General features: G+C 34.8%; 11 protein-coding genes, 1 non-coding gene and 1 pseudogene across 13 annotated transcripts; 6 read left to right on the forward strand and 7 right to left on the reverse strand.

The window, feature by feature from the left end:
* Nucleotides 1–19,921: 19,921 nt before the first annotated feature.
* On the forward strand, nt 19,922–68,124 carry LOC113493138 (zinc finger protein chinmo-like). 2 transcript variants are annotated; one of them, XM_026870960.1, is made up of 7 exons: nt 19,922–24,885; nt 44,869–45,014; nt 61,588–61,811; nt 61,957–62,282; nt 62,522–62,727; nt 62,970–63,182; nt 63,428–68,124. In XM_026870960.1, exons 1-7 carry the CDS (start codon nt 24,875–24,877, stop codon nt 63,673–63,675), a joined length of 1,374 nt encoding a protein of 457 aa, XP_026726761.1. In that variant the 5' UTR covers nt 19,922–24,874; the 3' UTR covers nt 63,676–68,124. The 2 variants fall into 2 exon arrangements, with proteins under 2 accessions (XP_026726761.1, XP_026726762.1); XM_026870961.1 differs by having other exon boundaries at nt 22,624–24,885; nt 62,988–63,182.
* Nucleotides 68,125–77,586: 9,462 nt separating this feature from the next.
* Nucleotides 77,587–78,993, forward strand: LOC113493586 (larval/pupal rigid cuticle protein 66-like). Its single transcript, XM_026871626.1, has 2 exons — nt 77,587–78,145; nt 78,363–78,993. Exons 1-2 carry the CDS (start codon nt 78,134–78,136, stop codon nt 78,924–78,926), a joined length of 576 nt encoding a protein of 191 aa, XP_026727427.1. The 5' UTR covers nt 77,587–78,133; the 3' UTR covers nt 78,927–78,993.
* A 1,673-nt stretch (nt 78,994–80,666) lies between these two features.
* Nucleotides 80,667–86,597, reverse strand: LOC113493112 (cuticle protein-like). Its single transcript, XM_026870933.1, has 4 exons — nt 86,533–86,597; nt 85,534–86,192; nt 84,655–84,729; nt 80,667–81,284 (listed from the first exon to the last, which is right to left on the reverse strand). The coding sequence occupies exons 1-4, from the start codon at nt 86,542–86,544 to the stop codon at nt 80,729–80,731; spliced, it is 1,302 nt and encodes a 433-aa protein (XP_026726734.1). The 5' UTR covers nt 86,545–86,597; the 3' UTR covers nt 80,667–80,728.
* A 3,754-nt stretch (nt 86,598–90,351) lies between these two features.
* On the forward strand, nt 90,352–91,859 carry LOC113493587 (collagen alpha-1(III) chain-like). The gene is made up of 2 exons (XM_026871627.1): nt 90,352–90,364; nt 90,502–91,859. The coding sequence occupies exons 1-2, from the start codon at nt 90,353–90,355 to the stop codon at nt 91,792–91,794; spliced, it is 1,305 nt and encodes a 434-aa protein (XP_026727428.1). The 5' UTR covers nt 90,352; the 3' UTR covers nt 91,795–91,859.
* Nucleotides 91,860–93,143: 1,284 nt separating this feature from the next.
* Nucleotides 93,144–97,883, reverse strand: LOC113493113. The gene is made up of 3 exons (XM_026870935.1): nt 97,728–97,883; nt 97,003–97,593; nt 93,144–93,890 (listed from the first exon to the last, which is right to left on the reverse strand). The coding sequence occupies exons 1-3, from the start codon at nt 97,737–97,739 to the stop codon at nt 93,216–93,218; spliced, it is 1,278 nt and encodes a 425-aa protein (XP_026726736.1). The 5' UTR covers nt 97,740–97,883; the 3' UTR covers nt 93,144–93,215.
* Nucleotides 97,884–100,109: 2,226 nt separating this feature from the next.
* On the reverse strand, nt 100,110–104,744 carry LOC113493114 (annotated as a pseudogene).
* A 990-nt stretch (nt 104,745–105,734) lies between these two features.
* On the forward strand, nt 105,735–106,713 carry LOC113493141 (larval/pupal rigid cuticle protein 66-like). The gene is made up of 2 exons (XM_026870963.1): nt 105,735–105,852; nt 106,046–106,713. The coding sequence occupies exons 1-2, from the start codon at nt 105,841–105,843 to the stop codon at nt 106,637–106,639; spliced, it is 606 nt and encodes a 201-aa protein (XP_026726764.1). The 5' UTR covers nt 105,735–105,840; the 3' UTR covers nt 106,640–106,713.
* A 1,975-nt stretch (nt 106,714–108,688) lies between these two features.
* LOC113493115 (larval/pupal rigid cuticle protein 66-like) lies at nt 108,689–109,522 on the reverse strand. The gene is made up of 2 exons (XM_026870936.1): nt 109,187–109,522; nt 108,689–109,099 (listed from the first exon to the last, which is right to left on the reverse strand). The coding sequence occupies exons 1-2, from the start codon at nt 109,196–109,198 to the stop codon at nt 108,689–108,691; spliced, it is 423 nt and encodes a 140-aa protein (XP_026726737.1). The 5' UTR covers nt 109,199–109,522.
* Nucleotides 109,523–109,590: 68 nt separating this feature from the next.
* LOC113493142 (cuticle protein 18.6-like) lies at nt 109,591–110,765 on the reverse strand. The gene is made up of 2 exons (XM_026870964.1): nt 110,649–110,765; nt 109,591–110,366 (listed from the first exon to the last, which is right to left on the reverse strand). The coding sequence occupies exons 1-2, from the start codon at nt 110,658–110,660 to the stop codon at nt 109,887–109,889; spliced, it is 492 nt and encodes a 163-aa protein (XP_026726765.1). The 5' UTR covers nt 110,661–110,765; the 3' UTR covers nt 109,591–109,886.
* Nucleotides 110,766–141,363: 30,598 nt separating this feature from the next.
* On the forward strand, nt 141,364–141,435 carry Trnaa-cgc. The gene has a single exon. It is a non-coding gene; the product is annotated as a tRNA-Ala (tRNA).
* Nucleotides 141,436–156,340: 14,905 nt separating this feature from the next.
* Nucleotides 156,341–157,297, forward strand: LOC113493588 (larval/pupal rigid cuticle protein 66-like). Its single transcript, XM_026871629.1, has 2 exons — nt 156,341–156,366; nt 156,832–157,297. Exons 1-2 carry the CDS (start codon nt 156,355–156,357, stop codon nt 157,240–157,242), a joined length of 423 nt encoding a protein of 140 aa, XP_026727430.1. The 5' UTR covers nt 156,341–156,354; the 3' UTR covers nt 157,243–157,297.
* A 47,395-nt stretch (nt 157,298–204,692) lies between these two features.
* On the reverse strand, nt 204,693–217,757 carry LOC113493116. Its single transcript, XM_026870937.1, has 3 exons — nt 217,409–217,757; nt 212,927–216,628; nt 204,693–204,748 (listed from the first exon to the last, which is right to left on the reverse strand). Exons 1-3 carry the CDS (start codon nt 217,755–217,757, stop codon nt 204,693–204,695), a joined length of 4,107 nt encoding a protein of 1,368 aa, XP_026726738.1.
* Nucleotides 217,758–269,789: 52,032 nt separating this feature from the next.
* Nucleotides 269,790–272,737, reverse strand: LOC113493150. Its single transcript, XM_026870973.1, has 2 exons — nt 272,085–272,737; nt 269,790–271,498 (listed from the first exon to the last, which is right to left on the reverse strand). The coding sequence occupies exon 2, from the start codon at nt 271,496–271,498 to the stop codon at nt 269,873–269,875; it is 1,626 nt and encodes a 541-aa protein (XP_026726774.1). The 5' UTR covers nt 272,085–272,737; the 3' UTR covers nt 269,790–269,872.
* Nucleotides 272,738–288,358: the final 15,621 nt, after the last annotated feature.

Genomic DNA, 288,358 nt, shown 5'->3' on the forward strand with positions numbered 1-288,358 from the left:
AATACTATTAATTTATACGCAATAATAATAGAATATAATGTGTAAAAATCCAGTCACACATGATATTATTTTTATAATATAACTATAAATAGATACATTCCTGTCTAGTGGCGAAACAAACATAAGTCACGGAAATGAAACACGTGGCCACGGCAATGAAAGGAAACTGTTTTACAAGGCACGGCGATGATATTTTTTTCATTCCCGTGTATTTTTTTTCATTGCCATAGCAAATTTTGTCCACGGAAACCACGGAAATGAGAGCACGGCGATGAAAATCAAGGGGTATAATTCAATTTACTAAAAAACTGGTAATAATTCACAGTAATGAACACTTTACAAATAAGCTAAATATAAATGGCATTGTATTGAATGCTCAATCGAGATTAAAAACTTATTGAAATAGAAGTTAGACCTATCCACGGCGATGAAAGAAAAAATGTCCAGTACCAAAAAAATTGAATACTTTTAATTATAGCTCGAAAACGCAGGCACGTACACACGTCGTTCCTTGTCTAGCCTTTCGACGTTACTTATATGCAACGTTTAACGCAAAACGGGAGCGACGCAAAACGTTAGAATATGCAATATTCTCAAATATGTTTAGGACATGGCGATGAAAGGTAGTTCTGGGACAAATGGTTTTTTATTAACCATACGTTGTATTGTGTAAATATTTGAATAAATGTATTCCGAGTCAATACTCTAACTATTCACGAACCAAATAAAACTAAGTTTTAATATAAATAACGATACATTTTTGATCAATGATGACTTTAATACATCAAGGTGAGTCGTGGACAAACACGGCGATGAAAGATTATGTGGTTTAACTTTTTTTTTTGGAAAACCTATTAATTATATTAATAAAATATTTAGTGCTACAGATAGATTTTTATGTCATCTACCTAAAAAAAAATGTTGGAACATTATAACAATGCTTTTTAGTACCGATTTCATCGATGCCACGCAATTTTTGGGTCCGGGAAATTCACCCTTATCGTCAAAGGGGGACATACTTAGTATACGCTACGCGACACACGCAGATAGTAATTGGTGGCGCAGATTACACGGAACGCGGCTTCGGGTAACGATACTAAGTATGTTATTTACTTGTATAATGGCCGTCCAATTAAACGGTGTGATAGTTTTTGTATATTCTTGATTGTATAATAAAGATACAGTTATGGTAAGACTGTGCAAAGAGTTGAGATATGGTAATGTTTCTTTGTTTATTTAGTACTAGCTTTTTGCCCGCGGCTTCGCCCTCGTCGATGTCGGTTATATCGCGTTTCTAAGAGAACTCTTCAAAAGATAAAAACTATCATATGTTCTTTCTCAAGGTCAACTCTATCTCTGTACCAAATTACATTAAAATCAGTTCAGTGGCTTAGACGTGAAAGCGTAACAGACAGACTGACAGACAGAGTTACTTTCGCATTTATAATATTAATAAGTAGGGAAGTAGGGATTTTGCCTTAATATCTTAGAAGTCTGAAAGGTGTCTTGATGATAGCGATATTAGGGAGTCTTTTTAGATAAAAATCAACGTATTGAGAACGCAATATATTGCAGTGATGTTTGAATACATTAATTATTGGGGTTTTCAATCTGAAAATAAGTTTCACACATTCACATAGACAACAGTTTAATCAGTTTGTGCGTCTTCTTTTCAAAAGAATGAAAGTTATAAATTAAAACATGTCTTAGTCAGTATGTGGTAATGTAGTATTATTAGTATACTAGTAATAAAAGCTAAGGCGCCTGATCTAAGTTTGACTGTCGAAAAATCTGAGATAAAGATAAAGATAAATTGGATTGCGTAAAATTGATTGGTTTAGTTGATCAATGCAAATTGTTATCTAGGGCATTACCATCTAATGTTAAAGTAAGCCGTTATGGAAAGGAGAGGCTGTGCTATACGGCGTATAGCTCCCTCTCTCTTACAACTTATACTGTCATATTTTAATAGAAAGTGGTAGGCTTCCTTAGTTACATTGATATGCTCAAAACTAAAAATTATTTATATTTGTTTTTTCTTTTCATTTTGTGATAAGTTCAACGTATAGAAAATATGTTTATCTAGATACTTGTCTTAAATATGCGAAAGAAATTCTTGAATTGTTTGCGTGTTTAAAAGAAACGCAATTTAACAACTGTTCAAAATTTTAGTTAATCTCATTTTCGATTAAAGTGTAGTCAACCTACTTTGATAAATGTTAACTATTTTTATTTTTATTTACCCAATAAAAGAATCGTTTCTTCTATAGATGTGAGAACATCACAAATAATAATTACGTCTCCCGCAAAACTGTTAGTTACATTACATGTGTATATTATCCTATTCCCAATTCCCTTTAAATTTTACCAGCGGCCCTGTGAATTTCGGCAAAGGGATGGTTACTATAGAAACGGCAAGACTTACCTACCAGGTCTCAATTTAACACAGAATTATTGATTACACGGATCAAAATGTACACCGAGAGTGTGGGGCATCCATCTTGTATAGATAGCATTCAATAATTTTAATTCGAATTCGAAAATGATGTTCTAATTTGAATTTAAAAAACAGTTTTTATTCTAATATCGATGCCGGTTCGTTGAATTAAAAAACAAAATGATTGTGTTCCTTTTATGAATTTAAATTGTTTTTTATTTTATTTTTATAGCGGTAATTTAATAAATTTATAACACTAATAATTTAAGGTTAGAGTGAGATAGCTCTTCAATACTGCATCTTATAACGTATGCGTTATGAGACAAAGACACTAATGGAATCAGCCGAAGCGTATTATTGTCAGTTGGTACTGTGAAGACAAGTTTCAAATTCATAACCTCAAAAATAGTACTTAACACAATAAGCTTTGTGCGTATATCTGCGAACACCTTCACAAATTCACTCGTAATTGTAAAGTTAGCGACGACATTACATTTAAAAGCCTCGGTAATCGTCCTCATAATATTTCTATGGGTAACATTTAGAATATTTTTTGTTAGAGCCATAGTTACAAGTACAAGGGAACCTTAATTAGGCGCGACCTTGCGGCCTGTCGTTACGTTATAAGCGTTCTTTGTTCATTTATTGTGCATAAGTAAGTTTCCGGACGGTTATTGGTTAATTAGTGCAGGTAATGGAACTGTGATTTAGGTTCGATGCTCTGAGCTGAATGCTAATGGTCTTAGATATATGAGGAAGATGAAAAGCAAAGCTTTTTTAAAAGTTGTGTTTAAGATATGAAATCGAAGTGGTTGTGATTACGTAGTTATTTTGAATAATGTAGGGAAATGGTGTCGCTTACAATTAATATGATGTTTTGATAAAGTTTCAGTTTTTGTACTAGTCTGAATGCTTTAGTTGAAAATTAGTGGTTGCCTATTACATCAAAACATATTTCACTAGGTAGCGCAGAAAAATATTTTCTTATATCAGAAAGCAGTTAGCATGTCTTAATTATAGTAAAAAGTTTAGTATATAAATAGCAATCTGGCTATGCTAACCAACTGTCTTCGTAGCAACTAAACGCGATAAAGCAGAACAAAACAACAACAAACGAACACGCTATTATGTTTTGATGCCGAGTTCTAGAAAAAAAAAAACTCTGCGGTACTTTTGATAGAGCTTCAAACGTAAATGATACAATCTTTGCTTTAAGAGTTAGATGTTGACCTTTTAAGCATACATACATAGCCATGACCATGAATGTTGGATCGACTCCATTACGTAATCTATGCGCTCATCTTTCCTTATACCGACAACAATGGATTTCAAACTCTATATTTTGGTAGTAAAGGTTGCTTTTCTATTGTAGAGTCAAGTACAAATTTGACATACTAGTAACTTGTTGCATTGCTGTTTAGGGTTAGCACTAGTTCCTTATTGATATTTTTAGTGTTATCGTTACAATTTACTTACTGTATCTTGGTTTTTATTTGTATACGTAGGTGAGACTTGAAGTGATTTTGGTAAATAATTGTGTGACCTTTTTTGGATTTTTCTGATGGTCAAGGAAGTGGAGTGATGTTGCTTATTATAATCAAACTTTTGGTACATATACCGCTCGTGGTGTGTAATGAGATAATTTTGAAAATCATTTAATTTTCGTTTATAGGCAATTAACTATTGTTTTTAACACTCATTTCACTACACAACTTTCAGAGCGTAACTTTCAGATAATACAAAAAACGATGTGTACACAAATAAGGTACAATTTTACAGTGCCTAAATCGCAATCATACATAAACTTAACCAAAACCCGACTCTATCTTAAAACATCGCTCGAAAACCCAAAAATTATAATATATTGCACAAAAACAGTTTAGTGGCAGTCTCTCTGTCGATCCACTTGCAGCAATCATGACTTGTTCGCAGCTTCCGGCGTTAACCACCATGATTGCGTGTGACATGTCGCATACTAGATGCTGTCGAGTGCCTGTGGCCGTGTGAATCTTCTTGCTTTAAAATAGACTGGACTAGAAACGTCAGTTGAGGGTTTGAAGGTGTGCAGTTATCAATTGAATGTACTATTATGTTATAGGATGGTGTTGGGTTATGTTTGATGTAGTTTAGATGTAATTTTGTGAGATCGTTGTGTGGTAGCTGTAGTTGGATACTGGACTAGAAAGGTCATTTGAGGTGTCGAGGTTTTTAATTGAAAATTAGGTTTTATTAGATTAAGAGGCGATGCTAGACTAGTTAATTAAATTATGTAATTTCAACGAAACTAGGCTATTAGTTAATATTAGTTTTCTTTCCTGCATTATCGGTACAAGAATGGCATTTCAGAGAAGTGCAACTAGAGGTTTATGAGAATGGCTATTATAATCATGGATGCTACTAAAAATATGAATTTATTGTTCACGGGAACTGATTAGCATTATTCTCAATTTATATATTGTCATTATTTCTACAACAAAAGAAAACTTCATATTCGTTACAGTTTTGCCACCCTATTCCAAAAATAACACCATCAATCTATTTAACAAGACAGTGGTCAAAATATTTTCCTTATCTGATCGATCTGCGTCGATTGGGGAGGCTCTTATGAACTTGAGGAATACTTTTCTTCCTTATATGTATGAGCCATTCTATTATTTCTTCAGCGTAGCCTCATCCTATGTCATGGGATCGGTTTTGTCTGAATTTGTCTGAATGACCTTTATAATTTCTACAACCCACTTTTTGTCAAATCTTGCTATGGGAAAATGAGCTCTATCCTAAAGTATATTGTCAATAGTTTCAATATATTTGGTCATGGATATAATAGGTGCAGGTTCTGGTAAGCAATTTATTTACTCGATTTAGTAAAAATGCTGCAACAAATAGGTCTAGACACAAATAGAAATTCGAAGTAAATCCTAGAACAACGATAGCTCAAGATTAATTAATGTCACATACACACGTATCTGTAAGAAGGTACCAGAATGACGTACTGATTGATAGCCTACAGGAGAACTGCGTGACTTGATGAAGAAAAATAGTTCTTATGTCGAAACTTTAGGACTCATTTGTCTTTGTAGGCTTAGACCGAAAAGTTTAATACTTACTACATTCGATTTTTCTGTCTGTGCTCAAAAGGAATTGGTATTAGCTTGAGATTTAAGTTTTATTTATCGACTGCTATTTAAACTGCTGGTAAACTCACTTATACAAATACATGTTCCACTGGTAAGCAGCAGAGAAAATCACGTCATACCCGCTGTTCGCGACGTGTCGCGGGATCGATCCCCGGGCAAGCATTTGGTTAATCGTGAATGTTTGTCTTGTGTATTGGTGTCTTTGTGATTGTGACTTTAATATTTGGGGAACGCCCCGCAACAAACAATAAATCCTATCATACATTGAATACGTTTTTTAATAATGTCAGAGCTTTCCATTAGCTGCCGCAAAAGAATACCCTGTCAAGGGACAACTAGACGTGCAGCCAGAGCCTTCGTGCGTGTAAGAAAGGGTCACACATAGCTCTCGGTTTATTTAGGATATTGGGCAGCAGGCCGTGGGCTGTTGACTCCCAGAGGACTGTTAATGAAGACAGCGATAGTATTTTCAAAATCAACTATAATAGTGACGTAATATTATGCCCACTATTTCCCACTAGGTAACAGGCGTCATTTTAATTATTAAACATTTAAATGAATTTTGAGATGAAACTGTAATTATGGGACTTAAATATAAACATTTATTGATCTTAAAACACTTGAGTTTACATCTTGCAACAGCGTGACAAGACCTATATAGCAGATGGATATGATAAATTGTATCCAAACGTCTGAACATACATTTGCAGAAAACCGATATTCTGTCCTACCTTCACACGTCTATCATTTTCGTAGTGATTTATGAATATTTCTAACATAATATGTAAGTACATTTTCTTAATATTTGAAAATGGCAATTGAGAGTCAAATATGACTCAATTAAAAAAAAAAGGAATTTTGTTGTAGAACTCGCGATACACAAGATATTTTTTTTTAAATTTTTACAACGAGTTTTCGTTCTTGAGTTGCATTTAGATTATACTAGTTATTTAATTTCGCAACTTCTTTATTTTTTATATATTATGCATGTACTAATTAAAGCACTTCAATCACTACTTTATCTAGCCTAATGTGTCCCACAGTTAAAATTAAAATTTCAGGTGTTGGAAAGTTTGAGTCAGTTTTCGTTTTTAGACGAATAGACGTTCAAATCTTATAGCATCAAGATTTTAAATAGACTATTTTTTATTTTAAATTGCCTACTTGAATATAGAAAAAAACATTTTTGTTCCTCAAAAACTCCATGTTAGTAAAATTCAATAAAATAAGTAAGTACTCAAAGAATATATTTATAAAATATATTTTAAGAAACAATAAGCTATATTCAACATAGTAACAGTTAATACAAGTTCAATAAGTTTCCAGCACTTTGCTCTACACTCGATATACTTAATGTTATGCAATTTGTTCGTTGTTTTGTATGATGACGTCACACAACGTGCGCGCCAGTTCATGGTCATGATCAAGTTCATACAATTTTTCATACATGATTTAGTACCAATTATCCGTGTGTGGGTCGTTTATTTTTGTATGAAGCTTGCTTTACTGGGAACATTTACTTGTCATGTTCAACTACTGAAGTTTGATTCGAAGTTTTTTTTTCGAAACTTGTTGGTGCATACCTACTGTGAATATTATACAACGACATATAAAGATATTTCTAATTATTATTACAGTCATCACTATACGCCTTTTACACTACCCACTGCACTCATACTAATAATAACTACTTTTATCTTTTAAATGCCCCATTAATGGCCTCTGACACAAAGAAGAACTAACATTGATCACAGAACTTCCTCAATAGTGGGTTTTAGGAATATTTGGGTTCTATATTTCCTCATCCTGTTATGCATGATTGAAATACCTTTATTTAAAGTAATTGTGGAATATTCAATTGTTTAAGGCTATCAAAATGAGATAACACGTCATATATTTTGAAATGATTAGAACTATACTCAGTGCAATACTGTTTCATTAAGAAAATTAACAATTTTATCTCTAGCAAAGAACTAAAATAATAATGAAAATAGCCTATTGACTATTAATAAAAAAAAAAACAAAAGAAGAAAGACGTATATAGTGTCAACAGCAACATGAAACTTACAAAACACTGGCCGCAATTACTAAAGAAAATAAGAGTCTAATTTTAAAAACCAGTATTTATGACTATTTAAATATGATTTAAAATTCTGTTCTATTTTTAAGTCTGTCGGTAGATGACATAATGCAAATAATTTCGTCATTCAAACTTCTGAGTAAGGAACATAAAAAACTAATGAATGAACGAATATTTGAAAAACTTTTGGTTTATAAACTATATAATTCTTCTAGCTTAATATTATTGCAGTAACAAGAATTTAATTAAGGAAAGGCACGTCAATATAGCTTTTAAAATAGTAGTGTATTATTTATCGTTAGTATCATCAATATTTAGCGCACATTAATTCAAGGGGTTGCTATGGCAACCGTGATCACAATACTGCCGAAGAGCTGTTATTATTTGTTGTGTAAGATTATCATATGAGGTAGTGTGCGGTCTGTTAGCAACGCTCGTGGATTTTTCCATAGTTGTAACCGTAAAGAAATTCTTTTCTTAACTCAAAGTTGGTTTCTTAAATTTAATAGGCGAACAGTTTTGTCAGTTTTTATTATTTTCCATTTACTATCAAACCTTAAATGGGGACAATGGGGTGGTTCCTTAATAGTCTCAAAATAGTTTTTAATTGAATAAAACAATGAATTTTAACTTAAAACTTCCTGAAACATTTTAAATTTATAAATTCTTAATTTAACTTAAACTCTGGACTGTTACAAGGTCATGTATATTTAAACAATTAAATTGTTTTTGAATTGCAAACATTGGTTTTACAGGCAACAATTTTTAACGCAAAAGTGTTTATTTAAACTAGAGTTCCCTCAATGTGTTAACCATATATTTTATTATTTTTAAATTTCAGTAAATAATTTTCATGAATCAACCAACAGCTCTCGACTTATATTAAAAAAAACTTTTTTTTTTATAATACAAACAGAAAGTCTCAATACAATTATGTATATTCATTCATTTCTTAGCTATTCATATTAGATTCCTTTTTCAAAAACTAATGACAGCGGCCCCGAATTCTCGGCGTGGCCTTAAACTCTACGGTAGTCAAGGCCAGCGTGACGCCACCGATATTAATATATTTATTAATGCTGCGTTCACGCTAGGCCTCAAAACTCGGCCTCACTGTCCCATAGCAATGCATCACCGCGGATGCGAAGAACACTTAAAGTTTTACGACTTCATGTATTGACTATTAAAATTTATCGCATAATACACTGCTACCGATTTATTTGTTTCGTAACATCATTTGCTCGTAGACGCAATTACTGACAGTATATTTCAATTGAACTCATTTGTTTGAATAACCATTTTTTTGTATGGAATAACATTTTAAAATGCACTGTAATTGTATCGTATTGTTTTTAAATACAATGAAACGTTTTGATATTTCGTTTTCAGTTGGCTAGGTATTATTACTAAACAAAACACAACTGTCATGGTTTAATATTGTTGATAAGACGTGAAAAATATTATTACTGAAATTGCATGCATTACATCTTTATTGAAACTCATCGTAATTTCACACACGGAAATCGAGAATTTTCCCCAAACTTGTATGTGTGCTAGTATTGACGTATGTGTGTGTGAGAGAACCGCGTGCAACTACGGCCGAGGTCGCCCACATTCGATCTGTGCAAATTTTCGTTCGGCGGGATCACTGGCCGGTCTCAGGGTCGCACCGCTGTATCTCTCAATTTTTGTTTGTTAATTATAAAAATAATGCGTTATATAACTAGGTAGTCGCCTCTCGCTCTCTCGCGCGCCAGTCCACATAGCTCCCTCTCTCCGCCACCGGCGTTGCGCCGCACACAATCAAATCGCCTAGAAAAATACATCCACAAAATTCGGCGGTGCGTTTCTATGTGTGCGTGAATGACGTTAGCGTACAATGCGATTACAGGTCCGCATCGGAGCTATTTATTTTATACGTACTACGCATTTGATATATTAATTTTTTGTTCACAGAATACACTACGCTTTCTATCTTAATTTTCAATATTTATCGATGGTAGCCTATTATGTTTTTACGGTAAAGTGTATTAAATACCTTTACGTGTCGAATTGGCCTATGGATATTTAAAAATTATGGATGAAAAGTGACACGGGCCAAGCCATTTGCCATTTAAACCGGATTTCTGCCAATTTCTCAAAACGGATAAAAGTTGATTCTTAATGCGTAGATATTTTTTTCGTTTGAGTGAATAATTTGAAGCAAAGGTTACGCCGAACCCGAGTCTGTTCGCAAATACCTAAATATGTACTAGGCGGTAGGTATATTGTATTATGGTAGGACTTTTTGTTAAAAACCGTTGGCTCATACTAAACACGTGCGCTCGAAGTCATTACGTAAAGAAACAAATGTAAAAACGTACTTACAGATGTCATACATACTATATTGATGATTTCTGACGGCGGTTGCGGCGAGGGCGTTGTCTTTGCAAAAAGTAGTTTGTCTATGGAGTGTGTTTTTAGTTGACATAATAATAATGCCCTTACTTATGATTTTCTCTACGTATTAAAATATAGATAGTATTTAAATTCTGTGAAACTAAATATCATTAATCCATCAGAAATTATTATGAGGACCAATAATAATGATTGCTAGACTTTCGTTATTTAGTCTGTTCAAATTACATCTCGTAGCAATTCAGTGTCTACATGCTACGTGCTACGGTCTACACCAATTATTGTTTTGAAAACTTATTTATTAAATTTTATCTAATGTAGAATGATATTATGTGTCCCACACGAAGCACATTTACTATGAAATTTTGTCACTATTCAAGTACGAACATACTAAAAAAAGATTAAACTTGAAAGTTATTCAAATGCAGTTTCATTGTTTAATTTTAAATTAAACAAACAAAAAAAAAACAAATTACAAAATTACGTGTACATACATCCGTACCACTCAAGGAAAATGATATCAGAATAACACGAAAACTAAAAGTGCATAAATAAACAAGAGCGTCGAATTCGTCACTGTAGTTACACGTGCCGCGGTTTTTGTCCGGGATGCGATGTTTGGCAGTCATTGTATGCAGCGGGTATTTGCGCACCGAAGCCTTGGCCCCCGCTGCCCCCCTCCTGCCCCCCTGCCCCTCTGCCCCCGCCCCCCGCTCGCCCCGCGATACATGCACGCAACGCATAGATAACGTTAGCTTGAAATTGAATGTCGGACTCATTTGAAACATGAATATTGTTTTGAATTCTCATTGCTTTGTTACGTTTGATATTTTGTATGGACTTTTTGTTTCCTTTCACTGTTTATTAGTTTTATATTTGAATGCATTTAATTGGTTTTCGATAAGGATGTTTCGGAAACACAAGCAGATTACGAAGTATCATGAAAATTGCTTGATGAAGTTTTTTCCAGTGCGTTCACGTAGTACATTGCAAATGCGGACAGTATGACTCATGATTTCCTGCTTAGTTTCGTCCTAAATATTTCTAGGAGTAATAACATTCGTTCAGCTATGACTAGAAAGCAGTTCAGTATTTATAAATGCATATAACGTCACCTAAACCATGTTTAGAATCGGAATGTACATATATACCTAGCTTTGTTTCAGTATTACGAGTCACTGAACGTAGCTAAAACCTTACGCTCAATGACTCAAAATGGACTGAACTAAAGTGTTCTTTGCCAGCTTATGCGTGCTTATGCAGTGATAATTTGCGCACGCACTTTGCGAAATCATGCGTTTGGGGCTCGCCCCTCACACCCCAATTTACATATACGTTTCTACCGTGCATGCAAAACATGGATTTTAATATGCGATAGGTACCCGACTAGTGCCAACTTTGTTAGAATTTATTTGCATTATCTATTGTTTTATTTATATTAAGTGTTGTGGCAGGATGTATTTTATTCTTCTCTCTGTTTTTACGTGTTTCAAGTACATTGAACCAAACTACATTTGTTATTCTATTGGTGGGTAGATTTGTCTTGGTACGTATTTTGATGTTGTGTAAAATACCGTCTGTTCAGTCGTTTTTTATTCAACTTAATTAGGGTTTTCAAGTAAACTAGACAGGATCAATATTTTTAATTCTAAATGTTTTCATCCGGAGACTTATTGTTAAAGACAAAATTTAAATACTTTCTTGCTATATTCTTACAATGCGTATATTGAATGACAACCTACTTGTCTAGTGTGTAGTGGCTCTGACTGCAATACCGGAGGTCGTGAGTTTCATTTCTTCTCAGTGTTAATGTTTTTGTGATGAGTAATTTCAGTTTCATAGGTCCAGTTTGAACATTAAGAGGTAACAAACATACATACATACAGATACTCACACACATACAAACTAGCGTGATAGTGTGATAAGGAGTAATTGGACATCAATTCAGTTTTCAATTCAGGTAAAATTTACGATATTCAATATTGGGTAAAAGGTAGGTAATTACCTTACAGGAAAACTTTGTATAAAATTAAGAAAAAAATCTTTCGCTTTCTTTTTAGATGTTAAATAAGAATATAATAACTTTTTCTTGTTTCCTTAATACTAAGTCAATACACGTGTATTATTTATAACATAAAATGTTACTAGCTATTCAAAAACAAAATTTAAGATATCGGAAAATTCCTATTTTCATAATATTGCTAGTTCTAAGGAACTGTCTCTTTTTATTAAGAAAACCTTTGATTTGTTAATGTTATTACATTTATTTTTTATTTTATTTACTACCTCCAACAAAGGATATACACACAAAATCACAAACAATATAAATAAGATGAGACCATTTCAGTGTACTCCCTCAACTATAGGAAGCCACAGCATCCAAAATTAACTACTTAAAAAGGTTTTGACTATTATAGGCGAGAAAAACAAATGACGATTATTCTTGCAATTATTCAAATTTCAAAAGTTATAAAGTCGTAGTATTCGATGGATAGATTTAAAATGAAGTGGAAAATTGCAAGTCAGACTCGTTACCATTTGTGACTTGAGGACGCACCAACTTAAGCCGCCGCTACCTCGAGCATACCTCGATCTCGAATTTACATTTTGTCATAGTGGCTTAGATATACTTCGTCTGTGAAACATTGTAGCTGTCTAGCTATCTTGATTAGTGAGATTGAGCTTGGTGACAGAGGGACGGACAGCGGAGCCTCAGTAATAGGGCTCCGCTTTAAACCTTTGGACAGGGAACCCTAAATGCTCTAAAACTGAAAATTTTATTCATAGTAAATTCCGGTCACTATGACTTTCTAGCACAATATACCGTATATTTAAGGACGTCTCAAAATTAGGTGAGGCTTTGGTATTTGATAGGTCCTTGGAATGTAAACGGTCCAATCCTATATTAAGGAAATTCACGACATTTCGGAGCCAAACCCCAAACAATACCAAGAAGAGCTCAATGGGACACACAGGCCTTAAATAACATTCTAGCTCTCAAAAAACGATTCTATTTTTAAACGTTCAACATGTAGGAACCACAATACAAAGGAACTAAAACAAACCGATCTATTACAAAGAAACGCAACAAAGCATCGTGAAACCGGTCGTGTGACGTCACCCTATATTCCCTAACCTTCGGTCGTGTCATAGGGTTCAAGGCACCAAAAATAGTGCATCGAAATCGGAATAAATGCTTCGCTGGCTGCCTAGATGTTTTTTGCCCTGTTTTTTGCTTGTTCGCCTTATCTTCCGAATTTGTTTGTGTGGTTCCAACCTTGTTGAAGCTAGAAACGTGATGTAAAAGCATACTTATATATTTAAAATTAAAAAAATCTAGCACTGTGCTATGTCGAGATTAATTAAGGAAAAGTAGAGCCATTTTCCTAGCTTCGCACGCTGACTTAGGGACACGAATACCCATTTTTTGAAAAATGCCTCAAAATATTTTATCAGTTAGTCTTTTTTTAAGTACCTATATACCATATTAAACCATATATACCCTATGCATCACAAACAGTTTTACATATGTTCTCCTGTTTTTATGCAGTCGTGTAATAAGTCACGTATTAGCTTAAAACTAGATACCCACTTGAGGTTATTAAACTTTCACTGCACGTTTAAATGTGGTTGCTCTCAGGTCATCATAACATGATATGACGAATTAGTAAACAATGCGCAGGAGGCAAGAAAAGAAAAGAGAGTTCCTTCAATTAACATAACTACGGTGTGTACCTATTCAGTTCATAATATTTTGTTATAAAAAAAAGGAGTCTCTCGATTTTACCAATTGAATTGAATCGTCGAAAAAGACAAGCTTTCGTGGACCTCACAAATGCTTGTCCTACGTAGGCATCAAACCAGCAGCACGTCGTAGGCAGTAGAATTTGTATGGTGACCTAAAATAATGCTGTAAAATATAGGTATAATAATTGTAAACAAATCACAAAATAATATATTAAGACTAACTTTAAACGATGTTTGTTTCGAGATAAGATTTCAAAAAAATACATCCGAATCTTAACAAGACTACAAAACTGGAAAAGCACAGCCTTAGGGTGAGAAATGTAGTTCAAAAGGAGAGTAGAAATCTTGAAGCGGCAGATGGCAATAAACGGGTAAATGAGAAAAAATACCCTGTTTGATGTATGCTATATAAATCCTCGATTGACATATCCTAGATGATAAAGATGCTACTAGAATACAGGGTAGCTTTGTCGGTAAACAAGTTTAAGTAGATATTTAGGGCTTGTTTGTCACAAAAAAAGATGCAATAATTGGTGCCAAATCCATGTTGATGGTATTGCATTAACACAAACGTCCGCTGCAGCGCTCGGCGCTGTTGTGTTGTAGGTCGGGCGCACACTTGTGACCTCATTTACTATTGAGGTAACATGAATGAAGATGTTTGGAAATCCGAATTTATTATTTAACGAGTTCTATTTTTGGTTCTGTAGGATGTATTGATTTGAACTGATTTGTCAGATGTAGAGGGCGGTTTTTCAGCATTACCGTAAGCTAGCACCCTTAATGGTTGCCATACCTTGAGTATTGTTACAAAATATCATTTTCCGTGAAGTGTTTCATTTTCCAACGAAATAAATATCGAACCTTATGATCGTATATGATATTGTTTTATTAAAAAAATCGAATATAAATCAGGACATCAGTACATCAAATAATCATCATTTTGCTTACCATCACCACTCATAACGTCATAACATTAGATTTAACCCAGATTAAACTGCACGATATTTAGAACGCGGATGTCTTAAAAATGCACTTCTCTTTCACAAATCGTGTATTTTTAATCAGCTTGGAGTAGGTCGCTGGGTTTGAGAGCTTTAACTAATGAACACACGGTCTAACGTAGTTTGTGCATGCTATTAGCACTTTGTAAAGAATAGAGTAAAAATACAAAGAGTTTTTATAACCGGGTACAAGTAAAAATCTTGTAATAAAATTGAAAAGCAATTTTTTTATGGAAAAACTAAATATTAACGAGAAAATTCGTAAAGGTCACATTGTGTTGAGTAGTGGGAAAAAAACGTCTGATTACAGTCCAGCCAATTCATCAAACGCCCACACCGCCGGCAGAAGCTGAGTCCCATTTGAATCATACATGCAATTCTTTTTTTGGCGTGGCAATTATACCTTTCATAATTATTTATTCATGGCAACCTCGTACGAGTGTTACATCTGTTGAATATGATTTTTGTGTTCAGAATGCTCAGGCCTGGTTTCCTTCGTTTGCCTAGAGCTGTGCTAATGTGATGATAGCGCGTGAAGATTATTATGTTTTTCGAAATTCAGAATGTTGCAACCAAATCAGTAATGAATTTGGAACATTTTTGTTTTAAAATTACACATTTTTTTGGCCGTTGCCAATTTTGATAGATATGTAGTCAATCAGAGTGAACGCTGTTTCCAATTATAAATAAATAAAATATTTGAAACAAATCAATGTAAAAAGAGCTTGATGGTTTTTTTTTATATCGATCGATTTTGAACGAATAAATCTTATTATCTATTATATCTATTTCGTGTAGTTCTTTACGAGTACCAAGAAAATATAACAGCACTACGCGATTTAAAAAGATCAACCATAAACAAACTTACAATCCCACCAATACTATAAACTTCCTAGATTTCGCACATCATCACTGTCACAACAAATATAGAAAAAAATATGTATTGAAACGTAGACGCATCGGTCGACCCAGTTATCGAAGCCGATTCTATTTGTGAAAAGAGCACAGTTGCTGCATTATTTTTTGGCCAGCCACGGTGACCTGATTCCTAGCGACTCGGGAATAAGTCCTTTGTCTACGTGGAATAAATATCAAGGTGTGGGTTTAATGGCGTGCGTCAATAAATACTTAACATGACTTTTCGCAGCGGGAGTAAAACTGCGACTAATGATATATTTGCGAGATTTGTTCTACAGATTACAGTCATTTCTGTTAGAAAACTGAAACAAGTATCACTATGTCTGCTGCTGCTAGTTGTTGGTGTAGGGCGTAGTTCTGATGAAGTAATTAAAGATTTTTGCTTTAGTAGCCGAATCGAATTACGAAAATTTGGTTCATTCATTTTAAAATAAGCATTCCTTATATATTTTTTATAGTAGGTATTGCCATTGAATTGCTATGTTTTAAAATTAATGACGGACTGTTTGTTGATTTCACTCCATTACTATATGTACAGTAAATAATAAACCGATCTAAACGGCAAATATTTTTCTGTTTCTATAGTAAGGTTGGTATAAAGTTCATGGATTCCGCGAGACAACTTGTCTCCGACACTTTGTCATAGTTTGCCACTAAATGTCAAGGACTTATATTTGCAATTTTATTTAATGAGAACCTATCTAGCCTCCTTCATTATTTTGTATTTATATCTACGGGACCCGGATCTACTTATTTTTTTATAGAACGTTAAAAACGATTCGATTTTGATATTTTCGATTTCTTACGTGTTTACTATTTTGTTGGCTATTTTATCGATCAATTTCTAAAAACTTTTTCGAAAATTGTAGTAAAAAAGAAGCCTGGCGAAACTGAGTCAAACTCCGTGTAGGGCAGTAGACATGTATGAAAGTGTTCAAGGAGGCGAAAGCAATTCGTTTGAGTCGGAGCGAACCATGGAAGACTGCCAGTCATCATAGATTTGCTTTGTTCTGTTCTTTCAAATATGTTCAGTTTTCCTTTATATTTTGAAAATTTTACCCCGTCTCATTTATAATTTGGAATCTGTGATTCATTATTTAAAAAAAAAAACTAGCCTATGCTTACGTTACAATTGCACCTTGAGGTAACAAGTGACACATCAAGCAATTTGTCATTGTTTGCATTGTTAGATGTTTTTTGTGTACAAATGTCTAGTTGCATGTGTACATGAGCCAGAAATGTGTAATGGAAGATGGGTAGGGCTAGTTTTGGTGAATTAACACTGGGTTTATAATTTGTATAAATTATTAATTGTACACATGTATATCTAGATACAGCCAACAATGAAAATATGTAGGAATAGAAACCATTCGAAGAATTCAATTAATAAACCTTCAACGAGCAAAAAAGCGCAAATTCGTTCATCTTTCATTGAATGAAACATGAAACTTCCAGAAAAATGAGGTGAAAATAAAATAGTGATAAATCTTTCGAGATTGACTACCAAAAGTAAAACAGGAGAGCTTGTACTCAGTTGTTAGACAAGGAACGATTGGAGAAAAGGTAAAGTAAACATTCTGAGATAAAAACTGTATCTCGAGTATTATTCACGCTGCTAGCGCGGCCAGCACGGTTTAATTTGTAAAACAGATGATCTGTTTACACTTTGCAAACAACTGTTACCATACGGATCAGATTCGCGTGTTTCTCGAACTGATCTTGCTCTCCTTGTTGTGGCGCTTCAGTAGTTCGCTAAATTATGGATCGTGTTTGCTATACCTGTATAGAGTTGGGTATCTGATATTGATAAATAGGTATCTGCTGCTGAACACTTTGATCTTATATTTTTTTAATTAGGTATGTACTGATAAAGTTTAAAAAGTAGAAATTAAATCAATTTTGTGCGGCCTCTTATGCAGGTTGGCCTGTCTACGCAAAAAAGTTCAATATACAATATATGTATGTTTTAAAGTACTTTTGTTTTGTAATTGTTTCAGTAAAAAACGATCGGCGAGACCATTAGTGGGGGCATTGTGTCCTTGCCTGAAGCAGGTGGATAATTGATTGGGCAAACATTCACGAGAATTTATAAAACCGTTACGCAATGCATTTTTTAGGGTCGGCACGGGTAGTCAGCGCTTTTCAGAAATTACACGGGGGGTGGGTGGTGCGAACGGTGTGCGGGATATGACGTTCGATTTAAAGGGTAGGTGGGAGGGGGGAGCTCTCCCTGTTGGCTGCAGGGGCGGCTGTTGACGGGCGCGCGGCGCATGCGTGCTGGGCCGGCGGTGCTCGCCGCCGCCCGATTTCCGTGCCGTTGACAGTTCGCCGGGACTTACTTCCTCGATACCGCGCGTCCGCGGCGTCGCTGCATCCAGGCCACCGAGGCCGAACGCACCAGCTAGCTAGCTACCTCCACGTCGATGGCATTCTGAACACGTTGAGCACACGTGAGTACTATCGTCGCCTGCATTGTGACGTCAATTAGTGCTCTACGGCTTTGAAAATAGGTTACTAGACGTCTCCGTGCAGTTCGCACCGAAGGTCTACATTCAATATATTTTCTTGACGTTTTTTTCAAAAGCGTAGAGCAGAGATTGGATGCATTGTAAATTGACGGCTCAGCTGTTTTGGTGTTTGATTTATGTGTTTTGTTTGAATGTCGTCATTGTTATCTATATTCGAATTGAATAAAGAATTTAGAAGTACATTTATTGATTGAATATTTATGTAAGTGATACACGTGCCATGGTTTTTAATTAACACATTTTACTACCGGGTAAGTTGAACTAAGCCATATTTTTATTAAATACCTATGCTTTTAAGTATATTTGTGTGTGAATTAAGATAACATTGACGTATTGTTGTTGTAATATTTTATTTTTGTATGCAATATTACGCTTTATTTTATGTATAGCATGTTTTTTTCTATCTCATAAAATCAATTGATTTTATTTCCTTTATTCCAAAAAATTTGTGAGCCTTGCTCCGAAATTTTACAAATTTAAACACTATTTTAAATGAAATCCTAAAAGCAGTCGGCTTTCGTCACGCGCCGAAAAATAAGCTCATAATCCAATAATCATATGTTAGTTTAATAGTAGATAGGATACCTACTTAGGTATGACGATTAAAGTATGGGTAACTACATACGGAAATATAAAAAAATAATATTTACATTATAATATAACTTCAGCAACATCTGACTAAAAACCTGATTGAATCCATATCTGATAGTTTTGTTTATTGAAAATTCATTTATTCCATTTTTAAACGATTGATTCTAAATTTAAACGTATTGATTGCAACGCGAATGTTAGTGGCGCCGCCTATCGCCGCCACCGGTGTTTTACACGTGCCGCCTTTTATTAAGAGCAGAGACAAAACAAATGTTAAACAAAACAAAGAAGGGAAAGGACAAGAAAAACAAAAATATTAATTATGATTCTTTAAAATTCGCGTGACTGGCTACTGGCTAATGAAATTATATTGACATTTAAGGACATTGAGCAGATTTGAAAAAAGAAAGAACTATACAATCAGTATTTTTTTTTAAAGCGCTTAAAAAGTTCGCATCGGAAAGAAAAGAGGTTTTGTATAACTTTTTTATAATTTGTGTTCCTGTTATCATATGCCACTGGATTTTATCAGTTGGTAAAATAATTCTTAGTAAACAACAAAATAATATGAGTCACACATTTTTTATCCTTAAAAATACGTTGACTAATCAGTTTTGTATGTCCTAGTATATTAATCTAACCATCGAATATTTAAAAGAGCGCCGACACTGGCAATAATGATCTTGAATACATCATTGACGCATCGTACGAAAAATTGCATAATATTTTTGTTTCAAATAAAACAATGGGCTTTAGTGTTAGCAATTGCGTGTCTCAAAAACTGCCTATTTATCAAGCAAGATGCAAGAGTTTGACATTGAGCGCTGTATGTGTTTACGCATGCGCAAACATTTACTCAGATGTACAAGTACAGCGGTAACATGACTGAAGTTAATTCCGAACGCATACTATAATATTTTAAATTTCGAAACAAAATATTATAATAGTTTTTTTATCACTGGTAAAATAGTAAATAATTTTATTTGAAAACTTCATTGTGTTTTTGTTTTTCATTAAAATCAAGATTGCATCTATATTTTTATACATTCTGAATTGAGACGATTTTTTTTTTAGAGTTGAATTAAGATTTATTATTTGAAGTAATTATTAAAATGTCGTTGATTAGATTATGCGATTTTTTCCTGCGTTAAGTGCGTCGGTGAACTGGGTGACATTGAATTTTTAATTTAGGCCGTATACAGCGATTTCCTTTTTTATTTTTCTTATTTTGGTCGCTCTCATTCTGTTACGTATAATGCACATAAAAAGTGGTTAATTAGAGTTAGGTAGAGAAGTAAGTTAAGTAGATCAATAATGTTTTGTAAGTACTGTATTATAGATATCTACCGAAAAACTGGTTTTGCAACTAGTTTTATTGATAACACTTTCCTCATTAGTTGAAAGTATTTCATTTAATCTAGAATTAAAAGTATTAATACTTAGAGTGGTTATATTTTGTGGGTGCAGTTGTAGTTTTTTATTATCATTACTTATTAATACTTTGATATAAATGCGGAGTCTAATGTCCCGTATTTGTAACAAGATTGTTTTTGGAAAAGTATGCGTAGGTATTTTTTCTAAAACTATCGGCTCAAATAATTGGGTTAGGTTACAACGGGCCTAAGATTTTCTACGAGTGATTTTCGACTTTAATACAGGTTACAGTCGTCAACGTACGAAAAAAGTACAAAAATAGTTTAAATTACACGTAAAAAATGTTTACGTGTGTAATTGCATATCTAATGTTCTTAAAAAAACGTAATATTATCGTCTAATCATATTTTTTTGTAACATTATCCAAAATGATAAAGTAGTACGATGCAGCCATCTAATCATTGTGCGTGCCTAACGCTGATTAGATAACCCTGCAAGAATTTTGTAAGCTCTATGGCAATACAGGTGGTGTCTAAAACGTATAGACAATAATAGAACTAAAGAGCAAATCTGTAAAGGAATTATTTGAAACGTCATAAATTAGCAGCTATCTACCTGTCACAATATTCATAGTGGCCGTTTATATCAACTTTAAAAAAATAAAAACTGTCAAGTAAACAACATTCTTATTTTGAAAATAAAAAACTAAATTCAAAATAACGAAGTAGGTATTCCGATCGAGACACTTGATAAATTTAATTCGAAACTCAAATAACTTGATAGCTTGCAACACTGAACTATGAACTGTATGCTAATATTTGTTTGGCACGCAATACACCGGAATTTTTACTTTCAATTTAAATTCTCTAGAACAGGAAATACCATTGAGTCGCCTCCAAAAAGTTTGTTGCACTTATTTTTTGTCGCGGATAAAGAACTTTTTGTAAATAAACATTTTGATTTGGTTTTTTTTTGCTTAGATTCATATCTAGTTGTTAGAGTTGTTAGTTAATTCTGTTCATGTTTTTAGCTGTTTGTTTTGTGATGTTGTCTCAGCAGTTTGCTTGAATACAATAAAAATAGCTTGAGCATTTTCATTTAATTTATAGAATATTCTTTAGAACTATTTTACGAAGCGCCCTTATATAGAAACTTATTAAGCCTTATTGAATGACAAAAATCTTCGCCGGACTGACAGTTTACAGAGTACAAAAAAGCTTCGTTTTATAAGATTTTCTTTTCGCGTACTAAAAATTCGAAGACGCAAGGGTTTTATTTAGAAAAGCATGATACAAAAATCTATTCTATATGTTGAAAATAGTTTTACAAAAAAATTAAACAAAATCTTCAGCCAAGCGCAATCTTTATGTTACAAGTACCTTATATTAACATGACGTAAACAATCCAACCTTATTTAATATCAAATCAATAATTTACATGTTAAAATGTGGGCCAAGTTCTTTGAGATAAATCTTGGGCCAACGTGTCGAAATATTTCAATGTCAACTTTGAAGCCCTAAATAGGATTTCCAAAATTTTATTCAATTCTCTATTTATTCAAATAAGGTAACTACGTTTGTAACCTTTTTACGACAAAAACATACGACCTCTTTTGACGAAATTAGTAGCCACTGTAGCCATTACAGTTTTAAATATTAGTAAACAAAGATATCTTGTATGAGGCTTTAGTGTCTGAAACATTTTCACCAAGATACAAATTTACTCGAAATTATAAAGTAAACGAAGTATTATTTGTTATCAGAATAAAAAATATCTCCTCTAATATCAACTTGAAAATTCATAAAAACTTACGTTTTTCATTGACGTTTTCTTAAGTAAATATTATTCACGTTCTGACAATATTTGCCATATTTATTAAGATGTATTATGCAACTTGTTTTTGAAGACTAACACAATCATAATATTCAGTTTCCAATGAATTTCGTACAGCAAAAAAAGTCTTACTGACAGATCGGAATACAAATGAAAAAAAAAAAAAAGTCAGACGAGTACTTAACTGCGTAGAGCGAGTTCTCTCCTCAGCTAAAACCTTCTCAATTTAAATTTCATAGTAGGCCTTTTAGTTCAAATATTTACCTAATGTACCTATATAACTGTATGTGTAATATTTTACACACAAATTATGCGTAACGCACATCCCGTATCCAAATACTACACGGTATCACTCACGTGGCCTTGTCAAACGGTCCGATAAGGGAACTGTGTGTCGAATTTGTTATTGTTCCTTCAAACCATTGCACATCGTTAGATAAATTCGTGTTTTATTAGAAGTATTGAGGTGATTCGTAAACAAAATTATAAAAAAGCTGCGTTTTAAATGACTCTACATTTATCGTAAGACTTAGAGAGGATAGGGTAATGTTGAGAATAGAATAAAAAAACAATTATTTAGAATAGTTGTTTTTATTTTTGAAATAAAATACATTTTTTTTAATTTCGAAATGTATTACTCTTCGCTATAAACTTTAGGTTACAAAAAAATGATAACGTCCGTCATATATCACTCCTGTCATGAAAACTATTTTAAAAAGTTAAGTTAGGTTTAAAAAATAATAACGTCGCTTTTTCATTAAACGCACCTTTTTATCCAGTCAATAAATTATTAAAGTATAATATATTCAGGAAAATCGTATCGTCTAATTACTATTGACTCAGGAAAATATAGGGCGCGTAGGTTTATCCCAAAACGCATTACTTATTTAATTTTATTGTCATTATTAACGTATGACTGTTTTTGGGTAAACCAGCCACAGAGGATACGCAATTGCTAAAAATAAAAGCACGTCAAAGACATTTTAATCTGCTCGAATTAAGTTATTTTTTCAAAATGATAGTCGAAAGTGACAGGTCAAGTGGCAGTCATTAAAAAAATGAGTTTCATAAATCCCATAAAAATATTCGTGAAATAAGAGGTTACAAAGAAAAGAAGGAAGCTTTCGGTATCATTGCAGTATGTATGAAAACAAAAAAGAGTTTTTTACTTAATTATTTTATATCAGTTTCATTCTGTAAATGCTATGACTCTTACCCTCATATTTTGAGTAACGTATAATGTTTTATGACAAATACCTAAAACAATTCTTCTTATATCTATAAGCATGTTTATGTGCGCATGTATCTATGTATAGGTTATACAATGCATGTGAAGTAATGCGGTACGAAGCTCTGTGTTGTCAATGTGTGTCGAAGCATGTAATTAGCATAAATGTCTAAAAGACAATTATTAATTAATAACATTTTGCTCCACATGTCCAAACCAAAGGCTGTTTAAGAAATGAAGAGGTAAGATTCATGTTTTGTTTTAAAAATACGTCAAATAAGTCGTAGGTTAAAGAAAGCTGAAATTACTCAGTTTAACTAAGGTGAATTACTGATTTTCAATGAATACACCCTGTGATTATTAAATATTGATTTTAGTAAAATGTTTCTTATTATATTATTATAATAATAAGCCGATGATGAAAAGATCGGTCGAAGGCGTACATTGATGCTCTTAAAATAAATTAAAATATGGCTAAAACATTTATAATGTTAAAAGATTTTTTCATCATAACACGTTAATAATGCTGAGCAACTATAAAATAACAACAGTTTAATAAATTTGAACCTACCCAAGTAGAGCCACCTCCAGGAAATATTTAGTCGTAGGCGGGGTTTTCCTTAAATTGTTTAGCATGGATTTTATACCACATTGTTCTTTGGCTTGCTGTTGCAGTACTGTTTGCCTATCTATGTACGTTTACATACAGTTTAGAATTCTTAACACATGGCAACAGGTTTTTATCTCTAGTCACTAAAATAAATAGATAATGTTCATGCCTACTTTACAATATTCTTCAATTAAAACGAACTAGACTAGATTTTGGTTTATAAAATATTTAAAACGTATGATTTAGCAATCTATGAAAAATAATTACAACAAGAAACGTTGGATAAGTATTAAATATAGTGATGTAAATCAACACACGTAGAGCTGTACAATTCTGTGTATGTGATGTCAATAGCCTGCAAACATAATACAGCGACTAGATGTATCAAACTAGACAATGTAGAGACAATGTAACTAGACGCGTCGCCTATTCTAAACTCTACGCAGCGCGTATGTGTGCGGTATGTGATCAAGAAAAATTTACGAATGCGGCAGTGAGGCGTCGCGTTTGCAGAATCGGCTGCATCACGAGGGCCCCGAGGGGCGCCGCTCTAGCCGTCTTTTTTTCATTTTGCGTGCGTCTTTTTTTGGCAGCGCGCGTTAGCCTTGGATTTTTTCATAGCGAAGCGCTGCACGTACGCGCGCAAGTTTCGGATAGTCGTAGAGCGTCCCCCACTCGGCGCGTCCGAATTTTCTGCATTCGGCCGGCGTGAAGAGTTTTCGGCGGTCGCATTCGCGAGCGAGGCTCCCCACGACTAGGAGCGAAGCGCGCACCGACACACACGGGCTGCGGACGGAGCGGCGCGAGCGCAAACGCGCCATGCAATATGCGGAAGTGATCGCGACCACGACCGAACGGTGCTAAACTAAACGAGTGTAACTCAAGTGTAGTGAACGCACATTCAGTGATACAAACTATGGTATTTGTGCATGGCTCTGTAGAGATCTAATGGTTTTCTATTAACGATACAAGGACTGTGGAATTTGCGACATGGAATCGAGGAAAGTATTGTCTTTATTAGTATGAATGCTCTAGGATAAGTACCACCAGCCTAGTGTAATTGGAAATTTTGGGTGTGACCCGACCAGGAAGTCGCATTAGGGTTATAGAAAATATACGACCCGCGTAGCCTCATTTGGGAGTCAATCTGGATGATTTTAAAATGGGTATCAAGATACGGAGTCATTGATAAATACGTGTTGACACCCCGCGACATATGATAAATGTTAAGCGCGCGAGGGTGTACAGCAGTTTGCACCTTAAGTTGTTCTTGCATGAGAACATTTTTGCACCGTTTAAGTCGTCCCAAAAGTTTTGCATACACGTGCTGCCGTGTCGGGGCTATTGAACTTGATAATGAGACAACCGTATCTCCCACTTTTTGTTTGACGTTATTGCATCACTAATTCTTCTGATGCGATCTGCATCGATTCATCTATGTCTTCTGAACTTGAAGTTTCTTATCTAAGATGATTCACATGGAGCTGTAGACTGTCGCCTGACGCTAGATAGCTACAACCCATCGCATTTGATGATACAAAACGTGATTATTTAAGAACGTCAAAATCCAGTTTTGCCACATAAGTTTAGGATTTATAATTAAGGGCGCGTATAAATCGCGCTCTAAACTCGGCCCGGAACCGCTCAAAGAGGCGAAAACTGGTCTCGCGACGCATTAACATTTGCATAGAAACTGTCAAAGTGGCCTCGTGCGACGGCTGTCCATGGACGAGCTATTAGCACCTAGACACCGGCCGCGGTCAGCGTCAACGATCGCCGCGTATTTCGTTTGCGCTTCTGCACATGTCTGTCTCCACATTTACCAAACGTCATAGATATCATCTTCACGATAATAGACCTTATGCCCTTCGGCTTAAAGACATGATTGATAATTCACCGCTTGGCCAGCATAGGCGCGTAATTTGAATTTTCGGTTAGGGCTTCCAAATTCACTACTTCGTTGCATTGATACAATTTTAAATAGGAATTTCAGTTATCTTATTATACGAGACTTTTGTTGTTTCTACACTTAAGTGCGTTCAGACAGATAATGTTTGAGTAAACATAAAATTCTCAATTCATTGTATTTCGAGAATTGACATAACTTGTTTGTTTTTCCTGTTTAAGAGCAATTTAAAATGATGAATAAACTATAACCCATAGTGGGACCTAGTGCTAATTTGTTTTGGACTATATTTAAACTTGTTCTAAAACTGTTTGGCGTCTGTAATCTATGAACGTGTTTCCACGTGAATTAAGAATTCCAGATGCGAAAACATCTGAGTGTTTGTTCCTCAAATAACGCCGTAACAGCTGAATCGAATTGGATGAGATTTGTTACGGTTTTTATCTTATAAACCCGAGTATCTAAAATCAATGCGAATGATTGCAAATTAACCTTAAAAATTGTTGCTATTATCATTTCTTCGGGTGGATCAACTATGGCATTTGTAAATTCTATTTTCGGCCTGCTTCCATTCGCTATTTTTTTTACCTATTCAAGTTTTGTCTCTAGTCATTCATTTAATATCTACCGAAACCCGTATTTCCTGCTTAGTACGCCGTAAGTTTTTTAAACCTCAAATCTTATTTATCATTCTATTCATCTCACTTCAGGTTCGAAGTCCACGTTTCGCGTGTACCAAATTATGCGTTTCTTATAGAGAATATAACAATTATTTTTTTAAGTAGATTAATGTTGTTACTCATAGTTACCCAATAAATTATAACTATAAGTCGCTGCGAACCGGTTTTAACTTTGTTTCCAAGCCATCTACTTTCTGCCGTTGCTATCTACGAAGCGTGTTGCGTATTTTAAAACACTTAAATTCCTAATACTAGATGTTTTATATACAAGTTATTAGATTCCCCAGTCCAGTTCAGTGACCTGTAGTTATACAATTAGACCTGGGCTTGCCTGCCTACGCTTTGAAGTCTCACGAGTATCTATTGCATATACCTAGCTAGTGCTAATTTGAATAGCAAACGAAACCTTAAAGAAAACTTAAGAACGACTCACTAACGGACTCTACAGTAATTCTAAACGTTATTTTAAACTGTAATCAGCTTCTTGCCATCCTACTCGTACGCATTATAACTAACACAATTAACACTACATAAACAAACATTCGTTTGAAATAAGTACATTGCTGAAGTTGGCAACATTGTTTTATAGGTACCTACTTATGCCTAAATATGTGGCCGTGAAGGTCGCTCAAATTTTACATTTGTCGCGTCACACACAAAGACAGCCAATGGGAAGCGACTATTAATACAAACGCACTGTTCTAAATACAATTCGGTGTTCGATTATCGATGTTGACTTTTAATGAAATGACTTGTTTGAAGACAGGGTTTTATCGATTTGAATTTATATCTCCTTTTACCTACCTATTTTTTACCTTTTTATTACCTATTTATGGCGCAAAAAATATTTTTATAAAACTTTTATTTTATGCGTATAAGGTATTTTTCAGTGATAATTTAATTTTATATGAATATGTTTTAACCAAACAATTAAAAATATAAACTGATGTAAATAATAAAACTAATATTTTTAAATAGTCAAGAATACCACGATAAAAAAGCACCAAACCAAAGCGGTCGTAACCGTGAATTTCGAGAACGTGTGAAGCTGCTATGAATTCTTAGATTCTTATCAAAAATATCAACAAAACAGTAAACACATTAAAAAGAAACTAAATTTAAATTAGTAATCGTAAATAGCTTATAATCGCGGTGATTAGTGACGTACCAAATTATGTACTTATATGAGAGAAAAAAAAGAAAATTGCAGTCTATTTATCCTTTGTGAATATCTATTCAGGTCAACTTACGCATTTTTAGAGGAAAAGTTTGCAAAAATGTATTTTTCATAATTTCCATACATGCATTATCAATAATTCGTTACAAAATTTGGAAGATAACAAAAATGAATTAACTTTGGATATCTTATAATAAAATCTACAGACTAATTTAGTTATGAGGTGTGTAAACAGCTGATTAAAATTCGCAATTATCACGGTTAGGTTCAAGGATTTATTTAAAGCCTTGGTTCGTGACGTAAAAGGAAACCTTTTGCATTCTAATTTGAATAACATTAATTTCTATTACATGTATATTTATGAATGCGCTATTTGGAAACCATAGAAACAAATTTTGCGAGTGGATTTTTATACCATTATAACTGTCTTTAAAAATTCGGCCCATTCTCAGCCCAGGCTTTTCCCAATTATGTTGGGGTCGGCCTCCAGTCTAACCGGATGCAGCTCAGTACCAGAGTTACGAAGAGTGACTGCCTATCCGAACTCCTCAACCGAATCATCCTGGTAAGACTGGTTTTCAGGCAGTACAGTTCATACAGTATTACTATAGTACGAAAAATAATAAAATAATCACAGTTGATCTAAAGAGAAATAACCGAATTCCCATTAACACCATCGTTTCTTAATTGGTATCACACAAATTTAATCACACATATTATAATGGTTATGGTTTATAGATTACGACAAAACTACCAAATCGTATCAAATACTAACATATCACACTGTTCTGGTGTGTCCAAAGTAACAAGAACTAAACGGAACTCTACCTTAATAATAATATTTACAATTTTTCTCTATTTCGTGGCACTGCTTAGAAACAAATTTGTGAACACGTGGTATCTTTGCAACGAAAGATAACCTCGAGTCCAACGCACATTGATAACAGCGTTAGATAGAACCCTGTTACATTGTAAAACTGCTTTCAAACTAAATTTCGGTGGTCACGTAACAATTGGATCACGTAAAGACACGTTTAAAAAAGCACGCTTCATATTTTTTACGTAGTTGCGAAATTAGCTAGGTATGTATTCCGAAATATTGAGTTAATTATGTTTTTAGACTGAATATGATTTCTTCAGAGATTTTGTTATTTGATTTTTGCAATATTTACATCAACTTATTAAAAATAGCATTAGAAAAAGTTATTAAAATTGAAAACCTCTACAACTACGAATCTATTGATTTCGTTCCTAATATTAACACACCTAGAGCAAAACATCTCTTTAGCCTTGTATGTTTGATTTTAAAAATACGTTTCACCTAGATTTTTTTATCTAGACTTATTTTGATTGTTAGTGTGTTCTTGTTCCCGTTTCTGTTTCATTCATGAAAACAAAAACAGTTTCGGCGCGTTGTTTTGTTTGACTCTATGCATTTCTTTGTTTATAGATCTAGTTTTGTTTTAAGCTAGTTTAGAATACAAATGCTCACTTCGTCATTCATAATTTTACGTAGTCAAACTTTTGCACAAAAATGTTAGAGGCACACTTAATTTTTGGACGCATTTTATCAGCCAATTATTCTGTAATATTTTAGCTAATTTATACACTAAATATTTCTTTTTGCTTATAAAAAGAAAAAAAAAATAAAGGGTTAAAAATGGATCTCTAACTTCATTATCGGACTCACGAAAAGAACTAAAACTTTTCACGTAATTATTTCAGATTTATCAAAGTAGCCTCAACCTCAATTTCCATTTTCTATTAGCCAATCAATTTTCTTTTGAAGGCTATTGATGGACCTAGTCTTTATAATCAGGTCAGGTTTTAGACAGGGTTGTGGTTTTGTGAAGATTTTTTTGCCTAATTCGTCAACGTCCTCTGTTTATTTTTACTATTCTTTATTTATTATTCTTAAACTTTGATGGACTCTTATATCGATAAAATAACATTTTTTAACTGTATCTTCCAACAGTCGGATTGACTTTAAGATTTTTAGTTTCATCTCAGTCACAGCTAAACAAGTATTAGTATTCAAATCTATTTCAAAAATTGTTATTTTAACTTATTTCATTATTTAGATAAATCATGCAACAACGACTGATAAATTGTTTAGTCATCATGACACACACATGACAATAAGGAGCCATTTTATTTTCCATCAATCTTCTATCTCCTTACGCAAATCTTCATAAAATACGTTAATTTAAGTAATACCAAAAAATAAGGCGAAACGCTTGAAGATACATAAAACACATATTTGATGTGATAGAATATTTAAACGCTTATTAAGGGCCACCCACTGATTTTCTAATAATGTACCAAATATTATTTTCATTTCCGAACGGCCTTGTCTAGGTTTGGTCCCGTCGGGGAGGGGAGGGCGTGAGGGGACCAAGGACACCCACCGAGGTCCTTCGGGGCGCGACGCTTACGTAACCAAGGCCGTTGCGTTGTAGCGCGTGCAATAAGTACTAGTTTGTACTTGGGCTCGAAGATGAGTCAAATAACCACAGTTTTGGGGTCCTTAGTTGATTTGATAAGTTTAATATATTGACTTATTTACGGAACTAATTTCATATTAACGTTAAAGAGCCCGAAAGAGACCTACTTGAAATAGGAACGTTTCGATTTAAATTTTGGGTTTTGAGAATTACGACATCGGTACTCTACTCTATGTATTTTTATGTAAAAAACTGTTAAGCGACAAAAATCCAATCCCGTGAGTATGCAGCCTTACGGCCGCTTTCTATATTCGATCCCGAATCTAAGATTCCGATCAATCCAGATTTTTTTCAATCCCTCGATTGAGCTTGAATCTGCATTTCTTTAATCGATCTCGTCTCGAAATCCATCGAAAAAAAACGGATAGATCGCCCTGCTAAACGTTTTGTTTTACGCATGTGCAGAAAAAGTACTTCATGATTATTAATGAGTAAAAAGGTGGCTTTTTTCTTAAAGCTTATCTATTTTATGTATAATCACTAGAAATTCCACAAAATACAAAAATAAAAGATTGGGAAGTCGTAGCGTTAAATAATATAATTCTACCTGAAGATTAGAAAAAGCATAAACGACAATAAACGTTTATTGATGAGCAACGGAACGTCAGTCAATCGAAAAGTTGTCAGTCAGTTTGACAGTAACATAATATATTTTAAAATCGCAAGTTTATTTGTTGTTTGTTTTTCCGATGTCTCAGCTATAGAATAGAATACAGCGGTAATATTCGAGCGCATTCAGAATAAGTTCACGCGCCATCTGTACAAGAAACTGTATGGGGTGTATCCGTTCTACCTACATGGATCCCACTCTGTTTGTTCTGGGCATGGTTGGCAATAATCAACTGTATATGAGACGGGAGTTTGCACTGGTCGTCTACTTGGTGAAGGTGCTTCGTGGAGTGGAGAATCACCCGGAAGTATTGCAGTGCTTGAGTGGCGGAGTGGGCGGCGAAGCCCGCACCTACTGCTGGTTCCTACCGCGAGAACAAATTTGCTCTCCACACCACCAACTTCTTCGAAATCAGACTGACGTGTTTTTAATAATGTAATGTGTTGCAATTTTTGTTTAGTTCAAGTTCTTTGCTGTCGCATTAGGGTAAACCCTGTAATGATACTTCATGGTTTTAAATAAATAAATCAAAATGAGAATATTATAATCGTTATCTATTATTGCAGTATTACAGATATTGGTAAAAGTGTACTTAGTACACAAAAACTATAATACTGAAAGCAAAAAATTTTAAGCGTCAGCTTATGCTTAGCAATCCAAAACAATTACTGAGCGCTGGTCTTCAGCTTAAATCCTTGACCCCCGTTTACAAGTACAGAAAAAAAAACAACCACTCGATGCATCACAATCACAATTACAAATTTTGAGGACAGAGTTTGTTCTTCTTCGCTGTCACTACTATCCCAGTCCAATAGCTGAGCTAATACTTTAAGATCGCTACCACTATCACTTGAAAATATTTCTATTTTCGCAGATTTCTCAGTACAATCCGTAAAAAATTGGGGATCGCGATTATAGATCAAAAATCGATTTGTCAAAACCAGAGATCGGTTATAGAAAACGCATAACTGTTACTTTCATACAAATACCAATCTAAAATCTCGATCCGCCCTCCCAAAGATAGATTGAAGAAAAAGATCGAGAAAGCGATCCATGGATCGGTTATAGAAACACTAAAAGTTGTAAATGGATTCAAATGTCAATCTCGATCCGTAAATTAGGGATTGAGATCGAATATAGAAAGCGGCCGTTAGCCAACAATAGTTTCAGGGTCGTTTGCTCCTTCTGCCAATTTAATATGTCATATTAAAGTCATTAGTTTGTAGAGTACCGAGATAATTGAATGAAAGTGGATTCCGATTATATTGAAAAGATGGGGATGATTATTTGGATTTAGAAAAGGTTTTCCCTATTATCGTTATAACCCATTACTGATGAGCATAATCTTAATTCTATTTCCCTATATTTATTTCGTATTTGCTTTTCGAAAGTATTGACTTTTATCAAAACATCATTACGAAATAATGTTTTATAATTTTCATTGATTCGTAAGCTTATTACAAACATTAACGACGATTGTTTAAGTACAGTTTCAAACTTTAATTTCAAGTTAAAACATAAGTACATTTGTCCAATTTATTAATATTGATTTGATACAGAAAATATTTATTAAGTAAACATGTAATTTTCAGTGACTCATGCAATATGACTAACTTCAGTGCGTTTATAGAGTCATGTTGTTTTTGGTGAGGTTGAGGCACTATTTCTCAAGGCCAAGACTAATTCATGCATTCTTTTTATTACTTAAACATTTTTTTATAGGACATACTATTTTGGAGAGTTAATTTTTGGATAGTTCGGTTTTTTTACACGGAGTCACATTTTGGAACCGCGTAATTAGAGCTGATCTCTGTTGAGATCTAGTGATCTGAAACTTAATGTTTCTAAGCTAATTTTTAGGGCTTCTTGAAATGAAATAAAATTGTGCTTTCTCCATATCACCTAATACTTATAATACGGGCATTGGTCCAAAGTTCATGTTTCTATGTATATAATATAGAACTAATATCGTCTACAGGAGACTAACATCAATATAGTCAGTAATCCTAAAAATATACGTTAAAATCTTTTTTGTTGATGTAACAAGAAAAGTTTCACATAAAATATTTTCTAAACAAATTGAGTCACAAAATATTATGAATGCTTTTTAGTTGTAAGTAAACATTGACGTCAGATTTGAGTATTACCTAGAGCGTAACGCGTAAGTATGAAAAATGCGAGTTTTGAATACCGACAGATATATTAATAATGATCACATCTACACATGTTTGTACTCAATACTGGAATAAACATCTTTTGTTGTTGTTTACTCACGTTTTTCCATATCTATCTATCTCTTTCCATCTTGCCGGATATCTGTACTTGAGTAACGAGATGCGATCGCTTGTCGCGTTTAGGAATACGCAAGGTTTTATCGAACTGTACGATCTTTTTTACAACAATGTATTTTTCCAAAAATAGAAAAGGCCATGGAAAACGTACACAAAGAGAATAATGATAGTTCACATTCATATTAGATGACACTCCTTTATTTAAACTCGCATATAGAGCAAACTTTTAAGAGAGTTTTCTATTACTTAAAGCTACTAATCGGTAAAGTAATTTTGTAGTTACATTGACATAACGAAATGTAAACAAAAGAAATGAAATAGATTAATGCAATGATCTCATTTAGGACTGAAAACGTCCCATTTCGAAGAGAGACAGGATAGCTGGGTTTACCACATCCCAAAACTACACAATAGGGCAACGTGGAGACTAAGTGCTAAAAATATAATCAATAAATATCATATCACTTCATTTTTCCCAAAAAATCATTATCTCAAATATGCTTGTTTTAAAAATAAATAATCAGTCGTCGCCCGCAGCTGGCTTCGTTCATGTTTTCATATAATTTCACGAACACATTTCTGATATTACACAGGTGTTTCAAAATAATGCTGAATGCTGTAACTGAAGCTGATTGTTCGTAAGGCCTTGCATGATTTCTTTGACGTCATAACGTGCGTGCTAAATTACGAAAGAATATGTATGTACATTTGTAACACATTTCCTTTCAATAAGGTTGTGCATTGACGTAGATACAAATTTTGACAATGAATGTTCTAAAATGGTAACGGATTTTTGTTTTGTTTTTGATGCAAATTATCTGCATTTTATGTGTTCAGTTGCTGTAGTGTTTATAAATAGGCAAAAATTTGGGACAAGGTTCAAGTTTAAGTGGTAACATTAATAGAAACTCCTAATCTTATAGAGTTTTTACACATAAGTCGATTGAGTCCTTTGTGAACGATTGTTACTCTGACTGAAAACTGTTCTCAAAAAATAGGTTAATAATCTTTTCATTCACAAAAAAGAAAAAACGAATGAAGAAATGTCTTAAAACGGTATCGTCAGATGGATTATAAGAAATTATATCCTCGAAAAAATAACATTATTTGAGATAAAAGATTAGGCACAAAGCGACAGTGATACCTAGTTCAATAACGATATTAAGTTGCATTTTGTAAATAAACATGCGATTTCGTGGCGCTTTTGCAATATTTTATCATTCCTTATCGAAATTGTTCTTACTATAATCTCTTACACGTGTTTTCTTTAACCTTAAAAGCTGTTCTACCTTTTCAAGGTGGCTGGATAAAACAGACGAAAATAACTCTAAAAAATATTTAATAAAATATTTCGTTTATCGGGAATTGGAAATTGAAGTGAAGGCTCTCTCAAGGTTCGTTATCAACTTTCTGTTTGGGTAAGCTTTACCTAGTTATAAAGCCTACGTAGGTATATTATTTTATTGCATTTATGGTATATGATTAGTATAGATTTCAATTTTCTATTTTGTGAATAGCTAAATAGGATTTTTGATAACTGAAATTTCAAACACATTTGTTAAAAACGGCAAAAGCATTTTGTTTAAACAATTGAATATCGATGACTGCATACTCGATATTCTTATTATTCAAACCAAAAATAAATGGACCTGAGTACTTAAAACTACGCATGGAAGTACCATATGCGTTCATTATTGGTTACAAAATTAAATAGGTCAATGCAATGTACCTATTTTAATCGTATTATATATATACGGTTGCCACTAAAACAAATTAATATGAGGAAAATTAAAGTTTTCGTTAAATAATAGTAGAATATTTGTTTTGTTCTATGAGTCAGCTATAGACCTAACACCTAGAGTTATTAGGTCTGTTTTAACAAAAAATTGTATATAGGTTTTAATTTATTGATTGTTTTTGTGTCAGCAATAAAAATACTTACCTTAGCCAAGGGGCATAGAAGATCAATATCTTTTTATTTCTAATGTGTTGCGTAAATTAACTAAATATAGTTGCAATATAAAACCTGTGTCTTTGATATATTAGAACATTATAAATAATTATATCGTATAGTAAATTTCACACAGGAAGAGAAACTCCAAGGTATGTGGTCGTGATAATGTTATAAGAATGTTAATTAATACTTAGAACAGTTGCACATAAATCGTATACTTAAAAATTATGTTACCGGTTATCTTAATAATTAAAACAAAATCGAGAGCAAATGCGTTTGAAGAAGAGTTATAGCAATTTAATAAATGGATAGATTAATTTTAAGTTGGTTATGTTTCACAAGTGTATGTATTTTTATGGTAAATTTTTAAAAACAAGTTTCTTATTTTTGGTCTTAGGGCTAGGAGTGAGATTCCTTTTTGTAATTTTCATCTGTCGTCGAATAAATTTAGGATGAGAGTTAATAAAGGCTACAGCGCACGTGTAAACCCACACAAAACGACCCTCACATAAGATAAGAATTCAGGAAGTTCATTTAGCTTTTTACTAACTACATAGGGTTCAAAATCGCTCAGCAAACAATAACAATTGTTGTCAACAAACTTTTGTTAGAACGAGAAATTACGTTGCACATTCTAATTATTATTTTGTGGTAACAATAAGTAATTTAACCTGTGTGGGACACTCCTAAAACTGGTTGACCATCTGGTTTCGGGAAAAAATCAGGTCAAGGATTATTTTCTTTACAAAAGGGAGTTGTCGGTCCGGTCGTTGCATTATTTTGGCCACCCTACACGGAACACGGTGGGATCTGGTATTATTACATTTTAATGGTAATGCGGAATTGATGTGGGGATTAAAAATGTATCCGCCGTAGATAATTGTGTTCCTCAAACATTTAATAACGGAACGATAAATATTGACTCAAATAAGCGGACTGAATCTCGCGGAGAAAGAAGAAAATGTACATTGATTTCGTTAACTCAGTTTTTGCAGGCTACGTAGTTAAACTTGGACATAATGGTTTAATTATACTTCTTTAATTTAATACGTCTTTAATTTAATTATAAACAACTCAATCATAACGCTACGCAAGTCTATTATTAAGTTTAAAAATATGTCTAAAATATATCATTAAAACAATTATGCAATTGTATGAAAGTTGTCATCCATGAATGCTACTATTACCGGTCAAGTTTCGCTACGTAATTTTATGGCTTTCGGTACTTTTAATGACTTATTTGATTCATTGCAAGACAATTTCCTCTTCAACACTATGTTGGGCAACATACATACTTGCTATTAAGAAGTTGGACATTTTTATGTATTCGCCGATTGCGTTATGATTAAGTTGTGTTATAATGCGCTCTTGTTCAAACATTTGTCAAATATCGACATTTAAAGGGCTTGTTATGGTAATAAAGTTAATGAATGTTTACCACATCTATACTTTGTACCAAATCTATAATTTGTTAAATCTTGCTTCATGTTTGCCCACAAAAAGTCTCTTTCTTAATTGAAGTTATATAAACTATCCAGTTATATCAATCCGAAAATACGCGAGGATTTCTGTTGCATCAAAAACTCGGCAGATCCTTCCTCCTTTCTACGAACCCGATATTCATACCGGTGTTGGTGGTCTAACGTTCATTCTCGGTATTTGTTTAATGCATTCACCGTTCTATAGACAACTCGAATGGCCAATTAATCAAAGTTTTCGATTCGGTTTCTTTTTTTTTTAATCTACAAGTAATAAAAGCTCTTTAAAAATATCTCTTGTTGTGTTCAGAAGATTTTGGCATCGAAATTCTTAGGCGCTGACGTTACGTCACTAAATGCTTGACAGACATTTATCAAACATAATATTTATGGGTATTAAATTGGCTATTATGAGACAATTATAAATGGTCATATTACGCCCAGTTATTACACGAAGTTTGGTCAAATTGATGCAGTAGGTAGGGCCTCGTAGCCTTCTCACAGCTTCATAAGATTGTGCAATCAATGCGCCCTTTCTGGATAACTATAAATATTGCTTCCGTCCCACTTTCCGTAAGGTGTTATTGGTAGCAATTAGGCGCCCGGTTGATTTTAAAAAGCCATTAACGATTTAATAGGCGATATAATAAACAGGCTTAATTTTATACGAATATTTTACTTTGTATATGCTTACTAACAAACAATATGGTAATTTGTAAAGTTGCACCACATTTACAGCAGAAGACAACGTGAAATACGATGCAACAGGAATATATGTTTTTTAGTGCAGATTACAAATTGTTTTTGTTATCTTTGATATTATTCATTGATTGCACCACGCGACAGAAAATTTCTGCGATGAAAACACGTTTGGAACAACAACAAGAATGACGTCATTCAGAACAATACAAAAACGCATAAACAAGGAGGATTTATTTGCGCTACGAAACTTTATTTTTTTTGGATTAAGTTGATAAATAATTGTGTAATTAGTGTTGTCAAAAAGAGTAATTAGCTATGAATTAGTGTGGTCCCTGGTTAGTGCCGTTATGTTGGAGAAAGGCTCTGCTTTCAACTGCAGTGAGTGAAAGGCTTACTTCATAATGCACGCACTGGTTCGCATCTGCGCGCACGCATGTGCAGGTAGATGCGCAGGTGATGTTGCCTTCTTGGTACAATTGTTTTTGATATAGTGATTCTGTAATAGTATTGTAAACTATTCATATAATATCTTTCAAGATTATTAAATTGAACTATAATAATGGGATTCGAGATTATACTTACATCAAACGGATTATTAATATTCCACTGCTGTATTAAAGGACAATACGAAATTTTAAATGTTTAAAAAAACAACTTTTAGATAAAGGCATATACTTGAAAAAAAAACTGTCAAAGTACATAACATACAATGCAAGTTGAAGAATAAAAATTATTCGTCACGGTAATGATTAAAAGTAGCAACCAGTAAAGCACTGATTCAGTCTTGATATATAAGACTAGCTGTTGCCCGCGACTTCGTCCCCGTGGGTAGAATATATATATAAGTTATGATTTATACCTGCCCTGTTTTTTTTTCACATTTTCCATCGTAACTTCGCTCCTATTAGTCGCAGCGTGATGGTTTATAGCCTAAAGCCTTCCTCGATGAATGGTCTATTCAACACAAAAATAATGTTTCAATTTGGACCAGTAGTTCCTGAGATTAGCGCGTTCAAACAAACAAACAAACAAAGTCTTCAGCTTTATGTATTAGTATAGATATTTCTATAAAAGCCATCAACCAGTCTTAGCTATCTTTATTTTGGTCGTGTATCTTCGCATTTCGGCGCTGCGCTATCCGTACGCATTGCAACGCGTTTCATGCAACTTTCTATTTTGACGGGCCCGGAGGCCTGGCGTGGTTGTACCGGAAAAACGTTGCATTAGAAAGTTTTTTTTTTGTTTGCAATGCAAAGCGGCTTTGCGCTTTGTGTTACCTGCCTAGTTTTTAGTATAAGTTCGTGTATTGAGGTTTATACGAGTTTTGTTTATAGATGGAGTTTGGATGGTAACGAGGGGTAGACGGTGATTTTTTTCAAATATTTGATCATGAATTGAGTAAATGATTAATATTTTTTTAATTAATTTTCAATTTTTCAAAACTTGTCCTCTACCTTGAAATTGAAATCTCTACGACTTTTGTCATCTCGTATATAAAAAAATAAGTTTTCACTACCAATTTCGGAATACACTATGAGGTTATTGGAAAACAATGGTGTATTTTATTTATTCGAAGAACAAAGCGGCCTTTAAAAAAATGTAGCTAATTCATAAAAAAACAATTTTGTTTGTCAGATTTTCGACTATCCCAAAACTAAATCCGATCCTGAATGTATATTACAAGTAAATATGCATGCCCCGTATAGGTCGTCTCTAGAATAGGTCACTTGTTTCCTACGCGTGATTGTCGTTAAAGGTTGCTATTACGTCAACAGGATGGAGTACTAGCGATGGGTTACCAACAACTACTCTGGTTAGCGATCTATTACGGTCCAAGATATACTGGTCGGATTGATAGATTACTCTTTATTGCAGCTTTGTTGTGTAACCTGTGCATGTTGGTGGATGAGCATTTTTTCAATGCGAATGTTTTAAGAACAGTAAAATAACTTGTACTTATGACTTTATTTGTACTAGATTATTGAAATCGTAATTTTCGACATTAAACTTTCTAGAAGGTCACTTTTTATGATGTTTTTTCAAGTTTTTTTGTATAGAATACCTATTAATGGCTAAATATTGTGTAGAACTAGCGAAAAAAATAATTATTAAGCAAAAAAGTATAAAGGTATTTATTGCCATTTCTTTCTATTACGCGTATAAGTTGTCTTCCGCAAAACTCTAATACTAACGAAACAAACTTTCCAACATGCACCGAATCACTGCATCTAGTTGTCGTGTGGGAATTTATGAAACCCGTTCTCGCAGTGCGTCGGATTTCGACACTGCTTGCGTAATACTACGTCGTGCGTTAGGAATCCGAGGGCCGGGCACACACGAGCGACGCAGCACCTAAACAATGCAAGTTATCTTACAAGCGATCTGAAAAATAAGAAGATTTTAGTACAAATCAATGTACAATTTCTAATCCAAAGTTAAAGTACATTAGTAAAAAAAAATGGCAGTATTAAGAAAAAATTGCTTTCCGATACAAAGTTTCATAAAAAGAAGGATAAATTTACTTCAAGTGTCTCATAAACAGGAATATAATTCAACCTCTTTTACAAAATACGAGCAAAATTTTGAAAATCGAAGCCGTAATTAAACCTACATTAATCATACGAAGACTATTGAAACGCCATAAAAAATAAAAAAAATATAAATGTCATCATGACAATTGACTGTCAAAAATATAAAAACGCGGCGCTGGACTTGAGTGCAAGCACGTGTTCGTAATATTTTTATTTAAATGGTGTTTTGGATATCCGGACGCCGGTTTTGGTTAGCTATTACTCATTATTATACATTACTCATAAATCAATTTATGTCACAAGTAGTTACATGTTTTGACTTATTAATATTTCAGTTGGTGCTTTTAGAGAATCACAAAATTAGTTTCAAAACATTTCATTTTTACCTGTCTTGTTCCGAATTATTATCATAAAACAATTATAGACATATTCTTTCATACTTAATATTTAAATATAAATATAAAATTATTTTAATAATTCCATTAATGTGGAATTTACAATAACTATACCTGTAGTTGATACAAATCTTATTAGTAAGTGCTTCTTTTTACGTCATCCAATAGTGAGTAGTTGGCTTTATAATTGAATGCATTTTCTACAGTCGTCTGACTTCACTGACCTAAAAAAAGTTGCCGTTGTTTTTGGAAGTACTGAGCACTGTATACTATTGTCTTCTGCTAATGGCACGTGTTTGTCGAGTGTTTAGAATAAAATTCAGAAACTTTTGATAAGATTTTGATAACTATTTTTTAATTATAACTATAATGCGTTAGATAAGTAATTTATTTGTTGCTTGTTATCTTCGAATACATATATTTACTAATAATATTTCTTGGCTGATAAGAGGTCGACGAAAGTAATTTTTCATATTCTTTCTGTTCCGTAGTTAAAAAGAAATTCCCATTGAATTCCCGTTGCAATATTTTTACAAAAATTATTCGAATGTTGATTACAGTTAACAAATGCAAATTTATTGCAAATATTACCAGTAATGTGACGTCGTCTATCTAAAAGGTGTACAATATTCTCAAAACGCTTTAATTTAAATTCATTCAATTTAACCTCTGTGTAATATATGCGATAAGCTCAAACTCTGGACAGCCTATAACATATCAATTCACAGTGGTTTCTTAGGTTTACGCGAATGTTAGACATTGAAATGAAACGACTTTTACGGATTTTATCGCGGTTTAATTTTTGGTTTTAGTTCCCGACGTTTTTGAGTCTGCCCGTGACCATGATACCTGCAAAGGTGTCGAAACGTCGGGAACTAAAACCAAAAATTAAACCGCGATAAAATCCGTAAAAGTCGTTTCATTTCAATATCAATTCACAATAATAAATATTTCAGCATTTTCATTCAATCTAATAATTTCAAAACAAATCTTCACGATAAAATCACCTAAGAAATAACCTAAACATAACATTAAAAAAACCAAAATCTAATTTAGCATATTTGTACAAAACGTTAAAATAGTCGATAATAAAAGCTTGCATCACAAAACTGCTTTGTACTTTCTCCGCGAGCGTACACCGTGTAGTTATAGTTATAGTTGCGTAGCCGAGGGAGGGAGGAGGGCGAAGGGCTATGGGAACCCACTGCAATAGTTACGAGCCGCTCGATGCAGGCCTTTGTCTAAACACCGTTAGGCCCGGGCATTGCACACAGACACAAAATCACTACCAACATTTCAAATTACACTAGGACTAGAGTCACATAGAGTAAAAAATACAGGTTATCAAACCAAAAGTTCTACAACTAATTTGCATCAATGTAGTTGAATAAAAATTACAATGACAAGTGATTCATGGACCGTTTGCGGTCTTCATGTATGAATGAACTATTTAATAGTATTCAAACGTACTGTATCTAATGTCTTAATTAAAACTCCAGTCGTAAAAATATTAAGGCTATCACGAACTATGATATTTGTTTGTGTTATTATTTTACGTCTGAACTCGATCGTAAATCGTATCTAATTGAGACATATAAACAAACAATATGAATATAGGTCGAGCTAGCGTTATAAATTAATTTAGATCAATCGATTTAAAGTTACGCTTATCTAGAGGTATATTTCTTCTCTAAATTTTACTAGTTGCACAATCAGCGTTACGCCTAAAAAAGCGAATTCGTAACAAATATTATTCGTAGCATTCGATCATAACTTTCAATTTTAAACATCAAAGATGTATTAGATCCAAACATGACGGAGTCCCCAAGAAGGGTGCGTCGTGAATGTATTGTGTGATATACATAGCATAGTAGAAGAGCAATTCATCGTACTGGTAATATTTGACTTCAGTTACTCTGTAGCGCTCTTGCAGAGTGACCGCTGCGGCAGTTTGCGCAACTCGGTGCAGCCGCCCCCCGCTCGCCCCGCGGCCCTCGGCTAGTACGCTTGCGCGTGTGCTGCATGCCGGAACCGGGTCGCAACCGAAATTCCATTTCAACCAGCCTAACTAGGCCTGCCCCTCGGCCCGCATCCGCTACCAATTGCCCCCGAAAGGGGGACGCTAATAGAGTCATCGTGGTTCAGAGTTAACCGGCCCGGTATACTTGCACGCATGCAAATATACAGTTAGGCTGTAACGGAGCTGATGGGAATCGAATCGATAACGTATTGACTGTCGGTGCAGTGTGCGTACCTTTGTTCGTCGCTCGTTATAACCTGCCGTAGTGACTCTACGCCGCTACGGCAGCGAGCTCGGTTCGCGGTCGGGAGTGCGCTATCCGCGAAGGTGTCGCTCGGATCCTACTTTGTTTAGTAAATCTATCACGGTTCGTTGACTACCAAATTATGGTAATTCAAAACACGGTATTGTTCATTCTGTTTTAGTACGAGACATAACTTTTCGAGTCTTGTAACGACTATTTCGGTTGACATTAGAATCAAATCGTGTTCTCTTTGAGAACTAGGGAATTAGATTACTGAGTACTAGAAGTATTCCACTTTGGTGTCAAAACAAATTCTGGAGGAGGGAGAGAAGATGAGTAAAAACCACAAGAAGGCTAGGTACGGATGAGTTATAAATGATGTAACCTGTGTATGTGTTGCTTGTTTGTTGAAATAAATATTATATTCGCACGTAGTGATGTGAATCTTGTTAAGCATTTGTTTTTTTTTATTTAAGTTCCTCTGAATTACGGATGCAGTGTGGTATCGTTCGAGCTTCCTACGATGTGTTAGTAAGTGACTCCGGCATTGTGTCAAGACGGTCAGGCTTATCACCCACCTGTGCTAATAATAACATGCTATCACTGATCCGTTTATAGCGTAGCGTAGTGTTACTGACAATCGTCTTATTCATCTTTTAATTAGAAGGGTCTACTTTAATTTTGCGTTTATTTATGTCGGCGTAGAATTATCTTTTTTAGTATTAGGATTTGAGTGTGTGGACGATCGATACGAATATTAATAGTACCTGAAAGCCGGGTCTGAGAAGCTTTTTAGGTCACGTGGTAGTGCTTATAATATTTTAATCGCTTTTATGTAATGACCTAGTTATAACAATGCTTAATTTTCTGTTAATTAATTTTTTTATGTGATTTAGTCGGTGCTTTTTAGTTTTTAAAAGTGCATTTAGCTAACGTTTACTTAATTTCCTTTACCATCTTTTGCAATTTATTTAAACATTTAGATTTAAAGCTCATGTATTAACAATTAAGTAATCCCCATTAAAAATTGAAGTTAATCCTTATCGCCTGAAAGGGTACATAGTTTGGCGACGTTTGAATCCATTTTGAATATTAAATTTTCCAACTTTAGCGCACATATTAATAACAATTTGCTAGAATAGACCCTTAGAATGTAGAGTTTAGTACTTAGAAACCCACATAAGGCTTACATTCTCATTAAATGATAGAGTTTTATCATTTAATTGTAAACTTGGAGTATTTGTATTACGTTGTTCGGTGTATTTTTACTGCACAAAGTTTCAAGAAGTATAAATAAGAATGTTCTATTTTAAGTAACATAATTGTTTTAACAGTTAAGCAAATATAAAGCCATCGAAAATATTATTTTAAGTCGATAACAAATTGTTAACCAATTTTCCAACGTAAAAAATCTAACTCCAATTCGAGGGTTAAAGAAAAGCTCTATAATTATATCCTGAGTACACAACAAAGGTCTCGTATTAACAAGCGTTTTAATTAATTAATTATAGGTTCGGAGCGCAGCACTTGCGTTGAAATAGGTTACCAGGTCAATCAATAGTGGTTGAACATTCACTGCACCTGCTCACTTACATGCATTTCAAAGTATTATAACCATTTTCATTCGTCCATGACATAGTTTGCTCTATTCTATAATTATATCGAAGAAAATAATTACTGATCATTGTTTGCGTTACTTTATTCATGGATTTTAATTAGTAGCATCTATTTGTGTAGGTGAAATTAAAAAAGCCTCAAGACTGAAATAATTTCTACTGTTGCTTAAATAAATTGTACAAAAAAATGCATTATGCATCCCAATTTCACGTTTAAGGATAAAAGTTGTCGCATATCGCGTGTTTTATGAGTCAGGATTGCTCGCGTCATCGGAAAATCATACAGATTTATTTCAATATGACGAGTTTATTTTGGAACGCATAGGAAATAAAAAATAAGAAAACATATACAATTTTATCACCATATTTATTTTAATGCTCTGAATAAACTTAACTATACCAAGGTTTACGGTACGATTTTCATTTAAGACGCATTGTACGGTATTCCCATAGCCAACAATGGGCTTCAATAATTTTATTCCCTCTACATAATCGGGGCAGTGGCCGTGGGAATCCAGGATATTACGTATTCAGCGAGCGGGCGGCATCGATCATGCATCGGTGGTTCACCCCCGACCTTTAGCAAGCCTATAACAATGAAATTATGGAAAACCCCTTCATTTTATTAGTTAAACGTTAGATTTTCCTATAGCGAGAAGATTGTAGAGATGGTGATACGAAAACGTTTTGTTAGGTGTCTAAATTAACCTGAAAATTAAACTTTAGAAATATGTAATTCATCCTAATTTTCTCCTTTTAATTAAACAGTTAACATACTAAGAAACCACTTAAGTTAGTTTTTATTTTATTTCAATACTAAATTTAGTTGACTTATTTTATAATTTCCCTAGTTTTAACGTATAACTTCCATTACAGGGCAGGTATACGAGGCGGCCCGGGCATGGACTCCCAGCAGCAGCAGTACTGCCTCAAATGGAACAGCTTCGGGTCAAACCTGGCCACATCGTTCGCAAATCTCTGGAACTCCGAGAGTCTTGCCGACGTTACTCTGTACTGCGAAGGTAAGTGTTCAATATAAAAAAAACAACATAACTACATACTAACGTATGTGAACAATGTTCCATTCCGAGCCACCGTTGGTTCAATTTGTTTAACGATTGATTTTCAGGCAAATATGACACTTTAAACTCTCAGTCAGCGTTCCTTCTATAAAGCAAACTCAATTTTTGTCGATCACTTTACTGACATGTTATTTTATCATCAATGATCCAGCATACCCGAATAAAAGAATTTTGTAAAGAAAATACTGCTCGTAGTATAGTTATCTATGATGGTTATATTCAACAACCCAAAAAAAATAACGTTACTTAAAACTTCCTATTTATAATTAAAAATAATAACAGAACTGAAATAGCTCTATTGGTCTAAAAATTTGCAGTTGGAATCCGAGGCCAATGGCGCATAGGTATTGTCGTACAAATATATCACTAACTTGTTAATTGCCACGATCTACTCGAAAAACCGAGGCCTTTATTTGAATATCTCTGTTATAAAAACGCATATATTTTCCTTATATCGAACAATAATGAATCAAAATAAGAGACATTTTTTTCTACGGTTTCTCTACTTGCTTACTAGTTTCATATCGATCGCTTGCCTAGATTTTGACCTAACCAGAGTTCTTAAATATGATCACGGGTGATTGCGAGTAGAGCTGATTTTGTGTCACAAAAATAATGCTGAAAACGAACCCTTTAATTTTTTCTTAACTACACGCTTCATTAAAATTAAATTCTTATTAAAATCTCGTATATAGAGTTATGGTTTTATAACCTTGTTTTAAAACGTTAATTAAATTAGTTTCGGATTCATTTTATCAATAAGGGGCAGGGTGTTTGTGGTACCTTCGTTGTATCTGAATTCCTAATGCTTTAGCAACTTCCTTTGGGTTCAGAACAATGTATGTAATGTTGTCCGTATTTATTAAAATCTTGGTATATTACAAAGAAAAATCATTTTGTAGACCTTGTTACTAAGCCATCATCTTAATATTTATGAACAGATCATAAACTTTCGAGTCAAACGTCCCTACCGGATGTAAAGCGATTAAATTGTAACTAATTTGCGTTTAACATAAACTCCGCTTAATTTGTTAATTAGGCTGTCTTTGGGACAAACACTTCACTTTCAATTATTTAACAGCGAGTACTTGTATTGTTTTATAGTTCAGATAAAGTTTGTTTTTTCCTTGATATAATGGTATGCAATCGTTTTATGATATGCAAATATTATCATTCTAATTCGGAATTTTAGAATAATATTAATATACACAGTATTTGAGCGCTATTTTTTTATCAAAAGCTGATTATACTTATTTGACAATACCCGTCGCGTCATAAGACCATAATAATAATAATAAATAATAATAATAATGGAATATGAGCCTTAATCGTGAGCTTAGTCAAGCCTTTCCGATAGATTCATGAATTAAGTTCTTACAATAACACATTTAACAAAATATTGCATTACAAGACTTTTATTCAATACTCAAATAAACTTATTATACCAATTTCAATGTCAGTTTCCCGGGTCTAGGAAATAAACAAAAAGTTTAGGTAGATCAAGGTTTTGTTCACCCGTTTACAGTCGAGTAAATTATGCATAGTAGCTTTAATCATTTGTTATCAGTTATTTATCTAGTCAGTGAAGCGGGGAAAATGGGTTACTACGCGCGTAGGATTCGCGCTCGGTGCGTACATAGCCTTCTGAATCAATCAAACCATGGAACGACACCGTACGTGTTTCGTAGTAAGCCTAGATTGTTATCAGCTACGCTTTTAATTCACTAATGCACAAACTAAGACTATATATGGTCTAGGTTATCTTAAGTAAGGTATGCTACGGGTAAATCGTCTAATCGGAATGTAACTCAGTTAATTCGATCTTTGTACTTTGTAACTGCCGATTTTGATAAGGATTTTTAATTACGTAATAAGAGATGTGATACAAACATGTCGGATAACTACCTAAAAATTACCTTAATGATTTTTAACATCTGTATTTGAACTAGGTACGTGTTTCGTAACCCAGGAATTTTATTATCACAATTTATCACCTAATACCTAACTATATAATGTCATAAGCAAGCGTGCATGTCCGCGAATCTTGCTAAAGAGATAAACAGGTCGTTGACACGGTATTGCGATAAATTGCCGCTGTATTATATTTTTTTGGCAATGTTTGCGATACATATTATCAATTTTTTTGACTGTCGCTAACGCTCGATGCATATTGGTGATTTTTTGCGGGTTTGACCATGTTTTTTTTTATTTAACAATAGTGTTTATTTTTCCTGTATCTACTTAGAAATTATTTTTCCTTTACAGAAAAACGGTTTTAACTTAACATTGCACAAGGTTTTAATAAAATTTGTAATAATTAAAATGAAAAAAAAATGTATCACTCTTGTTTAGACTACACAAACACACATACAAATCTAAACTACATTTTCGTTACTAATTACAAGATTTATTTAACAATCCGTCCGAAAAGAAAATTAACATTTTTGTGAAGGTTAAATTAAAACCGTGTGTAATAAATGCGGAGTAAATAAAAACCATCAATATTTCTAATTCAACCCTACGACTGCGAGAGCACATAAAAAATCCGGAGCTTAGCCAAAACCCATTCGCCGTGACGTTCATCAACTGCACGCGTAGACGAAGAAATATACACAAAATATATTACAGTACAAGTGCATTTTATTTTCGTGTGTAATAATTCGTGTGGCCTCCAAACTTACACGTGTCGGCGGAGATAATGAACTTGAGGTTATCTATTATTGTAGTCGGTTTTTTCAACAGATGACGAGTGCATTTAGCTTTATCTTCGCCAGTCAAAAAAACATGTTTGCATCACACTATATCGATTATTTCTGGTTTATGCGTAATATGTGAGTAAGATAAGATACGTATTTCATCCGGTCGATAATACATGCAACGCAGTATGCAAAATAAATAAATCTACTTTCATAGGTTTATTTTTTACGATACCAGGTGGTACATGACTCATTGATTTCATAATATTTTTCACTTGTTTTTTTTTCAACATTTTGTCGTGCGCAAATATGTTAACCTTTTAAAACTTTTATTACGTAACAAACAATTTGTATTTCAATTTCTATTGAATTTGAGCTTTTTAATAAATTATTACACAAAAAGATTTGAAACCAGTTCCTGAAATATGAGACCACATATCTGTGCTTGACGTGAAACGCTAGGTCATAATAAATCGCTTACAAAAGGCTCTAGGCATGACAGGGTTAAGGTCAAAGGACAGGATAGTACCAACACATGTCGTTTGTTATATAACAAAACGTTAGCAACAATTTTATTAAACACGGTTTTCCACATTTCGGGATATCAAAATGATTACACAGTTTTTGTTCTACATAATAGAATTTTATAGAAAATATAATTACTTTTTTAAATTTCGCTTTCGGCAGGGAACGTCGTTCGATAGCTGTAGGGTATAGTTCTATACAATAGTGAGCGACGTTCATGCACCTAATTATAATCCCTTGGTCACCCCTTCACCGCCAGAGATGGGGTGACGCCCGGACTCCGAGTATGTTGTTTGGTCTCTAATTAGAAGGGACCATAATTACTCACTTCTAACAAAATACCTTACTACCAATCATCTTTTGATATTTCAAAATAGAAACCAAGGCGGAGGGACAGAGACAGAAAATGTCTACTGCGCGTCGTGAGTCACTTATCGATCGCTTTCAGATGGGTGATTCTTAATTAGACATTTCAATATCGACCTAGTTTAAACAGCCAAAAGGTTGTATTTACTTTGTGTTCACGATAGTTCACGTCGCGTTTAATAAACGTCTCAATACTACGTCCCATCAAATTCATTTGATAGTTTCGGCAACGCTCCGTCAGTGCGCGGAGCATCCCCTGTAATTACATAAATCGAAATGTAACTCGTGCATGCATGAGGCGGTACAGGTACGTATATTTATTCAAATTTGACTGTTAATATAACGCGTCACGTCTTTCGTGAGCCCACTGTGATCGACTCCCAAAACTGTGGAGTTATTACAAAATTTGCAGACTGTGGGCCGAAATATAGGTAGGTAATTAATTTGTTAGCACAAACAATTAGAAAAATGGGTTTAGATTTAAAAATGAATTCAAAGTAAAATCAGTAATTTTACTTGCCTACTAAAAAATCTTGCAAAAAGTTAGCAATAAAGCTTGTTATGAACACGGACTGTCTATTGTTTTGAATAATAAAAGTAAACTAATTGGAAGGTCGAGTTATTGAAAGAGAATTCAAGTTCACAAAAGAATGAAGAAAACGGAACCATGATGACGCAGTTATGACGTTTTTCGCATTCGTTACGCAGGAAGGCAGAATGGCTTCCTTAATTATTTTTAGTCAAGTATTAGGGGATTTGTTGGACTGTAATCAGGTTATAAAAGTATTTAACGTCAAAGCACATGTACCTAATTTTACAAAACAAATGATGAAAGGGAAAGAAGCTCATGAAGGTCTAATTTGAAATTTAAAGGAACCTCTGACCCTAAAATTCTTAACACAACTTTAGTATTGCAATTTGACTGGATGAACATAGTTTCAAAGGCAACAAAACCTGAACCAGACCCTTTGAAATCGTTTAGGCCCTAAGGGATGAAACAACCCACACATGAAAAATACAGGCCGCCAGTTCTCCAACACTAATATTACATACGGCAATTTTAGGCCTAAGTTTTCGAGGTCGCACCGAACAAGTGCTAGACGCAAGAAGGCGAGGGCGGGCGGGCGAGGAGGCGGGGGTAAGCCTCCCCGACGCGTGTGAACAGAGGGGTGGGGGGGAGGCTAGGAAGTTTGCACTCATGGCCCTTCCGAAATGGAAGGCTTATAGTTTAAGCGAGTTCTCACGAAGACATTTTAGTTTTAACCTACCCCTCTTATAATTATTACGAAGTGCTCGTTTGATTTCATTGGTTATTCATGAATTTAAATGGCGATTAGATAGTGTTCGAAAGCTGGTTTTTGATGTGGGTTTGGATAGAAAATTGTATTTTTTACTACTTAATTGTTGTAAAACTATTTTAATTTTAATTAGTCGTTTATTTTGTACAATAAAGAAAAAATAATTAGAATAAAAACAAGTTGATAGTAAGCTCGTGCGCCGCTGAATAAAATTATCCAAGGTAATGCAAATGAGTAGTAACTAATTACAATCCATTTTTGTTATTCTCGAACTCAAAAGCTCCATATTTAGTTAATTATAGTTTCATTATAGATTTCGATTCTTTCGTAATAATATTGTAATCATTCACATCGTACGAGTTCAGTGAAATTGAGCCTATTTAAGAGGATGTCGTGTTCAAAAACTTGATATGAACGTGTTCCAAAAACCCGTTTAGCAATTTCGCACGTGTACATAAACTAAACCTAATTATAAAAAAAAAAACCTGATGAATGTAAATTGTTGTGGCCTGCAGATACCTGTGAAGGATTTTGTTCTATTTAGAAAGAGCAATTACTAATAGTTTTTTTTTGTAAGTGACGACGACGACTGCATTCTATTTTAAATTCTAGATTTCGTCACCACATTTTCTTTCGAATCACCGATTGTCAGTGGAGTTTTCAATCCAGCAATCAATACACTAGACCATCACAATATTCTAGTCTATTTCTCATCATCATATTGTACCACGATCTATACTTAACGATTCTTCCAAGATTATCCTCCCAAGTGTATGCTTGGCAGCGCATTATTACGGAGTATATTTATCGATACGCGTAAAAGAAGTTGCAGGAAAATCTGCGAAGACGCGGATAAGGCTTGGATTTCTTCTGCCACTTACCTTCCGAGTTAAGGGGGATGATTCTCGTTTTCTACATGACTGCTTTGTCCTCGTTATGAAACTTCACAAGTGGAAAACACTGTATAAAATAGGTTCGCTAATTGCATTAAATAGATAATTGAAACCTGCTCTTAATAGGCTCTTTGTTATTCTAATTTAACTACTTATGTACGGTAAAATGTATTTAAAGTTAAAATTGATAATAAAATAGAATTTATTTTTAAATGTATTATCTCAAAGTAGTTCAAAAACATCAGCAAATAAAATGAAAGGAGGAAGATGTGACAAAGTATCCTGAAATAGTTCTATTATAGAGGTTAAAGTTCATCGCGGTTACAGTGTTGCGATGTCGTAAATACTGAATATATTAAAACTACACAATAACAACCAAGTGATTTGAAACACAGATAGGAAACTATGTAACGTCTGTACACCTAAATAGAAACACACTTCTCATTTTAACTATTCAAGTGCATCAAATACAATATCCAACAAGTACTAAAACGAAACGAAATTGATTCTCTGGCCTTGATTATAAATTCAGTCAATTTCAAATTTACGATTTCATTATTGTCATTCACATACAATCTTAAATCAATGTTGCTGACAGATTCAATTTCCTTTGCACTGGTTTCCTTAGAAAGTAAGAGTACATTTCTCAGAGGCTTTGGAGTAAAATCTCATTCAATTTTAACAGTCGAATTCACTGCGTTTTCAAAGTCTATGCGGAGCGCATCGAGGCCCGCTTTTCTTATCGACCGTGCCGGTATATGTGTCGCGAGGCAACCGGCCCCCAGTCACCCTCGCTCGCCCACCCCCGCCCGGCTCCGCTTTCCAGCTACGAGCACAGAAACTACTGTGCTCAGTGTTCCAACTGGACAAGTTTCCAATACTTACTCATTTAGATGTTTGAGTTCGACTTCGGTTATATCCAAAGTGATTTTAGTTGCTTGGATTTGACCAGACTTATAACATGCAAACATTATGTATGCTAGGTTATAAAAAAAACCTCCAGTCGTCTTTTATTTCGTTTTCGTGATTCGTTCTCGATTTTTACATTGTTTTTTAGACGCGTCAAATGAAGGGTTCTGTTCTTTTTGCATCCTTTTTATGGTTTCACCCTCTGGTGTGAATTGAGCTTGCATTTATTCAAATTTACGAAGGGCGTGTTTTATGTTGACTGTTCACGAATCGATCCTAGCTTTTTACAACCTTCGCATCTGGTAAGATAATTTAGAACAAAAAGGTTTCTAGATTATTTTAATAAAAGAACTTTACACACCTGCGTCAATTTTATACCAGACTTGTTAAACTGCATAAACTAGTCATAGTTTTAATAATTTTAGACACATAGTGACTGTATGCTATTGATATCGCTCGTTACTATTTTTTATCATAGGTGAGTGATAAAGGTTTGATAAAACTTGCAATAGGCAGCTCTTGAGCTGAATAAAATGGTCAAACTTAAGATACTATGCTGATAACGATAATAAAAATCAAGAACTCATAAAATAGTTTAGAATTCCATACATTTTGGTAGTAAAACAACACAACCTTTAGAATTATGAAGTGTCAGATATGTTGCTTGTCGTTGCGATTAAAATTTCCCAAAATGTCAAGTGAGGCGCCATGCCGCTCCCAAAGGAACAGACTCACGCCACAGATAATTTTCCTCTCTGAACATGGATTTAACGGGAGAAGTAATTTGTCTTTATTTAAATATTATTGAGGACAGTCCACAAATCAGCTGTTACAGTAACAGACACTTTATTACAAGGGATTATGGTTTTATTTCATTGTTCATTGTTTTACTGACATGTATTCTCATACTAGTTTCGTACTATTATCGCTTTTATTACAATGTAGTAAGTTTGATTTTCGACGTTCAAGTTTATCGCTCTCGTGTAATATACCTTACAAGTGTGGTATTACCCCTTTGACTGCATTTACCTTTTATTGATCGGCATAAACTGAAGCTTCTGTACTTGTAAAATTATTACTTTTTAACAGAAACGTACAGTTTAACCATCTGCAAAATAAGAGTTTTGACTCTACCCCGCTCTATAACATCTTTATTTATCTGAAAACGTAACCGCAAGGCCATTTTTCGGTGATTTTATTGACGGCCCTATATCACTAACAATCGTCCCAGTTTCGGATCTTGAATACTTGATAAGACCCACCACTGTACAGTTTTACGTGTCGTAGAAGCCTTTACGTTGTATTTATAGCTCTATTCCATGTAACTATCGATTTTGTGTTTTCAAACAGATTTTATAACATCATTATAGTACATTTACCTGTATTCAGTTAATAGTTTACAAGATGTTACTAACGTTCTTGAGTATCTCGTTAGTTCGAATAGGTTTTTATAATTTAAGGCAATAAAGAATTGGACTAGTGTTGAAGATTATTATCGCGTCACGGCTAGGGGTTGAATTGAAAAGCAACTATTATATAGATTTTTAGAATATGTTTAAGCTGTCACATAAAGCCAGCTATCTTTCTTTCAATATCACTTCAGAATCAAAATTGACAAAGAAATACCAATTTCGCCATTTTACGTTATAATTTAAATCACGATTTAAAACAGATTTTTCAATTATTTCACTGAAACTATTACAATAAACCGTTGGGAAAATCCTTGTTGCCTACAGCTGTGCATATGAAATGATATAGTGACCATCGATACTTCTATTATAGGCTATTTCCCTACCGACTCTACAATTACTGTCGTGGGATTGTATACACCTGATGTACTACGGACTTTACGTTTTGTCATGCACATGTCATGTATGAGTAATCACTATAGCATTATACCTATATATATAGGCATATTTTCGTAGAACTGAGGGTGTACCAATACGCGTTTGAGTAGTTACTGCAGTTGTCGAAGCGCGACAACGCAATACATTTTGTAGAGCGCCGTCTCTTTTTTTCAATTTTAGTAGAAGTCGTTTATTTCTAGAAGTTAGTGCATTTGTTTTTAAATTGGTGGCTGTTCGAGTTCGTATTACGATTGAAACACTCATACATGATAAGACGAATAAAATGTTGTCTGTTTATACAATCAATCTTTTGGAAATCCATAGTTTCTTTACTAAGTTTTTATCTTTTATTGATTCAATTTATCGATAAGTTAACTGTTCGATACCGTGGTGTAATTTTCATGAATTACATTATTTTTAGCTGATAAATTCTTCTACGAATCTGTGTATTTGTACATTTATTACAACGATTTTGAAGCTCATACACAGATAAATATGCCTATTTTATGTTACCCAAGGTGGCTATTACAATACACATTTACCATCGCTTGTTTGTAATAACAAGCATACAATGAGTTGTGTAGTCAGACACAAACGAATCAGTAAAAAAAAAAATATTTCAAGAAAAAAAACAGAATTGTATTCGTTTGAATTGATATTGAAGTGTGCTATTTTAGTTACTAGGCTGGAAACCACAAATATGAATGATGATCCGTTGATAAGTTACGATCTACGCCCACTTCATAATTTACGCACAAAAACTCATGGGTACGTAAACTTGTTTCGTGCCAATACGTATTGTAAACATAAATTAATACGTGCTACAGTGCGTAATAAAAAAAATCTATAAAATTCTAACAAGCCGCTGCTCGCACGATCTAGTAGAAAACAAAAACTTTTCATCACGCAGGCCTGGTCGAAAAATCAAGGTGTTTCTGCGGTCGGCCAACATCACTGAGGAGGGGTGGAAACCTCCTTTTATGCCGCAGCGGGGTGTCCCCTCCCTCGCAGTCTATATTGGAGTGCATTATACACGTAAAGCAGCTCCCCCTGGCGGGAGGCCCTGGAATCTCCTGTATAGTTGTGCATATTTAGTGGAGGCCTAATTTCTACCCTCGGCGCATGTTCCCCTATTGATTTGCGAGGGATGCGGCGGAAGGGTTAAATTTACCTTCGCCAAATTGTTCAGTTACGATGATTGAGCAGTTTCGGTAATCAAAGAGATCGATCGTGTGCAGTAGGCCTCGCTTTTGGTTAATTTTCTGTTCGGTGAGACATTTTCCATTGCCATGCGTTTAGGCAAAGGTTTTGTGAACCTAGCAAAATTTCTAGAAAATAGCAGTATTTAAGCGGGAGAATGTAAGAAAAATATTTTCACAATATATCCCTGTGCCCTGTTTATCACAATTCTTTAACTTAGATTTATGTTTCTTTTCTTTCATCTTAAACGACATTCAAAACGTACCTTTCGTTCTTCATTGTGTCAAAGCCAAAGCTAGTAATGTACCTGCTTCAAAGAATGTCACATCACAGATGTTTTCGTGACGTCTTTCTGTTACATTATCTATTATTTTGTGAACTTGTGTTTTATTGCTATTGACAAGGACACACGTGGCACGTGTCGATAAATCTAGACCTCTAGACAGTGTCTGTGTTCTTATCAATGTTTGTCTGAGTCATAATTAATTAGTATGTCAGTTATGAAATCGCCTAACAAAGGCATGAACACATTTACTGAAACACGCCCTAAAAATCGAATGCAATAGTATTAGAAATCAGTACACGCACAGAAACCGAACGTCCGAAGCGGTTCACCTAGTTTTCCAGCCACCCCCACTCCCTGCAAGATTGATTTTCTCTCGCGCATTTCGCTTGCACTTTCAGTAGGGGTGTGTGTTGCCGTCCCGCTCCGGCAAGGCTGCGTGCCTCCCGCGCCGACCTTGAATTCGGGAGGCACACCCGCCGGGCGGGATGCGTTGTCATATACATTATGTTGGTGTGTGCGTGCGGCCCTGGAATGGGGTTAGTCGTCCTCCCCTGTGATGTCGTTTTCACTTGCATCCGGGCTTTGAAGCTTATATCTATGGGTGGGGAACTCAATTTTCAATTTGATTTCGCATTTGCTCCGAATTTTCGGCTTTCGCTCCCGGATGCTAGGGAAATCGCAAATGTTTGTAGCTTTCTCGTGGTTTTTTTGCGTCGTATTTTTTAATATCGGCCCCTTTATTAATAATATTACTTATTTTCAATGACTTCCCATTTTTGTAATGGATTGGATTTTGAGCATGTCCCATCAAAGGTATCCGAGCCCGAAATTACATATTAACTGAACTTATTAAATTCTAGAATGTTTATAGCAGTTTTTGTTCTGATATACTGCATTTTAATTAAATTTCTAGATGTTATAGAGTTGTTGCTTGACGACAAGGTATATCGAGTCTAATAAAACTGTAATCGAATGTTAAACTCTGACAAGCTAATAAAAACCGTTGCTCAAAATTAAATGTTTTGCATCACAATAGATTTGACACGTGACTTGAAGATTTATACCAAATTATTTTCAAGTTGTCTCTACAATTGGTATTAATTTACGTTCGATTCGGTTATTCTGTAGTTTTACGATGCACTGAAACGAGCTTCGTTTGTCGAAGTAATGATGACCTTTTTTATAATTTTCGAATAATATTCTTGGTAGAGACAAATGCTTGAAGAAATAGTATACACCGTTCTTTCGCCTGCAATTGAATTTCATATTGAGTCACAGCCCCTGTTTCAATAGGCAGTAACGAATATATTATTTATCATAAGAGTGGAATGCTATTTTTAAATCAACAAAATATTCTGCACAAATAGAATCGTGTCTAGTTAAACAACAAAACACTTTTGTAAAACGATTTATCCTACTTGTAACTAGCTTATTGTAAATCAACATTATACGTTATAATTCAATCAATATGGTTCTACCATTGAATAGTACGATATCATTGAATTTTTGAAGTTGTACTACATAAAAGAACGAGTCATAACCATCCTTATAATCTATTCAGTTGCCCGGTGACCTATTTACGTCGCTCCGCGTTGCAATGTCGTATGGTCACAGGGGCCCTCGTTTGATGCGAACGGCATATTTGGGCATACACACGATGGAAATAGGACGCAACGTACCACTCTAAATGCTGTCAAGAATTACATATTATTAACGTGTGCGGTTTTTTGACCTGTCGTATATAGAGTTGTTGTTCATGATAGAAATAGTGACGAACATTTTTAGTATTATTGTTATTTTATGTTTTTATTAAAGGCGGTTTTGGTACTTTTTTTGCTATTTGAAGCCATAGTAATATTGAATCAATTCGTCATATCTAAAAAAGTCGAAACATCATTGTATCTATTTGCTTTCTCAATAAATAAAGTAACATTTTCAGGCAACTAGCACACCTTTTTTATACATGACACACAAAACTAAATTAGAGTTATCATAACACAAAAATAACGCGATCGTGGCAAAGGCATGCACACATGCAAGATAAGCGTTTGTAGGTCTTGTAATGGGGCCAATGTCAGTTATGTTGCAAGCTGCGCAAGCGACCAATGTCGTTTGCTCATTTCCTCGTTACGCGGTGCGGTGGCGCGGCGGCGGGCGGCGGCGCGGGCGCAGCGGTGGGCGCATGCGCTGTGCGTTGTGAAACTGCAGTGATATATGCGATGATAGTCGAGCTTTGTGTTACGACCATCAATTGGATAATTTAATAGGTCTGCGAGCGGATAAGAGATTTCTTCAACGTTTCTTTTGAAATTTCGTAATATTTTTTTGTTGTGCTCTACTTTTAAGTGAATGAAATGTTTAGACATGATAAATATTATGTTTGTCTTGTTAATTTTGATTACATAATTAACGAATGATCCTTATATTGTTGTGAAAACACGTGGATCGGCAAACTTTAGGAGAATGACGTTGATTGATCTATTGTAGAGTTACTAGGTGTAGGTTGTCCTCAGTACCTTACTGTAACCACACCTATTGCTAATAAAACTAAACACCTTGCTACTTTAACTGACCACAAGAATGTAATATTAAAATATGCCGCTTAGTTTTTGCGATGTCTTTGCCAAGGCTCCATATTTCACATGAGGATTGTAGTTTAAGAAATGTATAATAAATGGCCACGCAGTTTCAGCTTGACAAGGCATTGGAATAAAAAAAATTAAGAAAATCTTCGCTATGTATTGAAATGAATTTTGCAATAATCAAATCGTATGCCTCGATAAATAAGTGATCGAAATCGACACGATATCAAAAATAATATTTACAAATCTGTTTACAAACAAATTCATCTCTTCAAAATACAGAATTCAAGTCTAATGTATTGTTTACGACAACATCATAATAAATAAACACATTTGAAACATTCAAATATGTATAATTAATTTAATTGTACATAAATACTTCACACTTATTTTAATTCGGATACAGCAGGCCTATACAAAATCCGTCAAGGTCAAGACAGTTAGGTTGGTACTGCGTTAAGTATCATGTGCCATCAATTTACATATATTATACAGATATTTATGTTATACATATATTTCCGTGTTCACTTATATAAGGTATCGTATCGTATCAGGCTAAGGGCTTGAAGGTATTTGTCTGATACCAGATTATGATAAATATGTTGGATTAACACGTGATATAAGTATCTATAATCTACAATGAATGCTTGATTTTTGTGCGTATGGATGATTATGATTGTATTTTTCTGATTTATCTGGGATAAATAAAAATAATAAATACGAATATTTGTTTAAGTACGAATTTCACTAAATTTTACATTATAATATATAGAGAGTGCATGATACAGTTAAATTACTAAATTAGAGATATGAAGAGGTGGCTTTGAGTAAAGTCTACAGGTTTCGTCTTTCCTTCGTTTTATTATAGCTGTCTTGTTAGCAACAGCCTATTAATATTCTACAACACAGTAAAATAGAATATAAATAGACCTACATGAATACGTGGTCGTTCGACTCTTGCACACAACTCGCTCGGATTAAAAACTATCGCAAAAAGCGTGGTGTTGTTTTTTTTTTACAATTTATATCATTCAGCTGATATGATGTACTAAATCTAACAAAATAGATCGAAGAACAAGGAAGTATTTGAAATAAATCCGTGGGCGGGGTTCGTAGGAGCGAAACGGTCGTGCAACGCTGTGCCTCAAATAAGGCCGGTTACATCACTGCGATTGACGTTCTACTAGATACTGAATACGAAAAAAAAAGTGATAAAAATATACAATAGTAAAAATTAGTCGAGAGTAATGTATCGTCTAGAAAAAGACCTGGACTGAAAAGTTCTTTCTCTAGAAAATGTATTAAGTTACAATTAAATACTTTATTAACTTGAGTTTATTTTTGAAGTATTTTGTTTCAAGCTAGTTTCGGTAAATACGCATAGATTAATAGTTCAAGGAAAACTGGTTTCCATATTTAGGAGGAAAAGGATTAATCTATTTTATTTATGTGCCGTAACTACGATGTGTTTTGCGCTGTGGTGACATTTGATTATGAAATATACGCCTGTTTTTGTTGCTATGTGAATGTTACGCGTAGTTTTATTTTAAAGCACAAGCGTCACGTTGCCGTAGAGGTAAATCATTTTACTGTAAAATATTTCTCATCTAAAACCAAATGACTAAGGGATTATATCGAAGAAGGTTGGTTACAGCTAAGTGCAACTAACAACAAGACTTTTGAGGCTCTACCACTACGTCCTGAAGTTATATTGCTTTTACAACCATAGAGGTTGTAAAAGCGTAACAACACTATTCACGGCGTAAAGCGGCATCTCTCTTCCACACCCGCAATATCATTACTTTAAGCCTTGGTGACAGACCCTCTGTACTATCGTAAAAGTGTAGGATCTGTAACCGAATTGAATTAAACCTTATCCAACAGAAATTTAAATTTAATTTCATTGGTACCTACTCTGTACAAGTCTTCTCATCCCAAACTATGTTGGTGTTGGGTTAGTTCAAAAGTCTAAGTTTTGCTTTCAACCACGTATAGACGTAAATGACAATTAAGGTACGATTTTTTCAGGAAACTTCGGAAATGTAAATAAATAACGTAGCATTAATATCTATGTTAGAAGGTCATGCAAATTAACGCAATATTCGCAAATCATTAAGCCTAATTAATTAGAGAATTATCACATTTTGTGCAATATATTTATTTAAATATTTATTATAAACGGTTATAACAATACCTGAGTTTTAATTAAGAATACAAAAAATAATTTACGTACTGTATAAACCAACCTTGTGTGCACAGTAATTTATTTAGTAATGCCTCAAAAATAAATAGCTAACAAAAACAATTTTAGTTCCTAAAACTTATTGAAAAAAAAAATGCGTGAGTTCTACTGAGCATTCCTAGTTGTTATCAATCGTCGATTAATCAGAGTGCGTGCGGCCGGCCTTCCGCGGCGCATACGACCGCGGGTCCAAGGCTAACCGTATTTTGTTCCGCGCTCCGTAGTGACGTAATAGATGTAAGTACCTCGGCTATCTATAGTGCGACCGGTAGATACCGTGCGTGGCCTATATCGGAACATAGTAAAACATTTTTTGATTAAAAACATACGAAAACATTGAATGCATAATAAAAGTCAGAATGTATCTGTAATTCCCTGAATTGCAGTTTTCAACTCACATCATTAATCCGAAAATACATTATTAATTCGATTTTCCACGAAATCGTGAACAAGGAAAAGCTTGAAGAAATTTTGAAAAACTAACGACGCTTGTTGATTGATGTTTTAGCGCGTACTAATTTGATAGCGTAGCGACATCTAGCGTGATTGATGTGAACTATTTGATTTGGTTACGATTACGACTCACACTTTTGTTAAAAGTTTACTGACTCCACTAGCACTTCGTATCTAAGAATATCATTTAATAATAGACTGCCTTTTTATATCTTTTATGATTACCGAGATTGTTAAATTTTAATTTTAAAGTTAATGATGTCGTATTTTCGAACATTTAACGAAGTTACAGTAAAATTTATTCATTATTTTGAGTTAAATGTAATATTAATGAATTCTTACGGATTCTAGTTTAGTGTGTCAAGGGAAGATTTCAGAAACAATTGGAAGACCTTCAAATAACTTTGAATTGATTTAGGGACAAGTCAGCTGGCATAGATGTCAAAGGAATTTAGAAAATTTGAATGACGTCTTTTTTCAATGGATTGTCTAAGCTCTCCAATGTTTTGTAGGAGGGTCGATTTATTCGAAATAGCACACATAGCATAAATGACAGAATATACTATATAATAGTAGAGACTTCCCAAACTCATTATTGTCATATTGCAACACATTGGCTATAAGTCTCCAACGATCACGGACGTTCAATATCTAGAGACCAACGCATAAGAATTACATCCATTAGATTTGTGTTCCCAGTACGTAGTAATTTAAAAGAAATAGTAACAATGTTTGATACTTTAGGTTCACCAACATGAATCTTACAATATAGCTAAACAAAAAACGAAAATAAATCCTACTCCCGATTCATATACACACAGGCAAAGACGTTTCTCTCGTACGCTTCGCAGAATTGATCTGGGACCAGTTACCTTGACTTTTGTTTATTGTTTATTGCATCGCGTGGGCTGGACTTACGATGTTTAATATATTCAAACATATAAAAATAGACAATAGGGTCATCAGGATTAGCCAAGATTCATCAAATACCAGATAGATTTCTGAGTAACGGATGAGATTCCTGTGCTTGTTTGTTTTCTCTCATATTTTTGGAGATCTAATGTTTTTGATAAATGTGTATCGATGACGAATCGCGTGAATGCTGGATCATTGGGTATTTTTGCGAATAATATACATCAAACCTATAGATACAAATTCCCCTTTAAGAGACTCGATCTGTCAGTCTAATATTAAAACTTGGGTTATATTGTTTCAGGACGCCAATTCAAAGCGCACAAGGTGATCCTAGCTGCGTGCAGTAAACATTTCCAGGAGTTGTTCGACACCGCGCCGCCGAGCCATGCTGGCGCGTGCTATGTCATCCTGGAAGCCACCACGGCTGACAACATGCAAGCCCTCCTAGAATTTATGTACAAGGGCGAGGTGCACGTCAGCCAGGATGCGCTCTCCAGCTTTCTCAAGAGTGGAGAGAATTTGCAGGTTCGTTTGAAATAATGGTCACAGATTTATTATTTCGGCAAACACGTTATTACGCTACTGTTTTAAAATAATATACCAGTACAAAATATTTAGTTATTTTTCCTATCATCGGAAAATCGTCCTAAGCACGAAAAATCTGTTCCAGGTCAAAGGCCTGTCTATGGAGATGTCTCCGGACGCCTGGGTGAAGCAGCAAACCCAGCAGGGTTCCGGAGACCGCCATCAGACTCGCATTAAGACCAGCCCGGTGTCAGGGTCAGGGAACTGCGAGGCGCAGGAGTCAGCCACTCCGTCTTCGCATACCGCCACGTTCGCTCCGATCATGCCACAGTATGGGATGCCGATACACGGTAGCGGCAGCATGGGGCGGTATGCCCCGCCAGCTCACTTGCCTCTGCACTCCGGCTCACACCGCAGACCGGCTCCACCCAAGCCGTCTCCGTCTCCGAGCCCACACGCTAGGAATTACAGGTAATATAGGACGTGATACAAGATTATAGGATAAATTAGAAAAAAAACAAACCTTATCATTACTTAACTTGATTCTTGTCACCTGCGTGAGGTGTCATTAGCAGTGTAACATCTGAATAAATAGTTTGAAACTGATTAAACTTGTGATTTATTCTTGTAGTTTTCTATTTACATTACAACAATGCTTTAACTAAAATACACATAACGCTTATTTCACGTTGTTCTTTTAATAATTTCAGGCAAAGCTCATCTTCATCTCACTGCGGCAGCGTGGCCGACGAGCCGGACACTCGCTCCTCCCCGGGCGCCGGCACTCGGTATGAAGAGAACCCACCAGACTGCACATCGACCCTCGGCAACCCAATCAAGAACAACGGATATGAACGCAGCGCTTCGGCTAACGACGAAATGGGTGAACGACTGCCCAACGACCAAGGCGCTGAAGGTGAGTCTTAGGAAGTTCATAGAGTTGGATATTGTCACTTTCGAGTTGATGTGGGAGCTTTACCAAAATTTAAACCATTTTCACCATTTAACCATCTCACCACAAATCACATGAATGGGTCATTAACATTGGCTATCACAACTGCCATACTAACTCATAGTAACAATATTATCACTCACTCTAACAACATATTTTATTGCCAATTATGAACTTATGAATTAGATTTATAATTAACTCGATAGTTTCGGCATCGGTTCCAGACTTACGGATAAAGAGTGAGAACGACTACCAGCCCCCCGGATATAACAACTCCCCGCCGCCGGCGACGTCACTGCCCAACGCTAACTACCACGACAAGCCGATAGAGACATCCCCTGTGCCGCCTAAACCAAGCCCCGATATCTGGCCCACTAAACTGATCACAAGCAAATCTGGAGGAATCGCTACTGCTGACGGTAAGACCTTCTAATTGTTTGAGGTAAGTAACCTAATAACTTACTTCAGATGGTTTTTATTTAACTTGCTGAGCGAATGTGTTTAGTTGTTATGATGTTTTTTCTTAGTTCTATCAGTTACTTAAAATTTTATGATTTGGTTTTGTGCCTAAAAAAGGTCGCATTAGATTACCAATGGCGTTGTCATAATATGAATGAAGTGTTTTTTGTTCAGTTAATGAATACACTGAGCCCATGTGTTGCAGGTAAGAAGCTGAAGTGCCCGTACTGCGAGCGGCTGTACGGGTACGAGACCAACCTGCGCGCGCACATCCGGCAGCGGCACCAGGGCATCCGCGTGCCGTGCCCGCACTGCTCGCGCACGTTCACGCGCAACAACACGGTGCGGCGCCACATCGCGCGCGAGCACCGCCACCAGGTCACGCCGCACCTGCCCAGCGCGCCCGCGCACGCCGCGCACGCGCCGCACTCGCTCCACAACCACTCGCAGTAAGCATCCAAGCGTTTCTTCTCGATCTTATTTCAACCGAACTACCTCTGCTCCGTCGGACCGGCCGCGAGCCGCGTCTCGAACTGTGTTTAACACGCGTACAATAATATACCTCGTTGATGCATATTATGTAATCAGTATCTACCTCAGAATTTGATCTTAAGATTTTTTAAGGTTTTGAAATTGTGCGATAATTGTTACTTAATTTAATAATCATGTGTGACTTGAATGGTTGCTCAGTACTCGTCTCTGTCTGGTACCATGTTTGAAAAATGTCGTACCTTTTATTGCACCCTCATCGCGTTTAAGTATCTTAAATATTTTTTGCAAACTTTTAGTAATATGTCCAGTTGACTGTGAGATGAAGTTACCTTTTATAGACGATTTATTTTGTGCTCTCGGTCGAGTTATGACATAGCTTATAATATAATACCTGAGCTAGGGAATCTAGAAATGTTGTTGAGACTGACGGTCATAGGCTAAGTGTATGTAAATAATAGGAGAATGTTGTAAACCGCCTTGGCCTAGGTTGAAACACGCCTATAACGACACTCTGTGGCAAAACTACCTCTGTTGCTAGATTTTTTATTTTTATTTAATTACACTCACGTTATGACAATAGACTAGATTATTATGGTTTTAGTTACGCATTCAAACATATCTGTGATACAATAGAAAACAGGCTGTATAATTTATATTTTTCACATTTGCCACTCTGTCGGTAAGGTAACAAAAGGGAAAAACGTGCGAAAATATACGGAAAGTAGAGTTTCAGCAGTTTTTGACTGTACAGTAAATGAGGAACGGTTTTAGTTTTGTACAAAGTACAATTTGCCCTAGAGACATAAGTAGTTAGGTAAAAACGTGTTATTAAAAAAATGGCATGTGAGGTTCGATGCATGAATGTGTAAGCAAATCCATCATTGTCGTTGGTAACAGGCTCGCCTGGGCGGATGTTACTATTGAGACCAAATAATTATATGTTTCAATGGGATGGTGTCGATTTTAACATTCCGTTATATAAAGATTTTTTTCGTCTTAGTGCATTTATATGAAGGCCACTTACTATTTTATATTCCTAGTCATTTCAAGTGCAACCAGTTGAGATTTTTTAAAGAAAATAATTATTTAAATGATAAATGTTAGGGGCAGTCGTCGGCGCCTGTGTATTATATTTTGTTGAGTCGGCGCCGGCGCTGCCCGCGTGTTATACTTCATATGTATACATTCAGCTGCAATAAATGGTTTTAGTTACATAAAACAGATGGTACAGTGCCAAATATCCTCAATTTTAAGTTCGCATCGTATTATTTATTTTATTTTTGTTAAGTGTGAATGTAGCGACTGTGTGTTATATTCCTGATATTTAGGAATAAGTTGCATTCATATTTATTATTGTATTTATATTTTAGGATACACGTCTTATTGAAAATATTTATGACGAGAATTATTTGAAAAGGCTCAGTGACTTTTATAAACATTTTAGTTTCTGATGTTAAGTACCATTTTCAAGACAGCGTTTTAGTTATCTTTGAATGGTTCCTACTTCGTTATGAAATACAAAAATGTTAAGTTCTATTCATATGTTACACCGACAGTTTATTAATTCTATCAAATGTTTCAATATACCTCTTAGATTATACGTATGAGTAAAATAGTTGTAGTAGTAACACGTGTTAGTAAATTTTTGATGTCGTCAATTGTTGTCCTTTACCTTACACCGTTACATATTTTGTGTGTGATGTATGAATAGAATTTAAACAATGCGTAGTATCAATAGACCGAATAGAAGCTATATACAATGAATATCTGAATATTTTTAGATTCGATTAGACAGGCTATTTTAAACTCTACTTGTACACTGTTGTATATTGATATTTTTATTGAAACTCTCTTTTTCATAAAATATAAAGATTCGCCAAAAAAACTTTAAGAGTAAATCTATTTTGATTTCTTACGTATCATTCAAAGTTGGGTCGTGGAGAGATAGTTAAAGTGGCAAGAGTTCACAGGCTTCAATAACTAAACAAAAGATTTATGAAAGGTTTCTTGAAACGTATATTTTCATTTGAGTATGATAAGTAAATTGACGTAATATTTTCTTAAAAGGGCAAGAATGAGCGAGTGAATAGCTGTTACGGTTTCATAATAAGATAAATGTTTTATTAAAAACCTAAAAAACTAAAAAAAAACAATACAGTTTGAGGAATGGCCCGGGGGAACTATTGTCGATTTTTGAGAATTATCGCACAGAAAATTCCTTTTATTTAATTTTTCCTGTGACCTCTAGTGGAGTTGTTAGGGTGGTGATTACCGGATAGGTTAGGTTGCTCCTGTTCGCACTGTGTGCTGCACTCAAGACAATGATCGATGACATACTTTGCTCTGTCGCGTACAACATCACGAACGCAGTGCCTTCAGTAAAACTTAGATGGAAACGGTCCATAGAACAATTTGAGGGAACCACATACTTACATTTTATGTTGACCGAATCCTTTGTAACTATTGTATAAAATTTATTATCTTTCATTTTACTATCGGCATTCTTTATTAAGTGTATTATTGTTAAGAAAATGTTTTTTTTGCTATTTCAATCGCAATTGTTAACATTTATGTTTATTATTATTGATGAGAAAAAAATATTGTTCTATTTTTGTCATTTCGTTTTTTTTCTCTTATGAATTCAAAATTCATAGTTGTGATTTCTTTTGACATTTAATGTTTTTTGTGATACGTAAAAGAGAATTGCATTAATGCATCACATTTTTAGCTTTTTTTTCTTATAAGTAAAAGGAGGGATTACGAGTATGTCTATGGACTATAGACGGTTGCTGATGTTAGCGGTGGGCACTAGGGGCTCGTTATTTTGAAATCAATCAATGGATTTGCTTCTTTCTAAATTTAATAAGGTACAAAACTTAGATTACAATAATACATTTCGTCAATTTTACAACATTTTTTGTCGATCAACAATGTTTGTGACTACATTACTTTGATTCAAATGATGATTGTACAAAATTCAGTATACAACACCTTTGGGATAACACGTCTAAATTAAGTTGTCGCATTGTTAAAGCTAATTAGTGGACAAGTTACTAGTGGTCCCTATTAGTTGTAATGTTATATTTGATGTGATAGGAAAATTCACATTTAGTCAGTGTTTTGCAATCCCTCTCCATTGGACTTGGCCGATCTCCCTCACACGGTATGTAACTCTGTTAGGCGGCTCCGGCGACCACCTCGCAGTGGACCCAACATGCGCCGGCACGCTACTAACTTCTTATATAAACACGATTTGACTTCTTTATTCAAATTTAAGTTTAATAATGTCGCTATTATTTTACTTTTTTTTTGTTGCTGTAAAGCATTATTGCTGGATCAAAACTGCATTTAAGATTAAGCACATCATTTTGTTCCGTTTTGAGTTTCGAATGTAAGATTTATTTTTAAGATTTACCTTTCTTTTTTTTTCTTTATTTGTGTACATGAAAATCGCGAGATGTCGTGATGGTAAAGCCAAAGATTGTTACGGGTATGGTGACCCTCTGCCGTCACACGGCTGTGTAGAGACCTTACATTCAGGCTGTATAGCCCCGGGCGGCGCGCCCGCCCTACATGTTACAATGTTATGTAACTTTGAATGTAATCTCCTACATAGCCTTTTAGTTTTAATGTACGTTTATCTACCTCGAGGAATGTAATTTAGTTCGTAAGTAAGCTTTTAAGTAGATTTTTATATGAAGGAAAAATATAAAATTTTAGATTTAAGAGTAATGTGAAAAACTAAAAAAAAATATAAAGTACAAATAATGCTACCTCAGGATTCAACTTAGTCATTTTCAAATTCTATAACTGTTCTGCAGATGTATTTAATAATGTCTAATGAATATTATAAATTACTTATCAGATTTTCTCTAAGTACTTGTTCTTTGTAAGTGCTGTTAATAACATTTTTAAAATTTATGAAAATAGTTTTAAAAATGTGAGTAAGGAAAGTATTCAGTTGGCAAGCTGACCATAATAGTATGAAGCACGTTTATTTGAATCTCTGCAAGGTAGTGAGTGCTCTCAACTCAGTGTCATGCTCAAAAGAGGATATACATCGACGTCTGTGTGTTAGCGACTCTGCGAGCTCGATCCGAGCTGGGTTGACGGTCTAAGTTAGCGAGTAAGTGTTAATTAGGTTAGTTACAATAATCTCATCGATGTACCTCATTCGTAAGCACAAGCGTGGGGGATCGGCCACGAGTCAATAGCGACGTAATCTAATTGTACCTTCCTTCACTCTCAGGAGTATAAATTTTTATTCGTAATTTTTATTATAATTAATTTTTCCCAGTTACTTTTTTGTGTTTCATAGATGTTACTATGTTTTAAGGAGACGAAAGAAAAAAATGGAGAAATTATTGTTTGTTAGGTTTCTGCGAATTAAAAAAATGTAACAAAATTATTTTTATTTGTTTTTATTTTATTTTTATTTCCTTTTCTTTATTTTTAAGTTCCTTTCGTTTGACTTCGACAAGTTACACCCGTCCATCGTGTTTAATGTTTATTGTGGTAAATTTAAGAGCATTATTTAAGGAATTGACGTTTAAGTACCTAATATTCATAAAATAGTTGCACTTAACTGGACAGGAAGTATTTAAGTAATCATTGGATGTTTTTATATTTTAAGGGTGCACTATTATTATTGAATCGATCGCGAGAGTACCTCGGGATCTTTACGAATTTGATAATAAAAAAATGTTCTCTCACATTTAATGTTATGTAAGTCGTAAAATTATGCTCACTCCCTCACTAGAGTAACTTCACAAAACGTAGGACTGAACGAACGGTTGGCTGGAGTCTGACGCGCTCTGACGCGCTCTGACGCGATGGTGTGAGAGGAGAAATGAGTAATTGATCATTGAGTAATATTATATTCCATTTACTTCACTTTTCATGGTAAAAGATACTGGCTATTAATGTATTGTCATCGAACATTCAGGATAATTTCGATGTTTCAAAATAAGCGAATTATAGTCTCTCATGACTGTATATAGAACATTATATTATGTCATAAATTATACTTACATGTTTAACCTTATCATCTTGTTAAGTTCGAATGAGGTAAGTCTCGGTGTCACTTATAACTATGTTCTTGGTGTCATCTTTGTGTAAGTGTACGAGATAAAACTCTTAATAATATGCATAAAATTATAAAAAAAAATGAAAAAAAAAACGCAACGAGCACTCTTGTCTGCAAGAACTAAAGTACAAATTTCTGAAGTCTTAACGAGTTACTGCCAGTACAAATTAATTAATTGAAAGTAATAAAATAAATGGTATCCGTTTTTTATGTAAACGTTGCCAAAATCGTATTTTTTGGGCATCAGTAAAATAATTTAGTGTAGGTTATTTGGTGGAAAGTACAAATTCAAATGATATTGATGCATAATGTACAGCAGCCCGCGGTTGTTAGGACACTTTGGGCGACCATTTCGTATCGTTTGATATCTATCTTTTTGCTTTTCAGTTGCATTCTTATCATTCGAAAGCGAGGGTATACAATACGGCCCAACATCTAAGTAAGTGGTCAAAATAGAACGATGTAAAAACGGTGACTTATCGATTGTAAACCAGGATGGTTGTAAAACTAAGTAGGATTTTGTACGTAGAGATGTAATGCTTAATGAAAATACGGTCGTCGGTTTGGTGGTCTATGTCTGTAAAGGAAAAGTGATTGTCTGTGATTTTTTTAAGCGACTTTTTTATATATATGGAAGAATATATAATTCTTTAACAGTAAGAATAGCACTACTTGTGATTTTTACATTAGAAATTTATTAGTTGACTTCTTTTTTTTGTACTATATTATAGGGTAATGTAGCGATTGGTGTAGTGGAGAATGATGCGGGTTGAATGTACATAACTATACATAATGTATAAATAAACTATGGTAAATGATAAATGAGGCTCGTAGTAGGGGAGAGCGGAGTAGCTTGGTCTCTTTCCGCCGCTCGCACATCCGCGGGCGGCGCCAAGCGCAGCACGATGGTTGGTGATCCCCTGCTAGGAGCGCAGTCATCAGACGTCGGGTAACGATTGGCAAATGGTTAGACCACATGCGATGCTTGTTTGTTTTAGAGTCTCGTCTTCTTCAAAAAAGGCCGCTCTAAAGGCCATATACGAATTAATTACTACATTGAGGGACGCGTGACTCTTTTCCGGTATTAGTAAATTAATTTGTGCGTTAATGTAAATGGTAATAACTTACCGTGTTCTAGCGAATTTTTTAGTGTGGTAAACATTTCGGCGTATTTTGTTATTTATGTGGTAAACGTAGTGATTAACTGTTATGTTTGCTTCGGGTAAAACTGTCTTGCATTAGCTGAAGAATTAACCCAAATCTTCATTTATATAATTACCAGTAAGTAAAAATTCATATAATTATCTTTTCTTGCCTCATTTAAGGCAAGTTTGTAACTTAATCATGTTGAATATCAGTACTTTGAGAAACAGGTTTATTCGTAAACCGATCAGAGCTGTTTCATTTAATCTTCGTAAACCCATTTTGCTGGTACTGAATAAATAATATACGTAAAAGGTTAATGGTAACGTGCTTCATATTTATAACGTAATTATATTCCCTAAATTAATAACCTTATTTTTGTACGTCCTTAAGTAGATATTTTCATTTGGAAATTTTAAATTCATAATATTAAAAGCTGTTAAAATAAGAAAATGGTATAGTATTATCAAAATATCTAGATAAATAATATATTATGGTAATGCTTTTACCTAAAAGTTATACGATTCAGCAAGTTGGACGTGACGTTCGAGAAATCGATATATTTTCATGTTCTCTTTGATATGTAATCATGGTAAGATATAATCAAGATAACAGGGTGTTCTTCAGCTTTTCAAGTTTCTTGTGAGTATATTTATTATAATCGGATACATGTGCCAGACATAGTTAGACAATGAACCACTCTAGAAAATAATATTCTAATTATTTGTATATAATCAAACCGAAGACCAATAATCTGTTACTTAGTTCTCTTTTTGGACAATGCTGATAGCAATTTAATCGCAATTCTAAGAGGATGTTGCTGCTTATTCTCCGTTTAACACCTAGAATAAATTGCTATTGCCTTGTTTTAAAGGATTTAGACATTTCTTGAATGAAGTCACTACAATAAGCTCAGAATTTAACGTTATAATTGAATATTTAATTCAATTATGAACTTAAGACTCCTTATTAAAAACGAATAAATATATAGTCACGAGTACGCAAAATATTGCTATGACATATTTTGCAGGCGTTAAAGTAAGAGGCACGTGTATCCGACCGTATCTAAATGATCATTGAGTGTAAAATATTTGCTCTGGGAAATAGCCATCGTATGTAAGCGATCTTTCAAAATGTGCAACAATTTGCATCATCGTAAATTTATTTGTATTAGGTAATCAATTCTCTGCTATTTCCCAGTGCGAAGTGTGTGTGCGAAGCGGGCTGTAGGATTCTAATACAGGTATTATAATTGTCCATTTGTGCACTAATTATAAATTTGCGTAAAATAGATTATAATTAAACAAACTAACAGTACCTACAACACAATATCCTACAATCTGACTTAGGTCTAGATATTGTATTGATGAAAAATTTGTTCCATTGTGGAATTCTTAAATTAATAAAAAAATGTTGCTAAAATTATTTGTGTTGTTTTATTTTAGTGTTAAGTACCTTTTCCTTTCCCTAATGACATAGCAAGATAACACACACAGGTGCTAAAAATGACAATACACATTTAAACAGAACGTGGAAACAACATAGCGCCTATCAAAATTTCACTAAATATTTAATTAAAAATTTATTTAAAAACTGCTGTTGAAGTTCAGGTTCAAATCCTTGATCTCTTACAATTACGTAGCAGATCAGACACACACGTTAAATTCGCTTCTCAGAGGAAGCAGAAGGAGAGTTCTGGTCATGATGCTCAACAGTAAAGAAAAATTGATGGGGTTAAAAAGCGCTTGGTCTGGGTAGAGTCGCTACATACTAAAACTTTTGAAGGCATAGTAATTGATTACTAAATACCTATATATAGCTCGCTTTTAAATATTTTGCATCGTGGTTATAGTCCTGCTTTGATTGACTGGAGTAAACATAAGAACGAATTTTTCTATGAGTTAGAATGGCAGGCGGCAGCAGTCGCTTCGAAACATAATTAATCGGATATCGGAGACTTGAAAACGTGAGTATAATATCAAAGGTAATGTATATTTAATATTGTTTTCGTCTCATCAAAACCAAATATCTATCAGTCTGTGGCAAGCAAGTGAGTGCATGTAAACGTCAGGTATACGCAATTTAGATAATCTCAAATCTATTGTATGCAAATAAGTATAATTAACAAGTGACATTAAAAACTTTTTGCAATTGCGATCAATTTAGATAAAATCGGAGGCGTTTAGATCAGAACCAGTTTTTAATGGTTCTATTTTGTTTAAGGGCAAGCGGTCTTTATTAGTAGATAAGTAATAGCATTCGGAATTTAAATGTTAACTGTCTTAATATTCATATTGACTCGAGATTATAAGGAAGTGGGTCAGGAAATGGTTTTTATATTCAGGTGTGATCTATTAAACATATTTTTTTCCTTATCTTATTTTACGACAATTTATTTTAAGGAGTTTCATACTAATACTTTAAATGCAAAAGTGAATGTGTTTGTTTGTTATCTCGCACGCTCTCAAACGGCTGGACCGATTATGATGAAATTATATTATTGGTATTGAGGTAGCTGATACCTTGGGTTAATATACAAGGCTTCTTTTATCCAACATTGTGCATACATACTGTTTTTCTTACACTTAACAGTAATAATTGTGTTGTAAAGCTTTTGGTGAAAACCTTTGTCCAGCCGTGGACTTCGATAGGCTGTGTTCATTGATTGATAATAATATAGAAGCTAGCAGAAATGTCTCATTGATGTAAATTTCAGATTATTATAATATCATTGAAATTTCACCACTTCCACACCAAAAATCTATATTAGTGAAAGCATACGCCGACAAATACATGTGTAGTTTGTGATGTTTCGGTTTAAAGCTTAGACGGAAATGAAATAGAGTGCATTTGTGTCATCAATTTGCATAGTATTCACCTTCGTTGGCATGTTGCCAAGCACTCAGCTTGCTTGGTAAGGATTTACTTACCCTGCCTATACAATTAGGGTCTACGGTACATGTCTCGGTATAAGATTCCTATTTGTTGGGTTATAATAGAGACTATGAAAAGCACTCCTATTTTGGAATAAACGTATTCATCTTTATTTAAGTGTACTGGATCCAGGTTCTCAGTAAGAGTTGGGTGGTTTTTTCATTAAAAAGTTACTTAATGAGAAAAAATGAATTGCATTTTTTTTTATCAAATTAGAATGAGCTTCACCCGCACAGGAACTTTTTTCTATGTGTCGTTATTAGACAACAACCCAGCCATTAGGCATTGTGCCGCGGGTTCACAAATGTTTAGATCAAAGACACCCTCCAATTAATATTGATACCGAAAAAAAAAAGATTTCGACATAGGCTAGTGTCAGATATAAAAGGAAAAAATATTGTGAAAACTAAATATTCAGGACTCTGATCTTTTTAACAAACTTTGATAACAATAGACCATACATAAATTCCTACTTCATTGAGACCATATAAATATCATTTTCATACATAGTTACGAACAAATATTTAAATGTGATACATTCATACGATTAAATGAATCATGATTGCGAAACTTCCTTACTTCTGTTTGCAACCTGACGTTGGTGTCATATAACTAAATGTTTAGCCGCGGGCGTTGATACAGAAATGACCGAACGAAATGGTTTAGGATTCGCATACAAGGTCGCTAGTATCAATGTCGTTGTCTATAGTTGGAATAACTGTCATTGATTACCGAAGACTTTCTTACAATTTCTGATTCTGTCTTTTAGTGGACCAAGTTGTAGGTCTGGCGCACGGAGGTCTGGCGTCCTCTTAGACCATTAATTGAAAGGTTTAATATAATGTGAAGTCTGTTCATTAGAAAGTAAGAAAGAGTTTAAAAGTGACTGCAACTGCTAAAGTGGTTACTATACATTTTCTCAGAGCAGTAAATAGGACATGTCGATTTAAGCGAGCTTAAAAAAGAGCTTTAAAAGTGACGGATCAAATAATTTTGAGAATTTTTCGAACTCGTATCTCATCGTTGACACGTTAACGAAATTTTCCTCATCGCAAGATTGTTATGATGAAAAACTGTTATTTGGCATATTCCTAAGGTGCCCTAAGGTGCCCTAAGATTTCTTTATACTTTATTAAAACTAAAACAAATTCGTAATAAGAACAGCAGACTTTCAACAAATATTAATAGAAATTGTTAACTAATTTACTTCGTACCTTCGATTCATAGTTTGGCTGTAAAAAGATCGATCTGATTCAAGCAAAATCAGAAATGAAGACCATAAAAAATCCTGTCCAATTACGAATCGTAAATTATGCGGTACTGTGCCTCCTACTTGTAAGATATACGTGTAATTAAGAATAACAAGGAAAACAAGTGGGTGTTAAATTGTATCGGTGACTTAATTTCATAGAGCAAATGGCAAATCAACTAATTTTGTAGCGCGCAATAATTTGGCATAGAACAAACCAGTTGTATTAAGGGTGCGGTGAACGAATACTTTTCCATACAAACGTAATACCAAAATCATTGTCGCTACGAACATATCACCGACTTAAAGTTATGTTATTCGGATACAGACGGTATTTATCTAGGTTCCTATTAAACTTTTAGTTTAAAACATTCACTATTTACGAAATGCGAGCGAATTGCATTTCGTATATTTTAACACCGCTAACAGCATGTTTTCAACTTAATATTTCTGTACTTAAAACATTAATATTCTTAATATCCTTTTAATAGGAACACAGATTATATAGTCTTGTTGCAATTTATCAAAAAAAAAGTGGACATATAATAAGTTTTCATTCATAATTTTTGGTATTACGGAACACAACCAAATTTATCACAAATCTGGAACCATATTATCGCTGTCGCATGTCTCACCAACGTCCAACACGCTATGTTTGTGTGCGTGTACGCATTGCTCGTGGCATGCGCTGGCGTTGGGTTCGACATTATAACTATTAGGTAGTTTACCGATGTAAAAGATTGTTTTGTTGTTTATAGTTAAATAAAGTATTCATTTTTGACGACGACGTAATAAGTGATTATTAAAATTAATAGTTGAATAAATTTAATAATTTGGATGGGGTAGAGCGAGGGCGAGCACATAGGTTTTGTTTACTTTTTGTCTGCTTTACTCTGGTATAGCGCGCCTAGATTAATACCTACTCTGTCAATGTTAATTGGATTTCTCCTTTACTTTAAATTTGAGTGTTATAATGTATTTGTTGTAGCATTTGAATTTGAAATTATGGTTTCAAGACTAAATAGCAAAAATATATATTTGTCAAGGTTTTTTGACACTTTCATTCAATTTGACTACACGGATAGCCGAGCGGTTGAGGTCATCCCGCCTAAACCACTTGGCGCGACGTGTCGCGGGTTTGATCCCCGTGTAGGACAAGCGTTTGTGTGATTCACGAATGCTTGTTCTGAGGCTAGGTGTCTTTGTGCATGTGAATTGTATGTTTGTGAAAGCCCCGCAACACATGGATTAAATTCCTTAGTGCGGGAGTAGCTTTTAACAAAAAAGAAAGAAAAAAAATCTGTTATATCTGTAAGCACTTTAAGAAGACGAAGAACTGATTTTAATGAAATTTGGCACAGTACCTACTACGTAGTACGTACAAGCAAAGTAAAATTTTAACAAAGTAGGTATGAAAAAAAAAAACGTTTTAATCCCTACTAATATTCCCTACTATACCTAATATTATAAATGCGAAAGTAACTCTGTCTGTCTGGCTGTTACGCCTTCACGTCTAAACCACCGAACTGATTTTAATGAAATTTGGTACAGAGATAGAGTTGACCTTGAGAAAGAACATAGGATAGTTTTTATCCCGGACTTTTGAAGAGTTCTCTTTCTTGGAAACGCGATATAACCGACATCGACGCGGACGAAGCTGCGGGCGAAAAGCTAGTAATAAATATATTTTTTATTAACTAACTATTTACTTACGAAATAATACCTAACATTAATGTATGTACTGTTTAATATAATATTTAAATAAACCGCCTCTAGCATACCTACTTTAAAATTTTAAACGGAACTTAGTAGGTAACAGTTGTCGCTCGCTGTAGGTGATTATCGCGTAGGTATAGGCGAGTTAGGACGGAGTCGACGGAGGCCTCTAGCCAATACATGGATGTGGTGGGAGTGAAATATTTGGAAAAAGATTTAATGGAAAAATGGGATAGTGTAAATGATATGTACTCTTTCTTATTGCAAAAAAAAATTAAACTTGGGTTGGATTACTTACGTAATATTTGTTACCTATTAGGTACCAAAAAATAAGTTTCATAACGAAAACATACTCTTGATCATTTTAAATTTACCGAATTTTAATCTACACTAATAGTATAAAGAGGAAAACTTTGTTTGTTTCATTGTATTGAATAGGCTCATAAACTTCTGGACCGATTTTAAAAATTATTTCACCATTCGAAAGCTACATTATCCACGAGTAATATAGGCTATATTTAATTTTGCACAAAAATAGGCTTCCGTAAGATATTAGGGTTTTTCGAACACAAGGTGTAAAAAATCAACCAAAAAAGTTACTTATTTTGCGTACCCTGCCTAAACTATTAAAGATAGAACCATAAAATGTTCTAAGTAATTGTAGATGTTATAAATATCTACAAAAAAGTTCGCGACACACTATACCTATCTATGTCGAGTGAGGTACAATAACCATTTTTTTTATTGAAAAATCTTCATTTTTTTTGGACTACATTTAAACGCGTTTATTTTACTCATGCTATTAATCCTTATCAAAATTAATTATTTCATCACTATGTACAGTTAATGCAGATAATATTTGGTCTTTGAATAATTAAAATTGGACGTTTGGTTCTGAAGTTATAGCGAAATTAAAATAGTACGATTTCTGCTGCACGGCCCGTTATGATATTGTTGTGGTTATAAACGAGAAGGCGCTTTATATTAGCAAAATTTTTGTATTTTCTATCATATTTAAGCTCATAAATGTTATCTATACTTCTATAGGTCCTAATATATACAGCTGAAGAGTTTGTTTGTTTGTTTGTTTGAACGCGCTAATCTCAGGAACTACTGGTCCAAATTGAAAAATATTTATTTTATCATCACACTGCGACTAATTATTATTAAATATTAAGAATTAAATTACAGAAAAAATAAGTTGAAAACATGCTGTTAGCGGTGTTAAAATATGCGAAATGCAATTCGCTGGCATTTCGTAATAGTGAACGTTTTAAACTAAAAGTTTATTAGGAACCTAGATAAATTAAATACCGTCTTTTGGTATTACGTCTGTATTGAAAAGTTTTCGTTCACGTTTTATTTTATTAGATTTTTAGATTTAAGATACCTAATATCATTAAATCTTCTGATATAGACATCGTACAATAATTTCCAAAAAAAGCATTACTGGTTTTTGTGTTCACCAACGGTTCCGAAAATTAAATAACAAAAATAAAGCATTTACTAAACAAAATTAGTACAATGCAGTGGTTATCAGTCATTATGAATGACTCGCTACAAAAGTACTACACGCACGCACACAGCTACGCGCTGCGCCGCGAGAAGTCCGATAGAGATAGCAATGTTTCGTCCGATTTTTGGCTCGCGTCGAATTGCAGTTGCGCGCTGCTTACACCGGCCTCTTAAGTTGTAAATGGATTATTTTTTAATGCATTCTTCACTTAAAGTAGGTAAGTACAAGTTTATTAGGGCTGTCAAAAAGTAGTTTTGTTGAAGTCTAATAAAAAAGTCATCCTTCACGTTAGGACATGTCCAACTCAATGAAAACTATTGTCAAGAAAACAAAAACTCTTGAACAACCCTAAAATGCTAAAATATAAAACAAAAGTTTGTACCATCAGTTCGAAGAAATTAAGATATAAAAGTATTTTCTTTTAACTAAATGACCAACGAAAGGCTCAGCTGATAAAGATAATCAGAAATAATTTGTAAAAGAATTAACAGACATATTGATATCAACGGGAAGATCTCAATGAGTATAAAAGTATATACTAGGTATTGCGTACATACTATCACGGATGTATTCTCCAGGTTAAACCCACCTCTCTTAAAACATAACATACTTAATTGTCCCAAATATGGCGACCCTGTACGATTCGCATCAGAACCCGGCCTATATCTCAAGTTCGTCAAGTGACCGCTCGTCGCAGGCGCTGGACGAGCGGTATATAAGCCGCCGCTGATGGGAGGATGCTATCATTCGACCAGTGATTACCCCAAGATCAGCAATGGCAGCCAAGGTAGGTTGTCATCATTTTTGTGTTTTGTCGAAAATATTTTTTTTCTTGCCCAAATTTTATAGTTTGGATATTTTTTATAAAACAGACAAGAAATAGGCTTTTCGGATAGATGTTTAGATTTAATCTATAGATTTTTAGATAAATTGTCTAAATTGTTTCGAAAATTATACTGTGGTTTGAAAATACAAATTTGATCATATAGATGTTCATTTTTCAGTTCGTAGTTCTCGCCGCCCTGGTGGCCGTGGCCCACTGCTCCGTGGTGCCAGTGGTGCGAGTAGACGCCGCCGAAGACTCCAGCAGCTTCTCATACGACGTGGCCGACCCCAACACCGGCGACTTCAAGAGCCAGCACGAGACCCGCGTGGGAGACTCCGTGAGCGGCCAGTACTCTCTGCTCGAGTCTGACGGCACCAAACGCACTGTGGACTATACCGCCAACGACGACGGCTTCAACGCCGTTGTTCGCAAGGACCCCGCCGTGGTGGCTGCTCCCGTGGTCGCCGCCCCCGCTGTCGTGTCCGCCCCCGCTGTGGTCTCAGAGCCTGCCGTGGTCGCTGCCCGCGCCGTGTACGCCGCTCCCTCCGTGTACGCCGCCGCTCCCTCAGTGTACTCCGCCCCCGCCGTGTACCCCGCTCACGCTGTGTACGCTGCTCCCTCCGTCTACTCCGCCGCCTACTCTCCCTCTTACTACTCCTCTGTCGTCGCTCCTTCTGCCTACACCTCGGTCGTAGCTCCCTCCGCGTACTCCGTGCCCGTCGCTTACGCTGCGCGCTGGTAAATTCGTTCAAAACTTGTACTCCATTGTATATATTATAAGTTTAAGTAAAAAGTGAAACTACCCAAAACTGTTGTTTTAACATTGAACCCTTTTGATCCCTTGAAATTATTAGTATGGCTGTTTTAATTCACGTGATTTTGTGTTTTAAACTATAGAGTAATTAGAGTATAGTCTATATAAAAGATACATGTTATTAATGTCAGGTACATGTTGATAATATTATGGTATCTTTTGGTTTCGATAAAAAGTGATGACGAATAAGGTGCCATTTCCTACTAGTACCTTTTTGTAGCCATCAAAGTCTGTATACACGTACAAGCAAGATAGAACAGATTTTACTCAATGCTCATATAGATTTTCAGATAGTACTCACTCATTTCCAAATGCCTTCTCAGTTCAGATCCAAATACATAATTTTACTTGTAGTTCTATTTGTAAGTCTCCTTCCAAGGGAAAAGTTGTCGACACCCTGATTGATCGGATACGGTTCATTCGTGAAATAAAGACCAAGTGCCGGACATGGAAGAGTTATAACGACAGCTGCAATTACTAGGTGCTTATTAAGTGTAAGTGGTGGAACTGGTTTGAGCGATTTCTGTGAACCACTGTGATTGACCGGTGCTGGTCAAGGGTTAATAACTTACTGTAATACCGTCGTTGTTTTTTGTTTTGCTTGCGGTCAGATTTTGTTAGTGATCTGTGATGATATTCATAAAGATTAATTGAGTTATGTAATCGAAAAATAGTCTTGTAAGCATGTTGAAGTGACTTTGATGAATTTTGTTACTAGACGACTAGTCTTGTAAAATAATGTTTGGTTTTTCGTTCGTCCAGTGACACACATTCGAATTGTAACGTTTTAATTTGAATGTTAAAACATCAAGCATTTAAAAAAATACACTTTTGACACTATTCGCTTACTACAAATCATCAATGTCTTAGCAATAATATTATCGCTATCGAAAATGACATCTGCTCAAAAAAACTTTTGCACACTTTTTACGGTGTTCATAGTACTAAGTTCACTTAATACTAGTAATGGGCTGAATGTGGTTTGTACCAAATACGAAGTTCAAAAGCCCCGCCATGACCGAATTTTGTTCATAATATACAATTAAATCGATTAAATCGAATTTTGTTCATAGTTTACAAGATTCTATAAAAAAGCTAACTAATCTTTACAAATAATTATAAATTATTGATTTGGTTATTAGTTTGACTGGATTCTGATGTTTCTTTTTTGGAAAAATAGATGAGTTAGATAAATCTTATCTTGGACTAAATATTCGGTATTTAAACCTAAAATTGGCCAAATTTCGAATTTTGGTTCAAGCTACCGAAATTCTGTTTAACCGAATCTGAAACGAATTTCAGCCTATCCCTACTTAAAACAACTGTAACGCTCGTAATTCAAGTAAATTCTAGACTATAGGCCTATGAAATAGTCACTGCCTGTGCTCAGATGTGAGTTTACGGTATGCAAACTGACAATGTTACACTAATGGTTTTCTGTAAAGAAAGACGAAGGTCGGCTGACTTTCTCCAACATGACATTTAATTTTGAAATGTTTTAGCAATCATCACCATTTCTGCTAGTTCCACTTCTCATCTCTCTTTCATCCAGTTCAAACATATTAGAATTTTTATCGAATTCTGTTGAGTAGGTTATTTCTTAAAAACTAAGGCTGTGCATATTATTATGTTATATGCTAATATAGGTGAATAAAAGCACAAAATTAAGGTAGTTTCACTTTTTACTTAAACTTAAAATATATACAATGGAGTACAAGTTTTGACCGAATTTACCAGCGCGCAGCGTAAGCGACGGGCACGGAGTACGCTGAGGGAGCTACGACCGAGGTGTAGGCAGAAGGAGCGACGACAGAGGAGTAGTAAGAGGGAGAGTAGGCGGCGGAGTAGACGGAGGGAGCGGCGTACACAGCGTGAGCGGGGTACACGGCGGGGGCGGAGTACACGGAGGGAGCGGCGTACACGGTGCGGGCGGCGACCACGGCGGGCTCGGAGACCACAGCGGGGGCGGCGACCACGGGAGCAGCCACCACGGCGGGGTCCTTGCGGACAACAGCGTTGAAGCCGTCGTCGTTGGCGGTGTAGTCCACAGTGCGCTTGGTGCCGTCAGACTCGAGCAGGGAGTACTGGCCGCTCACGGAGTCTCCCACGCGGGTCTCGTGCTGGCTCTTGAAGTCGCCGGTGTTGGGGTCGGCCACGTCGTATGAGAAGCTGCTGGAGTCTTCGGCGGCGTCTACTCGCACGACTGGCACCACGGAGCAGTGGGCCACGGCCACTAAGGCGGCGAGAACTACGAACTGACACAAAAATGACATGATCAAATCTGTTTTTCAAAACAGAAATTAGACAAGTTATCATAAAATAAACAATAATCTTCATTAATAAACAAAATTTGATTTTTTCAATCCGAAAAAACAGGCTTATTCCATATTTTTTTTTATCACAATCTTTTAGATTAAATTTGCTCTGGTAAAAGTGACCAAAATATGAAAATAGAGCTACGGCCACGGCCACCAGGGCGGCGAGAACTACGAACTAGGATGAGAGACAAAACGAAAGAAATAAAAGGTCACGAAGGTTACATAAAAATGAACGAAATATGAAGTGTTTAGTGAACGACAACCTACCTTGGCTGCCATTGCTGATCTTGGGGGAATCACTGGTCGAATGATAGCATCCTCCCATCAGCGCCGGCTTATATACCGCTCGTCCAGCGCCTGCGACGCGCGGTCACTTGACGAACTTGAGATATAGGCCGGGTTCTGATGACAATCTCGTATAGTGAGAATAATTGGGACAAGTTTAGCGACTTGTAATAAAAAAATACTTGATGCATAATGAAGTATTTATTAAATAGTAGAAACACCTAACGGTATATATTATGTCGTGTGCAAAAAAAATTGTAGATATTGTTCCCATTATAATGTACTAGCTTTGCGCCCCCGGCTTCGCCCGCGTCGAGATCGGTTATATCGCGTATCCAAGAGAGCTCTTCAAAAGTATGGGATAAGAACTAGCCTATGTTCTTTCTCAAGGCCAACTCTATCTCTGTACCAAATTTCATCAAAATCGGTTCAGTGGTTTAGACGTGAAAGCGTAACAGACAGACAGACAGACGGACAGACAGAGTTACTTTCGCATTTATAATATTAGTAGGGATGTTCCCTTAACTCGTTTTACAATTAATATTTGTTTGAAGTCTTTCCTACCTCATAGAGCAACGCTGTTTATTAAATTTGTTCTTACCATTCGTCATCTGCTATATACGAGTATGTAGGCCCATGTAGGTTTCTGAGTAAAACGATGAAAAGTGTGGAGTTTATACAAAATAATTGTCTTGTCAATGTAGTATTTGCATGATCAAAAGTTTAACAGTGCCATCTATGTAGATATGATAAGGCAGAGTTATACCATTATTTCAAGTACCTGAATGGCTGAATGGCTACTCTAATAAACCATTGGCGCCTTATAAAAATATAATTAACTCATATAAATTAGTTTCTTATGATAATTACTAAGTAATGAACGATTTTAATAAACGGTACACATATTTGATTATTTTAACAATTAATTATATTTGCAAGGAAATATATTGCGATGGCCTTGAGATCTCGGGTGTGGTAGGAAGCTGTGACATTTTGTGTGATTAACATTTGACATTTCACGCACTCCTTACAGGGGTCCTATAAAGTCTTAGCCCTGGGGCGTCGATTACTCCACATGGTCCTTATGTCTGCCAACATCCTTGTTGACCATAACACGAATGAAGAATTGAGGAAATCATGAAGAAGAAATGCTTTACAAACTAGATTCATTCTCGCAATCTTGGCTTGGATAAATGAAAGGAAGGAAGGGGCCCCCGTTCTATGCAATTGGACATTGATTCACTAAGGGTGTACTTATGAGGACACAAAAACTTAGAATCGTTTTAGGCAATATATATTTTATAAACATATCGACAGATAACTTTAAATAGTAGACAGTAATTAAATGTGTCGATACGTTTTGTTGACACAACAGCTAGAAAGCTTCCTGGAAAGTTTAGATACTGTGGTTCCTTATTTAATATTTATGGAAACTGCTCTCTATAATAAAATATGTTTATCAGCCGTAAATATTATTTTGAATCTGCTAATGTTTAACTAGGTCAATTGCCATTACGTTTAAATGGGGCATAAATTAAATTCTTGATACATTAAACCGATTTAAATCTATTTTAAATCCAAAATTAACAAACTATATCGCATAATATTAATAAAATTTGTTAATCACCAAAATACGGGTATTTTAATAATTAATGACCAATTAAGTTGTTTTTAATTTTGTATTGTGTACTTAATTTATAATAGTATGGGATCACATATTTTTGTCAGTTTTAAAAGAGGTTTTGTGAAGATTAATTTTCTTATGTACCTTTACCGTGTTTTAACATGAAATATTGTTCCTGTTCCTTCATTTTCTGTGTATGTGTATCTCAACATTTATACACCGTGATTTTTTATAGGTATATATGAGATTTGAATAAATTTAAAATGAAATTTTTATTCCATATTATGATGCGTAGTTTTTTAGAAACACAGCTCTGTTGCGAGCGCGGTCCGAGCCTTGTAACAATGTCGAGGGGCGCGGGAGGCGGCGTTTTTATCATTTTTAAGAGTATTTTTCAGATTTCTCTTGTTTAATTTTTCTTCGTACTTATTATCTTAGTTGATGATAAAAAAATAATAATCGCGCCTAGGGGTATTTTACGTCGGATACATGAACTGGGCTACTTTTGTAAGACGACAAAAAAATCACCATGTATAGTAACTTTAGATTAGTATCGAACCCAACCTATATCCTCAATCATGAGCTAATTCGGCGGATAAAACTTTGTATCAATTAAGTATATATACATTAATACATATTAACATTTGTAAGTTAAAAACTTACAAATACACTTTTGAAAAGCATAACTATGTCGTTCTCTACGAGCATACAGTATTTAAAAATTGTATGGTTATAATGAATTGACAATGTGTAATATACTTTTAAATGGATTCTTAAAAGACACTGCAGACCCACCGCCAGATGTGAGAGAGAGATTCTTCTTTAGGACGTGTAAAAAAAAAATACGTGGTGGTAGGAAATGTGATTATTTATTTTAAATGTAACAATGTCAAAATCAATAAGTTCCTTTTACAGGCTCTAACAGGTTGACATCAAAGTTGAATACAATAGCTATCAGTGGGGGTTACTATTTTATGGCCTATTTTAGTACTCTTTAAAGTTACAATGTAAGAATTATGAACAATGTTCAATACTTTGATATTATATTCATCACACAAAGTAAAAGGCTATTGATAGCGCCGTATTTGTTCACTGAGCAGAAATAGTGTCTTTATTTTAGTTAATGTATGAAAAAATATAAAATGGACTATAATGGAAATGCTGTCATTGACTGATAAAAGTCTAAGTGTCTTGGTCTATGTGACGTGAAAGTTTGAGAAACCCTCAGCTACACAGGAATTACAACTATAAGATAAATTAAAAGAAACTAGGAGCTAAGCGAAAAACCAACGAAACTGCTTACTTGATTTAAAGAAATGTCCTCAGAAGCTATTACATTGAAGGAACAATGATTAGAAAATCTCAAGTCTAATTTAGTACTTCACCATCTAAAACAAGCCTGATTCAAAAAGTTGTTTTAGTAGCTCACTGTGTCCCACAGATGGGCAAAGCCCTTCCCCAAATCCTTCCACGGTGCTCCGTTCTGGGCCATAGAACGAGCCCACTTGGGAGCACATTTAGAAAAATTATACGTTATATAATACCGGTACGGTTAGACAAAGAAGTCAAAGATACATGTTTCGGACAGCATTCACAGATAAGATAGTCCTCCCGTGACAAGGGACTAACGACGTGTCACGACACAAGTATTTGTAAATTGATAAATGTAAGTTGCGAGTGAACGTTTTTCTTTTACCAACTGAACAGGATTTGTTCCTTAAATTAAATTAACGGGGAAATTCAACGGGGAAGATCAATTTTTAATGCAATTTTTTAGGCAGAAAAGGCTACAGGTGGCGCTTTGTATTATAATTACATCGCTTCTTACTATAGAGCTGTCAGGAGTGATGAAAAACAAAGCCAACATCAGTTATCCATAGCTAACTTTAGCTGGGATTCTATTGCATTATAGAGTACATATTATAAAAAGGTAATTACAAAATTATAGCAATTCATCTGAACTGTCGAAATAAATAACATCAAACTGAAATGATATATCAAAAGGATTTGGCAGCTACTACGGTAAGTTTGGTTAGAATAGTAATAGGTTAATTGCATAATTAAGGATGTATTGAAGGTCAAACTATTGTGTTACATATTTTGTATTAATGTCACGTCTTTTGCCTTTGCAGGTAACACGTGATTTCAATTTAAAACAACTCCTCGATGTGAAAAAAAGACAAAAATATTTTTATATTGTTTTATTTAAATACATACATGTATGTACAACTAGTTATAATATTTACATTTCGTTAACAATTTGAACACGTCGTGATAATCGTTCGCCAAAAATGGCTATCGGGTTTACCAGTATGAGACGGGAGCGGAGTAGGCGGCGTAAGTCAGAGGAGAGCCGTAGTAGGTGGGGCCGTAGGCGCGGGAGACTACCGCGGGGGCAGCCACGGTGCGGTAAGCAGAGCCGACCACGTGGGCACCAGCGGTGTAGGCCACGGGGGCGGTGGACTGGTAGGCCACGACCGGTCCCACGCTGCGGGAAGCTACCAAAGGTGCGGAAGCAGCGTAGTATCTGGGGACGGCGTAGTTGCGGGCGTAGTACGCGGGAGCAGCCGCGACGGTATGGGCAGCGACCACAGCGGGGGCGGCAGCAACTACGGCGGGAGCGGCGACGGTGCGAGCGGCAACAACAGCGGGAGCGGCAGCAACCACAGCGGGAGCAGCGACCACAGGAGCAGCGGCGACTACAGCTGGGTCCTTGCGTACAACAGCGTTGAAGCCGTTAACGTCATCGGCGGTGTAGTCCACGGTGCGCTTGGTGCCGTCAGACTCAAGTAGTGAGTACTGGCCGCTCACGGCACCACCCACGCGGGTCTCCACCTGGCTCTTGAAGTCTCCGGTGTTGGGATCAGCGACATCGTACGCAAAGCTGCTGAAGTCGGCGTCTACATTCGCTACTGGCGCCAGCACTGAGCACTGGGCTGTGGCCACGAAGGCGAGTACTACGACGAACTGGGAAAAATAAAAAAAAATATTAGTTTAATTGCACAATTAATAAGCGTTTCTTGCGATTTGGAAGTCGAAAATATTTAGGTAACTAGATCTAAAGGCTTAATAAAAAAACTAGAAAGAAAAAAAATAAAAACAATGTGTTTCTCTCAAAGATACAAAGGGATCCATATTAAAAACGATTTTACGTCATATTATAAGCTTAAAATATTTGATAACAACCAAACACAAAAGCGGATTTCAGTTCGAAAACATTCAAAAGAGGAAAAAATTTACTACGGCACTAGAAAAATGTTCTAGAAAGTTCTACACTTGTACACTCGACTGGGTATAAAATAATCACCTTAGCTGCCATTGCGTTAGATTGTGATTTTCCTGAGTGGACTGATACTCGTCGAGATCGCGAGGAGCTTATATATGAGCTTCGACACGCGAGGGCGTGGCGTGGACGACTATGATTACTTGTTGATCTTTAAAATTAAGGCAAGACCATTTTCTTAGGCGCGTTCGTCGTTCCGTAGGAAAACATACTTGTTTTCCTTGTGTTTATATCTTTATAGATTATGATAAGCATTTTAATCTTATTCTAGAATACGAAACATTCTGAGTATTCTATTGAACTTGTATTGACACTTCTCCAGATCTTTTTTGACAGTACTAATTTTAGTAAAATTATTATCGACATCATTTCTGCCCATGTTCTTCATGAAGTGATTACTCGCATTATCCAAAAAATAAATTTTAAAATTATATTAATACCTAATTGCAAGTGCGATGGTTTTAACATCACCAATATCATCTACAGATCCATACATACGACAAGAGTAATAGCCTTTGTAACGCCGACGGATCCGGAAGAGCAAGGTCACCTGAGAGTTACCGACGCGACGTCAGAGAAATGGGTCCGAGCGAAGCTGCATCTACAATCTCCATGCATCATTGCTTATGATAATCTCTATGGTCTCTTACTTTTTGTACGCCGTTTCTTTTTTGTTTTTCTTTTTGAGCTTTCAATTTCCTGGAGTGTTCTTTATTTCGTTTTGGGGTTTCTGGCCTTTTGGTCGCTGTTTTTTGTTTATTGGATTTTTTGTTAATGCTATTTTGTTAATTTAATTTAATTTGAAGTTTTCTCTATAGTGTTTTAGGATAGCGGAAGAAAATTAAGACATGTGTCACGACTGCGGTAAATACGACCGACGCTTTCTGTTTCCTGTATAAAACCACGAGTCAAATATGTATTTAAAAAAACGTTATTTAATCGAAAATTTAAAATTACTGAACAAACGTTAAAATTTCTGGCCCCAGCATAATTTAAAAATACACCTCTTGTCACACTATTTTATAGAACAAAGCATTTCCTAAAAGTACTTGTAGACGGTCCATATTAGCCTGTTTTTATTAACGGGCAAGGAACTGAACACGTGACAATAAAACTGATTCAATCTCTTGAAATGCTAAGCCAGATACGACATAACAAGTGACGTGGAAACAAGATCTTAATCGTTATGCATTTGCTCCACATTTGCGCCTCAAGGCAATCTCCATGCGATGTTACATTGTATACATTAACTTCACCTTTCTTAGTCGATCTTATAGGAAAAAAATTTATGATTTAGGTGCTTATCGGTAAGAAAATAATTCATTTATCATTATATATTTTTTAACTTGTTCAAAACCTTCGCCAAACTTCACCAAACTTGGATAACTATTAACCCACTTGATACTGAAGTTTCATTATTAAAGAATTACAGCTTTTCTTTTGCTTGCCTGTTTTTTTTCTATGTGTGCGATTATTAAATATCTAGGTTCCTTTTGGTTTAAACATACATAATAATTGTTTGTTTGTGTCATTTTGAACATTATTGTAACATTGAGAAACGTTCTAAAGCCCTTATAAAAGTTTTCTTTAAAAAGCTATAAGATAATTAGTTTAGTTTTATAGCTACTAATATGTCGTAATATTTTGATTCTGATTGATGTAAAGTATGTCTATCCAGTTGTCTGGCGGGTGCAAGAATTTATATTTATGTAATTCGTGATCGGCATATTAAAATTGAAATGAAACACGAAGCAAAAACTACCTTAGACATACTACGTAAGATATAAAATGCTTTATTAGTGAGATCGCGTTGATCCATAATAAAATTATACAGCTATAACATAAATAATAGTGAGATATTTTTGCGTAATGGAAATTTGTTAATTTTTTGCAAACCCTAAAAGTGGTTGACCAGGAAATAATTATTACTGACTAAAAACTTTATTTGAGCTTCTTGTACTAATAATATAACGATTAATACCGGCTCTTGATTGATGTTAAATTTAGGTAATTTGTAAAAAACTCTGCTTAATGGGTTTCTGTTTCAATTAATTGAATTTCGCTTATAAACTAAAAATTTCAGATTTATACATAAAATAGTTTTTAAGAAATCGGTACGACATTTGTAGTGTTTTGTTAAAAGCAGTTTTATTGAAAAGTTATACGCATAAACAAAGGCACAAATATACCCAAATTATGTTATACTAGCTGTTGCCCGCGACTTCGTCCCCGTGGATAGAAAATATAAGTTATGATTTATACCTGCCCTATTTTTTTCACATTTTCCATTGTATCTTCGTTCCTATTAGTCGCAACGTGATGGTTTATAGCCTAAAGCCTTCCTCGATGAATGGCCTATTCAACACAAAAATAATTTTTAAATTGGGACAAGTAGTTTCTGAGATTAGCGCGTTCAAACAAACAATCAAACAAACAAACTCTTCAGCTTTATATATTAGTATAGATTATATCTTATTGATTTTAATAAATATTATACACTTATCAAGTAAATACTAAGTAAATGTATTCACGCATCGCATAAAACTAGATGAACTGAGTAGAATTAAGCAATATTGACCCACTAGATCAAAGAATCAAAACACAAAACATTCCCAAGCACGATTTTAATTTATCTCCCAAATTGTTCATTGTTGTACTCTTTACTCAATTATATTAATGAACATTTTTGTGCATTGTTTACAGAAATACCGAGCCGATTCGTGGCTCTATGTATTTATGTAGGAGTTTTAATTATATTAAGTATGGGTCTTGCAATCTGTTTAGTGGCAACGCATGAGAATTAACGATGATCTCGATATTATCGCTTGTTTAATTAGGTAATGGGTATCATGGTGGGTTTCATTAACCTTAGCCCTTATTTTGCTATCTGCCATCTTCCTCTCATGACCAGTCAATGTGAGTTCTTAATTAACTGTGATACAGATTGATTAGCAACGAGGATAAAACTAGGTATCTTTTGAATAATTCTACTACTATTTTTTATTTTTTTAGCACTTATAGAGAAATATTATGATAAAAAAATTATTATTGGTTTCTATTACAAATGCCAGCTGTAAAAATAATTTTCCTATGATTTTGGCTGGCTGTCCAGAGGCAGTAAAAAATTTGAGTTGAGAGAATGTTAGAGATAATTTTGCGCCTACAAAACAAATAACTCAAGGATTAATCTTTAACAAACGACAGAATTAAATTAATAGTGTTTTGTTTGCATTCTCTAAAGCTTAATGGGCTTATGGAACTTGTATAAAAATCAGCTAAACCGTTATGTTGCAAAATATTTAAAAGCTTACCTCCAATACTGCTTCAAAAAGATGATGGTAGATGATGATGGCTACTTGCCTTCAAAACATTCTTCTGTGCCCAATAATTTATGTAGGAAAGAATGTTTAAAATCATTTTTTAAACGTCTGAATCTCACTCAAGCAAATTTTGCACTGCCCTGACTCTACCAACAAAACGTCAATTATTCACATTGTAATCATTGCATTTAAAACATAAAAAGTACATATTTTGAACAGTCATGTAAACATTAAAAGATAACAATCATGTGAATTTGAATTGAACGACATCCAAAATGTTGTAAACTCATCAATGAGGTCAATGTTACCATTCTAAGCGCAAAATTAATTTACATAATAGGTATTTCAGTTCCTAATTAACCTCTGAAAGATATTATTTCGAAATCTTAAGCAGATGTGAGCGCAATGATTTCAAACTATGACCCCCAAAACCACAATGCGGAGCCTCTGTGTGAATATAAATATTTGAGACCGACCGGGCTTAATCATTCACAAGCCAAAGTGCAAGAAAAACACATAGCATCATGGCAGCTAAGGTAACCATAAAATTATAATAAAAATAACAAAAGATGATCTCTTTGGAACCTTCAATTTGATTTATGATCAATTAATGAACGTTAATCTTCGCAGAAAAAAAATTCATGTCGATTAATAATAATTATATTTGTTACAGTTTCTCGTGCTCTCCCTGCTGGTAGCATCAGTTTACGGCAGCGGTGGCTACTCAAGCTTCTCGTACGGCGTCTCCGATCCCAACACCGGTGATGTAAAGGACCAACATGAAAAACGCGTCGGAGACAGCGTCGTCGGCAAATACTCACTCCTGGAATCTGATGGAACCAAGAGGATAGTGGAATATGCTGCTAACGCTGCTACAGGATTCAACGCGGTTGTTCGCAAAGAGCCCGCCGTTGGTGTTCATCCGCCTGGACCCCACGCTCCTTTGGCCGGACCTGTCGCCCATCCAGCTCCTTTGGGACATGGACCTGTTGCTCCCGGTTTAGCTCACCCAGCACCCGTAGGGCCTGCTAGTCCATTGGCCCACCACCCGTTACCCATTGCTCCTGGTGCACCATTAGCCGGAGCTGGCCCTCTTGTCAACGCTGGTGCTCTAGCTCACCACGGTTTGGCTCATCACGGGTCTCTAGCTCAACCAGGACCTCTTGCACACCATGGTGCTCTTGCCCACCCTGGTCCCCTTGCCCAATATGGCGGTCTCCCTCATCAGGCTGCTTTAGCCCACCAAGGAGCTCTTGCTCACAACGCAGCTCTTGCTCATAAAGCCGCCGTCGCCCACCAAGCAGCTTTAGCCCAGAACAACGCCCTTGCCAACCATGGTGCTCTCTCTCATCCTGGAGCTCTGGCTCACTCAGGTCCTCTTGCTCATCCAGGTCCTCTGGCCCACCCTGGTCCTCTTGCCCACCCTGGTGCTCTCGCCCACCCTGGTCCGTTCGCTCACCCTGGTCCTCTCGCTCAGAATGTTCCTTTGGCTCACCCTGGTGGTATCGCCCACCCCGGCGCTCTTCACTCTCTTGCCAACGCTTACCCAGGTTCCGCTTACTCCAACTATGCTCCTTTCGCTGGCGCCAATGGCTACGGTCACCCCTTGGCTGGCAATCTAGGTGCCCGCGGTGGCTCCGCTGTTTCTCACTACTCTCACTCTATCGTCCATGACGCTCCTCGCGCCTACCCTGGACCTTACGCTAGTGCTTACGGTGGAGCATATGGTGGTGCTAATGGTGGTGCTTATGGCGGTCTTAACGCTGGGTATAGTGCTCATGGTGGACTTTATGGAAAGCACGGTATTCACGGCTCTCCCCTAGCTCACGGTGTTGCTGGTCCCCTCGCACATGGAGCTGGTCTCCGTGCCACTAGTTATGCCAATTCTGTGTCCCACGGTCCTCAATCCCCTCTTGCGCAGATAGCGTTCGGCCCCCAAGGCACTGGATCTGGTTGGGCTTGGTGAATAAAACGACTGCGATCAAACTGTGATTTAACTTACGACAATAAATAAATTATGAAATAATGGAATCTTTGCATTTTATTTTAATACATCCTCCTCCTAGACTTTCAGTCTCAGATAACAGACTCAGAAAACATTTTTCACCTATCAGTCTCAGATAACATTTTTCATTTGAATACAATACCTTAACATACCAACTACAAAAAGAAACCTAAAAATATGAAGCTCGTCAGTACATTAATTCAACTTGTATCTGAAGCAAAGAGTATCATTACCAAACAAATTCTCACTAAAGACAAGTGTAACAATGATATAATTAAAGCCAACGAACCGTGTATTATAATTCAATGATCTCTTGTTGCTAGGGAACTGACCTACTGAGCTTGTTGCATGTAATCTGTTGTAAACAAAGCATAATGAGCTGTTATCTTTTAACTAACTTAATAAGGATTTAGTCTGTTTCAAAATTGTGCTAATGTTTTCAGAAATTTCTCAAAACATTAATGTCTTTAGTGATGATTAGAATTGCTATTTTAATTTAATAAACTTTAAATATTATTCCCGTTCATCTCTTTTTAAATAAATGACAACCATGCTCTAGTTTCGAAATAATCTTCTTTTTCCCAAAAATAACTGACTGGTTGTTATTTTAGTCCAGCAGTCACGACTTGGTGCCGCTTGATGTGAAAACTTGCAATAAATATTTTCATGGTACTGAGTGGACTAGATAGAGGTTCTTACTTATCTCTTTAATAAACTGCGTCTTACCGACCGAGTTGTTAGGCATTAAAAACTCATTCGCAGTCATGTCATTAGGAAAATTTAAGTTGAGACCAAAGCAAACTAATTTTAATTGTACTTTATATTCCGGTCCAAATGATATCAAATCAAGTGCTACAAATAGGTGAACTATGTAATTTTAAAGATAAAGTTACCAAGACGCCAGTTCCAATTTCATGCTTATCAAAATAGTCATGACTATTTACTGCACACTATTAGTTCTATTCAACAGTATTCATTTACTTCATTCATTCAAGGTGAACCAGATTTTTGCGCTCGAATTCCGTATTTTACGTGTGTTATGCGTTATTATCGGACCGACCATTAAAGTGGCCTTTCATTTTTCCGTTGACGTTGTTTCTTCCATCATTACCATACAAAGCTGTCTTTCGAGCTGAATGCCCATATTCGATAGACCGTAACTGTCTCAGTTTCGAACTTTTATGAGCATTGTGCACAAATGAATTACGCTACTGATCTTTTGTTTTCAAGAGATGATAAAGATTTTTAATCGACGGTAATGTTGAGTTTAAAAGAACAATCACACACATTTATGAATCAAACAATAAATAAGGTATTTCGTATTATTTTATTTGATCACAGCATTGTTGATTAGTTTCTGAATAAATATTTTTATACATTATTTAGTATAGATGGGCACCGTAGAGCCCATGAGCACCGTGGGCGCCGTAGGCGATGGCACCGTGAGCGAGGGGAGCGGCGGCGTAGGAGATGGCACCGTGGGCAAGAGGAGCAGCGTGGACACCGTAGGCGGCAGCACCGTAAGCCAGGGGAGCGGCGTGGGCACCGTAGGCAGCAGCACGGTAGGCCAGGGGGGAGGCGACAGCGCCGTAGGTGGCTACACCGTGGGAGTAGCCGTGGGCGACGGGAGCGGCGGCGTAGCCGTGAGCGAGGGGAGCGGAGTAGGCGACGGGAGCGGCCACCACGGGAGCGGCGTGAGCGACCACGGGAGCGGCGTGAGCGTAGAGAGCGGGGTCCTTGCGGACGACGGCGTTGAAGCCGGAGTGGGCGTCAGCGGCGTAGTCGACGGTGCGCTTTGTGCCGTCAGAGTCGAGGAGCGAGTACTGGCCGCGCACGCTGTCGCCGACGCGGGTCTCGTGCTGGCTCTTGACGTCGCCGGTGTGGGGGTCGGACACGCCGTACGAGAAGCTGGTGTAGTCTCCGCCGTGGACCGCGCTGCCCTGAGCAGCCGCCACCAGGAAAGCAACAATCACGAACTGGAATAGAAAAGCGTACATGAAAATGTTGCTAAAAATAACTATGAAGAAATGGCACTTATAATAACTCAAGAGCGAGTGTCATCTTTTTATGTAAATTAATTAAGAAATTATAATTCAGACATAGTTTTAAATGAGATTAATATAAAGACGTGACTACACAGTCTGACTTACTGCTAAATAATAATTTAAATTTGCTTCTGAACATTAATGTTCTGCAATAATACTGATATTCAATGTTTTCAAAACCCTTGATCGTAATGGTAACCAGGATTGACATGAAACTTACAGATAAAAAAAATTGAATGAAATTAATGAAAGAGCGTAACGCAATAGAGAAAATGTTTCATCTAGATTATTAGTTCATTACTAAACAATTATAAAGAAAAACAAAATTCTTAAATGAAAATAATCCAAACTTTTTAACACAACACGTCACTCTGTATAAATCACAAAATTAACAAACCTTAGCTGCCATTTTAGTTATTGTTTGTTTCACGAGTAAACTGCGAATGTATTATCAGGGTTAGCAATTCACTTTATATAGTATTCCCGCTTTGCTACGATATTGTTGAATAGGAAGTAAGAGACTGCAGGTAAGGTCACGCGTTTGGAGGGTTTTTTGATCGTATAACGTTCGTCAATGAGTTATGCGGAACTCGGTTAGACTGACCACTCGGTAGCTTTTGTTTAGTCAATTATTTATTACGAATCTGTTTTATTATTTGGGTGTTGATGAAAGGTTGTTGATTTAAAATTTTGATCTGGTTTTTATTGTTTTTTTTGCATCTGATGGCTAAGTATTAGGAATTTTAAGTTGGTTTAATGTAGTAATATTTTCCTAAATATTATACTCATATGGTCATGAGTAATATTTGCAATAATCACAAGTAAAAAACCTTATTTGTAACAATTTACAACCACATTCCTGTTACCTCTATAGTTACTATTTGGAGCAACATATGCATGCATGTTGGAAAATGTAAAACGGAATATAAATTTAAGAAGAATAAGTTGTGATTCGAGATGTCTTGAAACTAAATTATTAAGGTAACATAAAAAGTAAATAAATAATAAAAGTGTAAATATTGTGATTTGAGGATTATTTAATACCTTATCCCGAAGTCGGCTTTCCTGACACCCGCTACCGACATCTAATATTATTCTATTAGTGATGTTAAGCAAAGTAGGGTAAATCATGTTTATGTAAGATTCAATATTGATTGACATAATAATATCTTAACAGAATCAAAAGGTTATCAGTCAGAATCGATTTTAAAAATGAAAAGGAATCTCGATCTGTCAAAAAAAATATCTAAGTTAATTCAATACAGCCCTACTTAATTATTACCAAAAAGGTTGTCACAACACTTTTATTATATAAGTGGCTAATGTTCAGGTACCTCATTATAGAAAGGCCAGTATTATGTGTATTCCCATGGTTGGTATTGTTTAGTAATAAGATGTTGCTTCAACGTTACTAGATCCGTCCGCATTTTTTTCAGTTTTCTAAAATTCCTTCTAACATTCATGGCTTCATTATGTCATTAACATTGTCATTGTTTAGATCTGACAATCGCATGAAGATGGAAATGAAAGAGTTATTAAAACAAAACTGTAGAAAATATTTTTAAATTCTGAATAAGGAGTCAAAAGATATCAGAGTCAAGAATTTTACTTTATTTGCTTCTGATTTAGATAATAGTAAAGAATTCACGAATTAAAAATGGAGAGCGATATAAAAGTTATCAATTTGATGAAAATAGTTTATGAATCTACCTTTATCATTTAATTTCTAGAAAATGTAAACACAATGAATGTCAATTTCAGTAAAGTTTCCCTGAGAATGTTTTAATACGAGTATTCATTTAATTTTAATATTATTAGAATTAAATATTTTCAATCTATTACACAACATATCATGACCCCATTATGTTATAATTAAATTAACTGATGAAAAGATAACAACTCCAAAATTAAAAATTAAACTAAGTTACATTAAAACAAAAATGTAAATATTATTTGAAGGTCAAAGAATTTTATCTACCTTCATAGATCTAATTAGCACACTGATTTAATTAAAACTAACTCATTATGAACTATAAAGAGGTCAAATTGTTCGATCTGTTTGTTTGTAATACAAAAATGAACAATTTAAGTAAAGTTAACGAATTAATAAACTATATATTAACATTAAAATAATATGTTATTACAATATTGATTGAGTCAAAATAAAAACCAACAACTTAATCACCCAGCTGGTACTGACTATCGTTTATTGTAAAAAAATATTTAGTTACCAGGAATACCAGGTCGGTTTATACCATTGATTCGTCGACAAACGCAAAATCGTCAATCTCCCGGAACACGATACCGGATATCTGTCCTTTTCTTGTATTAAAATGACTTCTTAAGCTCCGGCAAACAAATCATATTATTGCAAGCCATCAACAAATTACCTACTTGATGACTCGTGTGTAAATTAATGAGTATATGAAACTAAGTGATAAACAATAGTCCATTCATTCAGCCCATTGAGTTAAGATCGTCTTGTAGAAATATCCTTTGCTTCGGTGACCAATAAATATGTGTATATCTAGTATATGTGTATAACACACAGTTATTGCGGCTTATTGGAAAATGTTAAACAAAAGACGTCCGAAAAGCTCGAACAACAATTGATTAAAATCTGATAAACGTTTTGATAAGTTAGCTCTAACTTCATCTTTGTCGATAATTTATCTGAATGTCTGTAATATAAAACCGCAATATAAGTAACACATTTTTTAGCTCATATATAACTTCAAAGCGATGTTTGTGGATTTAACAAAATGGAATTGACTAATTAATATTTTTTCACCGAAAAGAAAAACGCAAAGGTGTTATTTTCATAAAACAACTGTAGTATTTATAAACTAGAAATTTTTTTAATTTTTGTATCTGTGGTTGAACACACAATATTTAACTTTTGAAGGAATTCTAGTGGCAATAAGTTTATCTTTGCTCAAATAATGATACGTTATTTAACTGCTTATTTAAAAAGTAATTCTGTGAGCACTACAACAAATACAATCAAGCACAGTCATAGTAAACAGATAAACAAAAGACAGAACTACTATTTCATAGTATTTTATTTGATCACAGCATCGTTCATTGGCGTATTAGAATAAATAGTATTTCTAAACATTATTCAGTACAAGTGGGAGCCGTAGAGTCCGTGAGCACCGTGGGCGCCGTAGGCGATGGCACCATGAGCGAGGGGAGCGGCGGCGTAGGAGATGGCACCGTGGGCAAGAGGAGCAGCGTGGACACCGTAGGCGGCAGCACCGTAAGCCAGGGGAGCGGCGTGGGCACCGTAGGCAGCAGCACGGTAGGCCAGGGGGGCGGCGACAGCGCCGTAGGTGGCAACACCGTGGGAGTAGCCGTGGGCGACGGGAGCGGCGGCGTAGCCGTGAGCGAGGGGAGCGGAGTAGGCGACGGGAGCGGCCACCACGGGAGCGGCGTGAGCGACCACGGGAGCGGCGTGAGCGTAGAGAGCGGGGTCCTTGCGGACGACGGCGTTGAAGCCGGAGTGGGCGTCAGCGGCGTAGTCGACGGTGCGCTTTGTGCCGTCAGAGTCGAGGAGCGAGTACTGGCCGCGCACGCTGTCGCCGACGCGGGTCTCGTGCTGGCTCTTGACGTCGCCGGTGTGGGGGTCGGACACGCCGTACGAGAAGCTGGTGTAGTCTCCGCCGTGGATCGAGCTGCCCTGAGCAGCCGCCACCAGGAAAGCAACAATCACGAACTGGAAAATGAAATTATGAAATTAGAAATAAATAAAGTCAATAATTTCGGTGTCGTAAATCCAAAATATGTTTTTCACTCTTTTACACTTTCACAACTTTTATTCGATTTATTCAATTTCAAATGGTTACAAACCTTAGCTGCCATTTTGAGGTATTGTTTGTTTCACAAGCGATCTGCGAATGTATTATCAGGGTTAGCAATTCACTTTATATACTGTTCCCACGACGCTGGTACTTTGGTATTATTAGGAAGTAAGTAGCATTCCAAGTAAGGTCGTTGATTCATAATGAATCCTGGTTTACTATAACAACTATTGGGCAACTTTCTATCAACGTAATTTGTTTTTTTAATCGGCCTTTAACAAGTTATTGTTGTTTTCAATATCTAAATGTTTTTATTGTTCTGTTCCCAAACAGTTAAAATGGAACTTTATTACTGAGGAACTGCGGGGTCCGTCTGTCACCAAACTTTTTCTCATTACCTGTGATATCTAGATTGTTGCTTTTTTAGAAATCATGCATTTCATTTGCCCCTTTTAGCGAATATCAAAAAATTTGCTCGAGCTTACATAGCAGAAGTACCTACGCTCAAATTTGTTAATGTGTTTTGTTTTTCATTTTGCTATTTGTACGGAACATTCAGTGTCGCAATTCCGACGCGCATCTGACCGGTTTAATACTGCGACTAAAATAACTGCGATCTCGTACTTACAACAATATGATTTACACAAACAAATGGAAAAAATTACTGATTGCCATGCAATATTATAACTTTTTTATATTATTCGGTAAAAATTACTTTTTGCCTTCTAAATTATTGAAAATATTACCAAACTCAGAAATAGCATTTTTGGATCATATAAACGCATGTCCTTCACTGGAATCAAACCACTCGGTTATCCTTGGAGCTACTTATAGGGTTAAATAAATACTTTTAGATGTCATTTCATAGATTTTATCTCCACAATTATCCATGACTGATTAGAATTTTTGATTTGGTCACTACATGTTAGAAGTTTACGAATTCAAAAAAGGACCGAGTGCCTTGTCATTAAGTTAACCTATGAATGAAAAGAGGTACAATTATTTAAGTTGCAGAGATTCCTCTCCATGCATGCTATAATAAGATTGTTAGCAATAAACCCCGCAGAAGGGCCAGCTTTTGCCTCGAGTGACCGTGAAAAACGTTTTTTATTAATTTTTCCTCTGATCAGAGACACGTTGAGGGCACGGATAGCCGAGAGTTTGAGGTCACCAAGCAAAAACCACTGTGCGCGTCGTGTCGCGGGTTTGATCCCCGCGTAGGACAAGTATTTGTGCGATCCATGAATGCTTGTTCTGAGTCTGGGAGTCATTGTGCATGTAATTTGTATGTTTGTGAAACCCCCCGCGATACAAGGATTAAATTCCTTAGTGCGGGTACCGTTATTAAAAAAAATAGCCTTCCCAAAAAGCCAGCCAGCCAGGTAAGCAGTAAAAGAACCTTCTAAAAAATATCTTAGATTTATCCTAGTTCTGCACGAACACTCTGCAAAGCAAAGTAAATTACGCGACTATTATTGGCTGTACCTACTTGTACTGTACTAACACTATTATTACCTTCTTATATCACTCAACTTATTTTTCTTATTCACGCGTCTTTATCGGTATTAAAGATCAGTTTTGGTACCGACCGGAGTCCCAAATCGTGAGAGAGAAAAAATGTGAGGACCATTCACCGTAAAATTAACAATACGTACAAAATACTTTTTTGATATCTTTATTTAATTTGCTAAATATCTGTCAAGAAGTTGTGGCTCCCGGCGCTCACCCTCGATCGAATCGCCTATACATATCTAAAAAGTTTATGATGAGATCTATGAGATATTTTTTATTCGCGACTTTGCAAATGCGATGTTGCATTGACAGACCCTAAGAGAAAGGAAGTGAAGTGGTACCTTTCTCTTAGGGCCCATAATTGCGCCCAAGGTACTGCGGGAATAATATCCGTATTGAACTATAGATCAGCTATCAGCTGACATTGTTTGTTTCATTTTTATTATTAAAAACTTCCCGCGACGAAAAAGTTAACTTTGATTACAGACAATTTTGGTATAGGGCACATATGTATATTTATATATTCAAGAATTTATCAATTAAGTTACGGTAAATGGAACTATTAACTTGTTTTCGAAATTATTCAGTATCTTTCACTTTATAGATTTTTAAACAGCATCATTAGCAGTCTTTGATAAGTGAATTGATTATACGAGATTGAAAAATAATGTAATTGCTATTAAAGCATATACAATTAATTTATTGTAACGAGATGGATTAAAATCATTATAGTAAAATATAGCCTGGTTATGTCTTAGATTAATTCCTTAGGAAGGAGATATAACCACATCTACCACAATAATTTTATTTGATTTATTTTGATCTTTAATACCCATTTTTTAATAGGTTTTACACAGTTCTTCGGTATAAGATTGCACTCCCAGCATGAAGAAATCCCCAAAAATGTATATTAAGCTTTTGAAAAGGAGGACTTTATTTGGACGCACCTTATACTAATTTTGGGATTAAAAGATTAAAAAATTATTACTATTTCATAGTATTTTATTTGATCACAGCATCGTTCATTGGCGTATTAGAATAAATAGTATTCCTAAACATTATTCAGTACAAGTGGGAGCCGTAGAGTGAGTGAGCACCGTGGGCGCCGTAGGCGATGGCACCGTGAGCGAGGGGAGCGGCGGCGTAGGAGATGGCACCATGGGCAAGAGGAGCAGCGTGGACACCGTAGGCGGCAGCACCGTAAGCCAGGGGAGCGGCGTGGGCACCGTAGGCAGCAGCACGGTAGGCCAGGGGGGAGGCGACAGCGCCGTAGGTGGCTACACCGTGGGAGTAGCCGTGGGCGACGGGAGCGGCGGCGTAGCCGTGAGCGAGGGGAGCGGAGTAGGCGACGGGAGCGGCCACCACGGGAGCGGCGTGAGCGACCACGGGAGCAGCGTGAGCGTAGAGAGCGGGGTCCTTGCGGACGACGGCGTTGAAGCCGGAGTGGGCGTCAGCAGCGTAGTCGACGGTGCGCTTTGTGCCGTCAGAGTCCAGGAGCGAGTACTGGCCGCGCACGCTGTCGCCGACGCGGGTCTCGTGCTGGCTCTTGACGTCGCCGGTGTGGGGGTCGGACACGCCGTACGAGAAGCTGGTGTAGTCTCCGCCGTGGACCGCGCTGCCCTGAGCAGCCGCCACCAGGAAAGCGACAATTACGAACTGGAAGAAGAATATGAAATCATTATAAAAGTAGGTCTTTTTTCACTTAAATTCCATATGAACGTTGGCACTGTCACGACTCAAATAAAAATAACCCATTTCGTTTTCAATTCAGGACTGTTACTAACTTTTTTCTAAATCACTTTTTAGTTTAAAAGTTAAGAAGAACAAACCTTAGCTGCCATTTTGAGATATTGTTTGTTTCACAAGTTAGCTGCGAATGCGTTATCAGGGTTAGCAATTCACTTTATATAGTAAACCCGCGCCGCTGGCGCCTTACGCTGTAGGAAGTGATCACATTCCAAATAAGGTCGTTGTTTCGTTTTGAATCCTGGTTTAATTGAACTACTATTCGGCAACTTTCCATCTGCATAATCTTTTTTAGCGTCACTTTTTTACGTTTTTTTTTTTCAGATTTATGATTTTATGATATTATCGCATAATATAAGTGAGATACGGTTTCACTGGTGTACCATTTGTTCAAAAATATTTGTATACGTATGAGTTTTATAGAATGGTAATAATAAGTACGCGTAATTTCGGAACCGTGGAATGTTAGTGAAAAAGCTTTCTGCTTTGGCTGTCGATTGCTCATTGATATTATTATGATAATGTCTGATGAGTATAAATCATTTTATAACTGCTCAGTCAACGAAACCATGCACGAATAATGTTTACAAGATCTCATCGTAAATATTATAACTATTTAATATATATTATGGGATATATACAATAATATAGTAATTAAAACAATATTATTTCTACTTACTTCTCTACTTTTTGCAAGGTTTTGTACTTAAGAACTGAGTACATTTCCATAGAATTTCCACATAAAATTATGATGCCTTCTCAAACCTTCACCTTCTTGTATTTATTTTCAATAATTATGGATTATTTTAGCGTCAATTAGTCATGCGTGCCGTTTATGAGATTTCAACAAATATATAAGTTCGTTTTAACGAAAAATGGCGTTGCTTACCTGTGTAATAAATTTGTTTTTTTTTTGTCTATTTCTGTTAAACATATTTTGTATTTTGATGAATCCAGTTGCGACTCGGGAATAACAAGCATATACAGTAAAAGAGATGAAGTACTCTCAATTTCTCAATTTAGCCTTCTGGTCCACTGCTGGACATAGGCCTCATGCAAGTTGCACCATAACAGCCGGCCTTTCGCCTAAAAAATTAAAGAGATTTGCAGAAGTGAAAATCATCTCTTCACGCAGGTATTTTAGGATGTATTTTTATTATGTTTGCTGCTAGATTAAGCTTTGACCCGGTGACTCTAACCTGATTTTCACAAAAAAAATTGTCAAAAAATAAAACTGACTAACACAGTTTGAATATTTTATCTCAAAAAATAAATTTCAGAATAACTCAGACAAAATAGTTATTGATTAAGTTTTTATTAATTTAATTAAGTTATAGTCAGATAATAGTTTCTATCATTATCTCATGAAGGTTGATAATAACAAGCTCAGTATTCGTTTTAAAAAAGAAATTAAATAATGTGTTATTTTGTTAAGCATTGCACTGGTAGTTAAGTGCTAAGACTCTAGACTAACTGCGCCCGTGAAGCTGGGAGTTCAATCCCCGTTTGGGACTGCGGTCATGTAATTCTTGATTGAACTGCTGCGTAAGTCGATAAATAATAGTTGTATGGTAGATATTGATTCAGGACTTAATGACCTATATTTTCACCCAGGTGTCAGGACAAAGTAATTAAATAATTTCATGTAAATATGATTCTGAACTTATTGGGAATAAAAGCCAGAGAATATTATTGAGTAGAAATATCTAAGTACAATAAACAATTTAGACTTAAACTTTTAAATAAATAAAAAGCAAACAATGTTTTCCATAAAAAAATTGATCAAGGATGCCAAGTGATTCATAAAAAATTATATTAAATATAAGTATTTGATATGCCAGTTAGCATGATTATACAAAAGTTGTAAAAATATTCGTCACATTACTTTCAAGACATTTTACAGTTGCGTAATTAACTGGTTTTATATACCTACGCGGCTTTATGATGTTAAAAGAGGTTAAAATAATATCTTCAATTTTTTCAGGTAAAGTATGTTTAAATCACTAGAAAACAGTATGCTATCCTTTAACAGATGTTGGCTGGAGAAGAGTTCTTTTTTAAATCATTCTGCTCTATTATGTCAGCCCTGAGCATAAATAACTTTTGTAATCGTTTGCCCCCAATGTCCCGTAACTTCTTCTCAAAAAGACTTTAAAGTGGTTCATCAAAGACTCATAGGTTTTTTTAGTTGCTGAGTTAGTCAGAACGAGAAGTTGTACAAAATAACATAAAGTCGTTGGCTGAAAATTGTAGCTCAGCGACGCCATTTGAAGCCTTAAATCCTTTTTAGGATTACAGATAAGGTTAACAAAAAACTGATATTTACTATTTCATAGTATTTTATTTCATCACAGCATCTTTCATTGGCGAATTAGAATAAATAGTATTCCTAAACATTATTCAGTACAAGTGGGAGCCGTAGAGTCCGTGAGCACCGTAGGCGATGGCACCGTGAGCGAGGGGAGCGGCGGCATAGGAGATGGCACCGTGGGCAAGAGGAGCAGCGTGGACACCGTAAGCCAGGGGAGCGGCGTGGGCACCGTAGGCAGCAGCACGGTAGGCCAGGGGGGAGGCGACAGCGCCGTAGGTGGCTACACCGTGGGAGTAGCCGTGGGCGACGGGAGCGGCGGCGTAGCCGTGAGCGAGGGGAGCGGAGTAGGCGACGGGAGCGGCCACCACGGGAGCGGCGTGAGCGACCACGGGAGCGGCATGAGCATAGAGAGCGGGGTCCTTGCGGACGACGGCGTTGAAGCCGGAGTGGGCGTCAGCGGCGTAGTCGACGGTGCGCTTCAGAGTCGAGGAGCGAGTACTGGCCGCGCACGCTGTCGCCGACGCGGGTCTCGTGCTGGCTCTTGACGTCGCCGGTGTGAGGGTCGGACACGCCGTACGAGAAGCTGGAGTAGTCTCCGCCGTGGATCGCGCTGCCCTGAGCAGCCGCCACCAGGAGAGCAACAATCACGAACTAGAATAGAAAATGAGTAAATTAAAAAAAAATATAATTATAAATAAATAACAAATAAATAAATGCGGACAACATCACATACATTGTTCTGAACCCAAATTAAGATGCTAAAGCACTTGTGTTATGGAATTCAGATACAACGAAGGTACTACAAACACCCAGACCCGGGAAAATGTAGAAATGCAAATTTTTATATTGACCCGACCGGGGATCGAAACCGGGACCTCAGACCTAGCGACACCTTGAAACCGGTGCATACGCCACTCGACCACGGAGGTTATTAAACATCGTATTCGTATCATTTATAAATATAAAAAGTCACTGTCACTGTTAAAATGAAGAAATCCATATCAGTCTAAATTCTGAACTTTCACAACTTTTTATTCGATCACTTTTTAGTTTAAAATTAAACCAACCTTAGCTGCCATTTTGAGGTATTGTTTGTTTCACAAGCGATCTGCGAATGTATTATCAGGGTTAGCAATTCACTTTATATACTCTTCCCGCGACGCTGTTACTTTGGTATTAATAGGAAGTCTGTAGCGTGTGAAGTAAGGTCATTCATTGGTTCGTAATGAATCCTGGTGTTATGGAAATTAGGTAGTTCAATTGAGTAAAATTTTCATCTGAAAGGAGAAGTGCGTAGTGAAGTTTTTTAGCTTATCTTCTTCTAGCAATAAAATACCCTATTTTAATTTCTAGCGTTTGTAATCACACAAATAAAATACAGCACAGCACATTAACATGTAATGTGGTAGAAGCTTTTTCTTAAGTTATCGACATGACTACTCGCAGAAATGAGTGGAGTAGGACTCCACATAAACCCTTCGATCCTCGAATGCTTGGATTCAACAAGTGCATTGGACACGTACACTTGTTCTAAATCTGGGTGTTTATAGCCAGGGCCGGATCTATCGGCCCAGGGGCCCCAAGGCCTCGAGGCAACAAATATTATTTATTATTATTATTTATTTTCATTCAGTGAAAAAATTACCGAGCTTTTTTTATATGCCTTCTTTGGGCACAGTTATTAAGACAGGCACTGTCACTCTTATATGTCAATAATGCTTCTACCGTGGCATCATTTTTTTTTATTTCATCGGTTGTGCTGGGCCCCTATTCATAGTGGTGGGCTCTTAGTTATAGTGGCCCCTAAGCACTGGCCTTCAGTGCCTTATGGATAATACGGCACTGTTTATAGCAACACGCAATCAAATTTCCTAGTGCAGGAGTCGTTTTTTCTGAACGAATATAATTTCTTAGACATTATATTAATGGTAATGTTTTACGTGTGATGTCTAGCTTACTTGATTCTACATCTGAAAAAAAAAATGCGTTTGAAAATACTTATTAAAGCAATCGAATACCTTAAAAATGTTTTGAAGTATCTTTTTTGCAAATATAAAAATATAGAATGATCGAATAGTTAATTCTAACATATTTCGAGTATTATCTGTTTTTTTTAAGTCAATTTCTTTCCCAACAAAAACAAAAGGTATGGTCTGAGTTGACATGATTCCAAGAAGAGGTGTGAATAATTCGGTACAGAACAGGTAACCCGTCAACAAATAATTTGTTAGCTTTCTTCATATTTCACAGGGCTCTCCAAAATTAAAATAGCTGTATAAGTTTCAGCAAAAGCATAGGTTTTATGATTCCATCACTTAAGTTTTAATAAGTATACTAGCTGACCCTACATCATGACACGAGAATTTTATACATTAGATTTAATAACAGTAGGTATACAAATAATTATACAAATACAAGTTCAAATAAAAATATTTACTTTTACAATTTTTTGATTGAACGACCTCATTAGCATATCTTTTACTTCCTCTCAGTAGTAAAGCAACGTCAGTAATACACGCGGGAGTATATAAAGTGAAGTGCTAACCCTGATGAAACATTCGCAGTTTACTCGTGAAACAATCAATTACTCACAATGGCAGCTAAGGTGTGTTTCAAATTAACTGTTTAAGATTATTGTAGTGTATACGACATTACAAAAATTTTACTGCACAAAATTAGTTTAATTACTATATTACGATTTAGAAAATATAAAATAATTTAGTTTAAATTATAAGCAATGTTTTTTTTATTTTTTTTCTAATTGAGTGCACAGTTCTATATGAAAAATTTTTTTTCAGTTCGTAGTTGTTGCTTTCCTGGTGGCGGCTGCTCAGGGCAGCGCGATCCACGGCGGAGACTACACCAGCTTCTCGTACGGCGTGTCCGACCCCCACACCGGCGACGTCAAGAGCCAGCACGAGACCCGCGTCGGCGACAGCGTGCGCGGCCAGTACTCGCTCCTCGACTCTGACGGCACAAAGCGCACCGTCGACTACGCCGCTGATGCCCACTCCGGCTTCAACGCCGTCGTCCGCAAGGACCCCGCACTCTACGCTCACGCCGCTCCCGTGGTCGCTCACGCCGCTCCCGTGGTGGCCGCTCCCGTCGCCTACTCCGCTCCCCTCGCTCACGGCTACGCCGCCGCTCCCGTCGCCCACGGCTACTCCCACGGTGTAGCCACCTACGGCGCTGTCGCCGCCCCCCTGGCCTACCGTGCTGCTGCCTACGGTGCCCACGCCGCTCCCCTGGCTTACGGTGCTGCCGCCTACGGTGTCCACGCTGCTCCTCTTGCGCACGGTGCCATCTCCTACGCCGCCGCTCCCCTCGCTCACGGTGCCATCGCCTACGGCACCCACGGTGCTCACGGACTCTACGGCTCCCACCTGTACTGAGTAACATAAGATATTTATATCATTACACCAATGAACAAAGCTGTGATCAAATAAAATAGTTTCACGAAACATAATTTATCTTTTCTTATACTTGAACCATATCCATAGCTTTCTAAGAGACTGAATCGAAGTATATTATATAGAAAGTTTATTATATTCTAGAATGAACCCATAAGACCATACAATTGTATTTTGATTGTTAGTCTAGACAAATTATCATATCAAAATATGAATTAATTGTAGAAGTGACACGCTCGGTTAATATAATATCGTAGGGAGGATTATCACTGAAAACGAATTAATCTATAACATTGAACTAAACCAAATGTAGTTTAATAACAAAAAAATCACGTACAAATGTTATTTAACAAATCACTTTAAATATTAAACAAAATTGTTTCCTTAATCTCATAAATCAGACAAAGAAACAACTACATTAAAATACAAGTTAATCACTCGAAATGTAACAGAAATAACAACGATAATACAAACCTACACAGTTACTCCTAGCTAGCGAAAACTTGTCGTCTGACGATTTGAATTTATTAGAAACTTAATTATTTACTTATTTATAATTATTATTAGTTTTGTATAATGCACTGAATGTCTTTTTTTAATCGATCAAGCCCGCCTCGGCTCACCCGTCGTTGCAAGTTCTACAAGCCTGGATCTACAATTAAACCAGCGAATATCACTGAACATTTTAATCTCGGCAATCAATTATTCTTTTGGAACATGCTATGAAAAAAAAACGAAATAGTAAAAGGAGAAGGAAGAAGTGCGCTAAGGGTCATACTGATTCGTCGTCGATCGTCTTAGTGATTGTGGAAGAGTGACAGAGATGTGTACACGGCGTAGAGTGACATCTCTTTTTCACTACACCCGAAAAAATATATCTTTAAGAAGTGGCGGTAGACCCCTCCCTGACCTCATCTTGAAATACTAACTATTATATTGGATAATAATTTAGAACTTTCAAAAGGCCCTGTATTTAGTGAATGAAAGCCCCTTAAACATTAATAAAGATTAAAAAAAAACTTTTGCCGGAAAGGATCCGCCAAATCCTAAAATTAGTACAACTATGTAAAAATAGCTAAAACTATGTAAAAATAGTTCCTGTAATAAAAAAGATCGGAAATTTTATTAACTATTCGTCAAAATGAGAGCGAGACTTGATGATTACCTAGTAAATAATTTGAAGAAGTTATTCGTAGGATCCAGGTTCGCACCCACTACAACGTGCATACAAGTAGGTATATAAGTATATTATAACCGTAACTCTACCAAAACATCTATTTTGCTTCTAGCTTAATCACAGCATATTGATAGGCCTTTCAATATTAATGTAAGTTAGGGTTAAAGTTTGATTACTACGTGTTTGTTATACCAACACAAACTTCTCGAGTCTAAATTACGTATTCGTAAAGGCCACCATGCGACCCTATAATTTGTAGCAGTAAGGCTCTATTTGTTGGCTCAAAGGCAGCTTAATTGATACAACTACAAATATTGTTTATCCTTTAAAGTAATGAGAGCGTAAAATTTAATTATAATTAGAATTTAATTGTTGTGCGTTTGTCAAGGCTGTTAGGCATAGAAGCTCTCACTAATATTAAAATAATGGAGGAAATAAATTACAAGGCTGGATAATTTGTAACATTCCTATCTAAAGTAGGTTGTATAGTTAGATAAACAAAAACTATGAACGAGATGTGGAATTATATTACGCAGTACCTTTGAGTCATTAAGCTGTTTAGTTTAGCTAATTTCGTTCTAATAACTAGATATTAAATATCAAGGTGAAGTTAAACGAGTAAATGTCACTACGTGGTTCAGTAACATTGTTTTCTTTGTTTTAAGTTAGTAATGCGTGTATACTTATGATTCAGAGAAATCTAAGTATTTAACAATGTAAGAAGTATGTGTGTTTGAGTGTGACTACTTCACACCACATAATATAGAAATAAAAAAACAGATATCACTAGAAATTCACAACATATATAATTTTATTTACAGAGCCAATATTTACATACAAAAATGTTTTTCAGTTTAGTAGTAACGGGCATATGGGAAGGGGGCAGCGTAGCCGAAGGATCCGAACTTGGCGATGCCGTAGGGAGCGGCGATGCCGGCGTAAGAGATGGCGCGGGTGGCGATGGCGGGAGCGGCGTAAGAGATAGCGGGGGTGGCAATGGCGGGGGCGGCGTAAGAGATGGCGGGAGCGATGACAGCGGGGTCCTTGCGGACGACGGCGTTGAAGCCCTCAGCGCCAGCAGCGTAGTCCACAGTACGGCGAGTGCCGTCAGACTCCAGGAGGGAGTACTGGCCCGCCACGTTGTTGTCTACTCGGTTTTCGATCTGGTGCTTGAAGTCACCGGTGTAGGGGTCCGCCACGCTGTAGGAGAAGCTGCTCAAGTCTGAAGCCTGGACGGCAGCCATCAAGGCGAGGATAGCGACGAACTGGAAATATGCACAATTTTTTTTGAGTATAGATAAAACGGGAAAATCTGCTTTGATATGGATTAATTTGTATAAAACAATATTTACCTTCACAAACATTTTGAGGGAGGTGTTGTTGTTGTTGTGACTACGTCGATGAATCCTGTGATTCTGATGCTCCTTGCTACAATGCCAGAGCTTTTTATACCAATAAAGAATTGTTCCAGTTCTATATTTATCTTATTTATTATGAAGAAAGAGGAAACGTCTAAAAGTCAAGTTCGAATCAGGGCGATGCTCCGAATGAAAAGGTCCGAGCAGCGAGTGAATAAACTAGTTATTATTTATGTTATGTTCACTTGAAATCATGAGACTTGTACCTACCGATCTATATAAGGGTTTAAGGACATTGTTATCGATTACTTAAGCAACACGAGCGTATCTAATTGCTTTTGTACTCAAATTATATTCATCGAATAGTGGCCAAGAATAGACACACAAAAACTAAGTAATGAGTATGCAGATTTTTTATTCGATAAAATATACACATATTAACATTACAGGATACATAATATGTACTATACAATAAAGAGTATTTGTCGGCATTAAAATTCCGGTCGTAGAACTACTAAGCCAATTTCCTTTTGAATACTGACCACAAGGCAACAAGGTGAACTGGATCCGGTCGGCTATTACGTACGTTATCAGTTAGTCACTCATAGATATTCATAGAAATATACTACTTGAAATATAAATGCAAACATCGGAGTCCGTTTAAGAAGCCATGTCGAGGAAATTTGATCGGAATTTAAGCCCAAGGGTTATGGGAAGAGGATCCATGGGAAAATGTTTGGGTAAATGAAGATCTGGAGATAGCAATAGGGGCAGCTGCTTGAGTAGGATGGGGAACGCTTGGAGTGGGCCAGCCTTGGTATGATGGAGCTCCCAAATTGGGGTGACGAGTGACGTCATTGTTCCCATTCTGCGCGTACTGGTTGACGGGTCTTCCATTATTGTTGACAGTAGCTTGGAATCCGGTGTGGTCATCTGATCTGTAGTCGACAGTTCTGCGGACGCCATCGGGTTGGAGTAAAGAGTACTGTCCAAGAACGGTCTCCCCTCTTCGGCTTTCGTGCTGGCTCTTGATGTCTCCGGTGTGGGCATCGTTCACCTCATAAGCGAAGTTGTAGTTAGGTTCGTCATGGTATTGGAGACCAAGGAGTAACTGTTGCGGCTGGTGGAGTACCATGCAGGTAGCTGACAGCACTAATCCGGACAGGATGGCGATCTGTTGAAGTTATAATTATATGTTATGCTTTAATATGGATTTACAATATATGGCTTTGGAGAGAAGTTGAAAGGGTTGACAAAATTGTTGTTTAGAGAAGATGGTTATGAGATATGAACATTACAGTTAAGTTCCGCTAGAAAAAAAAAAGCTCTATCTTATGACCAGTCATTTTGAAATAAAAGTTAAAGGTAGCAAGGGTTTTAAAGTCCTAAGAATTGAGAATTGACAAGATATTGTTATTTAAAGATACTGCGACATTCAAAATATTTAAAAACTTACTTTATGAATCATTTTGCGTTTGGTTGTCTCCACCACAGTTGTAGGATGTGTGACTCTAAATGCATTTTCAATCAATTTATATGCAAATCAGATGAAAATTGATGCTGTTTGTGCAATACATATCGAATTGCTGAAAGTATTAGACCGTTGAGATTCAGGTTCCTAGTAATTCTAACTCAGATAAGCTAGAAAAAAAAAACGGTGAAAATTAAAACTTATATTGAGTGCATCTCAAGTTTCTGCGTATTCATTTCATTGTTATAATTATGAAACTGTGATTGCAATTGTACCGGTCGTATCCAATTTGAAAGATGGTAGAAATTCTTATTCCGAAAAGTACAATTTGGGACAAAGATTTTGAAAACGAAGAACAGTGGGACATAAACACGCTTTCGATTCTTAGATCCATAATTTGTTATCTGTTACAAAAGCCTTTGATAAAATTTTAATGTGAAGTAAAATAAGTTCGTCACTAAATTTATCTATGTACTAATAAATAAAGCTGAACAGTTTGTTTGAACGCGCTAATCTCAGGAATTACTGGTTCAAATTGAAAAAATCTATTTGTGTTCAATAGATCATTAATTGAGGAAGGTTTTAGGCTATATAACATCACGCTGCAACTAATAGGAGCGAAGATACAATGGAAAATGTAGCAAAAACGGGGAAAAATATAAATCTTCGAGGGTTTTCGTTCAAAAATTCCTAACTTATATCTTCTTACTACGCGGACGAAGTCGCGGGCAACAGCTAGTTATAGGATAAAAAAAAGTACTTTTAATTTTAGAAATCATTTGCCTACAATATTATTCATTACAATAAATATTTCGAAAAAACAGACTACAAAAAGAATACGCTACAGTTTTATTTAAATAGAACAGTTTTTGCTTACTATAAACGTAAGTGTAACAGGTTATATCGTCCTCAACTTACTACCATAGTGAGATGCTTCCGTCGATTGTGTATCTCAATACATATTCATTATCTTGATCATATTATGTTTTGTTTTCCCAATGCTGCTGGCATCAACAGGTTTGGCTCAGTGGGCAGTTGATTGATATACGCAACTTTTTCGTCAGACCTTTTCTGATTCTCAGTATTCGAAATGTAAATTTCTATAGTAATTGTTTTTTTTACAATATCCGCATTACTTGAATCTGTTTAGAGATTGCAATACGGATGCGGATATAGGCTGGTTTAATTTTGGCCTGCATAGTTTTGATTTGACCCTTTGTTTAGTGGGTAGCAACAGGATGCAAAGTTAGAGTACCTAATATGGTAATTGGACCTGTTTGGTGAGAATTGTTTGTGTTGGTATGCAGGTCTGACTGTCTGTATGCAAATTTTGACAAGATTGTCTGATTAATTACGATTTTGTAATATGATCAAAAACATGTACATACTAACATGGTTATAATACGAAATTCTGTTAAGTCGTAACTTTGGGATCTACTAATTATGGCCCAGTGGTTTAAATAATATTTGTGTGCACAAATTTGTATATAAAATGCAGGTAAAAATTATCATATACCTTTATATTTATGATATGTGTAACACTGGAATCTGAAACAGCCAACACGCAAGCTAGCAAGCATGGTGATAAATAATCCTTCCTTCTCTTAATGAGAGAAACCCTTTTGTCTCAATATGGAACAATGACAGGCCGGCATCATGACAGGTAACGCCCAATGTAAATAAAGTATAATATCATTTTTATAACACGTCAGAAATTCACTTATCCAATGCGGAATTACGAGTAATAATCGCTGGCCTTGTAAATGCACGCCCGCGTTCTGGCTATAGGCCATTACTACCGTTCGGCGTTGGTCACAATACGAGCGACGATCTTATCGAAAGTTGATAACTGATATTCTGTAAATCGGGGAGCATTATTTATGATATTAATTTTAATGAAAAATATTTTCTTCTTTTTTGTTTTGATACAAAGCTATAAAAACATTGAAGATGTAACGCCGTTTCAGCTACTGTCTTTGGAACAAAATAAAGTTTTCTAGTATAAATTTCTTGAATAAATAATGTCAAAATAAAATACGTCTCAAACAATATAATTCTCTTTTTCGAAAATTATGTTTGTGTAACTATTTAATACTAAAAATACCGTAGTCAGAAACGTCATATTCTCCACCGCTACTGGCAATTTTTGGGAGGCAAAATCGCTCGTAATGGAGCTTGGGGTTAACGGTTTTCCATAAAAATATCATAAATTCCGTCACATATTGGATTTTATTTTAATGTTTCATTAATGCTCTTGTTCTCTTTGTTATAATGCCGTGCATTGAATATTTGTACAATGATCAATGTGTATTTTCATTTTAATTAACGACTCAAGAGATCGTTATTCAAAATGTCAATGTTTTATTGTATTGCTGTCAAATATAATTAAAAATGTAAATCTTGATACTCTACTATTTTTTATAATTAATGTAGTTATGTATAGAACTAGTTGGGACATGAATTGTAACTTTTGAGTGCACGGATAGCCGCGTCGTCAGTCTCAATGCCAAATGCAAATGCGCGATGTGATGCGGGTTTGATTCCCGCTTGAGACAAGTATTTTTGAGATCCACGAATGCTTGTTCTAGATTTGGTATCTTACGTTTGACTAAAAAGCTACTACAGACTCAAGACTATAACTTATGTGTTAACCCATAAAACAATTGAGTGTACGAGTATTGTCAATTGCGATAAAATAATGAGTCAGAATTGAAATAGTCGAAAGTAAATCGAAGAGCAAATAATACATAAGTTTTTTCTACTATCTTTGCAATACTATTTTTAGAGCTTAAAACAGCTTTCGTTACAAAACATAAGCATCAACAATTAAACTCTCAAAGATTCCATTCATACTTATAAATAGAATCATCTCCTAAGAAACCAGTTTACGAAACAAAGCTGCGCAACACTATCGGTCCGTTATAATGATCTCGTAATCAGCTGAAGGTTAATATAAAACTTGCTCATCCCAGCCAATTAAGTTACGTAACCTCAGAGTGACCGGCCGTGGCATTGAACTTGCGCCTGCACGTTGCGTTCGCCTCGAGCGCCGAAAACTGACAACGGTGTTGCATAATGCTTTTGGTGCGAGCCATAAGGTTACGACTCGACGACTAAAGTAAAAACAAAAGAAGATCGATTATTGTAATTTCTTCAAGTTCTCCAAAGAGGTTTTGATTATGAGATGTTGTGAAGTAAAAACAAAAAACAAACGATTTTATTGTAGTTTTAATTCTTTAAAAAGTGTTTATTCAAAATGTTCTACGCGTACGTGTGTTTTAACGGTGTCAATGTTTCAATATGATTTTGAAGTTTAAGATATTGATGCAAAGTTTTATAAGTCACTGGGACATCATAGCTGTGGAGTAAATACGGTAAAAAAATCATAAGAGAAAATTATGGATTTCTTTCAAAGCAACTACAACTAATTTCCGTGTCTTGCTGTAAAAGTTTACACAAATGGTCATAAAAATGAATTCCCACATACATATGAAACATTTTTATTAGAAACTCATCCGCTCACAACTTGCACCAAATCGTAACGGTGACTTCTTCTTCGGTAATTATTTTTTGTCTCACATGATGTAACAATCTCTTAAGTTTTGTTTTTAAACATTATTAATATAATGTTGCCACCTCGTTACTTTCCTCATTAAGTATAACGTGAATGGATGGAAGTACCTTAATGAAGTGGAATCGACTTGATTAGAACCGCTAGTACTTGTAGTTATTTTAGTATTTTTTTACAGCGTCAAATACTTCGAAATTATTTTTGTGTGTTGTAATGATGATGATGTTGAAATTTATAAATTGGCCCCTATATACCTCAATCGTAAGAGACAAGAGCGATCCGCTGCCGCTCTTGACTTTTATTATCCAGGGGAAGAAGGCCATGGCGTAGTTGTTGCCATGGACCGGCACCAAAACGCGGATGACGTCACACAACTCTTTAGCCTTATTCTCTAAGCGTGAGACTTCCCTCCTCCTACCCAGATCAGTGGCCATCAGGATTGCCACGTCTCATCTGAATAGTCTAAGTAACATGGATAAGCTTTTTAAACTACAAGGAGGTCATCACGAATTAGTTATATTCGATCATTCATACATTCAGGAAAGAAGAAAGTACATTAAAAGTATTGTCAAGTCGTCATCCCTATTGTGCTTACAAACATTCCTACTAAATTTATCATTTGGTTATTGCTTTGAGTAATACAATCTCCTATTTTCACAGCACAATTTGCTGTGAAAGTTTATACGTGCCAGACTGAGACCTAGCAAGACTTAAATGTTAAGTTTTACTTTTATGTCATTTCAAAACGTTTCATCTCAAATTCACTATTCAAGTTTGTTATCTAGCAAATGCGACAAATTTATTACGATAGGTACATAGTATCAAGTCAAGTATTAATCAAAACCTGTACTAATAAACGGATAATAAAATAATCAATAAAAGTTGGAGTAACTTGACTATTTAACTCGAAATGTTAATCAAATCAAAGGTGCTTAAGCAAAAATAGAGCACGCGATAAATATAGGTTGGCTAAATAAATGATCTTCAATTTTTTTTAATCCAGATTTATATATTATTGTCATTTTTTTGCCGCTGTGTATAAGTAAGTTATAGTGGCAAAAATTAGCATAATTGTGAATATAATAATATACATTACCAGAGCGCTCTATATCCTTCTTCGGAGTTTAAGTTATCACTTACCAAAATTCAGCCCCACATGACGGACGAACGACAGACGGACAGCGTATTAAAATTTTGGGTTAAATGAATCATATATTGTATGAATCTAAAGTTATAACGAACACAATATTAGAGATAATATTTCTGTGCACTTTCGTACGATATATTTGTGTTAAACGTTACGAAAAAGATTAAAAAGTTTACCCTTGATCTTAAGATGAAAAAGCGAACTTCAGAGTTTTAATATACATCCAATTTCCTTATTGACTTCATTAAAAAAAATTGATCTCTTTTTGCCATTAACGATGACAGTAAAATAGTTATTAATCTTTTACCCCAAACCTACTACTACATTAAAAATAAAAAAGAAGGTACCCCGTACAGCTGTTTGGTGTTCAGTTTTAGCTACACTCTGTATTTATTATATGTTGCAACGGTTTACTCACGCGTATTTATCGAGATTGCCCGACTAGTTTCGGACCCAATCGGCGTCCTTAATCAAGCCGACGCGGCAGCTAAACTAGAAACTACTCGTGAATAAACCGTTGCATCATTTAATACTGAATTTTTCTCACGATAGTTACTATTAAAACACCCTGTATTTGTTCGTTTTAACGACCACCAATTAATAAATCGATTTTCGAATATCGGAAGTCATCTTAATAAAGCATGAATTCAAACTACTCTATTATTCCAATTTAGAACATTCCAACCAGTTGTGTAACATACCGTCATAGTAACAATAAAAAAAGTAAACTACACTTGTGTTTAAAATCATTTAAGTTTTTGTTCTTTATTTAATTTCTATACATAATTATGATAATGTAGTTGTGTTAATTTACACACACATTGATATGGTCTATATCATATAAATAGGAGAGTCATGAGGACCTTCTGTATTTAGGGTCTGGTATTGCTGGTGTTACTCTCATAAGGACATTTATGGATAAGCTGAAAATAAAATTACCTGAAAAATCAAATCATATATTTCTACAGTACTTTTGACTTGTTTCATAATTTGTCGAAACAATGCCTAAATCATATCTATAAATATATATTTTACAAGTTTTAAAATAATTGTTCAGACAATCGTCAAGGCCAGAGTAGGTAACATTTAAAATAATTACACGGACGGCTTTATTGGTCTAGAAACCATAAAGGTCGTTCGTTACACAAATACTACGACGACGTTATATCCTTTAATTACGGTTAAATTACCGATATTAATCATATAAAGTAAATCGCTTAATTAATTAAGTTTAATTATAAAAACTTTCACCGTTACTTATATGGAGTTTTTTATACATTAAAGTCTATTGTATGGAGTTATTTGTTTGTTTCTTTGAACGTACTTATCTCAGAAAAAACTGGTTAAAAAAATGTATTGCAAAGGTTGTTCGATTCGCAGCTTCTACATATATTACGACTGATTTTTTTTAGTCAAATAACCTATGCTAGGAGATAAGAAGAAAGCTTTAAAGGCATAAAAAAGTATTATGTTACAGTAAAATGTATTTCCTTCTTCATATTTAATTGTATTCATAAATCTTATTATACACAAGACATCACACTATTAAACAGCGGACCACCAACACCGTATTATGAAAAATTACAGACTTTAGTAACATAATACTCAGTTTAATATCTTAATGTCAATATTAATAAGTACGAGAAAAACAAAAGTTCATACGTATTTTGTTTCATGACAATATTGCCAACGACATCAATTTATAATTAAGTGATATGCTTGCTTCATATCCGTGAGTGTATCATGCTGGTATTCAATAATAAGGAAAAGAAGTTGTCGAGTTAAGCGGCGTCTTAACTAGTGGATGACAAGGATCTACTTTTTGTTATATTCGTCAGTCAGACGTTTTCGCCACGGCAAAAAATATGAATATTGTTGAGTTGCTCTAAACGATCTGCTTAAATTCTGTTAAAGATTATGAAATAATTGACTAAAAGAGTATTTGCGACTTGGCTTATTAAATTACGATCTTTGCCTAACTATTTTATGTTAAAAAAAAATTATATTATTATAAAATGTCAAATAATCTATGTGTACCTACGCAGTAAATCCGAGCCATATCGAGAAAAATATAAAACTAATATTCGAAACAATAAAAACCTCATATTACTAACATAACCACAAAACATCTTCAATAAAAAATTAACATAAAGAATGCCCACGATCTAATGTATTCAAGCAGATTAGCATGGAGATGAGACGACTCATCTCGTTGAGTGTCGGTCGATGACACTGATGTGCTTATGAATGGAGCACGTGGTGTAAACTTATAGGGTTGCCAGGCTTATGTTTTTGATAACATTATAATTTTTTTGTAGATTTTTTGTTTTTAAAATGACAATCAACTTGCTTGAATATTGCGATGAAGAAGGCTACAATTAAAACTATGTCAATCAGCAGTTTTTCTTTAATTTGGTTAATCTGAGAAACGGAAAAGTTGTGATTAAGTACCTAGTTGTTAACAGAAATGTGATGCTTGAACGACAGTTTCGGACAGGTTCGGAGTTTTATATTCAAAAGGTAGAAAAAAAACAGTTCTGTCAGTTATGATATCGTTACAAAATTGCAGAACGGTACCGACTGGTTGGACCCTATACGTTCATTCTGTCACTGTGTATTTTGTTTCATAACAAAATATGGTGTGACAACCGTGAAACTTAATCAAGTCACAGTTTTATTACTATAACAAAAAATATTACTACTTCAAGTCATAATAACAAATACATCTTTTTTCACGATTTCCTAGCTCAAAGCTAGATTAGAATAGAATTTACCATAATTAGGCTTAGGTTGATGACACTTTGTTACCTGATTACTCACTATTTTAAAAGCAAGACTATTTTGTGGAAGCAAGACAGAGTATACAGCATAGAGCGGTATCTCTCTTTCATAAACACACTTGTTTCTTTAATAGGTGGTGGCAGGCCACTCGGTCACACTTGTAACGCCTGAATGGTTGAGTGACGTGTCACAGTGACTGGCATGAGTCAGCAGATTTAATGGAATGCGGATTGTGGGCGTTTAGTTTGTCTAGGTACTATATACCGGGCAATGTTAGAGAAAGAACTAGACTGAAGCGGGGTTCTTGTATGATGTGTATTTTGGAAGCAATTATAAATAAAACATGTTTATATTTTTTATTTCTATGTTAAATTGTGATAGAGGCATATGTTTATTCTTAATTTCTTAAAAAGCCACGAATGTTTGTTTTAAACCTGCAAATCTTTGTACATCTAAGTCGAATCGTTGTGAAAACCCCATGACACAAAAATGGAAAAACAAAATGCGGCGGTCGTTAAAAAAAATGAAAAACCAACATAAAACAGTGCGTAAGCGAAAGTCAACCAATAAAAAAGTTTGTAAGCATCAGCAGCCCTACACTTAACTAGGGTTATTTTTATCTTAAATCGTGTTCTAAATATAAACCTGTTGCTTTTGTTTGTCTTTCTGTTTTTCGAAGAGATTGCGTCCACTGCGGACAGTACTGACAGTAGTCAAGGTCGTTGTGTGGTGTAAGAACTCTTTGTTTGTAGAGACACAGAATAAGTGAGGTTTAGAAGGTTTATTTGGAATATTGTCGTACAGAAATGCTTTCCAGGGATGAGAGATGTTGCTATTATGTCGTCTAACCTGCTGCTACTCCTGCACCCTTCCACAATTTCAATTGTTTATTTTGAGGGAAGGTGATTCCTTTTCCCTACGTTGGCGTTTTATTACGCTTTGACTCTAAGTTTTAATCACCACTGCTTATTACTGTTTTAGATGTTATACCCAAAGGTTTAAAAACGAAACCCTGTTACTGAGGATTTGCTGTCCGTCCTTCTGGCTGTATCTCATGAATCATAAATAGCTAAACAGTTAATGTTTTTGCTGTCGCTATAACAAAAATAAAGATTGAGATAAAGCAAACCTTGTAAGGTTCATAAATTTATTGATGCGTGAGTTTTTTTAGCCAACCTGTACAGAACCCTCGGAGTGCCGAGTCTGACTCACACTTGGAATAGAATTCTTGGAGATATAGGATATATAGAATCCAAAGCACCATGAAACTTCTGTACTTATATCATTATAATGACAGAGCGCTGGTGATATCCGAGCTACATAAATCGAGGTTAATTTTACCTAGTTTTTATAGAAATCTTATAATTTGCGGTAACCTACGCAAGTTGTTATATGGTCTTGGTGACTCATTAGCCGCTGTGAGGTCTTAAGGTCAGAAGTATGTCCTTGATGCTTGGATTAACATCGATTAGTTGATTGAAATAGATTAAAATGGCCGACATTTTAATGGTTTTAATGGTCTTTTAGCTTATTAACATTATTACTCTGCTTATAAAAATGAGCATTATCCTTAAGCATTTCTGCACCTAGCTAAGTAGCCACAGGATATTTCTTTAATTTGTTTTTGAAGTTGTACCATTTTAAAGAGTTTTTTTTAAGACGGGTTATTCTGTATTTGCTTTTACAAATTGCACGTAGATTTGTTGCTAGGTAAATTGACTTGTTTCTCCATAAAATAGAACTCTACAATTATGCTTATCTTTCAGCGTAGGAGTGCAATGCCTTAATTCATAACTAAATTCAAAGCTGTGTAATAATAAATTCGGAAACAAGAGCACGTTTCAAACTTGTACGATACATACGTGATTTGGCAATTCACCAAATAAGGCGGAACCAAGATTACAATCGTAGGATACGCCTTTATTTTAATACTGTTTAAATCTCTTTATGTTAATCTCTAGATGTTAAGCAAAATAGTTTTAGATAGCTCCTTAATTTAGCCAAGTCTTTGACTGACTGTTTTAGGAGTTGTATTAATCTATTTACTGTCCCAACAATCAATAAACTTATCTTAAGTGTATAGTTAGCAAAATATTAAAGCCGATTATTATTTTTTACTCGACTTAAAAAAGAAGATCATTCAATTCGTCTGCATTTTTATGTTTGTTACCTCAGAACCTCATACTGGATAAACTATTTTTTTAATCTTAGAACGTGCAGCATGTAGCTCTCCTTTGGCCGCATAAAAATCATCAAGCTTGGCTCAGTAGTTTTTATTTGATTGTATGTTTATGTTCTTTAAATATTTTTATCTAATCCGTACCTTGTTACTATGTAATTAAAACTTCATATTATGGCCTCATTTATAAGACTGTCATCTAGACGACCTACACGTCATGCGAAGTCGAGACCTGACAGACTGTTCTTTGTTTACAATTGACCATTGATTAATATGACATTGGTGTATTTATCAATTTACAATACAATGCGTTGGTATTTAATACTGGTGGTCGCCTTCACTAATTCAACATACGCAAATCAAATGTCATTTGTTTTTGTTAATCGGGATAAGATTAAGTTTCATATTTAGATTGAGTGTCATTTTTGAGAGATACAACATGATCTTTTCTGTTTTACCATCTAGACGAGATAGATCTTTTTTAACTAAAATATATCTTTTCGTAGCACGATGTATATAAATACTAGTCTTAATGTACTTTTTGCTGGGACAGGGAACCTCGGTATACCCAGCTCTATAAAAGAGGTTTGCGAACGTCCCAGGAGACTTCTGCGCTTCTGGAGGCAGTTGGTTTGGCTTGACTGACAGCCTCCCAAAGCCACCCTACGCACAATGGGCCTGCCTGCCTGCTGTTCTTTTTTCTCGCTCGTTAATTGAAAAAAAAAAATGGAATCTGAAGCATAAAATAAACAAACAATCCCGTCCTTCACAGAATTTCCTTGACATTTATTAATGGAAACTGTACCATAATTGATTCTAAAGATCAAAATTGATGACGATAGTTAACTTAATCATTGTGAACGCGATACATTCTCTTTGTCAATTGATTGTAAAAGTCGCTCTATAATGAATGGAGGTATTAAGTAATTATAGATTTACGTCAAGCATTTCAATGTTACGTTGTAAGATAATTATAGTCATAGGTAAGTCCTCTAGCTGAGTGATATTTCTACAAATGTAAGCGTCAGTAGAATGCTTGCATGCTTCAATGTAGGGAAATTACTTTTAGTTTCTCTTGGTCTGTGGTTAGGTGCCGTGACTGCTATACCGGAGGTCTTGGGTTCGATTCCACAAAGGACAAACGTTTGTGTGACGAGCACGATTATTTGTTCTATGTCGGGGTATTGATATTTATTTAGAAATAAAAGCATGTTAATCAGTTCTCTAGTACTCATAGTAACAATCTTTGCTCTGCTTGCTTATAGATGAAGTTGTATAAAGTAGTGAAAGAAAGAATTGTCGTGTGACCTATCATCTCCATACATTCAAACGCTTTCTATCAACAATGACAATGGTTTTATCCAATATATTTTGTATTATAAAGTAGTAACATTAATAGGCTTTAAGAGACCCAAGAAAGCTTAGCTTGTATTCTCAATTCACACGGACGGTGCTGCGGTCATTAGTCAATGTTCTTAACAGTAAGTAGATATGTTAGATATTTCTTGTATAGGTTTTTTCCTTAGATACTCATGTAATGTAGGTAAGTTAAGTAATTAGAAGAATGCAAATCAATTGGCAATAAAATAGATCGAATACTTTTCTAATTAACTTCCAGACGTATAAATTACAAAACAGTCTTTATGCTTATGCTATTTGCCATAATTAATTAGATTTAGTAATATGTTTACGATGGTTTTTATTTTAATAATTGTATGTGTATATAAAATGTTATATTTATAGATAAATTGTTTATTTTTTAAATTGTTTGTCCATGATTATGTTTTTCGCTAGACTACATATTATGTTTGATAAGTTTTGCCCTCGACGTGTGTCGAAGTCGTTAGCTTTCCACCAATTATAAAGTGTGTGGAAGCAAAGCTTTGGGCCTAATCCCTCTTACTTTTGCAAAACAAGCTGGTATTATTTTAAGAGCTCACAATAATTCAAGATCAATATTTTTTTATTAAAAAGGAACATGATAGAAACATTAAATCTGGTGCAATGTCCAACAAAACTATTCACATACAACAACAGTTTGTCTGTTGGATCTTGTTAAACATTTCTTAAACATAGATACCTAGGTATGAAAATACATAAGTATCTCAGTATATAATATTAATGTAATGTGTTAGATAGATATCTTTTATCTTTTTCTTCTCTGATATCGCCTGGTAAGGTGTTCAATGTATATGGAACTCGCTGAATACGGACCAGATAATTCAGTGATCAATTTTATTGATTTGATCTAAATCCTCATTCCAATCGGATTTGCCCGAAACCAATTAGCATCAGTTTATCCTGGTACATAAAATTCGACTTTTTATAGTTTATCCCAGGACAAAAAAAGTCGTAACCAAGAGTAGTAAATTCAAATGTCACCCATTATAAGTAAGTATTGAACGCTTAATAACTAATTGGTGAAGGTCTTTCAAGGTTTTCTGGTTTGTACGAACTTATTTGATTTAATGGTGGTCGTTACTATGAGTTTATAGTTCCGTACTCAAATGGTTAAAACGGGAACTATACAGGGTGTCCCAAAACTCAACGATAATCAAGTGAAAACAGATCAGGGGAAAAAATCCATATCACTCAGTTCTGCGATAAGAGACATTTTTTTTTCATTGCATTAATTTATCCGGTCTCAAATTATCGTTGAGTTTTGGGACACCCTGTATAACTCAGGCTACAATATCCGCTGTATCTCATGAACCCTAATAGTTACATAGTTGGAATTTCCACTGATGATGTACGATGATCTAGATGAAGCTAGAGTTGCTGCGGTTATAAACTTGTTGGTGATAGACGATTATATTTGAGGATTGAAAACTACAAAATTATTTGTCACCCAACGGGATTTCAACGGAACCTCCTTTGTCACGAGTAATACTCGCACTTGTTTTTTTTTATCTTTTAATCTACATGTTGTATCAGCTCTGTTTGGAACACATTTGATTGCTTTTTGTTGTATGTTGATTTTTAATTATGTTTCAAAACTTGTTTCGTTATACATATAGACAGATGGATATTCTTTATTTAAGAATAACGAACATGTATCTGTGTTTCTTTCTATGTTTAGCAAGAAACACAGATACATGTTCGTTATTCTAAAATAAAGAATACACGAACACGAACTCTAAGACATTAAATTTCAAGAATAGAAAATAATTTAATTACTATAATATTTAATTTTATTTAAGTAAATTTTGATTTAGTGGGGAGATACAAATTAAAATACCGATCAATCATAATAAAATGTATTAAAAAGTTATCAATATTAAAAAATCATTTCCTGCATCGAGCAACGAAAACTTAGGATACTAAAATATTATTTCAAAAATTATTCAATTTAATAAACAGGTGCAATTCAAAACTAATAAAGTGGATGTAAATACTTAATTTGAAACCCCTTTAATGAAGTTTTAATAAATGATTTGTTTAAAACTGCGATGATACAAGAAAATACAACTCATATTCGTAAGAGAAAAAAAAATGGACCACTAGTACAATTTACGAATTAAAAGCGACGTTTCAAGAAAATGAATGCAAAATAAGAAAATATTAAACACCCAGTCATTTGACTGTCATTTATACTTTGTTCTCTAATAAATGAATTTTAATAAATAATTAATATAATTTTCAACTACCGCAGAAGCACAGATACTTACAGATAAATCAAGTGTGGAGCCTAAAACTTTTTTTGAACGTTGACATAATATGGTAATTTAAACCATTTATAGCACCTATTAAAGTTAGTGACTCGGTAGTTATTGATACAATTAAATTATATGTACCAGTTAATAGAAAGCAGGCTTAAGTTCTAATTGACTGGCTGACGATAATGTTTTTTTCTGAATAAGCATCATGGTTCAGCAATTTAAATACTGTCAATAAGATACTAAGAAAAACCTCAAGACATTAAGTTTATTTTTCAAGTTAATAGCCTATTATAATAATTCTGGTTAGTTCCTACAAAAATAGTTTTTTATTGTCCTTTAAACAAAACAAATCTGGCGCTAATAAAATTCATTATTGTATGATAGGGAGTTTCACGATCATTCAAGTCACTTGAAAAGACACCTAGACTCAGACCAAGCGTTTGTTGGTCACAAATGCTCACAGTCACACTCTGCTATCCATGTAGTTGAAATGAATTTAAAGGAGGAGGCAGAAGTCACTGATTGAACAAAATACATCGTCACTAATCTTACTGGTCGTCAGAATTGTTTCGCTTAAAAATAAACAACGGAAACGCGTCAGCTCATGATTAAGGACTCCGGTCGGGTCCGAAGCTAGTCGGGCACTCCCGATAAATACGTGTGAGTAAACCGCTACATTATTTTTAAGAATGTATGGGTTGCCCCAAAAAAATATTTTGTCGAAAAAAAAATTGTGCACTTTTCTTTAAATAAATTCTCTTAAAATTAATACCGCGCGAGATACGAGTGTTCAGTACCATTTAGGAAGCATATACATATTACATAGTCTCAAATGACGTCATTCTCGTCCGACTAGTATGGTGTCAACAGGTGTAAGCAAGCTCAAACATAATATACTTATCTGACGTTACACCTACTTGCAACGTCAGAGATATTATGTTTGTACGTAGCTTTGCAATACTTCCGTGAATGAAAGGGCAGCGTCATACATCGCGGTTATAATTAACTTTGTCATAAAAGCGTATTTGTTCGGAGACCTGTTGACAGGATAATAACAAATGTAGCAAATCGAACGCGATAATAATGCACTTGTCAATGATGATATTTGGTGTAAGTTCATCGCAATTTACATCATAGCCCTGCCCATAGGTTTACATGAATACTAATGGTACTACTTCTGACAGTGTAACATGCATTCTATTTTGAGAATCACATGGTAGAAAGTTCATTTTATTTTGTTTTTAGTTTTTTAGTTATGATCTTATTTATCTGGGAGCCAGTAAAATTATAGAACCAAAGATACCTTTTTGTTTTTTTCGTGTGTGAACGCCTTTAAACTTTACATAGATGGCGTTACAGTGTTAGACGAGTACTGGATTGCATTAATTTTGAGTTCATTAGGAGAAACCCATTAAGCATGGTAATTAATGAAAATTTATCAGCAAACCGATTATTTTTCTGATTCCCAATTACAGCCAAAAGTTTTAGAGGGAAAGTATCAAATCAGTAGCCTTGTAAGCTCTCTAGTTCCTCCGTGTTGCAATAGATGGCGTTAATTTAAGTGTTTTTATAAGGGGTGGTTTCTTTACACTCTTACGTTACTCAGTAAGTTTTTGACATGAGTCCGTAAAATATGCAAAAACAATAAACATTTTATTTTACTTTCTTATTGTATTATATTATTATACATATTTTAATCATTACATAGAATAAGCAACAAGGTAACAAAAACAATAAGATTTAATTTTTTTCCTACTCAAATTTTAAAATCATTAGATTTAATTATAATAAAAAAAACTTTGCTAATTATAAGATCTCTTCGGATAAATAATCTGAACTTGTATTTCTAATTTTAAAATCCATCGTTGTAGCGCCGACTATTTCCGTACGACGCGACGTGGGAGCGCGTTCTATTTTCGCACCTGTTATTCAGAACTCTTCCCGCGTTATGTTCGCCTGGTACTTTCGGGGCTAGAAGTGACTTTCGTGACGTAATGGATGAAAGGCCGTCACTGTCACGCGACCTGTCTGTCAAATGGATATGTTGCTCTGAAAATTGTGAATGGATGGAAAGCTTGCCGCGTTTGATTGATCACCTAGTTTTGATATTTATATTGAATGCGAGGAAATTTCAAAGGCTGTTTTGTTTTTCTATGATAAATTTTTGATTTTTTACTGAAAATATAAGTATTTGATATATTAAATACTGTTAACAAATAAAACTATTCTAATAAAAAGCTTAGGTAGTAATTAAATAAATTGATAAGATATTTCATGCTTTAAAAATTATATAAATTACATAAAAAATATTGGAAACGTCTTTTTTTTTGTTATTTAATAAATGACAATGATAACTTAAAAAGCTTTAAACAACTTGCATACTTCACACTCAAAAACGATTTTCAAATATTTCAGACCAATCATCCGAACGTTTCACAGACAGGGGCAACGGATTTCCTTGAAATTTCAGTAATAAGGTTAACGATACCAGGACACCAGACATCGCTAGGATTCGAACAATGCGTCGTTGCGTGGCTACAGATATTTGGGTGTGTGCGTGTTACTTATTGGACACCTGTTACGTGTTGTCTGAGTGTACTTGTGGAACTTACACAGCTGTGAAAGTTTTCAAGTGTTGTTAACATTGAACTGAAAAGAAAAGTGATGATAATCTCGTCAACGTAACATTTAAACTTATATTTTGTATACAACAAGGAAAACTTTTAACGATATTATAATTCCAAGAGGTTTGTGTTATTTTGATTTTTATTATAAGTATAAGCAAGAAATATAGTTGTTACGCATGGAATAACATAAATATAAATTCTAAAACAAACACACTTTTTTGAAAAATTAAAAAAAAATATTCTTTACTTCTTCATGGTGGTTAAATAACTTACTTCAGGCGCTAAGTTTAGTTTTTCAGAACAATTTTCTTGTTAGCTATTTATTTACACAACTTTGAGCTATAACTAAAACAAAACTATAGTTTATCAAAAAATATACGGAATGCACAAACAATGTTCGTGTTGTTAAAAATAGGGAAGATAGCGAGTTCACGGTCACCACTGCCTAAGGGATAAAAAGAGGGTGGCCTGATAGTTGATTCTGTAGCTATTTTTGTTCAAACTCTTTAACTATTTTAAAAGTAATGATACAGAAATATTTAAAAAGTACAATTATTATAAAATCATGTTTCTAAAAATATGATAAATTACGTGATCTTTTTACTTTCACTTATTAACACCACTCTAGCGTTTAACTTTCACCTGAAAGTTCTCTACTGGTTTACTAGTGTGTGTAACACACACAGCTATCGCTGCCAACTTTTCAGACTGCTTGGCGCTTCGAAAATTAGTCCTATAACCATCTCTTTTCAACCCCTATTTTTAGAATATGTCAGTCCCGCTCGCACCCGTAGCTTTTCTTGAGCTTTCCGCGACGTACGCTGGGCATGCGCAGTGCGCCCCGACGCACGTGCTGCTATAACTCCTAGTGTATTCTGTGCGCCTGGTAGCGGGCGCGCCTAGGGCGGCCGCGTCGCGCCGCCGCCGCCCATCATCGCGGCTGCCCTAACCTTCCCGCCCGCCCAGAAGCTCAGACGATCGCCTACGATACGGTCCGCTGCCGAGTTGTGGGAGGAAGCCGCGCGCACGTGCACAACTTACGCGCGACGTTCAAAAAATATATTACACATAAGAAAAGTTTTGGAGTGTTCCTGATTTTTCTTCAAGTCCCTTAGGATTACCTTAACCCTTCCTATTTCCAATTTTGTCGTAATATTTTTCCCGACAAAGTTTTTCGTTCACTTTTGTAATTGGTGTTGTTATCAGACACAGGTGTGTAGTGGTGTGTGTGTGTCTTCGGGGCTGCTGTCTGCTGATGATCTTCGAATCCTGAGGCGGCTTCTGATCCTGTTACAAGTATGAGGAGATACACAGCTATGCCAGGTAAGTTACACAAAATAGGTCAAAGTTGTATTGGAGTATAACAAAATTTCATCTTGTGATTAAAAATTGAATTGTTTTTTTCCTTGTCAGTGACTCGTCAGTAAAGTTAATTTCGGTAATCCTTCAAATTTAATTTGTGGATTTGAAAGTTTTCGTTTGCACAATTTCCTGATTAGTGCCAAATCTTTCAAACCAAAACTTTTGATTGACTTTTGCAGACGAAGTCATCAAAGTGTGAAACTTTGTAAAATAATAATATTAAACACCCATTTATCAATCAGAAAATTAAATTTACAAAATGGAAAGACAAAAACAAAAAGATGCGAATAACAGTATTTTATTAATATAAGCATTGTAAATAATGCAAAAATACATCGTGCTATCCTAAAAAGACTTTCTAACATTATCAAGCCAAGAGCATCTATATCTACCAAACCTAAAATAACTCTATACCTATGTATACATTTATTACAATAACCTAATAGAAATGTTAGAACAAAACACTATAAATAACCACATCCTGTATGTATAGTTTTCCATTATATATCGATTCGCGCTCATTACTCCCATGGGCGTCGTGAGAGCCTGCCTCAGGAAAAAAGCATTTTTCAGATCTGCCAGAGACCGGTTAGTAAGTGATTTGTTATGTATAAGTAAGATAACTGAAGATGGGAGGAGTTTTAAAAGAAGGTTTATGACTTTTTGCAGGAAATCTTGTTCGTAGATTTATTGAATGTAAGTTCTGGTGAAAAAAGTAGTCAATATTTTAATTGAACATACATATTATAATATTTTTTTTTTTCGTAAGGATGATGCATATTTGTGTGTCTGCGAATTTTCATAGAACTTCTCTTACAAACCTTGCGTTTTATGATAGAGCATTTTAAATTAGTTCTGCGTCTCATCTTAAGGTTTTTTTTAACAATTAAATATTTGAAATGAAACTACTTAAATTACGGATTTATTCACGGTTCAATTTCAGATTTTAGTTCCCGACGTTTCGACACCGACCTTAGGTTAAACTAAACCGCGATAAACTCCGTAAAAGTAGTTTCATTCCCATGTCTAACATTCGCGTAAACCTAAGAAACCACTAATTAAATATTTTTGAAAGCATCGTTTAGGTCTCAGTGTTTTAATGGCGAAATTATAAATGAGTATCCTTTCAGAACCATCATTTTTAGCCTGAAAATATAATATACTTTACTAACAAGTCCAATTATTTTCAACAGAAAATTTATTTCTGAAGAAAATTTTATACTCTGTCTAAATAACAAATAAATGTTTACAGAGTGTTATCGTGTTATGGTTAACCCGTCAGTAAACACCAGAATAGCAGATACACTGACTGTTTATCTTAGTTCAAGTCAATCATATCTGATTGTGTATGCAAATGACGTAAGCTAGAATATATCTGCAGTTTTCCTTGGTTGAGATAGATTGTTTCGTACGAATTTTAGTATACCATAAAGAAAAACGCATCAATTAGTTAAGTGCTTGGATTGGTTAGCTATACAAATAGTTTGATTTATGGGTCAAGTGAAGATATTTGTGATAGAACTGTAGACTGAATTTTTTTTTTAGTAAATCGTTACTAGTTTATAAATCGGAGATTTTCCTATTTTTAAACGATGAATGAAACAAAAGAAAGAACATAATTAAAATCTTTTTGTCCAGTTATTTTTTATTGCTAACTCCTCTCACCAGCAAAGCTCTAATGAAGGTAGGTTCTCTTAACCAAAGAAATGATACATTATAATAGTCAAGAATTTGTCTGAGTTTCAGAAAAGTATTTTGAATACGCCGTCACTTTAGCGTTGTTCAGCCTTATCGCCGTTGTATCAGAGGCAGTTTTACTTACGAGGAAATAAAAAAAAACCAACAAATTCCTAATTAATTAACCAGACAGATAGGCAGAAGCCCGGCTGCTAAACTGTTACAGTAGTAAATGTCCCTTACTCGAGTTTAACACTCGCGTGGGAGTTCATTCGCACATAAAACGTTTAATCTAGACTATTCTGAAACACATAAACCTGGCTTTATTAGCCATAGAGGGTTAAATAACATACAAATAAAAGTTTTATTGTATTGTAAATATAGTGTTTATGAGGGATTTAAGAAAAATGTATCATTGAATTACGTCATTTTGGGATTATTTTAGGCTTATGTTACTCGTTTGGATTTTATTGAGTTCCGATATTCTTTAGATAATAATTGTATATTTTTATTCATTTACCTAAGCGACTTTGTGTCATTTGGTCGTATTATTGTAATCAGAAGGTTTTTTGATACGTCTTTAACTGTACTATTGCAATTGTACAAGATAGATGGCGCTCTTAACGACGCATCCCGACGTCTCCGATTTACAAACGAATTTCCATTAATTCATTTGTAAATCGGTATGATCATGTGATTCATATGTTAATTTAATCTGCAACTTACAAATGGTGTGACATAATATAAATTTGACCTGTAACTAAATATTTTACAGTTCACTAATACATCGATAAATGTTTTTGTTTAGGTATTGCATTTTCAAAAGTCATTCAGCATACCTAGTTATCCAATTTTAATTTGAACTCTAGACTTGAACCGTGCATAAAACGATCAATCTTGTCAAGCTCTATTAGATAAGAGGATCACATCAAATCTCGCTTATTTTGTTATAGAATCATAAGGTTGCTTGGCTACCTCGTACTGAGAATTTATTACATGTCTAAATTGGCAGGTATAACATTATTCTATTAAATCGCATGGGATTATCTGTTGATAATCCCATGCGATTGCATGCTCCTTTAAATAGATTTCTCTAATCTCAATGTTGCTTATGTGCTTACTTTTTAATAAGAATAATATTTTCAATTTGAAAGAAAAAAGTTGAATTAATTCTATCGCGATTTGAAATATGGTTATATTATAATAGGTTAATTATTAAAATTATCGCTTGTGCCCGAACGCTTGTCATACACATATTTGGTTTATACAAGAATTCGGTAGAGAACTTCAAAGAGATTCAGATTACCTAAGTATTGCGAAAAATATTAAACTCTCTTAAATTAGTTGTCTAACGTTGACAGACATGTCTGCAAAACGTTACCGTTCATTGAACCCGCCATCTTTATTACCACTTACTTCATTTTAAGTGCATAATGCGATGAATGTATAAATAAATTTCCATTCTGCGTCGTCTAAGTGATTAGAGAAAACCGTGAAGTATTTTGTAAATATGAATGCGATATTAAATGAGTATGAATTGTTCTCTAGCATTCATGTGCTTATAAATGTGAATAGAAAATAGATTTTAAAGATAAAAATCCATAACGCGTAAACGATTTTACTAGTATCAACAAATTGTGACGAAGTGTTTGTTTTCAGTCTAATCAGACTTAGGACTTGTCATTATTTATGCTTACTTCCCAAATAATTTATGATGAAAAGAAAACTGATATTTTGGACTAAGCTATTCAATAACACAGTTATCTAATGACATCCATTATAACCTCTTTATCCGGGACATTTCCGGGATCTCCCTTGACTCTTAATTAGGATTCTTTACCCTACAGAGAAAGGAGAGAAATTGCCGAAATAACTGCAGCCCTCTGTATCCCACTCGTATATAATGCATCCGTCGAGCTCTTAGCAAATACAAATAAAGTGTTTGAAGCGGGCAAAACAACTGCCCTGGAGGACGCTTCACAGATTTAGAATTTAAGCCGTTTAAAAGTTAAAATGGTACTGTTTCTTGTAGACTGGTTAACATTTATTATGAGGTTGAATTAATCAGTGATAAATCATTTCATGGATGGATTGCATGAAAATAAATGAGACAGAGAGTTGTAAATGAACTGTTGTAGAGTTTAGGTCAGGAAGCTCATGATGTTGCTTAACACGAAGGGATATATGGACCTGATCAAGTGCAAGTTGAACTTTTACATATCTATGGAATTCGCATTTCGAGTATTTGTTATTACTGAATACTAAGTACGTTTCTTGCATTCTTCGATGTAAAATTAGGTTGTAGGTACATGGATATACGTAGGTAGTACATTAGTTTTTTAGAATAAATTTGTCTGCTATGTCGGGCAGTACAACTTTAGTTCAAGTCTTTTTTTGGTGTCGTTTTCTCTCTCTGTCTTTTATATGATAATATTGGAAAATCTTTCTAGGTCTATATTCCACATTCCTAGTTGTTTTCAACAGTATCGCTCCTTACATTATACCTGCCAAAGCACATCTGTCAGATTGTAGGATCTGTACGGGTAAATTAGCAGAGAGGTAATTTGAAACTCGGCCAAGAGCATAGGGTACTCTCTACCCCGGGAAATTAAATATATATTACGTGAGTGGCGCCGCGGGCAACACTAAAAGTTGATTCTGAATAATTCTACAGGAAATTTGATTCTTGATTAGTTGAATTTCTAATTTAGGTAGGCGAATATGTTCGGGGATTTCAATGAATTGATAATATTTGATCTACGGTTGTTGATCTAAAGCTATCTATGGATAAAAACTGTAAATTTATAAATTATTTCTTAATTTTTAATTGATCTGATCTAACATCGGTTGTCAATATAACATATTATATGTGTATACAATGGTCTCGTAATAGGCCTGGAGAAATTGAGTTTGCAACGCTTAGCTCTTATACAAAAAATCGTCACCTAAAAAATTGGGTTTTACGCCTAACATAGCAAAGTTTTAAGTAAAAATACAATGGCCATTGACGTCACTCTAGCTTCTCGTGTATCGTTGAATCACGTAGACCCCGCAGGCCTAACTACAAATATTTAATAAAGGGTCCACAAATATTGGTCGTAGCGAGATCTAAAAGCTGAAGGCGATATATGAATGTCAGTTTGTTTGGTACTGGTCACGGACTAGGCTTTTAAAACAAAACAATGCATAGTTGTGCTATTTTCTAAAAAAAATAATACAATTTCGTGTGCAGTAAATAGATGACCTAACAGGCTTATATGCTAAAAGATTATTAAAAAGATATAGTTTATGATTACGACTGTCGTTCTGATTACGTGTATTATGTTAGGTAATTTTTTACAGCTCCCTTTCAAACACATAGCGGTACACGTAATGTGCGTGTAGATTATAATAAAAATGTAGTAAAATTAAAAATATTTTTAGTTTAGACTCATAAAACTATTTTTATAAATTAAATAATAAAACTGGTAAAGTTGTAAAAGGCTCGTGGGAAATACTATTATTTTTTATATTAACTTTCAAGAAGCTTATTCATAACTATGTATTTAACAATGGTTTACTGACGCATATTTATCGGGATTCTTCGAAAAAACGTAGTCTTTAAGCGCAAGCAGGGTTGCGAGTCAAGTGAGCTCGATGTTCATGCTGTTGAGAAAGTATTTGAAGGAAAATGTCATAATATGTTTTGAGACCAGTTTTTATGTATTAAATCTCCACCATTAATTAATAATTACGTTTATATTTTGTCATGTATCGCTCGTACTAAGACAACTGTATCTCGTACACTTTGAGAGCTTTACCGAGGGCTAATCTAATAGGTATAATATATACCTACATACTATCTCATAAATAGAGGATTCAGACAAAGAGGTTGTATCTCTTCGGCACATATGTATTACAAATAAATGAAATTCGTACTATACATCAGAAACAATATAACAGATGGTCTACAAGACAGTATCAGCGAAGGGTTTCGTAACTAAACAAGACAAAAGGGATACAGCTGAGTAAATCTGATCATAACTCAATTAATTTGGTTTCATTACATTTCACAGGGATATCCGTTATAAATTGAACTGCTAATCCTACCCTTACTATGAATATTTGGTTTGGAATTAATAAACCAGCTTCTGCCCGCGGGTTCTTCATATCGATAATGAAATCAACATAATCTACCTTTAAATTGTTATAAGTGACTCAAAAGTAACGTTATATTATGTAAATAACTTTACGTGCATACAATCACCAAAAAATTAGGTTGTTATAATGATTTGACTCACGCCTCATCTAACAACGCCATCTGTTGGCTTTAACGTGTTTTTAACAAAATTGAGTTCGCTTGCATCGTATATATTTTTCGCCCTTGTTGCAATACCATTTGTACACCTTTTTTTTCGCTTTTTACGTGATTAAATAATTTTGTATGGAGGACTTTTCAGCGTGGACTTAACAATGTGTGGTAATGAAGGACTTTTTTCTACATATTATACTGGTACTTCAAAAGTTTATTACACACTTAGTAAAAGTCGTAGCATAGTTGCAACTGAAATTGGTTTCTGTTTGGTCGATAATACTACAAAGTAGACAACTTAAGCTTGAAGTAAGTCGTGAAAATAAAAGATACACTTTTCCTGGTTTTCAACAGAAAAATACTTACTTAAACTAACTTCTTTATGGTTTTTCGTAAAACTCACTTTATTTCAACGGTATCGGACTTGCAGAACTAGACATTTTCAACTGGGAAAATAAAAAAAACTGGTCTAGAAGAATAACGGCGATAATTATTTAGATCACATAAAGCATCACAATACAACTAATTAAAATTATAATAAAATCAAGAATCTCCTATTAAAATAAAACCTCTTTGGAAAAACATCGATATTACAATAAAGCGTGTCACATCACTAGAAACAAATGACTAGGTTAGTACAGTTGTGGGTATAGTAACAAATTGCTCAGCGTATCTAATATAAATGTCTGTTGTGACATCAAACACGACCCCTGAATGAGAGGTAGACAAACAAAACTAGGCAAAGTTGGGGCAACGCTTACTAATAACCCTTTTACTAAAGCTGTTGCTGTTATTGAAGCGAGACAGCTATACACGCAATGTAGAGCGCCATCTCGTTTCAGCAAAGACAACAGTATTTTTGCTAGAGCTTTTAGAACAGGCGTTGGGCTAGAATAACATACTATTCTCATTCGCTCCTAATATATCAGAGTGGAAAGTTGAGTAAATTCTAAACAAAACTTAGTTTATTTATAATACTATTTGGTTGGTTTACTATTTTGAACGGATTGTTATTTTGTAATTTAAAGAGACGAATTTTACTTTCCTTCGCTGGTGAAAACGTTACATTTAGTTAATTATAGGATTGACAAAAGTACTAATGAACTAGGTAAATTAAAATAACAAGCAAATACAGGTCCTTGAAACACTAAATTGCTAATTACATTCCAAGCAAACTTTCCTAATATAATTTTAATTAAGACGTTGTTTAACCTAACTACAATTTGGGGGTAACTATTTGTCTGGCAATTGAACTAGTTGCTCACGCGATGTCCAGTCATTTGTAGACGATAATAAATGAATGATTGCTAAAACACAATTAGATTCATTGTTAGCATTTCATTTGTTTTGTCTGGATATTTAGAATTCTAAGCCACATTCACCAAGAGAATAACGAAAGTAACTCTGCTTTGCTGGTTTTGTATTAAGCTTGAGAGTGAACAAGGTAAAATAAAAAATAATGGGGTTAAATTTTGTCCACTCCCATGACTTTTAAATGGGTTAACCATCGGCCTGGCCTTTTTCCCAACTATATTGGGGTCGGCTACCAGTCCAACCGGTTTCAGCTAAGTACCAGTGTTTTACAAGGAGCGACTGCCTATCTGACCTCCTCAACCCAGTTACCTGGGCAACATGACACCCCTTGGTTAGACTGGCTGTCAGACTTTTCAAGATTCTGACTACCTGTAACGACTGTCAATGATGTAGGAATAACAACCGGGACCAACAATTTAACGTGCCTTCCGAAAAACGGCGGAACTCGCTATGACAAAGATGGTCACCCATCTACGGACCAACCGCGTCAAGCATAGCTTAACCTGTGATCGAATCACTTATGTAGTTATAGCTTAGCCACGAACTTTTAAATGGGTTAACCATGTTTTATAAAAATGACTAAGAAAATTCACCTTCAATACAAAAGAAACTTAATTGAAATCGTTTAATCCGTTCGGGAGCAGTGATAAGGACTCACTTCATAGATATACATCGGTATTTTCGTTTCGGATGTTAAAAAAGCATAATGACATAATATTGTGACTTTCACTTTCTTGTTACACAATTCCTTTAATAATTTTACTTCGCATAGTGATGTGATGTCTTCCTAAGTCAGAAATTGCAGGTAATCTCGGATCACACGCTTGCTAAAACTGATGAAGCACAACAAAGGCCTAAGGGCGGCTTAAGCTCTTACACCTGGTTGTACATCATCATCATCACTCCCCTGCCCTTATCTCAATTATTTTATTTGGGGTCGGCGCAACATGTCATCTTCTTCCATACCTTCCTATCGGCCGCCATCTCACAAGAAACACTCTTTACAGCCATATCGTCTTTCACACAATCCATCCATCGTTTCTTTGGTCGTGCTCTTCCCCTATATCCATCCACATCCATGCTTAACGCCTTCCTTACCACATGGTTTTCATTCCTCCGCATAACATGCCCATACCATGACAGACGGTTACCACGTAGTTTCTCTGTAACCGGTGCCACTTTCAAACTTCCCCTTATATACTCATTTCTTACTCTATCCGCTCTCGTTACACCACACATACACATGTACAGGTTGTACATCAACCATACAAAAAAAAAACTCCTAAGGATGTGACTTTTATCATAGTCTTTTTTAAAAAAGATCGTTATTATCCATGACATTTTCAAAAAATAAGCAGTTACATCGAAGTTAACTTAAGCTATAACTGTCTTATAACTTAACAAGAAAAGCAATTACAACTTTGAAAAGAGTTTATTTCGCTGCAGTTCGTGTATTTTCAACAAAGTTGGTCATTCAATTCGCTCTTTTGAGGTAAAAATTGTTTTATGAGATTATATCGTTTAAGTTTTAAACTTTCGTGTATAATATGATTTGTCTACAAGAGTTAACCTGAAGTCTTTTGTGCTGTTTAGGTAGGTAATTACAATGAATCAAATTTAGGAAGATTCGATAAAAATCTTTTTCAATCCACCTATGGCTAGTTAGTGTTTATAAGTCTATAGCATAATCTATAATGAAAATGGATCAAATTTTATATTGGTTTTAAGGTGTTAATTGTGAGCGTAGTACTAGATACAAGTTTGTGAATTTTCTCTTTACTTTAACATACAAACGACAACCGTATTTTGACGTCATTGTAAGCTAAATGCATATTATGGCACTGTGGTTTACCAACAAGTAAACACAAAGTATTTGCTTTACATTAAGTACAATGAAGCTGAGCAAAAGACATTGTCAGACACGCACACTTTTGATTTTTGATAATACATTTCCATTACTTTTCCTTCAAATCTGTTTTCTTTTTGCGCTTTACCAAATGAATCCATTTTGTGAAATGTCTTATTTGCGCCACGGTTGTCGACATCATTGGTAAGACCCGTTTCAGTTCACCATCATATGAGCAAAATCGCTCTTATATGAAAAATTGCGGAAGAGTCTTGGTTAAAGAACACCAGGGGGCGATAAGCTAACGATCACTAATTTGCTAAATACCACTAAAAGTAGAAAAAGAAATGTATGGTATGTCATTATTCGTGTATTAGCTTCTGTTTCAAATAACGAATTTCCTATCGTTGCTGTCTTAGCAGTTACCAACCTACATTTAGTAGGTTAGCTCTATCTATAGCATGAGACGGGATAAATTGAGCCCATCAGTCACACATCGATGCAATGTCGGTTCATGGGTCGTTACGTCTATTGTGCCCATCCGATGAATATGCTTTTTATGTAAAAAATGATCGTCATTTTAAGGGTATGTGTTCGTCCCTTACAGATATTTTAACCAGTTTAATAAGATTCTAGAGGTTTTAAGATATTGTTTCACTACTAATTGAGAAGCATGAACAGGAGGAGTGCGATTACTTTAAGCTTAAATAAAAAAAATAAAATTATTTTAGTCGTTCTTTCTTAGGGCTTAATTCAACTTTTGTAATTGAGTGTTTAAAAAATGATCTTCGCAAACCATGAATATTCCAATCTCAAAAAAAGAACAGTTTCATGTAAAAATTTCGTAATATATCTAACAATATCATGCCATGCCAAAATGAGATAAACCTTTAATAATAACGTATTCTTTTGACGTATAAAAATATTAACATCATAATATTCTAATGGATTCTTTGATGTTTAAAAATGAACAATCCGGTACTAAACCTAAGTAGGTAATCCCCAATAATTGGGGCGTTACAGGAGCTTAAAAATTACTTTATCCAATCAATTTTCGAACCATTCCAGAGCTCGGGAAATGTGGGTATTTCGAATTGGAAACCAATCCGCGTTGGATTAAACAGCAACTAACTAGTTATTATTTTCGAGAATTGGAGAAATTAAATTTAAATCTGATTGGGTTTTTCGTTTTTATAAAAGCAATTTCCTTAAAAAAGGAAAATTATTTTCTTTTTTATTTCAGGTGAATCTGAAAATTTCCGACGACAAATCATTGAATTCTGCTGAAAGATGATTTTACAGCTTTATTTAATCACAGACTAGAGGAAAATGAGAAAGAGAGATCCTCTACGATTTTAATGTAATTGCTTCCCCAAAGTCAAAAAACATAGTTCAAGAGATCATAGCACAGAAAAAAGTCTTTAAAATTGCCTTGTCTTTGTTATATAGTAAATCGAAATACTATCGACCACATAAATTATTCCATTTTTTATGGAATCTTGGAAAACAGTTAGTAACGTTATTTGTAGAGAAAAAAAACAAGATTTTTGATTAGTAATATTGCAAATATCGACCTTGAAGAGATAGCTTTTAAGGTGACTTTGCCTTCAAATAAATTGCCTTTAGATACTCGGTAAGTTCGAGTTTCATTCACTATGAGGTAATCGGTGATATCATTTGCACTTATAAATATGTGTTACTGATATGATATAATTTGACGTTATATTAGTAATGATACCGGACTATAAACAGACGTTGTATTGACGTCTGTATACAGTCCCATACTTTTATATCAAATATTGAAACCAGTTGCGTTAGCCTGTCTAAGTTGGTATCTATTAACTGCGGTGAAGGGGCAGATGAAAAGATCAAATACTTGATCCTATACCATCGAAACGTTGTCTGTAAAAACCCGCTATTATCGATAAGACCTTGTGGCACAATTTAACTATTCATCTTTATCCAATACCGTATTTAGGTGATCCTATCTATCTAAATAAATAAAAACACGAATCAATTAGATGATCGATCTCAAATAACAAGAGAGCCGATGTCATCATCTATCTACGTTATATGTAGGTCTATAAAACGTTTTGTGCTGCAGATTTTATAGGAAAACTGATAATATCTAGAGAGGCTTTAGAGATATGAAGCCGCTCGAGCACGTACGAATCAAATATTTATGTCACGGCGCCGCCGTTACGAACTACTGTTTGGAAAGATATCTATTTTCGCTTCATTTATCTTTAGGATCCGTGTATATTGGTCAGGTACTTTTATTTGAAGTCGTAACATAGATTTTGGGTGGTATTCAAGCGTTTTGTTGCTGTCAATGCGGAATTAGTCTACTTTTGAGGAAAAAAATAAAGTCTCGTTGAATTTGTTTTCCGATGGTAATTTTATGGGAAGATGAAAAATGTAAACTCTATCGACTTTTTACGGGTGTAAAAGATAAAAAAAGAATGCTATTTCTGAGACACCGCTATCTATTTGTCTGTTTGCCGTCCGTACGTCACCAGGCTGAATCTTATATGAGCCATGATAACTGATAAGTTAATATTTTCACATATGATGTATTTCCGTTGTGGCCGTAACAACAAAAACTAAAAAAAAATTATAACATTTAATCAACGAGTTGCTCGCACTTGACCGGGCTTTGTTTTTTTTTTGAAAACTTTTTCGAAATGTGCCGTGAGGTTTTTCTTTCAAGTATTTACAACAACTACAATAAATCAAGTAATTCATACGAATAAATAAAAATCTATTAAAATGCAATTTATCTCAACGTTTTGAAATCCATCTCGATACCAGACAAATTGAAATGAGCTCTACATATCGCCTCGGGTTTCAATGAAGCAATCTATCAAATAAAAACATGCATCATAAAACTTTGACATTTTGTTTACATTCTAACGAGATGTACCTATATAATATTATTTTTTTACGTTACCGTGTAATGTCATCAAAGAAATATGTGATAATGGTACAACAAACTTTGACATAGGTAGAATTAAAAAAAGAGTCTTGATTATATTTGAATTTGTTGTTTTAAAAACTTTGTGTAGGTCTTATGCGGCGTTCTTTAGGCGTACTTTTTCCCCGTAGGAAATCATCAAATCTACGCTCTCTCACGCTTTGTGTTAAGCGGAATTGAATGTCCGACTTTTACTGACTAAAGCCCATCCATGTTCCTTCTTTTGCTCTTTGTATTCCAATCGGTTGGCAAGCTTCGGCTAAGCTTCGGGCTAAATTGGCTCCACAGAGCTTGCTGACATCACTTTGAGGCACGCGTGGAATACGAACTGTCTGACCGGTCTGACCGGGCTAGGTGTGCATCCACAACGTACCTTGGCCAGGAGTCATTACGTGGACGATGTCCGAAGTGTCTACCACGGTGGCTGGGACGCTAGGCTCTCTATCTCAAGCGTAATGTATTGTGAAATGAAAATTACGTAATAAAATCCGGCCTATTTGCAACTTCAGGCCATTTATAAGCAAAGCTATTTAAATCTCTACTAACAATTAACTCTTTTAGTCTCTCGTCCGAAAACTATTTTTGTATTGTATACGAACCTTAATGTTCGTTATTCATAAATGCTGTTAATACTATTCAGAGCACAGCAAGTTACATGATCTTAACAAGATCGAATACAGGCAACTACAGCTTATGCAAAGCATTAACCCGCACCTATGTACTTCTAACTTCACGTCGTCGGCAGCAATACTGTACGAAAATCGACCTTATTGCAATGAAATATAGATCTATTCTATGGTCAGCACAAAAGAAATAAACTTTTAATTTTCTTATAGTTGTTTCCACTGGATTTTGTAGTTAAAAATTAAAAACCCACATTTTTTACTATCATTCTAATCAAATTTTATCAAAATCGGTCCAGACATTTCTATAGTTGTAAATTGCATTGTCATCGGGTTTGAAGCGGCCGTGAAAATTTCAGCCTGGTAGCTTATCGGGAAGTGCATCAAAATTGAGTTGCAAAAATCCAACCGGAACGACAATCAAACAAGCAAGAAAAGTGAGTGTATAAAAACGATGGAAAATTAAAACAATATAGCTGTTGGATCTGCTCTTAGTTGGATTTTGTTCATGGCTTTTTGTACTTACACGTAACTGGTGACACTTTAATGAAAATAAATAAATTGATTAGTCATCGCAGGTGACTAAATTATTGATCGTTCACTTCATTGCGTTTTCAACTGATTCTATATTACGATCCTGTTCATCACAGGGGGTGTAACTCAGTGGTAGAGTGTCTGCTTCGCATGCTGAAAGTCCTGGGTTCAAATCCCAGCTCCTCCATTCATTGTTAACTTCACTGTTTTGTATTTTTGGAAATGAAAAAACAAACATTTTTTCGCACAATATTTATATAAAAGAAATGTAACATTAATAATTTAAGAAAAACACCTGCACAAAAACCAGATATCAGTATTCACTGAAAGAGTTGAAACAAGATTAGGAATCAACAATTATAATGACGCTAGCGGAAATGTATGTCTAATTTTCTATTACATACTTGGTTGTTTTTATAGGAGTGATTTCTGCTTTTTTATCACTTTTACTCATACATATCCCGTAATCCTATCAATCAATACGGACTATAATTACCTAATTAGTAATGAAATATGCATTAGTTTAAATTTTGCTATATTTGTCTACACACTGTGTCTATGTTTCTTTTTGTCATCTCCTGTCGCAGGACTGCTGGAAGAAATTTCTTGAGAAATAAGCTTTACCTTTGTACCTTCGGTGTTTTTATTTTTATACGTGTTTTACTCAATGTTTGTTGTGTGTACATAAATAAATAAATAAAATCTAGGATTTTGGCATTGAATTATTGTTTTAAGCATTACGGTATCGATAATCTTGATATACCTTTTGCAATTATTCATATTTAAGTTCCTTTCGAGCAACCAAAGATAGATCTCGATGGCGTGCCATTGGGGAGGTCTATGTCCAGCTGTGGACGAATATGGGCTAATGATGATTATGAAGTAACTTTAAAGAATCATGCCACCTTTAAAAACCGCTCTCAAAAGACTTGCATAGAATATTTATGTGAATTAAATATTACAAACGAACGATTCATAAAAGCATAAGTATTCAGAAAAGTTTTATTCATCATCCCTCACGTTAAACGTCCCTTTATTTGATTGTAACGTCAGCTAAACAGATATGACGCGCGTCAATCTGTCCCAGCCATTATAGTCGCCTAACAGCCATACTAAAAATGTAAGTACCACTGAAATTGATTGCCCCAGACTGCCTCAGATATTTTTATTATAGTACTTTAGCGCTGTAATGCATAAAATATATGTCAATAGTTATGTGACGTCACCAGCGTTCGTAGTGTCGGACGTTATAACCGCGGTAGTAAAAAAGCGATTTACTATGCATATTAATGGTACGTATCTACATTTATGTATGGTATGTTTCTAATGTTCTTCCAGATATGAAGATAATGAATGTGGAAACAAGTGATTCTTTAGAACGTCTTTTTGACGACGTGTATTATGACGTATTAAAAACTTAGATTGAAACTTTGACGACCTCCGTGGTCGAGTGGCGCATGCACCGGTTTCAAGGTGTCGCTAGCTCTGAGGTTCCGGGTTCGATCCCCGGTCGGGTCAATGTAAAAATTCACATTTCTACATTGTCTCGGGTCTGGGTGTTTGTGGTACCTTCATTGTATCTGAATTCCATAACACAAGTGCTTCAGCAACTTACTTTGGGTTCAGAACAATGTATGTGATGTTGTCCGCATTTATTTATATTTATAAAAAAGAAACTAGTTCTTTTGTTTTCTACTGGAAGGCAAATGATATCCTATGATATCTTAAACTTTAGATCAAAATCTAATAAATCTCTAGCAGGATCGTCGGTCACATTTTTGTCCCTAATTTTATATTGCATTCGAGTTACTGTTTTAATATAAGTAACACATTTGATATCTGAGAGCTGCAATCATATTACCAATATGAATAATTAATTAGAGCAATATAGATTTGTAGTGACCTGTCACATTTCGTAGGCTAATAGTTAATTAATATCCAAGTGTCATTGAAACATTCAACAGGCTTTGCCGATCAGTATGTGGTGTAAGGTATTAAATACATTATGATGCCGGAATCATATTGTCAAGCTTGTCGTTTCGAAACACGAATTGTATCGAATAGGCACATTAAAATTATCTAGGTCTATCAAACAGACACAATATAGATCCACAATAGATTTACGTTCGCGGTTTATGTTCACCACATGACGTAAAAATGGTATAAGATTTAAGACTTGAATGAATATACCACTATTTTATGATACAAGGATTTATTATGCATAAAATCAAGCTATTCATGTATTATACAAATTTTTCGTATATGTTTTTGGATTAAGCACCTATCAAGTATAATATTCCGTTTGATTCATATTGAAAGCTGTGAGATCGGTGTGTAATGATGGTGAGGATAAATAAATAAATAAATGCGGACAACATCACATACATTGTTCTGAACCCAAAGTAAGTTGCTAAAGCACTTGTGTTATGGAATTCAGATACAACGAAGGTACCACAAACACCCAGATCCGAGACAATGTACAAATGTGAATTTTTACATTGACCCGACCGGGAATCGATCCCGGGACCTCAGAGCTAGCGACACCTTGAAACCGGTGCGTACGCCACTCGACCACGGAGGTCGTCGGATGATGGCACACAAAGCATTAAAACGTACCAGCCAATCGCTGGAGACATTGCATGGTGGCTCATGATTAGTCAGTAAGAGTATCTTTCTTCTTTCTCCGTGGAAGGTGATTGACTTGAAAATAGTTAAAGTTTATAAAAACAGAAACTATGAAAAAGAAAGGACATTGGTCTTTAGTCACAATACATTGCGGGCTTTGCAATTATTATGTTACTTAATAAAATTGTCGTTCTCTATATTACCAGCAACGTACAGCAACACAAACAAAATTCTCGCACCCTCTAAATCAGCTTAAAACTTAACATTTTAATACTAAAACACGTTTACCGTCATCATTAATATCTCTTAACTGGAGTTTGTAACTGAGATTTATAATTGAACAGAACCTAATTGGCCAATTCGGGAACCACCCACGCATTTAAAACTTTTGGAGTTACTTGAACCGAAGTTAAAGAGTCATTTTATAAAGGATTCACTAAGTGATTTGACGTTTTATAAATGTTTGTTTTCAATTATTTATTGATTATTCTATAAGAATGAAATTAATCGTAGCAGGTGACTATATGTTTCTATTGCCAATGTCCTACCAATATTATCACAATAATAGTACTTCACTAAATACCAATAGCCCAAATTAGTTTTGCATCCAAAATTTATTATAGGTTGCACCTGGTAGATGTCTCATCATATCTTTCAATAAAGTTTAGCAACCAGGCCTTTACATATTGGACTTGTGTCATCGTGTAAGCCTTTCAAAAAGCCTGGATTTGTTTCCTCAAAGTTATCCTTAAAGATATATCTAATTTTCTCAAAGTTATTCTTATACAGATTCCGTCTTTAATAAAGTTAGTTTCCTTTTTTGATAGATTTTCCTTAGATTCCGTACATTGTCATTACTTATTCATTTACTTCATATCCGTAAACTACAATTACAATTAAATAACCCTTTGACATGTGTTTGTTCGAATTGATACTCTTGTCAGTCAACTTTAATGGACTGATTATTAATTCCGTATTCCGATTAAGTTTAGAAAGTTTTAAACAAAATATGTGTGGTGAAGACTGTCTTAAATATTTTTATTTTATAACCACTCCTTTATTTTTAACAATTACAGGATCATCTATAATAATAGGATTACTCGAAAATCATCTATTATATCAATAAGCTATTAATAATAAGGGTTACTATTTCGCATTGATTCTCTTGAAGTAGCATTCTGATGCAATATAAAAATAATATACCATCACAATATTTTTCAAATCTTAAACTCTTAAAAAATAATCAAGCTCTAAGTATTGTATAAAACGGCTCACAAAATTCCAAAACACAAAAGTTTCAAGATTCTAACTTTGCAAATACTACTAAAATCAATAGTTATTGTATCGATATACAAAAGGCTGTAATTTCGGGATATTATTAGGTTATTTCAGTAGCCGACATGTTTACTGCCGCGACACGTGGCGCTGGAGGTGCGAGGTGTCGTGACGAAGTGTATTAAGAATGTTAGCTTGTGTATCGATGTGTTGGTCCAAGTTATAATCGAGAAAATGGTTTTGTGTCGAAGAAAACATAAAAAAAAAATTGTTTCTTTTTTATTTTAGTTAATAACTTTGTTTATTTAAAGTATTCTCTCCCATGAGCGTCGTAGGGAAATAAATCATCTCAGAATAGGATGAATCTGTTTTGCTAAGTTAATTTATTTCTTTAAATCCTTATCAATTTCACAAATTACTGTATACGCAAAAAATCAGTTTAGATTAATACTTCGAACATTTTTACTACAACAAAGATAATTATCTAATATATTGGAACTAAATATTGTAAAATACTCTTTACGAACTTTCTAGAAACTAAATATCACAACAATAAATGCGAAGTATATTCGTATGGGCATGCACGCGTTCACGTGTGTGTGTCAGTCTCTTCACGCAAAAAAGTCAAACAATAACTCTTGAGTTCGTTCCTATTAGTTTAGCAACCCTATACGGCATACGATTGCAAGACTAATAGAATCGAGGCAAATAAATATGCAAACTTTACAGATATCTTCAACTCTCTTAGCGATGAGTAAATGGATCGATATTCCCTGAATGTTATTCAAAGCTTACTGGAACATTGAACTGCCAGACAAGTAAATATGGAAGCTTGGATCAATCATCTCCTGCAATATAATTGTGATCTCATTTCGGTCTCGTTATTAGGATGGATTACAGATTAGACCTAGATTTGTTGTATTTGATTTTGGGATAGGAGTTGTGGCTGTATTGCTTTTCATGTAAAAGTTAGACTGAAAAAGTTTTTAATTATTTTCACCTATAACTTTTTCTACAGTCAAATCTTGAAGTTCATCCACTTCCCAGTGTCCGATTGAGCTGAAATTTTGCTTGGGTATGTGAATTAGAGAGCGAGATCCTCTGTAGCGAAACGATGAAGTACTATTAGGTTTGGATTTATTTTAATCGTCTTTTCGCGTACCCTGATCCCAAAGACCAAAAGCAAGCACTAGGAATGGTTTTGCCACCTCGTGTAGGACATCTTCGCGTAGGACAAGCATCTGGGTGCCTTATGAATGTGACACGAAAGTTTATGGAACCCCCCGTTACAGAAGGATTCAATTCCTTGTTGTAATAGTTGTTTAAGAACAAAAAATTAATAATATGCAAAATTTTCAATTGAAAAAACATTTTATGAATCCTAAAAGGGCAACAAAGAACTCCTTATACTAAAACTTATCACTCGAAAAGCAATATTTCCTTGCCTTATCGCCTGTCGCTTACAACACGTCTCCTGCTACCCACTTTATTACTCGGGCTGATTAACTATCGGCTAATTGCCACTAAACCCTACTTTATGTACTGGTGTCGTGAAACTTTTACTGCTATGACATGGGTCGTGTGTACTGGACAGTATATAGTGTTCAAAGGAAATGAGCAGCCAACAGCTCCAAAGTTATTGCGATATTTTGAATGAACAAAAGGCTGGGTCTGAAAAGTAATAAGAACAAAAAGTTGATTTGATTTTACGACTTTAGGCGTCCTGAAACCAAAGTGTAAAAACATAACACTATTAATATGGCTCCTCTTTCTCTGTCTCCACCTCCACCACAAGCTGAGTCACAGAGACGATGTATTTTTTATGCAAAATGCTTTGGTGAAAAAAAAAATTGTTTGTAAACTAGCACTTACGCATATTTTTAACTTATATTCAATTGACATTGAACTTAACGGTACCCGACACCTGGTACTTGACAATATTAGCCTAAAAAGTTAGTAAGTTTATCGTACATTCTGAAACTTTCTCTGAAATCAAATCAGCCATGGCAGTGTATTTATTTGGCTTCGAAACTTAATTCAAGAAGTCAGTATTAAACTAAACTTGCTCAGTAGTTTCTTAGAAATAAGTAACTTGGCGATCCTAGAATAGACTAACTTAGTATACTAAGATATATACAAACAAAAATATAATAGGCTATATGTTACGTCACTATGGAGCCTACGTTTCTGACAGGCAGAAATGTTCCTATGTATACCTACTGCGGTTTCTAAGAAATATAAACTTAAATGGGAAAATTAAACAAAATAAATTCGTGAGGATTTATTTTTGGCTATTTTTTTTTCTACTAGCCGTAAGCCCTCCAAGCACTTACTAAATAAATAAAATATAAAAAGAGTTCTGAAAACCTGGAAGCTATTGTATTACAATCAAATTAATGGAATCAATATAAGATGCAACAAGGAAAGTAAAGAAAAAAAAAGTCTCAAATCAATACGTTTATTGTATTAAGATATTAATAAACTTTGCTAAGTTGACACCAACTCCACATATCGTATATCAAATTATAACTTGTTCTAGAACAATAATCCTGAAAACTAGATAGTTGGCCCAGTGATATCCCTTGAGGCATCCCTCTGAGAAATCAGCTTCGATGTCAATATAACTAATAGGTTATTTATAGCTGTTTGAATGCATTTGTTTTGTTTTAAGCTTTTACTGTAAAGCTGAAGGCATTTTTGCTGGTGTTATTTGTTTATGATTGAATTTTGGTGGATAAAAGAATGAAATATCCTAGATGGCCATTGTGGATAGTAACTATTTATCTTTATCAAATGCTGTACGTATGAATGCAATGCAGAATGCAAAGAACATTCTACTGTATTCTGTATTCTACTGCGAGATGGAAAAATTGTATTTACTTATTATGTTATACACTGTAATTAAAGAGACATCTTTCGAAAGAAAAACAACCAATGCTGCAATGGTTTGATAGAATCACAACACTATATACGTAGTTACGAGAAAGCAAGATAAATAATCTGATTATGTTAGTATGTTACTGTTGACTAGTTCACTTCAAAAACAACCAGGACGTGCTAAACTCTTTGGGGAAACCTTAATCATTATTTAATTTAAAAAAATACATTTTAAAACTAACTGACTCTACATAATAAATCATACCATTTTTCATAACTCACGAAAGCTAGACCATCATCGTCCAAAAGCTTCTATTTAAAAAAGATCTACATCCTTAAGGTACCATCAAAGACTTCCGAACCCTCAGCCTTATCCTTCCTGTTTCCTTTCTTATCTGATATCTTCGGGATTCGGAATTCCGTTTGAGCTGTTTTTTGTTTATCAGCCTGAAGCGTTTGTAGTCCGTTCTTAGATTGTACATGACTTTAGGTGGTATTGTATTTTTGTAAGGGCCTTGATTTTTGCGGAAATATTTGGTCTTATTACTATTATTAGCGCTAATAACTTTACCAAGGAACTATTTATTATTAACGAAAAAAATAGTCCATGGTCATAAATGGATATTCACTTGACTCATAATTAACAAGTATTATTAGGTTAGGTTTCAGCAACTTCATTACATTTTATACTATTTCCTACTTTAAATTTTGAAAAGAATTTTGTTATGTTCATATTTTCAGCGAGTGCAATTCGGATGAGATATAAAATTTTCAATGCTCTACCTCAGCACTCAACAGTTTTCTCCACTAGCTCTGCATGAATACATGTTTTAATCTGGAATTGGATTAACTGAATTTATGGTAAAGAATTTTGCTACATTATGGTAAGATTTGCAAGGTACTACTTTAGGGACGCAAGAGACTAATATACGGTGATGATGTTTTTTGACTGCACGGTTAGCCGAGTGGTTGAAGTCATCACGCCAAACGCACGACGTGCAAATGCACGACGTGTCGCGGGTTCGATTCCCTCGTAGGACAAGCGTTTGTGTGATCACAATGCATGTTCCGAGTCTGGGTGTCATTGTGCTTGTGTGTAAATTCCTTAATGCAGGAATCATTAAAAAATGTTATGAAAGGTATAAATATTATTTTAAGGTTGAGGATCAGAACTACAAACGTTAAAAACACGGATTTCTCTATAACAAAATTTTCTTAAATGTAAAAACGATATTCAAGAATTCGAATAACTGCTTCATTACGGGTAAATTTATCTCAGAAAAAGTTTCGCTTAAAACTTTGCAACGAAATATAAATGCTCAAACTTAAATAAACTCGCATCCGAAAAGAGCAAAATTTTCAGCTCACCGATAAATAGATAAGACAAACTCGTTATCGCAAATCGTTTCGAAGAAACAACTTGAGAAAGATTTTCTCAGTTCCTTGTGAAAGTAAGAGCTGGCATCCTTAAAACTTCGAGAAAGATGTTCTAGTCAGCTGCTATATTATTATACTCAACAATTTGTTCTGATCTGATCAGAAGTCTTGAGGAAATTGTTTTAATTTTTATGAAGTGGTTTATTGACTACTAAGGTGTAGCGGGACTGGTCCCATTTGGCCCAGGATCAATAATCGTCGAAGGATCTAGGGGAGGTCGTTGCCCAGTCGTGGGTGAGATAAAAATGTGCTTGCATATTCCTTGACAGTCGTTAGGTCAGTTTAATTCTGGCAATCATGATTTGCTAAACTAAGGCGAAGACTATTTAGAAGAAAACAGAAGCAAGAATAATGTTTTTACACGACATCCAAGTTCAATTTAATTTAAGATTATACATGTATTTAGCATACTTCAGGTATAAAGAATAAAACTCTCATTTTAGTCTATCTCACGAGCCTCTAGAATCTGTAAATCTAAAATATATCTGACTTAATTTGAGTTCGAAAAGATGCGAAAACTTCGGAAACCCGTTTTGAAGATCTCAAAAACTTTCCATTTCACGTTTATTTATAAACTCTATTCTTAGATAAAACACTTTTGAATTTTGTTAGCCTATTCAGAACTTAATACAATATGATGATACTTCAAGAAGCCTTTGACTACTAAGATCATAGTTACACCATATTTGGCTACCAAGTTAGTAACTTAACAACTTGGGCCTTAATAGAGACATCTTGCCCTAATAAAGTCTACTTCAAGCAACTGTCAGCGTTATACGCAAGTGTATAAGGTCGGTTTCGGTGTGCCTTAATATTGATATCAAGTTTCTAGTTACTGCTGTTGTGTGTTGGGTACATTTTAATCGAATTTTCAGCGTACATTAGCCGACGATAGAAAGTGATAATACTTCTTAAACATAAGGCTGTGGGTTTATCTACTTTATAATTAAACTTGTTCTTGCAAAGAAGATTTTGGATAGGATTGTATGCCATTAAGTACGTAGAATTTAACAAGTAACACTACCAGAATGACCGTTGTTTTTGAAGTGAAAAGCTGTAGACTTGAATGCTGCGAGGGTATTTTCCGATTCATGTGCGCATTACTGAGTAACTATTATTTGCTGTAAACTGTAAAGGAAACATCGTGAGAAAGCCAGTACATATGACTGAAAACTTTAGCTAGTTGTTTAACGCAAGAAAAAAAAAGAATTTCATGAATACTCTTTGGTGGTGATTTGGTGATGTTACGTGCTTAAATAAGTCATTTAGTTAACGTCATATCTTAACCTCATTGTATTCAAATGCCAAATGCTTAGCCATACAAACACACAATTTTGGCAAACATTAGATACATTTTCCTTCGTTGACATTAAGGAAACACTTTTACCTCGATGTATGTGTTCTTTCTCAAATTTCAGATACTTACTCGGAAATATATACGTGAAACTTTTTGGCAACTAAACCTTCAATATATTTCTATCTGTCACTATTTTAGAGACAGTGACAGAATGAGACTAAACTTGCAATTTTTTTATTACTGTTGATGTACTTTTTATCAATATAACAAATTGACTTGATTTTTTAATACTCATGTCAATGTAACCTCATCACAAGTATCTCAAAATCGGTGTTACAACAGTCTTGGCCTCCTTGAAAACGAGCCTTAAAGGCAACATCGATCAAGTAAATTTTAATCTCCTAATAATTATTTTGGCACCAACTCTCAATTACCCATCTTTCCTGTTTTTTAACCGACCTCTGTGGTTCCACAAAGTTATGTATGCAACAGTAAATTAAAAGCTTTTGCATTTTAAATTCAGCGGAATATTTATTGAGAGCGAGCACAGCGTTTTTACCACAAATTTACAATGATAATGAAATTCAAATAAAGATCTGTGTAGGTAGAGGGAATATTCCTTTGAAAGAAAGATTCGAACGCGAATTATAATATGGAGCATCGTGCAGTAAGTAGGCCTCTGATTTGTTACTTTGGTAGGAAAATCTTAACTAATTGAAACACCAAAACTGAGGTTTAAAATAAATGCTCATCGACAGGAAAATAAAAATAAAGATAGAAAGATCATCATTCTTGATATAGTCCAATTTATATCTTCCTATTCTCTCTAGGAAATTCAGGTTTACAATTTTGGGAAGAAGTTTCCTTGTTCCATAGGTAGATACATATACTTGTCCCGTGGTTGCAACACGACTGATATGTTAATTAGCTGGTCGGAAAGCCTTTATTGGTCTCCTGTTTGTTTGGTTACGTAATGGCGAACTGGTTTAGGAACATACCGGCCAAATTACCTAAATTAATTTGGTTTTGTTTACCAAATTTAGGTGCTTTAATGTGACGGATTATTCCATATTTCTGTGAGGGTTTCCAATGGGCTAATACGTAATTTATAGCCGCCGTAGTCTCGTCATAGTAGTTGGAACTCTTGAAACCAGCAATTTTATGACTGCGTCCTTCGTTGCTAAACTGATGGATTAACTCAAATGAACTGAACTGCTATGAGGGTATCTGGTGGATAATTTTCCCACGTTTGTATATTTGTCGCTCCGGTTGGATTTTTGTAACTCAATTCTGAGGCACTTCCCGATGAGCTAGCAGGCTGAATTTTCAGGGTAGCGTCAAACCCGATGACAATGCAATATACACTGTAAAAACGGCAGGACCGATATTTTTAAAATTTGAATAGAGTGACATTTATAAACGTAGGTATTGGATTTTTTTAATCTACTAATTTTCCGTCCCTTCCTCCATGGATCTAGGTATCTGATTTTTGGTAATGCTTCCTGCGGTTTCGAAGATCTGCTTTAGAAGCTCATTTTTTGAACTTCTATATTCTATACCTTTGGGGTATGGGGCATACTGGATGTACAAAATATGACTGCATTTCCTGGACTCCGCTCTCTATAGGGAATTCTGGGATGATATACATTGGAATACCAAATTGGCTACTTGCGATTGATATTGATTTTTTTCGATTAAAGTACTTGGGCGCTGAGCCAAATTTCCTGGGATCCAAATTATTCCAGATAGCATTTTACCACGTGTAATATTGTATACTTTTTTATCGGGCTAACTAACTGTAATGTTGCATTTTTTTTTTAAATGTCTCATAACACAAATACTTTACTTTTGAATGGGCACGACGGTCACCGGTGGCCGACGAACCAAAACTGTCCTAAGATCAGCTTACAAAGTGTATTAATTAACTTAAATACATTCACGCCATTTATTCGTCTCTAGCAAATCTTCATAACACAGTTCATTTGCCATTTGCTAGCCGCTCATACCCAACATATAGCACATACATATGCCAGCCATTTTTAGACGCGCAACACGTTGTTGATAGCGATATGAAAAATTCCCTCTCGGCATAACATGAGTGAATATTGCACGATACTGCAGTGCCTTGTTTCAGCCTTATGAGATTGAGGATAGTCAGAGTTATACTCGTAGTTTGAATCATATAAGCATTATTTCATCATTAGTAAAAAACTTTTTTTTATTGCATATCATATTGCATTTTATCACAAAATATGTACGGGTCTAATTACTAGCTAAAATAAACATAAACCGAGCTATATTGAATTAATGTGTTAAAATGATAAATATATCATTTTTAGGTGCATTTTGTGCCAAATTTTTTTTGGTCAGAAATCCTCAGGGGCGTCGTTAGAACCGAGAGAGTTTGATAAATGGTTAAGGAAGCCATATAGGACAAACATTCAGTTTCATATATTTCTAGATTGTTATTTTTATCTGGGGTATCGGGAATTAAGAGACCCCAAAAAAATACTGTATAGTAAAATATCATATTTATCAGATACACCGCAAAAACATGTTATCTTCCATGCAATAGTTAAGAGTGTTTGCATACGTAAATAAACCAAAATGTACCTAGCCATAAAAATAATAATCTTGCTTCGCATTATCTACTTTAAAACTCCGAAAACAATCGTACCTACTCTTCGTTTTGAATCCTAAATAATCACCGATGGAAACACCAATCAGAAGATCTGCAACAATAACTTGCTTACGATGTGTGCTTCTTAGCCTTGGCGACAATGCATACATAGAATCAGATTCCCTCTCCAACACTTCAAAGTTTCACGTACACCAAAAATTTAATAAGAACCAAAATATACTTCGGTATAACAAGAATAATCTTCCTCGGTCTGTCTACTTTATTAAGTCCGAAAACGTGAGATTAAAAATAAAAAGCCCACGAAGTTTTGATCTCGTTAACAAAGCGAGCAGTAAAGACTCGTGTTTATTTCCTTTGATGACGTCACTGAGAAAGTCATTTGTTTAAGCTTTTTATTAAATTATATTTTGAATGTGGAATTTGTTACTTGTAGTTGAAAGTTTCTTATCATGTTTTTGTTCATTGACTGCGTCAAAAACTTGTGCATGATGCAATACTAGACGGTCAGGGGTAAGCTTAAAAACAAACCATTTAATGCACTTTTTTAGAAGCCACAGCATGTTTTTTTTTTGTGTGAGTCAATATTACAATTCTAGTGAATGTTGCTCAATATTTTAATCTCCCCTATATGGGAAGAGATACGCACGACACATTATTTTTATTTCTGTTCCATCACCGTTTTTCGTACATAATATGTCCACAACAAACATTTTCGCGTCCTTGGCTTGGCGAAACTTTTTGATGTATAAGTCCTTCTATCAAATGAGGAAACCTGGATTCTAAATTTTGGAATCTGAAATCGCAAACCCGCAGTGAGAAAAGAGGCATGTGTCCAGCAGTGGGACGTATACAGGGTGTATTATTATATTTCTTTTTCGACCAAGGCATACTCATAACCTATCTACTATCCCAAATCGAAAACCATCAAAACTGTCAAGTAAAACCCCGAACAACAGTAGCTGTACTTATAAAACGAATATCATAAAACACCACGAAATATGATGCAATTCCGTTCCGTATTACTATCATACCAAAATCTAGGTCATAATAATATACGTATACAAACAAAACAGCAATGTTTATAGCTCACATTGAAACTAAGAAACAACTGTTTTACAACCCAAACTAAAATACCGAACTCATTTCACTAAAACAACCAACTAAACACAACTTCTATGTTTTATAACAAATAGCAAATTGCATTTAACGCGGTGAGTGCTGTTTTTCTATTGCTGAAGGAATGAAAAGTCCACCGCCTTGTTACGATGGCAAAAAGATGTTTTAAAAAGAATTGAGTTGTTCAATTACTTTCAAAGTACTAATATACGTTAAATATTTTTGTAACTTTAAGATAAATAAATAAATGTTAATGTGACGTAACGTGACACGTAAAAGTGTTCATATATTCTATGTTCCGAGGTTTAGATATTATAAATTTTATCTTTTCCTCCCAAATCATCGACTTGATTTTAGTCGAGAACAGTAATTGTAATTCAGATGGAACAACCAAGTAAATTCACTTTTGCGTCTATGGCATCTTTAAGTTTCGCAGAAATCGCATTGACATGTGGTACGATTTTTAATAGGAAAAAAAAGGAAAATTAGATAAAAACTTATATTTCCATGTCCTCGTTCTTGAAGAAAACTACTAGCACTTTGGAGTCTGTTACTAGTCAAAGGGACTTTGTAATAGCAATAAATCCGCTCTGCTCTTAGTGGAAGACCGCCTAAAACAAATGGCAACGAACGCCGGCAGCTTGTCCAACCATTTCCTGTAGTCTCGTCTACAAAATTTTGGAATAATATATTTGCTCACGACAAAGTTTAATTATTGCAACAAATAGTTAATTGTTTGCTTTGGATGGAAATTAGTATTTCGAGGCGACTAATGTTAGTGATTTGAAATGAATTTTGATGTTGTTTAAGATTTTGACCGGTTCGATGTCGTCAATGCTGCAACTTTATAAAATAGATAATAAACGGTCATTCAGAAAATTCTCACCCCTCGATAAGTTAAGAAAAGACTTTTGAATTTGGGATTATTTAAAAAAGTAAAACCTATTCTCCTGTACACAGTTTATTATTTTGGGTGGGCAAAAATATTGAATTGTTCCCGGAAATATGGAACTCGAAGCAACCAACCAGGAGTTTTGCGAACATAATCGAATTTGATGGATGATGACAGCTGTGAACTTTTTTGGCAAACGGTATCCATAACAGCTATGCTTCCAATACGCCTTTATTTGACTTAGCCTGTAAGGTTAAAGAAACGCAATCATAATTAAAGTAAAAAATATTGGCAACTAGCTAACGCCCGCGGCTGCACTTGTAACTGTTTTAATTATTAAATTCGGTTGATTAATTGAGCTGTAACGGTGTCATTGATAAGCATCTCGCGTTACACTTTAACTATCTTTTTTTTACAACATGCACAAAATATGTTTCGTACCGTATTACTCTATTCGCACTTCTCAAATTTATCGACCTAAACTTTTGAATATATCACGATCATAGAATCGAACTTATGTATTTAATAACGTGTTTTTCTTCACGCCCAAACGATTTGAACGATGCTAGCTGATACTTTGCATTTAAAGGGTAATGTTTTCGCAGGTGAAGCCGTGCGAAAAGCAAGTTTTAAAGATAAAATAACCGATAACAATAAATCCTTATCAAAAATCAAGCTCAGAACTTAAAGAACATACGGAATATTCCTCTCAAACTTTAAATCCAAGGTCTTGTTTATTGCAAACGAAAGTAGGTACGAACACTTGTCAAGAATAATGAGACGAATTTTATTCAATCCGCAAACAATTCAAGAGCACCGTGTTTTGCCCAAGTCTTAAATTTCCTGATTCTGCATAACTGGATTAAGCTCGGATGATATAAAAGGCTGAAGAACTGAGCTGAACATCAGACTTGAGTCAGACGTAGTCACAACAACAACAACAAAAATGTTTGTGAAGGTAAATAAAATTTGGAATTTATTTTTACACGTGGATGCATTCGGAAAATATTTGCTTCACCTAGTGATTGTGAATTTGGAGTGTGGAGGTTTTTGGCTCTCATCTTATTGGATGTGATATAAAATATACATTTACGGTCAAGTGGTTTTATAGTCAAGTGTTTAATCTTTGATTTTCAGAGAGTAGGACCGACAATCTTAACTATGAATAAAAAAAAACATTGGAATACTTTTATGTGATCAAATTTGTCATTGCTATTAGCTATTATCATGTCAGTGAACTAGTAAATTACAGATTTACAGTGTTTTATTGATATAAACGCTTAAGTGTTTCCATCAACATCACATTTATTTTCTGCTTCTATTTTGATATAAGTCACATTTTTTTCGGTATGGGGTATGGTAAAAGCTCGACACAGATGGGACTTTAATTTGTATTTTATTCATTTGTTTGCAATTCTTACAGTTCGTCGCTTTCTTCGCCTTGGTGGCCATCGCCAGCGCTTCTGATATCTCCAGCTTCTCTTATGGCGTGGCAGACCCCTACACCGGTGACTTCAAGCACCAGATCGAGAACCGAGTAGACAACAACGTGGCGGGCCAGTACTCCCTCCTGGAGTCTGACGGCACTCGCCGCACTGTGGATTACGCTGCTGGCGCTGAGGGCTTCAACGCCGTCGTCCGCAAGGACCCCGCTGTCATCGCTCCCGCCATCTCTTACGCCGCCCCCGCCATCGCTGCTCCCACTATCTCTTACGCTGCCCCCGCTATCGCCGCTCCCATCTCTTACGCCGCTGGTGTCGGCACTTCTTACGGATACGCCAGATTTGGAAACATTGCGTACGGAGCTGCCCTCCCCTACGCCCGCTACTACTGAAATCCTGGACTTGAATTGAACCGAGTGTAAATAAATGTAAATAGTTTGGAACTGACATTGCTTTTGATTTTTTCACCATCGCATCATTTTCTGACCTCAAAACCTTCGGATCAATATTCATTAATAAACACAAGTTCTATTGGTCGCACACTTGGAATCATGACAATTTGAATAGTTGCGATTGAAATGATTTTTCTATCCTATATGCCTCTGATATTGCTAACCTTACCGTTTTTGACCACACAAAACATATTACTCTAACAAGATTTTTTTATGAAACATTAATTAATTCTTGAACGAGAATAGTACACAACGTTGTATCCAAGTATTTTTCTTGGCGCGAATTAAGTAGACCAATTTACAAATTGATTTATCATTCCGTCTGTTGCTGAGAGGACGTTAAACCGTAGAAAGAATGCTAATCAAAGCTCAGTGAGATTGCAATACTTGTTTATTTGGTTTCTATTTAAGATGGAAAAGCGTTTGGGTTCTTTCAATGAAGAGGAATGTTTTACAAATTAGCACTTTGTAGGCAATCAATTTTCATTTTAGGTACGAAAAGGGTAAAAATAGAACCCTATTTCTAAAGTTCCGCTGTCTGTCCGTTTGCCCGTCACTAGGCTGTATTTACTGAACCATGATACCTTGACAGTTTTAATTTTCTCAGTTGATGTATGTCTGCTACTGCTATCGCGCTATAACAAAAATAAGGGATCTAGGTTAAGCAATGGTCATAAAGTTGGTAGGTGACAAGTAAATATCTAGGTATATTGTTAGCTGACCTATTTGTTTATCATGAGTTTGGTTATCTACCCTCAGTATCGCAAGTCCTATTCGCACTTGACCTTTTTTTTCAAGATCTGTCTTGTTTTATTTTATGTTGGATGGGTCAAGTGTAAAGTTATAAGTCAAGGAACGATCACAGCTTCAAATGATAGCAACACTAGAAGTTGCAATGTCTCTGCATGATGGGCATTATTCAAATATCAGACAAACGTTTCCGTGGTTGGCCAGGGGTCAATTGATTTGCAATTTGGCGGCAATTTTTTTGACGGGTTATGAATAAATCATGGGTTGACCTTTATACAAATATCTGTGAACCAATGGCGTGTATGGGTTGGTATTTTCCCATGGCTCATCAGCATCCTTCCCACTTTACTTCTACTTGATTTATGCTTGAGCTAACTGCTCGTAAGATATAACATTTCTAGTAATATCTGAAATTTCTATAATAATATTATTATTATAGAAACTTATGGAACTTAACGTTTAAGTATAAGTTTCAAGTCTAGATGAGCAGCGAGTGGCAAAGTATAAGAATTATACCGTAATATATGTATATTAATGTCCGAAAGTTGAGATGGATGGACGGACGGACGCATGGATGAATGCTTAGTACTCAATCACGCCGAAACGGTCAAACGGATTTGGATGAAATACGGCACACATTTACCTTAGTACCTGGAATATCCCTATATAGGTTTAGGAATAGAATTGAACGAAAATAAACAAAAAGTATTACCTGTACTGGTTTTGTCTATGTGTAGTCATTTTTAATCCAAAAGTATAAAATATATTAACCTATTGTTATAAACTTGTGTAAGTTCATATTTAAATTTTTGTTACTTTTTTTAATTCATTATTATCGTTACATGGCCGAACACAGTCATTGTCCTGAGTATTGTAGAAATTTGAGGGTAGATGGAAAAAAAAATAGATTTACTTTGGCAACTTTCGCGCCCTTGTCTGCTAGCAGTCAAGACTGATCATAGTGTTGTAAATGGTGACCTGATTTTAGAAATAATGCGCCGCGTAATTTCAATAACTCTGAAAATGTTTATGATTGTTGGTTGTTAACACTTTGTTAAAACTTTAACATGTTGTGCATTCTACAAAGTAATTTGGGCACTAGCGTGGGGAGTCACGAGATGTGCAGCCATGAAAGGCGTGACGTGTTACGAAACGTGAAGTTCTTAAGGTAAATGTTTAAAAAAAATCCTACCTCTCTTATTTACTGATTAATTTTGATACGGGTTCCAAAACAGTAAATCGTTCTGAAACAAGGATCTTAAGTGCTAGGTGCGTTGATATCTTTTTATCCTACTATTTTTGGACTACAATTGTATGCCATAGATATAGCCAAGTAAAGAAATAATTTTCCCCCAAATAATTTTCACTTAACAGCGGTGTAACGTTACACAATATCCATAAAAAGTCGACGTGTAAAACAAAAGAACCTATTTCATCGGTCCTCGTGTCGTCTTTTGGGATTCCAGTTTTATTTCTTTCGAATAAACCTCGTGATCTGACACCCAGCTAGCTTATTGTTACTGCAATGGGTTGTATTGTGATGAAATACGACATTTAAGTGTATAAAAACAATATACCTACCTTTAAGACAAAGTGAAATAAGTTTACTGTACTTATATGTAGGTTGTGATTAGTGGACCAAATTTTTTTTTAACAATCTTGAATGACCAAAAATCTTTGAAACGATCATAAGGTTTAATTATTTATCAAAAAAACATACAGTAATACAGTTGTTTATGATAATAGCGCTCTGTATCAATAAGTGGAAATTGTAAACAGAACATTTATTAAACACAGATGATGTTAAAAATCTAGTCAAGTGCGAGTCTAATTTTTGACACTGAGGGTTCCGTTCACAATTTTCTGAGAACCCGAATCGACTAAAATTTTAAAATTGACTACGATAATTAATTGCTTGATAAATTAATATGGTAATTCATATATTATGATTGAAAGACTGCTTCTAGTTTTCTGCACTTCTCAGTTACCTACCACCTTTTAACATAATTTACCAAAAAGGCACTTCGTATACTTCTCAGAATAATAAGTAATGTTTATTGAGGATTCCATACGAAATGAAGTTCTTAAGCAATAATTTACACCGAGATATATTCAAGTATTTCTTCAAACTCATTTGCAAGCGCAGTACTGTGAGTGAGCGGGGCTATACAGCTAGCTATAAGAGTTCACGAAATTGTCACGCAATAAAGTGGTTTGTCGTTGTCAACCTTGTTATGTTTGATGATAAGGACTATTTTACGTTAATCACACTAATATTATGACTATAAAAGTATTTTAGTCTGTGGTGTATGCTTGTAACCTTTTCACTCTTGACGGCTGTATAGCTTTCGATGAAGGTTTCGATTTGGTATCGAAGTAGTTGACACCTTAGATTAACATCTAGACTTTTATTCGTCAGCGTTAGAGGAAGGATTTGTTTTGACTGGCCGCTGAAATGGTTTGGTATTATTTAAAAAAGAATTTCATCCTCTTTCTGCTACCTTGTATAACATTGAACTGCTTTCTACTTTAAAAACACAATTACTTTTAACAGGTGTCACCATCTCAAATACCTATCACAAGCTTTTTTTCAAGTTTCAATCCATGTATGTTCTTGGTTTACGAATTCTATAAATCTTGCCTCTTAGTAACAGGGATTGAACACCCACAATCGATAAACTATTTACCGTTTCACGCAGAGAATTTAATTAAATTCATTAGGCATTGCCAAGGCCTCGCGTCCGCTGTCAGTATGACCCTCGCCTCTTCACAAACTTCGCCCTCTTGGACCATTTCGTTCTCTCCGCTTTACGGCCGGCTGGAACAATATTGCCTCCTTCAGAATCTGATAAATAAAAAAGTTTCGGCGACGATGTTTTTATGTGACGCATTTAAAGTTGGAGCTGGATATAGGACCAGAATAGAAATGTTCTATGTCTGGTTTTGAGTTTTAATCAATGTAAGAGTGGTAAATGTAACCTTGAATCACAAAAGGCCAAGGCCTGTAATAAATAAAAATAAGAATTTGAGCTGTGAGAAGGATTCTGAAATGAGGTTTCAACATTAAATAATATCGTTTTCTTCACGAGAACTAAAAACTACAAGAAATGGTTAAGAATTTTATGTACCACAAGAGCTATTTTAGTACACATCACATTTTTTTTAATAAAAAAAAACTGGGTAGACTGAAAAAGAAAAGAGATATATTTGTTTTAGCCCGTAATAAGCTATAATGTAATTTACACTATCCAGAGAAATATATCGTTATTATACACATACCTTTCTTAGCAATCTTTCGACGCTTTACCAAAATCCACTGTAATACGACTACGATGAAGAAGGATCGAACTAATGCCTGTCTGTTTACTCTGAGACACAAGTATCACACAAGTGTCAAATATAGTAAGACATTACGGTAAAATATCAAGACGGCGCTGGACAGAAGCTTTCACGACTCTTATTGGATTTGAATTTGTATCTTTTTTATAGTATTGTAAAAAAAGATACAATAGAAGATATAACTATAATAAACAACAGTATTACTAAATTAATCATGAATTTATAAGAGAACGTTCTGCCTCCCCTCTACAAACATGCTATGCCCAGCAGGATCCATAATTGTTTCTATGTCGAACCATCTATGAAAATGCACGCAATGGAAGCAATAAATATTGAGCATCGAAAATCAAAGCCATCATAAATAATAAGGAATATAAAAATCGTTCGCAAAATCACCTAATAATTAATTCCAAACATTGTCATTAATAAAATTATCATCAAAACAAATTGACAAATTAAGTATTAAGGGTTGAGAAAAATAATTTCAAAATTACTATAATTTTTTAGCTTTCAACTTGTGTCTTGGAACTTTGGGTAGTGCGTTCGTTCGTTTTAGTTTTTTTTTCCAGTTATTACAAAAAAGTATTGAAGCTTGTCATATATATGTGAAAGTTAAGCTTCTTTGCAAGATGTGCATCTCTGTCTCTGTAAGTTGTTCGTGTTTATGGAGCGTCGCGTCTTGGGTATCGGAAACTTTCACACAAACGTGTCCAGTGATATTCTTCACAAGTTACTGTGTATATGAGATTTTGTAGTTTATGCAAGCAGAAAATTTTATTGGGATCGTGGAATAGCTTTTATTTTTTACTTGCATTTAAAATATTTCTCTTACTGACAGCTTAAGCTATAATTAAAATAGTTGTAACGATTTCGTTTCAAGATATTGTTTTTTTTTTCGAAATTTTGGTTTTGTTCCAATCGGAGGAAGAAGCGTGAATTTTGAATACTGTATTCGACGAAAAATTCTCACCTATATTTTTTTGGTCTAGTATAAGACAATAAGTTAATTTTGTTTCGGAAACGGTACCTTAAGAACGCCAATTTTCCCAGTAAAACCGCAAAGCTTAACTAGATTGCATATTTTAAAGTCTGTACCCAAAATTCCTCGATCACCGACTTATATTATCAAGCCAATAGTCCTTTAATTTCAGAGCAATCTGTCAGCATTAAAATTTGTCCTAGAATTTATCAAGACAAAGCCAGCGAACGAGAAATGATAAGCAAACAACAATAGGTTCTTTAATAGGTCGCACTCCGTCTTCCGTGAGGGACTCTACAAATTGTATTACATTTGGGAATAGTTCCAACTGCTGGTACAGCGCAATTAATATTGTCTATTATTAGAACCTAATTGGAGCCCGGCTAGTCTGTTGTTTGAATGACGTCATAACTTAATTGCTAATATAGGTTTAATTACATACAATAATGGATATGAAGTCTAAGTACATAATGTAGAGTAATTAGTGCTCTACGTTATCTACTTAGTGCTAATATGGAACCTAAAAGTATTTACTTCATGTTTTTCCTAGGTTACGAGGTTTGTGCTATGCGGTATGAATTTGTTGTGAAATTAATTAACTTCGAAACCTACAAAGCTTAATAAATTACTTTTCGAAGCGTAATTACAACATTGATATTTACCTAAAACGTAAATTAGGTGTTTACGAAGGTACAATATCATTTTCCAAGCGGCCAAGCGCGCTCTCCTGAAATAGGTAACAACAAAAATAGAAGTCCAATACCTGTCTCACGGTCCTCTCGATCAGGGTCTGTACTAGATAAATCAGAACCTTTTCTAGAGTGGAAGCGAGATAGCAATATAAACTGTAGAGCGCCTTCTCTCTTCCTCATCAGCAACAGTTTCGCAACAAGAGCTCATAGTAACGCCGGTCACACCTCGTCCTACAAACCAGTATGCTTGTTGTTTCCACTCAAGTTTCAATTGTTATTTCAACAAGGGATCTTATTGGGTCTGTACGCGGAATATTGAATCAAGTCTGAGATTTTTCAGGTTATTTTATCTTCGAGAATATTGTTGATATAAGATATGAGGTGTGTGTTTGCATTGCATTACTCTCTGCTCGGAATTCGCGACCAGTTTGTTTTGTTCTTGTAGTCGACATTGTTTTGTTTCTAGTAGTCGACATTTTAAAGAATTAAATCTGCATTAACTTTAATCGAAATCATGTCGTATTCGTTGATCATCAGTTTCTCTCTTCTTTGAATTTGCATTTCATATAACGATGTTTTTTTATAAAGCGTCTTTTTGGTACCACTTAACTCAAAGATTTTTCCACAGATTACGGACTTATCAACAAATCATATTCATGCAATCTCTTATAAGATCCTTACCCTCCAAGGATTCATAATTCAATTCTATAGTGCTGGATACTACGAAATTGAATCCTTTAATTGCGGGGGTTTTCACATTCACAAATCACATGCACAAGGACATCTAGATTTAAAATAAGGATCCGTAGTTCTCGTTAGCGGGAAGTCAACTTGTGAATCGAAACATAAGTGGTGACGTGGTGACCTAACAATGGCCTATGCATGCCGTCGAAATAATAAAATGGTCAAATCTTAGTTTAAAAAAAAACATTTTTTTATTAAATAGCAACACTCTCATCTGCCGTCTTATGTCTTGGATAAATCCCTAGCAACAAGAGGAACATCCTAAAATATTCTCGCATTACAACTTGCGAGCTAAAGGGACTACTTTATAAGCATGTACCAACGTACGCTTACTCCAGAAATAACTTATTAACAGGGTCCTACGTGTGTACGTCTGTGACGTCATTCTGCATTTATATTACGGTTAAGTAGAGATACGAGTTGATAATGAGGGAACGAATGAAAAATGATTCCTCACATTTTCATTGAACTTTCGTTGTATTTGAAGACACAATCAGAAGATTTAAATTGTTTTATTTACTACTTAAAATATGAGGCAATTTGAGGTCACCTAAATGATGACCAACGGGGTAGTTATATAGTTTTTTTTTTATCCCATTTTAAAATTACTAGACTCCTTGTCTTAGACACTTACAGGAATTACTTGTCGCCATAAGACCAGGCCCCAAGCGATAATTTCAACACAAAAAAACTTAAGAAAAATCATTAACCGGTGCAACATTAATCATTATCAATTTATTTCATAAACAATGTGTTAGCCTGGGACATTTCCAAACAATACCAATAAACGCAGCTAAAAACTCATTAAACAAGCAGTATTACGGTCACGTTTCAAACTTAGACAATTCGCTTATCTTCTCGAGGTTCAGCTGCACAAACATTGTAAACAACGGATACTCGACAGATGATACCGCTAATTTACTTCAACTTACCAATATAATATAAGAACCTGTAAATGGCTTTCTATAGAGGTTGTGTTGCTGAAATCAAAATAAGAGGATGGACTGTCTTATAACTGACGAAGATAGCTATTAATCGATGCTAAACCTTTTTCAATTAGTTTAAAGTTTCACTTATTGTATTAAAATGTAAGTCCTTGCTTAATGGGTTTTTTTATTCCTCTTGTCTTTGTTAAACAATCTCTTTTTTTCCCTAAAACTAAGTGGGGTAGGAGTAGAATTGTTTAGCCAAAGAAATAAATGCGTAAACGACTAACCAAGGTACAAAAATTACTTCCATAAAATGACGCAACCAGAATCGTCAAAGAAACTCTATCTTCAAATTTTCTACCAGAGAGAGCAATAAGCATGTTATAGACGCAAGAATATCGAATAAAGAGCTAATAATTGGCAATAATTTATAACAATATGTGTGTGTGAAAGCTGAAACCACATATTTTTTTATTAGTATGTACTTATTTTTACGACTGGAACTCGACTGAAGAAAACCATTTGCATAATGTCCCCGGAGTTTTTTATGAATGCCTACTGGTTGAAAAAGTATTTCGTTTAATTATTTTTTAAGATCTTTTTAATTATGGTGACAAAAGGACCGTTTTTGTGAATACAATGTTGTATTTTCTTTGGGGTTTTAGGGTTAGACGATTATGAGGTCTGCATTGTTTCATTGTAATTTTTAATTGCTTTGAATTACCATCGAATTACACTTTGTAATTTATTTTCTAAGTTACTAAGTAATTGAATCATATTCAAAATCTATTTATTATTCATTGTAGATTTTTTTCAATACATTTGTACTATAGTTTTACCAGCAAAAAATAAGAAAAAATAGGTTATCAAGAAGGATCCCTAATAAATTCCGCATAAAAGACAATTTGCGTACCAAAACATGTATGTCTTATGAAAGTAAATTCTGATGATCATACCTACAGGGGTACCCTGGAAGCAAGTATAATCTAAAAGTAGTCTCTTACCACAAAGAGTGATTTTTATAAAAAAAAATCAAGGAAGAAATTCGGTGCAACCTAACAAGTTTTACTTTCACATGAATAAAGTATCAAAATAATTAATATTAAAACTCAGCAAACTAACACAGTCTCTCCTAACTACTTCGTTAATATTATATCTCAGTTCGCTAGAAAATCTTCAATTTTCATTTCATTGTGTCCTGCTCGTTTTAACAGAACAAATTTTCCTTTTGCAATCAAAATATAATTGCTTTTTAATTCTCCTGAATCAACTGTTGTATGAATACCGTGAGAAGTGAAATCCAATTTTAATACGAATAGAATATTTCTTAGATTTTGCTTTTATAAACGGTGTTGATGATAATTAAAACATTAAACTCATTAATTATAAAAGATTTTTTTGAAATAAAATTCTAACGAGTTTGGTTTTGTTTCAATATTTGTTTTTATAAAGCGAATATGTGGGTGTTGTTCTAATGTCATTTAAAAGGCAAGAAAGTAAAAAGATTTATCCAAACATGGAGTTACTAGAACAGAGTCGGAACTCACTGTTGGATTGTCAACAACAAACGATGTATATGTCAGGATTTTGACGTTGGACAGACTTCCAACAGACGCACAACGTTGAAAAAATTGGGCATCTTTGAAGCTAAAAACGTATAGTCAACCGTCGCTTACTCTCTATGAATGGGTAACTGTACGATCATTTTGGCTAGTGACAATGAGTAGAAAGCTAGCAGTACTACAGATTAAGGCCTACAAATTGTGTAATAATGTATTGTTCTTGAAAATAAATAGGAAAAGAAAAAGACAATAAATTGCGTGATGTCAGATCAGTCAGCACTTGACAACTTGAGTAATCATAAATAATTAATGCCGACCTATATACGTCCCGGCAAAGGAATTTTCCCGTATAAGGAAAATTATGCACATTGATCACCACGCTAGCCTACTGCGAACGATTTCAGATTCCGATATTTGGAATCCTCTCACCTCAAGTTTTTCTTCACCGTTTGTCAGTGGTGTCTTAGATTAATTAAAAAAGTACTTATAACTTAGAAAAGTCACATTGGTAGTTTGCCTCCGTTGGAATCGGACCTGCACCTCGTGCAGTATAAATTCATGCATAGAACCGCAGAGCCACCAGAAATATAAATTATGTATCAGTATATAATCTAGAATGATGGACCAATGGAAAAGTCCGTTCTCATTAATGAAAAGGCCTATACAATGTGAGGCCGTAATATTTGGTGATTGATGAACGTCAAAGCCCCCTTAATCAACAAAATGCATGGAACTTTGATAGCCACGAAACTCGACTGTTAGTTTAGGATACAGGGAACTAATCAATGTTTGATAAGTTACTTGTTAATAACTATTAGCATGTTGAATATTTCATGGGTAATATTGGACTTGGTGTTAATTGTCTAGTGTTGTCACTAGGAGAGTAATGGTGTCATTTGTACAATATTAACTGTTATTTTCAGTACATCATGGTTCCAATTCTGGGATAACTGTCTTGTGCGTCTTAACATTGCCTTAATAACCCTTTTTCATGGGTGTTGGCTGTCAGAATTGCAATTTCTCAATTTTGGCACCCAGTACAAGCAGCATTCATTCAAATATTTATATTTCTTGTGTTACAAATCTAGAATACTGTGGCTTCCAGTTTTAGCAACCTTCGTACAGTTCATCGAGAATTACAGTGGGACCGTCAAAACTGGCAAAACAAAGCTTGTTTCCAAAAAAAAATTTCGAATGGCTCCCACTCTTGATTGATCAAAGCAATCCGCTAATTGCAGTGCGACTACATAACTATAGATTTCTAACGAATCCGGTTTCGTTTTAATTTATAACTAATTTTTAGATTTTGGTATCTTTTTTTAAATATTAGAAGCTACTATTTGCACGTCAATGTTACTTTGTGTCAGCGTCAAACGTCTCCAGGTCACCAATGAACTGGATGACTAAAATTGGTGACAACTGATTAAAAAGCTAACTTTTTAGATGTTTAATATTATAACACTAGGAATTCTACATGTTGTACACGAACGTGACACCAACAGTACCACATTATAAACACGTGTCACAAAATATGATAGAACCCAATCGTCTCACGGAAATTGTTCGGTAATCCGTTACCAAGCGTGTTTTGGTGAAACCACCTCATTAAGCAAGCATTTTGGATAATGATGAGTTTGCAATATTAGCATTAGACATATTGATTTTCAATCATTTTCTGATAATGTACGAGTAAATGGCATCTTTACTATTTAATTTAGTGATAAAAATCTATATTCAAATCTACATTAAAATAGGAAGCTAAGGAAGCATTTTTTAAATAGAACTTTGAAACTACAAATGTTTCAACGTATGTTTGCATCACTAAATTTTAGTTTTAGATTTTACTGAATTTATCAGAATGCCTTCATTCATGTATAAAATATTGATGGTAGTGAATTGGGAAATTCGCAAATTGTAGAACTTTTACTATGAAAATATTTTATTACCCGGCGTTGTTTGGGTAAATTACTTTGTAGGTCTCATTCCTATTCATACCTTACATTTATTACGCTGAAATATATTGTTAAGTTTTGACGTCTTAAGTTTTGAGGTGTTAGAAAAGTTGGAAAGACCGTTTCATATCCAAATAAAGTTTGAAATAGTTTTCTATGCATGGAGGTTGTATTATTTATAAAGACTACTGAATAAATAAAGAATGTAAAAAATGTCTACCGAGGCACTTTTTTTATCAATCGGAATTGAACTCTTTTTTTAATAGGCAGGAAATGCCGCTTTTCACAATTACCTTTTACAAAATTATTCAATCCTATTTATTTCAAAAGAGTCCTTTTCAGGAAACAATTAATATCATCCAATTAGGGAATATCATCAATGACACGTTTCATAACGTCTTCTTAAAATATCTGTTCTTAGAAAAAATACGTTAACGTTAATAAATCTTTATTCTAGAAGCCGCTGATCCTTGTTTATTACCAATTATTTTTATTTACGAGAACTTGCGAGGTATAACACTACTTACATTTACAGTACTGTAAATCTTTTGAAATAAACCTTATAAAATTTCTTGCGGGAGTTTACTGGGTAGTAAATATTATGCAGGAGTTTGTATTTCTGGAGTAAGGTGACAGGCGGAGACATTAATCTTGAGGTGAATAAGTGGGAGGTGCATTGTCTTGAGGCTAGCGATTATACTGAAAAACCGGTAAAGTACGAGTCGGACTTGTGATAATAAGGGCTAGGTACTTACAATTAGGAAAAGACTCCGTACTAAAGAAATCAAATCGTTTTGGTGATAAATTTTTAGTATTTGTTGTTGTTGTTAAAATTTTTGCAGATAATGTATTTTTGTTTCCAATTTCAACTGGCCACCTTACTGATACAGCTGGGTGACAGGCAGACGTTCAAACGGACAGGTGCCTAAGAAACAGGGTTTCACGATTACTACTGGCTCCGAATAGCTTCTGCTTATTCACGTAAGTTTGATCTGTTACGTTTATAGATTCGAGTGTTTTATATTGACGTTAAAGATTGTAAAAAATGTACCTTGATTCTGAGGTCTGTGAAAAGCTTATATCGTAACTTGTAAATAAATAAATTTTGTTTATTGACAATAAATCACAGCCAAGTTGCCGCCTATCTATAATTACCTCTGCTAATGATAACATTATGGTTACCAAAAGCCATTTCATCGTAATATTACCATAATTATATCCTAACTCCAATCTCGTGTTTTCAGTTTAATTTACCACTCGAATTTCTGTACGGCAAAGTAAAATGTGGCAAGGAATTCTAACAAATAATATGAAAACGTTTATTATGTGTAAAATTACGACACGCTTTGATGTGGTAATAGATGTTTTTTTTACATTTTTAATGTTGAGAGTTTTAAGTTACAAAAAAGATCTAAAAATGTGTTAATAGTCGGACCTGTGGTATGGCTCCATGAGAAAGGGCTAAATAAAAAAAAATGTTTACCCCTCAATATTCCTGACCTATTTTTGTTTAAATTAATTTTTAGAGCAACAACAGAGATACATCTACTGTCAAAATAACAAAAGTTTTAACACGCACAAACAACGCTGGACCATAGCCTGTAGAATTTCATTTTTACCCTTTTGGTATAGAACATATGAAAACGTGGTTTTGATAAATACTAAGAAAATTTTAAGTATGTGAATGTAAACATTAGTTTTTTAAGATAAGCACTAAGTTCTTTTGAAAATAAAGTGATACATTGGTCATATATTGCCCATGTAATGCCATGTAATAGAATGTCAGTGCTTAAATGACACGATAAAGAATATGGTAAACGTTTTCTGTAGATAAGTAGGTGGTAGGCTTGCCAAATTATACAGGATCCTACGACCCAGCCAAACTGTCATGAGATAACACAAAATATGAATATCTGAACAATTCCAAGGTGACTGGAATTCTCTTGCGAATTCCTTGAATTAAATAAAGGTCGATGCAGATCTAGAGGAGGGTTGCGGAAGAAAGCAATTTTTTGATAATAGATGAAAATATAATTTGAAATGATTTGCCAAAAGCTCATATTTACTAGTTCTGATTGATTTGATCATTTTATTAAAAGATAGTTAGTAACAGTTAGTTAAGTTCGTTGGGAAACACGGACTTACATTGGTTAGTATTTGCAAGTTTGATTGCGTGAATAACCGACTGGTACCAACCTCCACGTCAAACCCACTGAGGGATGCGTATTTGATCCATGCATAGGAGAAGTATTTTTGTTCTACGAATGCTTGATCTGTGTTTGGGTATCTGTTGAGTCGGGATTTTTTATAAAGAAATAACAATTATAAGCTGAACATAAGCTGAGCAAAAATGGCTAGCTCACTTATTCCAGTGACTCTTTTCAAATATTTAAGTATTTTACACTTGATTCTTCAGTTCCGTCTTAACTGTCATAAACAATCTTTAAAGCTATTCTTCTCTAGATATGCGCCGACCCTAATAGTCACCAGAGTTACGCCTTGAATTAATCTTTGAGAGAGATCTCAAAATTAATGATCACGTCATACATTACTTAGGCTCCTCGTAAAAACGTGTTAAGTCACCGACTTGTACGTAGCTGTGGAATAGAAGCCATTAGTCTTATCACAAAATATGTCTGGATTAGTTGACATGGAAATTGCGAGGTAGCAGCGAAAGTAATATAAGTATTCGCAAGTAGTTTCACTAAAAACAAATTAAAAATGGATAACTTTTTTTAATACGCATGTATTGATCGATTCATTCGCGAGATCATTTTGTTTACAATCATTGATGACAATGTACATGTTAACGTCACGGTCATCATCCCTTCCCCAATCACAAACTTTGAATCTTTTATACTTCATCTTTTTTTAAGACAAAAATGAATAAATTAGCTGTATGATCGGAAAGTCTCATCACACAGTATATTACATAATTATGACTTCACTAGCACATTTGTCATGAAAAATATTCTCACCCAATCATAAACCTTTTCACAGTCCGTGTCACAAATAAATTTGGCTAGTTTACGAATATCACGTGCATATATCACAAGACATTACATTTTCAAACTAGCAGAGCAATATTCTCGCTAGTACTTTATTATAGCTCAAATGTGACCGCTTATGCTGGGTCCACTTATACGTCCGCAAAAACCCAAGTACAACTACGTGACTCGAAAACTTAATTTATAGTTCACTGATGTGAAGTTCGTGACATATTTGAGTAGACCAGATGACCCCAATTAAGTTTTATCGGTTTATTATTCTCCTAGTTTTAATTAGGAATTTGTTATCGTGATTTGAGGCGTCTAAGTGGTACTTTAAGGGGATTTTACTGAGTTATGGGGTATAAAGTTGAGATGGTAAGGGTTCGAGTTATAGTCCTGTAATTATAATTAGCAATGAATAGAGTTAAATCTGATTGTGTACTTCTTAAGTTCTCCTAATGTATAGAAAATGGTCAAAAAGTTTAAGCCGTGTGGAAACTCCATTTCGATAATTTTCTATAGCAAATACGTAGCTCGTAATTAAAATGTTGGTAAATTTTAATATTTTCTTTTAAAAATATGCAAAACAAACAACATATTACTTTTTACTCCTGATATTTTTCAGCAAAAATTCAGCCTTCATTACCAAAAATACTCGAAACTTTCGCGCAACATTTAGCAAAGGGATTAAGAAACCCGAACCGAAATCTTTCTACAAGACAATAGAGTCGTCTATTATCAAGTGGATGTTGAATCCGAAATGAGGAAATGGAACAAAATGGAAATTCTACAGGTGTACGTACGATATTAAAATTCATTCATTGCCGCTTTGAAGGTTCAGGGATGAATTTCAAAATGAGATTCTACCGACGGCTCACGTGGAACGGGCTTACAACATCAAATTAAAATTGTTAAATAAGGCATAATTATTTAAAATTTAATTTGTTTGTTAACATTACTTTTTCCATTTCAATATTTATTTTATCAAGTTATAACTTATTACTAAGTACTTAGCTGAAAATCATAATTATGAGATAGCTTAATTTATAACGGATTTATATTCAAAAATTTTGTTGCCCTCTTAAACGAGTAAAAATTGTTGAAAGAGGATCCTCTAACATGAATGATTTACAAGCTGGACAATTGTTAGGGTTGGACTGCCCGCCTCTCTCATTTATCCAAGGGATAATAAGCTAGTAAAATATTACCCACTTGCGGATTAAAAGAAAAAAGGAATAATCTTTTGACGCAACTTCATATCTTTCGTCAGTCAGACCACAAATGACTGGAGCCATGTTTCATAGTGAAACTAGGTTTTTAAATGATGTTGTTAGTTTGATGATTTTATTTCAAATAAATTATTTTTTGAAACTAGACGTTTAAAAATATTTAGTTTATTATTCGTAGCGAAGATTTTCTCTAATTTTTTTTGTTTTGCGTATTAATTATAGAATCGTTTAAAATTTATTCTATCTATAAACTAATGTTCAAACTCGCGCCATATTTTCCACATCATCCAAATCGGGCCACGCCCTTCAACTTATCATCCTATCATCGTCAAGGCGGATCTAAAATTTGAGGTCGTGTCAATCAATCACTCAACTCGGCCGATTGCAAGTTACTGCTGTATACAGGCCTCCCCCAAGTTGCTCTACGACACTCATATTTTCTCCGCCGTCCGCATTCAGTCCGAACCAGATGCCTTGTTAAGGTTTTGGTCGACTTGTCTGTTCCCGTATACTTAAGGAATATTACCACCCTCAACATCTGACTATATCTGATTATCCCCTTTTTCGGTTTTTTTTTTAGTTTTTGCTAAGGCTGGTGAATCCTTTTGTACCCACTCCCTCGGGGGAGCAAATGGGTAGTGTCAGACTCTTACTGACTATATCTCAGCCGCCGTGCTGCGTCATCCACGTTTTTGTGTCCGAGTATGGCAATAAGTTGCAATCCTTCATACAACGACCGCGGGCTTCCACCGGCCAGTAGTGCGCGAGGGTGGGTCGCTTTCTCGTCTTGTGTGTGCGTCACATTGCGACCACACCCGTAGCGCCGAATGTAGCCCCCGGTTTATGTAGGTCCTGAGAGCCTTAAACGCATATCGCATTCCAATCCTGGATTACGGTGCATGTAATTCAGTTGTGTATTATGCAACACCAGAGATGTACTGCGTAGATTACTATAGATTCTCTTGTTTCTCGTAATTAGAAATTCCTATTGCTATTAACCCCATCGGTCAAACGTCACGGCTAACATGTGGGATTTGTATATACACATACCTAGCTTAACCTATATTAGCACCCTTACTATGAACTTTTAAATAAAGACCATTTCTAGTGTGGAAACGAGAAGCTCCAGTGTGAAGTGTTATGCGCTCTCGCTTTACCAAAAGCGATGTTTTTGGTTTAAAATTTCGGTTTACGGGCATTCTATCGAATTACTCATTTGTATCGCGATCACCTCGCTTGTCGAATACGAATATAATTATTTTGGTGATTTCAGTACATTTGAAGTTTTTTCAATATTGTTTTTTATCACGAGACCTGTGAATCTGGTAAACAGCATTGTAATTTTAATCAAAATCTTTGAAATGCAGATTTTCTAGCTATTAGTCAAACTTTTCAGGAGCTCATCGTAATTCTTGATGATACCATCCTTCAAAATGTCTAACATTTTTGTCTTGTATTATTACCAGGTCATTGGTTTGGCTAAATCTCAGTTCTTGAAGTTTTAAGGTCGTGCTCTCCGAAGTTTGATTGACATTTTCTATTAAATTCTTGTTTGACATCGAGATTATAGATTGAGGACGCTATATTTAACTTGTTACGTGGTATTTTTCAGCTCAGGCACATACATAGGTATTATAAAGTCATTTGGAGTCTTAAAATCTTGAATTTAGTTTCATTTTCATTCGAATTCTTTTTTTATTGACTGCTGTTAAGACTTTCCTACTTAGAAAATCCAATAGGTCTGAGGCAATGTTACTCATAAGAGGAGTTACAAAAACAAATCACACAACTCCACAGAAACTCAGACTATCTCAGCCAAAAAGACTGTAATCGCAATGCTTGTTGAATATAACAGTATTTTTTTTGGTTAACTTACTGTATTTTACTCTTTCCAAGCCTTTAAAAACCAAAGAAATTATTTCGCGTTTTTTATGGTATTTTCTCTGATTTGCAATTTTAGTAACCTTTTCGGTTAGTCCTCAAAAAACAAAACCATCTTTCAATCATGTTTGTGAACCGCAAACGCTTATTTTCAGACTAGGTACCTATGTGCAGGTGACACGAATTCTACGATTAATGTTTACGCTAGAAAATCTATTCTAGCCAGATCAATGATACCAGCATGGCAAAATGGCGTAGTACAGAGAATTAAGGGTTTTATTTTCAATCTACAGTGACAGTTAAACTTTATCAGGGTCGTCTTCGAGTAAGCGAGCTGCAGTAAATATTTGCTGTCGTAGGCCTCGCGTATCGACAATTCAAGATTAGATGTCACTCAGAACTGTAGACGCTTGTATAAGGACCGGTTAGATAGACGGCGGTTAGCGGTTGTGTATTGTTATATAACTGCTTTGTGGATTTTTTTTAGTGTCTTTGGTAGACTACTTTTTGAGATTTTTAGGACTAGATAAGAATGGTTTTTACTGTTTAGTTTCTTACATTTTAATTCACTCACAATAAAATAAGCTCCTTATCCAAAAACAAAAACAAAAACACCCTCTTTGTGTATTGATCAAACAAAATTTAGAAAAAACCGTTGTCTGCAGGTTTCTTAGTTAAGCTTTTATCCTACTCAGCACAATTAATGAAAAAACAGTAGCATTTCCCAAACCAAAATTACGTCTAATTTATTACACGAAATAGATGTACTTTGGCTAAAGACAAAGAGCGTGTTCCAATCCGCCAGCAGTATGACCTCGCCTCACCAGGGTTGCATGTCAGTAAATACAACTGAACAATTCACTGAAGATTGCTACATAGTGATACCTCACCTCACCTGTCTGCCGTGCACTTTGCACGTGCACGTCGAGGTGTCTGCGAATATTGTGCTTCAGTTCATTTGGTTGTTCACCTACTGGTGTACATTTATCCTTTGAACAAACAGTTTCCATTACTGTTGTAATGGAAAGTGCATTAGTTTCATAATGAAAAGATTTGTGCAAATGTTAGAATTTTTTATTGGATCTGTCTGGTTTTTTTATGTTAAATTCAGACTAGTCACTTTGGTCCAGGAGACCAGTCACGTCGCCAAACACTAGTAAGTTAGCGTAGTCAACAATGCTCAAACCATCCCTATAATAGTGCAACAGCAAAACTGTCCTGAAAAAAAAATATGTTTAATATGTTTATAGGCTGATAGGAAATTGTATTTTTTTAATACTTACGTATAAAATCGACTGACCAATATTTATAATTGGTAGGCAATAATATCATACATATAATTTTCTGCCTTCATTGAAGTCTTCTAACGACTCCACACTTCTTTCCACTTCCACAAAACCCCATCAACAATCCTTCCAAGAAAAATAAAAGCCCTCAAGCATCACATTACCATCACTATGCATCCAGGTCATAGACCCTATTAACTATCATGCCATAATGACTGGCTCGTTACGAAGGCTTGCTATTAAAACTTTAACGGTAAATTAGCTTCGGGACTAGAGAATGTCACAGCCTTTGACGTAGATGGTGCACCTGAACCGACGTGGAACGGCTATTAAATTTATGTTATGCTTTTAATGGCGGTAAGTGAATAGGTACGAATACTGGTACGATGTGTAAAATGGATGATAAAGCTTGCGTGAAGGTGCCTATAGTCCTAATTACTTGATCAGTCTGGTTTGATAATAACCGAGATTAATCATTATAGTTATGTATTAATGAAAGCCAAGTACAACAATTAACTATGGTTTTCTCGTCAAGTGAAACGTTTACAAGATCTAAACGCAAATTAAAAAGAAATGTCAGCATCCCATCCATCATCGTTTTGTAAGACGGATCAGAAAGAAATACTCAAAGGAAGAAAGTGTCTTCCGAAGATAACTACAAAATATAAATTGTTTAACTGTTAATATTTACCACGATTTCTTTGCCTCGGAATGTTCCACTCTTACTTAGTCACGCTATTATTGTTGCTTCTTTAGATTTTCTTACGGCTTCCGGTGGGATTTATCCGCACGATGCTCATGTGCAAAACACTGAACATACTCTAAGCCTATCTCATAAAACCGACGTTAACTAATTCCTGTATCCATTATTAATTCAGGTTCCTATTTTTAGCCACATTGTTTCACTTTTAGCCTGGTTTGGCATGTTACATAATGATTACTGGTCGGCCGAACCATGTGTTCATGTGTTACTTTTGGAGTGTGGCCGAAAGGGTTTAAAATGTTTGTCGACTTGAATATTAAATTATGAATCTCATTTGTTTGGTAATGAGGCATCAGGTGTTTTGGGATAACCATGATTATGTATTTTGTCATTAAAAAGGTTTGAAGTTCATTTTAATGTCATAATAAGGTAGCCTTCCGTTTTCTTTTTGAGGGAATTCGTTTTTTTTTCCCAAATTGGTTTTAATGAAAAATAACGAAGTGGGAAACTTTTACTTCTTTAACGAGTAAAAATTGGGGTTATTTAATGGGCAGGTAAATAGGTCAAATTGATAGTTTAGAAAATTTTCAAAATGCGTCAATAAGAGAAGGCAAAATTAAAAACTTAGATTTTTACATAGCCCCTTATGTTTTACGATAAAATATATTTTACCGTTTTGTCATTGATTTAACAATAAAAATAAAGAACAATTACCACAACAATACAATTTGAAACACTTTGTTTGACTAAATAGATAATATAATATCAAGCTTCAAATCCATATGAGTATACAGTGTAACGAGATCTACGCATCACGCATCAGCTGAGAGTGTTCCCACGTTTGATGACGTCAGAAACGCGCTGTTACGCGTGTAACAATCTTTAAAATCATTTGCAATTATACTTGAGTGAGTCCATTGTTGCGTTTTGTATTTATATAAATTGCTATATGTTAGTACATGGTTTTGTTTAATGATAAGTGCTTTTCGCACTTTCCTGAATTATGATACTAAATTAGTACTTAACGGAGCAGGTGTAAATTAATCAAAATGCAATGCTTATTTGATTTGTTTACTCTTAGACTGCTCTAAATTGCAAAGTTATTGAATTAAGACGTCGTTGGTATAGTTGAATAAACATTGAAAAAAAAGTTTAGTATATCAGCAAAATACTGCAACGAAACAGAATGATGGTAACAAGTACAGCTACATGAAGGTTTCATAATACAACGTTTTATTATTCAATTAAATTCTAACACACAGAGAACTCCGTTCTAAAAATGAACAACGAGATTTGATTAACAAACTCGCCGTCGCATAAAAACTTCTTTATTAAATCCAATGTTTTTAACTTATTTTGGGTAATTTATGTCAAACTTTCAATTGCCAATTAGTAGGCTGTACTTGTTTGTAATATACCGTGACGCAGTCGGTTGCCTTCTGTCGACCGTTTAATACTTCCGGTCGCTTGTCAAAGCCTCCTGTAAGATACTTAACATTTCAGTAATTGGAAATGTTTAATTAAATCGAAAGTTTATTTAATTTTGTCGCTTAACAATTCTATTGGAAATTTTGGGGTAGGTATTGACTAGCTTAAAGACAAATGAAGAGGAGAACTGATATTTCTAAAGCAAATCAACTTATCAAATCAACTTATCAAATCAATTTTTGTTGCCTATTGTTGAGTATTTAGTTTTGGGACTTACTTTAAAATAGATGCAAGGAATTTTTTTTTTAGAAATTCTTTTCCCTGAAAATCACGACAAAATATTTTAAGATGTTAAACATAGTTTTTTTTTCTTCTATTCATTGAGATAAACAAGAAAATCTACTCGCAATGGCAATCCATTCGTTGCCGATAGAATTTCAAAGCAATTTTCAAATCAATTCATAGCCTCCTACTCTGAAGCCGCACGGCGCACAAAACAAATCTTCCCAATTGAATTTTCATGACAAAAACAATTTGGTTAAAACCAAAGAAAACAGGGGCGGTCACATTTCGAATGAAGTCTTAATATAGAGTGTTACGTATATCTCAAAAGTATATACGTAATATATAATTTATTTTGTGCGGTAAATGTCTGTACATTGGTTTTAAAATCTTTATTAGAATGTTCTCATTGTCTGCGTAGATATAAGTATCTACGGAGGCCTGAGGTTGAAACAATGAAAGTATTTTTTGTTTCTTTCAGTCTAGATCCTTTGTCAAATCAAGTCAATCAAATTACGAAATAAAATCCTCATTGAAATTAATTATTTTCCGTATTAAAGTGTATCGTCACCTATTAAAAATATTCAAGCATTGTTAAAAATTATTTCATTTAATTCCCATTACAACTTTTCAGCAATCCAATAATCATGACGTAAGCAAATTTATTTTTTCTTAAGTCGCTCTTCTCTCACTTGTGTGTCAAAGAGTCATATTATATGGACAACTCTACATACTGTCCACCCTTTATCAAAAAAGAAACGGCGCAATAAACTCTACATCAAAACATTTAGTAGTAAAATGTAGTTTGTTCACAGTTACCGTGGTGTCTCGCAATGCGATTCCGAGCGTCGATAGACGTTAATAATGCAACGGAATTGCAATTCAGGCCTAGAAATGAGAGCGGCGTAGATCATGTGAATGAAAAACTCCGTTCATGTTTGTATAAGACTTTGATTCTATAAATCTAAGTGTAACGAATGTATCAAAATTCTTTAATGTAGCTACATTATGCTATAGTAATCATTATGAGTTTAATTTAAAGATTTTTTTTATTTTTGTAACTAACCAATAGTGTTGTGGTGGCTCTGGTAATTATGCTTGGATCTGTGCAGGTTCGATCCAAACGCAGAGAAAATACTAATTTGACTTTTTCATCGTTAAATTTTGCTATCCTAAGGCACTAGGCATTCCTAATCCTAAGGCACCATTAACAAAATGATCAAGGAAAACATCGGAAAAAATCTTCTGAAGATTCTGAAACAGCCGACCTGCAATGAGCTAGCCTAGTATTCAATTCAAACGTTAACTACGCGGGAGGGGCTAGTTTCCAGCTGTGGAACGTTTATACGCTGATATTATACTTAAAATCAAACGTATTAACTTAGCATTGAGACTCAATTAATCCCTTATCATTCAGAAAAGTAGCAGTAGGAGCTTGTCTATCTGTAACTTACTATCACATCTAAAGCATTGTACCAATTATTAATATAGAAAATTTCTCCACAAAACTATAGATATATCTATGAGGAGGAGGAGCTCGTGGCTGTGCTATAACCGCATAAGTGATTCGATCACAGGTTAAGCTATGCTTGACGCGGTTGGTCCGTAGATGGGTGACCATCTTTGTCATAGCGAGTTCCTCCGTGTTTCGGAAGGCACGTTAAATTGTGGGTCCCGGCTGTTATTCCTACATCTTTGTCAGTCGTTACAGGTAGTCAGAAGCTTGAAAAGTCTGACAGCCAGTCTTACCAAGGGGTGTCGTGTTGCCCAGGTAACTGGGTCGAGGAGGTCAGATAGGCAGTCGCTCCTTGTAAAACGCTGAAACCGGTTGGACTGGTAGCCGACCCCAAAATAGTTGGGAAAAGGCTAGGCCGATGATATCTATCTTGTATGTATATACACGACACAAAAACTACGAATGACGGAACTATTTGTTCATTTGGGCTTATTTAATTAGTTCATTGTCAAAGGTATGTGTGTAATGTTGACTTGTAGTTCAAGTTTCAGCGTATAGGGTGTAAAGTAAGTGGTAATTAAGGTTAATGGGTCGTTTTAGCGCCGCCAGTTAATGGATTAGCCACTATACTGTGTATACGCTTTAAAATTGACTTAGCGCAAATTGTTTTGATATTAGAGTTAATCTTCTTACCTAATAGTGGAACACTATTTTTGCTATGTCTATAGATGTAGATAAAATTGAAGTCTGTTATATATGATATCATTTCAACGGATCTTGACTTATACCAATATATTCCTTAGAATAACGTAGGCTACTTTTGTTTTTTATTTAAATAAGTTTTTGTTTAATTGCACGCGGACGAAGTCGCAGCCACAGCTAGTTTAGTTACATACCTAATTTCTATCGAGATAATAGATTAAAAAGGCTGTTTTTTATTGAAAAACTGAACAGTTTTACTAAGGCTTCCCGGTCTGTTTTTGTGGCCATCTGTCTGTTTCCAGCAGTATTTCATGAAACGTAATAGCTTTACCATTATTTTTTTTATATTAATTTATTTCTCCTGCCACAATTACAACGAATAAGAGAACACAGATCGAGAACTAGCAACGGTTGGTAACTAATGTCAAAGATGTGATGGATGGCCAATTGTTTTAGCTATATGTTTTTCTTCAGCCTATTTGTAGGCAACTCTCAGTATCCCGATTCTAACTCGCACTTGATCGATGTTTTAATGATAATTTTCGTTGTGTTGAGTCTTACACATTTGCTTTTATTGGAATTGCCCGAAAATTATTTACCAGAGTGCGACTTGCAACTAGTCAGGCGATAGCAATTAATATTCGTGACAAAGATGCAATCACTGATGTTTGTCAATTAATATATTCATTTTAGTCTAACGCAAATGTTCGATATTAAAACTATATCCACTTGTATTGATATAAAATGTTTTCCTGCACCAGGAATTTCACGAGAAATAATTTACATTTATTATTTCAAAACAACGAGTCATTCAGTATTTTCTTTAATACGATAGTACGATGCTATATCTATACTAATATATAAAGCTGAAGAGTTTGTTTGTTTGTTTGAACGCGCTAATCTCAGGAAATACTGGTCCAAATTGAAAAAACTATTTTTGTATTGAATAGACCATTCGTCGAGGAAGGCTATAAACCATCACGCTGCGACTAATAGGAGCTATGATATAATGGAAAGTGTGAAAAATACCGGGCAGGTATACCTAAATCATAACTTATATCTTTTACCCACGGGGACGAAGTCGCGGGCAACAGCTAGTATTAAATAATTCTTGCAGATATTTTTAAAACCAACCATTTTAAATTGCTATGCGAATCATACATATTTCAGGTTATTTCAACCTTCATGCATACTTTATTACGTTTTATCCGAGATCATTGTCCTTTCCTCATAAAACGTTTACAATACTTATTCTTATTGTGACAATCTTCTTTTAATTTTCTATCTACGTTCCTTTACCGTCTCATTATACCTTCTCAGTTCACATTAGAAAATAGTCTAACTCTTCACTAGCGTCTAGCACCCTTCGTTATTACCACTATATTGCTATCACCAGTTTTTAGATCATTGGTATTGTGGTTGAGGTCACCACAGCAAACTGACTGTGCTCGTCGAGGGTTCAATCCCCACGTAGGAAAAGCATTTGTTGGATCCACGAATGCTTGTTCTGAGTCTGACTTTGTGCTCATGATTTGCAATTCGTTTAATAAGAAAATACTTTTATTAACCGAAATAAATTTTGATATTCTTCACCATTATCACGAATAAGTTGGAAATGAAACATGAACAACGTCACATCGCGTTGCTTCATATTTACTTGTTTATGAACAATAATACACTCGTAAACGTCTCCGTCACTTCCACACCAAAAATGTAATTAAGTTCCATTGTGTTTTATATGAATAGCCATGAGTTTCCTCTGGTATTCGACGTATGTTACAATGAGACTACGTTCCCCATAAAAAAGCGAAATCCACATACTTATGTTCAACCCATAAAATAAGGAATGGTAGGTAGAAGGGTACTAGGGATACATAGAGCTTAGTAGTAAAATTTCACAGACTAAAAGTCCAGCCAACGTAAATATATACAAAAACAGAAATAAAATGTAAGAGTCTAAAAGCTCAAATAGAGTAAGAAGAATAAAAAGTTAAAATATGAGACGAAAGGTTAAGAGGATTTCAGTTTTAAAATTCTTTTGCCACAAGAATTGTTAGATAAAAATCTTAATATCTTCATAGGAGGGTGCCCTAATTAGTGGGTGCAGGGTAACTCGTTAAAAATTGCATGAGCCGTGCGGTAATTAACCGCGGGCTTCTAAGCAAGGTAAAACCGCCCTTTGTTGCTACTACAATGTAGGTCCGGTCGGCTACCGTGGGTCGTTTCTTATATTTCATGAGTTTGTTAAGCGTTTCGCGTTTTTGAACTTTATTATGCGAAAGTTGGAAATTCCTTTGTACTTCGTAGCTTGGTTTGTTGTTTGTTTTTTGATTGGCGGAGTGTGTTTATTCTTGTTTTTATAAAATAAATAAGCAAATCCGTCTCTGACGGCTGTTAATGTTAGTTGCCAATCATCAACTTGTCCTTAACAAGATGAAAAAAAACAAATAATCATTTTTTGAAATCTATCTGTCTGTCTATTCATTTAATTTTTTTACTCAAAAACCAAACTATAATTATAGTTTCAAATTTCAATAATATGTTAAGGATACTTTCTCCAATCAATGATGTTCAATTAATTCTTCTCAGTTTTTGTGCTAGTATTTCGAAAAAAAAATTAAGCTTTAGATAAAGGCTATTTTAGAAGTAGAAACAATTATTAATAATTACAAATGTTACGACTAAGTAAAATATGACCTTCTTGTTTAGTATTCAATTTGACGCGAGAGATGGGACAAATCTGTTTTTGACAGTAACAAATGGTTGATCAATCAGAAATAAATTGAATTTCGAACGAATCTTTAAAAAGGGAAATATGAATTAGGTCATTCATCACGGTAACGGTTTTAAAATAAGTCATGAAAACTAACTCTATGAATGATAAAAAAAAACCTCGTAAGTAAACCAGGGAACAAAAATTTTGAGTCTGGGATCACCGACATATACGACAATAACGACGCGTGGCGATTAAATAACAGTAAGACATTTACAACCTTAACAACATGAACTTTCGAAGCAAGCAAAGAGTATAGTAAGAGTATCGAAATTAATTGAAATCAAATTTCCTTAAAATAATGTAATTTAAAAAAAAACACCAAAATTTAATTTTACAAGAAAAAAAAGCAAATAGGTAATGTCGGACCTTTATTTAAGGCATCGATGACGAGATCTGAACGAAATTTCGTAATGAAATTCCGAGTAGATTCATAACCCGGTCTTGAAGACCCTATGCCTTCATTTTGAGGACTGAGAGCCAAAAAAATTCATTCTTTGTGTGAAAAATAAAACATCTTTCTTTAGACTTCAATTTTTTTGTTGTTTCATTTTGACCGGCGGGTAAAAGTAGTTTGTGTTTTAGTTTTGAGGTTTAATTCATGAAAACTCAAGTCGAAAATGTTATCTTTTATGCTCTCATTACGGAAAGGCTTGAGTTCATAGGCAGTTATAAAGTGTCGGTACTTAACAAAAAACGTAAAACTCTTAATGAACATAACATTGTTCAGAACTACTGAAAAACACAGTACGTATGTCAAATGTCCCATGACTAAAAACCATTTTTTAAAGAAGAAGTTTTTGTTCTTTAAAAGCATCCATTAGTCCAAAAACACGAAACCAAAAATAACTACTTCCGATTCACAAATTGATTGAAACCTTTTTCGTTGGCAATGACGTGTAATGTCACTCAATGCCGATGTTCATCGCGCAATAATTTCAAGCATCCCATTTAAGAGTTCAAAAGCGTCAACCGCATTCCGACGAATTCACTGCACTTTAAATACTTAACTAAATGAAATTACTGATGGCAGGAGGTGAAATAATTCGCTTTTCATTTCGTTCAGACTATCGAGATTTTTAATAAGCTCCTTTAATTAATTCTGTAAGGTAGAGCATTTAGATTAAATTGAGAGAGCTTTATTGGGTTTATGTAAAATTTGTGTGTTTGTAGCCGATTACATTCAAAGCCGTATTTTGGCTTCAACGATTTCTAAATCGTTCTAATTTATTTAAAGCAGTTTTAGATGGTGGATATTGATTTACTCTGAACTATCATGATTACTGATTTTTGAATGTCTGTATATTTATAACAGTCCCAAAATTTGTAGAACTTTGACATCTTTTTAGAAACAACAAACCATAGTCCACTTCTGCACCTTAAATCCAATGTATAATAAAGATTTGATTTTTAAAACATCTAGGTATGAGTTTAGGGTATTTAAATCCGATTCGAAATGCTAATTAATCCCTAGCACTTCAATCCCAACCGGTCGCACCTAGAACAATGTTATGACGCTATTCGCAAACCATGTAGGTATTATAATATGCATAGCATTTTATGTGGCTCAGAATTTTAGATTTGTTTTTGTCATTTACTAAAATATTTGTTGTACGTTCACAACACTATGAATTTATACGCCACCGACGGGTCTGCCAATAGTTGTGTTCGAAACTAGACGTGCGATTCGGATAAATTGTCATCTTATCATAATTAAAAATTGCGAAAGGACTTGTAATATGTAGGCACCATCAGGAAGTCATCACTACGTTCTAGACAGAGTATTTATATTGAACAAATTCCTATTAAAAGCGACTCTTTCTAAAATTGTAGAGTCGGCTCTATTTGGTCTTTCTAATTTTATCTGTCTCCAAAATCGAAGGGCGGCTCAAAGCTCGCTTGCAGTTTCACTTGAGGGTCATTCCAATTAGTGAAGTTGTTCTAGTCTTTGCTAATGATGCAGCCAGGCTGGAGTGCGCTTTTGTCATCCCAGTGGCGGCACGTATGTTTGTGGAAACTTACTAGGCTGCTGTTTGCGTTTTGACCCATTGTCAAGCAAAAATGTTGGGCTAATTTTATACCATACTCAAGGAGACGCTTAAGAGGCCTCATTTTTCTTGGGCTTTATCTTTGTGTTTTTATGGAAGAGGTTTCTATAAAATTCAATTCTGGATTTTTTAAACTTGTTTTTGAATTTAACAGATCAAACATCAAAGTTTAAGAAACTCATTTGATATCCACATGAGAAATTGTAGTAATAGAGGTATAGCTTAGCCGCAGCCGCATGAATCGTAAGGTTTATACTGCCGATCCTAAAATGCAGGTGTATTTTCAAGTCTACAATAAATGAGAACTAATAAGTACGTGTCAAAAATAAATGTTATTATATATTACCAATTTCAGTTTCCCAATACAAAATCCATTCGTTACTTCCACTTTATTTCAGTAGCTTTTCTTGGTTGTATTTTCGGCTTTGCTCTTAGTCTTTATTGAATGTTTATTTTTTTAGGACACTCACTCGTGTATTTGCTGAACAGAATGTCGTGGAGACGCTTCACAAATAAATCAAGTGACTTATAAAAAGTAATGTCACGCTGACGAAAAGCAGGAGAAAATTGTTTTGTTATATTGGCTTATCAGATTAGAGATCAATTGAATCAGGTCGTGTATAGTGTCAATGTAATTCATTTATTATCAGAAAATTTATTAGTACCATCTTCCTGACGACACTCAAACTTTATATTTTGACTAGTTATTATTTCTGTTCTATTCCTAGTAATACCTGTTGCAAAATACGTTATTTCTACTACTTAAGAGTTGCACACACAAGAGAGAACAAAAAAGTGTAGTTAACTTAAATCTATGGAAAACACCTGTTAACACTTTAAAAGGACGTTGTCTCTCACATTAATATTAATAATAGCCTTACAGTGCATTGAACTGTTTTAAGTAAAGTGTTTATAAGCAGCATTTTAATGAAAGTGTGATAAAATGTTGCATCGCTGAATAAAATATGAGATCTTCGAATTCAGTTTGTATAGTGTAAGGTGTACCTGAAATAAAGAAATAAAAAAAATCAAGATCTACTTGCCGTTATTGATAAAAATGTGTTTTTTGTTCAGTTATTTTTGAACAAAACGTCTACGTAATTTTAAATTGAATGTTGAATAAATACTAAGATAGAGCACTTATGTATGTTATATTCATAGTCGGTAAGATTTTTCACAAAAACAATTTTTATTTATGATCTATAAAGTTCATATTCGTTTGTCACCTAACCCGCTGACCGTACGTTAGAGACACTTAAAGATAATACATCTTCTTGAGACGGCAAAAACGCTTATGTGGGGTCCAGCAGGCGAACTATCTTAAGCCCCGTAACGAAGTTAATCGGTGCAAAAAACAAAAGGAAGGCAGCGTCGGGGGAACTCCAAACTTTACCATCTCAAGGAAATGGCGAATAATGGAAAAAGTAAACGTATTTTGAGACTAACTTATCGATTGAGCCAGTCTGTCACTTTCGGAGTGCTTCGATGTTTATGAGTCGCGATGGCCCAGTTTATAGACAAATGCACTTAGTTGTGGTTACAAACTTAACCGAAAGAAATGAAAGCTTTTTATCAAATACTGCGAGATGGACCTTTTTATCAGGCGTTTTGAGTGCTGGATGGCCTGGTAAAACTTAGTGCGTCATTTTTTTATGCAGTAAAAAGTTGTCGTCTATAAATAATGTATACAGATTTTCATATGAAGAATTATATTCAGGTTCAAGATCTGTTCTTCATATATATTAAAAGCCGAAAGAGCCTTCTTTTCTTCGATTCCTCTCCATCCTATCACAACCATCCAATAACAATCAACGTTTTCATCAACATCTAATATTTTCATTAACTTTCGGTTTTCAATTAACTACGGAATAATATTCACTGTTTTCCTCGTTCCAAAATTACTGGAGCCCACGATAAGGAGGTCTATATGTTTTTCTTATAATTCCAAGGCAGTACAATCAACTTAACATTTTGTGACTACACCTTTATTTAAATAGAACCTTATTTGAACTGGCTAAGGTGGCTTTTTGTATTTTGGTTTGACGATGGTCGTGTGAACGATTGTATAAGTACATTCTTTCAGCCAATTATTGTTACTTTTTCCTTGAAACAGTTGCTCTAAGATAGAGTGTGGGTAATTGTGATATCTTAGGATGCAGGCGGGCTGCCGTGTACGTGATCAATAAACTTCACTGCTCCGTCATTTTCTTTACAAACTACAAGTTGTACTGCAGAACCTTGGAACGTAAGCCACCTAGTTAATTTAAGTTCCTTTTGAAATTGTATCTTTTATTAAAAGAAGTTTTACCGCTAAGCTAGTAACATATTTTAAAACTTTAATTGTGAGTAAAGTGAAGTTAAGTCTGTAACCCATTTTTCCCGAAATAGTCTAGATATTTGTAAATTGTTAAGACATTCGTTCTTACGGTTTGAATTGCGTCAAATATATTTTCTACATTGTATTGGTTTTCCTTCATTTAAATACCTTAGGCAAAATCTGTAATCTACGACAGCCACAGCCTTTGAACCGTACTGTTTAAATGTTCCGAAGGTACTGTTTAGGTCCGACCCTTACAAATTAAAGTCGAGATTTAATACATCTGTAAACACAAAAGGACACAGTCATTTATTTTTGGTATAGCTACTTAAATACGGGCGGAGACCAGAGTCAACAAAATTTTAACTCAAACTGCAAACAAAGAGAAACCCCGAATAGCCGACAGCACAGAACTTAACCCTCTTGATATTTCGCCTCGATGGGATAATCATATTAAAAAGAAAGAATTAATAACTGCGTACCGAACATAAATAACCGCGAGCGAAACGTGTATTTAAAATAGAATTACAAACATCTGCCAAAGAAGGTTAATAATAATGAAAGTATCCTTAAATATATGCTTATATTTATCTGGTTTATAAATTACTTGGGTTTACAAGGCTACGAGTTTTGTGATATATGTGACTGTTCGGGTAAAATCTTGCATTTAGATTTGCTACGACTCGTAGCTCGTAGCACGTAACAACTTTTGTAGTAAAGTAAACGACTTTTCTCTAATATCTAACATTCATTGGTTATATACACGTGCATGTTTAGTTTAAGCGACAAGTTGTAAAAGCTTACTATTATCCTGAACTTTGACCCCCAGACAGACGATTTTGTACGACGTAGTATTTAAAATTATATCTAACTACTGAAATAATACAAACAGACATAAAAATAGTAATTAACGTTTTTAATCTGTATGCAGTGCACTTAAAACGAACAGAGTTTAAGGCGAATTAAAAAGTGAAGAGCTGAAAAAATATTCAGCAGTTTTAAATTTTAGCTGCTTTTGAAACGGTCAAAACATTTTTAAACTTGTGTATTGTAGGATAATAACACAACATTTCTATGAATATTTTTTTTATGTATTCGTAAAAGTCAGTCTCATTTAAAAATGGTAATCGTAATGTGCCAGAAATTATTTTAAAAAAATATTGTACTTTTACTTGCTCTATTCTTCTAATATGTAAAATTCCCGTGTCACGGTGTTAGTTACCGTACTCCTCCGAAACGGCTAAACCGATTTTTGTAAATTTTATATGCGTTGGATACGCAGTAGGTCTGACAATCGACTAACATCTACTTTTCATACCCCTAAGTGTTAAGATGAATAAAATATTTTTTGGAGGATTTTTTTTATCATGTGGCATTAAAAAATACATACAACTAGAAATAATTTATTAAGCAAAACAACGTTTGCTGGGTCAGCTAGTTTGTAATAAATTCTACTATACGCAAAAACAAATGACGTGTACCATTCTGTCCGCTCATCCGCTGTCCATCTCATTCCATCTACTAAGAATTTCATATTAGAGAAAGGAATTCGGTGTGAATAGGAGAGCAATATTGCTTGTTCACTGTTTCTGTGACTGTACCGTCCTAGACCGAGCATTTTAGCTGTCGACTATTTTGTTGCATTATTCTCAGCACATAACATGCTTAATTTTTTTATTGTTTTTTTGAAGACCCAAATAACTACCTAAAATACTATTGCAGAATGGTAATAAGAGATAAGGTAATTTGAGTTAAATTGATATTATCATTATCTTCACAAGGTTAAAAAACATGCAGCTATGAAGGACGGTTTCTCTTTAAGAAAGAGATTTCTTTGCTTCTCAACTCCAAATTAAATTAAATTTGTACAGACTGCTACTTCTCTCCCTTCCGCAAACTCAAGTCAAGATCAATTCTCTCAGATCCCTGTGATGTATACATAAAGTATACATATATGCCAATAAATTACCCATTCTCAAACAAATAAAGTAAAGCCTTTTATAAATCTTATTATGTTTGGAAACGGGGCCATCGTATGCATTTTTATATCTTATTTCGAGCACCCGTCTTCTGTATGAAGTAGCCTCAGGGTATATATAAATATGTGTTGTTTCAGGCCACTACCCTTGTTTGTCCTCCACATCCGCCATATTGTCAAGGACTGATTGGTTTTTGTTTATTTTGTCATAAAATTTATTCATTTGGTAAATAATACTTTGGGGAGAGTTTAGTTTGACTTCGTTTAGGACTTTTATGTAACGAGTGTTTTATTTTTAATTGGGACGGAATTTAAGAACAGTGCATTTTTTGTTTCAGGTAATTTTCTGATTGATGTCTCTTTGACATTTCATAACAAGAATACTTCAATGTTACAAGACATTGGGCATTTTGAAGAAAATTTGTAAGACTCCAGATATGCGAAGTAGGTGAGTCTAGTTGCTTTTAATAATTTTGTATTTTTCGAATAATTTTCTTTTAAACCGTTATTAATTCAAATAAAATAAACCTACCGACCAAATTGAGTAAAGAGGTTGTAATATCAATCCAAAACGTACAACACTATTTTCTTCAATATGATGTCTTATTCTTGAGTCAATAAGGTTTATAATCACTCTGATAGATCAATCAAGCCACTACCTGTCACAATTTCCATGACAAGCGCTTGTCAAATCGAGAGGCATTGAGTCCGGCCGTCGATGTGTACGTCTGATGAACTGGCCTCGTAACAGGCCTCCGGGAAGGTAGCGCAGATCTAAGATATTACATTACTGGATAAGACTATAGAAATGTTCTCGGATTTGTATTTTAATAACAATGTTCGCTATTCCGCTATATATTGTTATGAACCTAATTTATTATTATAAATTGGACAGAGGAAAATTTAAGAAAACTATCAAAACCGATAATCTCTATCTTTTTACATATGCGTACAATTAAACAGGTAGTGTGTATGCTACTGATCTTCTTCTAAACGCCTTGACCGTTGTTTTCTGATGTTTTTGGGTAGCCTTCTGGATGGCTTATATTTAGAAAAACTAAATGACAATAATATATTATGTAATTTATTTCGATTTAAAAGTGATACAATGATGAAATTCAAAATGAAAGTCTGGTTTTCAATTCTGATCTATAAAATCATAGCATATAAACATAGAATTATTTGACCTAAATCATTGAGTTAAATTAGCTTTAATACAATTTAAAGTTATCTTCTCCATTACATCAGTATCATTTCTTTTTTAAAGCTCGTCTACGGCAATGCAAACTCCCAACAAACGGAATAAAAAAAACAGAGTTAATGAACCAAATTCACTGATCTGCCGCTTTCAATTCTTGAATACTTTACGCGGTCTGGCAATTTGTGCATCTGATATTTCTCATGCTCGTCAAAGGACCAGCAACATTATCGAAGAGTTTTGATGGATGAGTAAAAAAAACAATACACAGCCGGTTTTAGTGTCTCTAACTTATATACCTAGTGTTTGAATACATTCTGGTCATATTACTGTTAGTTCATATAGAGTTGACAACTTTATTGAAGAAAACAGAGCTTTTTGTTCACAGAAAAACTAGGCACAATGTTCTTACTAACAACGTATAGAACAAGTAAATAAACAAAAAACAATGCAGTAGTAACTATATAATACGTCAACGTGTAAAAAAGTCACTTGCAGGTTCCAATATTCGATCTTTGGACCGATAAATGACGTCACAACGGAGAAAGCCAATTCTCAGAATCTCAGTCAAATTGTACTTGGAAAATACGAGTGAAATGGTTTTTCATTTTGTGACATTGATCTTATTGTGACTTTGCTTTGATCTTTTTACAATTTAAGTTTTCTTATACTTTTTAGCAGTTTATATGCTGGCTGTTGCCAGTGGAAAAATTAAAATTTAAAGAAGGCTAATATTTTATTATCTGTGGTTTTCAGTGGCTTTCGTGACGGATTTTTGCTAATCAGAACAATTTAGGATAAAAAAGGAGTCTCTAAAAAACGGTCAGGCGCGGGTTGAATATAGTACATGATGATTTTCCTATTCGCTACGGAACCCTGAAATTGTTGTATTATTTAAAAGGTTTCACTCCGAGAGATACACTATATTCATATCTTAAGAAGTAAATAATGACAAAGCTGTACAAGTGAACGTTAAAATAATCATTAGTTTTAACGTTATGGAATGTAGAGATACCGAATTTTGGCGATACTGTTATTAATACCTTCAAAAACTGCAGTTTACATTTGTTGAAAAGTTTCAACAGACTTTCATAGAAAAGCTTGCTTATGACAGTTAAACGAGTAAATATAACAACAACTGCTATAAACGTTACTTATATAAATTAAACTTCGTACAGTTAGCAAAATGTCTGATTTACATTCTGATTAACAAGGCTATGAGAGAAACAAAAAATGGCTCCTTTCCATAGCTAAACATAAACTTAAGTAATACTAATAATTGAACTCTTTTTCATTTACGTCTTTTTAAATTTGCCTTCATTCAAAGATACCGACTGACCGTAAAAAAAATATTTCAGAACAATCCAATCTTTCAATTTTATCTCTATTAAAAGGAATAATTGTTACAAAAATATACTCTATTTCTTTAGGACAAGATTGTGAAAAGTAATTGTTAAAAAATATTTCTGCTCATAGCTTTACGTCTTTTGTCCAATGACAGCAAAACATTTTCTTTTCTAATTGATTGCGTAAAAATCAATAATTATAATAACTTTAACACACAAACATTATAAGATTGAAGGCAAAAATGTCGTTCTCATTGTATTGCAATTGGTTTTACCCATTCTAGCAGTCATCATCCCCAATTCAGAACATCTTATCTATACTTCTATACTTACTAATATATAAAGCTGAAGAGTATGTTTGTTTGAACGCGCTAATCTCAGGAACTACTGGTTCAAATTGAAAAATTATTTTTGTGTTGAATAGACCATTCATCGAGGAAGGCTTTAGGCTATAAACCATCACGCTGCGACTAATAGGAGCTAAGATACAATAGAAAATGTGAAAAAAACCGGGCAGGTATACCTAAACCATAACTTATATCTTCTACCCACGGGGACGAAGTCGCGGGCAACAGCTAGTTGTTACATATTTGTCTCTTCTTTTATATGCTTCTTAATCTCTCAAGTTGTATTTTTATTTCTAGTCTACATATGGGTGGTGACTTTCCCAAACAATTTATACTATTGTTTATACTGGGCCGCTTGGAACCGCTTTTTAAGTCGATTTAAGAATACCCTATTATTACAGGTTTATCTCATGAACCAAATTACAACATCCGTTCAGTGGTCGCTTGAAAGATTCTTCTGCGTTTAAGTCCAAGTAAAATTTAAATTTATGCATCGTCGTTAGAATCAAATATATGAACTAATACTAATTAGATTCGTGAAAAGTACGAGTAAAAGAACTCTTAAAAACTTCTGCAAGTGGTCGTTCAACGTAAGCAGCACATAAAGTTTTTAAATTCTTAGTGAAATTAAATAGGAAAGTGCTGGACGGTATACGTAAAATAGCCGTTCAACCTAATTTATTGAAAGAACAGAACTTTTAATAACGAATAGCCGGTTCTGACGTTGTAATTCTTTATTTCAGCAATCGATTTAAGATGATTCTGAATTAATGAATTATGTTTCATAATATTATAATTTCACTTACTATTCTGTTTCTGTGTAGTACTTGAACGCTGATAACCGTTACATGAATCCTAATTTAGAACAACGTTAATTGTTCAGAGCTTAGAATTGACATCAGGTCTCGAGAAACGTATGAATAATTTAAATACCTTTACAGCTAGTTGCAAAAAAGTAGTGTTTACAATGAATGTTTGTATATTTTTGGAAAACTGTTGAAAATTATTAAAAAGGCCTTAGCCCTAGATGGCCATTAAAACTGATTTGTATCCAGAATAAAAAATACAAACGATTTAATCACATGAATCTTTGACAAACCTTTCCAACTATATCTTTACTAAAAACAAACTTAACCAAAATTCATGCGTTTGAGTCAAATATTATTATGCTTGATGGGCCTTAAAATAAATACTACACGACAAGGTCCCCCTAAAACCATTAAGGAAAAATACTGTAAAAATGTCTATAACAACGTCCGTCAGCTATCTCTTCCAATTATCTGACATCTTCGACGATGTTCGTGACGTAACGGAGTAATGACGAGCACTCAACTGTCCGTCATCTAAGGCTTGTTAGTAATAATGCTTGTTTGATCCCTTTAGTAAAATTGAAAACTTATACTTAATTTTGACTAAAACTAAAATCAGTTTTGGATTCTTTCACCATTCGGTCAGCCTCAAAGTTTGATAATTTCATTGCATCACCTTCAGAAATAGAAAATATGCAATGTAAATTCAATAATGTTTTTGTTCTGCAGCTGCTTCCGGATAGAGAATGCCTCAGCATTAAGTCCGCCTCTTGTCAGAAGGATAAATAAATAAATTGGTCAAAAAGAAGAAACTGTACATCGGTATCAGGGCACTAGCACCAACACCCTGCAATTTGAGCTGAGTGAATCGAATTTTAATAGATGCCACTAAAAATCTTACCAATTCTCAAGTCATAAATCTGACAATCTTGCAAAAATAGCAAAGGAAACTTTTCCAAAAAACCTACCAGGACCATGTCGAAAATTTCGCCAATATTGTCGTATTTATCCTCGTTCGTGACAAGACGAACTGGGCATCACATTTCACTTGACCCATTTCTTCCTGTCTCCGTCAGCTCATCAATCTCTAGGTGCTTTTAAGCCGAATACGAGCTTTCACCATATTAACAATTGAAGAACAATCAATTTCGTCCCTCAGGGGATTTGCCCTTTTTGATGTTAAATTATTTTCAACGTTGTATTTCGGAGCTGTTATTATTTTGCCGTTTTGAGGATTTGGAGAAAGTTTTCTGACGCGTTGTCATTTGGGAAGACGTTTTTCACATCGGAAGTGTGGATATGTTTTGCTTATTCTTTATAAACAAAAGAAGAGGAAGAGTCTATTTCTTAGTAAGTAGGTCTAATATTTAAGAGTATAGGGGACTGACTTGACTGGCTATATAGTTTACTCCCGAGGAAGGGAAGTATTAAAAAAAATAAAAAGTCCTGATTTACGTTGGTACGATACGAAATAACCGGCGCTAAATAAATTATTGATTCAAAACCATTTAATTCGCATGCTATAAATTCGTAAATAAAGGGAGATTACGAACCATTTTAAGCTAAAAATCGACAACAGAAAAAAGAACCAACAAACATTCGTTGATTTGTACCAACCATTGGTACATAGTGGTTCAATTAATGTGGGAATGTGTTCGCGCTTTGTTGACATCGGTATGAATAACGACCCACCAGGGTCTTTTTAACAAAGTTTGTTGGGTTTTGAAAGCCCCCGTCCAATATTGAAGCTTTTGCTAAATGCTCCAGCTATGTATATTGACCTGGATTCACATATTTTGAAAATTGTTGTGTACGTTTTTGATGTTTTTGGTAATAGGAATTTCTATTCTGGTTTTCGCAATTAAATTTTTAAGGCATAGTGATGTGTGTGACTGGTATTTCAGTTTGATAATAGAAATTAATTCAGTTTTTCCATGTAGATTTTTTAATATAGAGCAAATGACAAACTCCCGCACTGCCATTCTACAATTATATACGTAGAGTAGTATTTATTAAACTTAACAGACCAACGCCACAAAATATAAGAATTCACATGTTGTTTTAAAGCTACAAGAAATTAGCAATATCGAATCTTGTTACAAAATTAAGTTCACCAGAAAATTTATTTAGCTGTTCCGAGTCCGAATCGCATTTGAGAGCAAACACGGATTCGCAATTCGATTGTGAAGTTGTGTTCAGCGATCGCATCGACAACTTTTCATTCTATTATTGGCTACTTTCAAATAAAGGAACAGTCGGTCTGATTTTCTTAGAGTTTTACTAAGAAGACTGTTCAGTACAAGTGCAGAAGTAGACATACAGCCCAGCTTTGTATGGAGTTTAGGAAAGCAGTCAAATTGAAACCAACTGGCAACCGGAGCACAATTTTGACTTGACAATTTTATACAAATTCCGCGAAATGTTTCTAGGGCGTTTCTACTAGTTGTTTTCAACTAAGAGTAAAGTATAACTGGACTAAATATTTTTTGACCGCTATTTCTTATTTCTTTTTTACGAAGTAAAAATACCATTGACTTATTCCTTCTGCCAAAATGAAATGAAAAAGTACACCTGTCTACACCTTACCAAACCTGACAGGCGTAATAATATACACACACGTCAAATAAATATACAAAATAATGAAGATATTCAGTGAGAGTTAAGGATATGATGTCTATCTACTGTGAATTGAGAGATAATTTTAACATGTAACATTGGTTTATTCTACCGATACTATATTATTATGAATACAATTAAGGAAAACCAAACGCCATTTTTTTACTGTGACGGACTACATAAAAAATATTGAATATTTTATACCTGAACACATACCCACTATAGATGAGTCTTATTAGATATATTTTGACATTTGCAAGCATAATAGTAATTTTGGTTGAGGTAAATACGATACTATTTAACAGAACTTAGTTTATATTAGTCAGTTAATCTGCACAGAACATAGAGATAAACATTTATGTATTTGGATTTGAAATTTTCACGAAGTGTAAACTTTACCAAAATCTGTTAACTCTGTTCCACGTGTAAAATAAACCAACAACACCCATTTAAACATATCCAACATTATTGAAAGCAAGGTAATGATGCGTGGAAAACATAGGTTTGGAAATGAGTTATTAATAACATCGGAACTAGATGAGGTCCGATAGAATTCGCTTTGTTCGGTAAATTTGTGTGCAAAAATAATTCAACCGCAAATTGTTAAATAATCAAACTACAGTTGGACATTAGTTTGATAAATATCAACGGCCTAATTATATATTTAGATTACACGTGGTTGCAGGTTTAGACTCTGATAGGAATTAATATGAGATTTTTCAAAAATGTTTTATTTAGTTCCGCTCTTGAATGTCTATTCGACTCTACATTTCACTTGATTTATGACACTTCAACGTTACTGTTGATTAAAGCCGTTTTATGAATGCGGTTCTAAGATAGTTATAACAAACGTGGGATGGAAAATGCGTGGAAAAATTTGGATATTCCAAACTCCTAAAATCGTCAACTTGCAAGGGACCAAACAGACGATATTACAGGCGTTTCTTTATGCATTAGTCAATGTCAGTTGGTTTTGTTTTAAATAAAGACTTTGTTAAAGTTATGTCCAAAAACAATGTTCTTATGTATGTCTTAGGACTTTGCTACTCTTTGTGATGTAGTTTATTATTAGCAGGGCTTGTAAAGCTATTGTTTTTATCTATCTCACTGCAAAGTTCATTAAGTGAGGGTGAAGTAGGGCATAAAATCGATGAGCGCCTCGGGGCTCTTGCGGCCGGTAAATCAATTTGCGAATATATCTCTGATATATCCGATGTATCGTATGCTGGGTTTCACACTTGGTTGCAGAATGTCCCTCGTTTAGATCTGTGTTCACGCATTGTATGTGTGAGGGTGCGTGGTTACAGCGCGGGGTGCGTACGCGTGTGTGTTATGGGAGGATTATTCTGAAAACTTTCAATATTTCTATATTTTCAAATAAATCATAGATTTTTCATCTATTATTATACGTTATTTTGAGTTGTTATCTTATGGTCTTATGGTCGTAAGCTAAAATATTAAGTAAGTGCATGGTTTCGGGTTCAAATTCCGCTTATACCTAAACTTACAAAGTTTGTGTGATATTTATTTTACTGAAATAATTTTCTAGTGAATCTTTATCCATCAACATTTAGGATTACTACCGTGGTAATCAGGTATGGTTGACATTTATGTAAATAACTTAATACGTAGATATAACGCTAACTCCGTATTTACGGATCAGATACTCAAACTTAACCAATTATTTCAAATTCAAAGTACAGCTTGTGATAACAAGACAAGACAATATTAAGTTTATGAACATTGTTGTTGTTATCAAGCTTTCACAAATATTTCAATAGGAGGATACTTAAAACCAATCTTATTTATCTTAATATATATAAATCTCGTGTCAGAATGTTTGTCCTCAATGGACTCCTAAACCACTTAACCGATTATAATAAAATTCGCACACCATGTGCAGTTCGATCCAACTTGAGAGAAAGGATAGTTTAAATCTCAAGTTATAGTCGGAATTTCTTCTAACCACGCGGACGAAGTCGCGGGCAACAGCTAGTTATATTATATAACTTACGTGTCAGCTTTGTCCGCGATGAACTCCTAAAGTACTTTCCCGATTTCAATCAAATTTGCATTACGTGTGCAGCTTGATCCAACTTGAAAGACAATATAGCTTATGTCACAATTTATAGTCGCAATATTATATTCCTGAAAAGTATTTATATATAACCTACCGTCCTACTTAACACGCAGACAAAGTCTCGGGCAACAGCTAGTAGTTTACTATTATATTGTGCAGAGGAATCAATCAAAACATGTTTTGTAGTCTGTCTGTAAGGGGTCACCCCTTTGATGGGACGAGGGATGAAACAATTATGTGATCAGGAGTAGAACAGCGGAAGACCCTCAATGGGATTGTTATTATTATGTAACATCATTTGTTTGTATCTATATTGTTTAACTATACAATCTATAGTATACGCTTCTTGTATCATAGTCCATGTTTTTTTGCGTTGGAGTTCCAGCTATGAACAAACCAAGAGTCTTTAAATTTGTCAAGTGGTTTAGCCTTTAAGATCGAATTTACATTGAACATATTGGTGTTATACGTTAAAATAGATTTTATACTTAAAAATGTACCCACATTGTATTTTTTAAATTTCGATGACTGTGTCGAAAAAAAATAGCTTCACTAGTTCACTGCCTACCATTACTCACAGTGTCATCGAGCCAGAATAACCGAGCACCTCAACCCATTACCCTAAATCGCTGCACGTTTGCGATTTTTTCGAACATTTCGCGATAAATCGGTGCCTATGTTTGAGTATATCGCGCCGTAGTTTTATTATTCAGTTCAATGGATTGTGAAACTGATTGGAGTTTCATTTTTCTCTACACACTTTCGCTGGAAAATGGCGTGGTAAAAGTTTTACTAATTCCTGTCGGGCGCAGATGCGATTGGGTTTTTGCAATTAAAGTTTTTTTATAGTTTGTGGATAGTGTTATGTTGGAACGAATTAATTGAAATTTTGCTACAGAAATTTGTAAATTTGTTAAGTTATCAATGTCTGTATTAGAAAAAAATCTGCTAAAATTATCTATGTCAATTAATTAAATAGAATAAGGTTTTGGCTATTGTTTCACGACGTGTTAAATAAAAAGTTTTCACCCTCCAGTATTATTTCTACTACTACTATTACAATGAGTATGATTCATCATTAAATGATGCTAACCTATAGGATGGCCTGACTAGTTTCAGACCTAACCGGAGTCAGGTCAGTGATCACAGAAATATCCAAAGTTCCTACTTCCTTTGCGTCCTACATGCCGAAAAGTAATACACAACCCTATTCATAAACAAGTATCACTATATCTCAGTATAAATAACATAATACTTCATCAAGTGAAACATTGTACGCACAATTCTCAGAAGTAACACATTTCATATTTAAGACAACTCGTTAGCTTCAACACCGAATATTTCGTATTGTTACGAACTTACGAATGTGTACGGAATTGGATTATAAATTACAATGAATAGCGCATTGGAGGAACTTTAAATAATCATGTATCGTACTTCTCAATATGTACGAATTGTTTTCAGGTAAATCATCAATGCCATTACGTAATTTATGAATAAATATGTTGTTTTTGGTCTTTCAAATTAGAAAAAGGGATTTTTATGTTCTTTGACTTGTGTAGCGATAATTTTAACGTACTTTTAAATATTGGTAGTTAAAAGCTAGAAAGTCTGACATCCAAACTTACCAAATAAATTATAGTGATACATTTAGTTATGGCAAAAATAGAACCTTCTACAGGAGTCAACGTCTACAACATCAAATCTGATCTTTTTAAATATCAATTAAATATTATCAATTTAATACCATTATCAATAACTTTCTAACAATGCCATCTAGTTTCAAACTAAGCAATGCTTTTAGTATGAGGACTCAAAAACTGACTTACTTCTACATCTAACTTCTACTTTCTTAATACAAACATACAAAATAATCATGCTCATCATACAAACATTTGTTTTGGGTGGGAATTGAATCCATGACCACCGGTATTGCAATCAGGGCCACTAACCACTGGACCAGCATACCAGTGAAATTAATTACTTTATGTGATGTACACACAACGCATTACGTTGTTTTACGATACATAACACTGATCTAAACGAAGACAGTTACATTTAACAGAACTCACATTATTGTCTCGTTTGATTAAAATAAACCGTGTATGTTGTCTACGCACGTCTCGTTACCGGCTAAATCTTTGTTAATAATATTTTGTACTTTAGATAAATATTTAGTCATATCAAAGTTCGTTAGCTGTGGATCTGTTGGTTTTAATGTTTATTTATGTTAAACGGTGCCGTCTGAATACATTTTTATTTTTGCGTTTTAGTTAGTTTTAGTTACTAGTTTGTATATTAATACGTGAATTTATCCACAGCATGTGAGCATATTTTAGTCACGTCTATTTATCGTAATATTTTCATTACTTAAATAATTATGAAACGACTTCACAAAAGTTTTTTTTGGCACAATCCTACCACACACGTTACCGTCAGTAACAATCGGAGCGCTTAAGATCGGTGTGTCCCAGGGGAAACAATTAACTGCGTTGGAACCAACGAAATAAATCACAAATAGTAAAAAGGGGGAGCAAGAAAAAGGAAATACACTCACCGGCACGGAAACTTGGCCATGTAGAAATTTGACGATAATTCTATATTGGAACTTATATTGACACTAAATTAAAATAAGATAAGTCTATTGACTATTTTTCATGATTTTAAACATTATTTTTCTCAAGTACACTACACCAAAATACTGTTTTTTTTTAAACACATTTTTTCAGAAAACGAAGAACTTTACACTATCAGTTTCAATACACTATGGATTGAAAAACAACTGTATGTTTGTTGTTTTTTTGTGTTTTTAATATCGGGTGTTCCCTCCTCCAGCTCTAATAACCGCCTGCATGCGCTCTGGCATGCTTTGGATGATGTTCCGGATATCCACTGGCTGTATGCTATCCCAAGCGACCAGTGCTGCATTGCGAAGCTGATTTAGAGTATTGGGGCGGTTGGAGTTTGCCTTAATTTTTCTTTTAAGCATGTCCCAGATATGCTCTATTGGATTTAAGTCTGGGCTACGAGCTGGCCACTGCAATTTTCTAATACCGACCTCCTCAAGGTATTCCTCGACACAATGTGCAACGTGCGGACGAGCGTTATCATGCATTAGGAGAAAATTGTTTTCTCCTATGAAGCCTGTGTAAGGCAAAACGTGTTCCTGAAGGATTTCTTCAATGTATCGGGCTGCAGTCAGGCGGTTATCGACGATGACCAGCTCTGTGCGAGCGTCGGAACTTATTCCTCCCCAAACCATTATTGAGCCGCCATGAAAGCTCTCAGTTTGTGTGGTGGTTATTGGTAAAAATCGCTCTCCTCTTCTTCTCCACACTCGTTCTCGACCGTCTGGAGCACGCAAAGCGATTCTACACTCGTCAGTAAACAGTACTTTAGCCCATTGCTCGTGTGTCCAGTTGACGTGTTCTCTAGCAAATTGAAGTCGAGCTACTCGGTGCTGTCTGAGAAGAAGTGGGCCACGTGCTGGTCTACGGGCTTTTAAATTCACTTCCTCCATTCGTCTTCTTACTGTACGCTCGCTAACATTGACACCCCTTGTGATTTGGAGCCTGTGGCGTATCTCAACCGCTGTAAGGTAGCGATTTCTTAAGATTGCTAGCGTAATAAAGCGATCGTCCCGTACAGATGTGCATCTGACGCCACCACTTCCTGGCCTACGAGAGTAGCGACCTGTCTCCTGATATCGTTTCAATGCATATTGCATCGAAGAACGGGGTACGTTAAGTACTAAAGCAACCTCACGCTGTGTTAGCCCTTGGTCGATTAGTGCTACGGCTTGTGCAACCTGAGCTGGTGTTAGTGGCATTTTTTTTGGTTTTAAAACACGGCTAGTTATTGAATTCAACACAAAATATCACAAATTTGACACAGCTGAAAAGAAAAGCTTCACAAAACACGATTTTAAAACTTGAACTTATTCGCTCAAATGACCCGATTCGACTAAAACTTAAACTATTGCACAGAATGCACTCAAACATAATGAATTACTCTCTTGAACTAAGGGTAAACATTTTTTGTACCTACCTTCATAAAGATTAATCATTAGAAACACTTAAAGCTCTTGTTATCGCAGAATACGCGCTTGGCCAAGATTCCGTGCCGCTGAGTGTATATATTTGAACGATGATGAAAATATCTAACGTCAAAAAATCTAACAACAAAATCCTGTAAAATCTCCAAAATATAAGAAAAACCAAACCATAATAATGCAAAATATTGCTCGAAAGGCGAAAAGTGACACTGTCACCGAAAAAGTGCGAAAGCGGATATCTTCGGAGTGTCCTCAGGGGTCAAGTTACACTCCAGTAATTCTCGACAATTATTCCTCTTCCTGTTGTGATAACTTAAATGAGGTACCGCCGGCGATATTAATAGAATTCCATAAAACTTTCCACAGGAAATTGTTTTACCACAATTTTGTGAAGTAAATTACATCATGGAGATAAAGTCTGTTGATTAGAAGACAGGGCTGGATTTAATATAAGTAGAATTTCAGTAAAATAAGAATTAACTTAAATAACTTTGATTGCATTTGCGTCACACGAAGTTTTTTATTGAAAATATACAAAAGACAGAATAATACTAGCTGTAGCCCGCGGGCTCAACACAAATCAAACATGACATGAAATCGGGATAAGAATCCTGTGCTGTCTAATTCTTGTTATAAAATATCTGTGAATCAAGTTTCGTCTAAATCCGTTCAGTGATTTTTCCGTGAAGGAGGAAAAAAATATTCACACAATACATAAACAAACTTTCGCATTTATAATAGTAGTAGGATTTGTAGTTATTTTTATTCTTAGTTCAGTCAAATTCCCTCCAGAAATACCTTTATTACAGTGTCAATCAACATACGAAATTCCATCAAAGCTCATGGCGTGAGGTAACAACCTTTTCACATTAATTCCCGGCTCACATGCTTATCTAATCAAATGGAAGCTTCACATCTAATCCATTACTTTTACAGCTACTATTGAACGCAAGAGTTAGTAAGGGTCAATAAATTACCATAGAACTTGACCCCAGACATTTTATGTTATTAGCTTTGCCCTTTATGATTTCATGGTTGTTCGAACAACGTTCGTAGGTTTTAAAGGACAGTTATTTTCCGGGTAAACAACACCATTCTGCTTTTTGCATCCATGCAAAAATATTTTTTTATTCATTATAAAAATGAATAAGACGGCTTGAAATCTATATCTATAATAATATATAAAGGTGAAGAGTTTTTTTGTTTGAACGCGCTTATCTCAGGAACTACTGGTTCAAATTGAAAAAATCTTTGAAATAATTTTTGTGTTGAATAGACCATTCATTGAGGAAGGTTTTAGGCTATCTATGATTACGCTACGACTAAAAGGTGCGAAGATACAATGGAAAATGTGGAAAAAACAGGGCAGGTATAAATCATCACTTATATCTTCTAACCACTCCGACGAAGTCGCGGGCAACAGCTAGTATAATATAAAACTAAAGTCTTAAAACTATCAAAAAAGTTTTATTTAATACTAGTGGTCGCCCAGTGGTCGAAATTCGACCATATAATAAATTTAAATTGTAAGTGACTTAATATACATTATTAAAATATAATATTCAAACATTATTAAGGTTCTACTGTCGAAAACTAAACTACTATAACCACAGATTTGACCAAGACTGTTATTTGCCAATTTCTTTTTTGAACAAATTATATGAAATTAAAAGAAAATATGTTTACTAAAACAAAACATGCTATAAGAGGATGCAAAACAAAAAAATCATGCGTTGAAAATACTATCCATTTAGAGCATTTTTTATCGCATATTGCAATAATTTTGTTAATGATTTAAAACTTCTCTGAAAACAATGTTTTTTGTAAAAACTCTTTCATCGTTTGCTAAATGTACATATCAACAACCCACTGCAGAAATAGTTTTTGTGAATGGTGTAACATGCTGAAATCATCTCTAATTGCAAGTTGATAGGCTGTATACTGAAGCATGGTTAATTTATTTCTGGGTGCTCTTGAATTAGTTGTAGTTGGTGTATTATGAGCAATATTGACATGCCACCCAGTATCACCGTTGGGAAAAAGCAGTGGGTATGCTAAAGGGTCTAATGATGAGTCCAAAACTGAGATATTCTTAATTATACCATTAACTTTTGAAAAACAAATCATATTTCGTTCAAAAGGTGGCTCACCATCAACTGTACTAAATATTACTGCTACATCAGTTTGAACTGCATCATTAAATCGGCGTAGATCTAAATCATGATTTACTTTAATGAGCATACAAATTTCTTTGTTTTGATTTTCGACTCTCTGACAATGATCTTTCATTGCAATGAATGACCGCACAAAAGGATTACTGCGTTCCAATTCCAGTGAAATTTTACGCTTTATGTTGTTGTTACATGTTTGGTTAATAACAAATAATAAACGTTCTTGTAATCTATAATTAATGGCAGAGTCAACATCATAAAAATATAATTGTGCAAAACATGGTGAGCGACCATATGCGGCAGTCATTGGGCCTGATCTGTGATAAAAAACATCATGTATTTTGAAATGATACACTCCACTTGTAACTGCCTCAGCAACTTTTGCTTCGGAGCTAACCATAGCAAAACATTAATTATATTTCCTAATAATATTTTCAAAATAATTTTTTGTTTACTTTTTATTGAAGTTTCATTTGAAGTAAGTCCATCATATAATGATTTAAAATATTAATTTTGACTTAAGGGTGGTAATATTGCTTTACCCTTGTGACAACATGAAGTGAATGCAGTTCGGTCGCCTAAAGTCACTTCAGATTCAAAATGTTGCGCATTGCAAAACCTGCACTCTAAATTCATTAATCCACAATCATAACTTAAAAACACATTTGGAATGACATTGAGAGCACATTTAAATGCATCTCTCAAAATCATATTACTATCTAAGGGTATTCTTTAGTAATCGGCTGCATTCATAGGAGTGTGGGGATGGGGGGAGGGGGGAGGGGTGGTGCCCAGGATATACCCCCTAAAGGGAAAAGATGCGGAAACGTATATTTTTTGAGATTTTTTGAAATTAATTTTGAGGTTAGGAGTGTCAAAACGGTGTTATTGGCTCGGTCGACGGAGCCCCGCTTCGCGGGGCTCCTACTTCTGGGTGGTTTAAAAATAAATAACCACGAAGTGGTTGGCGGGGTCTATTCGCTCGCTTCGCTCGCTCAACGACCCCGCCAACCACTTCTAACCTAACCTGTCCATGTCGGGGTGCTCCGAGTCGGGGTGTTAACTATGATGATGGTTCTAGATTTAGTTTTATACATTTCAACATTTTACATAAATTTAGATTTATATGATAATCATCATAACAATTTAGAAAAATCACAATACGAAAACACGGAACATAAACAATCGCGAACGAAAAGCGAATGAACTAAATGAACTATTGGAATGTAATTACACTCTTTGACAGTTGAGTGACACTTCAATATGACGGTTAGAGTGAGAAAACACTAGTTTTTGCCATACATTATAAAATTTTCTGTTTCATTTTTGAGAATTAACCTCAAAACTTTAATTTAAGATTTCTCAAAAACTACACATTTCCGCACAAAAACACTTTATATTATAACTCGGGGCATCATTGCCGATCTATTAAAACCAAAAACACCCAGTAATTCGTGCAGCCCGTTTCTAAAGTCAACCCCTATCTAACACTACTGATGGGGAATTATTCCTTCCTCATAGAGAAATATTCCTTCTTATTTGTCTCTCACTCCGGTTCGTTAATGTTCTATGTCGAGGCATAATTAAAGTTCTTTCATCAAATTATTGAAATCAAGAAGAGAAAAAGTTTTTGCCTGTATGGTGATTTGTTAATTCTGATAATTCGTACACAAAATCACTTCTTTATCCTAAAGTATACGCAATTACTGAAATCGTAAACTATAGCAAAAAAAATTGTACCTGAATGTTGTTAGGTATTGCAGATTGCTGCTACAGAAGACAGAAGTCCTTATAAGACGACACAACTTACATACACAACTCATATAAATTTGTATAAGCGCTCAGTATTTCACGTAGTATTCGTAAACTTTTAAAGTTTGAAAAACTTTCAAACTAAAGTTTAAACATGTCAATAATAGACAAAAGAACTATTTGACCACAGACTCCACAGAGTATGTATGCGTGTGTCAAATGCATGCTGGTTAGTATAATGTTTTATTAAATATTTAATGTATTTTTTATGCATTATTATTAAAATATTTTTTATATTAAATGAGGCACATAAAACTTTTTTTTTGAGTACTCTACGCCTATGCATAAAATGAAAATCAAAAGAAACCATTTGACCACAGAGTATGTATAGGCAAATATATATATTTTTGATATGTCAATGTCAGTACTCTATGTCTATGCACAAAATGAAATATAAAAGAAACATGTGTGTGTGAAATGCATGGAAGTGTGTGTAATGTTCCTATGTCTACGGACAAAATTAAAAACAAAAGAAACATGTGTGTGTGATATGCATGGTAGTGTGGGTAATGTTTTATTTATTGATTTAATGTACTTTAGAAGCATTATTATTGAAAAATATTAGCGTTCTGCACTTCTCCTGCACATAAACTATAAGTGTGCCAAATTTTATGCTCCAGCGACCGCGCAATTTTTGTAAAAAGGGGTACAAAGTTTTGGCATCACGTATTAATATATAGATATTAGAAAAGAAAATGATATTAATATGACAGGCCCCAGAACGATGCCTTGGTGAAACTTCCTCTATAATCCCTGACTTCCAATTTTCAAAGCAATTATATAACTATTGCATCAAACGAACTATCTCATGAGAAACTCAAACACCAACTGCTGTAATACCTCTCTAAGCTTTGGTTAACATCTTCTCACACTTCGGAAGTTACTCCGAAGTTGGTCTGGAATCAGAAATGGAAAAGTCGACACGAAGCATACTAGTTTAAAAGCTGTTGCCCACAGAATGATTCGAACTGCAAAAAGCTAATGCAATTTTCATTCAAGTAAAATGATAATTTTATTCGAGAATTTGCGTCGTTTTTTTTTTACAGATTTGCAATGTCAAATGAATATACGTAAGTGGGTCAATGATTACACATTTATTTTTAATTTAGAGGTATTTTTTGACACTCACCACATGGTATGAACAATCACGAACAGATTTGTTAGGATATATTTTTACGATACTTTACTGTACGTAATAAATATTCCAATAACATTTTATGAAAATTGAATCGAGCGTCCAAACAAGCCGTACATAGAATATTATAATAATCCTGGGTCTTTACTACTCCAATGGATCCTTTAGTAGTGACAAAGCAATAAACCCAAGCAATGAAGCGTTAACTATCATTACAGAAGTTGTATTGGGACCCAAGTTACTGTAGTTTCATGTTTAGTTGATTTTATTTGAGAGACCCTTTGTTGTTCGTAAACGTTTATACTTTTTTTAAAACGTAAGAAATCCAATTTCGGCAGAAAAATTAAACAATATAAGCCAAAATAAAATGAATATGTGACTCCTAAGACACAGGAGCAAATACCTAGTTTAGGAATAAGGATTGTCAAATGTTTTGGCACAATAATATAATTGTATTAATAACCCTGCATTACATTAACTAGATATATATACATATTTCAAACAAATTATTAAATCACATAAAAACTTGCTTTATACACCAATTAAGTCTAAAACTAACAATATTGGCAATATCTAAGTGAGGGTAATCTTTATTGCAAAAAACGATTTCTTTATCGCCTGATCGAGTAAAATCTATTACCTCCCATGAAGTTCTTGTTCGAAACAGATTACGGTCCGCGGATATTTACGAGGTCTTCTAGAAAATATGTACTAGCCAGTAGGGAAGGTTTAAAACAGTAAATGCCATCTTCAAGATATTTTTCATCAAAGTTTTAGCATCGTTCCGTACAATAAATATTGGATTTACAACACGAACAATTTCCGTTCTTCCGATAACAAGCTGTGTAACTACTGAACTATAAAGCGTTCTTGTAAAAAGGTATTGTGCTTTTTTTTTACCTACTATAAATGTTAAGGGAACCGAGTAGATTTAACAAGGACCAGTGTCTGCCTTTCTCTTTAAGGAGGTATTATCGACAGCGTTATATTAGTAGTATCTTGTTGGACTACTGTAGTTTTATAATACCGTATCCAAAGAGTAGTAAACGTAACCAATAACAAGAGGCAGCCGTCTGTTCGTCTATCATCAGGCTGTATCGCAAGAACCGCATAACTAGGCAGTTGGAATTCTTACGAATGATGTATTTCTGTTGCCGTTATAACAACTAGGTACCTATAATGGAAAGAAACTTGAAGGTTAAGCATAACACCATCATAAATTACATCACCAATTTTTCTATTGCTATCATTTTTATAAGCCAATTAGCTGTTGCCCGCGACATCGTCCCCGTGGGTAGAAGATATAAGTTATGATTTAGGTATACCTGCCCGGTTTTCTTCACATTTTCCATTGTATCTTAGCTCCTATTAGTCGCAGCGTGATGGTTCATAGCCTAAAGCCTTCCTCGATGAATGGTCTATTCAACACAAAAATATTTTTTCAATTTGGACCAATAGTTCTTGAGATTAGCGCGTTCAAACAAACAAACAAACTTTTCAGCTTTATATATTAGTATAGATATGTACGGAAAGTACTCGAACAACATTTTTTTAATAGCCTTAGCTGGTGTCTAAAATAGTTTAGAGTTTTCGTATATAAATTACGTCTGTCCATTCGTCTAAACAAATGAGAAACGAGATTCATAGACCTGTTGTTTCGGGATTCAATATCCGGGATTTATGTAAAGTTAGATCCGACCCGGATGAGTTTCGAGAAACTTGTTCAATGTACAACATTAACGATTTCGTAATAATGTATTTCGATCTAACATTGTACGTAGGTTTTTTACACGTTTTGTCCCTAAGGTAAACACAATTACGAATCGGAATGTTTCTATCGTCTCTTTTTTAGATTGGCTTTGACGTATATGAACATTCTATTTTATCATTGGGGTTTGATTCTTGATAATATGCCCTTCATTAATTCATTAATTTTTTGTTTGTCATCTTGTAGTGTATGACAGTAGTGTGTATTGTGTGCTTATGTACTCATACATATGACTGTGTAACCATTTCTGTGTTACCATTTTAAAATACCTTAATTTATTTTATATTTCTAGTTCGTGGTACTATCCGCTTGAGTCTATGACACATTTATTTCACCATTATCATAATCAATCTTAAGATGTCTTCTGCCTTAAGAACTCAGTGATTAAAACTGTTTCATCACCATACAGGTACTCCAGCCTTACAATATTTTTACTTACCTGCACTGGGAACATATTTGTACTTCCATAGCTCAGACTGCAATCTGAATACTGCACGTATTATTTTCGCTTTCGAAAAATTTTCTTTGTTGCTAAAAACAGTCTCTCGGTGCTAACATGCAAAGGCCCTGTGGTTTTGACTCACCTGATGTTTAAAAGCGCTGACATGTGAATATTTATAGATACCGAAAACTAAGTTGTTAAATGTTGTAGAGATTTACTAAAAAAGTATTGTTTGATCGACGTACATTTTTGTCCTGAATTATTTCATGGTGCCGCGAATGCCGCCAATCCTATTATGCCCAGGCAAATACAATTACTATTTTTTTTTCTCCCTATGTTGTCATTAAAGCAAAAGACATGTTCACGTATCTCAAAGATTTAATACACCTGTATTGGTATAATCCTGGATGAGAGCTCTTCCCTCTTATAGGGAAGACACTAATCTCGGTAATCCGTCAACAGTCACAGCGCTATTAGTTATTCAGCAAATGCAAAGCGATAGCAAATTTTTAGTCGAATTTGTATCGTAGTATTTTCGTAGCGCATACAAAAGGTTAGTAGAAGTTTTGCCATCAGCAGTATTCTGCTAAAAACGTAATACCAGTCCCGGTAATTCCCTATGACGAAACAATTTTACTTTTTCTGGCTTTTGTTATCGGCTTTATTATTTACCGGTAATTGAAAGGTAATCAATTTCTTCACGTTTATAAATCAGTTTGAAGATTTGATTTATTAGACTTCAGTAGGTCATGATAACAATTTTACGGGGAATCTTTGCAAAATTGTAAACGTTTAAGATGCGTATTGATTAATGTTTTATATTGATTACGTTGTACACGTTTCTAGAGTAGATGTGATAAACAATACTTTACAAGAGGTTTTTACAAAGAAAATCTTGTACACAAGTAAAAGATTCAAAATTTCTCATTATTCAATCTTCGGCAATATAGGGTTAATTTATTCTTAAAAATATATTCTTTTCGCGTATTGGGTTTTTGTCAAATGCTGCGTTTTCAGTGAAGTTTTAAGCTTTACGAGTAATTGTTCTTTTGATAAATACTAATAATCTCTCAATGATTTCCAAAACATATCAGCATTTTTCTGTTAATCAGTTCTTACACATACAAGAAAACGGCATCATAGAACGAGAACATGTCCAATTTGTAAGTTTGACACACATTTACCACTAGAACAACATATTACGGTAATAGCTGTTATTTTAGTGTTTTCACCCGTCTTGTGGTGTAAGCATAATTAGTTACGACACTTAAACTAGCAGGCGTAGTCGAACGTAACTTACAAACATTAGGAAAATAAACCCTATGATTACGGCTCTACAGTTCAATATCCTTTGTTCACATACTACAGACATGCAATCTACCCTAGGTACTTATTTTGCAGGATGTTTATTAGTGTTCATTAGGTGAACTTACAACTATATTAGCTGGGTAAACGGAAATAGGCTAAATTTCTCTCGCGTGCAGTAAATCAATTTTCTATGTAAAAATAGTTTTACTTTCTGCATATTTGGGCAGACCTAAGTCAAATTGGAAATGCCCTTTCTTTTTGCACGGTTTTCGTATTCTGACATGCAGAATTTTGACGAATTTATTTATGCTTTTTTGCATGTTTGCCTCTTTAAACATGAATATAACAGTTGTTTTTTATACCATCACGCATGTTTTCCCTGAGGGGTAGTCAAAGGGAAGGGTTCGTGTAATTGGGTCGGGGTTATCGGTACTTATCGCGGATACATTGTAACCCCAATTTAAAAAGCTGCCAAAAATTTTACAGCATAAAAATATGTTTTTTTTTTTGTTTTGTGACAATCGTATATTTTACAATAACGTGGTCATTATAATTACGGGCAGAATCAGAATATAAGTCAAATATAAATACATTGTTTTCCTCAACCAACCCACATGCGTAAAAGTTTTATTCTTCTAGCATAACTTCTATCAACCGCATCCGATGCCTGTGGTATCTGAGTCTAAATTATAGTATTGCATACAAAACTAACTGTTTGATGCCATATTTTAATTTACCTAAAAGTAACCGTTTTTGATTTTTTAGTACCTCGTGTTTATAGATTTGTTTCCATATTGCTATAAACAATACTCGTATCTTTTCCAACTCTTGGAAACAAAACTTAAAATACAAAACAAACGACAACCACTATTTCCTAATTTATCATCTACCATCTGAACCAGAACTAATGTACTTTTTTAAACTGAAGAAAATTTCTAGTGCACTTTGCAGGGTCACACAAAACCGAAAGCGATAAATCTTTCATAGTTTGCGACAGAAGTAAAGCGTATCTAACTATGAGTTACGAGCTTCCTCACAGCAATGCTTAAGGGAACTCAAATATATATTTTTATTTTCTAAACTTAGTTTAGATGGCACCATACATTTTATTGGTCTTTTAAATTGAAAATTGTTTTGCTTCTAGTTCAGTTTTAAGTAAAAATAATCGAAGAACGTGTAGCATTAGAGAAAAAAAGGATATGATGATAAATATAATATTATAATGCAAAAATAACGAACACTTAATTAAATTTGAAATCGTTTAAAATACATAAGGTTATTTCATTTGCTGGGATGTGTTCACGACGATAAGATCTATATAATCTTGGCTTGTTTGGTGAAAATTTGAAAACTAAACTCTTAATTAAAAATACGTCTTTCCTCTGAGAACATTTATTTTAACACGGACACATGTCATATCCTACGATACTTAGATGAGTGAACTGTATGAATGTAATTTGAATGTGTGTGACCGAATGTCTGTGCACGTGAAAGATTGAATCTGATTTGATGTATGAACTATGAACTTAATCTATTTAAACATACCGCCCACCAAAGGACGTAGTACTTTACAAACCTAAAAACAGTTGTATAGGTATACAAAATAAAAATCGAAACAAAGTCTGAGTACAAAATTAAGCTATTGAAACATCAAAGTGTGTATGTTGAGTACTTAAATGCAATACTTAAAAATAACACGCATATAAAATATATCTTCACATATCTTAAGTTCTAAACAATTTTATAAAGATCAGTGAACCCCGCCCACCGTGATACAAAATGATAACTCCACTTAGTCCTTACTTACTAAATGCATACTTAAACAGAGCAAATACAATAGACAGAATATGCTTCTACTTTATGAATAATACTTATGCGACAATAATTAGGTGGGGTTTCACTCCTTAATTATCAATGTAAAACATTTAAGCGACAAATGTTAACAACAAACAAAAGAAAAAATACAAATCCCTGTTTGTATTCTATACAAACCTACCATAGCAAATGTTCGTAACATAAAGATTAACGTAACAAAATACAATATGTATATTAATATTTGTTCGTTTATACAATAATGGTTCTTAATAACTGGTAAGAAGGTACTTAGATATCTACATTATAACATTATAGCTTAGTAAGTTAACATCAATAGTGAGTAAACAATAATTTTACTTAGGTAGTAAACATAATTTACTAATGGGACGTTTGAATTCGCCATTTTTACATTTAACGGATACAACACGTGCGATATTGTCTGGCCCTAAATATTTTTTAGTTATTTTTCCTAAAATCCATTTAGCAGGTGGGATATTATCGTCTCTTAAAATTACTATGTCACCAACTTCAGGTTCGGATCTTTTAGTGTTCCATTTATATCGCTGATTAAGATTAACCAAATACTCCCTATACCAACGCTTCCAAAAGTTATTTACAATTTTTTGTGTTAATCTCCATCTATCCAGACCTACTACATTATGATTAGAATTATCTTCGTCGGGGATACTTATCAATGGTTCACCTATGAGGAAATGTCCCGGTGTTAAAGCTTGAGGTTCGTTAGGGTCATCACTCATTACTGTTATTGGCCGAGAATTAAGACAGGCCTCGACCTGAGCTAAAACAGTAGACAGCTCCTCATAGGTAAGTGTGCTATCTCCGATTACCTTGTATAAATGTGTTTTTACGCTGCGAACTCCAGCTTCCCAGAGACCTCCAAAATTAGGGGAATTTGGAGGAATAAAATGCCATGTTGTATGCTCTAAGCTCAATAACTCCTCAATTTCACGTGGCACAGATGACTTAGCACGATCGAACATCTCACGAAGCTGTTTGTTGGCACCAACAAAATTAGTGCCGTTGTCACTAAACAAATCTTGACAGTGACCTCTCCGTGCTGTGAAACGTTTAAACGCTGCAATGAACGCCTTTGATGTCAGATCTGTTACTACTTCCAAATGAATGGCTCGAGTAACCATGCAAATAAATAAACAAATATATCCTTTATAGGATTTCGATCCTCTACCAGGTGAGAATCTCACACTAATAGGTCCCATGTAGTCACAACCGGACGATTTAAAAGGTCTGGTTGGTTTCAACCTAACTTCTGGAATTTGACCCATCAGTTGGTTGCTTTTAGACTTGGAATATCTCAAACATTTAATACACGATCTGTAATGACTTTTAACTAATTCTTTCGCTCGCAATATCCAATATTTCGTTTTTAAATAACACAACATAGCTTGAGGTCCACCGTGAAAGGTTTTATGATGAGCATCACTAATTATAAGCTTGGTAAGATGACTCTTAGCAGGCATAACGATGGGATGCTTTGTATCATAAATTACTTCTGACTCATCAATACGACCGCCAACTCTTAGTATCCCATTTTCATCAAAAATGGGACAAAGAGTGCGGAGCTTACTTTTCTTGGGGACGAATTTCTTCAACTTTAACTGTTTTATCTCTTCACTAAAATTTTCTTCTTGAACTTGTTTGATGCATACAATTAAACTCTTATCTTTCTCCGCAGGTGTTATAACATTTGTATATGATTGTTGTTTTTCCTTTGGTAGTCTTAAATTCTGTAAAACCCTTCTCCAATAAGATATAGCTTTTAAGGTTTTAGACAGTGATGAAAACATAGTCCAGATGAATTTATTCTCCAATACAGGTAAAACAGTTAAAGATGTGTGTTTTTCTTCTTCATGAGTGTCCTCGATAATGACAGAGTTATCAAACTCTGTAGTTGATTGCGAAAGCCAAGAAGGTCCTGACCACCATAATGAATGTTCAGGTAAATCCTGTGTTGCTATGCCTCTTGAAACACAGTCAGCTGGGTTCAAATCAGTTGTAACATGATTCCATTGACTGTAGTCTAAAATATTAAGAATTTCCGACACACGATTACTCACAAAGGTAGTCCAGCGGCTAGACCCGCCTCTTAGCCAGGCTAGAACTATTGTTGAGTCGGACCACGCATACCAGTTGTCCTTCGGAATGTTCATTATTTGTGAAACTTCAAATAATAATTTTGCTGCTAGAGCTGCACCACATAGTTCCAATCTAGGAATTGATATCTCCTTCTCAATAGGGGCCACTTTGCTTTTTGCTGATACCAAACTTACACAGATTTCGTTGTTATTATTAATAACACGAATGTAAACAGCAGCGCCATACGCTACCTTTGAAGCATCACCAAATGCATGCAACTCAACCTTTGACCCTGGACTAAAACAATACCATCGTGGTATGTTTATATTATGTAAATATATCAAACTTTCTCTAAATTGTGACCATTCATTCGTTAAATCTGTAGTCAGTACATCGTCCCAATCAAGCTTCGACTTCCACAGCTTTTGGATAAATATTTTTGCCTTGATGATCACGGGCGCAATCCATCCTAATGGGTCGTACAGTCGGGCCACATCCGACAATACCTGCCGTTTAGTAACAGGTTGTGTAACGTCTGGTAATTCTAGTGAATACTGAAAACAGTCTATGTTCTTATGCCATTTTAAGCCTAATACCTTCATGACCGCGCTTGATTTTAATCTAAATGAATCGTCGCTACTGTGATTGTCCTTTCCTATATGTGTCAATAAGTCTTGATTATTGCTACTAAACTTTTGCAGTTCAAAGCCGCCACTGTTCATCAACTTGTTCATTTCATTATATATGTGTACAGCCTCTGGTAGTGTCTCACAGCCAGTCAAGAGATCGTCAATATAGAAGTCCCTCTTTGTAATACTTGATGCAGTAGGAAATCTTGCATGTTCTTCATCAGCTAACCTTTGAAGGGTTTTTACAGCCAAATATGGTGCGCACGCAGTACCAAAGGTCACTCGCAATAATTTGAAATGTTGTAACGGCTCGTTTGCTTGTGGTCTCCATACAATTCTTTGAAAGTCTGTGTCCTCAGAATTGACTTTCACCATTCTAAACATCTTAACGATATCTGCTACTATGCATATCCTGTGGCTTCTCCAACGCATTAGAATGTGTCTCAAATCCTGTTGTAACTTGGGACCCACCATCAGATTATCATTAAGCGAAAAGTTGTTTAATCCTTTACATGACCCATCGAAAACTACTCTCACTTTTGAGGTGTCTTTATCTTGTCGAACCACGGCGTGGTGAGGGAGATAAACTGCTTTGGGATTATCTACGTCTTCTTTTTTTATTGGTGTCATATGATTCATTGTAAGATATTCTTGTAGAACATTGTTATATGTTTCCTTTAGGGTAGGATCTTGCTGTAATTTCCTTTCTAAATACTCATATCTTCTTGTAGCTATTATTACTGATTTTCCATATTGACACTCTGGATCTTCTTTATCAAAAGGTAATTTAACTATAAATCTTCCTTCTTTATCTCGTGTTGTTGTTTTGTCATAAAATTCTTCACATTGTTTTTCTGTGTCTGTCATCTTCTTCTGTATCAGGTTGGGCTCATTTTCCATTTCCCAAAATTTTCTAAGCAGTTCTTCTCCACTTAAGTGTAAATGCATGGTGATTATTCCATTATCAGCAGAAGTTGAATTTTTTGACACCCTCCCTGATAATACCCAACCTAGGGTAGTGTTTTGTGCCAATATTTTATTGTGACGCACAATACCATCCAATAAAATCTCGCTGTATACTTCTGCTCCAAGAAGAATATCAATTTTACTAGGTGTGGCGTAACCTGGATCGGCTAGCGGTATTTTATCTAAATGTAGCCAATCAGGTGAATGTAACTCGGTTGAAGGAAGCAATGACGTAACAGATCGCAAAACATATGCATTTACTTGGATTGAAACCTCAGGGTTATGACGTGATACCACTCGAAGAGAAACCATGTGCTTGACATTCGTGTGGCTACCGCCACCTATACCGGAAACCGAACCGCTAACATGTTTACGGGAAAGTCCAAGCAATTGAACAACTGACTCGCTAACAAAAGACGCTTGCGACCCTTGATCTAATAATCCTCTTAACTGTTGTTTGTACCCGTACTCATTGTACGCCCAAACAGACACAGTAGCTAACAAAACTTGACTCGGTTCTAAACCTCTACTCGAAAAATTTGTTGAAATAGGTGTACTCACGGGTTTGTCTGACTCACTCTGCATAAAAACATCCTCAGTCTTTGATTCACTGCTCACTTCCTTTTCAAAATGTAATAATGAATGGTGCCTCCTGCCACATCGCTTGCAACTTGCTGGATTGCGACATTTAATAACTGGATGAGATGGAGAGAAACAATTAAAACACAAGTTATTGTTCTTAACATAATCTTGCCTTTCCTTTACACTAAGTTGACTAAATTCCTTGCAATTATATATATAGTGTTCACCTTTACACTTAGAACATTTAGTAGTTACGTTAGAAATATTCCTTTTACTTTCAATAGATCCATGAAAAGACTTCGACTTTGTGTTAGTATTGGTACGTACCTTGTTCGAATCGATCATCTCCAACGACCTAAATTTCGATTCCAAAAACTCAGATAATTGTGTCCATGACGGTAAGTTGTCACTAAGTACACCTAACTTATATTCCCACTGCTTTACGGATTCAGGATCTAATTTAGAAACCACTAAATAAGTAACAAACGCATCGTTAATTGACTCGGTACTAATACCCATATTACGCAAAGATTGTAAACAAGTTGTAGTTGTATCCAATAAATGTCTAATGGCGCTAGAAGATTCGCTAGTAACCGGTTTTTGTGTAAACAATAATCTCATAAGTGCATTACAATTATAACGCTTATTATCATAACGTTTAAGTAACTGTTTCCAAGCTTCGTCATAATTATCATTAGTGATAGAAAAATTACGTAACAAACTTTCCGGCTCACCTGATAAATTACTTTTAAGATAATGTAATTTTTGCACCGGAGACAGATTCTTATTGGTATGAACAAGCGAATGAAACATATCGTAAAACGATTGCCACTCAACATATTTACCACTAAATGTAGGTAACTGCACACGCGGTAATTTCACCTCGCACTCACTGACCGTTTGTTCAGCACTTAATTTTGGTGTTACGGACGAAGTTTCACTCGTTGACGCGACATAAGGCTGCAGGGCTTCTTTCAATAAAGTTTTGTATGATACATATAATTCCTCGAACTCTTCATATATATCTTCCGTGAAGTATGAATGCTGTTTGTCCTTCAAGGTCACCTTGCCTATAATAGACTTGTGGCCATCTTTAAACACTGTCCACAGTTGCTCCAAATTGTCCAATCTGGTTTCCAAATATGGTTTTTTAATCCGTTCTTTCGGTGTCTTTTTATAGTTTTTTTCTGCCTTCTTCAGGTTTTCCAGCACTTCCATTTGATATGCCAGAAGCACTTCCATGGTGTGAAAATGTGTAGAGAGACGAAGAAAGACGTTGAAACTCCAAAATCCAAACAAATTTATATAGATTTGAATGATTATTTTGCTAATGATTTATTAGTTACTCGCACGATGTTAGCAAAGATAATCCACTCTGGCATGCTATTGTTCTCGCAGTGCCGACGACGCACGTGGTCATTGGAATCGACTTGATAAAATCCGGCTCGGTTTGGACCATATGTTCACGACGATAAGATCTATATAATCTTGGCTTGTTTGGTGAAAATTTGAAAACTAAACTCTTAATTAAAAATACGTCTTTCCTCTGAGAACATTTATTTTAACACGGACACATGTCATATCCTACGATACGTAGATGAGTGAACTGTATGAATGTAATTTGAATGTGTGTGACCGAATGTCTGTGCACGTGAAAGATTGAATCTGATTTGATGTATGAACTATGAACTTAATCTATTTAAACAGGATGTAAAACATAAATTTCGTCGAAAATACTCCGTCTACATACTACCTTATATTAGTAACACTAGTGTAAACATAAACTTTACTTTGTATTACACCGTTCACATAGTGGACTAGAAATAAAATCAACCAAGGGCGAGTCGTAATCGCGATATTGGGAAAACCGTGTAAAAAATAACAATTATAAGCAAATAAAAGAAAAAAGATTTGCAAATTAAAAATAAGTCACCCATCAATTGTGATCATACCATTTGCTGAATCGTCTTTTATTAACATTTTAGTTGTTATATAGAGGCACCACAATTATAGTGTCATCTGCGAAAAATATTCGTACATATATAATATGGAGCGGTGTTTATGATGAAATTACAGGAACTACTGCATGCAACACGTTTGATAATTTTACAATTAGATAACCACGTCATTTGTATCTACTGTACTAACGAAGTGAACAACGTCAGGAAGTATTGAAATGCCTTACACCTGATGACCTTGTACGGCGGTTTAAGTTTACTCTTTAAGAGAGGGAAGGATTCTACGGCCACATAAAAATATGTCTAATATGTCTAATATGTCTTCCTCGTAAAACTCATGATTTTCAACATTTCATAATGGGGATCAATTTAATGTTCCTACGGAAAATGTCACAGCAAAAAATATATTTTAAATTACACTGAGTAACGAATGGTGTAGATCATTACGAATCCCGGCGTGTCGATGGCATAGCGGATACCTATCGATTACCACGATATTTATGATACCTCCTATTTGCTTTGACGTTGAAAAATATCAAATTTTAGGCGACTGACAAAAAAACAACCGTATTTGGGAAACAATGTTACAGTTTTTTTTTTAGTTTTCCGGAGTTCTTATTTAGGTTCTCTTGTTTTTTCGTAATGCCGTTTAAGATTTAGAGTTAATTTAATGGAGTTCGATTTTATAGTGTAAGGCTATTGACATTTTCGATGTCTCCATAATGTTACATAGCTTTGGTCATACAAAAAATATGACTATGTGAATTTAACTTGTCAATTCAATTCATTTGTGGGTTATGTCAATGTGTTTCATACCCTACTTGGTGTGTGTATTTTTTTACTATACGTACCTATATCTAAACCAGAAGCAAGACACTACAAAGCCGACCAAAAGAAAGTCTGAGAAGCATAAAACATATATTTTAGAAACCCTAATGTAAAACAAAACTGTCAAAACAGGCTACCATCTCATGAATATGAAACAAGACCTTAAATCATAGCTCCTAAGATTATTTTGTAGTGTGTTGTGTCTCAGAATCTCCATTTTCCGGTCCAGTAAACGAACTTGATGGAACATGAGGCCATCGGGTGTACATTGTAGCAATTGAACAACTGTCACATTATTGAACGAGAAACATTTATCTTTAAAAGTAGTCTATTACAACTGACACAATATCACTTCTGTTTTGATTACTTATCTGAATATAATTAAGTATTTAAAAGATAAAGTTGCTTTTGAGTTAAATGTAATAGTAACACTAAAAAACGTTTCTGAAGTCCTAAAAATATATATTTTTATATAAATTCAAAAAAAATATATATAATTCAAAATTGTTTAGATTTTTAAAAATATTTGTAAAGTTTGCCACTTGTATCGTGTTTTTATCCATGAAGAGTACTTTAACAATTGTCATATTTCGCATTTTGTATTTCCGTGTTGCTTCTGGTTCAATTAATTATGTAAATCACGCCAACAATTAAATGATGAAACAATGCTTTTAACAGCCTTTTGAAATGATATTTTATCTGTAACACAATACATGAGTAATTAATCTTAGTTAAGTAATCAATGTAAAATATTAATTTGAATTACTGCAAAAATCTGGTTTTGGTCAAACGTTGAATATTGTTGTGTTTAAGTATACCAAAATGTCTGTTAGTTTTTAATTTTAGCTAACTCTTTGCTATCATCATAATAGGAAATAAATAAAAATATTATTACTTCTCATGTGTAAGAAACCATTTTATTATTTTAAAATCGAGTGATGGTAAACTTAAGATATTTTAATACACTCATTCCGCATGCTTTGATTCGAATATGACGTGATTACCCTAACACAAAAATTACGATAAAAATCCGTTCTCTGGCACACACGAAAAGCAATCAAGCTTATGATATAAGCTGTTCAATTCACAAAACTCTGATTTTAATTGTCCTGTCAACTGTACAACTAAGGTAGTTTATTAATGTTACGAGAAACATGATAAACTATCTCTCGTTGTATCGTGGACGCTGACTGCGACGGAGTGTTTTCTACAGATTTCACGCTCACTAACCACGCCAGCAAACGTTGCATTTCTAACATCCAGCAAGATCAGTACTGAGATTTTTAACCGCACAAATTAGTACTCTAAGTCGTCTAGAGAAAGTACATTTTTTATTGGCAGGATTTTCTAGCTATCTTTTTAAACTATACACCTGAGTTAAGTTTCCTGTAGTTGGTGGTTTTTTTTTTTAAATGTAGTGAAGAAAGTGACGTTTTTGATATTTATAGGCACGAATAAATTGACAAGTTTTATCATACTTTAATATAAAAAAAACGGTCAACTTCGTTTTGGACTTGGGGCACTGAGGGTTCTGAATAAAACGTCTAAAGAAATAAGTACATTTTTTGAAAAGCAATTGTTCACTGATCAAAATTATGATTCTTTCAACCTTTGTTTAAGGTCGATTTCTTCTATTTGTTGTTAAAGAGGCAAGTGGAATATACTTCCTCTCTCCTATATTTTTTGCGTGCCCAACAGGGTCCATATTGAACTGCTATTTATTTTCTACCATCTCTGTAACATATGGAATGCAATAAATGATTGAGTATTGAGTATTGAGTAATATCTGTAAAAAATTCCAATTCTTATTTACGGCTATTATTGTATCCCTCCACTAAATATTAATGATGTCTGAAAACTGTTCAACAAATTTTCACAAATGTATAAATGTAAGCCAGCTGAAAACCGTGTTCGAAAAGCATGAAAAGCCAGTAAAATTAAGTAAAGCAAACTTTTTCAGTTACCTGAATAGCCAATCTTTCCTCATACATCCTCTCAAGCAGGTAAAATAAATCTGTAGAAAATAAACAGACAACCTCAATACCTTGTTCACGTTTGCACTAAGGCTTGTAGAAATCCCAATAAACTAATTGCTAATCTTCCCGGTGTAGATAAAATGGGAGCTTCGCTTTCAGTTGCAGCTGCTCCAAATCCTCCACTTGTTTATTTTTGGTGCCCGCTCAATTGAAAGCTGAACGGAATAGACGGAGAGTAATTTTTGGAAAAACTTTCGGACAAAATCAGTTTCGGAGTTTGAAATTTTTGTGCAAGGAAACTGACGGCCCTTGAATATTGAAACAGTGTTTTCTGCTTTTAAATAGACGAAGTTCCTATAAAGTAAGGAAATTATATATGAAATTGTAATTTTCCTTTTTCAGCATAAGTTTCACAGAAAAAATAATAACTAAAGCTAAGAGCTATACTTGTTAACTTGAAACCAAGTAAAAAAAAGAGGTTTTAATTTTACTTACAAAAAAAATACGCTACCACAGATTAAACATTTTATGTACATCCCCAAATCAATAGAGAAGTGGAGAAATATATGTATGGACGAGGATATTCAAATGAGATGAGGGTATCTATAATGTAGATAATGCGGGTCTTATTGGCTATTGAAAAGACAACAGCTGGAGAGAACGGCGTTTCAGTCGTAGGTACTCAGAAAACAGATATTAGCTTTCGGAAACATCCTTCGATGATGACATTTCTTAGCTTCTTTAACGCAACGAAGAAAAAAATTCTTTTACTTTTTCTTCCATTAACAATGTTTGCAATATAAATTTTAGCTTGTACCTTGTCTAATTATAAGGTATGCTAACTGCCTAGAGGATGGGCGATACGGGGTGTTGACTAAATCGTTTTTTTGGTCGGTTTAAACGTTCAAAAAGTGCTACTTTACAATTTGATCGGAATAAATGGATTTGGTTTGGAGTTGATAAACATAAGCTTTTTTAAACTGACAGTATAGCTCTCGTATATTCTGTGGAGTAGAAGACCTCTTAATTTTTTCAAAGGGGTCGTAAAAATGTACATAAAACATTTTATATAATGCAGTCAACATAAAGGTTTATAGACAAAACTGTTATGAGTCCTAAATTAAATTTAATGTTAACTACGCTGTCAACATAAAACGCTATTTCCCATTAGTTCTTCTGAACGTTTCGTACGTTTTCAGCTGAGTAGTCGAAGGATCACCGTAAATCGGACCTTTTAGCCAATTGGAACGAAAATCCTGAGTGTTGGAAAGGTCACTCTTTGCCTCTTATTATCTTAAATAATTAAGTGCCTTCCGAATTAATGAATACGCTGGAGTTTGCTGCGTCTGCATCGTTTTGCTATTTTGCTCTGAAATTTATTTTGGGGATAGAGTTATACGGATCGTTTAAGTTTGAGCTGAAGCGAAAAATGATTATCAATTGTTAGGGTAATATGGTTTCTGTATTAAAAAACAAATTGTTATGAAAAGCAATATTTTAAAAGACAAATGGTGCTGTAGAAGAAAACATTACAAGTATACTTACGTGAAATACAATATAATAACAAGATTTCGGTACACGACTGACGGTAAATAAAATGCCAAAAATACGTCACGCGCCACAAATCCAATAATATTATTTGCGATATCTGAATCGAATGGTTTTCCAACATCTTGACTGTTTATTCGACTTCACTAAGCAGTCCTCCGTATTATATTATAGCAATCTGTTCAGCTGACAGTTGTTTGATATCAACTTGGTTACTTCGGTGAGTCGCAATACTGACGCTTAGTCGCTGTGTCTCGCGTCACAAATGGACTAACTTTGGAAGTGTTCCCACTGAGTTGTTAATCATCTGTATTTCAGTGAATGAACTTGTAATACGATAACGTTTTGTTATAGTATTTTTTTTATTCCGGTATTTTGATGTTTCTAATCGCTAAGATTCATTGAGTGCCTACTTATTTTTTTAAGCAAACGTTTTTGTGTCTTAATGTTTGATTGAAAATTACCACATGTGAAATATCGATATAAATATTATTTTTAATTTGACTAAGAATAGTAAGATTAGAGTAAGCTAAAATAAGGTATAGGGCAAAAAATGTTGACCACAAAACAATGAAACTCAGAAGCTCATTACACCAACCCCAAAGTGGTTTAAATCGAATTTCTTTGCAATAAAACTTAACCCTGCAATAAAGTCGGAGTAAAATCGACGCACTTAATGTAAGCAGCGTTTACGAGGACGTTTCAAAGCGAAGCCCATATAAGAGGTTGACTATCTAAGTAACGGAATTCCGACAAAAAATACTAAAAGCTAAGACGCGTAACCGTCGCCGTTTAGTATAAAGAGACCACTTTTTATCATGTACACTTTTAGTAGGTTTCTTGCTGTAAGATGATGTGTGATGTGTGATATTTTCGAGGTATTCGTGATTTGGAATAGCATAAACGGACTGAATAATTTTAATTTTGGAGTCTGTAATTAAGTCAGTAAGTGTAACTATGTCAAGTTAGATGCTATGTAATGTCTAATTTTTTGGACATTTAACTTTCAAAAATACTTGCCAATTTAGTAGTGATTTCTTTCGAACGCATTGGTACAGTACACCTACACCTACCTTAGTAGGTAAATATATTTTTTGCACAAAAAACCCCATCTTTATTTAAAGAACCGATTCTGTGAGTAATTATTAGAGATCATTTTACGTTTTAATTAAGGGCATCATTAGCCGTAACGGAGGCGAGCAATTACCGGCGTCGCCGACAGCGGTACAGTCATGCAGCCGTCTGCCCACTGACTAATGTTTTTACCATTTTTCATAAAACTTTTTTCAGAAAAACTCTACAAAGAAAAATGTCTTAAAACGTCAATGACTGATCGTTCATCACAAGTTTGACGTTTTGTTTACCATGATTATCGAATTATTTTGTCTTTTATAGGCGATTTTGGACTTTATTAGGATGTGACAAATTACACTTTTATTTTTAAGATTGTAAAATTTTTAGTTGAATCATTTTAGGTCAGTTTAGATTGGTAGAGATTATTTTCTAGTTGGAATTAAGAGAGTCATTAGACGTCTCGGAGCTAGCAATTACTAAGTTGCCCGCAGCGGTCCTACAGTGATGCAGCCGAGCGTTGCAGAAACTCTAATGTTTCAAAATTCTTTTCTCTTTTTCATCTACCATCTGCTATGCATACAGCCGTACATATGATACTAGAAACGCATGATGTAGTCTTCAAAAAAGGGATTTTTTTTTTAAATGACGCTCTATTTTAAAAAAAAACTATAAGTTTGGAATTAGAGCTACAGAGTAGCTTTACAGTACTTTAGGTATTATACAATAAAATTATTGTTTTGAACAATTATTACGTATTTACAATCCAGATTGACATATATATGACTTAAGACTTCAATCGTGTGTAGAAAGAAGGTTGATTACGAAACAGAAAATTAACTTTGTGTCTTCATCTACAGATTTATATTAATCCATCGGTAAAATGACGACTTGTATAATCTTGGTAAATTAGAAATGGACCTCTACTCGTGTCTTCGAAAAGTTTATGCATTATAGTCTGGGTGGAACGAAAGTTGATTTTTACCAGGACTGATTTTGTTCTATAGAGACATTAGCTCATGGCTGTGCTATAACCGCATAAGTGATTCGATCACAGGTTAAGCTATGCTTGACGCGGTTGGTCCGTAGATGGGTGACCATCTTTGTCACAGCGAGTTCCTCCGTGTTTCGGAAGGCACGTTAAATTGTGGGTCCCGGCTGTTATTCCTACATCTTTGACAGTCGTTACAGGTAGTCAGAAGCTTGAAAAGTCTGACAGCCAGTCTAACCAAGGGGTGTCGTGTTACGCAGGTAACAGGGTTGAGGAGGTCAGATAGGCAGTCGCTCCTTGTAAAATACTGGTACTCAGCTGAAACCGGTTGGACTGGTAGCCGACCCCAACATAGTTGGGAAAAGGCTAGGCCGATGATGAGAGACATTAAATCGTTTTATAATCAATACTCCCAACCAGGCAAAGTAAAAAAAAGAGTCATGTGAACATCTCTCTTTCGATATACACTTAGATTTTACTTCTATTTGTTTCCCATTTTAGGTATTTGTTCAAAGATTAACACAATATCGTGAAATTAAGTTAAGTTAAAAATGAATTGCGTTGATTAAATGTTAGTAAACTGATTCAGTACTGCCGATATTTTCATGCATGAATATAACGCCATAATCTCTCGCGTCAACTACTTTGCAGGATTTAATTTGGAAACGCCAACTTTGTTTATTGTTTATGCCAAATCCAATATACTGAAAGTGGTTTGCGAACATACACTAAAATTGATCGAAACTTTTGATGAATTTTCAGGTGCTTACAAAATAGGAGAGAATCAATTCCTTAGATTATATATTATATACTATACCTGTATGACGTATATAATTTTGGTAGGTATACTTTACTGCATTTTTTTTAATGATATACCTAATCTAATCAATAGTATTGTATACTTTAAAGACCTATTATTGTATCACCATATTATATTTCAAAATTAATAAAAATATAATGAGACCTTTGGTTGTGAAGACACATTTCACAGTAAATGTTAAAAATATATTAATTTATTTAATAACGGGGTGGCTCTTAATTATGTCCACTCCGAGACATCGAGACAATTATTTATTTAATAACGGTTTTACTTTTAATAATATTTTTTAATAGAAACCGTTTTTACTAACATCACAAATCTGCATTCTTCTTTCAAAGAAATTCGTAACGTTTGTCGCTTCCAATCTGTAAATGCACTGGCATTCACATTGTGCACCACCATTGAACGACGAACAATGCGTTTCCGTCGCTTAGCAAATTTTTGAGCAGGTTGGCTGGTTTAGATTTTGAATTTGTGTTTATGATTCGTTTGGTCACCTGGTTATAACTGCATATATTTTATGGTCTGGAAAAAAATCTTGTGCATTATTTCTATAAGTTATGTATACCTAGTTACAATTCTCTAAGGAATGTATTGAAGTTGATTTAAAAACAAAAATGAAAATTAAGGTAACACTTTTTAAACCTTCCAAAAAATACATTCAAGCAGCACCCCGTATTGGACTCCCTACACCGCTTTCTAAGTGCGCTACCTGCATAGAAAATACGGCGGAACAAACTACACCGACCAACACGCTCACTCTTTACAAAACTTACAGTAAATGACTGATATAAATTAGGTTATCAGGAGACCGCGTGTACATATATAAACAAACTTTACAGGGAGATATAGCTGAAAGTTTCAAGAGTTATAGGCGAAGATCAGTAGTAAGAACCAGTCACAATAAGCAGCACTTGTTTACCAGTATGAAGCCAATGAGTATGACACCGATGCTTAATAAGAAGAAGCTAATTATATAGGAACTGCATTTTTTATTCAGTCAGAACACGGCAAACTAAGAAAGGCTCAATTTGAACTCATTCAATCAATTGGTGGCCGATTATGACTTATCAATTTTAAACTTGATTTAAGTTGAGACTACTGTTGACGTAATATCTATTCAATAAGTCTCTCCTATCTTTCACTACTCTTACTTTATTAAATTAAAGAGACTTCTTTTCGAGGTCTTCCAATTCGACTGCATGAATAATTAAAGGTCACTACGGCAAATGCATTGTGCGAAATGACTCGCGAATTGAGCGTTTGAAGTTTTCTATTCTTCATGGATAATAATAATTTTCTAAATACAAATCTTTAACATTTCAATAAAACTAATTAAAACAATAAATACAAAGCTTCCTTCATAATAATAGGATATTACTAAAACAGAAGAAAACCAGTTTCTTTCAACAAAAATAAAAATATTACGATTATATTAAAACAACGCTCAAGAATTTAATTGAACTCTACACAGCCGAAACTAACCAAACCTTCCTAAAACTAATTCGAAGTGAGCAAACTCTTGTAAATACCAAAAGGTTATGTGTTTCACACCATGAGTCCATGAATGTTATAGAGTTTCCAACAAATTACACGATGAGTTATTAGAGCGTGAAAAATTTAAGCTTCAGCAAAATGAGATAAAGTACCACGGGCCACGCGTGACAAAGGTGTTCATGTTGAAAAATATACATCAAAGAAACATCAACCTTAAGTAGAAAGTACACGGTCCATTTTTAAAGAATTTGAAGGTCTGCTTTATTATTTTTCGTTGGACAACCTAATCGCGTCTGACCGCAACGTTGTTAAAATCAACGCTGTAAAAAGGAAAGTGAAAATCTTTGCGTGTTTATCCTTTTTCTAGAGTATTTTCTTTTAATGTTTTTGGGATATTGTGGTTTTTGTTTTACACTTAGTATTTTTTGTTACGGACCGTCCTTAATATTTAACATGCTTACTTAATACTTGTATTATTGTTATTAAAATACCTTTTGAGAAGCGGAGGAACAGATGATGATAAAGCTTATGATTAAAGACCCGGGTGGATGCAAAAGTCGTTGGGGAATCCGGATAAATATTCGTGAGTAAACCGTTTACATAAGTAAGTACATGAGTAATCAATTAACATTCTTTTTTACGTCTTATGAGAAGTTATTAATCAAATGGATCATTCGTATTCGACGTACACATAGTCATATTGCCTAGAATTTTTCTCTATGCCTATAAGCCATCGCTCTTTACCAAAACCCTCGTGAAAATAAATTATGCAAGATGCGTGAGTAAAAAACAGAAGTATCTTATGTCATACTTCGTGCAATAGCTATGAAGAAATTCGCATCAAGTTACAATTGCTTAATAGTAATTTATCCAAATCATAAGTAATGATTTTTCCGCATTTTTTTGGCGTTTTCTCGTGGCTCTACAATTTTATCCTTTACCAAAACGCTGTTTTCGTGGCTCTACACAATAAGTCCTGAGAATGTACCGCGAAGTTGTGAAAAGATTATCTGTATTAACATGGCTTCCTCTCGTATTAGATTGCAAAATAAAGGATTATTGCATTAGTCTGCCGAGTAATAGATCACTCAGCTGAATAAATTATGTCATTCTTAGTAATTTAAAAGCAGGTAAGAATGGAGTTAATTTTATGCATCATTTTATGGATAGGCAAAATGCTCAAAAATAAACACTTTATGTATTTAATGCAGAAAGGATGAAATTACTGAAAGGTTTTGGGACATAGAGCACAGAGCAGTTCTAAAGCGGACGGAAAAAATCTGTAAATATCTATCAGTCTATCTTCCCAATTATTATTAGCTGGATTGGTATAAAATTGCAGATTGCAACCGATAGTTGTAAAGATTTTTCCAAGCTTTGAATCACAAGACTTAAAATTTACACGCGATAAAAGTCGTAATTATGTTCCCTTCGATGTCACATGCAGGTTTTACTAAAGCAAATTAATTAAAATTATTTCGTTAATCTGTGAATGTATTTTCATTTTACTTAAATAATACATTTAAAACTACAACCTGCGGTGGTGGTGTTAACCACTTTTGTTTTATAGTTGCGATAAACTGGTTAATGTTGGGATCAAAATTTAGCAAACAAGAGTATGGAATGTGCTGGTAATAAATAATAACTAAATTATAATTAATCTTTTTTCATATATGTAGGTACATTGTGATTATGATAGTGAATTTAAATATACATATTATGCAGTTAGAACAAATACTCCGAAACTATCATAAATACCTCCAAAATTGAGTCTGGGTGTCTCTGTGCATGTGAATTGTATGTTTGTAAAATCCCCCGCGACACAAGGATTAAATTCCTTAATGCGGGAGTCGTAAAAAAAAAAACAAAACAAAAAATGTAAGAATAAATCACGTTGTTGGAATTGAAGTGATCCGAGTAGTTTAAAAAAAAAACAGAAGAACTCTATAAAAATATAACGACCACTTTTACAAACTGACCGAAATCGATTTGAATGCGGGCTTCTCGATAGTTCGCTACGAGCATAGGCTAGTAATACCGTATTGAGACGTAATGCCTGCTTCAGTTAACATGGCCATTTCTAAGCCTTGCCTTTCGACCGGCAATATTCAAAGTACTTCGCATTTGACAACTCAGTTTTAAGGAAAACTCCAAATATTCATTTTCATGATATTTCCTTCTCAACAGTTTTAAACTTGTAACCATTTATGGAAAAGGTTTTATTAGGTTTTTTAATAATTTTTCTTTTTATAAATCGTAAGGGTTTTTTTTTCAGTCAACCTTCATGGACCTAACCAAATAACTCCCTACGGACTGACTAAGGAAATTCGCCCTTGTGTTGCAAGGAGTTACACAAAAGTTCAAGCCTCAGAGACTCTGATCAAGGATTTGAGATTCGAACCCATGAAACAACGCGCACTAGGGGCTTGACGTGGAAATCTTCACCGCGCGGCTAACCGTGCACTCAAGTATATTAAACTAGCTCTTCGCCCGCGGCTTCCCCCGCGTCGAGGTCGGTTATATCACGTTTCTAAGAGAACTCTTCAAATGTCCGGTATAAAAACTATCCTATTTTCTTTCTCAAGGTCAACACTATCTCTGTACCGAATTTCATTAAAATCGGTTCAGTGGTTTAGACGTGAAAGCGTAACAGACAAACAGACAGACAGAGTTACTTTCGCATTTATAATATTAGTAGGGAAACTCGTATTTATGTAAATTTTATCATAAGTATATGCGAACATCATGTCGGTAGGCATTAAAATAATTATGTCTCTTCATGCGAAACTTAGCACGACCAGAAGGCAGTAAACGTCACGAATGTAACATCACTAGCATACGGGACCAAAGCATTTCTTTTTTGAGGACCGATAAAAATATGATTACCAAAATCCCAATATTTGACAGCATTGTCGAAAAACGCCATTAACTGATCAAATGAGTTCTAAATCCATACAACTCATGTCGTATTACGATCGTCAGTTTTATTATCCTTTATTATAGGGTAAAAGGCAATAATACTTTTGATATACCATTATGATTAAAATTAACTCCCTGACGCTTCACCACATCTGGTGTTTATTAACATGCTGTAATGTCTGTGGGATGCCCGCTAATGGAAAATTTATTGTGAACGTTATATTGGGAAATTCTTGGCATTCCAAGGGAATTGTCTCGATTGGGGCCTCTTAAATTCGGTGCGAGATAAAACGCTTTGTATAAGTACTTTGAGGTCTTCGATATTACGTGTTGTGTAACGCAATTTGATTTTGACGACCGAATTGAAGGTTTTATTAAATTTATTGGTTGTGTTAACATTCTTGACATATTTGTATTTTAGAGTACACTTTGTTCATCCTTTTTTTCGTCATTATAGTTATCAGTCCGTTGCTGGTACTGGCAGATACAATTCTTCTTATAAATGGCCTTTTTTTTGTCTATCTGAGATATGTTCAGCATCCAGTCTCACCAGATTAAACTAGATACAGTTCCTAACATGAAAGAACTGCCGATATGGCTTCCTCAACTCATCTTACTGAGTATTGTTATATCGTTGACTTATTTTTTTTAAATGAAACCACACCACAAGCCTACAAACTTTCATTATCCTTCATCAACGTTTTTCTCAATATTCGTACTATGGTTACTTTGTAGAGGATCCTACGCTGTAGGTAATATAGTTTAGATACACAACCAATTTTGCGAGGTTCCCAACATGTCCCGAAGACTAAATTTGATTTGGTGACCACTTTACCGGCTTACACGTGGCGACAGATTGAGCACATAGATGACAGACTTATACTAAAATGTTATAGATTTGCAAAATCCTTAAATTATATTTTAGGTATTCAAAATATAATATGGTACGTAATTTTATATCCAATTGATATTCTTCATTAACCTGAAGATATTTTATTCGAAATGAACGTCGTACTTTGAACAAGTTTGATCGCTGTTCCAAATATGGCGTTTTAAACATTTGTAGACAGTAAAAAGAAAGTCCTTTTTCATAAAAAAAAAATACAACTGTTACGAATATCAAACGCATACCTACTATAACTATTACCAATACTACTACAGTGTCTTAAGAAAACTGCTACTGACACATTCCTTCTTATAGGAAAATCCCGATAATATAACACAATTAATACCACCAATTTCTGTACTATTACTATTTTTCTTTTCGTTGCGGTTGTCTGTCTGTTGATATGTTCTCGTAATGGAGCTACGACCTTTATTCCTATATTCAGAGTGAAACGTGAGGGGAAATTATGATATCCAAATGGATGCAAAGATATGTAATAGGTGTATAAACTTTTATGTTTTTGTCCTATTATGATAGGGTTCGGACAATTTAGAATTATGTTTTGCCGTCTGCTTTCTACAGAATCTGATAAGGAAGTTTTTTTTGAAGTGAAAACTTCTTTAGCGGCGCTGAGCACTTTTTTTGTATGGGTAAAAACATCTAAACTCGCGTCAGGGTCACGTGATGCTGATAGAAAAAGCGTAAGATGAAAACTTTAATAGAGCAATGATATAAATAAGTTCTGAATTCTACCACATAAATGATACAACTTTTATAATGATAATGAAAGCAATTCGTACAAAATTATTCCATAACAATTCCAAGATATAAAAAATACAGTCAGTTTTCATTTCTGCCCGCACTCCCAGAGTGCAACCCGTGGTTTTATTTTGTTTTTTTTTTTCATATATCTTTGGCATCAGTAAATGCAGGACAAGGGACGTTGAGTGATGGGTAGCTCACCGCCTGGCCATTACCAGTCAAGTACCGAAAGGCGCATTTGATTTCCTTGTGGGCCTCAAGGATATGTCAGCAAGCTCAGTTCAACCCATAAGGTCTGATCACGAAAGGGTTACCGCAGTCTCGGCACACAAAGAGCAAAGGAAGGAACATGGGTGGGTTTTTGGCAATATAGGTCTGATGCTCCGTTCCTTTCAAAGACTGGAGTAAATTCGAGGATTTTCTTTTGGAAAACAAATACTAAGTATATAGAATAACTTCATTTGTGGAATGTAGGACTTGCATTATTTACAACACGGTTTTGAACTGAATGGGCAAGTCTTGGAGCCGACCCAATCTTGGAAAAATTTAGGCAGAAAAATCTCATAAACGCATTTTATGTTTACCTATAAAGCATATATTCAAAGTAACCAACAATAAACTATGATATTCTGTAAGTTACAGCCTTTTTACATACCATTGAATTTTGTGGCTTTCGTTCTGATCAAATAGTTTTATGGCGATATAAAAACACAATGGCCTGGGAAAGTTGTTCGAAACTTTGATTAACAGTTTCTGTCCCTCGGTGTGTGTTGGGTTTTTCGACAGTTTTACAACCGGACACAAATTTTCTTATGGAATGTAGATTGCATATTCAATATTCAAGCTTTTGAGTTTGAACTTTCAGTTCTTTTTTTGTTTTTATTGTTCCTTACTCAAAAGAAAAAAATCTAACCTCTTTTGAAGAGGCTCTTCAGTCAGTCCGTCAGTTCGTCGGTTAATCCGTCCATCTGTCATCAGGCTTTATCTTATGAACCGTAATAGCTAGACAGTCGAAAATTTAACAGATGATGTATGTCTTTGATCTTGTTTTGAATACATAATAACTGAAGAATTAAATTAAGAGAAATAGAAATAAATTCTGTCTTTATCAATTATTTCTAAAACTAGTTTGATGATGGACAAATTTGGATTACTTAATGCTTACTTCGTCTCAGCTGTTGTATAAGATTAAATGAACCGCGATATCTTGCAAAGGAATACAGATTTGTTCAAGAATCTAATTTAAATGACGAATACATTCTCAAATCTCGTACGAGGCGTTATTTAATTAATTAATCCTAAGACAAGCGTTACTCAGTATAACATTCCTTGGAGCATGCCTAGTCTGTATTTATTTAAGGCGGGCGACAAAATACACTGTATTTTATTAAAACGTTGAGTTCATTTTGTGAATAGACTTAATTACAAGTCTTCTGGGTGCTCGCTGTGGTTTCCTAAATAGATTACTTGTGATGATGGTGATTTTAAACTTTAATTATTTTATGATGTTGTATAAAACCAGCCAAGTGCGCAAAGGACTCGTCACATTGAGGGTAAAAAAACACTGTCACCAAGATAAACCTCATTAACCGTGATAGCAAGATACTCAAAATTTTGCACAGATGATATATTTCTATTTGTTGTAACAAGAAATAAAGCCATTGTAGGTTGAGAAACGGTTAAATTTCAGTATCGCGACTTTGACTTACACTTGAGCAGTATTAATAATTTGTCGTTCTCTATACATTAAGACAGCCATTTGTCAACATGCGACGAAGCTTATTCGTCGGCATTGAGGCTCAGGAACTGTCTTGTTGACTGGTATCGTGTTCAAAGGGCATTACAAGTTGCTGCGAATGCCTAATCTGCGCAATACCAACAAGGACTATATACAGCAGTCGTGATGATAAGGGATTATGTAACGTAAACTTCTTAACGTTTACGTGTATCTGTCGTTGATGTCACGGTGCCATTACGTAACTTCACGGTATCGATTAACGGTTGAGTAAATATTTTTTGTATTTTGCGCATCTTGCAATTTAAGTACAATTAAATACTTTATTTAATACACATTATGGTTTAAAAGCCATGAATTAAATTATATTAAGTAGAGCGTAGAATTATTAATAGTTCTTACCTTAAAATATATTAGCTGAAGCCTGCGGGGTGCGATAGTTGAGAAACATAGGTTTATAGGAATGGACTTTGAACTAAGTTTACTTAAGCCTTTAGGATTAATGTGAAACTATTTTAAGTTCGAAAAAGTTATCTGGCTTGAACTGAATACGGCACACGGGGTACCGGGTGAATTAGAGGAACTTGGTGGTAGCAGCAGATTTAGTTCAGCATAGCTTTGTTTTTCTCCGAAGGGTCAAATAGTTCTTACAATTTTAACTGCATAGCAGTTTCTGGGAGTGACTGAAAAGATGCATACACTTTGTATTTCTAGCTGCAGAAAGCAAGAGCCATGTCGTTGACGCTGCAAAATAAAACGAAACACAATTTTTTCAATTATGAAGTAACAACTACAATTAAGCTCCGAAGATACTTTTACAAAATAAAATTGTAGAAATCGCTACAAAATGGGCCTAAAATCCTCTTACCTCTTACAAAATCCAATCTTTTTTCTAGTAACGTGTTTTCGGCGAAAATAGCAAATCTTTTGCGAGGATAAGATCTCAATTACCACCGAAATTGCTTTCGATTGCATCTTTAGGCACGTTTTAAGGGCACCCTTCAGCTTTACCGAATGCATGAATATTTTGGTGACCGGAAATTGCTGTCAGAGAAACCCTTTCATTGTATATTTCATGCGAATCCCGAATTTAAGTGGTGAATTAATGTTGTGGTAATGAATAATTGTTCTGTCTTTACGTTAACGCTAAGAAAATTGTCCCTTGGTACGGAAATTCGTTAAGAGTAAGGACAGTTATTGTTAGAGATGCCAGCCTATTTCGGGACTGAAGCTACAATCATGAGATCATGATAAGACATATGGCTACCATAATCACACTAGTATTAATTACCAATATAAATAAATCATTTTACGTCAACAGCACTCAACAAATTTGTTCAAAAAAAGACATCCTGTACCTAATAAAAAAATATACCATCATTTTAACACAAGATACCAAAATAAATTCTCTCACGGTTGAGTTGTCAATAGGTTTTGACGTTCAATCACATCTGTGCAAAGCTAACCCTGCTTATAGGAGCTTAGGGGCCGGTTTTCATTTTTTTTTACTTTGGAAGGCCAAAATATATTTTGCCGTGTCGTTTTTCCTTACTCGGATATTCATAGCGTGCAAAAGTCTGATAGGATGAAGTGTTCTATCAATATTTTTGTATCCATTTTAGTTTTGTATGGGATTGGAACTAAAAAGCTAACTGAGGGACATGAGAATAGGATTCGAATATTATTTATTTGTTTTTTCTTTTGTAAATATTGGCAAAATGCAGTGATGAGTAATTGGTTAAGGAAAAATTTGTCAATTTTTACTTATTCATTGGTGTGAATTATCGAAGAGCTACATTTTATACCAATCACAGTGGTTTATTTCGGCCCAGCGTGGCTCATTATTAGCTAGGATTTATAGAACATTCACTACATTAGGAGTTCAAATATAATTTGAAGTGGTCATTTTATTTAACCCCATTATCGGTTGAGAGGAATCCCATGGCCACTAATACTTTTGCCATAATGGCATAGCCCTTTAGACTCGAGTTGATACTAATATTATTTTATTGCGCTATATAAACAAAAAAGATAATAATCGCAATGCGCCAGTTGTTTCAGATTGTTCTAGAGTTATTACAGGCTACAAAAATGTATTACTGAAAGACAATAATAATGACTGTCTTCGGAACTTCTTTCCATATTTCTAAGAATCAGTCGTATGTATTATGTTCAAATGGTTTTATTTTTAATTCTGGAATCTTAGGTACATCTGGCTGTACTCGTTAGTTGCTTTACTAATTAATATACCCAGGCCACTTGACTGTAATTTCTTTCGTATCCTGCCTAAAATTGGATTTATTTCAGTGCAAATAAATTGCAAATATTATCCGATTTACAGCACTTTCTGCATATTAAACCAATTAACATATATCGCTTAGTTCTGTTTTGATAGTGTTTTAAACTTAATTTGGCTGGTGATACGAGCCTGAAATGGTAGATACTACTTACATACCACACTAAAACTGAATTACACACAAGCATTATCAATGTTTTTAAGTATATTTAATTAAAATTTCACTGAAAAGCGAAAACACAAGAATAAGATAAATTCAAAATTAAATGCAAATCTTAATAATGAAAACGAAAGCATTGCGGTATAATACTAAATTAACCCCCCAGAGGTTTTCGTTGTAGAGAAGAGCACCTTCACACGTTTGAGATTACGATTAATATTCTCAGTGTAAAGCGAGACGGATGAGTATTACACACCCTCAAATACAGTGTGTTATACAAGGCTTAATATAAGCAGCACTTTGAACTGAACCTTGGAACAAAAAGCTGGTGAAATGTAGACCGAAATTGAACGTTTTTGGAGGTTCAAGGTTAAGGATTAATTAATTACTTACTGACTAAGACGTCAATATGAATGCTGACTAATTCTGAGGAGGAGAAAATGAATGATGTGAACTTGAGTTTTTGTGTTTACATGAAAGTTTCTCAAAACAATCAAGTTTAAGGCTGATCGCAGTTCATAATATTGAAAGCGGAAAATGTTATCGTGCCTCACATACAAAAAAGATGTTAAGGTCATTGACACCCCTATAAACAATGACAGCTGATGTTTGAAATATTTTTTGGAGATTTTGTAATTTAAAAACTACTCCATACATAAGTCACGAAGCTACTACTTCGATACACACTGATATTTGTTCCATTAATTTGTTGAGGTATAGGTAAATACCTACCACTTTCTGTGAGCAAATATTACTTAATTGATGAAACCTTATTTGGTATTTTAACAATTTCCTGCATAGCAAAACCACTAAATCACTCACTGTCAGTATAAGTTTAGGAAATTATGCGTAACATACAAACATTTTGAATTACCCTGCAGCCACTAGACCAAGTATTGTGTGTACGCCATGCACTTAACGGATTGGACTGAGTTCAGCGCTGATGTAAATAGTAATATGGAAATATCGCTAAAGTGGGTACTTCAGTAGGACGTGCGTGTTCACTAAATAATATTGCACTTAATGTCTTTAAAACGGAACGAGATAAGGTCCTTTATTTAAACAACTTTGCTGTGACGCCAATTTACACAATAGCTAAAAAAATAATATTTTCAAACTGAAGGTTTAGGCTATTTAGGTTAGGCGTTTTCGATCCTGTGCCTACCATCTCCTTAAAAAATATTCTTATTTGTTGTCGCATCTATTATAATTAACAAGGTTTTAAATATCTTTATGTATTTCATTTGAACAATAGCAATGTTCATAAATGGCACACGGAGCAAGGAATGGCTAAAATTGTTTCCCCCTTTTGATGGTTCCTCAAAAAAAATTAAGATATTTCATAAAATGCTTGATAAAAATTCAAATCAAAACAGCAGTTCCAAAAAATTTCCGTGAACAACCAACAAAACATCTTTAGCTCTGCAATATTAGTGTTGTTTCGCTGATCGATACAATAAAGTTAAATAAAATTTTAATAAGGCACTAAGTACTAACTGTAAAGGATTAATTTGCCATACAAATTTGAACTTTAAGTGTCATTGCCTCTTAGTATTCATGAATCATTGCGGCATTCACATACTAATCTCCTTGCTGTCAGTTTCTGTGAGCCTGTTCTTGGTACATCTAAGACGAGAGACAGTTAATATTGTATTCTGTCTTTGCTGCTCGTTGAGTGGAAGATTTAAGTAATAACTGTAAGCTTATTCGAATGATGAAAACTTTCTCATAATCAGTACTATGATTTAGTTTATAATAAAAACTATGCTTAATAATAAGGATTCAAAGAGAGGGAGAAAATGATTCATTAAAATCATCAAATGATGAGACGGTTTACTCTCGCGTATTTATCGGGACTGCCCGACTAGTTTCGGACCCAACCGGAATCCTTGCATAGACTGTTAAATCATTTAATAATAAAATATGCTCCGCAACTTTCAAAACAACTTTCAAACAAACTAAGAAAAGCTTTTATTATGAGTACGAGACATTTAACAAACATTGACGACCTCCGTGGTCGAGTGGCGTACGCACTGGTTTCAAGGTGTCACTAGCTCTGAGGTCCCGGGTTCGATCCCCGGTCGAGTCAATGTAAAAATTATCATTTCTACATTGTCTCGGGTCTGGGTGTTTGTGGTACCATCGTTGTATCTGAATTCCATAACACAAGTGCTTAAGCAACTTACTTTGGGTTCAGAACAATGTATGTGATGTTGTCCTCATTTATTTATTTATTATACTAACATAATAATTCTGAAGTAATGTTCAGAATCAGTAAATTACACCCGGGTTGCTCATCTGCAAAAGCCTGCGTTGGTAATAGTATAATAATGAGGCGTTTTCTCATAAAACATTAAATTAAAAAAATAAGCTATAAATCAAGTCGTTAAGGTTCAAATTCCATAATTAATGGTAGCCACTGAAGTGGTCTACAAGAGCCACGTAATGAGAACCGGACAGGGCTCACCGCACGAATACGTATTGTAATTAGGGATGGAAAATGACGTCATTTTGGTATTCGCGAATCGTTTTAATACCTATTGTCTGTTTAAGTATCTTTTAATATTTTCAATTTAAAATATTTAATGGATATTTTTTTAGGAAAATCGTGTGATATTTGAGTATCCGTCACTGTCATTTCTTTGTAGACCTATTTGTAGGATATGTTATCATTTCATTAAGTAAGTATTGTTTACGAATATCCCCAAGTTTTTGGTAAATGAATGAATTTGGGAGTTTTATAATTGAAATTCTAACTCCTAGTTTCGTTGCTTGGACTGGAATATACTTAAGTTCGATTCAACCGAAGTGAGAAACTGCTTGTAATTTACATTAACAGTTTAGGCTTAAAAAACGCATTTTTGACTCAAAACCTACAAGGAAAGATCGTCTAACATAAGCTTAACTTTAACATTAAATAAGACCCATCTTATCAAAGTCCATAAAATCGATAACCGTTAACGTTTTAGTTCAAACTTCGTCGGCTTGAACTCCATTCATAGCAATATTGCAAACTCTTAGTTCAACACTACTCGGCACTTAATTAACCATCTATCTTAGTATCTATTTTCTCTCTCAAAGGAAGTGTGAAAGGGAGACAGCGCTCTACATTGCATATTCCTTTCTTACTTCCGCAACAAAAAGCTGCCTTCTTCAATAACCGGTGGTAGCGCATGATATCAAACGTGAGCTTTTGCTCTACACTTTGTAAGTAGCGTCAATGGTATTGCGACAGCTTAACCGGACATTTGGCAGACTTAAAAGGCTTCAATTTATAGCCAAAGGACTTTAATTACGAAGCTTTTAATGTGAGTGAAAGTTTACTGGTTGGTTTCTACACAATTTTGATTTTTAGTTTTTAATTTTTAATTTCCATACTTACTTATTTGCCATATTACAAAAGTATGTACTACGTATTTCTTTAATAAAAACTTCTAACTTTACATACTGCATTGATTTAAGGCGCCACTGTAATAAATAATAACATTTGTTTGTTTTTATATTGAGACGAATCTGCAACTTTTGGTCTAATGGCCTATTACATAATTACCATTTTTTATAATGCTGCTTCCATGTGCCAGTATATGCATAAAGCTTACCTATCTCTTCCAAAATCATTTTTAAGTGTAATATAAGTTTGATACAAATTTTACGAATTTTTGTACCAATTCACTATCGTTGTTTATTTGAAATCTGAAATAACATTCACAAAAATATACACACATACAGAAAATACATTCAGTTTTCCGGTATAGGAATCGAGAGTCATACAAATTATTCAGGCATTCTCTTTAGATCCGGGTATCGAGACGGATGTGGCATACCACACCCGGGTAACCCGGTTATATAAGTGCGGCCGCAGTACAGACCACGGTTATTGCATAATCTACTTGGTATATATTGAAAAAGTTGGCAGATGTTTGGGATACTTCGATAATACGTTTTAGTTTTTATTGATATTATGTATACATATTATATTGAATATTTACAGAAATGCAAAAAAACAAGGGTTAATACTACGCAAAATTGTAATTATTTTAGACTAAAATAAACGGCTGGAATCTTATGTTTCGTAAGCCATTAATTATTGTAAATTTCGGTAGATCAAAATTGTAAATACAAGTAATTTTAATATTTTTCAGAAAAAAATTATCAATAGTATTAATTTTCTATATTACGGTCTGTCTTGTAAAGTTGGACGCTAGAGTAGGCTTGCGAGCGCTACAGACACAAGGCATCGTAATAAATTGGAAGCTAAATTGACTTCTATTCCCTGTTGAGTTGCAGCTTCAAATCTTAAGAATAGTAGAAATAAAGGAAAAGTTATAAAATAAAATGTTTTATTATACAGCTCTTTTTAATATAATAAATGTATTTAAACTTGAATAGGTCTAATTAAAAAAAAAATGTGAATTTAAGTATAAGAAATGGTTCGAGCAGAATAAATGACTGAAAATGAAAATACAGACGAGCCTTCAAATTTAAGGAAACTTGCAGTAAAAGCTTGGACTGCGTATGAAGCAAGGCGATACAAAATTATCTAGGCCCAATCAGCCTAGTGGTGAAAAATGGAAAACTTCAAATGATTGACGCTCCTTTTCGACAAGTAACCTGACTTTCAATTATCACTTTAAACATTTGAGCGATTTATCGTTATGATTAAATATGCTGTATAAATAAATAAATAATTGCTCAGATGTAACTTCTGTAGAGGTCCAGTGCAGTTTTGTACTCTGACACAACATAACGAGAATGACCCGTTACGAGAAAATATACTATATGGGATTCTGTTTGATGTCCCAGTTGGTCCCGGGGTATTCCTCGGGACGAACATCAAACGGAATCCCGGATATTATTTCATACAAACATATATTACGTTCCAAAACATTCTCTCCAATGCTTAGATGTTCAGTTTCCGATTTTTTTTCTATATAACTCACTCAACATTATGAAAAACAGAAACCGGTCCCTTTACTATATGACCTTAAAGTGTCAATGTTACCCTAGATGAAGAGAGACAGCGCTATATGGAATGCAGTGTGATTTCTCCTTTCTTCGACATCAAGAGCCCTGCTTGAAGAGTTTATGGTACAGGTAGTGATATCAACCTCTTTATTTTGTACAGCCTTTTTGTAATCAGAATGTCACATGCAGAGGTCCTTTTGATCTTGCTAGCACGATGCACTTGTTTTGTTTACGTGTGTAACGTACGTGAACAGTAGGGTCCTATTTAAGGAGTGTGCTTTACGACTTGTAGTCCATAATTAAAATGAAGCTTTTTTGTTAGTCAGTTTGGTGCTGGGTGCTAAAACCGTCATTTAGTAAAAAGCGTACTGGTAAGTGGCGTCACAGTTTCCCATTCATTTTTTGTTTACTAGATAAAAAAAAGAAATAAATTCTCCTTTAATTTTTGGAAATCTGTCTGTGACGGACCAAACTGATTTTTTGTCAAATACCCTGTTACCCAAAATAAGGTAGACATAATAGTAGGTGTAAAATAAACATAAATAAAGGGTCTGCCAATTCAAAACTGACTTAATCCTACATGTAGAAGAGGAACGCACTTTGCGGGTTAATGATTTCCGCAAAAACATCATTAGCTGGACTGCTCACGACAGCGCCTGTTTCAAAATTCGTCATTTTTCGTATGAAAAAATCTGTCAAATAATTTAACGGGAACTTTTGTGGCGGCGGTGAAACAGGTCCTTAGTCAAACAATATCTGTCATAAGCAACGCTGTTTCATCAATTTGATTCTGCATATTCCTATAAACGTCTACTTGGCTGGTAAGGTCTCTGATTCGATCCTAGTTTCAATTGAATCACCGGTTCATTGTCCCGTTTCATTGAACTTTCTAACGCGATTTGAATTCTCAAATGAAACGAGAATTGTAGTCTAATCAAGATACGATATAATTCAATTCTGAAAAAATGTTTGGATCAATAAACTTTCAGATGGCAGTAAATTAATCACGTGTTCTTGTGATCTAGAAAAACAAATTGATTGAAATCGTAAAAATATACCTAAAATTAAAAATAATAATCAATGATAGAATTACATTCAAAATTCATTCTAAATTTAAACTAAGTGACTCTGCGAATCCGGTACACCCTAACAGTCGATGATAAAAACACGAGAAAAAAATTGAAAAAATTAAGTATATCATTTACGTCTTTCTCAAGATCCCGATACCAACCTTATGTCTCATATACTCCTTACTTACCCCTGAATAGCTGCTCTTTTAGTACTGCTGTCAGTTACGTTTTGTTACTCCAATTTGCAATAAAATAGTGTTGCGGCTGTAAATTGAAATGTGAGCTATGCAGTCTTTCAAATTGGATCAAACTGCACACGGTTAGCTAATTTGATTAAAATTGGTTTAGTAGTTTAAGAGCACGTATAATATATTATGTAAAGTATGTTAATTTTAAAGTAACTCTTTCTGTCAATTAGCCCATTATGGCATATTTTTATGATTAATGAACTGTTTTTGAGGGTTCCGTACAAAATGGTAAAACGGAACCGTATTTCTAAGGCTTCGATGTCTGTTCGTGCATCAGACACAAGATTTATAATCTTGTATTTCTGTTGTAACAATAAATATCATAGAAACAAAATCGAGGTTACGCGATTTTGGCGTTGTCAAAATTTCAATGCGCTTAACTGTTTTTACATTTGTTTTTTGGCCTGTTTTTACAACTTCGAAGCGAATTTGAAGATTTTTGTTACATGTTACCTGTTACCTGTCATGTTTCAGCAAAATTATTTAATATCACACCATTGAGACCTTGAATTCTTTAGAACACGTTACTCTTTGCCGATATCCAGAAGATCGGATTCGAGAATGTTATTCTTTGTGTATCGTCTCAAGCCTAACGGCCAATCCGATAAATTTGATTTAGTGACTTAATTGTAAAACTAAAGACAATAATGGAAGAAACTTTCTTGCTAACACAATTTGAATTCAATCTTTATAGAACTAAAGTCTTTTTTTAAATAGCTTTCACTTTCCAACTTTTCATTTTATATAAAGAAGGTGTAATAAAAAAGTCTGGATTATCACTTCCAACATAAAAGCCTGAATTTAATTGATTTATCATCAATGGATTTTCAATTCAAACATCTAAAGCAGTAGGATCAATTTCGTTTGTATTCAAAAGGGGATGCCATTCTCTGGATCACAATTGCTTTACCCGATACGGAAGGTTAAAGAATTTTATGATCTTCTCAAAGATTCTTCTAAATCCATGGATTTGAAAGTTCGCGGAGGCTTAAGTCGAGTCTTCCGAGTTTTGTTCAATTGTTTTCTAAGATATATGGACTTCTTTCTGTTTTTATGTTTAAGCACGAGATTTAAATATTTAACCAAATATAAATGTATACTTTTTGCAAGTATTTGATACTTACACACTTGGTTTTGTATCCTTCCTGTACCTGAATGGCAATAAACATATTAGGAATTGTAAAAAAAACCGAGTAGGTATATTGGAACATATTTGATCTGTGTAAAAAAGACTAGGATTAAAGCTAAAAGACAAGACCAAAGCGAGCAAAAGCGAGCAAAATTTACTTCAACTTTATACAATTTCAATTTGTCAATAAACGTTTTCGCTAAATCAGATTGCTACAATCTAAACGTTTAAATAAATCAAAAACAAATGAACACCTATGTAAATAAACAATCAGCTGACGGGACTATTAATCGGAATCAACCACTTAATCCAAGCTTTAATAAGCGGAGATTACACGTTGAATTGAACACCATCCACTAATGAACGGGTAGCACGCGACCGATATTGCAAGTTTAAATCAAACATGACTGATGGTAATGATTTTATTTTGTGTCACAAGCATTGATTAATTGTTAATGAAACATTGCAGTTCATAATTATGTAAATCACACCTAATTATAGACTACGTAATGTCACATTTTGAAATCATTCACATTCGAATTTAATTAAGGGTAGCGATTGCTTTTTTTGTTTACTGCAAATCCATTATTAAATACTAAAAGTATTTAAGAGTAAAAGTTTATATTTCGTAAGTTCTTTTCATTTCGAGTTGCAATAATTCCTTAACGTAATTTGATTTAAAATTTTAGCGCCTGCCGTTTTTCACATAGCTAACGTCTTTGACGCTGTTATACTGATTGCTATTAATAATAAAATAAGCCAAGTTTACGGATGAATATGGATCATTAAATGTTTCATGGGGTACTTGTAGTGCTTATGCTAGCTTATACAACACTTGATAAGACAAACTCGTGTTGTACTTAGTTCACAGCTAACTTTAGCTTCGTAAGCAACTTAGGTATAACAATATTTCGGACTAAAGTGCAATCTAGTTTAGTTTATTTAATAGGAAAGTTACCTTATCTACTTTGGGCAGTTCATGTTCGTCTAAAGAGCGTAACTGGGTGGGGCCTGGTGTATCTTCGTGTAGTCTCTAAAAGAACTAGGTTTCCTTGGACTTATCTCGTGACTTGAGGATCAAAAGGAAAACCACGCAAGCTGGTAAAGGTATCGACAAGATTATAAATAAATAAGGCCTACAATTTTACACGGTACATTATAAAGAGATTACAAATACGTAGATAGGTTTCCCAATGTAACGAGACGTGAAGGCAATATTAAATCCTGTTCTATTTTCTTTCTCGGTTTTCCTTTATGCTCGGTTGCCTTTTCGGGATTCTACAAAAAAATATCATTAAGGTATCGTAACACATTACAGCCGTACTGGTTATTGTAACAAACGGTGATGAAGTTTTGCAAACTTCCATGGTTTTGGCTTAAATGTAGACAGGTGGCATAAACACGACCTTTGTCCAGTATTTTGGATATAAAATAACTAAGTACCTACACAACAAGATACTACGTAATGCGTTATTTTTACAGTAACTTTCGTCAGGATAACTCATGCTTAAAAATGGTTTACTCAGCAGTTTTTATCTGGATTTTAAGACTGACTTTAAGTATGAACATTACCTGGATTACCTAGTGTGTTGTGTCACAATAAATAACAAAAAAAATAAAACAAAAACCTTTATTCACCATCTGCTCCATTAAGATACAATAATGGAAATTATGAAAACTAAAAAATTCTAAGTACGTGTTGTAAAAAACTCCGTCATCGAAAGTCTATTAACGTACAAGCAGAAACAAAATATCTTTGACTGAGGTCACAGACGAATAAACGTCACTATTATAGCAGTTGTCTTGCCCTAATCAAGCCACCTTAATGTTGAACGCATCGTTCCAATATAACCCCGTACTAAGTGGCATTAAATTAGTTACCGGTCAGGGGTGCGTCACGTCTGAGGATGAAGCCAAAAATATAGTGATCAAGGTTCCTGAGACATGTTCTTAAGGGTGGTGACCGTATTTTAGGAAAAATAATGTATTGTGTATAGTATAAATTATGTTAATCAATGGATTCCTTTGATTTTAGAGCGAAAACATTAAATGGGCCAAGAAGAGTAAGCTCGATAAGATGCTATTAGGTTTTTTCTTCAGAGAAAGAACACTGATTTTGGAAACAATATGTTTTAAATAAAATATTCAGTGTAAATGGCCAAAGTTGCTAAATTTATGTAATAGAAATAATAAAAAATATGAGTTTAAACGTGTTTTCTGTAAAATAAGTCATTATTTTGATAAACACATTGAAATTAGTGTTACACTTTATTCTCTTAGCATACTAGTGTAATTGGTAAGAAAGACTAATCGGACCGTAGAGGCAGTAGGACAAAAGTCCATAAACTAAATCCAAGATAGATAACTAATTTAGTCATCTCAAAGTATTCAGGCACTTCATACGTACTCGTAATACCAATATCAATTAGTCTAGTATTCCTACAAAATACTCCGGCTTCCAATAAATGAAGTGCGGCGCGATCTTTTACTGAATACCAATGAGATAACAATAAAAAATCGACATTCTGAGATGAATTCAAGTAGAAAAAATTGAAATAGAATTTCAGCGGTCTATAATTTTGACGAAATGATTCGGAGAATGTTCAATAACATCTTTGGAATTATTTAAGAGAACAATTTGAATTTTATTTGACGCTTCAAATCTTCTTTTTAATTTTTGCCTGATTTTCATTTGTTTCGTTTCTTGTCTGACTTGCTCTCATGCATATTCCTTGCGTATTTTAGTATTGGCGTCTTGTCTAAGCGGATTCAGCTGAATACCACATTTTACAAGGAGCGGTTGGCGCTATGACCTTAACAACCTCATTTCACTGCCAACCAACCTACCTTGGTAAACCAATTCTGACAACCTCTCTTAGGATAGATCCGATACTAATAATAATAGAATATTACAAGGTTTTCTAGTCGCATCATATATTATTATATTGGGACGTAGGAAGTAAACTGGTCTTGCGAATTCCATATTAATTCCCTTACGAGTCTATTTCACGTTGAATTAAGTTTTCTGAATAGGAATAATTTACAGTGAAGCACTTAGCGGTTTGTGTCACTTCAGCGTAGTTTTAAGGACCGACTTTCATAATTTTGCTAACCTGAAGTGTACTTTCTGCATATCCAAAATAAAGCTTAAAATCGTAAGTCACAGTTTTACTGAATTAAGCATTCACAGTGACCGTAATTTGGGTATCTGGTTCCAGTACCCTAGTTTGGGATCCTATTCATTGAAAGGTGGCGGTAATTTTTAAAGATTTATGGGGGCATTCCTATTGAGATAGTTTTCACGGGATTTATCGGGGTTTCTTTTCATCTGCGCTTTAGGTTAAAAAGGAATCTTGAAGTATGCATACAGACATCTTTATGTATATCCACAGGCTTGAATACTAGACTGTAACAACACAAAACTAATGCAACACGTACAAATGTCGACCCACTCTTTTATATCACCTTTTTACAAATTAAGTACGGTTGTGAATCTTATTTAAAAAAAACGTAGCTCTTTTTACAGTATGGCGTTCTATAGTTAAATTCATAAAATTTAAACTGTAATAATCTATTTCCATTCTCATTCTTGAACGGCCTTGAAATTAAATTGGGTCTTCGTTCGAATGGCTGTCCTATAAATTATTGGAATCGAAATTAGTGTCAGAGAGATGACATATTGAACCTTTTGGAGAATATTTCTTGTTTCAAACAAACTTTGGCTCAGAGCTCTACCATTAAAATATGATTATTAGGATGATAAATTATACAGGCTTATGTGGGTCTGCTTGTCAATTAATTAGGCCTATCTATTAAATAAGGTGCAATTTGTTACTTTCAATTGGTATTAATCATTTGTTTATTATTTTCTTCCGATTCAAAATGTTTGCGGAATTTTCTGCCCTGAGAAGATTATTTCTACCCATGGCTTCACAATACTTGGGTACTAATGCGTTTGTTAAAACTACTTGTAATAAATTAGATCAACATGATGAGAAATTGCTAAGTCGCATGTGAACAATACTCAATCTTTCTATGTGTATTTTTTGGTGAGTTTCTTTAGATTCAGTACTTGGCAAGATTAATAAGTAAAGATTCGGTTTATCTAATACAAATCTTGAAAGAATTCCACCTTGGAACATATGGACCCATAAGCTTGTTGCAGGTATATAAACCTTATTAAAGAAAGATTATGTTACAAATTCAAATTGATGTTTGATATTATTTGTCCATTTAACTTTACAACAAACTTCTCAGTTTGTTGACTGTTATAAATGTCATTTGATTTTCTCTAGTGTCAACTTTTAATGGGCAATTGCAAAGGACTTTTGTAGGCTTACTAACTGTTTCAATTTTACAAAGGAGAGATGAATTTGTTTGCTCATTACTATTGTAAAAGACTTAGGTTTTTTAAAGGGATATTTTATTAAATGTCGTTACGGGTAGTGAAAAACTAGAAAATTTTACAAATAGTTTTAGTATAGGGTAACGTGTTGCCCAAGTAACTGGTTTGAGCAGGTCCATTTAGACAGGAACCCGACTCCAACATAGTTTGGAAAAGCCTAGGTTGATGATGATTTTACTAAATATGAGATTACTATGAATCTATTTTTGGTACCGGTTATAAAGGAATGAAGAAACTAGTAAAAGCAAACTGTTATACCTAAGCTTAACTTAGTCCATATAAAATTACTCAAATAAATTTAGGTTTCCTTACCAAGAGACCTCCGCTTACCCCAGCATATGTATGACGTAATAAACCGAAATGTAACGACTATCCCACTTACTAAAGAGGTACTACTGGCTTTATAAAGCACTAAAGATGGAGCGAGTGATTATGCAAGAAACGGGATCTCGCCATTTTTCCTCGGCGGAATAAACAGAACGTTGAAAAAAAAGCATTATGTATGACAACCTCTGTCTTGGTTTTTTAAGGTTGTTAGTCTGATTTTCAAGGGTTTCATATTTATGTCTTTAGGCTTTTGTAGCTGAGATTTTGTTATTTTTTGGTTTCACTTTGCCAATTTTAGATTACTCAATTTTAGATTTCGATTAGTAATCATGAAACTGGCGTGGTCAATAATTGATGGCATTGAACAAAAATGTAGTCCACTCATACGGTATTATAGCTTCGCTTCTTTTTTCTTTGCTTTCTTACCTAAGTCATAACAAAAAAAAAATGAATAGATAAAACAAGATATGTAAGTTAAAACGATCGATAGTGTCGAGTTTGCCTTCTTTCTTATTGGATCTTCACTCGTGTGTCCCAAAGTTACTATTTTTTACTAAGCGAGTTATAATCCAGTAGTGAATAGCCCTTGCTACTAACTGAACTAAAATAACAGCCAAATTATCATAGAAAATATTTAACACAAAATAATCCTCGGGAACTGTCCCTGCAAATCTGCAGCTTTTCAGTTAATCCATAGATCCACTTGTCCCGCAATCCACTCTGTATTTTCATGAATGGAATTAACCTCATAGTTCCCGTGTGCCCGCTCCCTACAAATTCTTTCTATGTAGCTGATATAAATGTTATTGTCTGTACTATATTACATTTTCTTTTGGCGTTGAGGCGACTGATCCGTTTAGTGTAATAGTTTGCTCGCCTTTAAATTATTCATAGTCTCCTTTATCGTACCGGAATACTTTTGAATCACTTATCAAGAGTTTGTTGAGTAACTGTTCTTTCTTAGTTGCTTTTTATAGTCTGAACCTTGAATTTTGGGATATTATACAAGTTTTAGCTGTAAATGCTTGGTATCTGATAAATATCAAATGTAGAGCCGTTTGCTTAAATTTTCGCTACTTAACATTTTATTTTTCAAAACTGGCATTAAAATTTTCTGATCTTGGACCTTGAATCATTGCCTATATTCACAATAATCGTGTACTATGGTAATTCAATTCAATCCTTACCTTCTGTAAAAGCAAGTACTGGAATCATCCAGTCAAGTAGCACAGCGGTATTAAACGCTCCTCGATTTAGTTTCATCCATCGTACTGCAGTGTCTCTACATTATTCAGATTTCGACGAAAATTTTATTCGAGTTCCTCCCAAGTTGATTCATAATCATGAATTGTTTTGGTTATCGTTAAAGATGGCTGTTTGGTTTATTTGGGATAACGAGTGGCATTGGGGTCTTATTTATGGAATTTTAATTGATGAGTGTCGGCCAAAGGTTAAATTGAATCACAATCAATAAAAAAGAAAGAGAATTATTAAGAGGGAAAATCAGTCTGTGGATTAATTTAATCTTTTCTAATAATAGACGGTAAATGCGATTATGAGGATTATATAAAAAGTGAACTGACCGGCTTAGCTACTTGATCAGTCTACTTAAGATAAAGCTTTCAAAGTAGGCAAATCTTGAACCGACGCCGAATAGAGTATTAATAACTTAACTGATAAAGTGGACTTCAGTATTCAGTTTGAACGGAAATCTTACTTAAAGTTCCGTTGCAATGAAAGCCTTCAATTGTTTTTAAAGGTCGTGTTAGATAATATCTATCTTTGATTTGATGGTATGTAGCTACGTATTTAAACATTACTTCAGGGAAATGTTTAGAGGTATAAACCCAAAATTTTGAGGTTAGTCATAATAAATCTCTCATAGAGTATCTAGCCATTTTATTGATAATCACATTGACGTAAATCTAAAACAGGTTGTAGCATGTCTTCATAACATAAAACGATGCTCTGCAACAAAAGTTTTAAATTATTCAACATTAAGGTATAAGTTGGCCTGTATTGATGGGTATGTCAGATATTTATCTATTTGTGATTATGTTCTTTTTTTGTATTGAGCCGATTGACAAAATTTATCATTTCAAAAATTTTGCTGCGAAAATGGCATAGTCGGTAGTGTTGACAAAGTTATTTAGATTCGAAATCACTATTCACTGCGCTAATTTTATTCTCTTCTTTTGCGTGCTGCTTTTGCTTCGAATACAATTCTGATTCTGACTGTACTTCGGGTAAGTAGAAGTGTATAAGGAAATCATATTATATTGTACTCTGTCATAGATTTATTGATATAGTAGGCATATCTGTGCTGTAATTTCCGGTAGAGATTGTGGAATATTCGTTTTGAAATAGCCTTTTAATATACAAAATAGCTTGATTGTTAAAGTTGTTGCAGTAAACCGACAAAACCTAGATTATGGCCCGCAGGTGACCGAGCATGGAAGTCAATTGGTCCTTCCCTATTTATAAAACTCCTTTGTAGAGCTGTGGGATATTTATACTAACTTAGGTACTTCAAAACTAAGTGCGGCAACTTACTGGAACCTTAATAATCTTTTATCCCAAATTAGTTTTAAAGACCTTTAATTCAAGATTAATTTAGTACAAATTCTTCTTAAAATATCTCGCTTAACCTTTACTGATTAGAAAGGTCAGGTCCTTTGGGAATTTAATACGCTAAAATTTTCCGCTTTGTACGTAAACCATGAACGGGGTATCCCGGGAGGTTAGGCTTCGATCCTATCTCACACATTTATAATGTCTGTTAATTTAGCTTAGGATTATACAGGACTAGTGTTTTGTCAAAGTTCCACTCGTTTCGATGTTGCTTATCAAAGTAAAACTTTCTATCTTGTTGGTACTATCTTAATACCAATTTTGTTTCAGGTTTGTCCATGCAATCTAACTTACTGATTGACTGTAACTTACTGATATATATAATGCACCGCTGCAGTTCTTTTTTCGTTGTTTCTTTCGTCTATAGTTGATTGAAAGTTTTTATTTTATAATCTGCAATTATCTTGATTGGGTCAGTGTCAATGATGAAGATAATAAAAGAAGACGTTCATTAGTAAACAATCAAAAACAAAAGAGTATCAGTCAGTCCACTGTGAAATTACACACACATACAATTTGATGAAGATATTCGTAATTTTCACATAACAAGTGAAAACCTACCTTATTGTCTACTCTTACGATTGCAAATTGAATAACAATAATCAGTTTCACCCGCTAGCTATTATTTTATACGTACCTTAAGAACAAGCTTGTCATTGTTAGAAACAGGTAACGTTGAAAATAAGAGAAATATTACATTATTGTGAGTCGTACGGGACTTGATGTGATTTTGTGTCGATATTGTTGGAAAAACAAGTCTAAGGGAAGAAATTGGGAAATTGTTTTTTTTCTTGTATGTTGATTTTTGTAACTCGCTTTGGATTCAGCCCTCCATATGAATATTATAATTACATTTATGATCACCAATGTTTCTGTTTCATATTCTACCATCATAAATCATCTTGCTATTGAAAGCTACATAATTATTGATATAATTTGAGAGTAACGATGCATTCACAGCGAATCTGTGATATTAATTTTCCATACTCACTTAGCTTTAGAATTCTGACAGCCCTGGCGTAAAAAAAATGGTTAGGATTATTTATCCATTGTTAATACGAAACTTCATTAAATATGCCAGAAAACCGGCAAAACACAGCTACAGTTAAAATCGAATATCAGATAGCCGATACTCAAAATTATTTCACAAGGCAAAATAGACTAGGTTCACAAAGTATTAACTCTCTGTGTTGTACTGTTGCACTAATTTGACTCTCCCATTTTGTAGTTGTTATGGGTTTAAGTAGGTACATTTTTCCTAGTTAAACCAAATTATTAAATTAAACATACTAAAAACTAATCAAAATACAATTCATCACTCTCATCTTCTAATATATAAAATTCCCGTGTCACAATGTTAGTTACCGTACTCCTCCGAAACGGCTTAACCGATTTTTACCAAATTTTATATGCCTATTCTGTAGGTTTGAGAATAGAACAACATCTATTTTTCATACCCTTATGTGATGAGGGTTGCTGACACTAAAAAATATATTTTATTTCTTGGACGAAATTGTTTGTTTTTATTTTTTTTATAATGTGGCATTAAAACTACATACAACTAGAAAAAAAATCGGCAAAACCACGTTTGCTGGGTCAGCTAGTATGTGTATAAAAATATGGAATACCGTTGTTTCCAGTGAACATAATTAACAATGTGTACGTTTTGCTGCTTGATTAAATACCAATTACGGAAGCTATAATGTATCACGTGTGCGTGCAAATTTATTAGGGGCTTTAAATGTTAAGTGATTATGTATTACCATGAAACATTATTAACTTTGATTTATTACTGCTATTTGATTTTATTTGGGGTAAGCTTATGGATGCAGGTAAATATGAGGAGTGGTTAAAGGTAGAGTCTCTCTGATTGATGTGCGTTAAGTATGTATATGATATCTAGACTTTTGTTTTAATGAGAAAAACTAAACGGTAGAATGGTTATCGAATGCCTATATTTGTCCAGATCAAAAGTGAATTTCAGAGATTTGAATAGAAAGTTGCTTTGATTGATTTATGCATTTCTATTTTATGAAAATGTGTCTCTATTTTGCTTATTTTGCCGTTTAGCGAGCGCTACGTTTTGTTTAAACTAGTAGAATTTAATGTAAAAACCACTTTGGATTATATTGTGAAGCTTGTCTGTTTATATTTAATTATGCTGAGCAGCTGAGCTGTAAAAATAATAATTATAATGTGAAAACATAATACGTTTTAATAGAAAAACATTTTAAGTGTTTTTATCATTTTTTGCAAAATATATATCTACTGAATGTAATCTAGCATTTTAGCATGAAAACATGTTTAAAATTAATATTAAAGGTACTGGAGTTCCAAAAAGCATTAATTTTTCGAGATAGAGTTTAAAAAAAAAACGATGTGATAAGAATATGTGCATGGTAATAAACTGAAAAATACATAGTCATCATTGGCCTAGCCTTTTCCCAACTATGTTGGGGTCGGCTACCAGTCCAACCGGTTTCAGCTAAGTACCAGTGTTTTACAAGGAGCGACTGCCTATCTGACCTCCTCAACCCAGTTACCTGGGCAACACGATACCCCTTGGTTAGACTGGCTGTCAGACTTTTTTCAAGCTTCTGACTACCTGTAACGACTGTCAAAGATGTAGGAATAACAGCCGGGACCCACAATTTAACGTGCTTTCCGAAACACGGAGGAACTCGTTATGACAAAGATGGTCACCCATCTACAGACCAACCGCGTCAAGCATAGCTTAACCTGTGATCGAATCACTTATGCGGTAATAGGTTAGCCACGAACTCCTCCTACTGAAAAATACATAGTACCTACCAGTAATATACTTTAAAATTAAATTTTACAATATAATATAAGTGTATTCTAACCTCTTTGGATCTAACCTTTAAGTGTCGTTGGGTCGTGTCGGCCACAAAACGTGTTACCGACTCACTGAACACGACAAAACAACCTCCACAAGTCACTCTTACACGAAGTTTTAAACAAACCTCTTTTTTTAACCTTAACCCTTTATAGACGGAAAAAATATGGATCAGTATGAGAATATGGTAAATTAGCTAATCCGTACGAATTAAAAGTTAAATTTGAAATGAAAGGAATTCGATTTGATGTTGAAAACTGTGATCGCCAAAAATAATGGCAACCCTTCCGAGTTATATGTAGTCTAAATACTGATTATGTTTTGTATAAAAAATAGTATAACATAATTTCAAAAAGAAGAGTCTCCCGAATAATCGACATATTTCCACTGTTGCAAATTAATTTAGACAGCAGTATGAGCTTGTGGTAGCTTTCATCATTTTATGACTAATTTATTTTTTCTTTTTTTCAGGTAAGATTCTCAAATATAGCCTGTAAGGATTATCTAACTGGTAAGTAAATTACGATCTGATTTTAAAAACATTGAAATAATTAAAAAAAAACTGATGTTCGTTAAGAAAGTATAACGCAAAAACCAAAAAATAAAATTATACCTACATGCCTACCTGTAATGATAAAGACGTTTATCTCAAAGAAGCACTGATGTAGTTGTAAAAAAGATAGAGAAGAGAAGACTGCCATGTTACTTCCACAACTGTATCAGTCTTATTAATATGATCAAAGGTGTTTATAGAATCCCATCTTGTCAGTAGAAGTTCATTTTCAAGTTGTGACGACCTCCGTGGTCGAGTGGCGTATGCACTGGTTTCAAGGTGTCGCTAGCTCTGAGGTCCCGGGTTCTAACCCCGGTCGAGTCAATGTAAAAATTCACATTTCTACATTGTCTCGGGTCTGGGTGTTTGTGGTACCTTCGTTGTATTTGAATTCCATAACACAAGTGCTTTAGCAACTTACTTTGGGTTCAGAACAATGTATGTGATGTTGTCCGCATTTATTTATTTATTAAGTTATTAAAAATGAAACAGCCAGCGTCACTTCGGTAGAGTCCCTTTGACGAAGTACGATAATGCTCCAGACAATTCCTTGTATAACAAACTATTGGAGCGGTCCCCGGAGCAAATGAAGTTTTGATCCCGTTTGCTTCTTTGTGATCTAGTTTAAAACATTTTCTTTTCGATCTTAGTGGATTGTTCACTGCCCGTCTAGAAGGGTTTAGAGTTATAGCCGTAATTTGTTTGATTCGTTGAACTGTCGAATAGTCGAGGTTGGTAACATCCAAAGATGCTTAAGGGAATAAGTACACTTACTATGCTTTTCAAATGAGATTATACCTGCGGTCGCGACTAATCCCTATTGTACAAAAAATATTCGCTTATAGCCAAAATACAGGCAGTATACAGATAATTAATAGGTCTGTCTGTATGTCTAAATATTGGCAAAATTCTTTAAATTGTAATGCTTGAAAATTTAACAACAATTTCCTTTATTACGGAATGAAACACGTTTTTCATTCATTCTTATAATAGATTTCAAATCGAAAATATCATTAAGATAGCTGGTAAGACGTTTGGAGCAGGCTTAAGTAACTTCGATTCTTTATTTAAAAGGCAAGCCTTGCATTTATTTACAAACTGAACTCAATCAACTTATTCAATTTTCTGCACCTTATCTGTTGTTTAAATAAACCCCTATTAGATATTAGCAGTAGGTATGGCAAAGGAAGCTACAAGAAAAAAATATGTATCTTAGCGAATTTCCATATCATTTAAATCTTTAAATACCTGTGTCACTTATCTCCGAAGCGGACGTTTTTATACACCGACAAAAATATTTTTAATAAAAAGTTGTAAAACCATTTGTCTCGTGTTTTCTTTAGCTTTAAGCAAATTCTACATTTCAAATAACGCAAAAGAACATACAAAATGGACTGGAATGCAATTGTATCTCCAGTCTGTTCTTTGTTACAAAAGGGTGTTTCGTCTAAAATGAATGGAATTTGTTTTCAAATTATTCCTTTAAATTTAGCTTTTTGTAGACAATTTATCTATTTGCTGTTCACAGAAATATTTTGTCTAAGCAATAAATTTTTTATGAATTAAACTTAAAAAAAAATCAACATGCTTAAAGTTTTTAATTCCCTACTCCTAATACAAATTAATTTAATTATCATATTCTACCATTACAACACTATACAAGCATATACCCGGTTCTACTACTGCCATCTAGCGGGATTTTGTAGAATCGTTTGGGTAGCGTTGTTACTAACTAGGGTTGGCGAAAACAACGCCGCCCTAGTGAGTGAACTAGGCTCAAGCATAGGGAACATGCAGTTTCTTTTAAAGACTGCTAAACTAGTGGTAGTTTCGTCACCCCTCTACAGATGGCGCTGTTATAAGCTTTTTCGTATAATGCATATCTGTATTCTTCTTTTTTATACTACCCTAGTACTTTTCGAGGATGACTAAACCCTTTCTTGGTTATCATCACTGGCGCCACCAACGTTGTTCAGCTGGACGTACATGCAAGTTACTATTTGAATATTCTACGGGAAAATGATATTCCTTGAATGGAAAATATTTTTTGATTAGGCATAAGCAGTAGAAAAAATTTAAAAAAGCAATACCTAAGTACCAAAGTTATTTCTGATAAAAAGATATTTCGTAAAAACATTCCATGATAATTCCATGACAGTACGTAAAGAAGAAAACCGCCAACACTATACTGGTTATCGCTTCTGAAATTAATTTTAAATACTCATCTCAAAAGAAAGAAAAGCAATGCATATTAAAAACCAACCAACGTTCTGCAAGTGTTCTGACATCTAATCTGACGTCACAGCTACCCCAACAAGCCATGTTAAACTCCGTCGCACTCGTGTGACCCTAGTACAAATTTTCGTTAGGGTGAAACTTCCCTTAGTTTCCGTTGCTACAACAGCTACGCTCGCCCCCGCCGATCATTATTATCGCGTAGCAAATTTTTGTAGCAAGCGCCATCGTTGTGCCTGGTGCTACGAAATTATTGACGAAGTATAATTATTAGAATTTATGTCAGTACATACTAATTTTTTAAAGTCAAATTCCATTTTAGAACAATAATAAAGGTGAGAGCAATACAATAAATAGATTGAAGTCTCAGACCTACGACAACAAAGCGTAGCAGTTTGTTTGTGATTTGCGTAAAAAATAACCTGCCTCTCCGTATATCGCATTTTTTCTTCTTTCGCCTTTATTTTTAATCCCAGTGAAATTCTATTTCAAGTTCGCATTTCAACATCCCCTAGAACTTATGTTACTCTAGTACCGTAGATCCCTGACCTCCCCCAACTGGTCGATAAGGCACTATGGAAACACAAACACGCGCGTTTGTTAGTTGAACCACGACAGAACCAGAGTTTTGAATTTCCCTCGCGAGAGGTTTGAATCATCCCTTTTAGCTTATGTTACCCTGGTACATTTGATCTATGACCTCCCACAACTTGGTCGATAAATCTGAGGAAGAGAAGATTCGATTTCAACAGAGATGAATTATCCAACACCATTATGATTAATTACTACATGACTAAAACGTTGATTTTAATCTAGTAACGCTGGCTCTGTTTTATTTGTTTATTTAGGCTAATAAAATAAATCATTTATGTATTACTAAAGTAACATTATCAGTCAAAAGGTGACAACAAAATGTCAGAAGTTTAAATCAAAATTTCCTGCAAATGCAATAGGCGGGGTATAAATACAAAAGCCGATACTTACTTTATTGATATGCTTACGTTTTTTCTTATTTGTTGTATCTTAAGCTTTAAAATTTAAAAGAGACAATGTTCAATGTTCACGACTTAATTTTTAAACCTGTTTCTATCGTATAATGATTTCTACCTGTCGTATTTACTTCAACCTCTGATTACAAACTTGGTTGTACGTTATACTTATGCACAGGTTCGCCAACTAAACTCTGTTTTAAAACAAAAAATGAGTGAAATTTTATTTAGAATCTTTAATATCAAGTTAGCTTTTTTTAAAAAAAACTAGTTTAGTTATCATTGTTCTTATTCGAACGTAACAATAAAATAGCAAAAATAACTTATAACTTCATTTTCTTACTTGAGTAAGTGTAACCTCCTGCCCAGTATGGAACCCTGGTACGTTTGACCGGAGCAATGAAAAACTCGGGCGGACTGCAAACAATTGACGGTCACTTCCAACTGTCCCCTAAGTGTAAGCGAGATGCAAAACTGAACGACCCCATTTCGAACCCTCACTTTCTATTTCTCTACAAAGGTTAAATATAGATGTTTACACATCCTACTTAGCTGCTACCCTTGTACGTTTGACCGGAGAATTGAAGCATTTGGTAGCTTTGTTCGTCTGGAAAATGTCCGATGGAAAAGTTTCGTTTAAGCGAAAACCTATGCCGCTCTGAAATACAACTATTATTAGCTAGTAAATTACTTGCATGTAAAGTATACTAAATAACCAAATAACTAATACTTTAAATAAACTATTTTAACTAAAAAAGAAAAACAATATAAATATTAAAATTTAACTTTACTATAAAATTGTAGGCAAAGTCATGAACAAAATTTTTACAGATTTTTCAAATCTTGACAATGCAGAGATAATTTGGTAAAACAGTAAGCCAAAAGCGTGCCTTTTATTATTATAAAACTAGCTATATAATAAAGTAACGTAATAATAAATAGTGCGTGACAGCGCCGCCAACTAACGACGATTGGGGGAGGCAGCTGTTTTACCGAACTAGGATAGCAGAAACTCTAGGAGTTTATACGATTTCGTTTTCATGGAACTACGACCCAGTATGAAAAGCATTTGATGGGGTGAATTTCCAACATGGCGTAATCCATGAAAAAGTATATTGATGGGGTGTGCTAAGCTTATTGCAACGATGCACCCTTTTGTGTGATAAACGAAACCCGCCCCAATCAAACGACTATTATCGACCAGTTTGAGGGAAGGAACTAGGGCAGCAAAAACGGGAAGAGGCGAAGTTAATTTTAATTGATAAATCCTCCTTTGTACTTCGGAATAAGCGAACTTTAATAGTTCATTGTTTATTTCAAGTTTAATCTGTTTTATTTTGCTCTTTATTATTCAAATACAATTTACTAGTCCAAGTAAAAAGAAAACTTTTATGCAAGTTTTAAGTTATTCCGTACAAAATGTTAACTTATAACACACAGCGCATGCGCGGGAAAACTCCGCCTCTTAAATACTGCCCCTGTCTCTTTCTATCGTCTCCTACCCATTTAGTGGAACAGCCGCACATTTCTGTTCGCCTAGTACTAAGTAGACATTTTCCGCTCTAATCGGGATTTCCAGAAATCTATTAAGCCAGAGGCGCCGATTATCCGCGCGTGGCACCCACAGTACAACCCTTCCCTCTCACTTTCTTCTCCAATTTTCACAGGCCGATGTTACATTGCTTCCTTGTAGCTATGCTGTCCTAGTACATTTGACCGGAGAATTAAAGGTTTCGCCTACATCACTTTTTCACGGCCATGGCTACGGGCTACGCCGTAGCTTAAACGGTCCGTAGCGAAAATACATCCCAATGTCTAGGGCCGATTTTCGAATCGCCCGATAGCTTTTATCTGACGAATCATCTGTATGTTTGACGTTTTGACAGGTTTTGTATAGAAAATATGTCTAACGGCCATGTTATTTATTCCTCAGATACATGTTAACTGATGATTGAAATAATAGGCCCTAAAACGAGTAAAAACATTGTATACCCTAATTTACATAAACTACAAACTTTGTTTTACTAGTCAAATGAATAACAAACACAATTGCATAAAGGAAAATGAATTAATTTTAAGAATACAATTAAAGATAAATATCACAAATATTTGTCACATCTTAAAAATGTTTCCTACGCCTCACCATTTGCCAGCTGGGTGAGATGTAGGAAAATAGAAAACTCAGTGAAGTCCCTTACTTTTATGGTATCCTAGTGGGCGAAAACTGCAACAAACGCCCTCAATCCGTTCCATTTAGAAACGGAAAGGTTGGAAAACTGAAAATTTATTTTGTTCCTAGGGTTTATGCTGTCCTAGTACTAGGAAACTGCAACTACCGCCCTCAATGCTTTCCAATTACCTGTGAAGGATTTTTTTTCTTCAGTTTTATGTTATCCTGTTGCTATTCAGAAACCTGCACTTTACCCTCAATCCGTTCGTTACCATCTCGTGAGAGGGAAAATAAAGTGTTTGTTTGCTTCATAATTTCCTGGATGAATGGTATCCTGGTACTAACTAGAAAGCTGACAAGACCACCCTCAATCTTTGCCGCTGCAATTTTGCCCGGTAGTCGCTGCTTGAAAACAAAAAAAACACTAACTTACAAACAAACATGCTTATTGGTAAGTTTTTAGTTACTTAATATGGAATTTGACGTTTCGGCAAATACGCGCGAATTTTTCGTGCTGATTTGACATGCTATATAGATGGAAAATAATAATGTGATTTATCTCTATTGCAGTGCAACCAGTTGAAAATCAGTACTTAATTTATTCATAAAGAAAGATTATTTCATGTCTTTACTAGAAAAAAAAACTTGAATCTCTGAATTGTTTGCACGCTCATCGTGCACCAACTTGGAAAGTTCAGGTAAATGATGAAGTTTGTTTCGAGATATCTTTGAAATAATATCATCCTGGTACTTTAAATCTGAAACGTCCGCCCTCAATCCGTCCCAAAGCGAGCAACCGTATCGGCAACAATGGACACAAGCCGTGTTGCGCAACATGTGCCAACGGGCACAATGCAATAACTATGAAGTTTGTATTTCCCTTCGGTTTTATGGTATCCTGGTACTAGAAAACTGAAACATCCACCCTCAATCCGTTCCATTCTCGTCGTGCAAATAAACTCAGTTTAATTTCATGGTATCCTTGTAAAATAAAATGTAAACGCCCCCTTGATTCCCAGCTTTTCACGATAAGAGGCGTCGGGATTATAATATCCGTATATATAAAAAAAAACTTTAAATATGAATTCTTAACTCCTAAAAAATCTGTTCATGGCAAACAAAGAACAGAAAAGTTGTCTTTTTCATTAGTATCCTTGACTTTATAGAACCCTGGTACTAAGAAACTGAATTTCCAACCTCAATACGTCCCGTTCTGTGAATCAGGAAAATGCCTAGATTTTTGTTGTTTCGCTCATTACGGGTGTGATGCCACTCAAGGCAGATAGTTTGCTAATTGATGTGAAATTTTATTTTCACTTATTTAGCCCGGTGCTGTTTTAAGTTGGTTCCAAATTTTTTTTCATTTGAGTTTAAGATTTTGATATCACATCCACCTAACATTTTAACTTAACAATGTAGATTTTCAAACATATGTACGTACTTAAATGTTCTTCCCTATTAATTCTACAGTTGTTTGTTCCTTCCAATAAAATACTAAAACAACGTTATATAATTTATGAAACAAGCTTAATGAGGCCCTATAAATTTTAATGTTCAATTTCTCTGTTTATCAATCATATCCTAACTAGCAATTTGGAGTTAAATGGTAACTTCATTTGGCCTATTTGGTATTTTACACTAAATTTTAATAAAACTCGCAATCGCAATCGATTTATCTAGACGAAATGCAGCCGAGCCAATTTCCGAGAGGTACTAACACGCATATACGTAACAAACATTTAATCATCCACCCTTGATTCTTTCCGTAAATTGGCAGACTCACGATATATTGCGCAACGTGCTCATGAACATGTTCGGCAACCTTGCACTATGCAGGAAAATTGTTTTCAGATTCTCTTCGGGATTATGGTGCCCTAGTAAAGGAAAATGTTTTTTTTCCACCCTCAATCCGTTCCTTGCTCGTAGTAGTGCACTTTGGAACAGGCGTTAGTTCTGTTTTGTGCTATCCATGAATTTATAGTACCCTGGTACTAGAAAACTGAAAAGTCCGCCCTCAATTCGTTCCGTTGCTCATCCGGTTGCCGTCGCTAGCTAGCCTCTACGGTGAAAATACTGGAAAATTGAGATTTCATTTTCTCTTCGTGGTCATATTGCCCTAGTACTAGTAAACTGAAATCACCACCCTCAATTTGGTCCGTTGCTACCGGTTGGCACTGCTAGCTCTTTTCGGTAGGTTCTTTTAAAACGACGAATAAGAAAAAAAATAAAAGTTATTGCTAAGATTTATTTTTTCAAATTAACTCTCGTCAAGTTTCATGTTGGATTGTAAGGATATTTCAGCAACCTCACATGCAGAAGCAAGGAGTAGTAAGTAGTGCTCTTAGAAACTCAATTTGTAAACTCTTTTTACCACCAAAAAAGCTCACTACTGTATTTAATTTCTATTTAGTTAGTACCAATGATATCATTATTTAGATTTTAAAACTGAACCGATTTATGTTCCTCGTGCTCTTCAATTAATAAATCAATTCAGCCTATTTGCTGTTTAAACTACTTACTGTTTAAGTCAATGTTTCTCTTTACTTGCCTTCGCCTTCCGCATCTAGTCCGAACTCCTTTTTAAGATATCGGTCCATCATGCTGCGCCCAACACCACGTGCATAGGAAACTTAATAAGTTTTATTTCCTTACAAATACAACCATAAATTGTTGAAATTCTCTAAACGAATGATTACCAACTGACATGCAACACGTTACTCAACATGCTCTTGGATATGTTCAGCTACTCGTACATTGCACAAAAATACATTTTTATAGTATCTTTGAAGTTATATTGTCCTGGTACTAGAAAACTGAAACGTCCGCCCTCGATTCGTCCCAAAGCGGCTTAGCTGAAAATTCAGGAAAATTGAGTTTTCATTTTCTCTTCGGGATTATACTACCCTAGTACTTGAAAACTGAAACCTCCACCCTCAATCGTTCATGCTTGTCGCTCAACAAATTTCACGGAAATATTAAGTTCGTTTCATATGACCCTGGTAAGGTACTAAAACTTATAAATCCACGCTCAATCCGTTACATGATCGTTGTAAAAAAAATGGCGCGTTATATTTTGGACTTAGCCTGGTACTGCAAAAGTGAAACATCCACCCTCAATCCGATTCATGCTCATTCGGGATCAGAAAATTAAACTAATAAGACAACCTGTACCTAGAGAGCTGAAAAACCACCCTTAATTATTTTAGGCAACCCTTGACTCTACATAAAAACTCAAAATTGCAGACCCTCAATTCCTTCCATACGGTAAAGGTACGGTAAGGTATGTTTGAATGACTTACCTTGCCTTCAATTCTTAGGTTTAAAAAGTAGTGACGAAAGCTATACTGCAAGAGAATCAAATATTATATCATTAACTCCTTCAGTTTATGGTATCCTGGTTCAATAAAACTGAAACCTCCGCCCTCAATTTGTTCCAAAAGCAAGGCTGGCGGACGGACTGGAAAATTCAACAAAATTTAAATTTGTAAATAGAGACTCCTGGGATTCATAGTCCCCTGGTATTATACAACTGAATCATCCGCCCTCTACCGGTGTGTGGCACGAACGATGTTTGCTGCATGTTCAGAACAATAAAATTCATTACAATCTTCCTCTTACATAAAGGAAGGGTTAAATCGACGTGTTATGAAAAATTAAATGCAAAATTCATCAGTATCGTCGTATTGTGTACGATGAATAAAGATTTGTGATCGTGAAGATGTAATTGATCGCTTGGTCCTATGAACTTTATTCATTAGGTTACATTTATTTCATTTAATTCATTAATGTATCTGTTAACTATTAATAAAAAATATACATCAGGAAACTTTTCTTTACTTGACAAAAATATACTATTTTTATAACCCCTACAATTTATGCTACCCCAATACTTTTGATCTAAAGAGACCTCCCGAAACTAGCTGGTGGTTAACTGTGTGACGATCGTGATACATAGAATTAAATTACGTTCAATTTTGTAATTCTTATAATTTTCCTCTCACGGAATTAAAATAAAAAACGAAAACCAAACTTCTTTCTTACACAAACAATAGACAGTGGCATTTCAACGGGGATATACAATGAGAACATAATTTTGATGAATAAGAAAAACGATGTCTGGAAAAGTATATTTAATAGCCCTATATTTAATAGCCGCCCTAGTCCAATGATCCGTATTCTTCCCCAATGGGGTTGATCTTAGTAACCAATATTTTTCTTACAAAAATGTTTGTTTGTATGTAGAATGGGGTTCTCGTCGCCATGACAGATTGCATATAGTCGTCCCGGTTGCTCTTGTGGCTACAATTTTCCGGGCTATCATTTCGAATCCTGTATTTTATGCAGTCCTAGTACAACAGAGGTCTATCCTCCCCCAACTCGTCACTCCCGTGATGGTTTGTTGTTCATTTCCTAGTAACGTCGTGGAGTCGCAATTTTTTTGAATGATCAATATTAAAAATACATATTATGTTATGTTAGTGAATACGTATTATCGTTAAGTTTGGTCATTATTATATTACCAAAAAAAAACTGTTTTACATTTTGTACATCTTCTACATAGTCAAATATAATAAATAATATTGTATTGTAAGAAGAATACGTGATGTTAAAAAATAAAACATAAGTAAACAACATGATTAATTAGAAACGAGATAGGCTGATTAAAATAAATTACTTTATTCAAGAAGTTAATTAATTGATTGACAGTGTAGTTAGTTCAAGCAGTCACAATCACATTTTAATTATTTACTGCTTGCTAGTCGATCAAAAACAGTATTAGGAGTACATATTATTTAATGTACCTACTTATGTAAAATTTTCATTCAGTCGCTTAATTCTTACTTTTGTTGCTTATAGGTTGTCTATTTATTGTATCAACAGTGTAAACCCTAGTAAAATTTACCCGATTTGTTTTTATCGTCTTCAGTGGATGAGATTTATTACTTTTTACTATTTTGCGCTGTTCTTGCTATTAATGTATAAGATGTACTGTATCTATATTTATTTTTAAAAGAATAACTTATTCGTCTCCATAAGAATGATATTTTGGAACATGGCACCTAGAGTCAATATTGTAACGTTTTGAAAGTGCCTGGACAACAGCCTACTTGAAACTTTTGATTTTAAATCCCATTAAGGAGCACTTTTACATTAACGACCACACATAGAACCACATCATACACACAGCCAAGCATTATTTTGTGTCCCCTTATCGTTATGCAACCCTAGTATCAGTTGACTTCAGCCTCCCCCAATCGGTTTTAATTTTGTTAAAAATGCAAATAAAAAAGAAATAAAAGCCTTTCCTCCAAGTATTAAAAGACATTGAAAAATTTACAGCTGAAATATCTTAAAATTATTATTTCGCACCGAACTTTTAAATAACTACCATGCACCTTTAAAACTCGCGCGTTCTCCTAGAGGCTTTCGGATTCTTCGTGTCTATGTTACCCTGGTCCGTGAAAACTGTGACCTCCCCCAACTTGTCAGCTTTAGCGCCACTCAGCCCATCTTGGTCACAAATTAAATTTCCTTTCTGCAACAATTTTCTTCTTGTATGGATTTTAGACTACCAAATCAAATGTTATATTTTTACTGGCTTAAGTTCGATTAAATGTTGTTATCAATTTAAAAAAAAATAATGATTTATTAAGAATACATGAAATTATAAAGAAATTGTCAATTTGAGTAATTCCACGCTTTAAATAAACACATTCAACTAAAGAAGAATTAATTACTCTACTATATTTTATTTTTAAATTTATTTACAGAAAAAATATTTGCTATATACAAAAAAAAACATTACTTATCTAAAACCGCAAAACCTTTGCCAAAACCATACTTCCTACGCGTTATGCCTCCCTAGTATCTTCCAGTCAAAAGCTAGAGCCAGGTTTCAACAATGACGTCATTGCTGACGTCATTAGGAACAGGATACAGAACCGTGGAACAGACAGAGATAACACGAAAACAATTTGTAATTTCTACCTTTATAGATATGTAGTGTTTTGTCTCATACACCTAACTTACCCCAAATATCCCTGTTTCATTCCGCGCTTTCCTTGTGTGCCAATTCCCCTTCACAAATAATCACAGACAGGTTTCAAAAGGTAGTGTGTGTGTGTGTGTGTGCGCGTGCGTGCGTGTGTGTGTGTGTGTGTGTGTGTGTGTGTGAGAAGGTAGTTGTCCCTCTCACACAAGTCACCCCTAACATCTCTGTTTCATTCAGAGTTTTCACTGTGTGCTACATTTTCCCCTTCACAACTATATGCAGAGCGATTTCCCTCTCACTCTACACCAGTTTCCTGCTCTCACCCCAAAAGCCCTCGTAGACCGGCTTTAGTTAACCGCTTCTAGCTTATGCGAGCCTAGTACTTTTTATCGGAATCTTGCAGACTTCGACAACAATTGCGTAATCAATGACGTCATACATGGCGCCACTGTGAGCTGATAACGTAAGTACAGCAATCTGCTGTTAGCACGAGTGGGGTTTTTTATTTCAACAATATACGGACTATAACCATAGTAAATAAATGATTATTTTCTAATATCGTAATATTACGGTGACTTTTTATACATCCACTGTTAAAGTAATTTATTTTATTGTTGCTTCAGAAGAGCTTTTTTGGAATACTTTGTTCAAATGCTCTATCCCAAACAGATTTTATTAAATACATATTATAAACTTTATTTAATATGTCTTTGTCATGATTTATCCAAAAAAATAAGACCGTTTTCCACCCCGAAGGGAAGAAAACGAATATTTCAGGTCTTGCCGAGGCTTGACCTTCGGAGATAACCTACCTTACCTATCTGCACACACACATGTCTACTTACGTTCTTTCTTCCCTGTCCGTGTTCCTGACGCGGGGGCAAGGCGCGGCGACGCGCCGTCCCCCCCCCCGCGCGGTGAAGGGGGCGGCCGCTGCCGCGCGGCGGGAGAGCGCGCGATCTTGTTAGTATGCTTACTCCGAAGAGCCGGCAAGGGCTTGCTTCGGTCAAGCCTCGGCAAGACCTGAAATATTCGTTTTCTTCCCTTCGGGGTGGAAAACGGTCTTATTTCAGTTCTGTGCCTTCGGCTTGACCTTCGGAGACGTGTCTATTTTCTGCCGGCGCCCCCTTACTATAGCGTACTGTGACAGAAGTAGGTGTGGAGTATTCTTGAAATAAAAACCCAGCTTTATCTAAATTAAGATCTTTTTATTTCCCTTAATTCAATACAAGTTATTTTGAAAACCCTTAGGTGTCACTTAAATCGGTCAAACAGTACCGTCATTATAATCGAACTAATTAATAGGGCTCTTCCTAATAATAACAAAATAATAATAATAAAATAAGACGTTGGTCACAAAATATTATTCGTTAGCTAAGCCTAATGCTTACATAAATCAAAAATAACAATTAAAAGCGTGGCAATTAAAATAGTGAGATCTTTTCAGTCTTTTTAAAACTCAATACAATCACACGATCATTTGAATTAGATATACAGTGACCGACAATTACACTACAGAGAATGAGTTATTAAGAACATTCAAGTTTTCATTTCTAGGACGTTCTAGCGATTTGCAATAATGCTTAAAGAAATTCTCGGAACCTCTCCAGTTCCCTCTTTTCAGAATGAAATCTAAAGGGACGTTATTTTGATAGTCACTCGACGCAACGGCTGATCTAATTGAGCCCGGACTATACTTTATACCTAGATCTTGAAAAGGAGTCTTAGTCCAACCAGCAATTATAGTTCTTGTGGCGGCCTTTACTTCACCACGCGTAGTGATAAATAAACTATGCAAATCCCGCCGTGCACTTCTTCTACTCGCTGACAAGTCTATCAAACAATTCACCCATTTGACCAAACTCAATGCAGGGTCTCCTGAGCAGGATAACTGCCATCCTGACTGCCGATTCTTGGTGTTATCGGTCTTAGAGCCAAACTTAGGCCAGAACGTTATCGAAGAGTTTGATCTATCGCAATGTTGATCGTCAATGCATAAGAGTGTAAGGTCGTGGATACGGCGACCCGACGCCAACAATAAAAGCAAAGCTACGTGCCGAGACACCTGGAATATGCTATCTTCACTTGGGCAATGAGATCTCAACCATCCTAGGAGATCGTGGACGTCCCAGATTTGTGACTTTGATGATGAGGATACGTACTTTTTTATTCCTATAGCTTTGATTATTGTTGAAACTAAAGGGTGATTTGCCAACCTTTTTTCCTGTGTAGGATCTGCCAGAGTTAAAATAACTGATTTATGGACTAAAATGGTTGAAGCTGCAAGCTTTCTAACACGAGATAGGTACCCCAAATAGGTAGCTAACTCCTGAGGTCGAGGATTACTAGGGCTTTTCCCGTTTTGTCTGCACCACGAGACCCATTGTTTCCAGCTAGACTCATAAGTGCGCCACGTTGAATCACGCCATGCTGACTGTACAAGATCGATATCACCAGGATCCATATCTGCTATAAGTTCACCCCACCCCGTATCCTCCAAACCTCGAAAGAGAGGTCTCTTGCGTTCGGTAAAGGGCGATCGGTGGACAGGTCGATCAGGCAACTGTTGACATTGCGTATCTGAAAGGGAGCTTCCAGAGCTCTTCGTTTCAGGTCGCCTCTCCAAAAAACTGTTTCCCAGCGAGGAACCATCAGTAGGTAGGTTCCTGAAGACTGGTTGAGGTGTCGTAGTACTCTGGGTATCAGAGGTGGAGGCGGAAATACCCATGCCAGTTTGTAACGCCAGGTCTGGCTGAACGCGTTGATGAACATTGCTTGTGCGTCCCATGCTTCTATCGACGCATACGTCGAGACTACTTTCGATCGGCTGGTTGCGAACAAATCTATCTGAGGGGTACCCCACTTTAAGAAAACTTCTGTCGTGACCTCGTCCACGACATGCCAATCCGGGAGACTTTTTCCCCTGGACAAACAGTCGGCTATGGAATTGTAACGGCCTGGAAGGTAAAAGGGGTGAATGGTTACTCCTAAGCGTTCCGCTAGTAGCAAGATCTTTTTGGACTCCTCCAACAATACCATAGAACGTGTTCCTCCCTGATTCCTCAGATACGAAACCACAGTTTTGTTGTCGGATTGAAACATAATCGATTGTCCTGCTACAGTGTTCTGACATTTCTTTAGGGCCATGTACACGGTGAATAATTCCTTTCTGTTTATATGCCAAGCAGCTTGCTCTTTGGTCCATTTCCCCAAAAAGTGACCATCGCCGATCTGAACACCCCAGCCTTCGTCTGACGCATCTGTCGTGACAAAAATCGTAGGCTCTGGAACGAAAATTTTTCCTGGCACTCTCGCATTGAGAGTCCACCAACGCAAGTCGTTGACAGCCTGTGGGGATAAGACCTGCAGCCGGTTTGGCTTGTTTTGAGACAGTTGCAGGCTGGCACGCTGAATATATCTGGTGAACAGACGACCTAGCGGGGTCACCAAAGCTGCAAACCCCAGTCGACCTATGAGTGAGGTTCCTAACTGCCACGTCCACTGCCTCTTTTGCAACACCTTCTCTATATCTGTCAGTAATCGAATTATTTTCTCTTCCGGAAGTCTTTTCTCGTTTCTGTTTGTATCCCACACAATCCCTAGAAATTCTATGCTTGTCGTAGCCTCTAGAATAGACTTCTCCAAGTTTACACACCAGCCGAGACTCCGCAGTAGACTCACTGCGTAGCCCATTTGACTCTTTAGTACTTCTGGGTCTTGATGTGCCAGAAGGAAGTCGTCTAAGTATACTAGAATTCGTAGTCCCTTTGTTCGAAGGAACCCTGCTACCCATTTGGTAACGCGTGAGAAAGCTAATGGAGCGCTGGATAGGCCGAAGGGGAGGGACGTCATCTGGAAGAGTTCGTTTGCATAACCAAAGGCGAGAAATCTCCGGTGGCTCACTTTTATTGGCACATGGAAGTAGGCTTGACTTATGTCTAGCTTTCCTAAAAAGTCGCCGGGCTGGAGAAAATCGGGGACCTGAGTTTGGTTTACCAGGCGAAATTTTCGTGGGTTTAAATAGCAATTCAGGCGACGAAGGTCGAAAATTTGCCTGAGCTTTCCGTTTGTTTTTGGAATTAGAAACATTCGCGACAGAAATCCAGTCTTGGAATGACATTTCTCGACTACGCCTTGGTCTAGAAGTTGTTTGAGCTCTTTGGACATCTCGTTCGAGGGTCTTGTCGCGAATCTTTCCAAATTTTTCTGTAGGGGTATAGAAGGCGGTTTGGAAACGAAAGGTATCGTGTAGCCCGAAATTATTTTTAAAATTGATTTTGGCGCCCCTATTTTCTCCCACTGTGCTCGGAACTCGCCCAGCTGTCCCCCTCGAAAACCGTCAATATGTGGCACGGGATTTTCGAGACTTCTTGTCGCTTCCACCCCTACCCCTACGTTGACCGTAGTTAGACGGCTTTTTCGGTGGCGGATTGCGGGATGAGTGGTGAGAAGATACATTGTGGGGCGATGAGTGGTAGTTAGCGGAGTATTGAGGAGCCGGTCGGGAACGCCAAGATGGTTTCGTGGCTTTGGATCTAACCGGTGGAGCTGGCTTACGAAAGGAATTGACGGTCCTTTCCGTGGCCCTTGGTGAGCTAAAAACAGCTGACAATCCCCCGTTTTCCTTGACTAAAGTACTAAGCTGCTTCTCCTCAAATAAGTGGGTCGGTGATGGCGGAATATTGTGGAGTGCATTATTAAGGACCTCATTCCTTGTCTTGAAAGCTTTACGACGAATGTCGATGGTCTCAGACCGATGAGCGCACACAAACTGCAGAAGTTGATCTGAGATCGTCTTGAAGGTGGAGTCCTCCGCCACCAGCTGTCTTAATTCTGTACTAGCACTTGGACACTTTTTAACTATTGTGTTTAGATTTTCGGCAAGAGCCCTACGTTGGAGCAGCAACCCGTGCGTGATTGTGCCTAGGAGATTCTCTTGCTTCGTAAGCCATGGAGACGGTTGAGTGGTTAAAGTGCCTAGCTCCGTGTTAATTTTAAGAGCGCTAAAGATTGATGCCGCATGCAAATGCTTTTCTACTTCCTTATAGCGGATCCGGTTCCAGCTATCGGTGCCCAGCCTTTGGCACTCAATTCCTTCCTTCTTAATTTGTGCCGAAGGTTCGGGAATTAGAGGTTCCGCTTCCTTGGTTGTGGGCAGAAATTCTAGCTCCATTTCGTCTTCTACGACTTGCCAATTCGCGTCCAGAGCAGGTGCTCTCCATGACGGGGACTCAGAGGTCTCTGAACCTGCATGTTCTTCGTCGCTAGAAAAGTAATTTTCTTTGTTAGACTCACAGTCAGACTGTTGTCGGTGCTCTAGTTTCTCCAACAGAACAGCAAACATGCTCTCCACTCTTTGTTCCAAAGCTTCAATCCTGGCATCCTGCGATGTGGAGGGTGAGTCTGAGTCCCTCTTGCGCCTGCGTACCGAAGGTTCTTGATTTTTTGTCGTTGCAGAGGACGTACTCCTTCTCTTCCGACTGGTTTCTTCTGATTCAGAGCGGGAACCGGAAAGAATTCGATCGGCTTCGGGTCTAGTGTGTAACAGTGGCCGCAGTGTTTCGACTGACTGTTTAAACAATTCAGTGCGCGCTGCTGAGCCTCGAATGCGATTTGCCACAGCTGGTGGCCCAAGAATAAGTGCCCGTGTAAACGCCCAATCAAGAAGCTTACACCTTATGTCTCGATACCCCTTCTCCGAAAGGTGATCCGCCTCTGGTAAAAATGCGCGGACTAGGCCCACGGTAGGGAGGGCAAATACCAATTTATTTAGTATGTTAGGATCGATCTTCTCACCAAACAAGTCTTCTTTTGTTGCTGTAGTCACCTCCCAGGATGACCAGCCATCCGGTAGATGCTCTTGCGCTAGCACCTTCACCCGCTCCAAAATCTCCTCGTCCTGGTCCGTAGCTGCATGCTCGTCCAGTAGCTTGCCGAGGGTTACCAGGCTCCCTCGTTGGGTCATCTGAAGCAAAGCAAAGCGGTCATGCAAAACCCAAGCAGGTGCACTCAATTTGATGTCTAGCGGCTCACTGGTTGAGCCTTTCAGAAAAAAGAGCGGCGCCGCTCGTGTTTCGGCTGAATTTATGAGCCGTGCCGCTCAATCTATGAGCCGCGCCGCTCAATCTATGAGCCGCGCCGCTCCATCTATGAGCCGCGCCGCTCAATCTATGAGCCGCGCCGCTCAATCTATGAGCCGCGCCGCTCGAACTTTGAGCCGCGCCGCCCAATTTCTTGGGCCGTGCAGCCCACTATTCGAGCTGCGGCTTTGACTAGACGGACTGTGGCGGTAAAGCCGACATGTCTAACAAGCGCAGTAGCTGTGTCGTGATCGTCTCATGTATGTTTTGTGGATGGTATGTCCGACAAATACAATAATAACCCGCGCATGTTTCGTGGATGCAATGTCCGACAAAAATTATGCCCTCGGCAATGCTATCGAGCATGCTAAGCTTGCGATATTTTACATTCCAAGCAAATTCAGAGCAAACCCGCACCTTGAACATAAAAAGCAACACAGAAACAGAGAATAAAACAATAGAATGACTTACCCCGATATCCAATGGTAAACCACTCACAAAACGTTACAACAACGTTGAAATAGCAAACTTTTCGTGAATATTACGTTTTATTTTAATCGTAATCACTACGTAAACAAACATGTGCGTACATGAAGGTAACTGTAAGCGTACTAACAAGATCGCGCGCTCTCCCGCCGCGCGGCAGCGGCCGCCCCCTTCACCGCGCGGGGGGGGGGACGGCGCGTCGCCGCGCCTTGCCCCCGCGTCAGGAACACGGACAGGGAAGAAAGAACGTAAGTAGACATGTGTGTGTGCAGATAGGTAAGGTAGGTTATCTCCGAAGGTCAAGCCGAAGGCACAGAACTGAAATATATATTTTTGTACAACAACACTATACGTATTCTAAAAGTTAAAAGAAACTATTTCGAAAGTTTTCACTGACCTGTCGCTTCTGGTTAACCGCTTCTAGTCTATGCGAGCCTAGTACTATTTATCGGAATCCTGCAGACTCTCACAACAATGACGTAATCAATGACGTCATGTATGGCTCCACTATCGACGGGACGTTGTAGTAAGCTGGTACGAGTGTGATTTCTTATTCTAACAATATTTGATGAATCTAACGATTTTCATAAGAAGTTTGGAATCATAAGAAATATACAAAAAAAACCTAATGGTGGCTTGCTAATATGACCTTAATAATATAATATGGCCATTATTTTGTTCACTGTCAAAACCATTTTTATCTTGTACTTTTCTTTTATTTCCAAAGAGCTCTTTCTAAATCCATTTTATATATAAAGACTAGCTGACTCAGCAAACGTTGTTTTGCCGATTTTTTTTTCTAGTTGTATGTATTTTTCATGCCACATTATAAAAAAAAATAAAAACAAACAATTTCGTACAAAAAATAAAATATATTTTTTTAGTGTGAGTAACCCTTGTCACTTAGGGGTATGAAAAATAGATCTTGTTCTATTCTCAGACCTACCCAATATGTATACAAAATTTAAAAATAATCTAATAGTTTTTAACAACAAACCCTCTAGCCCAAACGTTATCACTAAACTTTTAAAACTGTTAATGCTTAACCTGTAGCTTTATCACAAGTTTCCTAAGTTCCCTTGCAAGGGAAATGTGTACCAAACTTCCTTTATGGTACCCCAGTACTTTTGAGCGGAGAACCGTAACCTCTGCCACGGAAAAAGGTCGTAGTCGATCGTAGCGCTGTAGGCGCTGCAGCTCTTTGATCCACGTGAATGAGAAATCTTATTAAAGTAACTTTGTACATAACATTAAGTTTACATACTTATTTGGTTATCAGAATAAGCTTAAAAACAATTTAAACAGTTAAAAATGTCTTGGTCACATATAAGTCAGTGATTTAAAATGTTTGACAAAAATATTAAATAAAACTCTACCATAATAACCTAACTGATTACTATGTTAGAAGTGTAAAGGATAACTTTTTATCAAAATGATAACGCAAACATGTGTTATCAGCGGTCACGGTACTAACCATGACATGTCAGGCACGGTCCCCTTCACACATCCATGAAAATGCATGAAGCCCTCTCTTTTTAGCCAAGCATAGCTTTCACCTATACATTGAAATACAGTCTTTCGTTTCGTTCACTCGTTTTAGATAACATATATTTCGATCCCTTTCCATTTTCATGAATGTGTTTGTTACCTGTACAGGTAAAGGTGTGCTTTCATATCGGTTGCCATGGTTATGGAAACTTTCACATCCTTGTCGTCTGCTATCCTAGTAGCTTTGACCGGAGAATTGAAGCTTTCAGGTGGAATTTGTCGCTTTGGAAGCGCGTTTAAGAGAGTCGAGTATAAAATATACGAGTTCAAGATAGAAAGAAGGCGAAGCTACGAGACGTAGAAAGAATGTTGTAAATGAACGTTTGATGATGTTTTGGATATTCAGTTCTTTGATTTTGTGTTAGAAGTATTTTAAATATATGTATAACCTACCATATTATGTAGACCAAAATTTGTAGTTTGATTTTTTATCCAAAGCCAAATTACTAATGGTTATTTAATTTCAAACAATAGTATGTTAGTAGTAGTTAGTTCGTAATAATGTTTCCTAAATTTTTAAACAATGAATAGAATGAACCTTTTTAATTATAATTTCTGAATTGAAAAAAAACTTATTGTTTTTTATTATTATAATCTTAATGAATTAGATTCCTAAAGCTTTGCATTTAATAGTGCATATTGTAATGGTGACGTGAAAGCATGATATATTAACTAAAGAATGTTATGATACCCACACGACGTGCTTTGCTCACGAATAAAAAAACAATATGAATGGAGTTCCCGTCCTGCTCTCTCTATAACAAGATCACTTATTTCTGTCTCCCTTTAAGTTCATTCACCTGTGTTACCTGTGAGCAACTTTCAAGTCGGTTGGCATCGTTACAGAAAATTCCACTTCCTCTTTGTATGCTATCCTAGTACCTTTGACCGGAGCCCTGAAGCTTTCAGGTGTCATTTGGTCGGTTAGAAAGCTCTTTAGAGTTTCGCACGTGTTCTCCGATAGGTGGCCAGCTAAATAACATCGTGGTGCTTACTATGCCTTTGGCTTTTCACCGAATGTTTAAAATTACTAAACATATTCACTGAACAAGTCTTACAAATAATAATGCATGTTGATTTAAACATTTTTTTAGATCACAACCACCTAGTTCAGACGATATAGTTTATCTTAATTCGAAAACAAATAAGTATTAAGTATTTCCAATCGCTTCATCCAAAGTTACAGAGCAGTATCGAATTGTATTGAAAAATTATAGAATAGATGTTTCAACTTCAAGTAATTTTTGGTACACTTTGCTATGTATTTTGCATTTAGAAGACAGGATTTTTTTTTAGAAAGAATGCTATTATAAGTTTTGCAACCTGTTGAAAATTGTTCCTACTCCTATATTTTATGTTATCCTAGTACTACTGATCTATCCTCCCCAACAGGTCGAGCTGCCATTTTCCCACCTGTTGATATGAGAACTGTTTATGTTGTTTGCATTGTGATTGTTTATTGCCGCCATGATAGATTGTGATTGACTGTTATCTCGCTCGTTCAAATGACAAGTGCTACGTTGCCTCTCGTTTTAGAGCTTTTCACTCACACAACCAATAAATCTCTATGACTCTGTCTCACTAGTTATTATCCAGGTACACAGGTATGTATGACGGATATATCTAGACTTCGAACATCCTCTATGCGTGCTATCCTAGTACCTTTGACCGGAGAACTGAAGGCTTCGCAGGTGAAATGCTCTCTAACAAGGTCATCAAAAGAATGGAATAAATTCAAATCATCAGGTGTTTTTGAACTTTGTTTGTCTACAAACATTTCTTAAAAGGTGTTCTTACAGTTTACTTAGTGTGTAATGATATTAATGTACAGTGAGAGATTATTTTAATTTGAGGTTTAAATTTAACAAATAAACTAATTATTAATAATCATTTAATTCATTTTTAAGATAAAAGTGATGTGTTCAATGTAAACTCTAATGTTAAAAATGAATTAACTGTTAAATAAACTGTCTTTATTAAATAGTTAATTATTTTAACAAAACATGTGCAATTGAACATGTGAATTGTGAGTTTTATTCATGTTCTGGGGTTGACTCTCTTCTAGGGTTGTTTTTGGGTTTAACTATGCTGTTAGTGTGGCAGACTAAGATTACTGCAATTATTACTCTAGGTGATATCTACAAAAGCGGCATTTTTTATTAGTAATAGTATAAGGTTTATAGTCTGTTTTAACTGCTAAACACTGCTTTAGTTACTAAACATAACCGGGCACTGTCTTTTTCTCTCCTTAGATACCGCCCTGATACCTGTTTATGTGGTAATAGTTACGTATTAGGTTACCATGGTTACGAGACAGAATAAACTCCTGTTTGTCTGCAATCCTAGTAGCTTTGACCGGAGGATCGAAGCCTTCACCAGGAATATTGTCGCTACGGGAGCGATTTCAAACGAGGCCATTGAAAATAATATTCAGAATTTCAGAAGTAAAGTTTTATAATAATACGTCTTAAGATTTATCATTTGAGTATACTGTATTTACAGTATAATCTTACACATTTTATAATGACTGTAATTAATATATATTTTTCTTTTTAAATTGATAGTTTTAAAAATGTAAACAATAGTTTAGTTTAATTTATTGTAAAAATATTATTGAATTAAAGAGTAATAATGTTGTCAAAGATTCAATCAATTACTATAACTTAGTTTTTAAACAAACTAAAATATATATTGTGAATTTTAATGGACCTAGGAGGAATATGCACTCATGTTATAATCTCATGCAGAGACATAAAAAACAATTTGAGGAAAAATAATAATCTATGGTAAATGTACGACTACAATCTAGTTTCGAACTGTTAATAGTATTTTGATATGTAGAGATATTGCTAAACTGCTTATGAATACGATCAAATAATTTTGAAGTTTGATACTGTTGCTGGTACACCATGTAGATGAGCTACCGGCACCAACAATGGATATTAACTGATAGAAAACTGGCTTATCTGTATATTTATAACCTTGCTTTCTCACTCACACCGTATGCTCTATCTCTTTATTTATTAAGGTTGCTAAGGTTACGGAACAACACAACCTCCGTTTTCGCTGCTATCCTAGTAGCTCTGACCGGAGCTGTGAAACTTCCGTGAAGGAAATGTCGCTGCGGAGCGCTCGTAGCCCCGTAGTTGTAATAATAACATTCGTAGCACTGTCATGTTGAACGTTAAAACGAAGGTGTATTCTAACTTAAACATGAGCAAAACATTATTTTTAAACAAATGGTTTGAGGTTTTATTTTATGACATTACTCTCCTAAAGTGTATTTATTGTCAACAACTTGCACAGTTGAATAGTTACCGTTTCATATTCATTAAAAAAAATGATTACTTAAGATTTTGATTTCTATCATTAAAATACAAATAAGCGTTTTGCACAAATACAGAAAAATAATAATCATAAAGTGTTGAGAGTGCAGTTCGGAGAGATTTAAATATAAAGTAGTATTTCAATCACACGTAAAAAAAAGACCTAATCCATGTGTCTCTCTCTCTGTCTGTTTATCTTTTGTCTGGTTACGAGACAGTAGAACCTCCTTTTAATATGCTATCCTGGTAGCTATGACCGGAGTTCTGAAACCTTCATGAGTTTTGTCGCTACGGAGCGCTCGTAGGCGAAGTTTGGTTGTAAACATTCGTAGCAAAATAATACAATTTGTAATGTTTGCAAGTAGTATTTCAAATTCTGTTTATTGATACTCATTCTAATTTTTTCAGTTCATTTCTTTACTTGTAGGTTCATCATTTCAAAATATTGAAATAATGCTTATTTTATACATTAGGCCGATCGAAATACTTATCCGTCTATAGGGGCAATTCGCTTCGATGGCTTTACAGATCCTTTTTGAGGGTACACAAGATCATTTCGGTCTTTCTGTGTATATAATCCAGAATATACTGTCATGATTACAAGACAGAAAGTAGAGAATCTTGTGATACTGCTGTTTTTATAGTTATCCAGACCTTGTCGTTACGGCTAGTGGTGCTCATAAGTTCCTGGATTATTTTCAGTTCAGTTTTCAATAGATATGTATGATTCAATCAATTTAAAAACTTAAGTTTAATTCATGTCTGCTAAGAGTCAATTCACTTTTTAAATATCGGTAAACCGAGGTGAATTGTGTTTTTATTGGGGGGTAGAAACTCAGTGTTCATTAAAATTTGGAAGTTTATTTAACAAGACAAAATATAAAGATTGTACTATAACTATAATTCTTCAGTTTTTATGTCAGGAAATATTCATGCAGACCCTAAAACACTATTTTCTATTAACCCCTTGAAACTCTATTCACTCCGTTTTACATGCGCACCAGGTCGCTTGTATAACTAGTTCCGTCTACGAGCACTAGATGGGTCTTTATCATAAAGAAGTTAATTTGATTATAATAACGCTAGAATACAAAGTTGTCTCAATATTTTAAAAGAAATTTTCCGCGATCTGAAAAACCTGAGCACTGAAATCTTATTAAAAATTTAAAATTGAATATAAATGTTGGACAGCTTTCCCTCCCACAACGCCATCTAGACTCAAAGTAAATAAATCTTGTGCTAGGGGTATTAGGTAGCTGAAAATCAAAATATATAGTTTGTTTCGTACATACACGTAACAGATAAATAAATAACATCCATATCAAACTCAAAATCTTAAAGGGATAATCTAGAATTCACGAAATGAAATATCAAGACTTAATTAACAGTCTCCGTATAGATAAACAGTCGAGATATTAAAGTAATTTTAGAAAAGTTTTCATAACTAAAAATTTCGATAACGTTTTCTAATATAAAGAAAACACTCAGAAACTGGGCAATACTTGGTCATTCTTATTTTAAAGCAGTTCAAAATTAAATTGATACGAATGTTTAGCACAACTTCTACGGCTACGAGCGCTCCGCAGTGACATTTCCCTCATGAAAGTTTCACAGCTCCGGTCAAAGCTACTAGGATAGCAGAGAAAACGGAGGCTCTGTTGTTGCGTAGCCATCGCAACCTTAATAAATGAAAACATAGAGATAGAGAATACGATCAGTTTGATGTGTGAGTGAGAAAGCGAGGCTAATATATATTTGCTGATCAGCTAGATTTCTATTAGTGAATGTCCATCGTATTTGCTGGCAGTCCATTTACTTACACGATGCACCAGCAACAACGGAAAAATAAAGTGATAATTCTTAAGATGAACCGTGATGATATTAATTTAACATACTTTATTTCAAAAAACAATTTATTTTTTTAGTATTCCTTGCTGGACACAAATATGTCATAAGTGATTCTAAAATATTTATGATCAATATTTCATTTCCAAATCATAGTTCTACATGATTACCATAAATAATAAAGATTTTTCATCACTCATCATCGGCTTAGCCTTTTCCCAACTATATTGGGGTCGGCTACCAGTCCAACCGGTTTCAGCTAAGTACCAGTGTTTTACAAGGAGCGACTGCCTATCTGACCTCCTCAACCCAGTTACCTGGGCAACACGATACCCCTTGGTTAGACTGGCTGTCAGACTTTTTCAGCTTCTGACTATCTGTAACGACTGTCAAAGATGTAGGAATAACAGCCGGGACCCAGAATTTAACGTGCCTTCCGAAACACGGAGGAACTCGTTATGTCAAAGATTTTCACCCATCCACGGTCCAACCGCGTCAAGCATAGCTTAACCTGTGATCGAATTACTTATGCAGTTATAGCTTAGCCACGAGAATTTTTCATCACTGTAGTAAGCATATATTTGTATAGAAACTTTACATGGTTTTATACCACTTTTATCTCTTTACATGACCATATCTTTTCTGAACTTCTTTAGTTTCATAATTATCATGCTTTTAGCGGATCACACCAAATCTCTCGGCAGTCAAAAACAATTGTTATACACTAATTTTAATTGATTTGTGTTTAATTCACAGCAAATTAATAATTGAACTACCGGACAAACAGAAAAATAATTAGTCTATAACTAAAAATCTTTAAGTGACATCTCTCTGCGACCCTGAATTTTATTTTATTTCGGTCGGTGCTACGGTAGCGACAAAATTGCTCGCGAAGGCTAAATTCTCCGGTCAAAAGTACTAGGATGGAAGCTAAACAGGAGTACATCTGTCTCATTTAAGTAGGTTGCTATAGAAACGAGACAATACAGACTCCTTTCCCTCTGCCAGCCTAGTAGCTTTGACCGGGGAATCGGAACCTTCATGAGTGAAATTGTCGCTACGGAGCGCTCGTAGCCGACTGAGTATTCGTAGCAAGAGTCAAAATTGTGAATGTTTATGTATGGCCCTCAAAATTCTAATTCAGTCAAATTACCATTTCTCCTTCGTATTTTATTTTTCAGTGAATTCTGTCAAGTGCGCGTTAGAATTAAGACATTCAGGGAATTTAAGTTTGTACCAATCCTTATTTTTGAATTGCACAAAATACATCATCTGTCATGATTCCGTTATCTTGTAATTCTTAGGTACATGATTATAGGCTGGTAACGGATGAACTTACAGTGGACCCTTAGAAGTTAGGTCCCGTATTTAGTTAAGGATCCCTAAAAAGTAGGCAATCTGAAAAATACATTACGTAAAACGTACACAATAACAACATACTATATAACATTCCATAAAACCTTAATAATTTTCTATCTTCATATGTCCTACTAGCTGTTGCCCGCGACTTCGTCCACGTAGTTAGAATTTTCCCCGTTTTTTCCACATTTTCCATTGTATCTTCGCTCCTATTAGTCGCAACGTGATGTTATATAGCCTATAGCCTTCCTTGATATATGGTCTATTTAACACAAAAAGAATTTTTCAAATCGAACCTGTAGTTCCTGAGATTAGCGCGTTCAAACAAACAAACAAACAAACTCTTCAGCTTTACATATTAGTATAGATTTAAGTTCATTGACATTTACGTCAAAACATAAAAATAAAACTGTTTACGTTTCAAAACAAGCGATCGTGGTCTCTTTCGCGTAGCTAAAAACACTCAATACTCTATCTCCTTCTGGTTTCCTCATATATTTATTTAGGTTACCATAGTTACCAGACGACGAAACCTCCTTTACCTTTGCTATCCTAGTAGCTTTGACCGGAGAATTGAAACCTTCATGAGTGATATTGTCGCTACGGAGCACTCGTAGCCAACCGAGGTCGTTCATAATGGTCGTAGCAAGAGTTAGCTTAAAAAAGTTTGAATTTAAACGAAACAAAAAACGTTTAAGTATTTTTTAAATGAATACTTTGCCAAGTACTTAATTGACATGTAGGGAATCAAGTATGAAAATGATCAAAGTCCTATTTTGTTATTTCTCTTGCACACTGATAAACACTGAATGATGTATTTTTCATTTATTAATTTTGAACAGGCTACAACACGAACTCCCTTATTTCTGCTTACTTGGTAACTTTGACCGGCGTTTTGAAGCCTTCGTGAAGGAAAATGTCGCTACGGAGCTCGTAGCAAGTAGCGCTCTCTCGTAGCAACATTAATTACTAAATTGGTCCTTCGTGTTAGGAATAGCAAAAAGGATTTTTCAATGACTATTTACCTTTATTACTAACTTACAGACAAAATTGACTAAATTAAATGGGCAATACCGAATATAAAATTGAAATGAAAATATTTAAAAAAAATAGATGAATCAGACCAAACAAGTAAAGCTAGAATGTAAGGTTTTATTAATAATCTTAAGTTTATTGCATTTATTAATTTTCTTGATTTAAATTGATTCTGATTTAAATGATGACACTGGTCATACTGACGACGCCGCGACGGTGGGTTCATAAAAAAAAAGAAAGAAAAAAAAAAACGACGTGGTGGGTCGGATTGAGCGGGGAATTGAGATTTTAAGTTTTGTAACGACGGACTGAAAAATAAAGAATTTTATAAATACATGTTGGTGTTATATTTTCTGAGTATCCTAATAAGAAGATGATGTGATAAAAATATTGCATTTCAACTTTGCGATTAAACTAGCATCAATCACAAGTAAACCAACAAATTTTATTTTACTTTCTGAAAATGTATTTTATTATTTAATTATTTTTTTTAGTTACATAACGCCTTAATGACTTTAACTGTCACATATCGTATCGTCAAAACGTGATTCCACTACACAACAATCATACTGCTCTTATAAGTTAGCTCACTGACATCAACTGCCATGCAAAAATGGTGAAACTTAACCAAGTTTAAAAATAACACATAGCCATCTCTCTCTTAGACTATCTCTTTCCACTGTACTGTTTTATTCACGAAGGTTGGTACGTTTGAAATAGCTAAATCTCCTTGTTTCGTGCTTTCCTAGTACCTTTGACCGGAGCTGTGAAGCCTTTGCGAGTCACAATGTCGCTACGGAGCGCTCGTAGCAGAGAATAAATAACATTCGTAGCTAGTAGAATAAAGGACTACTACGTTTACATGTCATAACTTAATTGATGAAACAGTTTTACTTCTTGATTTTTAGTGAGTCAGTTTAATTTGCTTTCATATATTTTACTTGATTCAGCATATTTTACTTACATAATTTGAACATTGTTTTTCGTGGGTAGGTGATACTTACCTACATTTTTTTTATAATTTTATGAAATATAAAGAGATGATCTCATGAGCATCATACCAAAGTTATTTTCACAGTTAAAAAATATGACAAAACGTTTTATAGTTTAGAAACATAAGCGATAACATATTCTCTTACCAGAAAAAAGAATATAGTTAAAGAGACAATATAGCCTCCTATGCCGCTGTAATCCTAGTCCCTTTGACCGGAGTTCGGAAACTCCACGAGTTGTCGCTGCGGAGCGACAAATATCCTCGTAGAGTTTGTAGCTGATTCAACGTGTTTTTTGAATATTAATAAGTATATACGAATATAATATTTTTTTTATGTTATCCATTCATTTATTATTTTTTACTTATCATCTTATTTAAAATTGCTGGCATCAAGTAATGTAATAACAAGTTATTTTGTTTTCATATTAAATGTAATATCGATTACAGAATGTACAGGTATTCATAAGATATTGTACATTTACCGAAAAGATAATTAATTATCAACGTGACACATATTTTTTTGTTTTTACACATTCAGTCGTAAAGACTGAATTACTTCACGGTTATGTAAATAATTATAAAATACTTTTTGAAATGATATTTTATGACTTAAAAAATAATAAGAGAAATGCTTTTTAAAATAACATACACGTGTCAAAATTATGGTAAGCAAAAAAACAACAAACAAAACTTTTTGAAACTCAAAAGAGGTAGTTGTCTCTCTTGCACAACCAATAGATCTAAATAAATCGTTGTCTTTCTCCTAGACTCAAACATTTATGTATGTTGCCATGGTGACGAGACAACTCGACCTCTTCTATCCCTGCAAACCTAGTAGCTTTGACCGGAGAATTGAAACCTTCATGAAGGATTTTGTCGCTACGAAGCGCTCGTAGCCAACCGAGGTCGGTCGTTCAACCCATTCGTAACTCAAAATGATTTTAGCTTACTTTGTGCATCAGAAAACATTGGTTACATCAGTTATTACAAATTTAATTTATTCTATACTTCCAAGGCCGTAAGGGTGTTTGTAAAGCCAATAAATATTAATTATTGATTTTTCTTTCTATTTATGGCTTTCTAACTAAAATATATTTATTTACAAACAATCAAGCTCTTGCTGTCCTTTTTTCATAAACAAGAAAGCTGAATATTTTCTCTCTTTCTATAAACTTGTATATTGCCATGGTTACGCGACAATAGAACCTTCAGTTTATCTGCTATCCCAGTAGCTTTGACCGGAGCTCTGGAACCTTCATGAGTGATATTGTCGCTACGGAGCGCTCGTAGCCGACCTCCGAATAAAACAGTTTTCGTAGCAAAACAAACAGTTTTTTGATAATTTTTGACCTAACCAGACTTCAAAATGTTAAATTAAATTTGGCTTTTATTTTTAACGATTTTATTTAGGCCTCGGAAATACATATTAATAATTGTAAAAAAGGTTTTCGGCTCTTAAAGTGAACAGTTACCATAATCGGCATTATAACGGTTACAATTAATAACGACACTGCCTCGTTTGCATAAATAATGAATCTGGATGTATCCTTGTAATTCTACTTTTTATAAACAGAAATAGAGCAAATTTGATATTAATTAAGTATTCCATGGCCTCTTTAGCATCACTTTCTTTCAACGGCTAAAATAACAACGAGAATTTTGTTGTGCTGTTTTAATTTAAAATTATTTCCTTTTGTTTATTCATTTATTTTGTACTTTTTATAGATAAACACTGTACAGTTTCGGGCTACGTTGTAATTGTATGAGTAAAAATAAGTTTTTTTTACTGTCTCTTCCTGGTTCAGAGGCACTGTTCCTATTTTCTAGATATTAATTTCAATGAAACATTTCATGATCTTACTTCTTGTATTCTATGCTACCCTAGTATAATACTGTTTGGCAGAGATCCAGTGAATCAGACAAGTTTGATGGTTGAAAAACCTGTAAATAGCAACAGGTACAAATTTTATTGTTAATTGTTGTGAAATTGGTATTGTTCTTGTTTCATTGTTATTACTGAGGCCCTTGTATATTGTATACATCTTGTAAATATTTGCAATTTATTAATACAAGCTTTTAAAATCTAACTAAATATACTTAATTAGTTTTTTGTAAGTTTTGAATATTGAATTTTAAACTCGAGTTGCAAAACTGAATGAAGTTGTGTTATTCACTTTTGCTATATAGCCTATCATTCTGTCGGTTATTACTAAAAATAACACTTCGACTTCACAATAAGCAAATTTATCCTTGCATCACAGGGTGCAAGTTATAAAGTAACTTACAATAAAAATCACACACTTTAAAATAAATATTTTGAATAAAAAACATAGCTGGATTTAATTGATAAAACTGAAATGTAGTTTGATAATTCTTATCTAAAGAGCCGAGAAAGGGCGAGAAGTGATAATGATCGAGAGAGTTTTGTATCATAATATATTGCATTTAAATTGATGCCCTTAAATTGGTACCGTAAGAAGAAGTCAAACAAGTGAATATATAGATGTTTCCCTCGCAGTTCACCCTAACTTACGCTCCTCCCCCGATTTTCTCACTCGCTCTTAAGATCACCTATCCTTTTCCGACCATATAGGTGATTGATTTTGCGACCCTTGAAAGCAAGAACGCTTTATTTTAATGTTCCCCTAGTACGTATGACCGGAGAACCAACCTTTCGACCACCATTTCCACGGTCAACGTGGTGGCGCGCTGGCGCTGTGAAATGACTAGAAACTAAAATGCAGCTGTGTTTTATTCATAGACGCTCACTGATAGATTTTTGTATGGCCTGCTGATATTAGAAATTATGTTTGTCTAAATGAAGGAAGTTATTACAGAAAAGTATAAAATAATAAGTATTTCTGATTACTATATTATATTACTGCTATCGGACACAAGAAGGAGCCACCAGTGGGCGCTGTGTAGCCACGGTCTTAATCGTGGGTGCGACTATAGCTGAATCTCATTAATTATAATAAACCAGTCAATTTCGAATCACGCCCGCGATGCTATAGTTCTTTAGAAATATAGTAAAAACAAACAACAGAAAATGTTTATCCGACGCACTCACGTTTTTATCAACTGTTTGACTTCAATTTTCTGTATAAATATATCATTTTATATGGGACTGTGTATGGCCAAAAATATTATGTCATTTTAAAATTTTGAACTGTCTGGTTGGTTCATGAGAATAGCATTTTAACAGACAGACAGACACAGATAACCTTAGTAATTAGGGTGTAATTATATGGAACTCTACGAACCAAATCTATAATTCTCTTAATAATACCAAATTTATTTGCCATTCAGCTATGTATGAGTATAAGAACAACTTATTGTGTAGGAGATGTCCCTTCACCTGAACTTCAAGTTTCCCACACTGTTTGCAATGTAACTTAAGCTCCACCCTTAATTTTCTCACTCGCTCGAAAGTTCACCTTTCCTCTTCCAACTTTAGTAGACACGACCCTTGGAAGCTCGTTACCGCTTCATTGTGATGTTCTCCTGGTACTTATGACCGGAGAGTAAACCTTGATCGGTATTTCCACGGTCATCGAGGTGGCGCTGTGAAAATCACACACCACACTTCGGGTATTTTAAAATACAGATTATGCCAGAGATTACAAGGTAATAAATAATTGTGTAAACGCAACGAAGATACGCAGACAGCGGTTCTTTAGAAATATGATTCCGTTTTTACCATTCAGGTAGGTAAATATATTTTTTGTTATTTATAAAATAAACGATCTCCATTCAACATTTCAAAGCGAAATCTTTTTTGTTTATCTATACTAATCTATATCTATACTAATCTATATCTATATCTATACTTCTATACTAATATATAAACCTGAAGCGTTTGTTTGTTTGTTTGTTTGAACGCGCTAATCTCAGGAACTACTGCTCCAAATTGAAAAATTCTTTTTGTGTTGAATAGACCATTCATCGAGGAAGGCTTTAGGCTATAAACCATCAGGCTGCGACTAACAGGAGCGAAGATACAATAGAAAATGTGAAAAAAACAGGGCAGGTATAAATCATAACTTATATCTTCTACCCACGGGGACGAAGTCGCGGGCAACAGCTAGTATTTGATAAATTTACTATGAAAAGAACTAAAACATTGCTATCGACTTTGTTGCAATACGACTCGAATTAAGGCACTAAAAACGTATAAATGCTGCTTGTTTTACTTTGATTAGCTTGCCTAAAATTTCCCCTCTAGATGTTTTGAATAAAACCAAAATAATGTAAGTCTCCCAAAAAACTGAGATATGTAACCATTCCTTGACTATGTCTTCAACTTTTTATGACGTTGCAAGTCGTATGTATCTCCCGCTTGTTTATGCTATCCTAGTAACAAGTTTTCGCCATACATCCAGTTGACTCCTACAAGTTTTTTACGTCAAAACAAACGAATGTGCAACAGGTGCGTTAATCGAAGTTAATATAAATTATAGAGCTAGGACACCATAATAGAGACAATCAGAGATTCAAGTATCGTACAACATAAAAATAACTCGTCTTTTCATTAAAATTTATATTTTTGTTAGGTGCTTGCAATAAAAATTACACACTTACAAACAAATTAACTTTGAGATACTTTGCCATAAACTTCGAAGCACAACTTTATACGAAACTTAAACCCCACCCCAATTTTCTCGCTCGCTCGAACGTGGACTATCCTTTTTCCTCGATTTCCACAGCTTTTGAAAGCTCACTACCGCTTTAGATTCATGTGACCCTAGTACTTATGACCGGAGAAGCAACCTTTCGATCACCCACGGTCAACGCGGTGGCGCTGTGAAAATATTTTTCTGAATACTCTGAATGCATGTGTAATTTTAATACCAAGTAAGTAATTATTATGGAGATTTTAGAATTATAAACAAAACAGCACATTCACGTTAATATGGAATGAGAAAAATAACTGATTTTACAAGTTTTGTAAAGTCGAGTATATTGCATATAAGCGAGAGTTTCCTACATTTCCACAACCGTAAGTTGGTGTGATACACGAGCACAAAAAAACATTTCAGAAAATTGACAGATGTTGATAATTTGTTACATTACAATACCAATATATAGTTATATCAATAGCATAAAGGTTATCAAAAGCACACACAAAGGCACAAACACGATATTCAAAACAAAGGTTTTCTATCGATAGATACTATTACAAAAAATATTCTGTTTACTCTATTTTAAACCAGTACTGTAAACTAGTACCAAAATATTTAGCGAGATGGCGCTGTCGTAAGTAAGATCTCAAAAGAATTAAGTTTCATTAACACATAAAAAGTTTGATATAACCCAGAATAATTATACAAATCATTATAGGTTTACTTTAAGCATTCACAAAGTGAAGGTATATTGAAAGCTGTGTTTCAGACATTCTTATCAAAAAAAAAATAGTTCAGAACTATTGGAGAAATTGGCGAATCACTTGCAAAATTTAGACCGCAACTAAATATAATGTATCTAAAATATTCATATAAACCATCAGGTTGACACATTACGTAGCTATAGAAAACCTGTAAATAGCTAAAACTAACTAATGATAAAACTAACTCTAAACTTCGACTTTCCATGATTTGCTTTAGTTTATGCTATCCTAGTACCCTTGCGTTCGCCAGAAATCCAGTGACTCCTACAAGTTTGTCGCTTCACAACCGCAACAGGTGATTTTACTAATGTTATTGAAACTGGTAGTATTCATTCATAGTAGTTCTTGGATTATTTAGGCTAGTGCAATTTGTTTAATCTTTTACTTTAAATTTTCCACACTCATTTTTAACATTTCTTCCCCACTTGAGAAGATTTGCACTCAAATTTGTAGGTTTATCAAGAACCCTTTAAACGATCGCTGAATGTGGAAAAATTTGATAACGCGTTGAAATTACTTACCCTACAGCATAATTAGGAAAGGGAAAACTTGACATTTCCCCAGCACTAAACTCACAACGGAACTCTTTCCCTATTTTCTCTCTCACTTTCTTCCTTTCCTAAGTTTTCTTCCTTTTCGTCTTTCGCTGATTGATTTCGCAAGCTCTAAAAGCTTGCTAGCTTGCTTGACCGGAGTACAAACCTTCCGTTCAACATTGTTACGGTCACCACAGTAGCGCTGCGAAATTATTTGAATTACAGGTTTT

Source organism: Trichoplusia ni, chromosome 4 (genome assembly GCF_003590095.1).
Source record: "Trichoplusia ni isolate ovarian cell line Hi5 chromosome 4, tn1, whole genome shotgun sequence".
Classification (NCBI taxonomy): domain Eukaryota; kingdom Metazoa; phylum Arthropoda; class Insecta; order Lepidoptera; family Noctuidae; genus Trichoplusia; species Trichoplusia ni.

What these genes read in the sequence shown, in the direction of transcription:
- LOC113493138 (XM_026870960.1), top strand. An exon ending in CCACACGCTAGGAATTACAG is followed by an intron (nt 62,283 to 62,521) that starts GTAATATAGGAC and finishes TAATAATTTCAG; the next exon opens with GCAAAGCTCATCTTCATCTC. An exon ending in AGGAATCGCTACTGCTGACG is followed by an intron (nt 63,183 to 63,427) that starts GTAAGACCTTCT and finishes CATGTGTTGCAG; the next exon opens with GTAAGAAGCTGAAGTGCCCG.
- LOC113493150 (XM_026870973.1), bottom strand. Translation starts at nt 271,498, where the DNA reads ATGACCCAACGAGGGAGCCTGGTAACCCTCGGCAAGCTACTGGACGAG.
- LOC113493116 (XM_026870937.1), bottom strand. Translation starts at nt 217,757, where the DNA reads ATGGAAGTGCTTCTGGCATATCAAATGGAAGTGCTGGAAAACCTGAAG. An exon ending in AAGTGCTGAACAAACGGTCA is followed by an intron (nt 216,629 to 217,408) that starts GTGAGTGCGAGG and finishes CATCTCATCCAG; the next exon opens with TTATTAAATGTCGCAATCCA. An exon ending in ACCGGGACATTTCCTCATAG is followed by an intron (nt 204,749 to 212,926) that starts GTGAACCATTGA and finishes TTTTCCCTTTAG; the next exon opens with GGGGTATATCCTGGGCACCA.
- LOC113493112 (XM_026870933.1), bottom strand. An exon ending in TCCGCTCCCGTCTCATACTG is followed by an intron (nt 84,730 to 85,533) that starts GTAAACCCGATA and finishes TGTGCTCCCAAG; the next exon opens with TGGGCTCGTTCTATGGCCCA. An exon ending in TTGCCCATCTGTGGGACACA is followed by an intron (nt 81,285 to 84,654) that starts GTGAGCTACTAA and finishes TCTGTTTTGAAA; the next exon opens with AACAGATTTGATCATGTCAT.
- LOC113493113 (XM_026870935.1), bottom strand. An exon ending in TCTACGGCTCCCACTTGTAC is followed by an intron (nt 93,891 to 97,002) that starts TGAATAATGTTT and finishes ATAAAAAGATGA; the next exon opens with CACTCGCTCTTGAGTTATTA.